At 34.5% G+C, this 238417-nt stretch overlaps 15 protein-coding genes, 4 long non-coding RNA genes and 3 pseudogenes across 28 annotated transcripts; 13 read left to right on the top strand and 9 right to left on the bottom strand.

Annotated features, from left to right (window-relative positions):
* Window positions 1-6398: 6398 nt before the first annotated feature.
* Window positions 6399-10199, bottom strand: LOC107615147 (protein FAR1-RELATED SEQUENCE 5-like; annotated as a pseudogene).
* Window positions 10200-10501: 302 nt separating this feature from the next.
* On the top strand, window positions 10502-13049 carry LOC107619368 (cytochrome P450 CYP82J17). The gene is made up of 3 exons (XM_016321639.3): window positions 10502-11282; window positions 11530-11881; window positions 12353-13049. Exons 1-3 carry the CDS (start codon window positions 10678-10680, stop codon window positions 12953-12955), a joined length of 1560 nt encoding a protein of 519 aa, XP_016177125.1. The 5' UTR covers window positions 10502-10677; the 3' UTR covers window positions 12956-13049.
* A 27219-nt stretch (window positions 13050-40268) lies between these two features.
* LOC107615146 (ER lumen protein-retaining receptor-like) lies at window positions 40269-44786 on the top strand. The gene is made up of 6 exons (XM_088500208.1): window positions 40269-40665; window positions 41364-41575; window positions 42857-42997; window positions 43086-43166; window positions 44055-44182; window positions 44641-44786. The coding sequence occupies exons 1-6, from the start codon at window positions 40440-40442 to the stop codon at window positions 44678-44680; spliced, it is 828 nt and encodes a 275-aa protein (XP_088356334.1). The 5' UTR covers window positions 40269-40439; the 3' UTR covers window positions 44681-44786.
* Window positions 44787-47196: 2410 nt separating this feature from the next.
* LOC107621514 (galacturonosyltransferase 8) lies at window positions 47197-51024 on the bottom strand. Of its 3 annotated transcripts, none has more exons than XR_015899056.1 (4): window positions 50678-51024; window positions 49639-49879; window positions 47894-49137; window positions 47197-47650 (listed from the first exon to the last, which is right to left on the bottom strand). XR_015899056.1 is itself a non-coding variant. In XM_088497797.1 (4 exons), the coding sequence occupies exons 3-4, from the start codon at window positions 48437-48439 to the stop codon at window positions 47375-47377; spliced, it is 822 nt and encodes a 273-aa protein (XP_088353923.1). In that variant the 5' UTR covers window positions 48440-49137; window positions 49639-49879; window positions 50678-50982; the 3' UTR covers window positions 47197-47374. The 3 variants fall into 3 exon arrangements, 2 of the variants coding, with proteins under 2 accessions (XP_088353923.1, XP_088353924.1); XM_088497797.1 differs by having other exon boundaries at window positions 50678-50982; XM_088497798.1 differs by lacking the exon at window positions 49639-49879 and having other exon boundaries at window positions 50678-51006.
* Window positions 51025-51974: 950 nt separating this feature from the next.
* LOC107618962 (putative pentatricopeptide repeat-containing protein At1g53330) lies at window positions 51975-59701 on the top strand. 5 transcript variants are annotated; one of them, XM_088500044.1, is made up of 8 exons: window positions 51975-52257; window positions 52459-52563; window positions 53672-53746; window positions 53844-54138; window positions 55274-56998; window positions 57925-58009; window positions 58135-58471; window positions 59417-59701. In XM_088500044.1, the coding sequence occupies exon 5, from the start codon at window positions 55443-55445 to the stop codon at window positions 56835-56837; it is 1395 nt and encodes a 464-aa protein (XP_088356170.1). In that variant the 5' UTR covers window positions 51975-52257; window positions 52459-52563; window positions 53672-53746; window positions 53844-54138; window positions 55274-55442; the 3' UTR covers window positions 56838-56998; window positions 57925-58009; window positions 58135-58471; window positions 59417-59701. The 5 variants fall into 5 exon arrangements, with proteins under 5 accessions (XP_088356170.1, XP_016176644.2, XP_088356169.1 ...); XM_016321158.3 differs by lacking the exon at window positions 59417-59701 and having other exon boundaries at window positions 55274-56839; window positions 56929-56998; window positions 58135-58742; XM_088500043.1 differs by lacking the exons at window positions 53672-53746; window positions 59417-59701 and having other exon boundaries at window positions 58135-58742.
* On the top strand, window positions 57608-61325 carry LOC107615145 (pentatricopeptide repeat-containing protein At2g37320-like; annotated as a pseudogene).
* Window positions 61326-62810: 1485 nt separating this feature from the next.
* Window positions 62811-65721, bottom strand: NHO1 (Actin-like ATPase superfamily protein). Its single transcript, XM_016321001.3, has 4 exons — window positions 65300-65721; window positions 64844-65065; window positions 63463-64411; window positions 62811-63173 (listed from the first exon to the last, which is right to left on the bottom strand). Exons 1-4 carry the CDS (start codon window positions 65431-65433, stop codon window positions 62922-62924), a joined length of 1557 nt encoding a protein of 518 aa, XP_016176487.1. The 5' UTR covers window positions 65434-65721; the 3' UTR covers window positions 62811-62921.
* An 8895-nt stretch (window positions 65722-74616) lies between these two features.
* Window positions 74617-74988, bottom strand: LOC107615144 (uncharacterized). Its single transcript, XM_016317252.1, has one exon. The coding sequence runs from the start codon at window positions 74986-74988 to the stop codon at window positions 74617-74619; it is 372 nt and encodes a 123-aa protein (XP_016172738.1).
* Window positions 74989-76476: 1488 nt separating this feature from the next.
* Window positions 76477-81224, top strand: LOC107618445 (nuclear transport factor 2). 3 transcript variants are annotated; one of them, XM_016320513.3, is made up of 10 exons: window positions 76477-76811; window positions 76966-77048; window positions 77142-77279; window positions 77913-78189; window positions 78269-78495; window positions 78684-78855; window positions 78973-79094; window positions 79176-79235; window positions 80196-80259; window positions 80488-81224. In XM_016320513.3, the coding sequence occupies exons 2-10, from the start codon at window positions 76995-76997 to the stop codon at window positions 80781-80783; spliced, it is 1410 nt and encodes a 469-aa protein (XP_016175999.1). In that variant the 5' UTR covers window positions 76477-76811; window positions 76966-76994; the 3' UTR covers window positions 80784-81224. The 3 variants fall into 3 exon arrangements, with proteins under 3 accessions (XP_016175999.1, XP_088354611.1, XP_016176000.1); XM_088498485.1 differs by having other exon boundaries at window positions 76536-76811; window positions 80196-80342; window positions 80412-81224; XM_016320514.2 differs by having other exon boundaries at window positions 76536-76811; window positions 78690-78855.
* Window positions 81225-83195: 1971 nt separating this feature from the next.
* LOC107618391 (galacturonosyltransferase 8) lies at window positions 83196-86176 on the bottom strand. Its single transcript, XM_016320444.3, has 3 exons — window positions 85910-86176; window positions 84123-85367; window positions 83196-83871 (listed from the first exon to the last, which is right to left on the bottom strand). The coding sequence occupies exons 1-3, from the start codon at window positions 86033-86035 to the stop codon at window positions 83596-83598; spliced, it is 1647 nt and encodes a 548-aa protein (XP_016175930.1). The 5' UTR covers window positions 86036-86176; the 3' UTR covers window positions 83196-83595.
* Window positions 86177-86744: 568 nt separating this feature from the next.
* LOC107618627 (prefoldin subunit 6) lies at window positions 86745-90708 on the top strand. Its single transcript, XM_016320737.3, has 7 exons — window positions 86745-87252; window positions 88248-88373; window positions 88491-88579; window positions 88651-88721; window positions 88821-88945; window positions 89689-89749; window positions 90498-90708. The coding sequence occupies exons 3-7, from the start codon at window positions 88498-88500 to the stop codon at window positions 90552-90554; spliced, it is 396 nt and encodes a 131-aa protein (XP_016176223.1). The 5' UTR covers window positions 86745-87252; window positions 88248-88373; window positions 88491-88497; the 3' UTR covers window positions 90555-90708.
* Window positions 90709-92033: 1325 nt separating this feature from the next.
* On the top strand, window positions 92034-95382 carry LOC107619503 (Mitochondrial import inner membrane translocase subunit Tim17/Tim22/Tim23 family protein). The gene is made up of 4 exons (XM_016321798.3): window positions 92034-92272; window positions 92685-92798; window positions 93357-93461; window positions 94694-95382. The coding sequence occupies exons 1-4, from the start codon at window positions 92062-92064 to the stop codon at window positions 94972-94974; spliced, it is 711 nt and encodes a 236-aa protein (XP_016177284.1). The 5' UTR covers window positions 92034-92061; the 3' UTR covers window positions 94975-95382.
* A 157-nt stretch (window positions 95383-95539) lies between these two features.
* On the bottom strand, window positions 95540-101078 carry LOC107619319 (uncharacterized). Its single transcript, XM_016321573.3, has 2 exons — window positions 100524-101078; window positions 95540-97164 (listed from the first exon to the last, which is right to left on the bottom strand). Exons 1-2 carry the CDS (start codon window positions 100781-100783, stop codon window positions 95784-95786), a joined length of 1641 nt encoding a protein of 546 aa, XP_016177059.1. The 5' UTR covers window positions 100784-101078; the 3' UTR covers window positions 95540-95783.
* Window positions 101079-119688: 18610 nt separating this feature from the next.
* LOC107619581 (membrane protein of ER body 2) lies at window positions 119689-125989 on the bottom strand. Its single transcript, XM_016321872.3, has 6 exons — window positions 125757-125989; window positions 124315-124704; window positions 122602-122649; window positions 121523-121738; window positions 120832-120893; window positions 119689-120450 (listed from the first exon to the last, which is right to left on the bottom strand). Exons 1-6 carry the CDS (start codon window positions 125902-125904, stop codon window positions 119956-119958), a joined length of 1359 nt encoding a protein of 452 aa, XP_016177358.1. The 5' UTR covers window positions 125905-125989; the 3' UTR covers window positions 119689-119955.
* Window positions 125990-144234: 18245 nt separating this feature from the next.
* Window positions 144235-147987, bottom strand: LOC107619265 (NADH dehydrogenase [ubiquinone] 1 alpha subcomplex subunit 2). The gene is made up of 4 exons (XM_016321521.3): window positions 147833-147987; window positions 146698-146790; window positions 146459-146565; window positions 144235-144707 (listed from the first exon to the last, which is right to left on the bottom strand). Exons 2-4 carry the CDS (start codon window positions 146781-146783, stop codon window positions 144604-144606), a joined length of 297 nt encoding a protein of 98 aa, XP_016177007.1. The 5' UTR covers window positions 146784-146790; window positions 147833-147987; the 3' UTR covers window positions 144235-144603.
* Window positions 147988-148715: 728 nt separating this feature from the next.
* LOC107619473 (zinc finger CCCH domain-containing protein 62) lies at window positions 148716-152567 on the bottom strand. Its single transcript, XM_016321771.3, has 9 exons — window positions 152247-152567; window positions 152055-152146; window positions 151239-151353; window positions 151088-151149; window positions 150584-150635; window positions 150208-150319; window positions 149781-149879; window positions 149548-149675; window positions 148716-149451 (listed from the first exon to the last, which is right to left on the bottom strand). The coding sequence occupies exons 1-9, from the start codon at window positions 152399-152401 to the stop codon at window positions 148950-148952; spliced, it is 1317 nt and encodes a 438-aa protein (XP_016177257.2). The 5' UTR covers window positions 152402-152567; the 3' UTR covers window positions 148716-148949.
* A 22765-nt stretch (window positions 152568-175332) lies between these two features.
* Window positions 175333-178387, top strand: LOC107618609 (uncharacterized). 2 transcript variants are annotated; one of them, XR_015900007.1, is made up of 4 exons: window positions 175333-175585; window positions 175678-175731; window positions 175809-175965; window positions 178108-178387. It is a non-coding gene; the product is annotated as an uncharacterized LOC107618609 (long non-coding RNA). The 2 variants fall into 2 exon arrangements; XR_015900006.1 differs by lacking the exon at window positions 178108-178387 and having other exon boundaries at window positions 175809-176360.
* A 375-nt stretch (window positions 178388-178762) lies between these two features.
* On the top strand, window positions 178763-180095 carry LOC148543842 (uncharacterized; annotated as a pseudogene).
* On the top strand, window positions 179622-181526 carry LOC148543843 (uncharacterized). The gene is made up of 2 exons (XM_088498733.1): window positions 179622-180627; window positions 180745-181526. Exons 1-2 carry the CDS (start codon window positions 179622-179624, stop codon window positions 181524-181526), a joined length of 1788 nt encoding a protein of 595 aa, XP_088354859.1.
* A 1997-nt stretch (window positions 181527-183523) lies between these two features.
* On the top strand, window positions 183524-186733 carry LOC148543844 (uncharacterized). Its single transcript, XR_015899268.1, has 4 exons — window positions 183524-183804; window positions 183897-183950; window positions 184028-184184; window positions 186326-186733. It is a non-coding gene; the product is annotated as an uncharacterized LOC148543844 (long non-coding RNA).
* Window positions 186734-192115: 5382 nt separating this feature from the next.
* On the top strand, window positions 192116-192595 carry LOC148543845 (uncharacterized). Its single transcript, XR_015900138.1, has 3 exons — window positions 192116-192188; window positions 192277-192352; window positions 192440-192595. It is a non-coding gene; the product is annotated as an uncharacterized LOC148543845 (long non-coding RNA).
* A 439-nt stretch (window positions 192596-193034) lies between these two features.
* Window positions 193035-194543, top strand: LOC148543846 (uncharacterized). The gene is made up of 3 exons (XR_015900139.1): window positions 193035-193298; window positions 193398-193459; window positions 193682-194543. It is a non-coding gene; the product is annotated as an uncharacterized LOC148543846 (long non-coding RNA).
* The last annotated feature ends 43874 nt before the right edge of the window (window positions 194544-238417 follow it).

Consider the following 238417-nt stretch of genomic DNA (forward strand, 5'->3'; position numbering starts at 1 on the left):
GGAGTTCGATCAGTTCCGAGACTGACAGTTCCTCGAGCCCCCTGCTACGGACGGGAATCGGTTGGTTGATTGAATCCTGCGACATTGTCGGGTTGGTGTGCAGGGAACGGGTCCGGCTGGGGAGTTGGTTGTCACATAAGTGTTGTTTGGTGTTCAGCGAAGCCAAGCTTGCTGTAAACGGTTGTGGATACTATCCGGTACTTTATTCTATATAAGTGTTCAAAAAATGGAGAGGAACCACTCCCTGCTGTAAACTGATGGGTACCGGTAACTGGCGAGACCAAGGGCACATGTTACGGACATCTGCCCTTTAAGATACAACGGCTGTTTGACACATGGTTACTCACGGTAATTTAATTGTGAATTATCTGTTTGGTTACGTTGATTAGCCATTGGCTTTTATTAAGGGTTAAGTTCAGTTAAGTGTTAAACTCCCGAGTTAGTCTATGTTTGGATCAGCATATGAATGGATGACAGGAGAAATAATGGCGGGGGGCCCACATTCCAGTTTGAATTCCAAACGTATAGGGAGAAGACTGCTAAACGTTCTGAGTCATACGTGAAATTAACGATGTGTCCATTGTTAACATTAAACAATATTTATAGTACTTAACAGAAATAGATATTATTTTTAATATGGAAAGAAAATAGTATTTTTGTTGAACATTCACATTTGAATTGTATTATAGTATTATGGAAATTATTCAACACGCCCTCACGTGTTATAGCAAGGCCCCCACGTGTTGGTCAGAATGTCGCCACGTGTCCAACACGGCCCCGGATAGTACATTCAAATTCCAGGACACAATCTAAAACACGCTTTTTATCAGGAAATTTTATAAGCGCAACATTATATTATTATTTATACATATTTAAATATATTAATATAGTCGTACTTATTTATACAATCTAAAATACGTTTTTTATCAGGGAATTTTATAAACGCAACATTATATTGTTATTTATACATAGATAAATATATTATTATAGTCTTACTTTGCCATAATTTTCGCTTCTGTCTCACTCTCTTTGCCTCTCATTCCCTGTCCTCCTATTTTCTCTCCTCACACTTTTCATATCTTGAATTTGATCTTAAATTCACCATGGAAGACAACATGGTTGCGAGTGTCGAGACCAGAAGAGGGGGGTTGTGATAATCGCGCCGATGCCCGTTAGCGTTATGTACTTGTGTTGGGTCTTTTTTTCTGATCAAAATTGCCAGTTGAGTTGTTTTTTTTTTTGGTGAAACATGACAAATTATTATTTAAAAAAAAATGAATATGACATATATATTATTTAATAATTATATAAGGAAATTATATATTTATTCAATTAATAATCTATATTAATTATTTAAATCATGAATAACCGAAAATGTTTCATCAAAGCATTTTTTAATATTATGTATATTGTTTACATTAAATTATAACTGACTCACAGTTGTTTGGCTAATTTTTTGGATATTACAATCGAAAGAGTGTAATACATTGATATTACACTAATTTAGTGTTATACACCGATATGGGTGTTTTCAATGTTATAAGAAATCGTGACTTACGATTTTAGAAAAAGACAAAAAAATTGTGAAAATGAGATTAACGATTTCAAGTAAGACAAATTTTTTTTCAGAATTTTTACAACCATGAAATCGTTACTCTCATTCTCTAAGTTGATTCTAACCATTGATTGTTGATCCAAAGCTTTCTAATTATTCTTCCTCTTCACACAAATCGTTGGTAACGATTTTAAACAAATCGGCACTAACAATTTCTTTAAAACCAATTATGAGTCCCATAGTTAAGCATTACACAACCAAAACTTCATTTATATGTATTACACAATTGTAGTTAGCACATAAAAAATAATTAGCGCAGTTGTTTATGTAAAAATTAATAACTTTATTTTTTAAACATTACGAATTTATTCGTTGCCATGTTATTTTTTTTATAAATAATAGATGAAATCGTCATTACATTACTGTACAGCCCTCCCCCCCTTTTTTATTTTTTTTCATATAAAATAATTTTACAGTTTCGTTTAACAGACCTTTGTGATCTCCAGCTCCTTTATATTATCTGACCCAACATACTGCAATTTTCCGTCCACAGTTTTGTCCAGAATCGCCGAACCCCTCCAAGATGTGCCCTCCCACCAACACAAACTCTGCACGAGTTCTCAATCATGGGGGTCCAACATCGTGGCAACGCCGATGTGGAACATTGTGGTTCTCGCCGTCGGGTAGCCGCATTCGGACATGTGCATCGACTGGCTTAGAAGCGAGGTGCCGACGAAGGGTATTAAGGTATCTGCGAGGAATCTGTGGTTGGCATCTGTGGAAGGATCTTTTTCTCGTAGGGATTGGAGTAACCCTATCCTTCATCATCTCACCTAATGCTGTCAGAGGTCTAGCCCACTCAACGGACGCAAGGCAATTTTCCCGAGAAAGATCCCTCGTGATATCTTCGAATGGTCACATCACCTTGTCACATTAGAGACCCAGTTCGATCGCCCGGAAAGCAAACGTTTACAACTATTCGTGCACATTTTAAGTATATATGCGGAATAAAACATGACCCATCAGCGTGCCTTCTAAGGTAAGCATCACTCCACCAACACACTTCCTACGAGGTAGTCAACCGAACGACGCGCTCAATGAAAGAGGATGCAGAGAAGATACCAGCTTCGGAGGTAAGCGGATTTGATGCACCCGTGTAAGGTAAACATTTATGTCTCCTCCTTGGCCTCTGTTGACTAGGGTCATTGTTGTTTGTAGGAGGGATTGGTGGCGGCGACTCTCTTGAAGGTGAACGCCACCATGGACGCGTTGAATAGGAACATTGTGAGACTGCTTGAGGTATGTATGATATTCTTGTATCTGCATGCATACTCCATTTGCCCTTAGATTGGCCCTGTTCCCACTTCACTTCGGTCTGAGCCAGATATGTCTTTGCTTTCCCAGTTTCTCCAGAAAGAGCACTCCCAGCTGGACGTATTCACCGATGACCTTAGGAAAGCACTCGGCCAGGTTGACGAATGCCTGAACAAGTACGTCAGGATGGGAGGGGAGCATAGGATAAGGACCGTCGGTGCCGGGTCCCAGGTCACCGCAGCCATGCCGGAAAGCAGCGCTCAAAGGAGGGGAGAACGGAGCACGGCGGAGGACGTCGACATCGTCGACCTGACAGCGGGACCCCACGAGGGACGCACGGCAACACTCGGAACCTTGGGTGGGGCGAACATCAGCTCTAGCATGACGGGACACTGGGCGGAGAGCACCATCATGTTTGAGTCGATGCTCCATGATGATCATTGGATGGCGCTAGGGGTGTCGCACCAGACAAACCTCGCATGGAGCGCACATGCCCCGCAGTATAACACGCCCCATTCCACACCCAACGCGTTGGGCCACGCAGCGCCTGTAAGTGAAACTGCACAGCCCTGTAGGTGGCTTGCCGTGTTATCTGAACAACCACTTGTGCATTCGCGTGATTTATTTATTTCACCCATATTCTTTGTGCCCCGATATCACAGGACACGATGGGCTCGAATGTCCGAAGCGGTGCAAACATCATAGGGAGCGGCTCGGGATTGCAGGCAAAGTTCTTCAAAAGAGGAGAACTCCTAGACGATATGAGAACACCTCGGAAAATGCCGAAAAACCCAAGACAGCAGAACAGCCAACACATTCCATCTTCTGGGGCAGTGATCTTTCCGCCGGTAAGGCCTATATCATCCGGATTAATGTATCACTTAGGTCGTACTCGAAGTAAAACGGTGTTCCGAACACGGCTTAACTTTATTTTTTGTTCTTCCGCAGTTCATACATGCCGGCTTCAAGATAACCCGGCAGATGGGTTTTCCCTTGGAGGCGGCCCAGATGATGGCCTACATATTCGGCGAATGCTTGAACCTTGACGAGAAACTGTTTTGCCGTGATGATCGCCAACTGGACCGAGAGGCGTTTTCCTCGCTCCTGCCTGGGAATGAATCGTCAGCCTACATCCTGGAGCTGCTTGCGCTCAGGACCTCATGGACACAGTCGCAGCTGCAATGGTGTTCGGTCTGGTCCCTTCCGCTGATTTTTTTGGTAACGTTTTCATACAACTTGCTTCCCGATGCCGATTCATTTTTTGCGATACAATTACGACCGCTATATGACCAGACCATGTCACACGTGACAGGAATTTGCTCTGACCAAGGACATCGACAATGATCAGTTGATGGACTACTTTCGTGGGACATGGCTACCACGACCCAACGCCTTGAGATATGTAAGCATTGTCGCGGCGCAAACCGCACGGAAAACCAAAAAATACAAAGAAAGATGACATAAAATTGAGGAAAACCCAAAAAATAGTATGGTCTTTATTATTCCTATTGCCGCTCATAACTGACCAGAAACGCTAACGCATAACTCCATGACAGATCTACGTCCAGATGAAAGACGTCCTCGAGGGCATGAAGGAGTGTCACTACTACCTGATGGTCGTGGATGTCTCTGGTCGCCGGATGTGGATATTCGACAGATTTTCAACACAGGAGACTGTCATGGGAAGAAGTAAAGCGGTTAAGTCAGTGGTACGTAATATCTACTTTTCCTTTCCAACGATGCACGACATTTCACTGTGTTTCCATCTCAATTTGGAAGTTGCCTTTTTTTTGTTTCTTTCTTTAATCCGGTTTGTTATGAACTAATGGGCCTGTTTCTTTTCTTTTCTATTGTCTCATCCTTTATGGGACATGCAGGGTAAACCCAGACATTCATTTTTTTTGGGAAGTAAAACTCTTCTCCTGTCTCATCTGCTGCCGTTTTGCAGGCCAGTGTTCTGGACAAGATCTTGAAAACCATGTTCCCAGATATCGACGTATTAGGAAGGAACCCGCCGCTGTCTGAGTGGAATGCAGACTTCGTACTGGGGATCACCAACGAGTACAACTGGTACGCATTATATTAATTGCTCAACCATGCATATTTGTTCTCCGGTTTTGACATGTATTCACCAATTTATGTTTCCGGCGGCGACCGCGGAAAAAAAAGTAACAGAGACAAGCTATGGATGATGTTGTGGCTTCAGATGGAGCATATGTTCACAACCAGCCCTGTCCCGTAGAAGAAGGTATTCAACACAACCTTTCTCACGATGTATGCATTTAAAAAGTTTCCCATTGTGTAAAGATCTCTTAATCGACACATCCATGTATGCCTTTTACTTTGTCATGCTGCAGAGCATCGATCAACTGTTCGACAGGATACGGATTGACACTGCGTTGGCTATTGTAAACGAGCACTTCAATGAGTTCCATGATGAGGTAAGGCAGCGGACAGAGGTGGACTGGAATAGCCGGAGGGCAATAGCAGCCGTGCTGCCATGACCCTGTTCATAACGGGAGCTTCGTTTTGGCCATGCTGGGCTTTTCCATTCCCCCTTTTGTTGGTGACCAGGGTGGGCCGTCACTTTGAAGTGGTACCAACAAATCATTGTACACGACTCCACTTCGAGGTGATAGCTATTTGACCCGTCATATTGAATGTATTTTGTTGCATGCGTATCAACCGTTGCATGCCAGGAACCACCGCTTTTTTGGTAAAATAGTTTGTTTCCGTGGGCTGGATGTTAAAATAGTGCGAATTAAATTTTATCTTCTGTTCCGTATTTGTTCCAATGGAGTCTGGTATATAATTCCATAAACAAAGCGTTTATTATCATTCCATAAAAAAGCCTGTTGTTATTATATGTTTTTTTTGTCCGCTTCGTGATGGATAGTGCCATATTCTTAGTACTAGGAAAATATAAACACTCGATGTAGTTTATAGAAAATTTCGTCCCGAGACCCAGACATCCGAAATCCCTACGCAATGACCACTTTAAGTTGGCAACAATGTCTCGTTACATTACTTGGTTTACACTAACTAGCCCTTTCTAATTTAATTAATCAAACACAAACGCAACTATTGTCACACTACAGACCAACACATTAAGACAGACCAACACATTGAGGAGGCACGTCCCCACAGGCTCCACTATATATTACATCCGTCCATGAATGCAACCAATATAACGAAAAGTAGAAAAATTTTTTCGGCAACAATATCTCGTTACATGACTCGATTTACACTAACTAGCCCTTTCTAATTTAATTAATCAAACACACAAACGCAACTATTGTCACAACACAAACAACACGTTGAATTTGGCACGTCCTCACAAGCTGCACTGCATACTACATTCGTCCCTGAACGCAAGCAATATCACCAGAAGTATAAAATTCTTAACTCACATTGCGCTATGCATACGCCCTTCCGGATGTCACGCCAGCAAGTACGGCTCTTAGCAGCCACCCAAACTTAATCCAGCTCGACTCGATGCGTAACCGCCAACAAGAATAGTACAGCCCGCTCACTCAAATTTGTAGTACTCGTCACCCCCCTCTCCTGCCTCCATGCTTTCGTAAGCCGCGCCAGCCTCGAAACTGTCGATGTTCTTCCACATACTCGATTGTTGACACTTGCGAGAATTGTGTCTACCCTTTCCACACAATCGACACCTGTGAACACGGCGAAACTTTCCTCAAGAGGTAACAACTCTTCGACCGCATCCTTTGTACCTTGCCCGCATCGGATCCCGAACAGACACCCTGCTGGCCTCCTCAGGAACACCCAACCTTTGGCGATGTTTGTCCCGCAGGGATTGACGCTCCTTTGCCAACCTTGTTTTCACATCCACGTAGTCCTCAAAAAACCAGCAAGACAGGCTCACCAGCTCCCTGCAATCATCCAGCATCGCCGCGTGCATGCTCATGTATGCCGCGTCTGGGATCTCCCCAACACGAGTTTTGTCGCAGGGTGCACGTGGCTGCTTTGTCCTCTTTGCCCACCGGTCAAGTATTAGGCCTTTGGGGATAGTTGTCATGTTCAGATAAACCAGAACCCCAACCATGTGGACACAAGGAAGCCCAAAGGACTCCATCCACTGACAAGAACAGCTGAATTCATCATCTTCCTCAGCCCAGGACACGGCCCATGATCTCTGCTTGCAGTACATTGCAACCTCGAACAAAACACAAGCGCTCGTCCTCTTCGTGGACACAACTCTAACGTTGCTGGCTAGCATCAGCACCTCCCGAAACAGTTTGAAAACCTCTCTTGTATAAACCGTTGCAGCGAACTGCTCAATGGCCTCGAGTTTCGTCTTCACAACAGGCTCGCCATACGCAAACTTGTAGTCTGCCACTAGTTCTCTCCTCCTCATGAACTCCAAATAGTGTTGGAAGTGCTCCACAAACTCCCTTAGATTGTACCCGTTGTGTATAAATTTTTCAAGCTGCATATTCAAAGCCTCGCACCTGGATGTCATCTTCAGACCTGCGAAGAATTTTCCCCGGATATGGGCATTGGACCAGGAATGCTTCTTGGCATACATCTCCACTATCCACAAATGATCCTCCAACTCGTGGTCCGCCACGTTATCCGTCCATATTGTCTCAAATTCGTCAACCTCTAGATCTCCCATGAGGCATAAATGGAATTTCCTGAGAAAACCCGGTCGTCCAACTCTAACAGTGGCGTTCCTTAACAAATGCCAGCTACACAACCTGTGATGTGCATCGGGAAAAACTATGCTAACCGCACTCTTCATGGCGAGGTCACCGTCCGTGGTGACAGACTTCGGCTGTTTTCCCTTCATTGCCTCAAGGAATGACCGCAGCAACCACACATAGCTTGCTTTGCTCTCGTTGCTCAATATGGCACAGCCGAACACCACCGTCCTCATATGATGTTCCACCCCTGAGAATATTACCAAAGGGCACTTGTATTTGTTACGACCGTAAGTTGCATCAAAACCCAGGACATCCCCGAACACGCTGTAGTCATAACGACTTGTACGATCGTACCAGAAGAGATTTTCCAGCCTCTTGTCAACATCCAGCGAGTACCTCCAGAATATCCCGGAATCAGTCGTCCTTAAAGTTCCCAAGAACTTCAACGCGGACTCCGCATCTGTCGCGCCTGCCCGCCTTTGCTTCTCTATCGCATTATATATGTCCTTTATCTCGAACCCGACAGTCTCGAATCCTCCTGACTAATTGGCAAACGCGCGGAAAATCGTAGGCACCCGCAACCCAGATTTTCTCATGGAATTGATTTGGTGCAAATCCCCTTCCTTGACTGCTCTGTGTGACCGCGACAGACCCCTAAACCTCGCATCCAGCATGGGATGATTGTGGTTGTCACAGAATTGTTCAACAAACCATCGCCCGCTGGCATCATCAGCGTGGACCTTAATCCGGGCTTCACACCCGCACCGCGTGATCGGTCGAGGATCCTTCTTCCTGTCTTTCCGCTGCATGTGTTTCCCGTCTCGCTCCCCTTCCCTCGAGCACATGAATATCTGCCAAATTATTTCGCTCTCCGCCCCCTGCTTTGTTCTGCGACCCACCTTAGACCTCCTGACCGAGAATCCCTTGATGCGACCGAATTCGTTGTAGTAGTCATAAGCTGCCTGTAGGCTTGTGAACTCCGTTGTAAGGACGTCCTTGGCTGTGAGGGAAGAAAATTCAATCGCGCCAAAGGATCCTATCCCTTCAACAATCCTCACTCCTGCTTCTGCATCTATGTCTGCATCTGCGGCGGACGAGTCCATCGCTTCTGCGTCCTCTACCGGCACAGTTTCGCCGCTCATTCCATCGTCACCATCCTGCAACGAACAACATACGACATGTGTTACAACAGGCGGTGGGCCACATCAACATAAACCGGTCAACAAAAACTCATAACAGGAGCAACAAACACACCTGCGACGCATGGACTCGGTCAAAATTAGATGAAAACTCGTAGCTAGGCTCCACAAAACCATTCGGCTGTCACAGTTCAAACAAACGCAGTGAGCGAGCGGAACATCGGCGTTATCAATCGTAACTACGAACACGCAGCTATAATCCCAGGCATCCTAAAATAACCCAACTAAAACTCATTCAACCGTAAGGACCAACCCTGATTTTCGGTACACATTAAAAACTAACAAATCAAATTCGGCTATGTGCCATAATAAACGGCAACCTCCAACAATCAAACGGTTAAAACTGTTGGGAAAATCGGTGACTCACGGGCCCCACAATTGAAATCAATTTCGGTGCAACCCCCCCCCCCCCCCCGGCATTATCGGACGGTAAAGACCTCATTGACACCGACAAAGCGTACCTGTGAATCTCGTTGCCCTGTGTGGTCCATTTCCTTCCCTTATTGTGAATCTCGAGACAACCAGATCTCGATCTGTGCTTCCACGCCGTTCAATACCGCGTTCTCCTCCGTCGTGCACTGCCGTCTCCGTGCAGGTCGACCAAACGAACTTTCACACTGATCCCAACACAGCTTTCACCTACCTATTAATGGAGTTTGGGGCTTTAGGTTAATAACGGATTCTCGTCTTCTCCCCCTCCTTTTGGTTGTTTCTTAATTTTATCCCCAACCACTACTTTTGATTATTTGTGAACCGGCCCAATCTTTTCCAAAAATTGAATTCATTACCTGGTCCACCAAAATCTTGAATATACTTTCCCCACCGTAGAAACCTCCTAAAAAGATATAAAAAGACGATATTTTGATGCATGATTTAAGGATCCATGGGTTAGTATACTGTATAAGTATTGTTTTGAGGTATTTTGTGTTGTTTGTTTTTGTGTTTTATTATTTCTTTTTGTTCTCTTTTTATAGTTAGGGGTGGCAACGGGGCGGGTAGGGGTGGATTTTTGCTCTACCCGACCCCGCCCCGCCGTACAATAACTCGCATAGAACCCGCCCCGCTTTTACCCGCGGGTAGTAAAACATTGAACCCTAATCCGCCCCTGCGGGTACCCTAGCCTCCCCGCCCCTACCCACCCCTATAATTATTAAAATCCAATAAATTAAATTAAATTTCATAATTTATATAACTATCATCACATACATAACATAAATTAAAGTAAAAATTTAAATATGATATATTATTAATCATTTACTAATTATTTTACATATATTATACATATTATATATTAAAATCATATATATTATATATATAGCGGGGCGAGTAGGAACGGGTATTACCTAAATCCGATCCCGCCCTGCCCCTCTCAAGAACCTGCCCCGATGCGGGGCGGGTAATTACCTGCCCCAAGCGGGTAGGGGCGGAGTGGATACCCGCGAGTTCGAATGGCATTGCCATCCCTATTTATAGTGGATTGTATATTTTGAGTTCTCGTGTCGAGTACGCTTGAATTATCAAACAAAAAAAAACAAATGAATTATGAATCAATTAAATAATTCAAAAGATCCATTGATTTTTCACTTTAAAAAAAGTATTTTTTATATACAAATATATTATTTTATTATAAAAAATAATAAAATTGTTGGCACAATGAAGTCAAAATTTCAGTAAGATACTTCCAAAAGTTCCAACCATTTTTTTTCCATGTATTATTTTTATTAGCAAGAATAGTCAAAAGCAATCACTCCCATTGGGTTCACGTCATTTGTGTGACAAAAATGTCTTCGGCCAAATTTGAAGTGATATATTTGTTTTCTCTCTTCAATGACTTTTCATTAACACTATTTATCTTTGGGAATTGGTTGTACTTAATAAATGCCTTTTCACTCTTCACTCTTCACTTATTAAACTCTAATAATAATTGTGACCAGACACCATGGATTTCCTTTCACTTCCTACAATAACAATTTTGGTAGCTTTAGCTCTATTTCTTATCTACAACATATGGAAGATCAACAAAAGTGGTGATGATGAAACCAAGAAGCTTCAAGCACCAGAACTACCAGGTGCTTTACCTTTGATTGGTCACCTCCATTTACTAGGAGCCAAAACACCACTTGCAAGAATCTTTGCTTCTTTAGCGGATAAGCATGGCCCCATATTCCAAATCCATTTAGGAGCATACCCTGCCCTTGTAATTTGCAACAAGGATGCAATCAAAGAGTGTTTCACTACAAACGACGTCGTTTTAGCTTCGCGCCCAAAGTCAAGCCATGGAATTCACCTTGGTTACAACTTTGCAGGGTTTGGATTTGCTCCTTATGGCCCCTATTGGACCAAGCTGAGGAAGCTAGCCATGCTTGAACTTCTATCGCCGCGCCGCATCGAATCTTTGAGGCATGTTTATGAATCCGAGGTTGATACTTTGATCAATGATTTGTTGTCTTATCTTGGTGCGGATTCAGGGGTTAAGGTTGTCATAAGTGAGTGGTTGGAACGCCTCACATTCAATATAATCATAAAGATGATTGCCGGAAAGAGGTATTAATTAAAGATATTATTGTAAGTATGAGTTAATTGGTTAGTAGAATTTAATTTTGGTACAATAATATATTCTTATAATTCATTTATAAATCAATTATACTTAAATTCTCATCTAAAGATATGAACTTAACTGGATGACTATATAATTTTTTTTTTAGATTGTCAGTATATCAAAATTAAATTTTTATTATTATATTCGTAATTACCTAATTTTTCTTGATGTGATGAATTTCAACATGGGTAGGTATTTTAGCTACTTGAAAGATGCGGACGATGAAGAATCACATAGAATTGTGAAGCTTGTAAAAGAGTTCATGCACATTTCTGGTGAGCTTGTTCCTTCAGATTTGATTCCAATTATTGGATGGTTACCAGTACAAGGGCAAGTGCTTAAGAACATGAAACGAATTGCAAAGGATTTGGATACAATTGTGGGAAATTGGGTTGAAGAGCATGATGTGAAGAATGATGATCAAAAGAAAAAGAACTACTCATCAAGTGAGAAACAATATTTCATTGACTTTATGCTTTCCGTTATTGAAGATGATCCTGCCTCTGGCCATACCCGGGACAATATCATCAAGGCAAATATTATGGTAAGCATCTGTTTCTTTTTATCTGAATTCAAATTAATAATGTTAGGTACACAAGTAAAAATTTGGCTAAATCATCATAATCAAGTGATTTCAAAAACACATGTCGATTTTTTTTTCGGATAAATTATATTTTTTGTCTCTATATTTGTAAATTTTTTTAAAATATCTCTACTGTTTAATTTTATTTAATTTTATTTTTAATATTTTTTATTTTTGATAAAATTATTCTAAATGTTAACTCCATTTAAAATGTTAGGGATAAAATAAAATATGTTCAGAAATAATTTTGACATAAATAAAAAATATTAAAAATAAAATTAAATAAATTAAAAATATTAGAAATAAAATTAAATAAAATTAAATATTAAAAATATTTTTTTTTTTTTAAAAATCACAAATTGAAACGGAACATATTTTACCCTTCTTTCTCCTTTGTTCTTTTCTTCTAACAATATGCAACAAAAACTTTAGAATATAATGTTGGCGGGGTCAGACACAACGTCCAGCACAATGACATGGATCCTATCCCTTTTATTGAACAACAAACATGCTTTGAAGCGTGCAAAGGACGAAATTGACCTTCATGTGGGTAAGGACAAAATAGTAAAAGCATCCGACATAAAAAACCTAGTGTATTTACAAGCAATTTTGAAAGAAAGTCTAAGATTATATCCAGCAGGGCCTCTATTAGTACCTCATGAGGCAAGAGAAGATTGTTACATTCATGGCTATTACGTACCAAAAGGAACACGTGTCTTTGCCAATGTATGGAAGCTACATAGAGATCCAAGCATTTGGGCAGAACCTGAGAAATTTTCACCAGAAAGATTTATTAATGGCAATGGAGAACTTAATGAAGATCAGAATTTCGAATACCTTCCATTTGGTTCAGGAAGAAGAGCTTGTCCTGGATCAACATTCGCCATTCAAGTGATTCTCACAACACTTGCTCGCATGCTTCAAAAGTTTGATTTGGAAGTTCCAATAAAGGGTGAGGCTATTGATATGAGAGAAGGGTTGGGCATAACCTTGCCCAAGTTAACTCCCTTACAAATCATTTTGACCCCACGCTAATAATGCCATGTATATGACTTGCCTTGCTTCTATCACTTGAATTTTCCTTTGCTATATATATATAGGTGTTGACGTGTTGTCTTTGGTGGCTCCATTAATTTGGTGACTATGGTGGTTAAGGTCCAGCAACCAATCTAAACTTGACATGTGTAATATTTGAGATTATGAGAAAAAGAATTTGACTAGATATAATGACCGTAAATGCACTAATGAAGCAAGGTAAAAATTTTGAATCAATAAACAACTACTAATTAAAGGAGCTTAGTAATTTATTATGAAATTCTAAAAATAAAAAATATAAAAATTGGATAAATTCAAAAAATTGAGAAATCCTCGATCCCAACAATAGAGAGTGTAACAATAGAGAGTGTGGTTCCAGGAAGCCTGAAAAAATTAGGACTCCATCTGTAATTAGTGGGTAAAAATTGGAAGGCACTCGTCGCTAGTATGTAGTTCACAGGAGTAGTAGGGGAGGTCCTCGTCGGCGTTGAAGGTGAGAGGAAGAGCTGATTTCTCCATGGCCATTAAAAGTGAGAGGGACAGGTGGAGTCTCCGTTGGCGTTGAAGGTGAGAGGTGCAGCCGAGGTTCTCGTCGGTTGACGCTGTGAAAGGGTGTGATCCTGAGAGGGACTTCGGAGATCTTCTCAACTTTGAAGGTGTGCAAAGTCAATAACAACCCATCCATCGTTATTAACTGTCTTCAACCACACACAAAGCTACTTTCTTTCTTTTCGTCAGAAATTATCAACTCATTATTCACCCCATCAACTTCCAGACGAGGTCATACCTATTATTACTAAGCATACATCAATCCACACATAAATAATCGACTATTGCATTTTTTTTAACATTAAAAGATCACTCTATTTACAATGTTATCTGCGTAGTAACAAAGAAAAATATTACCGTCCTTAGTATCTAAATCATAAGTTAACGAGGACAAGATAGAGCACACTTGTCATCTTTTTATTGGAAGTGCATTTTATAGCCACCACTAAGGTAGCGTTTGTTTTGGGGGCAGGACACGGAGACATGGACAACACTTATTTAAAAAGTGTTTGGAAGTAGTAACATGGACAGTGGACGTATTGTCTTTTTATACTTTTGTGTCTACTCTTTCACAAAGGACAATGATGGACACGAGATTTGAAAGAGTGGACACAATTTTATAAATTTTGTTTTCCTTTTTTTCCACTGTTACCCCTTCTTATTTTTCCTATTGCGTTGTTGAGAGATACTTTTTTCTTCCTGTTCTTCATCTATCTCTTTCTTTTTCATGTACTCTCTCCTTTCTGTAGAATTTTTTATTGGGGATAGATAATTCTTTTTTTTTATCGTTTTATTTCAATACCATTTTAACCTTATATTATATTATTTGATTTGTAATAAAAATAATAACAAAAATAATTAATCTTGAAACTTTTGAAAGATAAATATTAGCAAAAGTAAAATTGATCTTTTAAAATGCTAAAAAATAATTTATAAATTGTAATTGATTTTATATAATTTAAAGAAAAATCAGTTTTTTATAAAGAAAAATTAGTTTTTAGATAAAAAAATTAGTTTTTTTTAAATAAAAATAGATTTTTATATGCAAAAACTAATTATTTTTTCATGTAAAAATGGATTTTTTTTAAATTAATTTTTTATTTAAAATTAATTTGGCTTATTAACTTAAACAAAATTTTTTATTAATCAAACTCAAATTTATTTTTTTTGTTAATCTTAACCATATGTATTCCTACATATTAATAATAAATTTTAAAATAAAATAATTATATTTATAAATTTTATTTAATATAAATACTAATATATTTTTTTATTAAAATTTTTTGCCTTTTCAAATATTTTTTTCAAGTTCCGTCTGTACTCCTACGTACTCTCATTTTTTATTAAATTAATTTGTATTGATGTAGAAAATTTGGAATCACAAGGCTATTTTAGTCATTTTATATAATATTTTAGTCTTGTCCATGTGTATCCAAACATAATATTAGTGTCTTGTCCATCGTGTCCAAACACAATACACAAAAGATAATTTTTAGTGTCTCCGTCTTATTGTCTCCGTTTCAGTGTCATGTTTTGTCCTGTCTCTAAAAAGAAACGCAGCCTAATCACCATAGGCGTGACCACCAGAGACTTGGCCATATATATATATATTGGTTTTTATGGTATCTCTTAGATCGGTAGCCAAAAAATAATTTTTCGTAGATTTAAGTTTTATTTATGGGTCTAATGAATTGTTGTCCATATAAAATAGAATTTAAAATTGCAATACTTACTTAAACAAACGAGTGAATTGAGTCAATTGACGACTCTAGTAACCCAAGTTAATTTTTTCTTTGGTATATATGAATGCATTTATTTTTTTTTCTTTTGGACAGAGATCCGGGCCAAACAACAATCTCATCCCAACCCAGTCCTCTTCCTTTTGTTTCCTCAATACCTTCACCTATCACATTTGATTTCTCTACCCCCAACAAAAGGGATCATTACATAATACCAAAATGTAAAAGTATATCAACAAAATCTAGACCTGAGACGTCTTTTCATCTTTATACATGTGCAAAAGAGAATTATATTCATCACGCGGCTCTTGTAAAAGAACCGAGGTAGGAAATTGTTGTGCTGAAGTACTAGAAGAACAAGAGGAAAATGTGAGGCCGACCTGTTCGCAGAGCGACAGAACTGGAAGAGAAGAAGGAGGTGAATTGTCAAGACCTAAAACACAGCAGACTCCCCAACCCCTTTACACAATAGGGAAATGATGGTCGTTGCTGCAGCAAGGTGCAATGAGCAAAACTTGAAGCACACCATTAAAGGCCAGTCAACTCTGGTCCAGCCCCACGAGCCAGAGCGCGCTGCCGACATCCCCCCACCTTCCAGCAACGATAATCCTCAACCAATTGACTGAGCATCTCTATAATTGCATTGGCACTTTGTCTACATCGCCTCATCACATCCTTCCAGTGGCGCTCATTCCAATCAGTGTAGCTAACCGCACATGCAACAGAGACAACCTCCCCAATCTATCAATATCATAGTCTAAAAACCCTAGATCAAGGTCAATGGGCCACCTATGCAGACTCCTCCATCAATACAACAACCCACCTGACCCTGTCTGCCCCATTTCGAAGCTCTGCTTCTGGTATCCGCACAATATAGTGGAACGTCGAGTTGTCCTCTACAGCAAATCTAATTAGTACTCCTCACCTCCCAAATAGCTCCTGACAGCAGTCAAGAACTATTTAGCAATCTGGAGACGGCAAGCTGATCCCCTCGGAGAATGTTCCTGATGGACAGTGGCCTATACTGATCCAATTCTGACGGAGAGTACCGTGACCTGTGAGCTTCACCACTTCATGCGCTAATGAGTTTGCTTCTCTAGGCACCCAGGTAAAGCCATAGCTTGGAATGCCTCTTACTAAATGTAATATGTCCTGTAGAATAACTTGAATTTCTGCAATTGATGCATGTGATTTTAATGCCTGAATAAGTATTTGATTGTCTAATTCTATGATAACTTTCTGCATTTGAAAATTTCGCGACATAATTAAGGCTGCCCTAACCGCTAATGCCTCCGCAGCTAATGGCGAAGTGGCAACTATCGTGGAGTTAATTCCTGAGAGAAGGGTCCCGTTATGGTCTTTGAATACCGCTGCAGTTGCTCCCGCAGAATGTGCTTTATCGAATGCTGCATCCACATTGCATTTGATCCATCCCACCAGAGGCGGTCTCCAGGTAACTCTGCTGCCTATTCTTGTAGCATTAGTTGACTCTTTACTGGTTCTCCTGCCATTTCTACAAATTCTAGTTCTATTAATTTAGCTTTACGAATCACCATGATAGGATTAGGAGTAGACTTCTGATATATCGCTTGGTTTCTCGTTTTTCACACTTCCCAAACTAGAAAACCAACCTTACTGCTGCAATGATCGTAATCATTCCCTGTGTTCAGTTTCATTTTTTCTAGAATATCCATCATCTACTTCCCAAAAGAAGAAACTGTTAGGGCCGCAGCATTGAATTTAGGCTCCAAACCAAGCTGCCCTTATCCAAGGGCATAGCAGCAGAGCATGCTCAGTGGTCTCCGATTCCTGCAAACAAATAGGACATATAGGAGTGTTAGTTATTCTTGTATTAAAAAGATTTCCAAAAACAGATAAAATGTTATGCGAAACTCGCCATAAAAAGATTCTGATTTTCTGAGGAACTCTTAATATCCAAATCTGTTGCCACACTCTTAATATCCAACTCTTAAAATGTTATATATGTTTTGTTTTTTATAATATATCTTACATAGACCGAAAAATAATTTATCACAGATTTTAATTTTATTTAAGAATCTTTCATTAGTTAATGAATTGTTGTATATATAAAATAAAATTTAAATCTTAATATTTATTTTAACAAATAAATAAGCTGATGACTCTATCAACTTAAATTAATTTTTTCTTTAGTACATATGAATGCATTTATTTGTGTAAGCATAAATTTTAGTTTGGGACTTCAAAACAACTAGATTTAGACCTGCAAACTCGCACAATAATGTGCGAAAAATTTTATAATTAGTTATAAAACAATCTATTTAGCTTTTTAAACAAATATAATAAAGTTTAGGATAAAATGCATATTTAAATCAAAATAAAATCAAAATTACACAATTCACCCAAAATGAAAAATGTTACATGAATTTTTTAAGTAGATATTTTTATGTAAATCGAATGAGACCCATTCGAATTATACAATTCAACACTAATTCGAATTAGGGCAACTCGAATTACTAGAGAAAATGCAAATCGAATCTGACCAATTCGATTTATGCATGGACGAAATCTTGTATTAAATCAAATAACATTTATTCGAATTACGCATGCACGTGAATACCCCACTAATTCAAATCACACCAATTCGAATTACACCTCGTAATTTCCTTATATAATTCGAACTTGACTGATTTAAATTACCATTCGATTTACTGTGATGATAACGTATATAAATATGATGTGAACGTGAATTTCTTCCATGAAAGTGAAAGACAATGGCTAGTGAGGATAATTTTCTAGTGTTGGTGCATTATAGAGGGTCGATTAAGAAAAAAACACGCTCTAGAATTAAGTTTACTCATAAGGATCCCCTCAGTGTTTTTCTGAAACCTACAACAAGCTTTGTTGAGTTCCTGAATTTTATAATCCAAAAATTGGGGTTGCAAGGGGTGAAACGGGTTGAGAAGCTATTCTATCGAATTCTGATTTTAATTTTGCGAGATGATATAAAATACGATTCGTTTGTCATAGGCAATGATGAAGATTTGGAGGTTCTGTTCCATTTTCGTCGATAATTTTTCGAGGTCAGGACCCCTGAGTTGTTGGCCAAGTTTGTTGATGTGGTCTCCAACTCAGGAGGTTCGAACCGGATTTCCCCAGCTCCAACAATGGCAGCCTGTTCTAGTTCAAGACCTGTTGGTGCCTCGTCATCCATGACTGTGATTGCACCTGAGGCAATGGTGGTTGCCTCCCCATCCTTCGCAGCTGATCTAAACCACAGTGGCGACAGAGGAGTTGGTATTACTGATGCGGCGTCGGTTTCATTACACGGTGGCACACCAGATGGTATAGACGATTTACTGCGGGATGATGATGACGATGACGATGTGGAGCCAGACATTATTGCCGATGATAGCGGTGATGACATAGTAGCGAGTGATTTAGCTGGGGCTGGCAAAGCGTCTAGCTCATGGACCCAGCAGTACCCCCGCACTTTTCAACTTTGGACTTGGATGCCATGAGACAGCAGGGAATTCCTGGCAAATCTGTTGGATTTGGTGCCCGAGATACACAGGGTACCGGAGGTTTGACAGAGTTTTAGGTTGGTCAGCAGTTTCAGGATAAAAAGGAGGTTGTGTTAAGCGTGAAGATCTATAGCATCCGACGCGGGGTTCAGTACAAAGTGGTGGAGTCCGATCATCGCAAGTATTTTAGGAAGTGTAAAGAATTTGGCAACGGGTGCACATGGTTGATTCGGATCAGTCTCCACCAGCGTAGAGGTATTTAGGAGGTAAAACGGTATAATGGACCTTATACTTGTCTTGCCATGTCGATATCGAGTGATCACTGTAAGTCCCAGGATTTTTGAAAATTATATTATAAATTAATTTTAAAGTTTAATTATTTATTTATAGGTTTAATTTTAGAAATTTCTTTATTAAAGATAATTAAAGTAAATTTTGATTAATTGAGTTTGAAATGAATTAAGATTCTTATTCAATTTTATAATTATTGAATTATTTTCTATATTTAAATTATAAAGTTTAGTAATTGTAAAATAATAATAATTTTATATGATTTGGTTTAAATAATTGAGATTTCGAAATTTAATACTTTTAATTTTTATAGATAAAGAAAATAATAAAATAAAATAATTTTAAAGGATTAAACTAGATTTTCAATTAATACTCTATACCCCTAAGTTTACCAAAATTACCTAAACTACCCTAGTCCTAACCCTCTACCCCACCGCCTTCCCTTCCCCAAGCCTAGACCTAAGTGTTTCAGGAAACAAAGAAAGAAAACGTTGAGGGAGAAAGAGATAAACAGAGACAGAAAAGAAAGATTAGGGTGAAAGGGAAGAGAGAAGAGGGAGATCCGAGAGAGGGGAGTGCCGGTGGAGGCGGTCGCGCCATCCTCGCTGCCGCCGCCGGAGTGTGCATTACCGGTAAGGGATTTAAGCTTGGCTTCTATTATTTTGGATTCCGGGAACCTTTATCGTCACTGCATGTCTATTTCAGCTCTCCGCCGCCGCTGCTTGTTGTTCTGAACTGCTGCACCGTCGTTGCCGCCGTTCGGGTCACTGGGAACATGGCAGTGATCACCGGAACCACCATCGGAGTTACCGTTATTTCAATTCAGCCGTTCGTCCTTGTTTGGGTAAACAATGCATTCCGAAACCTATGAATTAGTATTTCTGTTCTAAGTTATTTAAGGATCTAAGGTTTTGGTGTCATAGGATCGAGGGGTCTTGATTGCTGAGTTCTATGGCTGTAGCATACAACATCAAGGTGCTGTGTCGTCACCGGAGCTGCTGTTGCTCCATTTTCTCAATTATTTGTAAGCCCAGTAAGTCGTTCCTTGTTCCAAACTCTTTTAGTTGCTATTCTGTTATAGACTATTGAGTTTACGCGACATTAATATTTTAGGATTGAGCTAAGGCTATGTTTAGAGGTTGTGGCTGCTGCGGGGACGGTCGGTATTGATGTTGCTGCTGTGGAATAAGAATAAAAATGTAGTTTGTCGCGTAGTTGGATCGCGAATGAGGTAGGGGCGTCTTTCTCAAACTTGTTTTTCTTTCCAGAGTTGTTGTAAATCGATATTAATGCGTAAAATACATCTTTGGTGATTGCCTGAGTCTTATGAATTGAATTGAGTTGTTTTGGATGAATAAGATTATTAGTTTGATTGATAGATGGATCGATTGAGAAAGCTGAATATTCTGATTAGTTGACTGATGTTGTTAAAGTGGTTTTCCTTGAATTAATGGGAGAGATTTAATAATGGCATTTAGTTTAATTTTGGAAACAATTCGATTTTAGGAAAGGTTTAGTATTGAAATTTGATGTGATATTGAACCCGATTTGATATTGGAATTTGATTTTAAAACCAATTTGGAAAGGACTTGATATTTGGAAACGGTTTGTTTATTGAGAATAATTTACTATTTTGGTAATGGTTCGAACATGGTTTGAGGAACGGTTTGGTTTGAAACTGTTTGAGAAAACTGAAAGTTCTTAATTATTGATTAATGCTGTTGAATGAGGTTGATTTAAACTGCGATTTATAGGATTGGTTGATTGGATTCTGGATTTTGCAATTTCCCTGTGTTGAGTGTGGTTGTTGTGAAAATTATTATTGGAAGTGATTTGAATGATTAACAGGTGTTTGGTTTGGTTTGGTTGGGACCCGAAAAGGGTGGCAAAGTCCAAGTTTTAGAGGAGATGCTGCCGAAATTTTATAAAATTGGAAGTTTTGTTTGAAGCAATTGCTTAAAAAGATTTAGTTCTTAAACGTTATGTTTCAGATTGATTTATTTAGAAAAGAAAGAATTATGTTTTGAATTCAGATTGTTGATTAACGGAAAGAAGGATGATGAGGATTAATTTGAAATATGATTTTTGAATGAATTTGAAAATGGGATATGGATTGAGGAATGATGATGATATTGAGAATGGCTTAGATATTGATGAATGATGAATGAATTATTTATATGGCTTATGAATTTGAAATATCTGAGATACGAGGTTCCCTGGATTAAGTGCCGTGGCTTGCCACCACGTGTACCAGGTTGAAAACTCGATACTCTGTTGACCCTACGACGTAAGTGTGACCGGGCACTATATAAATTCCCGGGAATGATACCCCCATTGAGCAATATTGATTATTTGACAAAAAAAAAACTATGCATAGACTCTTGGGGATGCACGCTCGCCGTCGCCGTTGAGATCGCGAAGAGAGATGGCTCACAAGTGAAGGGAGGCCGCGGGCTTGGAACCGCCGCGCCTTCGTCGCCGCTGTTCGCCTTTCCTGTCGCCGTCGTCCAACGCGAAGCCAGCCGCGGTCGCTGCACCTCCCAGCCATGTCTGCCGCCGCCGTGTCGTCGAGGGGGAAGCTGTCGAGTCACAGGCTCCTATTTTAATATTTAGTATGTAAAGTAGTCGTAATACTTCTTGCTATCAGAGTAGCGCAGCCGGAAGTGTGACTTCTGATAGTGAGGGTGTTACATTATGGTATCAGAGCGGTCTTTCCTGTAGAGCCTGAGGAATTGCCGATTATGCTTCAATTGCATACTCTGAGAGTCAGTCATGTAGTAGGTCTTGTTTGGATAACGAGAATAGAGCTTTAAGTACATGACGGTCTATTGATAAATACCATTAATCTTGCATTGCATAATTCCTGGTATTAAGTTTGGCCAGCTTAACCCTAGTGAATTATGTATATGTAAGCACTAATGGGTTATCATAGACAATATGCGAGTTATAGGTAATGCGAATCGCGGATTTTGGGAACGTTAGGAGTTAATTCTTGAGGTTACTCGGTTAGGTGTCTTGAACTCTGCGAATATCACGTATCTTATTCCTGCTTGGTATGCTCTAAGGTTCTTGTCTGCGATACTTTTCTTGGAAAGTGAACAGATTATCTTTCAATCCTACTCTCTTGTTCACGTACGCTTTTGTTTGATCCTAACTGCATATGCCTGTTTAAAACTCTTGGTGTATTTACCTTCTTTATTTAGGCACTTCTTTTTGAATCATGTATTTTTTTTTTTTATATACATTTGAATCTGTTTTGATGCAGGACACCTTTTTAAGTTCATATTTCAAGTCCTTTGTAAATAAATTGTAATTTAGTTTTCCTCTTATTTGATAATAATTACAGTCATTCTTTAAATCTTAACAAAACCGTTTTTGAATTGAAATATACAACTGCTTTTAATTTGATATGTACTTCTTTATATAAACGTTGAAAGTTTCTTATACAGTTTAAAACTAGTTGTTTTCAATACCTCGCCTATTTCTTCATTGATTTATGGAAATGTATATATACTTTAAATACAATTTGATTTTCTAACAATTTTATTACAGTTTTTACGAATATCCTGATTTGACTATATATTTAGATATTTTTCAAAGAAAGGTTTTTGTCTCTTTCCAGTTGGTCTTGTTTGGTAAGCTTCACCTAATTTATTTTTTTATTATTCGAATTTGGTTTAGCATACTATATTATTTATGCAGTTGTTGTTCTTACAAAAAAAAAATGTTGGACTCATGTCTTTATTCTCATGAATGGATCAATTTCTTTCTTAAACTTTTTATTTCTGTGGATGTCATATTTAGTTATGTTTTTAACTGCTCTTTTATTTTATTTTATTTTTTAACGTCACCATTAGTCTTAGTTTTCCATTTCTTGTGAATCTCATTCTCATCCGAGTCAACTTTAATTCGTTTCCATCTAATGCGCCATTTGTCCTTTTATTTGTCTTTCTTTAGTCAAAGACTCTTTCTTGAGAATTTTCTATTGATTAAGTTGTTTTTCCTGACGCGTTTTGTATTCCTTTGGACCAATTGAAAACTCGTTTGATAATCCATGCCTAGTGAGTTCTTGCTCGAATTCCCTTGATTTAAAGATTCTTTCTTCCATGAGCTGATTTCCTTTTAAGCGCATTGTAATTTTTTTAAATGATTTTTGCGAGGTGGTTATTCCAAATATACTCTCAAAATTGTTTTGGACCATTTTGACGAAGCTTTGAATTCTTTTGAAGAAATTTAAGTTTTGGATCAACTTTTTAAGTTGCTGAGTTCCTTTTTAAGCTTTTTGTTTCTATGAGTGACATGCTATATAAATCCTAATCGAAATCCTTTGATTTAAGTTCCTTTCCTAAAATGAATTAGTTTCCTTTTTAGCGCATCTTAATATTATTAAACACCCTTATAAAGTTGTGACTTCAAGTATATTATTGGAGTTTTGTTTTAAACCTTTTTAAACGAGTTTTGATTTATTCTTATGCAGAGTTGTCTTTGACTCTGAATTGCCTTACTTGAGTAGTGCCTCTCTTTAATGTGATTTGAACTTGATTCGGGGCGATATAACCGTCTATTAAAGTTTTAATAAAATCACTTTCAATTCAGCCTACACTCCTTTACCATATACTCTAAAAATTTCTGTATGTGATTTAAATATGTTCAACTGTAATGCATCATCTTTTCTTTTATGAGTAAAACTTTATGTTAAGTTTTCTTCCAATAAGATTGTGGTTTTCATACATGCTTGAAAAAGAAGAGAAAATACAATTTAGCTCTTAGCCAAATTAATCTTTCCATTTACAAAGTTTGTGTAATCTATTTCCACTTGAATTTATATTGAAATAACGTCACATTTACGCTTTTATTAATCTTTTGAAACATGTTTGTTATCCATTTTCTCTTTCAGAACATGAAATAATTTCCCCTTAAGTTTTCTATTCTTTACGAACAATGCATTCGAAAATATTTTTAAACCATACTCGAGTTCTATAAACTGTCTTTGGTTTGAATATTCTTCTTCCATAAACCTCATATTTCTTGATTCAGCTTGAATTCATTTCAAAATACTGTGTTGTTTTTCATCTTATTGGTCCTATCGAATCCCTTCAACTCAAGAGTTACCCTTAAAGTTATCAGTTGATCCTCTTTCCAACATTCTTCATTACTTGTTTATCCTTGTCTACTTGTGATTTCAACAATTCTTTCAAATTCTCACGAATACGATCCTTGCCGCTTTTCTTTATTTTCTAAGGTTTGTTATCCTTCTGAGTATACTCGAGATTAGTTTTGGTATTTTGTGTGACTATTGGACTTAATAAACAACACATTAAATCTTTAGGGTACGTTTGGTGGAAGCAAAAGGTGAAACTTCTAAAAGTACGACATCACATGGAATTGTGGAACTTTGTTTTACGTGACAGTTCTGTTGATGTGGAACTTATAATCAGTAATAAGGTTTGCAAAGTGTTTAACGAAATTAAGAACCATCAGATGAGTTGCCCAATGAGATACGGTTAAAAATGGTGGAGATAACTTATGTTAAAATTTGAATAGTTGAGTCTCTGGAGTTGGTATGAGATCAATATGTGGACGTTAAGTATATCGTTTTAGCCCCGACAGGTTTCATAACCTTTTGACGCCTTGCCTTACCATCACATGTTTGAAAACATTTCGTCTTGTACATCAAGCGTATCTTGTAACTTCTGTTTGCATCATAGTTATACCCTTTAATACCTTTATGCCGTATGAAAATCCTGGTATTTGAGGCTATATGTATTTATATATACTGAGAACTTTTTGCCATTTCTCTAAATGCATTCAAGAGCGAAGTGATATGAAATCTTTTTTATTTTGTACCAATTTTCGAGGACGAAAATTTTTATAAGGTGGGTGGAATGTAAGTCCCAGGATTTTTGAAAATTATATTATAAATTAATTTTAAAGTTTAATTATTTATTTATAGGTTTAATTTTAGAAATTTCTTTATTAAAGATAATTAAAGTAAATTTTGATTAATTGAGTTTGAAATGAATTAAGATTCTTATTCAATTTTATAATTATTGAATTATTTTCTATATTTAAATTATAAAGTTTAGTAATTGTAAAATAATAATAATTTTATATGATTTGGTTTAAATAATTGAGATTTCGAAATTTAATACTTTTAATTTTTATAGATAAAGAAAATAATAAAATAAAATAATTTTAAAGGATTAAACTAGATTTTCAATTAATACTCTATACCCCTAAGTTTACCAAAATTACCTAAACTACCCTAGTCCTAACCCTCTACCCCACCGCCTTCCCTTCCCCAAGCCTAGACCTAAGTGTTTCAGGAAACAAAGAAAGAAAACGTTGAGGGAGAAAGAGATAAACAGAGACAGAAAAGAAAGATTAGGGTGAAAGGGAAGAGAGAAGAGGGAGATCCGAGAGAGGGGAGTGCCGGTGGAGGCGGTCGCGCCATCCTCGCTGCCGCTGCGTCCAGCTGCTTGCGCCGCCGCCGCCGTCCAGGAAGCTGCGGTTTCTGCTCGCCGTCGCCGTTGAGATCGCGAAGAGAGATGGCTCACAAGTGAAGGGAGGCCGCGGGCTTGGAACCGCCGCGCCTTCGTCGCCGCTGTTCGCCTTTCCTGTCGCCGTCGTCCAACGCGAAGCCAGCCGCGGTCGCTGCACCTCCCAGCCATGTCTGCCGCCGCCGTGTCGTCGAGGGGGAAGCTGTCGAGTCACAGGCTCCTATTTTAATATTTAGTATGTAAAGTAGTCGTAATACTTCTTGCTATCAGAGTAGCGCAGCCGGAAGTGTGACTTCTGATAGTGAGGGTGTTACAATCACAGGCAGGGGCGGAGCTAGATGAAACATTAGAGGGGGGCCAAAAATATTTACACAATAAAATAAGATTAAAATAAAATTTTAAGGGGCTAAACTGAAATTTACATATAATTTACATGTAAAAAATTAAAATTAGGGGGGCGATTGCCCCTTTCTTTATAGGTAGCTCCGCCCCTGATCACAGGAGTCTTGATTATCATGTGATCTCGGCATTCATACTACCAATGGTTAGAGCTGATGTAACCATGTGTATCAAGGTACTGCTGAATGCGACAAAGGCACATTTCAGTTTTAGACCGACTTACAGGAGGGTTTGGTTGGCTAAGTAGAAGGTCATGGAACAGATTTACGGTGATTAGGATGAGTCATACAATGAGTTACCGTGATGGGTCCTAGGTGTACAAATGACGATGCCTGATAGTATTACAGTATTGAGGACGAGTTTTGTGCGAGTGGGTGGGCAAGTGGACCAGCAGCAGGCCTATTTTCACTGGCTTTTTTGGACATTCCCACCGTGTATTGAGGCCTTCCGACATTGCAAGCCGTTGAACAGTATTGATAGGACCCACCTGTACGGTAAATATGGTGGTACATTGCTCGTTGTGATTTCCCAGGACGAAAACTCCAATATTCTGCCGGTTGCATTCGCACTTGTAGAGGTTGAGAATGCTGAGTCATGGTCGTTTTTTCTATCCCACCTCCGCCAGCAAGTGACTTCACAACCGGGTATTCTAGTGATATCAGATCGGCACAACGGTATTAAGACGGCACTTGAGGCTCCCGACGGAGGTTGGCTACCACTTGTTGCATACCATGCATTCTGTATTCGACATGTGGCCACAAATTTTGTCCTAATTTTTAAGGACAATGATGCACACAGGCTTCTGGTGAATGCGGCATATGCCAAGATTGAGGTTGAATTTGATTACTGATTTGATATTTTACGAACTGAAGACCCTGCCATATATGACTGGACTCAGCATCGGAATGAGAGTAGGAGATTCGGACATATGACGATGAATATCTCTAAACGTGAATTCAATCCTGAAAAGAGTGAGAAACCTTCTAGTTTATTATTATGGGCAAATCAAAACAGCTTGTAATACATATATTTTGTGAATTTAAGTGCATGCATAATTTAATAAATAGAATTATGACAAATAAATAATATGATAGTTTTTTATTGAAAAATAACCTACTAATGATATTAAATTCATTATTAATTAAGAAATAATGCTAATAAACGCTATTAGATGAGGATACTTAATAAAAAATAAATTTAAAATTCTATAGAGACTACAACTTGGCAAAAGAGTTAATGTGGCAATAGAATAAGATAGAAGAGATGTCACTCTCTAGTTATAAGAAAATATGAGTATCAATTTTTATATAAATAAATTAGACTAAGACTTTGCCCAATGTACGGAGAGTTAAATTAATTATATTATATAATATAAATTTAAAATACTATATATATTGTTTAGAGATATATTAGATTATATGTAAATTAATATTAAATTTAAAAATTAATTTGTCAAAAATATTATATAATATATTTATTTAATTTGACAATTTATATATGATTTAATAATATTATTATTTAATAAAAAAGGAATACAAAAAAATATACCATTTTGTAATATAAATAATAATTGTGCTTAATCTTAATTTTGTAATTCAATTGAATAATAATATAAATTAAATTTAATGATTAAGAAGTTTAAAATTTTGTTTAGTAGCAGATTAAAATTAATTTAAATCTTATAACAGTTGATGATAAATGATAATTTAAAATTTAAAAATTAATTTAAAATTTAATAGTTATAAAAAATAAAATTATATATAAATTAGACTATAAGTAATAAAAATATTCAATTGAAGTTTATTCACCTAATTTTATATAATTATTTTTTATTTTTATTTTTTAAATAGTTACTTTTTTTTAGGTTATATTTAAATACTATAATACAATGATAAAAATTATTAGATAAAGTATAAGTATGAATATTGTTAATGTTTTGATAATTAAAAAAAAAACATTCAATTTTCTAATCTTAATTTTTTATGAATCATGACAACATGTATTTTTAACAATATTATTATAATTAAATAATATTAAAAAATATAAATTGTTAAAAAAAAGGAGTACTATATAGGCGATAAAGACACTATATAACTTATGAATATAGTTACAAAAAGAAATAGAAAACTTAATTAATACAATCACACAATCATCTAATACATATATTTAGCAAATTAAAAAAAAAATATGGTCATCAACCAAATTCTAATTTTGTAAAAAATTAGCAAGAATGAAAAAGAATAAATTAAAGAGAAAGAGACGTGAAATTATGTTAGAGAAGATAAAAAATATGTAAAGTGAATATTAATTTATATAGTAAATGTTAGGAACAAGAGACTAAGATAATGATCTGAATAGTGTATTATTCAATATGTAGAAAGGTATAATATACAAGAGGTATTTATAGGTGCTAAATGAATCAGAGTAATAAAGGCATAGAATCCTATAATTAATATACAGATATACTATATAAATATAGACGATACTAATTGATCCTAATTGATGCTAATGATTCTCTAACATCCCCCTTCAAACTCAAGTAGGAGCTAAGGATACCAACTTGAGTTTGGATAACAAAGTCCGGAAACGAGTCGGGTGATGAGCTTTCGTGAAGATATCAGCAGTCTGATCTAGTGTTCCAACAGCAATGAGACGAATAGCATCAATAAGGATACGTTGCCGAACAAAGTGACAATCAAGCTCAATGTGTTTGGTGCGTTCATGAAAGACATCATTATGGGCGATCTGAATAGCACTGCGGTTATCACAAAAAACATCAGTAGGGAACGACTGAGGAGCACCCAAATCTTCGAGAAGCCAACGAACCGAGACAACTTCAGCAGTGGTGTCAGCGAGGACACGGTACTCAGCTTCTGTGCTTGAGCGAGCAGTGAACGTTTGCTTCTTAGCACGCCAAGAAATGAGAGCGTCGCCAAGAAACAAACAGTAACCAGTAGTAGAACGACGATCAGTGGGATCACCAGCCCAATCAGCATCGGAGTAAGCCTGAAGAGACAAAGAGGAATGGGCAGAAAAATAAAGACCATGAAAGAGAGTGCCTTTGATGTAGCGAAGAATGCGTAAAACTGCTGCATAGTGAGTAGTACGAGGAGCTGACAAGAACTGGCTAAGTACATGAACCGGATAGGCGATGTCTGGTCGGGTGACAGTCAACTAGACGAGACCGCCAACTAACTGTCGATAGAGAGTCGGATTATCAAAAACAGTGCCATCCATAGGGGTAAATCGAACATTAGGCTCAAGAGGAGTAGACTCAGTGCGACTATCTGTAATCCCAGCACGAGCAAGAAGATCTGAAGCATACTTAGCCTGAGAGAGATAGATGCCATCATCGGTGGAGATGACCTCGAGACCAAGAAAATAGCTGAGAGAACCAAGATCTTTCATCTCAAAGGTACGGTGAAGTGAGGCCTTGAGATCAGAGATACCATCAACATCATCCCCAGTAATTATCATGTCATCAACATATAAAAGTAGAAGAACAACTCCACGTTCGCTTTTACGAATGAAGAGCGCATTCTCATGAGGGCTAGAAGTAAAACCAAGACTGCATATGGTAGTGCTGAACTTGTCAAACCATTCACGAGGAGCTTGCTTAAGTTCATAAAGTGCCTTGCGAAGGAGACAAACCTTATTAGAAGGACAAGGATATCCCGGAGGTGGTTTCAGATAGACTGTCTTTTTCAAATCCCCATTAAGAAAGGCATTCTTCACATCCATCTGACTGAGAGACCATTTTTTAACCGCGGCAATGGCAAGAAGAGCTCTAACAGACGTAAGACGAGCGACAGGGGCAAAAGTCTCTTCATAATCAATACCATACTCTTGCGTACAACCTTGAGCAACCAAGCAGGCCTTATAACGGTCAATAGAGCCATCAGAGCGAGTCTTGATCTTGTATACCCATCTACTGCCCACAACTTCCTGATCAGAAAAAGGATCAACCAGATCCCAAGTGCGTGCTTTTTCAAGTGCCTGTAATTCTTCTTGCATTGCTTGTTGCCAATTTGGGTTTGAGGAGGCTTCTCTGAATGTCTTAGGTTCATGTTGATGAAGAATAGTAGAAAAGCAATGGTAATCAAGAAGATGAGGAGGTGGATTCCTTACCCTAGAAGAACGAGCGGGAGGAGGAAGCATGACGGTAGGAGCAGGATCATCGTCCGGTCTGGAATCACGAAATAAAGAGAAAAAAACTGCATAAACTGATAAAACGGGTGCAGACGGAACTGCCGGAAAGAAGCGCAGATGGAACTGCCGCTTGTCTGAAGGAAGCGCAGGTGGAACTGCCGCTAGTCTGAAGGAAGCGCAGATGGAACTGCCGCTAGTCTGAAGGAAGCGCAGACGGAACTGCTGCTAGTATAAAGGAAGCACACACGGAACTGTCGCTTGTCTGAAGGAAGCGCAAACGGAACTGCCGCTTGTCTGAAGGAAGTGCAGACGGAACTGCCGCTTGTCTAAAGGAACTGCAGACGAAACTACCAGAAAAAACGCAGACGGAACTACCACAAGAAAACACAGTCGAAACACAGACGGAACTGCCACGAGAGAACACAAACAGAACTGCCACAAGAGAACGCATACGGAACTGCCACGAGAGAACACAGACGGAACTGCCGAAAGAGAGCGAAAACTATATGATTTCCTCATGAGAATAGGTAAGTAGCGGATGACAATGGCGTTTGATCATTCGACTCGAAAAAACACAAGACAGAGAAAATAGGCTAGTTGGTGAGGTGAAAAAGCATCAAAGGAGTGACAAAAGAGAAAGAAGAATGGCATAGAAAAAAATGCAAAAACTACGGTGATTTCACTGCAAGAAAAATAACCTATCATCTTCAAGGAGGATACCATGGCTCTGATACCATGTTAGGAACAAGAGACTAAGATAATGATCTGAATAGTGTATTATTCAATATGTAGAAAGGTATAATATACAAGAGGTATTTATAGGTGCTAAATGAATCAGAGTAATAAAGGCATAGAATCCTATAATTAATATACAGATATACTATATAAATATAGACGATACTAATTGATCCTAATTGATGCTAATGATTCTCTAACAGTAAATATTATTAATGTTTTGATAATTAAAAATAATATTTAATTTTTTAATTTTATTTTTCATAAATCATGACAACACGTATTTTCAACAATATTATTACAACTAAATGATATTAAAAAAGCGTAAATTGTTGAACGAAAAAGAAGTGATATATAAGCAACAAAGATTTAATATAACTCATGAATATAATTATACAAAGAAATAAAAAATTTAATGAATACAATCATACAATCACTTAATGCATACGTTTAGCAAAATAAAAATAAAAATAAAAATTATAGCTATCAACCAAATTTCAGTTGTGCAAAAAATTAGTAAGAATTGAGAGAGATAAAAAAAAAGAGAAAGAGGTATGAGATTATGTAAGATGAGATAAAAAAAAAATATAAAGTGAATATTGATTTATATAGTAAATATAAGAATAGGTAATGAGTATAAAAGAAAAAGAGAAAGAATTAGATTTTAATTAAATTTATACATATTAAAAAGAATTAACATTAACATTGAAAACAATAATGTAACTTATATAAAAATAAAAAATAAGAAAATATGAAAAGTTAAAGTAAAAAAAATCGTATAACATTATATAAGATAGGTTCTTATAAAGAGAAAAAAATACAACGAAAATTCTATAATATAAATATAAAGATAGAAAATTGTGCTCAAATCGTGTGAATTAGCTATTTAAGTTGATGTGGTATAATAGTAAAAATAAAAAAAATTAACAATACATTTATAGATTATCTTAAACTTTATTTTAATATATTACTAATAGATAAATAAAATAGATAAATAGATAGAAATAAAGTGGTCCTTTTGGTCATAATTATGACGAAAGAAGAGTAAAATCACATGAATTATTCTCCACATACAAGCGTTTTTCTCATACAAGTCTTTACAAGTTATTTATATTCACGCGCTTCGTGCCGCGTTATTTTTCTTTTTTGTTATCGTCGTCACCAACACCACCTCTTCCTCCTCCTCCTCTTCCTCCTACCTTTTTCATTGGAATTTCTTTTCATCCTTTTATTGTTTTGAATCCAATCAAATGGCTGAGGTGTGGTTCAATTCAGAAGAAAAAAATGTAACATTAGAGGAAACATTTTTCTATATTTGCAGTAAATTTGAGTGTAACACGAAGATATTTGAGTGTATTTTAAAGAATTTTTGGTGTATTTTTATTCTAATAAGTTCTGCATAATTCAAAACTTTCTCTTCCTCTTCCTCATCTTCTACTGCTTCTTTTTTTTTTTATCATCATCACCGTCTTCTTCTTCTTCTTTTCTTATTAATCTTTTCCTTTTTGTTTTACCTTCTCAAGTTTCTTCTTATTTTATTCTCTTAACAAGAATAAAAACAATAAAATCAAACAAAGAAGAAAAAGAAACACATAATGCTGCAAAATTACTTGGAAGAGGATGAACTTACATTCATTTAACTAAAAGAAAGAACGAAATAAGAAAAAATGCAGTATTAGAGAAAATATTTTTTTGTATTTGCAACAAATTTTGGTGTAATACGAAGATATTTGGGTGTAACACAAAGATATTTGGGTATATTTTTATTCTAATAAGTACTGCATAATTCAAAACTCTTCTCCTTCCTCCTCTCTTCATCTTCTACTGCTTTTTTTTTAATTATCATCACCATCTTCTTTTTCTTTTTTTCTTATTCATCTTTTTCTTTTTGTTTTACCTTCTCAAGTTTCTTCTTATTTTACTCTCTTAACAAGAATAAAAACAAAAAAATCAAACAAAGAATAAGAAGAAATACATAATGCTACAAAATTACTTGAAAGAGGATAAACTTACATTCATTTAACTAAAAGAAAGAAAGAAATAAGGAAAAGAAGAAGAAGAAGAAAAAATACAGCATTAGAGAAAATATTTTTCTGTATTTACAGCAAATTTGAGTGTAACACAAAGATATTTGGGTGTAACACAAAGATATTTGGGTGTAACACAAAGATATTTGGGTGCATTTTTATTCTGATAAGTTCTAAATAATTCAAAACTCTTCCTCTTCTTCCTTCTCATCTTCTACTGCTTCTTCTTCCTCATCTTCTTATTTCGTTTTCTTATAATTCTTCTTGGAAGAAAAAATCAAACAATGAAGAAAAAATATATAATGTTGCAAAATCAATAGAAAGAGGACGAGGAAAAAAATTCAGCAACAATAGCAACAATAAAAAGAACCACGATGAGGATGAAAACGCGAAGAAAAATGAGGAGGAATGCAAAGAAGAAGGAGAAGAAGAAGAAGGAGAAGAGCAGGAGGAAGAACGTGAAATATAAATGTTGAAGAAGAACCGTTTCTAATTTCGCGCTATTCAAAGTTGAAAAAACGCGTGTTTACACGCTCTTTAAATTAAGAGTTATTTTTGTTGAGTTTGGACTGACTTGTATAGACTTATATTGTAGCAAGTCTCAAATCACATAAAGTATTTTACTTTCTAAAAATAGTTTATATATTAAAATAAGTTTTGGAAAATAGTTTTCTAAAGTTATAACAGTCATATTTGATAAATCAAAATAAAATAATTTTTTAATAAATACAAGTTATAATAATTATATTTAATAAAATAAAACAATTTTAATAGATATAAACATAATAAAAAATAAGAATAAATATGAATATATATATATATATGAGATTATATATTAGATATTTTTAATTCTAATAAATATAAAATAACTTTAAAGTATTTTTTTTATGTGTTTCAAAAATACTATTAATTAGGCTTAATTTGGTAATATAGTGTTAGAATCTTTCATATTATCAATAAATTTGTGCAACAGATATTTATAGATTAATGACGAATGTAGATGTTACCGACAAAATTAGTGACTAATAAAATTCAACAAAATACGCAGGAGTACGTACTCCTCATCTAGCGCCCCATGAGTTTGTTCATGCTTTGCTAGGGTTTTATTGCGCCGTCTTCATGGTTACACCTTTCTTTGTCTTTTCTTCGTCAAAATCTTTTTCATTTTCTTCTACTTTCTTCTCTTAATTTCTTTTTCATTTAGTTCCCTAATTTCCATTTTCTCTCCCAATTCATTCCTCTTTTAACTCATTCCATTTTCTAATTCACTCATTCCATATATCTTATTTCTCTCTGAAATCATTAAATACCAATTCTGTTTTTCTCTACACCATAAGTAACAAATTAGAGAATCAGAACCCTCATATAATTGATAGTGATCAGGAGGATGACTTGATCGTTTTAGCTTATAAAGATGTTTCTGAAGGAATTCAAGCATGTACACGGAGTCTGTCCGGAAGAATTTTCTCAGATCGGATCTTTTCCGTAGGTACCATGGAAGGAGCTCTCTATGCAATATGGAATAAACCAGAAGGATTAGAGTAGTCGAAAAATCCAGGAACCAGTTTCAATTTTTCTTTGAGAATGACTCTAATGTGACTCGAATTAAGAGGGGTTCACCTTGGTTATTTAAGAGTTTTGTTATTCATGTTCGCAGATGGAAGCAGTCAATAAACATGGAGGATAATCACATCTCTTCTTTTTCTGTATGGACACAATTTTGGAGATTGCCTGAACAATACAAAACACTTGAGGTTGGCCAAAAATTGGGTGGGAGACTTGGTCAAATTGAAGATGTTGCTCTATTTGAAATTAGAGGCAAAGATACACGCATAGTGAAGGCTAAAGTGGAACTGAACGGTGATAAAAGAGTGAGGGATATACTGAAATTGCTTGATCCTAATAAAAAAATGCTGGAAATTGGAGTACGCTATGAACGTATAGGTGTGTTATGTACTTATTGTATAAAATTGGGGCATGAATCTAAGAATTGCCAATGTTTTATTGATGATTCTGCCCAAAACAATATCAAGGAAGATAGAGTTGGTGAATGGCTTAAGGCAGATCAAGTCGGTAGGCGTTTAACTGAAAATAGAGCTTCCTTCAATCCTAATCAACCTCGGGATGGTTCTATTCCAGCTCAACCGAAGAAAAAATCTCCACCTGCTTGGCTTTTTGATAGTTTCTCAAATATGAGTGTGCAAGATGATCAGAAAAAAGAGAATAATGAAAAAATTACTGCCAATTCGGGTTCTAGAGCAGAAAATGAGGGTGAATCAGAAAACACAGGTAGGGCTACTGATACTAATTATTCTTCTAATGCTTTATTGGAGATATCCTATCCCATGAATAATGTCCAACATAATAACAACGTCATATCAAAGCTTAAAAAGGAGAACAAAAAGCCAAACCTGAAACAACTTGCCAGAAAGTCTGTGATAGGTTTCAAACGGAGGAGTGGAGGTAATGGTACTGAAGATATTTCAAAGAAAATTTGTCTCAATGATATTGTCTCTGATGCTATGACAGTGGAGGGTACCAGCCTTCAAGTGGCACTCAAAGAAATATGAAACTGCTCTCGTGAAATTGTCGGGATTTGGGGAGGCCCCTGACAATCCACAAAAAATCAATCTCGACAAATTGAAGAAAAACTAAGATCTTGTGGTTTCAAGGAATGGTTTATTGTGGATCCGGATGGATTATCAGGGGGTTTGGCAATGGCATGGAGGGATGGTTGCACTGTTCAGATTTTACAGCATGGTAGATTCTTCATTACGGCATCAATTCTGACAGTTGGTTCTAATGATCCCTATGGTGTTCTAGGTGTTTATCTCAGTTCAAATGATCAACATAGAATGGCTCAGTTTGCTGAATTAACTTTAGTCACCCAACAGTTCGATGGTAAGGTTGTGTTAATAGGTGATTTTAATGCCATTTCTAATCAATTGGAGAAAGCAGGTGGGGGTGCTAAATCTCCTTCTTCTATTGAAACCTTTAACAGTTTTATTGATGATAATTCTCTGATTGATATTGGTATGGTCGGAAGACCATTCACTTGGTCGAATAGACAGAGGGGTGATGAGTTGATACAGGAAAGACTGGACCGATTCCTGGTAGGAGTTGATTGGCAGCAACTCTATCCCAATGCAACGGTTCTTAGACTGTCAGAATCAGGCTCGGATCACTCCCCTCTTCTCTTAGACTCTAATCCGAGAACTGAGAGTTCTAAATGCCGATTCAAATTCCAAGAAAGATGGTGTTCCAATGATGAAATAAGGCAGATTGTTAGAGAGGTTTGGCATGAACAGATTGATGGTTCAGCCATGTATATCCTAGCTCAAAAAATAAAGCGTTGTCGGCATAAGATTGTCAGATGGCAGCAAGAACACAGATCTAATTCGAAGGTGGAGATTGATTTACTACAGTCTGAATTAGAGGAACTTCGTTTAGCAGGAATTCATGGAGGTGATATCATTTCAGAAATAGAGGACAAACTTGAAAAAGCATTGCAAAATGAGGAATCTTATTGGAAAGATAAGTCTAGAGTCAAATGGCTCAAATCCGGTGATCAGAATACAGCTTTCTTCCATCAGAAATTTAGAAATCGAACCCGAAGGAATAGAATTTGGCAACTAACTAGCAGTGATGGTAAAGTGGCTACTTCAAATACTGGTATTGCTTCTGTGGCTGAATCTTATTTCATGGATATCTTTTCCTCCACTTGTCATGAGAACCCTGAACCTCTGTTTACTGATTTTGAACCTAAGGTTACAGCTCACATGAACCGTAGGCTTCAAAAACCAGTGATTATGGAGGAAGTGAAACATGCAACATTTAGCATTCATCCTCAAAGTGCTCCAGGAGACGATGGTATGACAGCAAAATTTTTTTAAAGCTTCTGGAATATACTTAGTGGTGATATGTTTCGAGCAGTTAAGAGCTTCTTTTCAGGGTGGCAGAATTTTGAAGGGTTTTAACCACACTCAGATCTGTCTTATTCCCAAGATTTCTGATGCTAAAGATATGACTCAGGTAAGACCAATAAGCCTATCTTCAGTCTTTTACAAGATTATCTCCAAAGTATTTGAACATAGACTTCAGAATATGATGAATAGACTAATTAGCCCTACGCATAGTACTTTTATTAAAGGCAGATTAATCTCTGATAATATCCTAATTGCTCACGAGTGTATGCATTACTTGGAGAACTAAAAAAGGGGACTCGAAAATAAAATGGCGCTAAAATTAGATATGAGTAAGGCATATGATAGGGTGGAATGGCACTTTCTTTGGTTTATATTGGAGAAGTTTGGTTTTGACTCGCGGTGGATCATGTGGATTCGAGAATTAGTGACAACTGTTTCTTATTCTATTATTGTGGAAGGACAACCTTATGGTTTCTTCAAACCAAATAGAGGTATTCAACAAGGAGATCCTCTATCTCCCTATTTTTTTCTTTTCTGTGCAGAAGGTCTCTCCATCTTGCTACACAAGGTAGAACAAAACAAACTAATTCAGGGTCTTCAGATACATAGGCGATGTCCCAAGGTCAACCGCCTCCTCTTTGCTGATGATTCCATCTTATTCTGTAAGGCTAATCCTGAAGCATGTTCAAATATCCTGCATTTATTGAATTCTTATGAAAGCATCAGTGGCCAGAGGGTAAATCTTAATAAATCTGCTGTATTCTTTAGCCACAACACTCCCTCCACTACTCGTACACTACTGGCTAACTCTATGAATATTAATCATATTGGGGCTCAAGATAAATACCTTGGTTTGTCTTCTACAGTCTCTAAATCGAAAAATGCTTCTTTTAGTATGATCAAAGAAAAGGTTCGGAAAAGAATCCAAGGTGGAAGCGCAATCCTCTATCCTCAGGTGGTAGACACGTATTGCTTAAAGCAGTGGGAGAAGCTATTCCTATTTATACATTGTCTTGCTTCAAGTTGCCTGATGGTTTAATTTTGGAAATTCACTCTCTACTTTCTTAGTTCTAGTGGGGACAAAAAGGTTCTGAAAGGCGGATGGCTTGGATTAGCTGGGACACTATGACTCGCCCACGAAAAGAAGGAGGCATTGGATTTAAAGATCTCAGAATCCAAAATCTGGCGCTTTTAGGCAAACAGTTTTGGCGACTCGTAACATAGCCTACTTCCTTATTATCCAAAATCCTAAGAGGTAAATACTTTAGCAATGGTAATTCTATAATGGCAGAAATTGGAGTCTTACCTTCTTGGGGATGGAGGAGCATACTGGAAGGCCGAAAGATTGTTGAAAAAGGTCTTAATTGGGCTGTGGGTACTGGAGAGAATATCCGAACCTTTGAAGATCCTTGGCTACCTCATCCGTATCCTTTAATGATTTCTGACATGCCAAATAGTCAGGCTATTTCTGAGTTGGTTCCAAAAGTTAAAGATCTAATTACTGAAGATAGGAATTGGAATCAGAATCTCATTCAAGAATTATTTTTCAAAGACGTTGCAAACAGGATTTTGTCAGTTAAAATTCAACAGATTAGGGACAAATTGCAATGGGATTTGAACAAATCCAAGCAATATGATACAGCTTCAGGTTACAGAATTGACTATTTATTTTACCATCCGTCTCTGGAGCTATGCCCTAATTATATGCAGCAGAAAAAGCCGTGGATTGATCTATGGAAGTTGAACTTGCCTCACAAAATTAAGCTATTTATCTGGAAAGCTCTCCATGGCCGGCTTCCGGTGCTTGCTCAGATTTATCACCGCATCCCATCTATATCACCAATATGCCCCTGCTGTCATGAAGCAACCGAAACAGTCACTCATTGTTTGATCGATTGCTCTAGAATTAAAGATGTATGGTCTCAGAGTTATCTTCGTGACTGTCTTCCCCCTCAGAGTCCTAACGACTTTTGGACATGGTGGACTGCATCAATAGAGATGCTTAACCCTTTGAAGAATGCTGACCGTAATCCTCAATTGCTTGCCATCATTTGCTGGATTTGCTGGAAAGCTCGCAACCAGTTGATTTTTGAAGGTTCTACTTCAATGTCGTCTGCCATTCTAACAAGTTCTGTCAAGTTGCTCCGTGAAATCTAAAGAACTCCCAGTTTAGGTCGTCATCTCCATGAGGCAAGCTCTTAGTTGCATTCAATTTGATTTATTATTCTTTCTTCTTTAAGATTTTTCTTCGTTTTTCGACCACGCACCGTTGGATGAATACATTCAGTGTAGTGTTTTTGAAAAATTCTCACCTTTTATTATGCTGTCCTGCTTTTGGACATCTTTGTATTTCATTTTTCAATAATTAATGAAATATAACCTACTATCTTTAAAAAAAAAATCGACAAAATACAAAATATATAAATATATAATAGTTAATTTGTTTACGTATTTTATCATATATTCTTGTTAATTATAATTAAATTCAGTCAAATCTTTCAACTCCAAATACAAAATAAATTCTAAAACAAGCATTTAGTAAGGCATTCTATAATATTTTTTTTAATAAGCGTTGGTTTGACTATTAAAATTAAAAAATATGTAGTAATAAATATAATAAATAAAATAACACAATTTAAGTATTTTGGGTTTATTATTTAAGCAAAAGGAAATAGAGGATAATATAAATATAGAATTTAAATAAAGTGATTAAAAATTTAAAATGGTAGTGTTTCAATTTTTATAAGTGACATTTAATTTAATTTAATATTATTATATTTTCAAATGTTTTTTATGTATTGAATGGCAATGCAATGCATTGATAATATAAATTGAAAAGTACAAAGTTTTAATACTTACTTACCAAACTTATTTTGAAGTTGACTATTCTCAATTCTCATTGACTAAACACTTTTCAGCATTATTTTTTAATTTAATTTTTGTTCATTGTTTATTTATGATGAGCGAGCGTTTAAGATGAACTATGATAACCATTCTCATACAGTACATATGCATATGCATAGAGTCATAGACAATTTTCCGTATGAGAAAAAAAGTTCCCTGACGATATCTAATTACATTTAATTATTTTAACAATAACAAAATTTTATCTCATTAGATAAAATTGGATACATAAATTAAACGATATTATTAAATTCTATCACGTATCATATTTATAGTAAAATTATTTATGCATAAAATTACATTTAACTATTATTTATGAAAAATATTTTTTTTCTTTTAAATAATTATATTATTATTTGATATCTTCAATATCCTTAATTTCATTATAAAATTTAAATATCTATTAAATAAAATAATAGTTAATTTATACTTAGCAAAATTAACCAATTAGTCAAATTCGTTTAAAGAGAATCAATTAATTTGTTTGCATTTATTGAAGGAAGATATTTTCCTTTATATTCAAAAGAAAATATTATATTTTCCTTGCAAAAAGGCACCAATTACATTTGACAGTCTCTTTAATATATGCTCTATTTGGTAATTTGGGTATCTCCTAAAAAGCTCTTTCTCTTCATCATTTATCATTCTTATTTGTATCACTCCCTAAAACTAAACCATTCTTACACAAATTGTTATGTTTATGTGTGAAAAGAGAATTGAAGAATACACAAATAAATAGAGCGTAGGCAAGTTTTGATTAGAATGGGGAAAAAGAGGGGATCCGAAATGAACATTTTATTTGGATGGTTGATGAAGTTATCTATCAAAGTTAAAATCTTTTTGGGAACATTGGTTGTGCTTTGTGCTTTGGTGGCTCTAGGTTTTACCATCAAAGATCATGAATATTTCTTCATAGTCGCTGAAGCTGTTCATCTTGCTGGGACTATTGTCCTCTTATACAAGCTCTTCACCAAGAAAACTTGCTCTGGTATGATACATTTTATATTTCATATTCCTCAATTATGGGTTTTCATATTTTAACTTTTCATGTTTTTTGGTGTAATATTCTAAATGCTAATTATAAATAATATCAAAATAAGAATTAAGTTAATTTAATCTCCAATCTTCCAATTTTTTTTATAAGATTTCATAGAACTTAAACCCAGATCGTTTCGATAGTAGTAGAGGATGAAAAAATATTCACTTTAGTTATTGAAGTTACATTCGAACCTCAATTTAGATCTTGAAATTTTAATTGTCTCAATTTAATGTCTAAATTTTTTAAATTTTAATCACATTAGTCTTGCGTGGTCTCCGTCAGAGAGTTAACTGAAAAGATTAGGAACTAAATTGAGACAATTGAAACTTCAAAAACTAAATTAAGACTCGAATGTAATTTCAGGATAACCAAATTGAATATTTTCTCAGTAGAGGATTGTAATTAATATAATTGAAAAATAGATGAAGATATAAAATTCTGGGCTCAACTCAATCAATTCTTATTAATATACAAATCAAATAAAAAAATAATTTTCAAATTATCAATTCAATTCTCATGTTATGTCATTTATTCCAAACACATTGTTTGATTTACAATTCAATTGTAAAATTTTTTGGTTCCAAATACACCCTAAGGAATTAAAAGGGGAAAAATTAAAAAAAAAAAGTTTGATTTGGCATTTTCAGGTTTATCACTTAAAACCCAAGAGATCACAGCTTTGTACCTATCAGGAAGATTAATTTGTGGCATGTTGTTGAGAAATGTTGTTGGCATCTACATGTACATTATGCTAGACTTGGTATTTCTCTTGTCAACATTACTCACAATATGGAAGATAAGGTTCAAATTGAAGTCCTCCTATATTAAAGAGCTTGACACTGTACGAGTGCCTTTTATGGTAATACCTTTAATTTTCTTTTGTTAATGTGAATATATTATGTGATTTACATAGAACACTCATAGTTTAATTTATGAATACTATAAGATTTATGTTATCATCAAATTCTCTAGACAAGCAATATTATGAGAGTAATTTCTGGAACTAAGTTGAGTTGATTTAGTAGTATGTTTAAATAAGTGTTACAGGTTCGAATTTCGCCAAGCTGTGGGATACTATGAAAAACTAAAATGAGGGAGTTAATAGTCAAATTAGTTTCTGAAAGATAAGACATTCAAATTTTTTCAATTAAATTGATCATTCAAAGATTGCAAATTAATCATATTTGTTCTCCAGTCACTCCATTAATAATTTTTTTTCAAAAATTGATGTTATAAAACGTTAATTGATAACATATATAATATCTGATAGGTCTAATTGGATATTGACCAAATATATTTATGAAAATTTATTAATTTATATTAGTCATTTTTCTCAATTACAAAAATTTTATTCCTAATATGACTTAGTGACTAAATTGATAGGTGTAAACGACATATTTAGTCAACATCTAATTGAGCATGTTATGTGTCATATATGTTATTAGTTAACATTTCACTCATTATTGGTTGACAAAAATTGTGAGTGGAGTAATTGAAAGACACATGATTAATTCATAATCTTTGAAGGACCAATTTAATTAAAAAAATCTTTTAAAAACAAATTTAAAAAATATCTTATTTTTTAGAAATTAATTTGACTATTAATCCTTCGAACGAGAGTAATTTCTTTTCCCCTGGTTTTATGTTTAAAAGTGTTGCACAGTTGTCCTAGACAAGCAATATTCTTTTGGCATTGTTTACAATGCCGATGAAATTTACCGAAATTGTCCATAAATTAATGGATTTTACATTATCAGCTTTCTCTCCAAAATCATATAATAGGTAAATTTTGACAAATTCGACATAAAAGAACAAAGCATCATTAGAATTGGCATATTATTTTATTTAAACACGGAAAAAAGTTATGGAAATATATACATGATTTATACATAAGTCAAAACAAGAATTGGCCTATTCGTTTGTTCCTTGTGTTTGTTGTTTACCATAGTTCCTTTGAACATTAGAATAGTTGTCTCTAGTATATTTTTAATTAAAAAAAAAAGGCGTACCCATAATTCTGGTATTAGTTTTTATTATATACAACTCATTGTGATTTAAGATTTTCATTTTGTTTGGGGTGAACACGTACTAGAGCTATTGAATAATTAATAACATATACTATATATTGATAATATACTAGGTGGTGAGTTGTGCAATCCTTGCTATAATAATCCACCCGCGTTCAAGTGATTTTTCTTTCACCAACACCCTTTGGGCATTCTGTGTGTACTTGGAAGCCATTTCAGTTTTTCCTCAACTTCGTTTCATGCAAAATGCAAAGGTTAGTCCTCACATATTACACTACAACAAATTGAATAAATTTTAGTTTAACCATTTTTGAGACTATGGTAATCCTTGTTTGCTTCTAGATGGTAGAAACATTTACAGGATATTATGTGTTTTCGCTTGGTATTTCAAGATTCTTGGCATTGGCTCAATGGATAATTCAGGTGAGATAAAATTGTGAATTGAGTTGATTAGTACGTAACGTGAATGATTATATATGTAACATATTTTTTTAGGTAAAATTTTTATACAGTTCTTTTATATATATATATATATATATATATTTTAAATAACAAGAATCAAATTTTAGATTTTTCTGTGTATAAATTCTGATATCATGTTATAAAATTAATTTTTTTTAAATTAAATTAATAAAATATGACATATATACGACTAAAAAAATTATAGGAGCCTAAATCAACAAAGGAGAAGAAATATAAATATGTTAAACAAATAAAACTATATATGTAGCGTCTATATATTGATTTAATTATAATGTATATGTTTATATATATACCACATGAAGGGATTTGTCCACATTAAGTATAAATTTTGCTAATTTACACATCGAATAATTTCTTATGCATAATAAACTTTATCATTCCAACCGTAGAATCAAGTCATATTATCTTGATAATAAAGCTTATCAAAATTAGAAAAAAAAAAAAAAACATACATCAAGAGATATATAATTCATTAGTCATATTCACTTGCATTTTTTAAGACCGTCTATAATTTACGCAAAAATAAAGTATTGTGATGATATATCAAATTAATTTCAAATTTTATAAAATTTTATTAGATTATTCTACATAATGAGATATTAGAATTCAACTATTCAATTAATAAAATTCATCATATATTAAAGATTATTGAATAGTGTAAATCAGTAAATCAATTTTTTTAATTACAGGTTCAACCACAGGTTATTATTATTATTATTATTATTATTATTATTATTATTATTATTATTATTATTATTATTATTATTATTATTATTATTATTATTATTATTATTTAGAAGATTCCGGTGTTTTCATGTTCTTTTGCAGATCTATAAGACTCGAGGATCATATCTATTTTTGCTAGGTAGTGGCAATATTTGGTTCTTGACAGCCTTTCTAGCAGAAATGGTACAATCGTTTATCTTGGCTGATTTTTGTTACTATTACATAAAAAGGTATATATTAATTTTTTGTTTAATTATTCTATTAGTCTCTATAGTTTTACTGAATTTTCAATTAGGTCTCTATACCTTTTTTTTTCGATTGAGTCCTTATACCATATCATATTTTGTATATAACTAAGTTCCTACCGTGATAAAAACACTGGAATTAACTGAATATTCCGTTAAATAAAACGAATATGTCTAATACTTGACTGAATATTTTGTATAGTTTAACAGAATATTCAGTTAATTTCAACGTTTTTGTCATGGTAGTAGCTTAGTTACAAAAACTGATATAGTATAGGGACCTAATTGAAAAGAAAAAGAATAAAGCACTAATTGAAAATTCGATGAAACTATAAAAACCGACAGAATAATTAAACCTTAATTTTTTTTCCCCATTTATTACTGTTTCTAATTAGATTCTATATGAGTTACAATATTTGTTCAATTTTTGCTCCCTTTTCCAGCTTCAAACAAGGCCAACTTTTGAGGAAAATGCCAATTTAAGGCCTGAGTTACAGATTTATAGTGTGTTTAGATTTAAGAACACACCAAACTTAAGATCAGTTGTTGATACATATGCTTTTCCTATTTTTATGTTACAATATATGTTCTGAGGGATATATAAAATGATTTTACACATTTTATGTAAAATGCATACAAATATTTTGAGTGTTATAAGTTATTAATATTTTATTCTTTTAAGAACCAAGTAAGTAGTTTTTCCTAAAGGTAATTAGTAAATATCCCTCTAAAATATTGGCCTTGAGGATTTGAACCCAGTCTTTCAAATCACTGACTTTCTAACTTTGAGTCTTTGATGGCACCAAGCCACCAATCACCATTAATCACAATCGGTGATAAAATCCTTGAACTAAATATCTTATTCTTTATATATCTGTACTTTCATCCAATAGTAATTAAACTTAGGATGAGATAACTTGACATAAGAATATCTAAAATTTTTAGATTTTTTAAATACATTGTTTAGTCTAAGAATACTTATAGAACCAATATATAAATGATTTAGATTTAATGGAATATAAAACGAAGTAAAGTTAGGTGTCTAACCGTTTTTTAAACTAAATTTTCAATTAAGTTATTGCACGCTTTTTTTTTCTTTTGTACATCGGGAGCTATTTTTTATGCACTTTTTTTTCAATGTTATTATTATTGTCGCTGTCCTTGCTACGGTCACTACTATTGTCGCTGTTGTCACTACTGTTTTATTGTCGTTATTGTTTAACTTTTTTTTTTTCTACTCATCCTTTTTTATTTTTATCGTCATCATCTTTGTTGTTTTTATCTTTTTTTTTTTATATATATGTTCAAAAAATTAGAACACACAAATTTTGATGTACAACACATAAATTTTAGTATACAATACAAATTTTTAAAGAATCACATGCCATTGACACCCAACTAATAAAATATCGCTCAGTACATAAATTTTTGAAAGACTATATATCTAAAATATTGACACTCAATTAACAAAATACACACAACACATAAATTTTGGTGTACATCATAAAAATCTTGGTGCAAACACAAACTTTAGTGTGTAGCATAAAAATTTTTAAAAGACAACTTACTTAAAACACTAACTCACTCAACTAATAAAATATATTCGTAGCAAAAATTTATGTGCTATATATAAAAAATTTTATACTATATTAATAAGTTTGTGTTCTGTACAAATTTTTGTATATCAATATATTTGTGTTTTCCAACTAAAATTTTTGTACTACAAAAACACAAAAAAAAGTAATGAAGAGAAAGTCTAGGGACCAACATCTTTATTAAAATTTGATTAGCATTTAACCATAAAAAAAAATGAACAATCCCATACTATTGAATATAATTTCACACTATTAAAAATACTAATAATAACTAATTGATAACTACAAAACACAACTTGCAAACCCCTAGCACTCTTCTTATCATAATCCAGGAGGAATTATTATTATAATATAACGAACAGATCGATACAATAGATATCTTTAATAACAGATAACATCGGATGTAACTTTTAGGGGTGAGCACGGGTAGCGGGTACCTGATTACCCACCCGAACCCGAACCAAACCAATCAAATTGGTTCTGGAACCGACGGGTAATCGGGTCCAACCCGAACCAAACCAATGACATTTGCTGATGATTGGTTCGGGTATCGGTTTTGGGGGCGCAGAACCCGAACCAACCCGTATACCCGATCATAATTAATTAAATAATATATATATATATATATGACTTTTTATGTGTTTTCTAACTCATAACCCTAATCCTATCTCACTAATGTTTAGATTTTAATGTGTTTTAGTTTTAGCTTCTTTCAAAGATTATTCACTAGACTTTTGTATTTAACTTCTAATATTTTTATTGCACTTTTATATTTTCATTAGACAAGATTATTTACTATTAATATGTTTGGATTTTGATGAGTTTAATTTTTAATGTATTTGGTATTTAATATGTTTGCATTATTTCTGTTGATGTTACATGTTTATTGTATTTCTTGAATTTTTAAGATAAAAATTTGCCAATTTGATTTTTTTTTTTTTATGAATTTCAAAGTCATCGGATACCCGCTACCCGAACCGAACCAATCCGCTCTTAATCGGTTTGGTTTGGTTCGGGTACAAGAACAAAAAAATGCAAATCCGAACCAAACCAAACCAATTACTTTTTTATCGATTCGGTTCTAATTTTATCTTGAACCCGAACCAAACCGACCCGTGCTCACCCCTAGTAACTTTGCTTAGCCATTTAATCGTAACTCCATATTTATCTTATTATACTATTATATTTTACTATAAAAATATAAAATATCTGTAGCTTAACACTAATAAATAAATCAACTCGAACGCTTTTCACAAGAGATCTCAAGATCATGGCTTTTAATGCCCCAAGAGCAAAAATTGGTTTACCAATTTATATATTTTTAGGGGGGAAAACTTTTACAAAGAAAAATCCCAAAGCCATCCTTAGAGGATTGAAGATGATTTACTCAACTCCACTAATACATGGATATAACATTTTTCACATTATACCAAAGATTGATGACTACAAGGAGACCAGTGTCATGTTTCCCACTTAAAGAAAACCATTTCATGGCCAACTGCAAGATACAATAATCATTTATAATTCATAATAAATAATTAGCAGATTAAGAATTTTGTGGAAGGAGCCATCATAACAAATTTTAGAGACCAAAATTGCAGGATTGAACAAACTCTAACTCATAGTCAACAAACTTTGTCCAAAGTGGCTTAAACTGATTCATAGCAATGCCAAGCCATGGTTTCATGTTAGCATTGAAGTGGACCACTGCCGCATTGTTGATCTCTTCCATGCTGATGCTTGGGTTATAACCAAGCCCAAGAACATGCCATGATTTCTCTAGTGGCTTTGTGGTTGAGTAGAATGTGATAAGACCTGGAGGTAATGTCCCTAGTTTCCATAATGTCCTGTTCTCATTCTGCAACAGCATCAGCATAAACCAACTTAAATATGGTAAACAATAGTTGTGAGGCATGATTCTAATGCAGAAAGATTGCAAACAAAATATTAATATATCCTAGCTTCTGAAGATGCAGCCTCTGGCACATTAAATAGCAATCTACACATGGGATCATATAGTGAGTTACATTTGAGATTTAAGAATGCAATTTATTAACACCGTTATGGCATAATCAAATTAATAAATCTCTCATAGTCTTACCAGATTCTGCCAATAATGGTACTCTTCCGTGCACTTTTCCCTTCTCCAAGCATCCAAATCAAAGAAATTCATTCCATACGCCCATGCGCAAGCCTTAGGGTTTAATTTTGCTTTAATCAAGGGGTGTGAGAAATTCATGTACTGTGCATATCTATGGAATGATCCGAAACATGTTTCTACAGCTCCATTCACCTTGCCATCCATATCAATCTTCCATAACCCAGTAAGGTCCTTCTGAACCACTATGTCATCATCCAAAAACAGAATCCTGTGGAGCTTTGGATACATCTCAGGCAAGTAAAATCTCAGGTGGTTTAGTATCGACAAATACTTTGGATTCCTGAACTTCATATTTGTAGTGTCCTTTGTGGCGTTCTCAAGCTTGTTTTCAAAGTAAAATTTCTGCAGGTTAGCAGATTCCAGCTGTCGAAGCACTGGCAAGTACGATGAATTCAGGAACGTGTAGTCTTCAACTGCCTTAACCTCAATATGTGCCCCATTATAATCCTTCAACTTAAACATCACTTGCATCGCTCCAAGATTCATCTTATCAGTCACAACATGAAACACATGTTTCCACGGTTCCTTTGCATTCTTTGTGGCTGAATTGACCACAACAGATGCTGCAACGACGTTGTCCGAGAATATGGCATAGTGATAAAGTTTAGGATCTTCGAGTTCTGGAGCAGTAGGCTTCCCCTCATCCAAATACTTCCTGGATGTGCAATCCTCTCCTCCATCAACCTCATTGAGATACAGTGCAAGCTCTTCGGGATTGACTTAGCTGCAATCAAGCTGGAGAAAGCTCCTTGCTTCTTTGCCTTGGTCAACTGCTCATTTACAGCGAAAATTGTGTCCTTCAACTTCTGAATCTTTAGCTGATTATCAAATGATTCTTTGGCTTCACCAATTACTTGGCGAGCTGTCTTAATCCGCTCCTTTACTTCCTTTTCCAATTGGCGAAGCACTGCTTCATCGATTACCCCATCAGAGCCGAAGAGGGCAGTGTACTGAGGTTTGTTCATTAGATACAAGAAGTCCCTTGAGAGTTCGGCAAAAACTCTAACAACCTTGGAGCTCTCAAGCTTGAATTTCTTTGCATAGGATGCATACATCAATGCAAGTATGCGGTGATCCTCGGCTTGCTTCTTGATGTGGTCCAACCGAGGCTTCAATGGATCTGTTTTCAAGGCCAGAATGGATCTCGATACAGATCCAAATCCACGTGCAACACCATCAGAACCCTAGTTCAGAATCCAAACACTAGATTAATCAAAAGATCTCTTTTCATTAATAGACAACTTAGAAACCAAAAGATTTTGAAAAAAAAAAAAACTTTCTAGTGGCATTCGATCTGTTTCATGGAAAATATCCAAACAACAAATGAATCTGGTTCTATACTTCTCAAGTCACTTTCACCTCCCAAAAGTTAAAAGAAAGATGAAAATAAAATAAAAAAAACACCCCCTTTTAGTAACATCTTCACTCAAAGTTTCTTTTTGTTTCTACAGAAATTAGCAAACCAATTGATACGGAGTACAAATAGAAACAAATTGTTCCTCCCACTTGAACTCTGATAAACTTTCGGTTGAATTACGTGAACCAAAAGAAACATAATCACACTAAAGAAGTACCCTGGTCACTTGGGGGGAAAAATCCATTTGTTTCTCGGGAAAATTACCAGGAAAATAAAGACTAAAAAGGAGAGAAAGTAAAGTTTGGGTGTTAAAATAAATGAAGCTCACGATGTTGTTGTTGTGGCGTTGGTGGTAGTGGTGAGTGGTGAAGAGAAATGAGAAAGTGAAAAAAATGCAGAGAGCAATGGAAATAGCAGAGGCTAAGACTCTAAAAGAGAAACTGAAGCTCCGGTTCCCTTTGGTTTGTGAGTTTGCCATTGTTTGGAATCAGCATCAACGCTTGCAAGGGAAATAGCAGAGGCTAAGACTCTAAGGATGCTCCCTGCTGCAGTTAAGAATGGACCGGCTTCTGCAAAGAAAAATGCAATCTTTGATTTTGATAGCTCTGAAGCCCGAGAATAGCAGCTTTGATTAGGAAAATATAAATTTTTCATTAACATATATGTTTAAATTACTTTCACACAAGTATTTCTACGAAAAGATCGAATGCAATGTTAAATTGGACAAAAATATGCAACATAATCAAAGATTTTCTGTATTTAGTATAAGTTATAGTACGCAGAGTAATTAATTAACAAAAATGTATAGCTCTTGAAGCCCCAAAAACGGACAAGAACATCATCTTAATATAATCATCATGCATAAAAAATATCTCAAATTACAAAGGCATCAAGGAAAATAATTACTACATACCTCAGCCACTGGCAAATTCATACAAAACAACATAAAGGATTGTCTAATTTATGTGAAAGCAACAAAAAATTAAGGCCTTCTGCCTTCCGTTTGTCTTTAACTATACTCAAATGACAGGCAAACAGAAGCAGATTAAGGCTCCAGAATATTAATTACTTCATTCTTTCATAAAGTAATAAGGTTTAACACACAAGCAAATTAATGCTCCATTTGAGCATAACAGAGCCCAGAGATTAAAGAGCCCCTACTGAATTTAATCACACATTGAATTTACATCTCATAAAGAGGCAATATCAAAGCTAATCTAATAAAATAGATCGATGAACAAAGAAATTTAAAAAATTGAATTCATATATTTTAACACATCAAGTCATCAATAATCAATTAATTAGAAAACAAGATCTTGAGAGAGGCACAGAAACTAGACGAGAGCAGATCAGTGGAGAGAACTGACCGAAGGCGGGAGAGTTCAGAGGCAGCAACGGGACTGGGGGAGCAGAGAGCAGAGAGCAGAGAGCAGAGCAGCGGCGGCGAGAGCAGATTTGAAGCAAAAACGGAGCAATGGCGGAGAGAGGCACAGAAGAGCAGAAGAGAGCAGATCGGCGACGAGTTCAGAGGTGGCAGCGACGGTGAGAGAGAACAAATAACAGCAGCAAAGAGAGGGGACTGACGCCGGAGATAGAAGTGACCGCCGTTGGGGTGTTTGAGAGATAGAGGCCGGAAGCCCGGAAACGTGTGTGCGAGTGGGAGAAGAGCAGTAGAGATTTGGGGCAGTGAGACTGTGGGAGTAAACTACGCTCTGGTCCAAAAAAATATAATTGTTGGGCTTTTTTAATTTTTAACCAAAAATTACCTATTGTGTGGATTTTTTTTTAAATAACAACTGTCATTTTTTTTTTTTTTATGAATTAACGGGTCTCAGCACAAAAGAAAAAATTACACAGCTTGAATCCTGGCGTTTTCTAACCTAATCTAACATTGGATTATTGATTCAATACCTAATCTAACATTGGATTATTGATTCAATTAGTAGATTACTGGTTGAACCGATTAATTTAATCTTATATAAATAAAAAATAAAAAAATAAAAATTTAAATTTAAAATTATTTTTACTGATATTTTAAAATATTTAATTATTCTAAAATAATATGAAACATGAACAATAAGTATTTTATTAATTTTATTCTATCGTAAATATTTTTATTTTATTTTTATATTAAAATAACTATTATTTTTAAATTTAATAATTTATTAATTAGTTTATATCTATTATACTATTATATACTACAAATATTTGTTAAAAAATAATATTAATAGATATTATATAATTATGAAAAAAAATAAGTGAGTTTATAATTATTATTAAATAAAAATATAATTAATTTAAGAATGAATGTGTTTATAACTAAAATTAAAATCTATTAAATAGAAGTAAACTATTTGATGAAACATATTTATATGTATTATAATTTGCATGTATATTAACATAAAATTAATGTTCTGAAAATCGGACTGGATCGGTCGGTCAAACGGGTTCAATCGAGAACCGGCGTAGAAAACGGTTTAGTCCTCCTGCTAAAACCGCTAATGACAAAATCGCTAGAAAATTGTTGAACCGGCCGGTTGGATTGAATCAGGAACCGACCGGTTCATATGAAATGCTGTCGTTTTGACTTGTTAAGGAAACAAAAAAAAAACCACCCACCCCACGCGAGTTACCCCCTCAGTCCCTCACCTTACTAAACCCGGCTCATTCCAGCTTCCTGGACAAAACACACAGCAAAGCAAGCCCTAGCTCATTCCCAACCCAAAAATCCAGCTTCCTGGATGGAACCGCCGCCGCCATTTGTCTGTGTCAGCGTCTCCGCGGCCTCTTCCTTCTCCTTCTCCTTCTCCGCGGCGTCTCCCCTTTCTAGCTCGGCACGTCTTCCATTCCCAGGTGAAATCGGTGCTCGAGGCCTCCAGCTGGTGCGTCGTGGTGTCGCCGTCGTGTCTTCGTCATCCCGCTATCGTCTTCCTACTGCCAGTGGAAGGTTAGTGAAACTGTGATTTACTGATTTGAGGTTAGTGAAAAGTTGAGTCTATTACTCTGTTTCAGGGATTTGAGCTTGAATTTGTGATTTGTGATTTTTTGGGTCTTTTTATAATGCTGCTGATTTGAGTTTGGAATTTGTGATTACTAATTTATTGATTTGAGGTTAGTGGAAAGTTGAGTCTGTGTTACTCTGTTTCAGGTTTCAGGGAGTTGAGGTTGAATTTGTGATTTGTGATTTCTGGAGTCTTTTGTAATGCTGCTGATTTGAGTTTGGAATTTGTGATTACTGATTTACTGATTTGAGGTTAGTAGAAAGTGAGTTTGTGTTACTCTGTTTCAGGGACTTGAGGTTGAATTTGTGATTTGTGATTTCTTGGTTCTTTTGTAATGCTGCAGATTTGAGTTTGGAATTTGTGATTACTGATTAGTGACTTGTTAAGCTGCTGTTGTTAACTTGTTATGTACTTGTGCTGTTGTTTTGTTTTGGACTTATGGCACTAAGTGTTTTGAATTTTGAATTTGTGATAAGTGATTTGTGATTTGTGATTTTGTTATGCTGCTGTTTTGAATTAATTTAGGGGTGATTATTTGTTATGCTACTGTTTTGAATTAATTTAAAAGTGATTAATGATTATTTCTAGTTATACTTTGCACCATTGCTCTTTTCACTATTTAATGTTTGAGACTGTATTTTGATAAAATCATATGGATTTGGTTGACATTTTATGTAATGTTTTAAATTTGAAAGATATTTAAGCTTTATATTAGACTATAATTATATTTTATGATGTTTATTTATAATTTATTTATTATTTTATTAAACGATTTTTTCAATTGAATGACCGGTTAAAATTGATTGGATCAATAAATCAATGAACCAGTAACTAGAGCGGTTTAATGATCGATCTAGTTTTCCGAACCTTGCATAAAACATGACATCTTGGTGATTGTGAAGGACATTTCTCTTATTGAGAACAGGGATTCAAACCTTATCACGCCACACCCGAGTTCTAAAATAATCATATAATAGAGCACAAATCCCGCCATCTATCTATAACGGATCAACTTCCAAACACTATCATTGAACTATACACTCCTCTGTAAACATACACGATCATTATCTCGGACATCAATGACGAAATAATTCAACTCACATTTTAAAGAAAAATTAAAAAGTTGAGAAAATACCACATCAGCAATCAACTCACAAGAACAATTTCATGCAAATTGGAATTTATTATTTTTTGTCATTATTTTTAGCTATTAATTCCATTCTTTTATTTTAGTAATCTAACAAAATATTTTAGCCCACATTTTTAAATATTAATGAATAATGATTAATTGATGACAAAAGTTCAATGTTTTAAAAATCGGCTCAAACCAATAACTTTAGCGGCTTGGTTTATATGCAGAACCGTCTCCTTTAAAAACTGTTGCGAATCGTTAAACCGGCCAAAAACCGATGAAACCAAACCGGGATCCGTCAGGTTTTTGACAAATTGCCCAATACCATGTCGTTTTGCCCCAAAACCCCTAAATTTTGCCTCAGCTCACACTACTCTCGTATTCGATATTCAAACGCAGAAAAGAGGCAGCCCTAAGCCTCCTTCTCCCTTGCTCTTCTTCAAGCTGTCCAGCCACCGGCGCTGTCGCGTCTTCTCCGCCGCCCTCCGCACTGCTCCAGCGTCGCATCAACGCGTCTGTTCCGCCTCTTCTCGCTGCGCTTGCGCACTTCAGCCTCTGTTCCATCGCGCTTCCATCAATGTTCATCCTCTGTTCCGCCGCGCTCCAGCCCTCGTCTTCCACTTCGAGTTCCTCATCTGTGCTCCCTCTCCGTCATCTGTTCGAGTTTGTGCACCATCTCCCTCAGCTGTGAAAGGTGATTTCTATTCATTGTTCTTGCTGGTACTGGTTTCATCCTTATTACGTTGTTTCTCTTGCTGCTATTTAAAGTTTAATTTAACATCTGTTGTTTTTGTTGTGTGTCTTACATTTTAAACCGTTTATTACGTTGTTGTTTTTCTTCTGTTTCTTACCTAGTACTGCTAGTTTTTCTGCTGCTGTTTTTGAAACTGCCATTGTTGTTACTGATGCTGTGGAAACTCTTATTGCTGATGCTGTCTTATCAATTTTTTTTACCCGCAAAATTTGAATGTATGCTCTTTATTTCAACACTGAAAATGATGAAAGTTCAACTGAAATTTTCCGAAAAGTTAATTCGTTATTTTCTACTTTCCCGTTTATATAACTAAAAGTCTAAGACTGGTAACTTGGTGAGTTTCGATTTTCTCGTCAAATTTTGATTATTTAACTTCGAGCCTTTCCACCTCTGAAATTGTTTCTATCTAAAGGTTAGCATGGGAGTAGTTAGGGTTTTGTAGCTCATTTATAAGATATTGTTTGTAGTAGTTAAAGTTCTGTCTAGCTTAAAACAAGATTCTGCCATTGTAGCACTCATGCACATTGTGTTTGATCAAATGCCTAAAAGAAATTAGAAAAACCTCTCATTGAATGCAATGAATTATTTGACTTTAGTATTTCTATTTTCTTTTTTAATTTCTAGGTCCTGATGGATAAATGGGTATCATAAGTATGTAAAAGAAAATAGTAGTACTGGAAAAAATTGATTATTAGGGATGAATGTTTATCAATTGATTTGTATTTTTGTTAGTTGTGACAGTGTTATGATTCTGGTAAATGCATGAATTAAGTTAAATACTTGCATAGTTTGAATGACATTTTAAAGTTTATATTAGACTATAGTTATGTTTTAGTGTGTTTATTTATGTTTTAATTATTATTTTATAATAAAACGGTTATTCCGGTTGAACCACGGTTAAATCGGTTAAACTAATGAATTAGTAAATCAGTAGCTGGAGCAGTTCAATGGTAGGTTCGGTTTTCAGAATCTTACAAAAAAATAATAAATTTTGATAGTTTCCTAACATTCCTCTTTAAATATTTAAAAATTTATACTGTATTTTAATAAATTTACTTTATATTTAATTAAACAGGTTCGACTACGGTCAGACCATTGAGCCAGTTAGATGACTGGTTCATTGAGCGGTTCTGTTCTCACAACCTTGGGATAAACACTCGACTCGACACTCCTCATTTGCTCCTTCACCGGTGAGTGACCAGAGATGAATAATAAGTTGTAGCAAGTAAAGCACAAAAAAGCAAATGGCCACACCGAAGCCCATATCACCCTTCAGACTCTCTTCACTCCTCCGTTCTGAAAAAGACCCCTCCAAAGCCCTCAAACTCTTCCTCCACCCAAACCCAACCCAACACAAACCCTTCCGCCACTCTCTCCTCGCCTACGACCTCCTCATCACCAAGCTAGGCCGTGCCAAGATGTTCCTGGAGATGGAACAAATCCTCCACCGCCTCTGCCACCACACCACCTTCTGCGTCCCTGAACCCCTCCTCTGCCAAGTCATCACCCTCTATGGCCGCAACCGCCTCCCCTCCTCCGCCATCCGCACCTTCCTCTCCCTCGGTTCCTTCCGCTGCACGCCAACTGTCAAGTCCTTCAACTCCCTCCTCAACGCCCTCCTCGCCTCCCGCGATTTCCAGAATTTCTCAGAATTCGCGTCACGAGTAATGGAATTCACGCAGCCAGATACTTGCACGTTCAACATTCTGATCAATGCATGGTGCTTGAGAGGCAACATTGATTGTGCATGGAAGGTGTTTGATGAAATGCGTGGCCGTGGTGTTCCGCCCAGCGAGGTTACTTTCGGGACTTTGATTAATGGTCTTTGCAAAAGCATGCGGCTGCAAGAGGCGCTGAAGTTGAAGGAGATTATGATAAAGGATCATAAGTTGAAGCCTAATGTTAATTTGTACACCACGCTGATCAAAGGTGGTTGTGTGGTTGGGGAGATGGATAGAGCCTTTAGGATCAAGGATGAGATGGTGAGAAACAATGTGAAGTTGGATGCTGCTGTTTATAACACTCTGATGGACGCGCTTTTCAAGGCTGGGAGGAAGGATGAGGGGTGGCAGATTTTGGATGAGATGAACAAGAATGGCTGCAAACCTGACTTGGTGACTTACAATGTGATGATTGCAGAGTTTTGTAGGGAGAAGAATTTTGAAGAAGTGTTTAGGATTTTGGATGGGATGGAAGGTGGTGGTGTGAAGCCTGATGTTTTGATCTACAATGTGATTATTGGTTGGCTGTGTAAGACAGGGAAATGTAATGACGCAAATGATTTGTTTCAAGATATGCCAAGGCAAGGATGCACTCCGGATGTTGTGACGTATCGCACCCTTTTTGATGGTCTATGTGGATGGATGCATTTGAGTGAAGCTGCATTGATTTTGGACGAGATGTTGTTCAAAGGCTATGCTCCTCTTTCTAGGAGTTTGAACAGATTTATAGATGGGATGTGCAGCGAAGGGAATTTTGAGTTGCTGTTGACAGTTTTGAGTAGTCTGAGTAGAAAGGAAGATATTTTGAATGAGGACATATGGAAAATTGTGGTTTCCATGGTTTTCAAACCAAAGGAGCTGCAAGAAAACTTTGACTTTGAGCTTTTGGATACATTGATCGTGCAATATCAAACATGAATGTAAATAAATTGCTAACTGAAGATCATTCATATCTATGCTGTGGAACTATATTCAGGAGCAAATAATTGTCGTTTACCCCACTGTGCAGTTATTTTACAATTTGCACCAAGTTATCAGAACCTGGGAAACAATAATGCCTTTGGTTGATTTGCCACTGGGTATGTTCATCCTATAAAAGATAATATAATTAATGTACATAGCTAGCCAACATGAAATGTTAGATTGTTATAATATATAAATTAGTTATTTATAGCAGTTCCAGCAGGTCATGCTGCATTTAGCCAAGTGTACTACTGTACTATCTTTTTCCCTTATTGAGGCTTCAGTTTACAAGTGTTGCATACAGATTCTGTGTTTCTGTTATTATGTATATCATTCGCATAACCTTCTCTCATCAGTCATATCCAACATTGCATCCTTGCCTCTTTTTTCTTAAAAATTAAATGTTGATTATTCTCATATTCAATCTTGTTTGACCTTTTTCATTGTTATGCCTTGAGTCTTAATTGGCTTTGGAGTCTAAGTTTTAACTCTTTGGGGTCTATTTACGATGGTGCACAAACTTTGACTAGCAGCTCTGAATTATGGTTGCGGTTAAAGGTGTTTCTTTATATGTTGCTACAAGAATTAGACTTGAATAGTTTAATTCACTATTCTGGTTTTCGGAGTCAATTTTATTGTTAAATGGGCCTAGTATCACTTCGGGCAGGAAGGTTACTTGATTGTGTGTTTAAAGTTGTGAGCATAGCAGCAGAGGCCCAGCACAGATGGCATTCCTATCTGCCTCATACAGTGCTGCATCCGGGTTCTAATCCCAGCTGAGGCTGGTTGTTGGTTTAAGAACCCATGATACCCATGGTAGTGTGTATGAGTGTGTTGTGTGTGTGTGTGAAACATGGGTGTAATGCCTAGGATTGGGGGCTGCCCAATTCACTTGACCAACAAAAAAAAAAAAAGTTGTGAGCATGATGTTTTTCATTTTGGGTTCACTTTTTTTTAGTATAAGTTGAATAAATTTTTGTTGGTATCATTTGATGTAATTGAGAGTGACTAATTATATATTCCTGCCCTTCTTTGTGCTCAGTATTGCTAGGAAAGCAAATTTGGAGAAGTCAGACTTGGAACCAGCTTTGAAAGCTCTGAAGGATAGGCTGATGACCCTGAATATGGTATGTATCTATGGACCTTGTTTTTGTTTCCTCTTGCATATCTAATAAGTGGTTTATATTAAGCTACTTAGCTACATTTTTCTCTATGAAACTAGCTAATTTTTTTCACACTTCCATCAATTTAGGCTGAGGAAATAGCTGAGAAACTATGTGAATCAGTAGCAGCAAGTCTTGAAGGCAAGAAGCTAGCTTCATTAACAAGGATATCTTCAACAGTGCTTATACGATCCAATGGCTCCCTTAATTCTGGCTCTTCCTTTAAATTATTATAAGGCATGTGCTGATGCTGTGGTTCAAAAATCAATACAGGCAACAATGGAAGAAGCCCTTGTGCGTATTTTAACCCTTAGGTGCTCTATTGACATATTGAGGGATGTGCATGCTGCCAAGGAGCAAAGGAAACTATATGTTGCTGAATTTTTTGGAATTAATGGTGTTGGAGAATCTACTAATCTTGATAAGGTGAAGGAGAATAATCTTTTTCCTTCAATTTATTTAAGATTCTATATGTTGGGCTTGCATTTAACCTGATGAAGAGTATATTTGTGCCACCATGTATGTTGCATACTGGCTTCTGCAATACAACATGTTAATTCTTTTTGTTCAAATTGATCGACAAGACGTCAATTTGTGCTGCTTTAATGTTCATTGAGTTTGCGCTAATTTATGCTACTTTAATGTTAATTCTTTTTGTTCAAATTAATGGGCAAGAAGTCAATTTCTGGTGTGTGTATGTGTGTGTGATCTCGAGAATATGCAGGTCAAAATCTTCTATGGTCAATGAATCATTCTCCACTGCCTTTTAGTGTCTCTTATGGAGTAGAATATAGTAATGCATTGTTAAGATTCTGATGATAGTTGTAAGTATTGAAGATATTATTGTAATTAGGAGTTAAAACTTTGTTAGAGAACTTTTGATTAAGATTTAGTTAGAGCATGTTTAGTTTACATCCAAAATTTATTTTTGATGCCAAAGATCAGTTACTTTTCCACCCTCCTTTATTTATTATTTTTAGTTTTGGTTCACTTGAAACTTTTTGTCTTATATTTGGAATATGGTGGTTCCTAACAAGTAGTTTTCCTGTACTTCAATGGGTAGGAGGTTGCTGTTTTGGCATTGCAAACACGATTTTGATTAGTTTCTCTATCCTGTGTAAATAAATAAGACTCGCGTTTTGAAACTTCAATGTTTCATATTAAAAATGCAAATAGGCTAGATCAAAATGAAATAAATAGTTATCAAATTAAGAGTTAAGACTATTGTACTTGAGCAGCGATCATTAAGCAATTTGATAAGCCTTTACTTTTAGATCTGTTCTGTTCTGCATATGTTATATGAATGGTGATTTGGGTGTGTGTGTGTGCACGTATGTTGAAACAATGATTTGTGTTTACAAATATTTGCAGGTTAAGAGAATGAAAGAAACGTTATACTATTCCCTTGTTCTGCAGTATTTAATAACACCAAGTTTGTTGCCCTCATTTATTTATGTTTTCTCTTGGTGTATGGATTAACTCATTCTACAATGCCCTTATTCTAGGATATATCATTTTTTTACTTTGAAACAGTTGGTGATCTGACAAGTAGACTTGGGGTAGATTGTAAACAAATGTGAGTTGGTGGAAATTATCTTAACTTCATATTGTGCAATTCGTTCAGGCCGAATTAGTTGTGGAAGATGAAATACCATATAAGTCATCCCACATGTTAAAAGGCTTAAATTAGTTTTCTCATTTTGTTACGGGACAGATTCATTAATCTACTTGGTGATTTTTTCTTGGCCACTTGGTTTATGTACATTGATGATATGCATCATGTTAGGAGCATATATACAATACTTTAAATGACAAATATAATATTTTATGTTTAAATAATAAATATAAAATATATAAATATAAGAAATATAAATCTTTTTTATTTATAAGATCAATTATCATGTAATAAAATTTTTATAATATTAAAAAATATAAAAATAATATTTTAAATTGCAACACAAATATAAAATAATTAAATTTTGTTTTATATTACCAGAAAAATAATTAGATTGTTATATTAAAATTTTATTAACTAATTACTTTGTTAAAATGTTATTATATAATATAAATTTTATTAAAATATTTATAAAAAAATATAATTCATTTAAAATATTATATATATATAATACATAGAAATGTTGACCTTTTCATTTTTCTATTTTTTTTTTTAAATTATTTTGAACAAAAAAGGGAATATGCACATATGGTCAACACAGTTTCTCAATAGAAAGATTTATACTGGATATGTTGGCCGATAATATTAATATATGGTGGTTCAATTTCATCATCTTTTTTTTTAGAGGTTATCTTCTGATAAATACCCTCATCCTTAAAATTACATAGTCCTAAAATCTAAAAAAAGCAAAATATAAGAAGACTACATTTAAAATCAAATTACATCCAAATGAACTAATGGTACACCTTATTTCAAACAGAACTACACTGAATAAGGAAAGGGTGCTCATTGTCAAATAATTCACATGGGTTTTCATTATTACTGCCACATTGAAAATGCTCTCATTGCCATGTATTCCAAGTGTGGGGCACTTGACGATGCCTTGTTCATATTTGAAAGTATTTAGCAAAGGGATTTTGTCACTTGGAACTCTTTGATCGCAGCGTATGCACAGCATGGGCTTGCACAAGAGGCAATTTCTCTTTAAGAGATGATGAATCAAGGGGTTAATCCGGATGAAGTTACTTACCTTGGCATATTGTCCTCGTGTTGGCATGCTGGCCTTGTTAAGGAGGGTCAAGATTACTTAAATTCCATGATTGAGCATGGCATGGAGCCAGAAATGGATCACTACTCTTGCATTGTGGATCTTCTTGGTCAGGCTGGCTTGCTGCTGGAGGCTTGTGATTTCATCCGAAACATGCCTATTTGTCCCAATGCTGTGATATGGGGTTCACTGCTTTCATCATCTATGCTTCATGGAGATGTTTGGATTGGCATCGAAGCGGCTAAGAGTAGGTTATTACTTGAACCAAGGTGCCCTGCAACACTTCAACAGCTGGCCAATCTATATGCTAGTGTAGGTTGGCGGAATCAGGTAGCACAAGTGTGAAAGTCACTGAAAGACAAAGGTCTGAAATCGAATCCTGGTTGTAGTTGGATTGAAATCAAAAGCAGAGTTCATAGATTTGAAGCACAAGATAAGTCAAACAACAAAATGACTGACATTCTTTTGATCATGGGTAATTTGAATGAGCATATGAGTAGTTTAGGTCTTTAGTCTCAGATCAGATCTCTGGTGAGGAAAATGTTTGGTCTTCATAATGCTAAATGAGGATCTCCATTATAGGGCTGTTCGCATTTCTGGCATTGACTTGCAGTCTAGATTCCATGCATTTTTTGTCAGTAAAACATACATTGATGACAAGACATTCTAGATGAAGTACAAGCAAAATGGACGGTGAAAATCTTCCTTTCATGCAAAGATGTTTTATAAGACTTTTCCTTCATTCAAAGGAGATTATGTATGCAAAACCAGTAACTTTTCTAAATTCTAAAGAATTGAGGATGAATGTGGCTAAAACCAATAATTTGAACCAAGTTTTTCATTCTAACCACCTGCTGCTCTTGGATAATTTGGGCAGCTGCAGGTTTGGTAAAGTCTGGTTCAGTTCCTTGAGAGTTTAAACAGCGCTTTGAAGCTAAAAGACCGCCGCTATCTGTTGGATTTGGTGCAGTGGATGAAGAAGATTTATGCCTATAAGCATCCTCAAATGCTTTGAAGTTTAAACAACTTTTTTGTGGCAGGTTTATTGAATGCTGCAGGATCAACCATGAACATAAGATGATACTGGTGTTCTAGATATAGCAAATAGAGAAAGGTTATACAGATCAATTTGACAATAAAGAAGAAAAGAAAGGTTATTTGAAAGAGCAATACTCAAAATATGTACTAGTTTACTGGATTTTTTTTTTCTTAAATAAGGAAGCCAATAATCTGAGATTAAATTATGTATTTACAATAAGAATAATGCTACACATCTAAGTCTTTTTGTTAACCAAGTCCAATCAAGTTGGTTTAGCATAACAAAAATTAATTATCGCTAACACTATTCTAAGGCTTGTTTAACTTGGTTAGACTCGGTTCATAAAATGCTTGAATGTGTAGGATTACTCGAAATCCATCAAACAAGTTTTTTATTGGAAAACTATAGGGTACCAACATATTATCTGCCAACTTATTGCCAACAATAATTAATTATTATATTTTAAATACATATATAAAGAGACACGTCCCGAAAATAAATCTATAAAGACACTTCTATTAAATACAATTATAAATAAGTGTAATTTTTTTTTGGTAACGTAGCGGGATTGTTTTTTATTTTATTCTACATAGTATCAGTAGTTGGCAGATTTAATTGTAGTAAGACTATTGGTGATTGCATCAGCTTCTGTCCACTTGATAAATGAAAAAGAAAAATGTCTTAGCCATCTTAAATTCTTAATCCTTACTTGTTACTATATGGCCAAGTTTACTTAAAGGCCTTGCTAAAATAAAATAATAGAATTTACTGAAATAGTTACTTTTAACCACTTCTATTAATACTAAGTTACTAACAAAAATGATCGCGATTCATCTTTAGAATATTATTATTGCATACCGGTGACGTTCAATCAAAGTCATGCTTTTCCTTGGATACTAACTTTTCATATTCTAAACTGCATTATGCAGAAAAGTTTACAGCAAGTATTCCTAAGGTAATTGCTAGTGAAATAAATTCATTATTAATAAATATATATAAATTAGTAATAACTAATTTAGCAGGTGATTTCTATTATTTATAAAAGAAAGGGTAAAGAAAAACAGGACAACTTTGTTCAACTGAAATTGAAAGAAGACTTTCTTTCCAATGTAGATCATAATTCAAATGAAAGATCAGCCAAGTCAAAACTTCTATTAACAGCTTTGTTCCAGCACTCCACCTTCTTCTTCCTCACTTCCTCGGTCATTATCGGACGGAAGGTAGTAGCTTTCTTCATCTGTTCCGCCGTATCGAAGATAAAATCCTCTTTCCAAATACCAGCTGCTAACCCAGCAGCAAAGGCTGCTCCACGCGCGGTCGTCTCTATGTCAGATGGCCTAATCACCGGCATTGCAGACAAATCTGCCTGGTGAACAACATTGTCAACAAAAATTTTTCAGTTATGTGAAAAAGTAACAAAACTTCACAAGAAATTTGTAACAAGTGTGGACCTAAAAAGCCTAAAATAGCCAATTAGTAGTATTTAGTTATAGTAGGAATTAGCATAAAAGAAATGATATAAATGAAATAGTATTATGGGATTATTATGTGAAATGTGATTGAACTACTTTCCCACTGAATTTGCAACATCTTCCCATAGAGCATTACTAAGAAGCTTCTTTTTAAAAGTAGAAGAAAGTGCAATTAGTCCATACCTGAGTCTGCATCAGCAAGTTGTTAATAGTTGCACCACCATCCACTCTGAGCACGCCATCTTTTTTATCGTTTCCATAATCTTTTTGCATCGAGTCCACCACATCTTTCACCTGAAAACACATGCTCTCAAGTACAGCACGAGCTATGTGAGCCTTGGTTGTGTACCTTGTTATTCCAATGACAATCCCCCGAGCATCATCACGCCACCACGGAGCAAACAATCCATTGAAAGCAGGAACAAAGTAAACGCCACCCGTGTTTTCAACCTGTGATGCCATAGCCTCTATATCCGAAGCACTAGAAATAATCCCAAGATTGTCCCTAAGCCACTGCACTGCAGCTCCAGCAATAGCAACCGATCCTTCCAGTGCATAATTGGTTTGAGCCTTGGAGCCAAGCTTGTAAGCAATGGTGCTTAGAAGACCATGATTTGACTTAATTACTTTGTCACCGGTATTTAGAAGTATGAAAGCACCTGTGCCATAAGTGCTTTTAGCTTCTCCTTTACGGCACACTTGTCCTAGCATTGCTGCGTGCTGATCCCCTAAACATCCTGAAATTTGTACCCCTTTGATCGGCCACCCGGTAGCAACATTTCCTATGACCTCGGCATTACTAACAATTTTAGGCAAAATTTCACCAGGGATTCCAAGGGTTTTTAAGGTAGCAGGATCCCAATCAAGGGTCTTCAGGTTCATCAGCATCGTCCGAGATGCATTTGATACATCAGTTACATGAAATCCTCCGTCCTTCCCTCCAGTTAAATTCCATATTAACCAAGTGTCTACAGTTCCAAACAGGGCATCTTTTTTCTTTATACCCTCCTTGACGGCGTCTACATTTTCCATCAACCACAGCAGCTTCGTGGCGCTGAAATATGTGCTTATCGGCAAACCACAGCTGTCCACAAAATGACCTTTCCCACCAGATAACTCCTTTTCTAATCTCCTGTTCTCAAATGATCCAATGAAATCTATAAAAATCTTGAAAATGATAATTAACAAAAACATAATGCCTCACATACCAAAAGGAATCAAAGAGTGAGCAACTTCAAACATAAAACATAAACAAAAATATCCAACACATCAATCTAATTTGTTTTCAAGAATATTATGATTGATTACATCTTACAAGTCATGACTTTCACCCCCTGAAAAAAAAAATTTGGAAGTGAATTGAATTCATAAACTAACATCATCTCATTAAAGTGATTATATCTTCCTTTCTGATCTATGTAGCTGACCTCACTTATAACTCCATGTGTCAATCACCATTACAAGGTTCATAATCGTCCAAAACCAACAAATTGAATTGGATTATGTAATTCACTAATTTAAACCAAATTTAAGAATTCCAACAAATGATGAGACAGTAATAGACCTGCAAATCGAAGTGGTACGAACATCCATCCAAACAATAGCATTGTGAAGAGGGGCACCAGTGGATTTGCTCCAAACAAGGGTAGTCTCCCTCTGATTGGTGATGCCAATAGCCTTCAAACCCTTATCCACATTGAATCCATCAGCTGTAGCCTTGTCCACAGCCTTAGCAACACAAACCTTCACACTCTCCAAGATCTCCATTGGATCATGCTCCACCCAACTACCCAAAACCAAACCACCACATATCAACACCAAATCAATAAAGACTCATTCAAATTTCGCAAAAAAGAGATAAACTTTGAATAAAAACAAAGTCGGGTGGTGGTATCAGCACGCAATAGCATAATCCCAGACCAAAAAATTCTTTTTTTGTTTAAAAATACTAAAATTGTTAAATTTTCATGAGAAAATAGAATCTAAATGTTTAAAACTATAAATCGTGAATCAAACTTACCCAGCCTGTGGATAGAATTGAGTGAATTCAACTTGGTGAGATGTAATTGGGCGAGCTGATTTGTCATAGATTATGAACCTGCTGCTACTGGTTCCTTGGTCAATGGCGCCAACAAAAACATCCTCCTTTGACATGTTTCCTTTCTCCTTTGATTGAACGAAGAAAATAATCGATGTTATTCGTCAGAAAGAGGAAAAAGAAAGAGCGCTTTATGGATGCGGGAATGATGGATTATATATAAATAAGAAAATATGATCATAGTTTGACTAAATATCAAATGGGATTTCCTCGGGGATGACGATGATGTTCCTTATTTTCAACAAAATTGATTAGGTTGTTACACTTAACTAAAGTCAAAACAAATAAAAGCTATTCCATTCCCATCGTATTATACTATATTATTATTATCCATATCTTATGACAAAAATGTATTATATTATTTCATTATTATTGGATTAGTGGATTAATAAGATATTTAGGGATGGTAACGGGCCATTAAATTAAAAATAATAATAATAATTCAATTCTATATAAATAGGGTTTGTCGATGATGACAGAAAGAATTGAGTGGTTAAGACTTAAGAGAGCTAAAATCAAGGAACAAATCAGAAGTTGATGTGTGATAGAGTTGGAGTTAAATGAATCATGATTTGACTCTAATAAATACGGTTGCTAAACATGAGATGAAGAATAGCTATTTTTTTTAAAATATGTTAGTAACACTTAAATTTAAAATTAATAGATAAACATAAACATGCGGTTAAATAAATTAAAAAGTGTAATTAATTATTATTTCATTATCCCAATTAAATTTTTAATGTATAATTATATTTATATATTTTTTTATAAATTTAATTTTGATACATTATTAGTGTAAAATAATTTACACAAACATCTAATTATGTATTTTTTTATTAACCGTATAAATAATTGTCTAAAAAAATATAATTAAAAAATTATATAAAATATTCTATATTATCAATATAACGAAATTAAATTTGATTTTTATTAATAAATCTTTCTTGTAATATATATTTCACAAGTGTGATCTATTTAAAAAAAGATATTTTATTATTATGTCTTTCTTTTATTTTTATATTAATTATTAACTAATGATTATTCAATTTTTTTATAATATTCGTAACATTCTTTTTTTATTTTTATTCAATTTCTTAAGTCACATTATCATCAGTTTAAATATATTTGTTATTTTCGTAAAAATTTAAATTCAACGTGTTAGAAATTTTCTCGTGATTTCTAAATCAAAATTTTAATTCAATTTGTTAAGTTAAATCTTTATCTTTATCTTTATTTTTATAGTAATACAAATACAAATACAAATATACAAATGGGAAGTTAAAAATTTTTAGAATTTTATTTATAAATTATAAATTATTATTTGCTTAGGTTGTTACTTTTTAATTTTAAATTAGGTTGTTACTTTTTAATTTTAAATTAGGTTGTTATTTTTTAAATTTTAGGTTATTTTGCTTGGGTAGTTATTTTTTAAATTTTAAGTTATTTATTTAGGTTGTTATTTTTTAAATTTTAAGTTATTTGCTTAGGTTGTTGTTTTTATTTATAAATTATAAATTATTATTTTCTTAAGTTATTATTTTTTAAAATTTAAGTTGTTTTACTTATATGGTTATTTTTTAAAATTTTTTAAAATTTAAATTGTTTTGCTTAGATAGTTACTTTTTAAATTTTAAGTTATTTACAGATTACTTTTTTTAAATTATAAATTATTATTATTTACTTAAGTTGTATTTTTTAATTTTAAATTATTTGTTCATAAATTAAAATTAAAAAAAAAACTAATTTAAATTTATTGTAATTTAATTTTATTACTCAGCTAATAAGTTCACGTAATTATTGTCAACTCAAATTAATTCAAATTTATTTTTAAGCTAATAACGATAATAATTAATAATTACTCAATTAGTTTTCATGTAAAAATAATAATTTTGTTTACATTATATCATCTTTTAGTTAGTTGTTAGGATTTTTATTTCAAATTCAAATCAAAGTCAATTAGGTTTCAAAAAATCTTAACTATGAGTCAATTATAAAAGTACAAATTAGAAATGCATAGCACTACACCTCTCTTACTTAGTACAAATAATTACTCCTTTTAAAATTTTGTGTATACGTATACGAGTGATAAGGTTATAGATCCTACTGAGTTTTGAAAATTCTTTATTATCATACTCAATTGAGATGGTTTGGCTCGATAAAGACGTGAGCTTTCTACCATTTTTTAAAATAATATTATTTTTATATTATTGATATTTTAAAGGGTAAAAAACCTAAATAAGCCAAGGGAGCTGAGAAATTAAGCAAATCCGCCAAATTGAAAATTGCTTCACGAATGAGCCAAAGCACATTACTATATAATTCGAACCAGGTTAATAAATTTATTTAATAAATATATTTGAATTATACCACAAAAAAATATTTTATTCTATGCAAAATAATTTAAAAAATGGCTTAAAAAATGTTAGAAGTATTATAAAATTTGTAATGTCCTAATGACTTAGGACATTAAAGAAATACTCCACATAGTCACTAATAATTTAGAAATTAAAGAAAAAATATTTTTATCATGTATTTACCTAAATCAATAGAATATTACAAACTTTTATAGTACTCCTAACATCTTTTAAGCTATTTTTAAAAATTATTTTGTATTGAATAAAATATATTTTTTAATTATTTTGTATGGAATAAAATATATATTTTTTAATTTTTAAATTATTAATTTTTAATAAATTTTTTTAATAAATTATTAATTTTTTAACAGCATAGTTCGAATTACTATTCGAGGCAAACTTTGACTAATTCGAACCAAATTTTTTGTAATAAATTATTAATTTTTTAACCATAGCATAAATCTAATCCATACAATTATTTTAATATACCAACCATTATATCTATACGGAGCCAATGCTAAATCGAATTCAATTAGTTCGATAATATGAGTTTATGAAAAAAATTGTATTTTATAAAGTTTAAAAATTTTTATTATGTGATAGGTTAGTAACGAGTACATTACAATTTTTTATAGTACTCATCGTAACAATATTTAATTTAATAATTGTTATTAAAATTTTAGTCGTACTCGTTACAAAATAAATAATTAGAATATATAAATATAAAATGAATTGACCGATTTAAAAATAGGACAATCTAATAATGTTAAAAGCCATTTAATTTAAAAACGTAATTTAAAAAATAAATCCTTCACATACTTACATACTTCTAAACACCGAATTATTTATTTAAATAGTTTAATTTTTAGCTAACCTAATATAATAAAGTATGTTTAAATCTTATTATTATTATTATTATTATTATTATTATTATTATTATTATTATTATTATTAGCTTAATTTAAATTACATACACATAATTCGAATCAGATAAATTCGAATTTCATCTTGCATAGTTCGAATCAGTGTGATTCGAACTATTCACACTGCAAATTCCCTCACTAATTCGAATAGGGTTGATTCGAACTATTCATAATGCAAACTCTCTCACTAATTCGAACAAAGTTGATTCGAATAAATAAGTTTTATAGTTCGAATAGATTTAATTCGAATTATATAAAAAAATGATTTTGATTGATCCATGTCTTATTTTTCCATTTAACTTAATCACGTAAATTCTAATGCAAATTAGTTTAATACTGTCATTTACCCTAACTATTAACTAATAATATCTAATGTTAAAAAAGTGAAAATCGAAAAAGAGAAATAATCAGGTTTGCGGCATTACCTCAATATTCAATTATTCATCAAGTATCTATTTCTTGAGATCTCTCTTCTGATTCAAAATCGTGGTGTAACGTGTATCCCCCCTGTTCCGTTCATGGAATAGATGAAATAAACCAAAAAATGGATTTTTGTTCAAGAATGAAATCTTATTGGAACTGTTCAGTTCATCCTTCGGAACCATATCCCATCCCGGATCTGATGAAATAGGATGAATTGAGACAGTATTTTGTAAATACATAATTATCTTGAATATATTAACCATTTCTTTACTTTCCGATCGCCCGGAAAGAACAAAAGAAACATCTTGTTCTTTCTTCAGCAATTTCTGATCTCTAGTAGACCTCTCAGTAGGATTCGAACCCAGATGCAGTTCTGACCATCTGTCAGAGAAAAAAGAACGATTGGCTCTTGTAGGATTCCCAAGAAATTCTTCGATTTCTTCCGGAAGCAGATGATTATTCATCTGCTTCTCACGTTCCATGAATAGTCGGCACATTGAAGAATATCCATTTAATTTAAATCACCCCAAACAAAAGTATAGTAAAAAAGAAATAACAAAAAAAATAACGTTCTATCCGAATCAGACTATTTGCCTTCTTGTAGTCGGATCGCCCAGTTTTTGGAATGCTCCAAATTCTACTTGAGCATCCAAATCGGGGTCGATGCCAGCAAAAACATCTCGGAACAAAGTTCTAGCACCATGCCAAATGTGCCCGAAAAAGAAGAGAAGAGCAAACGAAGCATGTCCAAAAGTAAACCAACCCCTTGGACTGCTACGAAAAACACCATCTGATTTCAAAGTGGCACGATCTAATTCAAAAATTTCACCCAATTGAGCACGTCTAGCATATTTTTTCACAGTAGCGGGATCACTATAACTGACTCCGTTGAGTTCGCCACCATAGAACTCAACAGTTACACCTACTTGTTCAACACTATACTTCGATTCTGCTCTTCGAAAAGGAACATCGGCTCTAACAATTCCGTCTCCGTCTATCAAAACAACTGGAAATGTCTCAACAAAAGTAGGCATACGCCTTACAAAAAGTTCACGCCCCTCTTTATCTCTAAAGATAGGATGTCCTAACCAACCGACGGCTATTCCATCTCCATTATCCATTGAGCCCGCTCTGACCAATTGAACTACAATCCCAGGAAAGGGGCGTACAGCATAGAAATTCTTATGCTTTCATTCAAACCTTTTGTTTTTATTATTTTAGATTATAGAATCGTTTGCTTTAATTAACTGACAGAGACGTATCATATATCCATTATTTTTATTATTCAATTATATAAATAGATATATTTATTGAATTGATATATCAATACGCACTTTAGAGATCGACATGGATTACTTGTAATCCCTTCATTCATTATTGCCAAATCAATTGAAAAATGAATCCATCAATACAAAAGAAATTAAATAAAGAAAGAGTCTTTTTTTTATCTTTTTTTTATTTAATCGTTTTTTATATTATACTTAGAGATCCTAATAAGGATCTAGATCATTAACAAGATTTGAATTTTATATGTATATATGGTCCGTAAAAAAAGATCCCTAAAGTTCATTATGAACCGTTGGGTATCTATCATGAGATTTATGGTCATTATATAGTAGTAAGAAGTATAAAAAAACAAATTCGTTGTATATACATTCGAACTACTGTTGGTCATATTTCTTTTTATCGAGAAATCGAAGAAGCTATACAAGGTTTTTGTCGAGCCCATTTATATAGTATCTAGTTAAGTCAATTTCTGATGCGGATTTGAATTCAAGGATCAATTAGGATCGGGTAGCATCTTAGTTTTTTAAATAAACTTCTACACGAATCAACATAAGCAAAGAAGGGAAGTTTTCAAACCATTGACTAAAACCCATTGTTGAACTTAATCCCACTGAGCAGAATATGGAGGTACTCGAACACTTAAGAAATCTGTAGGACAGGCGGATTCACACCTCTTACAACCGACACAGTCCTCCGTTCTTGGGGCAGAAGCTATTTGCTTAGCTTTACACCCGTCCCAAGGTATCATTTCTAATACATCGGTGGGGCAGGCTCGGACACATTGAGTACATCCTATACATGTATCATAAATCTTTACTGAATGTGACATTGGATTTGGATCTATAATTTTTTTTTAACACCAAAAATGGCAAATTTTCGATCTAGTAAACTCGTAAATAAATCATATATTTAGACACTAGATGAATCAACGATTTACCAGAATTTTGATACTCAAAACCGACTTCTGGATCAATTCATAAGAGGAGAGGGGACCAAGATACTTTGATTTCTTACGTTTTTGCAAACGTGCGAGTTTGTTGAATTACACTATTCAAAATTAATATTTCAAATTTTTGAAGTGCTAATTAGATTTGCACGTATATATAGAATATACTCATAAGGATCACTATTTTTAAATTTAATTCATTATAATCTCTCTTGATAATCTGAATCATATTAAAAAATAAATCATTTATATTAAATAGACATCTATTTTATACTTATCACAATATTTTCCTTTAAATGATTATTTAAAATTATATCTCATTAAGATTTTACTTAAAAAATTTAATAAAAAAAATTAATAAACAAAAAAAAGTACAATATCTTTTATAATGGAATCTGTCTCATTAAAAATATTGTCAAGAAAAATCCAATAAAAAAATCTAACAAAAAAAAGAGTACAGTCTCCCCATCTTATCACCATTATTTAATATATCGAAATCGACGCATTCCAATCTGATGTACCAATCTTTTAAGGAAGTCACTCAGATAAAGATGACTAAAACATCTTTTTTTCTAAATATGTTTTCTATTAATTAAAATTTAATATATAAATAATCGATTAAACGGTGTTATTTTTGTTAAAATTAGGCCCGCCAAATCAATTTTACCAAAAAAATAGTGATTCAAATTTTAAACTGATCTAAATTAATATTCTTTTTTTTATAAAAAATGACTTAAATATTCTTATTATAGAAAATGAATAAAATACTCCAATTATATATATATATATATATATATATATATATATATATATATATATGAACCAAGTCCAAATCTTTTTATGAACCAAGTCCAACCAAACTAAACAATAAAATTTAGAATAATGTTAGCCATAACTGATTTTTGTTATGTTAAACCAACTTAGTTGGACTTGGTTAATAGAAAAAACTTTGATGTGTAGTATTATTCTATATATATAAAATAAGAGTATTTTAGTCATTTTCTATAATAAGGGTATTATAGTCATTTTTTTATAAAAAATAATATTAATTTAGACCGGTTTAAGATTTGATTCACCATTTTTCGGTCAAATTAATTTTTCTGGCATAATTTTAACAAAAATAACACAATTTAATCAATTATATGTGTTAAATTTTAATTATTAAAAAATATCTTTAAAAAAAGACGTTTTAGACGTCTTTATCTGAGTGGCTCCCATCTTTTAAAGGAGTATTTTGGAAGTGACTTTCTACATAAATCTGTCATATTATCGTTTAAGCAGATATGTTGGACATCAATCGTTCCTTGATTTTGAAAATCATGAATAAAAAAGAATTTGGGAGAAATATATTTTGTTCTATCACTTTTGATGTATCTACCTTTAACTTGCACAATGCACGCTGTACTGTCTTATAATCAATTAGTCTACATGATGACAGAATATATTGAATCAAACTCTTGAGTCAAAAACACTCGTGACTTGCTTCATGTATTGCCAGTATTTCAGCATGATTAGAGAATGTTGCTGCTATCATCTGTTTCGTGGACCTTTATGATATAGCTGATCACCATATGTGAATAGGTATCCTGTTAGAGAGACTCAAACCTGCGACTTCTTAGATGAGTATGGAGAGACTGTGTCATTTGAGTTATAATTTATTGGCGAAGAGAAACATTAGCGTTCTAGTAGCACTAAGATATGGTACTTTATGACTAATGATATCTTCATTTTCTTCTTTAGAACGGAATTGATAATTTTTCACATCCAAAGACCTTAATTACGATTATTGGGGTACATAATGAATGTGATTTATCCATGTAAAATCTCTTTAAAATCTTTTTTGTGTATGTTGTTTAATGAATAACGATCCCATTTTTTATATGTTCGATCTATAGGTCGAGACAAAGTTTAGTCTTTTCAAGACCTTTCATTTTAATGAATGTATTTATAATATTATTTATTATGTATGTTTAATTTTAACTATTAAAACCAATTTAATAATACATAAATAAAAACATCACTGATAATCCTTAATAACTTCATTAAAAGCGGTTGAATATTCTACTTCATCATTCTTTGAAAAACACTCTTTTTATTCCAATTGCATGCCACCGTAAGGGTGTATACGGATCGGATCGGACATAGCAAAAAATTCGATCCGATCCGCACAATTTTCATCGGATCGGATCGAATATGATATCCGCGTTTTTTAGTGTCGAATCCGATCCGATTCGCAAATGTACGGATCGAATTAGATTGGATATCGGATATATCTGCATAATTGAACCTTCTCTTTTTAATCATACTAGTATTAAACCCGTGCAATGCACGGACTTATATTTAAATTTGATATGTTAAATTAAAAATAATATTTTATAATTATAAATTTTTTGAGTTTAATATAACACGATCATCGTCATTATATAATAAACGTACTGAATATGCTGTTTAATCTTTATTCAAAGTAAAAAGCAAATAGAAGAGTTTAAAGTCTATAATATTCTTGAACCATAAGGAGGAAGACATGAAAAAAATAAGAACATATATAACTATAATAATAGCATGTCAATTTTACACTAAATTTTATATCAAATGGCTAATAAAAATTTATCGACAACCTAGTATCTTACTAACTTCATTAGAAAAGCAATTGGCATATGATGTGTACTCCTTGTTACACATTTCATCTCAAATCTGAAAACAGAGTAATAGATAAATTTGTTATATCTATAGTAAATTTTTATATAAAAGTGTAAATCATAACATGCTATTAAAATGAAAATAATATTATTCTTACCTAAATATTATTAAAACCTTCTTTAAACACGACATTTGTTGTTGATGACTTTAGATTGCTGTCTTTGTCTAGAATTAAAACCTAAGGCCACTGCGACTCTTAACTCTTGACAAAGCAACATAAAGTTGTTCATAGGTGAACACTAATTTTGACAAGTAAAGTCCTGCATGTGATAATGATTGACCCTGACTCTTGTTAATGGTCATTGCAAAGCATACTGTTAATGGAAATTGTCTCCGTTGAAACTTAAATGGTAACCATGAATTTGAAGGGATCAAGTTCATTCTTGGAATGTACACTTTATCTCCAATATTTTTACTGATCACTACCGTCACTCCAATTACGTTACTACCAAGTTCGTTAACTATTAATCTTGTCCCGTTGCATAAACCTGAAGTCTAGTCTATATTTCGCAGTAGTATTACAGCGACTCCTGGCTTCAAAGTCAACTTGTGTTTCGGTAGTCCCGAACATTTGAGGTCATTTAGGAACTCTGGTGTGAACTACTCTTATTGTACATCTTCATTCTCATCAGCTTGACATGTTGTGTCAGAACTCAAATACTCATTTTCCATCCCTGGAAAGATTGTCAAGACAAAATCGTTTACCTTCTTGACACTCTCAAGCGTGGGTGCAGGAATTGCCCTACTCTGAAAATACTTGTAATCTGACATGTTTTGCAACAAATTTGGATATACAAAGTCTACCAAATGAAAGAGAAGGTCATCAGTAGTTGTAATCAATAGATCATCTATAATTTCAATTTCTGATTCATCACCAACAACAAAACTAATATTTTCATTTCCAACATCAAGTATCCAATTAGTAAATTTCTTCATTTCACCTTCATCTTGATCTGAAGAAGACATTAGAAGCCTCATGTTCGTATGCAGTTTCAGAATCTTACAAAACAACCACAGATGGGATGAGTTAATAGCTGATGTCAATATATCGTGTCTACTCCCTTTCGGAATCATTGGAAGTATCTGTCTTAAATCACCTCCTAGAACTACAACCTTACCCCCAATCTGAAAGCGGTTGAATATTCTACTTCATCATTCTTTGAAAAACACTCTTTTTATTCCAATTGCATGCCACCGTAAAGGGTGTATACAGATCGGATCAGACATAACTAAAAATTCGATTCGATCCGCACAATTTCCATGATATCCACGTTTTTTAGTGTCGAATCCGATCCAATTCGCAAATGTACGGATCGGATCGGATTGGATATCAGATATATCTACATAATTGAACCTTCTCTTTTTAATCATATTTCTATGTAAAAAATTCAATAAAAATATTTTTTCACATTTTTAACTTATTTATTCCTAAAATATTTTTAATCAAATTTTTTTTAAATAAAAAAATAAAATAATACAATATATGAATAATAATTACTAACTAAAACATAAAAACAAGTAAATATAATACTAAACATATATATATTTATTTATTTTTAATTATTATTGTGAGGATCTGTCAGATTGAATATGCAGATGTAGAGCAAATATTCGCGATCCGATCCGTAAAGGGTGTGATCAAATCCTATCCGATATGATCAGTGTGTGAATTGAATTGTATCCGCAATTTTTAAATCGGATGTGAATATTTATCGCAAATCAGTAGATATGATCCGATCCATGAACACCCCTATGCCAGAGTGCATTGCATGCCTTTGCAACCAACTAATCTTCTGCAACGTCACCAACCAACTGTTCCTTGACGGCCTTCTTCCAATGGTGACTTTTAACCTTTTTCATTTCTCCGATCTTGACTCTGTCTTCTGTGTCTTTGGATCCAGAATGATATTCCCTACGGCCCTGCTGTTCAATAAGAACATCTTTTCATGTTTTGATTTTATGATTTTAAATTTCAGTGATTTTATTTTGAATTTTAATTTCTTAAATTGACTATTTTTTTATTTATAAATGGACTATTTAATTTTTTTTGTATTTACAATGAATTACATAAAAATATAAAACCTTATTTACTTGATAATTTTTTTTTTTACTAAAGATATGAGATTCGAACTCGCAACCTCTTAATTGAGTATAGAGAGACTATGTCATTTGAGCTATTACTCATTGGCATTTACTTGATAATCTTTGATAACAGATTAATTTTTAACACGTATTGTACTTTTTATTTTAACTTATAAATAGTTATAAAAATGAATATTTAGTGTAATTTTTAAAATAAAATTATGTTTTTTTAAATTATTTTAATATTTATAAAAAAAATTATAATAATTTTTTTATTTTTTTAAATAAATTTTTTTAGAATTAAAAAATTAAATTAAATTGTTTATTTAAAGTTTAAACTGAACTTAGAGCGCATTAGCTTTCGCTCCGTGCAAATCAAATGCTAGTAAACATCGGCCTTTCGTTAAATAAACCACACGTATATTTTATTATTTTAGAGTTCTAATGTTCTATGTGACCTTGCGGGCTTAAATGTGTCGGGCCGGTCCGGCCCGTTTCACCGCCTAATTTTAATTAGGGCCAGGTGCCTCTTCATTGATCACTCTCATAGCCCGAGTGACTCAACTCTCACAACCACTCTTCACACTCTTTTCCCACTCAAAACCCTCCACCTCCAGAGGCCAGGCTCTCCACACGGCCAGATCCCACTGCCGCTGCTTAGGAGACCGCGACTCGAATCGCCGCCACAGATCCTCGCGTCTCCGTCCAGATCCGTCCAGGTAACCGACTTTCCTTTTCTGCAGTTCTTCTCATGATATTGGTCTGTTCTTTTCCTTCTTTTTTTGAGCCTTTGTTTTTTTATTTTATTTCTTGAATTGTGCTTATTTCTAGTTTTGTATTTTGTAACTCAAAATCTATAATTTCGTTCTGCAGTTCAATCAGCATTTTGGAAAGATATCCGAATGGCCGCATCGGAGCAGCAAGTTCCATCTAGAACTTCTCCACCAGCTCATATTGTATGTAATGTATATTTGGATTCAATGTGTCGAATCTTTCGGCTTTTCGTCGTAGTATGAATGATTGGGTTTTGTAATGATTGTGTAATATAGGTTGGAAGTGCCTTTGTTGATCAGTATTACCATATGCTGCACGAGAGCCCTGAGCTCGTGCATCGCTTTTACCAGGATGTCAGCAAGTTTGGCCGCCCTGAGGAAAATGGCATAATGGGAATTACAACAACAATGGAGGTGAGTTCTCTCTTTTGAATGAACCCTAGCCTACCCGTGTTATGTGCTTGTTTTTGTATGTACATTTGCATTTACATTTGTATGTTTATTGATGTGAGATTATCTTTGAGGCGTAAATGATGGAACACTCAGTCTTAAATTGATACTTATTCTCTGCTTGGGTTTTTGTGACTGAAACATAGGTTATGTTCATGAGTTTGGTTTGGGCAGGGAAGGGAAGGGAAGGAAAGGAATTGAAATATTTGTATCGTTGTATTGTTTGGAGCGATTTTTTTTTTGGGGGGTTGGTTTGGGGCAACTATGTGGGTTTGGTATAGATGGAAAAGTAGAGGTGAAACGTTAGAAGTTAGCTTTTCCTATAATTTTTTACACATTTAATATTTTAAAATTTTTAAAATTAATACTATTAGGAAACCTATTGTGTCTAATTATTTGAGTAAAGATTAACATTGTAAAAATATATTATATTCTCTTGATCTTCTTTTCTACCTTATCTGTTTTAAACTGTTGAGTAAGGTAAGGGTAAGACAAAACTCTTTGGGTTAAATGTTCTTTAGCTTTAACCCCTTAACTTGTTGGCCTCTCCATTTCTTTTTAAACATCCTAATGTACATTTAATTTCTCATCAAGCAGGATATTAATAAGAAGATATTATCTTTGGGTTATGGTGAACTCAGTGTGGAAATTATGTCTGTTGATGCCCAAGAATCTTATGGTGGGGGTGTCCTTGTCCTGGTCACTGGGTTTATAAAAGGAGAGGACAAGATTAAGAAGAAATTTACTCAATGTTTCTTCCTTGCACCTCAAGAGAAAGGTTACTTTGTTTTGAATGATATTTTGCGATATGTTAATGACAATGAATCCCAAGGGTGTGCTCATGATTCCAAATCTCCAGTGACTTCTGACCATGGTAATGTGTGCATACTTTGCAATTTAAATTAAAGCATTTCAATTTATCTCAAGATTTTTCTTCTTTTTCTTCCTTTTAGTGGAAGATCCTTCTGTACGGGTGATGCATGCTTCAGAGCAAATGTCCAAGATAGCTGTGGTTGGTGATAGGGAGGAAGCATTCAATATGGAAAGTGGGGAAGGTTCAGCTGAAGAAGCGGAAGCTCTGATACCTGAAGTTTTTGATGAAAACCCTGATGATTCAAAGCCCATAGCTGGATCAGCATCTTCCAACGAGAGAGTTCCAAAGAAGTCATATGCCTCCATTGTTAGTATCCTGTTACAATACACCCTCTTGTTGCTACCAGATTGCTGAATCATATTTGGAATTCTATTTTTCTTAAATAATGGCAGTTTTATAGAGAATGTGATGTCAAATTTTGCTTGCTCTCTTCCCTAGATGAGTAATAATTTCTCGTTAATTACTATGTCTATCTAACTAGTACATCTTTCAAGGTTAAGGTGATGAGGAAGAGTGAAAAACCATCTTCTACAGCAGCAACCTCTGTGACTACATTCACCAAGAGCCAAGAGCAACAAGGTACTCTATCTCCGCCACCCAGTCGTTCAGAAGCAAATGGTTCCGAGACAAATACTAAAGAAATTGCAAACATTCAAGAAGCTGAAGGTCGAGTGCCCATCTAACTCTACTCTTTGGTTCATATTTTTCTGTCTCGTGTCTTTGTTTATTCCCACTATGTTTATCGCACTGATATTGCTAACATGACTCCTTCCTTTATGACAGCTGAGGGTTATTCTATTCATGTGAAAGGGCTCTCACCCAACACTACACCTTCCCTCCTGGAGAGTGTGTTCAAGAAGTTTGGACCTATTAAGAATGGTGGTATCCAAGTTAGATCACAAAAGGTATAATGCATATTCATTCAAAGATTTCCGAGTTCTTATTATCAGCTTCTAGCTAACATCTATATGCATATGGATGAACAGGGTTTTTGCTTTGGCTTTGTGGAGTTTGAAGTAGCAAGTGCTGCCCAAAGTGCACTTGAGGTAAAAAAAAAAAGATATAAAAAAAATGAGATATACTCCTTGGATTTAAGAATTCCATATACAATTTCAATTTGCATAGCTCATCATCATCTTCTAATACGTTGCGATATTCTTTTAAAATCATGGTTTAAAAGAATGTTCAATCAGGTTATCTTCTAATAATTTTTTTAAAAAATAATATTAAAAGAAAGAAATGTTCAACCAATGAAACTTGTTTGTTTCCTTTTGGGAAAACTTGTTGCATTATGAATTTATAACTTTATGTCTTTAAATGATTAACAAGAGATGCTTATAGTTTTGTCTTTTTAAGGTATTATTATATCCTTAAATGAGCTACTAGTGATGGTTACTTTTGTACAAAAGAAGAAAAAAAGTGGGCCACCAAAGTGATGAATTCTATTTCTACACAATCATATTAAAGGCTCTGTGTTTGGGTATTATATTTACTTGGATCTCTTGTGTAAAAATTATTCTCTTTGTCCTCAAGAAAGATCATATGCATAGTGTCATGTCACTTTTGCAACTTCTTATGCAGTTGCTTTGACATATTTTATTTTTGATATATCTCCTAATGAGCTTGGCTGGTATTCATTTTCCTAAGCTTGTTATTGTCTATGTTGAGTATGTCTTGTTAATATTGAAGCTCTGGCTTATTTGGTACTTCAGTCAGTGAATTGACTCTGATTCAAAAGTTTGCCGTGGCTGATGCTGTCGTTCATGATTTATCTTGGGAGTAGATGGTTTTTGTTGTGGTTCTTAAATAGAAGATGCGTTAGAAGTTTGTCCATTTGTCTTGTTTAAGATGTATTGTGTATAAACTGTTTCCAAGCTGAGTTATTTATGTAGAGTTGTTTGTATTTATTAAGTCAAACTCTTCTATACGGCGTCACATATCCTTGGACAATATAATTGTTTTTGAATGTGGATTTGTGAGTTAACACTTTTCATTGGCAATGTCAGGCATCACCTATTCTGATTGAAGGGCACCAAGTTTTGGTTGAGGAAAAGAGATCAACAACTCGAGGTAAGCGTCCTGCATTCATAACATTTTTTTGCCTTTAGTCTACCTTTCCTTTCCTTGCCATATTTTATTTATCATTTAGCCAAGTGTGAGAAAAGACCCGAGTTATGTTGTCTATTTATTTTCAATTTGTTCTCACTGGCCTAGTCAAGTAGACATCATTGGTGGTCATCCATTTTGAAATTTAAAATATGTTGCATGCAAAGTGAAACTGTTTCTATTTGTTTCCAGTGAATAGCAGGGGGCGATTCCCATCTGGAAGGAGGCCAGGATACAGGAATGAAGGAGCAAGAGAACGGGGAACCTATGGAAATGGGAGAAGCTATGGCCGAGGCGACCCTAACACAAAGGGTGAATTTGGTGGGTATAGGAATGTTAATCAGGGTGGGTTTCTAAATCATGGAGGTGACAGGTACCATCGAAATAATCATCCTGGAGCAAATGGTGGACGGAGGAATCGAAGTGGTGGGTTTTCTGGTACTGCGGCAGTCAAAACTACGGACGCTCGTGTTGCTGCTTCTGCTTGAGCAACCTATTAACCCTTGTGGCCTTTTTGGTGCGATGAACTCATTGAAAGATATTTTCAATTTCAGTCACTTAGTTAAAGGTAAAGCGGCAATGAAGGAACTTCTAAATTTTAATTTGGGGTGGACTAAGATTTTCTTAGGGGTCATTTCTCTTACTATTTTTTGCCATATTAGTGACTTAGGTAAAGGTAGTGCCCTAAATATTTGGTTAGTGGTAGTAGCAGTGTCAATATAGCAGAGGTTAGCTTTTGACCTTTTGTTGCTTCCAGAGTTCTTTAAATATTTTTGGAAGCATGATTGCAATTTTGTGAGAAAAAATCGTCTATTTATCATTTCTGACAGGACAGGCTGATAGTGGCATTATACGCAAAATTCCTTTGTGTAAAACTATAAGACTTAAATTTGAATATGATATTAGAACAAATATTATTGAGTACTCCATTCGTTTGGCATGTTATTTAGTAATGGTTCCTCCATTTGTTTAGGCGTTAAATGTTTAGCATTATGATCAATGTTTTAAGTTCTATATGCTGCATTTGATGAAATACAAAACATCATTCATGAACTTCTTGTTAGATGAATACCAACCATAGCATTTCCTAGTAGAAATGGATGTAAATCTCATTCATGTAGGGGTGAAAAATAGGTGGCAACGTGGATGGGCAAGTTAATTTTGGATTGGTGAAAGATTGATAAAAAAATAAACTAATTTGTTATTTCATAAGATTTATTGAGATAATTGTTTGGGCTTAGATATTTGTCAGCAGAACCTTTTAATTTATTCATTAGTCATTCAGTGTATACTCAATGCACGCATTGAATTGAGTTTATTCGACGCGAATTGGAAAACAAATGGGTACATCAGAGTGGGTTTATATCTGATCGATTGGATTTGATGAATGATTGAACCATGTTATAAACATCAGAGTGGGTTTATATCTGATCGATTGGATTTGATGAATGATTGAACCATGTTATAAACTTATGGTTTATGAGCTTTGTATATAATTAAAAATTAACACTAGATTTATTTAAAATATACATAGACAATAGAGTTGTTTAATATATATTTATTGATGTATAAATTTTGTGAAATTTGACATAGATGAATTTTATTATAGGTTAGAAAATGATATTCGCACACTAAAGAGGTAGTTTCTCATCATTATACTCTTTCCATCACCATGAAATTAATTATAGACTCCATTCAAATTTCACCCATCAGATATTTCTAAAAGTGTTTAAAATAAAAGTTTAATTTTGATGCATTCTTGTCTCAATGTAAAGTAGTTATTTTGATTGATGTAACATTACATAATTGGATACACGTGTAAAATTATTATTATTATTATTTTTTTTTTTTGCAGAATTAACGTATCTGATAGGTTATAATTTAAAGATGATTTACAAAATACACACACATATATATAGTGTAACTTTGTTTAAACTTAAATCAACAAATGCCGTTTAATCTTAAATCTACATGTGCGTTTGAACTCGTGTGCATGTGTATATGTCCGTATCTAATGAGATTGCATATAGAATTCACCATTTATTATACTATTACTAGTGGTAGTGGTACTGCGTAGCTGTCTCACCGTTATTCTATTTTTTTTGTTGTAGGGAGTAGAGACAAAAGTTTACATATTTTTTAATAATTTCTAAAATCGAGAACAGAAAAATGTCTTCTATTTTTTCTTTGGATTAGATTCTCCATTAGTAATTTTACTCTGATTTTTTTTACGGGAAAAAAATAAAATTTTAAACAATAAAATTAGGATAAGAAAAGAGAAAAAAGAAGGGACGAAGAAGATTATGGGTGTGAAACGGGTAAGAGAAAAGAAAAAAGAAGAAATGGTGGAACAATTTCTTTTAGTAGAGAAGTTATTTCCTTACTTTTAGGGATGAAATAATGTGATGAGTTAATAAAAAATTAAGATCAGGAGTATATAAAAAATGATATTCTCATTATTATTGGCACAGATGACAGATCATACTTGTTACAAAATATCTATTACTTAACACTAACCCTTGAGACCAAAACATAAGGGGCATATATGTTAGTAAAAAAATATCATGAATACACGAAAAGTTAATTATCAAATCAACTACCATATGTCTTGTGTTGAATTGGTGATTTGTAGTATATGGCTGACCGCCACAATTTTGCCTAGAAAGTTTTTCGGTTGGGGCAGTGGCACTTTCACTAATTTTGGTTTGGTTGAACTGTAACAAATATTTGGTTGAATTTGAACCAAATATTTTATGAAAAGAAAACACGAGATATAGTGTGCTTTGAACTCCAGCAAAAAAAAGTTCCTTTATTAAAAAATTATATTAATCTTCTAAGTTTTAGAGAGCATAAATCAACTCTAAAAAGCTTTCCACAAGAGCTCTCAAGATCACCATGTCTTTTAATGCCGAAGAAAGGAAGTATGTTTACCAAATAGAAAGTATCAACTTATACATTTACAAATGATTGACGAATGATTACTCAACTAAACACGTTAATATAACATTTTCACATTATTCTAGAAATTAATGAATACAAAGCCTATAAGGTGACAAATGTGATATTTCTCCCTTTGAGGAAAAACATTTCAAGGCCAATTGTAAGCTACAACATTCATTTACTTCAGAATCAACATCCTTTAAGTAACAGTATTTCTTCTTGGAAAGGGGCAAGGATTTTCCAGCCCCACCAAGGAATTCCTTTAACTAACTGTATAATATAAGCATTAGGGCATCATAATTCATAAAAACTAATAAGCAGATTAAGAGCTCTTTGTCGAAGAAGCCATCATAACCAAATTTAGAGACCAAAATTGCAGGCTTGAACAAACTCTAACTCATAATCAACAAACTTTGACCAAAGTGGCTTAAACTGATTCATAGCAATGTCAAGCCACGGTTTCATGTTACCATTGAAGTGCACCACTGCTGCATTCTTGATCTCTTCCATGCTGATGCTTGGGTTATAACCAAGCCCAAGAACATGCCATGATTTCTCTAGTGGCTTTGTGGTTGAGTAGAATGTGATAAGACCCGGAGGTAATGTCCCTAGTTTCCATAATGTCCGGTTCTCATTCTGCAGCAACATCAGCATAGACCAACTTAAATATGGTAAAGAATCTTGTGAGGCATGATTCTAATGCAGAAAGATTAAAAACAAAATATTAACGTATCCTAGCTTCTGAAGATGCAACCTCTGGCACATTAAATAACATTCCAAGACATGGGATCACATTAGTAGTACTTCATTAGATTTGAGATTTAAGAATGCAATTGTTTTAAACAGTTATGGCATAGTCAAAGTAACAAATAATCTCATAGTCTTACCAGATTCTGCCAATAATGGTACTCTTCCGTGCACTTTTCCCTTCTCCAAGCATCCAAATCAAAGAAATTCATTCCATATGCCCATGCACAAGCCTTCGGATTGAATTTCGCTTTAATCAATGGGTGTGAGAAATTCATGTACTGTGCATATCTATGGAATGACCCGAAACATGTTTCTACAGCTCCATTCACCTTGCCATCCATATCAATCTTCCATAACCCGGTAAGGTCCTTCTGAACCACTATGTCATCATCCAAAAACAGAATCCTATGGAGCTTTGGATACATCTCTGGCAAGTAGAATCTCAAGTGGTTTAGTATAGACAAATACTTCGGATTCCTGAACTTCATATTTGTTGTGTCCTTTGTGGCATTCTCAAGCTTGTTTTCAAAGTAAAATTTCTGCAGGTTAGCAGACTCCAGCTGTCGAAGCACCGGCACATATGATGAATTCAGGAACTTGTAGTCTTCAACTGCCTTAACCTCGATATGCGCCCCATTGTAATTCTTCAACTTAAACATCACTTGCATCGCTCCAAGATTCATCTTATCGGTCACAACATGAAATACATGCTTCCACGGTTCCTTTGCATTCTTAGTGGCTGAATTGACCACCACAGATGCTGCAACGACGTTGTCCGAGAATATGGCATAGTGATAAAGTTTAGGATCTTCGAGTTCTGGAGCAGTAGGCTTCCCCTCATCAGAATACTTCTCTGGATGTGCAATCCTCTCCTCCATCAACCTCATTGAGATACAGTGCAAGCTCTTCGGGATTGACTTAGCTGCAATCAAGCTGGAGAAGGCTCCTTGCTTCTTTGCCTTGGTCAACTGCTCATTCACGGAGAAAATTGTGTCCTTCAACTTCTGAATCTTGAGCTGATTATCAAATGACTCTTTGGCTTCGCCAATTACTTGGCGAGCAGTCTTAATCCGCTCCTTCACTTCCTTTTCCAATTGGCGAAGCACTGATTCATCGATTGCGCCATCAGAGCTGAAGAGGGCAGTGTATTGCGGTTTGTTCATTAGATCCGAGAAGTCCCTTGAGAGTTCGGCGAAAACTCTAACAACCTTGGAGCTCTCAAGCTTGAGCTTCCTTGCATAGGATGCATACATCAATGCAAGCATGCGGTGATCCTCGGCTTGCTTCTTGATGTGGTCCAACCGAGGCTTCAGTGGATCTGTTTTCAGAGCCAGAATGGATCTCCGTACGGATTCAAATCCATGTGAAACTCCATCAGAACCCTAGTTCATAATCAAGTCATCAGATTAGTCAAAGATATCTTTTCATTTACCAGACAAATTGGAAACCAAAGGATTTATTTCTAAAAAATTTCCCCTATTCAGTGGCATTTTCTTTTCACTTGGATTTTCCATCTGTTTCTCGAGAAATATCCAACCAACAAAGGAATCTGGTTCTGCCTTAGCTGCCTTACACATCTCAAGTCAATTTCACCTCCCAAAAGTTAAAAGAAAGATTGCAAAAGAAGAAGAAGAAGAAAAAATCTCCCCTTTTAGTAACATCTCCAGTCAATTTCTGTTAGTTTCCCGAGAAAATAGCACACCAACTAAGAACTAATACAGAATACAGCTAGAGTCAAATCGTTGCTTCCACTTGGACTCATGTAACAAGATCCAACTTTCGGTTGAATGTCGCGAAGGAGGAGCATAAAAACAGTAACATAATCACAAAAAAGAACTAGAACAAATCCGTTGGTTTAAAATTACAAGGAAAATAGAGAAAAAGAAAAAATAAAAGAGAGAGTGTTAAAATAAATGAAGCTTACGATTGTGTTGTGGTGGTGGTGGTGGTGAGTGGTGAAGAAAATGCAGAGAGCAAGGGAAATAGCAGAGGCTAAGACTCTGAAAGAGAAAACGAAACTTGTGTTTCGTTTGGTTGGAGAGTTCGCCATCAGCGCTTGCGAATTCAGAAGAATCGAGGCTTGAGTCTGAGTGTGTTAATTAATGTGTTTGTTTGGCAGGCATTCGGGAGTTAATAGCCAACTAGCGATGACGGTAACGCGGGATTAGTGGGAGTCAGACTCGGTGTCGGCGCATTACTTCAACCATTTTTTATTTTTTTTATCAGGCATTTTTGCTAGCAGAAGTGAAAATGGTTGAGAATAAATTGTGTCAATTTTCGCAATTAAATTAAAACTGATTCTCATGAGGATTGTTTAGCGAATTTATTTAAACCAAAACATTTGTTACAGTTTAATTGCAAATTTTGTTTTCTATGGATTTTGTTACGAATGTGATCTTGGTTGTCAATTTATTTTCATATTTATGTATTTTTTTTTTGTTATTCTAGTATTTTGTTACATGCACAAGATAGAATGTAAATACTTAACCAATCCAAATTGATAAATTGATTATTTTTATGAATGTAATGACTTATGACTCAGTTGATCCAGTCCGGTTGAGAGAGGAAACGAAGGTTAGCCGAATTACTTTACCAAACCGGTCACTTAACCAAACCGAGTTACTCGTTAAATCGGCTGTATATTATAGACCCACTGAAATTCGGTTCGACCTGACAGATTTTTATTAAACCCGGTAATCCGGCCGGTTAATTTAACCCGGTCCGGGTCATATTTATTTATTTATTTATTTTTCAATACTGAAACGGGGTCGTTTCAGCCTTTCAGGTGCCTACCTTTTCCCCCTTTCCCTCTCTGAAGCCCTAATTGCTGAAGATCACCCCCAGCCCCCAACGCTATCTCCTCTCTCGACTCCCTTTATCAGTTTCTCGTCACTCTCTCCCACGAGCTCAAGCTCTCGTCAGCTCGTCTCATCTCCGGTCTCTCACCTCTCGTCTCCGGTCTGTCAAGCTCTCGTCAGCTCAAGCCCTCCCTTCCCTGCGCTCGCTTCGCCGGCGGCAGAAGCAGACGGAACTGTATCTGGTCCCTCGGGTGGTGGTGGTGGTCGTCTTCTTGCTTCTTACGGGCTCTGTCTCGCACCTGGTCTCGATCTCTCCCTTCCCTGTGCTCTTCGTCGCCGGTAGCAGAGGCAACAGATCCCGGTGGGCTGGTCTTCATTGTGGGTCTTCTTGCTTCGAGCGTTGCCGTCAGCTTCTCCCTCGCCATCAGGTTCTCCTTCGCCGTCAGCTTCCTTCACCCAACCGGATTTGGTGAGTTCCCCCTGTTCTTTCTGTTTCAATTTTTGCCGCATCACGGCACTTTGATTTTGTTGCTGAAAGTAACTTGTTGCTGAAAGTTGAATGTGTTGCTGAAATTTTTTGCTGATTATCATGAACCTTGAATTTGTTGTTGAAATAATCACTTAGCCTAACTTAGCTTAAGTTTGTTCGTTGCTGAAAATCATTACTGAGTTTATTGAACCTTGAATTCGGTGCTGTTTTGCTGAATAATGACTTCGTTAAATTTTTTTGTTGTTGTAAATCTGTAAATCATGTTGAATTTGTTACTTATTATCATCACTGAAGATTGAATCTATTGTTGTCTTGCTGAAATAATCACTTATCTAAATTTTTTGTTGTAAATCTGTAAATCATCTCTTGGTATGAATATTTTGTTGTTAAATTATTATAGTTGAATTTATTGTTGAAATGATGTTTATGCTCTCTGCAATTGTTTAGTTAAATGTCTTCCCACACTTTCTATTTGTATTATTATGAATTATTTTTGGTATTGATTTGTGAAATATACACAAATGTAGATATAGATGCAAATCAAAATGAAGGAAATGTTGGTCAAGCTTCAAACTTGTTTTATGAAGATATAGATGCCGACTTTCAGATCACCTCTTGAATTTGATTTACTGATTGTTATCTTTTGTTTTTTCTTGTTCTTTAAATTGAGAAAGTATTTTGTACTATTGACTAGTTTATTTTATTTTTTTTGCATTATTTGTTACGTCTAAGAATTGATATTTGATTGTTATTAATATATTTACGAAGACATACATTTTAAGTTTTAACTTTGATTTTAATTTTATTTTTATAATTTTATATTTTATTTAATTATGACCGGGTCAACCGGGTGAATTAGTGACCCACCGGTTGAACCTGTGACCTGGGGACCCAATCATATGACCGGGTCAATTACCGGTTTGGTTCTGATAACTATGTTTTCTTGTACTTCTTCATACTGCACCTGCCTGAAGCCTGAAGGCATACCTGAATCTCTCTGACCTTCTTGTCGCCGTCAAGATCTCACGCCATCTCGCTGAGCTCTGTTGATATCTCTATTACAGCGTTGCTTGCCGTCATCTGCCACTTCCTCCATCCAGGTCAGAAAACCCTTGATAGTAATAAAAAAACAATGCACTAGTCTCTGCCTCCATGAGAAATGTAATTGTTTGTTATGTTGGTCCTTATGACCAAATATTTTAATTTTGAAATACTAGATTGAGAATGAGTTCGTTGAGCAGTGCGGTGCGAGATCTTCAACGCGAATTAGAGAACAAAACCAATGATCTCTCCAAGCTTCAAAAGGGTATTCATTCGTTATTCCTTTGAATCCCCGTCTCTTTGGTTTTTGATATATTAATATTCTTCCAATTTCAGATATTGCAAAGAATCACCAAGTTAGAAAGAAGTACACTGTCCAACTTGGAGAGAACGAATTGGTCCTAAAGGTATAACCTATCCCTAATCCATTCCTATTCCCAATTTCCTCAGATACTATATTTTTCATTTCTTTTCTAACTTTATGTTTGTTTGTTTTGTTAATTAAGGAATTGGATTTATTGAACGAAGATGCAAATGTTTACAAGCTGATTGGTCCAGTGCTGGTTAAGCAAGATTTGGCTGAGGCCAACTCTAATGTCCGCAAGAGAATCGAATACATCACTGCTGAATTGTAAGATTCTTCTCTCTTTAATTTTTTCTCATGCCTATTCCTATTGTTTGCGTTGTAACAAAAAGATTGGATTGGACTGTGTTTTTATAGCCTTTGTTAATTGTATTTGGAGATACAAGTTAGCTATCCATCAAGTTTATTATTTAAGGAACTCACTAGCTAGTTACATAATCAACTTAGTTGTATAACTAACTCGTATCAACAATACATTGCAGTTATTGGTTGATATCTGCCAATAGCATTTGATTGTGAAAACTGGAAAGTGGAAACCAAAATGTTGGGCAACTAAATACCAATGTCCAACAACTACCATACCAGATATGTGTCTGTGCAAAATCACTCATCGATCAAAGATATCCAAAATATGGTGTCCAACCGATGTATAATTCTATTGCTAAACTGAAAATTTTCCATGTAAACACCATTTATCACTTTTAGCAAGTTTGGAAGTGAAACAAGAATTCTTTGAAATGCTGTTCAATTTATTATTTTATTTAGCTGAGCGAGAGTAAGCGGTGAAATTTTGTTGTAAAAGTTTATTGATACCAAAGCCTGCCATATCTGATATCTGCCAATATCTCCTCCATCAACTTCATTTGTGATGCTGCTTTATTGTTTATGGCTTGCCGCTTGTTTTCTTCATCATTTTCACTTTGTAAATATTTCGATTGCTTTATCTAAGTTAGGCATTTTATAACATTATTTTTGTGAAATATAAGTGTTAAATGGTCTCTGCCTGACAGGAAGCGTCTTGATGCAACTGTTCAAGATTTGGAAGAGAAGCAGAATAGCAAGAAAGATGCGGTTTGTACTAGCTCTTCCATGCTTATTTGTGTAGTTCTAGCTTCATCTTCCTTATGGTTTCTTTTATCGCACTTGGATTGTGATACTTAACTCGGATAAGTTGCGTAGCCTCTCCATCTCAAGATCATAAAGTTACATTTATTTAAACCCCCTAAAATTGCCCATGATTAATACAGCAACAACTACATTAGTTGTTGAGAAATTAGAAACTCTGAAATAGTATTTCAAAATAACAATGTTTTGTCTCAAGGACTTGGGTAACCAACACTTTTAAACACTGTATTGGTAGTTTAAATTTCTCAATCCTCAGAGTTCGGAGACTAGTGTGTCTGATATTGTTTTATTATTCAGGGATTACTCTCTTACATGACTATTCCCGTTCTTTTATAAGGAATGATAAAAATTTTAATTATTTATTATATATGTAAAATGATCTTTTGCGAAAAGAATAAGAGATTCTAGTAGTTAACAAAATAATATTTGGTGATTCATCCACCTTATCCAGTGGGAGTTCCAACCCTGTTACATTGAATTGGGAGGCTTAGTGAGAAATAAACTAAAATAAATTATGCTTGAGGATTATTTTCTGGATGTGATCATTCATTGCTACTTAAGAGGACGGACAATAAATTGTGTTTTATTTGTGTGTGAACATGCTTGGATTGATTTGCTATTGCTCACTTGATGTTATATGGATTCTAAATAATGATTGGTTGCATATTTTTCTTCATTTGTCATCTTGTTGTAGATACTAAAATTGCAACAGAGAATTCAGTCCCTTCAGACTTCGAAAGCCAAGGCATAATCCTCGCCGACAGATTGTTTTAGCGTTGTAATAATTTTACTCTGCTAGGGTTGTATGTGCTCTTGTGACTCTTGTTTTGGACTGAAGTTGCATTTTAGGGGTGTTTTATAAATCCTTTTGAAGTGCTATTGTTAATACGATATTCATATCTTTGTTACTACGAGAAAAAAGTTCCAACCAATCTATACAATCGTGATCATCACAATAGAAGAAACATCAATGCTAACTTAGTAAGGTTGATAGTCGATTGGCTTGAACCGGCCGGTTTGACAAAAAATCGACAGTCTGTTCTGCTAGATTTGCTGTCAGGACCAGACCTAGATATGATAAAGTTACTACGAAATATTTATTCATGGGTGGGGCAAGTTCTTCTATTATGGTTCATAGTTTCTCTTGGCTCTATGGTTCTTTTGGGGGAGAGATCGAGCTTCAAGAAATAGTGAATGATCTTATCAATACATAAATATATAACTCTTCAGAAATCTCAATTGTGCTTATATCTATCACTGTAGGAATCGGGTGAAAATCGGTCATTGAGGGTCAAACCTAGTAAAAATCGATCAGTTCAAAGTGAATTGCTTGCGGACTCGTGCAGGTCCATGGGTGCACCTCTGCAAGTTCACTGATGGAACTGAGATGTTTACGCTATTGTTGCTGTGCAGTTTTAGAATTGGATTTTTTAAATTTTGAATTTTACTTTAAAGAGTAAAATAAAGTGTGATCTCTTATTATTTATTTTATAGGTGAGACTAAGCAAAATTATGAGAGAAAAAATATAAAGGTGAGAAGTCTGAATCTATCATTCCAAAATGTATTCCACAAAATTCAAAGTTGCAACTTGAAGCTAACAAGCTTATTATAGCCTTGCTTCCACCTTCCAGACCAAGTTTACATTTATTATGATGTGCACTTATATATATATATATATTTTTAAAATCTTCAATCAAATGTTATTTTTTATTTTTTATTTTATATTCATTTTTTTTAAATTAATAATATTTTTTAATTGTATACAATTATTCTATTTTTATAATTATATGATATTCCTTAATATTTATTTTAATAAATACTTGAAAAATATAATAAATATAAATTAATTATTTATATAATTATTTAATTATAATTCAGTTAATTAGTTTAATCAGTAACCTATTAAAGTATTCTAACTAAATTAATTACCAATTCAATTTTAATAACTATATATAAAATTTTAAACTTGTTATTTATTTATAAGAATGTGAATGAATAAGGTAAATAGAATTTAAACTCTACTCCAATCTTATTTGCATCTTAATTTTTTCAACCTGATCATATTCGATCCAATCGCTAAAAAATAAATTAATTTTCATTCAAATATAATTTTTAGTTTTTCAATATTTCATAGTATCAAATAATATTTATATATTATTATTAAATTAAATTATTAATTCAGTCAGACTATGTTGTACAAAAGAAAAAAAAATTATAGTTTAAATTTTCACTTATTCATTATATGGGGAGATGAGTGATGCTCCACTCTGTTCTAGTTCCATTTCTTGTTCACAAAACCTGTGTCACTGCATTTGGCACTGTAACGCAAAACCCGTGGAATCAACAACAATTGAAGGGTATATTCGAAATGGGCGCTGAAAATGAAGAAGCCCCTGAGAGAGAGCTCAACACTTTGCCTCCTTCTAATGGATGGAAAAACCGCATCTTAATCCCAACCCTTCTTGCAGGTATCACTCTATTCTTATCTTCCTTCTATCATGTTCTCTATTATGAATATTTTCTTACTTCTGTTTTAATTTTATATTTATTTTTGATATTTGGAGTTTTACGTGTTGTGAGAGAGAGAGAGAGAGAGAGAGAGAGAGCTCCTATTTCTTTCTGTCAATCCAAGTGCAACCTATGTGTTTGATTGTGAACTTTTATCATTCCTTTTGGGTGTCTATCATGCCTAATTAATTAATTAATTAATTAATCTAAACATGCTTAAATTGGAGGATCATGCCTAATAGTCTATGATGAATCTTTACCCATTTCTATTTTATGTTTAGTTTTAATGGGAATAGATAGAATGCTACAGAGTGTTGATACTGGTCTCTATTTGTTTTTATTTGTTACCTTATTGATTGTTTTTGGGATTAGGGGTTGCTGGTGCTGGAACTGGGTTAATCTCGAAGCATCAGAAGAGTCTTGGTCTTGCAAATATTACTGCCAGCTACGCTGCTAATTTTGCCATCGTCACTGGTTGCTATTGCGGTAATTGTTTGATTTTCTTATGATCAGATCCTCATCAGTTAAGAGTTTTGTAAATATGTTTTCATGTATTGTGTTTGATTATGTTGTTGTTATAGATTATAACAGTTTGTTGCGTTATACTATTGTATGGACTTCGATCCTTCTTAATTTTCACATAACAGTATCATGTGACCAGAGAAAAAGATAAAATTTTCAAGTTTCATTGCTAGCAATACCATTACCTGTGCAAGAAAACTTATTTGTGTATTTGTCACTTTATTATATCTTCTTTCTATTATCAATGTCATTCTAAATGATGGTGCTGCCCTCCTCTGCTTTTGTCAAATTAAGTTTGACTTCAACTATCAATTTCAAGGGCTCAAATTTGATACATTTTTGTAAAATATCAGCATGTTTGTTTTCAGTAAGAATAAATATCGTAAATCTTCAATTATCTGTGTTAGAACTACATCTTTTAGTCAAATATCAACATTAGAAGTGTGGATGGAGCATGAACATTTGATAATTCAGGTCATTATTTTGGATTAAATTGCAACTATGGTTTGTCGAAATTGTCAGGGGTACGAGAATTTGTGACAGAAACTAGAAAAACAGGACCTGATGATTTATGGAACTCTGTAGTTGCTGGATTTGGAACAGGTGCTCTTCTAGGGCGTCTGCAAGGTCTGGTTCTGCTTTTTGCACTCTCCCTCTTGTTACATGGTGTTTTTTTGTTATTGTAACAATGATATAAATTTTCATGTTTGCTTGACAGGATCAAATATTTTATAGAGAAAAAGATTTACTTTCAACTTTTCCACCCTATCCCCTCAACTCTTTTTTAACGATTCCAACATATTTATATAGTTTGGCATTAATAACTGGTTTCAAAGATGATTAATCATGTTGCTCATGAAAATAGATTCACGAGTATCACTCTATTCGTGCTTAGGGTAATATGTTTAGAATTTAGATTACATTCAAACTTCCTTTCACAGGGTTCATCTAATGTAGAAAAAAGTGTATATTAAAGCAGATATGTTTAAGTTTAGATGTTGAAAATGAAAATAAGGATGAACCAGTTAGACTGAAAGAGAGGAAATTAAAAAATAATGACACAATTCGATGTTGGAGAGTAGAACAAGAATCAGAGAAACACTCAAGCAAAAGAACTCAAATTCAATAGATAGGAGCTGGGATAGCAGTTGACGTTGGTAGAAGTCCCCGCCACCTCATTTGTTAATCCTTAATCTCCATTTCAGGATGTCTCTGAACTAGAAAAATAATGTTACTAAAATTTTAAAAAGTTAAACAAAGAAAGTAAAACTAATATATTTCTATAGTATGAAAATGATATAAAAATAATATTTACTATATATAAAGGGGATTGAGAGTGATTTGATGCACAAATTTTCTTTTCTAAAATAGCCTTCTCATATATTTATAGAAAACCAAAGCTTTTTGTTATTCCTAAGACTCATTTGAACCCAAAACCTCTTATTAGAACAGTAAACCATTTACCATCTTGACTATCTCACACTTATTGCTATTATACACTTTAAATTTTAGAAAAAGGTGGATAGTGTCTAATTGCCTATTAATCTACTAATCATATATAGTTGACTAAAATGATTATGCTATATATGTACCTATATAATGGTAAATAATTTCTCATATATGGGGACCAAGGCGTGGTCATTGTCATGCCTGTCCTCGAAGGTTGCCGAGAAAACTTTTGCCTCCATACTGCCCCCACGAGTAGGGAAAATTTGACCAACTTGGGGTCCCAAATAGAGATCAGTTCCGATCTGGTTCTGCAAAGATACTATTCGTTTTAAGTAGATTGCATTGCTTGGCTGTGAAAATGTATGGATAAATTTGTCACTTAAAATTGCTTTCTTATTCTGGAATTTCAGGCGGTCAACTTGGGGCGGTTCGATACTCTGTCATCTTCGCTGTTGTAGGGACAACAATAGATTATGCTACTCTCAAAGCGAAAGACTTTTTGAGAGATCAAACTAAAATAATACATCAGGATCATGAGAATTCACAGAAAAATGGAAAATGGTTTAGATTGCCAGAATGGTCCCCGATACGGATACTTGATGAGGAAGCACTTGCTAAAAAACGAGCTCAGGAAGAGGAGTTTCTTGCACAGAGGGCAAGGATTCGTAGTCTAAGGGAAGAAGAATCTTGAAAAACTGTACACTATTTTTTGGATGTGATGATTATGCATGTCTTTATCAGAGGTTCGGAACTGTTGAGAATTAAGTTCTAGTCACCTTTTGGATTGTGTGAAGATTTTTCCTCTTCCCTTTCTCGATATTACACATGGGAAATCCATAACTTAGTTGAGTGTTTGTATCTTATTGCATTTTTGAGAGGACTTAATTCATACAGAACTTTCTCATTCTCTCAAGTCTCAATGAATTGGTCAATTCATTTTGTTTTGCTTTTGATGTTCTGTGATGCAGCCAAGACCAAATGGATTGTCTCAATTAGAAAGCGAGGCAATAAGTAGGTAGAACTAGATGACTATTTAAACTGTTTTGTACTATCAATCAATGTATCCAAGCTTATATTAAGAAATATCTACCAATAATTACTTTTTACCATTCTTATAATATCATTATTGTTCATATGATAAAATAAGATTTTATTTATAATTTTATGTATTGGTTTTTTTAATAAAAAGAGTTCAACATATCTTAAGACAAGAAAATATTCTCTAATATAAATCACCTTAGCTCTAACTCAAGAAATTTGGCAGAAAATTCTTATAAACCATGCTCGTCTTTTCACATGTTTCACCAAACAACGAAAAAGGTTAGCAAGTAGATACCGAACATCAGTTAAGCCTTATCCCCCTGTATAGGATTGGTTACATGGATCCAACGACGCAGGGTACTCTATTCTAAAAGAATCAATGTTATATAATAGAGAAAGAAAATGTAAGGATGACTATACTATTCTGATTTTGTTTCCTTTATTAATATGAAGTTTCAATCAGAACATCCATCTCGGCGAAGAAGAATGCACAGGAGTTTGCCGGGGTCTAATAATATGGTCAGGGTTGCGCTTCATGATCGACGAGACAGTGGGGCTGAAAAAGTCATTACTCCTCTGAGAGGTAGCTCCTTGTGAATACATCTTCTTCCCATGACCAAAGCTCCTCTGGTTTTCGGGTGTCGTCCGGCGAGAAGCTTGGTTCCTTTGAGAAGCACCCCATCTATTGTAATTAACACAACTTTGGCTCCTCCCTACTTGTTGAAACTTCCCCTCCCGTGGAGATGTATAATTGCGACTCTCCGCCGTTTCGGCTGAATACATAGTAGTCTCTCCTTCGCTGCTATATCCATTGTGCATTTCTGATACTTCTATGGGAGATGAACTAGACTGAACCTGACTTTGAGCAACATTAACAGAACCTGTTGAGGCAACTTCTTCACTAGGGGTCGCTGGTCTTCGGTCTTGGTTCTGTTTGTCTAACCGGTTTTCTGGTAAAGGACCCTTCAAAAAGTTTTCAGCAGACTTTGGAAGAGGTAACCTTGATGATTTCGGCAAAACTGTAGGTTGAGAGTTTCTTGGAGGAAAATTAATGTCCAAAAGCTGCTTTTGTGGAGTTTCTTTCTTTCCGAGTGGCGCAGCATTTACTCTTGGAGATTCATATATTTCTGGAGTGGGAATTCCCTGTACATGTTCAGCATTCAGGTTTGTGATTAAGCTTTCTTCTTCAATGGTATTAGCAGCAGCATTAGAACTCTGTCCCTGATCCCTTGTCTTCGAGATAGTGTTCGATGAAGATGGAGTGGTGCCATCATTATCAGCAGTTGACTTGAAAACTTGCCTCATTGAGAATGAAGCACACGAATGCTCACTCTTTGGACCAGCAGACATCAACCGAATAAGAGGTAATTTTGGTTTGTTAAGGTCATCAAGGCTACCTTCCCAATGCTGGTTTAACCAATCAAGGATAACAAGAATAGGTATACCAAATTGCATGGGGAGATCCTTCTTCAAAGATGATGAGGATGACGAAGAAGTCGAAGAGGACTTGGTATTTGGCGACGTGGCTAGTTTCATAGGATCACAAACCATAAATGCTAGATTGCCGTGTACATCGAAACCAGCAGAACCTTGGTTCCATGGAATCCCATCAGTTGACAGTTTTATGAGATTATCAGTGGCTATGACCACTTTCCCTTCTCCAACAGTGAGCTCCTGTTTCTCAGTGAAGCCTAAAAGGTAAACTACACTTCCAAGATCCAGGGTGGTTTTACAAGAGGTCTTCAAGTAGTGAGGACACTGACCCTGGGCAATCAATTCTCCATCGGCATCGTCCAAACCCACAATTGTAAGATCTAATACTGAACTCGTAATGAAAAACCTGCAACGATGTCAAAAGAATAAGATCACTGTCACAATAATAAACACTTAATTTTTTCAGATTGGCAAAGGCCGTTGCTCTCAATACAGATCATTCTTTGCTTTTTATTACAAAGAACTTATAAAGGAAAACAAACTATGTACGCCCTTAATGTAAAATTTGGTATTATGGTAAACCCTCTAAAACTAGGGCTGAAAACATCATAGATGAAATCTATAAATAAAATTATTCTTTTAAAAAAATATAACTTATTTGTCTTAGGTGGTTAAGACATGAGAGAAGAAAATGGTAGAGGAAGACCTAAAAAACCATACATGAGGTGGTCAAAAGGAATCTATGCGTCAACAGTCTCATTGTAGACATGATACATAATAGGATGCAATGGCATCATTTGATCCATGTAGCCGACTCCACCTAGTGGGATAAGGCTTCGTTATTGTTGTTGTATTTGTTACCACTATTTTTGAGGGAACACCAAAGAGACCTTAAAGTTATGGATTTGATTTTCCTCTGTAGAAAAAAGAAAAAAGAAAAAGAAAAAAAAACGAGAAAGAAAATATTTCATGAAAGAATGGCTGTGAATCTCTGCGCGTATCTGCCAAAGACATTCCTCTGAAGCAGTGTCCACTCATGGGGGAATAAGAAGGTTGAGGCAACATGACCCAATACCAGCATAGGGAAGCCAGTTTTCTATCTATGGAAATTCCTATATATAACCGAAAAAATCTTCATGGAAACTAAATCAAGAGAGTACCAAACCAATAGCTTAATGCAGTAAAAAAAAGAGGCATACTTCAAACATGAAGAAAGCCTTGGATGATCAATATTCTAGAGAATTGAATCCGAGGAAAACGATCAAATAATGAAATAAAGATTAATTATGAGAGAAAAATGGTGATAGTCCAAAATGAAAATGTCTATAAATTAATGTACGAACAAAAACAAAGTAGGAAGTTAGCAGTAATTTCAGCTCAACAAGCAAGAAAACATACAATATAACGTGGATAGAGGACAAAATCTCATTATTTTTTGGCCTCATGCCAACAACATAGCATAAACTAAATAACTAATTTTATATTTTTCCCCCAAAAAGCTAGCTTAAGGGGAAAGGAGTGTCTGAATATTTATAAAGGCTACTTGGGTAATAAACAAGTTAATGATGGATGTGACCATTAATGAACTGGAAAAAAAAAAGTAAGCTTAAGCAGTTCATAATTGTCATAGAGTAAGTGTTAGCCTTCATTAAGTGGAGAGAAAAAGGAAGGTAAAACCTATGGATTTACTTTTGCAAATACCATTCGAAATCATCTGCAATAACTAATAACTAGGTTTTGCACATCAACACATTTGTCCTATGTATTAGATCATTACTTCATTAGCGAAGAATAATAATAGAGTTTCCGATACATTCAAGGAATATTTTAAGATCACATGAGTGTCTGAGTATTAAATTAATACTCTCCTCCATTCACTACTGGTAAGTTGTTTAAAATTTTCTAACACATTCATAAATTGATGCAATTTGTATGTAGATACATTAATCCATGAATGTATCATAAAAGTCAAAACGACTCATTAAAATGGAATAGAAGGAGTAAGTTACTGATGAGTAATGCTGAGTTTATGGAACATGAGAAACATCATATAAAGAACAAGCAAGGAAAGAATGGTATCTCAACAAAGAGTGGTGAAAGGAATAAATGAACAGGAAAGGCTCAATCAGTGCATTGAACCCTATTAAAACTAAATTTTCTATAATTCTATTCAGGGTGTCATTTCTCCTAAAGCTTTGTAAGGGAGAAAAAAGACTATACCAACAAACTTTTTATCATTATAATTTATTATAAACCAATTAAAGCACAAGAGAGTCTTTTGGTCTGTAACATTTAGAGCTTCTTTTGCTTAAAGAAAATTGCAATGGTATATAGGAAATGAAAAGAAATGGTAGGTGTTAACATTAGATATAGACAACACTAAATTATTTATATATTTAGTTTTGATTTTCCAATAACTTCTGAAGCACAATATTCTAAACAAAATTATTTATAAGCATTATTCACCCTGCTTCTAAGATTCCCAGGTCTAGTATAATATTTACCATTTTAACATTCTGACTTGTTTTCTTGTTATGAACTCTATAATGCACTAAAAGACACGTCTTGCTTGATCTCTTGAACATGAAAGCACCAAGATGCTGAGTATTTATTGGTCAAAGGAACATTTAGCTGAAGATGGCAAGAAGGGCAAACTAACTATAGGTATAACTGTCTTCAGACTTGGCAAACTCATAGATAAAAGCCTAGGCATGGTTCATAACAATCATGAAATATTCAATTAGAGTAAAATTACTATTATTGTAGTTCAACAAGTGAACAAAACCAGTTTAATAATTATGTTTTACTTTTGTAAATAAAAGTCAATCAAATGATAAGCTCCACCTACAACTTATGCTAATTGAAACCAATAATAAAGCTAACAAGAAAACAATGTCACCTTCTAGCTTTGGAATCATTACAAATCATTTGGAATGTAAATATCTAATCAATCCATCTGCTTACGGAAAAGATTTCTAAAAGCAATCTCACTTCAAATAAAATAAATTACAATTCATTAACCAAAAATGAATAAATAAATTACAATTCAAAAAGCTACATCAAACACATAATGCCATTATGACCACTGGCTTAAAGTAACAAACAGTCATAGAAACACATATGAAAAGGGGGGAACCGCCATTTGAACTGTAAAAAATCATTTTGTTGAAAGAATAGTTCTTGAAAGGTGGTTTATTAGTTTCCAGTGCTACAATGATTAATTTAATTATCACCATAGAGTTCTCTTAGTGTTAACAAAAGCTATTTTAGAGACTCATTTGTCAACACATTGATGATTGATTTTCTAAATAGTCACCAGCCATCTCCATTTTCTCTATCCTAGAACCGAAACCAAATTATTTTAACCGACTGATTTCTCTAACAATTCAGAAACCTAATCTGCAAGAAATAGACAGAGTTTAATTTGCAAAACACACCAACAATTCTCAATGTAGTTTCTACTATCACTATCAGCAAATAAGCTCCTGATATTTTATTCCCTAACAAAACTATTTCCTGATATTCTTTTTTTTTTGTTGGAAACATATATCTTCCTATCAAAAGCAATCCTATTCAACCACTCAAAGGAAAAGGAGTTTATCTATTACTACATTTTATAATGACTAATTTTACTATGATATATATATATATATAAACAAAATAAGAGTTAATTTCTATTATAGCAAGTGCTCATAATTTCAGCATTAAAATGAGCTCATAAGATAAGATAAACAAAATCAGAGTTCTGATTCAGGTTGGGAGTACCTTTGAGGAACAAGAGTGGCAGCGACGCCGTTATGCAGCCGGATCTCAGAGGTCTCGGCGGCGACAGCGGACGGAATGTTGGCGTGCGTCGTCAGAAGTAGGTTCCGGTGGATCAAGAATCCGGTGCCGGAGGAGGCAGCAGAGGCGGAGGGGGAGATGGTGGCCATGGCGTGGGCCTTACCGGAGAAAATGGCGGCCTTCATCCGCTCGGACTTGCTGAGGCCTTTGCAGAAGCACCAGGATTCTGTGAGACCAACCATTGCGGTTGGGGAGAGAGAGAGAGAGTGGTGTGGGGAGTGAGTAGTTGGATCTGGGAAATGTGGTGGTGGCGGTGGTGGTGATAGGGAGCATGTGCGTGATGTGATGGGAAGGGTTGTCTTTCTAAAAAGACAAGACAGGGTGTAAGAGTGAGACCCAGAGAAGACAAACGCCGTGGTCGTGAAACCAGTTAAGACTAACAAAGGAAAGGAGCGCAGCCGGAAATCAACAATCAATCATCAATCTACATTCAACACTATAATGTGTTTTTCCACTATTTCTCCGTTAACAAAACTCATCTTTTTAAATAATCAAAACTTTAAGTACGATTTTAGACGTTGAGGTTGAAATTTTTTTTTAATTTTTTTTTATAAAAAATTATTTTTTAAAGATTAACTTGGTTTTTTTTTTTTTTGTGAATGAAAAATGAGCTCAACACATTCGGTGGAGCATACAAGAAAGCATTAAATAAAATTTTGCAACTTCTATATTATTTTCGGCATAGCCATCAATAACATGTGTTACCTCTTGCACCACTCTCTAAAGCGACAAAACGTCTTAGCAACACAATCTTCCACTTCCGCTGTCTTGTTCTGAAAAATGACATCATTTATACACAGCCAGCTGGTCCATATAACTGAGAAGAATCTCACTAACCATGTTTTTCGCACATCTTTTCTCAAATTCATCATCCTCCAGCTCTCAAAATGTTCTTTTATGGAGCCTGGGACGCTCCACACAAGACCCACGTGACTTATCCATGCGCACCACACCTGTCAAGCAAACTCACACGTAACAAACAGATGTTGTACAGTTTCAATTTCTTTACTACACATAACACAGATGTTATCACTTTGTTCAATGATGCCTAATCTGCTCAAGCGATCCTTTGTATTGACTCTGCCTACAAGCACAAACCAAGTAAACAACTCTATCCGCGGTGGAACAATTTCTTTCTAGATTTTCTTTGTGAACTTATAGCTGAGGATATCATCCGTTAACGTCTATACCTGCAAAACCTGCACAAATGAGTTAGTAGTATAGATACCTTCTTTATCAAATGTCCACACCACTCTATCTTGTGTGTATGCTATCAGTCTCACAACTTGCAAGATCTCAAGCATTTGGTTCAAACGGTCGGTCTCCCATTGTCGGAGTTCCCTCCTCCAATGGAAGTTCCACACCCACTCTATCCCATCCCAAAATACACACTCCCCAATCACGGATCCCTTATTATCTGAAATTAAGTAGAGCCTTGGAAATGAGTCTTTCAGCTTCCCCGACTGTAGCCATGTATCTTCTCAAAATCTGGTTAGTCTACCATTGCCTACTTCCATAGCCAACCCGTCAATCATCTTCTGTCTGACTTGTTGCTCCTTGATTTGCAAGTGACAAATATCTCTCCATGGACCCCCTTTTGCTGGTATAGCTTGAGTAGACAATAACTGGCCGGGGTTCAGATTATTGCAAGAGCACACTACCTTCTTCCATAGAGGACACTCTTCCTTAGAGAATCTCCACCACCATTTAAATAACAATGTGGTATTGCGAATCATCGCATCTCCCACACCTAGTCCCCCTAGTTTCTTTGGTGCCTGTATCATCTCCCATTTTACAAGGGCAAGTCCAGGTCGTCCGTCGTCCTTCCCCCAAAAGAATCTTCTTTGCAACAAGATTAATTTTTTGGCCACCGTAACCGGCATTTTGTACAAGTTCAAGTAGTACGTAGGTAGACTATTTATCACAGATTTGATTAGAACCAACTTCTCCACTTTACTGAGTACCTTTGCTTTCCACAAACTCAGTTTCTCTTCCACCTTATCTATTACTGGCTTCCACGTTTTTACTAGCCTCGGGTTTGCACCTAGATTAATGCCTAGATACTTCACTGGTAGATTCGTCGCCTGACATCCTAATAATCTGCACATTTGACCCACCCACACCTGACTGCAATTTACCGGTATCAAACTGGACTTGTCAAAATTAATGCTCAATCCCGACATGATCTCAAAACACCTCAGGAGCCTCTTGTAGTTTCTCACTGTTTCCTCCTCTGGCGGGCAGAACAACATCGTGTCATCAGCAAACTGGAGATGAGATAGCTCTACATTGTCCCTACCAACTAGAAGAGGAGATATTCTCCTATTTTTTACTGCCTCTTCGATCATCCTGTTCAGCACATCTACTACTAAAACGAATAGAAAAAGGTGATAACGGGTCACCTTGTCGAAGCCCTCTTTCCATCTTGAATGGTTTGGATGGAGCCCCATTAACCATTATAGATATAGAAGCTGATCTAATGCACTTTGTAATCCATGCCCTCCATCTTCTACCGAACCCCATCTTTTTCAACACAATATCAACAAAATTCCATTTGACTCTATCATAGACTTTCTGGAAGTCCAATTTGATGATAGCTGCTGCCTTCTTCTTCAGTTTTAGTCACTGTACAGTTTCATAGGCAATTAACGCTCCATCATGTATTCGCCTGCCCTTTACAAATGCACTCTGTGATTCTTTAACTAATCCTGGTATTACACTCCTCATTCTTCTTGTCAACACTTTTGATATGACCTTGTAAATGCAACCAACCATACTGATTGGTCTAAGGTCCTTTATCTCCTCCGCGCCCACAAACTTCGGTGCCAACGCTACCCAAGTAATATTGGAGTCTGCTGGTAGTCTCTCTGTCTCAAAGAAACTTATCACAGCTTTAGTGAATTCCACTCCAATCTTCTCCCAACATCTTTTTATAAAATTCATGTTATATCCATCGCTCCCCAGAGCCTTAGATGATTCACAGTCCCATACTGCTTCCGTTAAAATCATTTTTATTTTAGAGATCAAAATTTTATAAAGGTGACAGCAAAAATAGAGGTAGAGGTAGATCGTGAATAATTTTTTTTTCTTCTTTTGTTTTTTCTTTTCTTCTCTTTTGTCGGAGGAAAAATACTCTCTTTTTCTTATTTTTTATTTTCTAATTTTTTTGTTATAGATAATTTAGTCCAAAATTTTATTATTTAAATAATTAAAAAAGACGATTTTAAAATTTGGTTTTAAATTGTAGGGATGATTTTGTATACCAAATGAATTAGAGATAAAAAAAATTTTCAGCCTATATCTTAAGAACCAAAATCATACTTAATCCTTTCTTGAATAATTTAAGTATTAATTCAATAATATTTTAGAATAATATTTTAAGAATTTTATTTTGATGCACGATCAATTTTATACATATATTTAATCACATAATACTATTATACTTGATGATGACAAACATGTTGAAGTTGAGTTAATAATCCAATTGGATTTGATGTGTTAATTAGTGATGCAAGCCTAAGAAAAAAGAAAATCGGCCCAAAGATTAAGCAAACAAAGGAAATAATGGTTTAAATCCAGAAGCTCCAAGAAAATGTGTGACTGAACTTATATCATTACGAGTAATTCAAAAAAAGAGTGGCTAATCAACAAGGAAGAAAGAAATAAAGAAATCTAGTTCAAAAAGTAAGAAAATAGGCCCAACAAACTAACGAAGTCCAAAGAAAAAAGAAATCTAAAATATTAGTGTGAAGAAAGGAAATTGGACCAAACATAAGCATAAGGTCCAACTAGGTGATCCATGTCCAATTTCACTTACTCACCTAGATGCCAACTACAGAATTTTAAATTCCAATTGCTTCAGAACTTTTTCACTACACCGAACCAAAATTTTATCTTTTTTCTCTTCCATTTTCCTTTACGTCACATCACTCTGAAACAAAGAAAGAAGAAGAAATCAGAAGCTAGGACACAAAAGCACAAATTAAATCTTAGACAAAATCAAAAAAATCTTTTCACTTGTGATACCCAAAATAACTTGTTGAAACTTCCTTCTCCCTCGTACCCATTTTTAAAAAATAAAGAAAAATGGAGGCTATGAAGTTCTATTGTGGATCAATGGTCAAGAAAGGAACTTGGAGCCAAAGCAAGAATAAATGGTTTAGATCCTTAAAGATATTAAAAAAAGGATAAAAGAGAAGATGAAATATATGAATGCATGAAATCTGAAATCTCAACTACAGTCCCATCTCTAAGTCAACTGTGTAAAACAAGGTTTAGGTATGGTAATTGAAATCATACAAAAAAAAAGAACTTTTTAGAATTTGAGTTTCCCTATGAGAGTTCAACGTTTTGGACAATGTTTTTAGATTAAAGAAATATTCCATCAAGATGAAGAGCTTCATAAGAGAATGCTAAATTCGGTTCAATTTATAGCTTTAAAATTGTGAATCATCATCTCCTTCATAATTTATTATTTTATTATTCTATTTTAATGTTTATCTTTGAGTGAAAAAAGGCATAAATATGAGATATTTGAAAAAGTCAAATAGAGAAAAAATGCAAAGAGAAAAATTTGGAGAGAAAAGGCAAAGTTGATTTTAGATTTCTATTTGTTTATATTTTTATTTTGTATCTTGTATCTGATGTACCCCTTGTTAAGTTGGGTAAGCACTTAGTGTATTGAGAGTCTAGGATGTTGCCTAGCCAAATCAATCTTATGTTGAAGTTTGGTTTGTCCCAGATAGGATTATGTTGAGTCCTAGGAAATTAGTGTCTGTAACACTTGAAAGTATAGTGAAAATTCCACCAATATTGTGGTGGAAATTAAATATAGGTTGCATTGCACAAAGCAACTGAATCAGGATATATGCTGGTGCCATCTTCTTTTTCTCTGCACTATTTTGTCTATTTGCGATTTATGAGACAAAACTAAATTGTCTTCTGCATAATCCATCACGCAGACAAATAGAAGCAAATTTTCATTTCCTGATTTTAAGGGTTAATCAATCAACTTAAAAAAATGCCATAGATTCAACCCCTTTTTTTTAGGCTATTAAGAACTTTCAAAAAATAATTATTATTTTCATTGGTCGCGTTAATAGCCATTCAAAAAAATAGAAGTAATTACACGATTGTATAAAATATTCTAAAATGAAATGCATATTTTAAATCAGTGGCATAATTTTTTGTGCTAATACTTTGATTCCTAACTTTTTTTTTATAAAAATATTATTTGTATACTAAAATCAGCTACTAATATATTTATGTATACATATGTATATGGTTTAATTTATTTTCAATGTGTATTATATTCTAATATATATTTTGAATTTGATTCTTTTAAATTTTAGATTTTACTTAAAAATATAAGGTGTGATTTTTTACTGTTTATTTTATAGATAGAAATAAAAAAATATATACAAAAAAAAATTCAAAAATAAAAAATTATATTTTTCTCTTTTAAATAAAAATTTAAAATATAGAGGATGTAAATTTCTCCGTTTAACTCCATTAGTCACAACAGTCCATATTTATATGTCTCTTAATAAGTAATAACTAACCTCTATCATTGAGGTGGAGCGTCAAGTTTCACATATAGTCTTGCAATGTTTCAATCCCTTCCAATATTAGGGATGGCAATAGGGTTCTCTAGGAGTGGATATCCCTCACCTTGCCTTCATCATTTTTAAGAAAATAACTCTTGTACCCTCTCTAATCTTGTCGCATGTCCCCATATTTGTTCATGCAAAAAGACAAATATCCGCGATAATTTAGGATATTACTTTTATTACTTTTATTTTTAAAAAAGAATAAAATAAAAAACATAATTTAATAATATCAAATAAATCAATTTAATTTATATATTAAAAATTTATAATATATTTATTATAAAAAATAATATAAATTGAAGTGAAAATTGAGAATGTGAAATTTTTTTTAATATTAAATTATTAAGGATAATTTTTTTAAAAATAACACAAATTATGTGCTATATACTGTTGTGGGTTTTTACAAAATATCAACGACATTTTATTCTTTTATAACTTAAAAAATTGAGCATTGAGGTAAATATCAAATTAGTATCTGAAAGATTTTGACACTGACAAAATAGTATCGGATTTTTGTTACTGATAATATAGTCCATGAAAGAACTTAAAATTTAACAAGCGGTCCCCTGAACTCACCAGAGCACATTTCCAACGAAAATTGTTGAACATTGTTAATGTATATATCTAGTTGAAATTTTTAATTAAACAATCCAATACATCTTAAAAAATCAAAACACTAAAATCCCCTTTCAAGAACTCCCCCTTTTTCTAACGCACTATCTCGACCATGAATTGCCCCAAACCTAGGGGAAAAAATCTTTGAACTCTAATCCAGTGAAAGATCCCCCAACGCACTCTCTTGCGATTTCGACCATGAATTGTCCTAAATTTACAGATTAATTTACAATTCAAGAAGATTAATAATAATAAAACTCAAGAGAAAGCAAACAAATTTATATACAAAAGAAAAACAAAGCTCAACACAGACACTATAGAAACAAGATGCGAAATCAAACAAAGTCAGAAGAAGAACACCACAGATAGAAGAGGCATGGCACCCAGAAGCAGAAGTGGAGGCAGGGAGGAAAAACGAGGCACAACTGTTGGCTACAAGGGGTTTTGGTGTTTTAATTTTTTAATGTTGTCTTTTCTAGCTACTTCGATTCCAGTAGAGGCTTCTATAAAGGGTATTCAGAAGTGGGCGAAGATGGATGAAGGCGAGGACAGGGAGAATGATTTGTGGTTTTAGGGGGGAGGGGGGGAAGAAGTGTGGTTTTAGGGGGGAAGGGAGAAGAAGGGTGGTGAGAAGGAGTTATTATGTGTTATGTGGAAAGAAGTTCAACAGTGAGAAGCAGTGAAAAAACCATGAACAGTCTAAGAAGCATAAGGGGGGAAGAAGGGTGGTGAGAAGGAGTTATTGTGTGTTATGTGGAAAGAAGTTCAACAGTGAGAAGCAGTGAAAAACCCATGAACAGTCTAAGAAGTATAAGGAGAAGGTTGCTAAGTTTAGGGATTCGATTGAGGATGAATTTTAGTCTATCAATGATCATTATCAAAAAACATGCTGAATGAAGTTTTGGGGAGGGGGAGATTAGAGTTCTAGAAAGGAGGTGTTTGGTGTTTTGATTTTTCAGGTTGGATTAGGTTGTTTAATTAAAATTTTCAACTAGGTCTAAGTTGTAATTTTAGCAAAATATGGTAACTAATTCAGCAGTATTTTGTTGGAGATGTGCTCTGGCGAGTTCAAAGGACACGTTTGTCAAATTTTAAGTCTTTTAAAGATTATTTTGTTAATAATAAAAGTCAGGTACCATTTTGTCAACACTAGAATCTTTTAAGTATCGATGTAGTATTTATCTCAAAAAGTTAACGTCGATGATATTTTGTTTTTTTTTATAATTAAAAATATTATTTTTATAAAATGTCAATGGTATCATAATAATATAAAATATTAAAATAATAAAATATTTTCGTATTTCATATTAAAATTACCTATATATAAAAAATTTTAGCTGAGAATGTGATATTTACAATAAAAATAGAGGTTGAAAATGAGATTTGTGTTGTTAAAAGTGAGAGTTGTGTTATTGTATGAAAGTCTAAAAGAAAAATTGGAAACAACGAAATAAGATTTTAAAATTCTAAAAAGCAAATTCATAAAATATATAAATGAAGGGTATTTGATAATTTTACATTTTGTAAATATTTTACAGATATTCTTCCTCGTTCTTATTTATTCGCAAGAATGGGATATTCATTTTCATGAGGGTTTGCAAAGTAGTCTTTGATTTAAAATAGCAGCTTACTTGACGAGCAACAACTACTTTTCTCTTTACTCTCGTTCTTGTAGGAGGATAATATAGTGCAAGAGGACTTGGGAATGAGGAGGCATTTCAAATTTTTATTATACTTGTGTATTTATTCTTCAACGAACTTTTTTTTCTGCTTATTTTTTATTTTATTCCAATATTCTTTTGAATTGAAGTTCTAGATCTCCTGCGGGGGCGGAGCTACATGAAGAGAAAGAGGGGCAACGGACTCTCTAATTTTAATTTTTTACATATAAATTATATGTAAATTTCATTTTAGTCTCTCTTAAAATTTTATTTTAGTCTTATTTTATTGTGTAAATATTTTTGGTCCCTTCTAATATTTCATCTAATTCCGCCCCTGATATTCTGTTACTTTGCAATTTTGCATCTTGGCCTGTAACTAGTAGTAGTTGGCCTCCAAATTAACATTCAAGAAATAGTCATCAAGAATAATAAGTGATTTACAAGTTACAACTATATTTAACCCTTTTTTACTTTTCTCTAAACAAATGTACATCTTTTATATTCTATCTTAGTGAATGCAACTCTTTTTTGTGCTATATCCCTTTGTATGATAACTTTAAAGAATTCATACTTCTTTTGCAGTTTTTGCATTTGTGTTTTTAGCAAACACCTTATAATTTATACATGGATGGATTTTAGATAATACTAATTAATCTCTTATATTAAGAGTTATATTGACATTTTTTTGACAATTTAGTTCAATGAAACTCCAATTATTTTGAACTTATAAATGAATAAATATAAAAAACTTTTAATAACTATAATCAATTTTTTATCTAATTCAAAAGCATGTTACACAATATTAAAAGTATTTGTTTAACAAATTTTATAAACAAACAGTTATGTAAAATTCTCTCACAACTCACAACAAATACCAAATCTTGAGTTAAAATCCATAATTTCTTAGCTCAAAGATCCCTTATTCACATAAATCACTTACATAACATAATATAATTTTCTTTCATATTTCACAAACACTCACAAAGAACTGTCAAGAGTTATAATGTAGAGGTACCAGCTAATATATTATGGTGGACGGGCCTAACAGAATCTGATATGGCAAGCAACTAACACTAACTAACCATCCTATAGCTTCTCTCAGCAGGAGAGCGAGTTCTCTCATGAGGAGAGCTTTTTAGAACGTAAGGTTCTAGTCGAACCCATACTTGAATATCATCCCTTCCAGCAAAACCAACCTACAACAAGAAAACCTGTTAGATTAGCTATAGTTTTATCCACATATAACACTGAATCAGCAAGTATTACATATCAACATTCACACAACCAACTTATTTACACACCACACATAAAATACACAGCACAAAAGTATGACAACCTTTGGTTTGGAACCAATAGAAGGAAAAGTGATTGCAATCAACCAGAGAATAGAAGAGGATCACAAATCTAACTGCATCAACTTGGCGGGCAAGATAATATCGGAGAAAGAACTAAGTTTCAAGGTAATAAGGAATGCTATTATGGGGATATGGGAAAATTCACAAGGTGTTTCTATTTCGGAGGTAGGAAGGAACAAGGTCCTTATCAGCTTCAAAGATCAGAGAAAAGGGCTTCAAATATTGAAGGAAAGACCATGGAGCATAAGAGGGCAGCTAGTTAACTTGCAGATGTGGAACCAGAGGGAGTCCATACATGAGGTAAACCATGATAAAATGGAGTTATAGGTGCAGATGCATGGGTTCCCACAGGCATATCTCAACAATAACACTGCAAGAATCATTGGAGACAAGATAGGAATAACAATGAAAACAAAGGATCCAAGAAGCAGCAATATGTTGGAGAGATCATTTCTCAGGGTGAAAGTAGCTTTGGATATAACAAGGCCACTACCAACTAGGTTCTGGCTGGCCAGAGAGGACTTGCCAAATACCTGGATTGAATTTAAGTATGAAAGAATTCAGGATAGCTACTGTTTGAAGTGTGGATTATTGGGACATGGGAGGAAGGACTGCCAGAGGCTTCAAGCTATGGCAAGCTAGGATCCAAGTAAACCCAGATATTCATCTGGCCTTGGAGTTAACAAGGCAAAACCGCTCATGTACAAGGAGGCATGGAGAATTGGGGAAGAAACTCCAGACAACAAAGAGGGAGAAGAAGAGGCATGTGCAATCAACCAGGTTGAAAAGGAAGGTGAGGATCTACAGTTCTCAGCTAAGAGTGTCACTGGTGGAATGGGAAGCATTGGGAAACAAAGAGGGAAGGAGGTTGCAAGCGGAAATCAAGGAGATGGAGTAGCACATAGTCATAGTGCAGAGGAGCAGGTAGGAGAAGGTCCGGAAAATCAGCAACTGGAAGAATTTGTGTCAGAGAATAAAGATTTGGAGCAGTTAGGAGAATTGGAAAGATATTTTCTGAAGTTAGGTAAGTTAAAAAAAATTTCAAGAGACTAAGAAAAAAAAGTTAAATAGAGAGGTTGGGAATAATTGGGCCAACAGGCCCATTAAATCAAAAAATACAATCTGCATGGAAGTTGATCAAAGCCCACCAAAAGGTAACAATGATGGACTGCACATGGTGAAGGACAATCTAAGAAAAGGAAAAGCCTAGAATATACAGAGACAACAGAAATAGAATGCAAATACAGGCCCTATTTTATAATGCAGATGTTGAAGGAGAAATGAGGAAAAGGGGCTACAATTAAGGATAAGGAGTTAGTAGAAAACACGGGAGAAACAATAAACAATAGGAAGACCGAAAAGGTAGGGAAAGGAAAGCAAATCTGGGAATTCAGAAATAAGAGGGATGCAGAATGGAAGGACAGGAAACTGATGTCAAAAATAATGCAATGCAGTGGCAACGGAAATTTTTATTATGTTGAATTGCCAAGTGAAGATGAAGGGAAAGGAATTAAGCTTGATGGTGGAACTGATTTAATGGATACAGAGGAGAATTGGGAGGTAGAATTAGCACAGAGTATGGGAATGCAACTGAGTTTGAAGAGGAAGAGGGAGATCACGAAGCCAAAGGCAACAACAAAGAGCATGCAAGATGAACAAAAAGAGTCAGAAGAAGCTACAAGGAAGAAAAGGTACCTGAACATACAAAACATGGCTGAGGAGGCGGCCTTAGCATGCCCCACCTGTAATCATGAGTTGCATAAGTTGGAACTGTCACGGGTTAGCGGCGCCTGCGACAGTGGCGGAGGTGCAGAACCTCTGCAAGCAGTTTAAGCCGAGTATTATCTTTTTGATGGAGACTAAAGCCAGTGAAAAAACTGTTGATAGAATTAGGAGAAAAATCCATTAAGATAAAGTTTTTTGTGTAGAATCCAGGAGTTTGTCCGGTGGATTATGTTTATTTTGGAATGATAATATCAGTATTAATGTTTATGCATGGTGTCTTAATTATATTAAAGCTACTATTAAATATAAGAATGGAGATGAATGGGAATGTAATTTTGTTTATGGTCATCCGAATCCACAGAGAAGGAAAGAATTATGGAAAGAATTATCCATAGAGAATGTAAATCTAAATAAACCGAGAATGTTAATAGGGGATTTCAATGAAATTTTAAATCAAGAAGAGAAAAGAGGCATGGACCCCAAACCAAGAAATCAGATTTTGGTGTTTAGAAAGTTTGTGGATACTAATGCGCTTATGGATTTTGACTTGAAGGGTATGAAATTTACATGGTTTAGTAATCCTAGGAATGGGTTTATTACTAGGGAAAGGATTGATAGGGCCCTATCCACGTGGGAATGGAGGAGAATGTATCCAAATGCTATGTTAACAGCTATACTATACCTTCTATTAGCTCGGATCATACTCCTCTAATTTTGAGGTTTGAACCAAAGGTCAAGATTAGAAAGGAATTTAAATATGAGGCATATTAGGAGGATCATTGGTGCACGAAATTGTGATGTCCAGGCTCGAACAATCCCTGGTAATGGCTCCAAAGCTTGGTGCTTTGATCTCAATACATAATTGTCACAACTTCGATACAACTAACCAGCAAGTGCACTGGGTCGTCCAAGTAATACCTTACGTGAGTAAGGGTCGAATCCCACGGAGATTGTTGGTATGGAGCAAGCTATGGTCACCTTGCAAATCTCAGTCAGGCGGATTTAAACATGATACTTTATTAGATTAAAATAAACAACAAAAGGGATAGAGATACTTATGTAGATTCATTGGCAGGAATTTCAGATAAGCGAATGGAGATGCTTTTCGTTCCTCTGAACCTCTGCTTTCCTGCTATCTTCATCCAATCAGTCTCATTCCTTTCCATGGCTGGCTTTATGTGATACATCACCACTGTCAATGGCTACTTTCGGTCATCTCACGGGAAAATGATCCAATGCCCTGTCACGGCACGGCTAATCGTCTGGAGGCATCACCCTTGTCAATGGCTTCATCTTATCCTCTCAGTGAATAATATGCTCACGCACCCTGTCACGGCACGGCTATTCATCTGTCGGTTCTCGATCATGCCGGAATAGGATTTACTATCCTTTTGCGTCTGTCACTAACGCCCTGCAATCGCGAGTTAGGAGCTCGTCACAGTCATTCAATCATTGAATCCTACTCGGAATACCACAGACAAGGTTTAGACCTTCCGGATTCTCTTGAATGCCGCCATCATTCTAGCTTACGCCACGAAGATTCTGGTTAGGAGATCTAAGAGATATTCATTCTAGCTTAATTCATGTAGAACAGAAGTGTTTGTCAGGCACGCGTTCATAAGGGAGAAGGATGATGAGCGTCACACACAATCATCAACTTCATCACGTTCTTGGGTGCGAATGGATATCTTAGAAGAGAAATAAGATGAATTGAATAGAAAACAGTAGTACTTTCATTAATCTTTGAGGAACAGCAGAGCTCCACACCTTAATCTATGGAGTGTAGAAACTCTACCGTTGAAAATACATAAGTGAAAGGTCCAGGCATGGCCGAGATGGCCAGCCCCCTTGATCTAAGAACAATGCGTTCAAAGATGATCCTAAGATCCTAAGATGATCAAAAGATTAAAAGCTGATCAAAAGATGGTCTAAAAGACTAGTAAAAGATCCTATTTATAATAAACTAGTCACTAGGGTTTACATGAGTAAGTAATTGATGCATAAATCCACTTCCGGGGCCCACTTGGTGTGTGTTTGGGCTGAGCTTAAGTGTAGCACGTGCAGAGGCCATTTGTGGAGTTGAACGCCAGTTTCTGTGCCAGTTTGGGCGTTCAACTCTGGTTTTGGATCCTTTTCTGGCGCTGGACGCCAGATTTGGGCAGAAGGCTGGCGTTGAACGCCAGTTTACATCGTCTATTCTTGGCCAAAGTATGGATTATTATATATTTCTGGAAAGCCCTGGATGTCTACTTTCCAACGCAATTGGAAGCGCGCCATTTCGAGTTCTGTAGCTCCAGAAAATCCACTTTGAGTGCAGGGAGGTCAGAATCCAACAGCATCAGCAGTCCTTCTTCAACCTCTGAATCAGATTTTTGCTCAAGTCCCTCAATTTCAGCCAGAAAATACCTGAAATCACAGAAAAACACACAAACTCATAGTAAAGTCCAGAAATGTGAATTTAACATAAAAACTAATGAAAACATCCCTAAAAGTAACTAGATCCTACTAAAAACATACTAAAAACAATGCCAAAAAGCGTATAAATTATCCGCTCATCAATCATGATGAGTGTGAAAATGTTATTAGAAAGGGATGGGCAGAGAAGGCAGACCAGAAAATGAGAACTGGAACAAATTAATTAAGAGAATGGAAGGAAGCAAGAGGGAATTAAGAAAGTGGAGTAAAGTGACATTCAAGAGAGCAGACCATGAGATCGAGAGGATGAAAGCAAGACTACAAGAGATTATGAGTTTAGATTTGGCAGAGGATAAACAAGAAGAAATTAAGGAGTTAAAGAGAAGAACCACCTTTCTTTAGAAGCAGGAAGAAAAATTCTGGGGACCTGGATCAAGTGGTTGAGGATGGGAGACAAAAATACAGTATTTTTTCATGCGTCTACAATTCAAAGGAGGGACAAAAATAGGATTGAAAGATTGAAAAATGCAAATGGGGAATGGATAAGTGAAGAAGATGAGGTTAGGAAGATGGCTGAAGAGTATTTTAAAAGTTTGTTCAAAACCACTGAAGATCTCAGAATGGCGGATTGCATTGGTAAAATTTCAAAACAAGTAACACAAGAGATAAATAATAGTCTCATTGAAGATATTTCTGATAAGGAGATTAAAGATGCAGCTTTTAGCTTAGGCAGGCTTAAGGCTCTAGGTCCTGATGGACTTAATGGCCTGTTTTTTCAAAAACACTGGGAGATTATAGGAAAAGAAGTAACCACAATAGTCAAGAACTTTTTTAAGGAAGGATCACTAAATGAACAAATTTGTGAAACCACTATTGTCCTGGTCCCGAAGGTAAAGTAGCCAGAAACTCTTAATCAGTTGAGACCGATTAGCTGCTGTAATTTCGTGTACAAAATTATTTCAAAAGTCATGGTGATGAGGCTGAGAAAAATTTTGGACAAGATTGTATCCCCAACTCAAAGTGCCTTTGTGGGTGGGAGATTGATACAGAATAATATTGTCATAGTGCAAGAGGTTTTCCATAGTTTGAGTAGAAAAGGGAATGGGGGATCAAAGAATTTGGCCATTAAAGTGGATATGAATAAAGCGTATGATAGGTTGGAGTGGGATTTTATTGAAGCCACCCTGAAGGCGTTTGATTTTGAGGTTATGTGGGTAAAGTGGGCTATGAAATATGTGAGACGAGTTATATACAGAATTAAAATCAATGAAAAGTTATCAAGAAAGATTAGACCTCAGAGGAGTCTAAGACAAGGGGATCTCCTTTCCCCATATTTGTATATCATTGCAACCGAGGTTTTCACAATACTTAGGGAGGAGGTTCTGAAAGATAAAAGAATATCAGGCATTAAAGTAGCTCGCTCAGCACCTACACTAACCCATCTCCTTTTTGTGGATGACTGTATCATTTTCTCAGAAGCAAATGAGGATGAAATATACCAACTGGTTTCAATCCTTAACTCCTTTACGGAGGCTTTGAGACAAAGGATAAATTTAAAAAAAGCTGGCATAATCTTTGGGAGCCAAATATCTATTCAAAAAAGAGTGAATATAGAGGAGATTCTGAATATGGCCTCTTAGAAAAATTCTGGAAAGTACTTGGGGCTTCCAGCACAATGGGAAAGGTCCAAGAACAGAGCCTTAGCATAGATAGAAGACAGGGTCATGGAGAAATTGAGAGGATGAAAAGAAAAGCTTTTAAATCAAGCGGGCAAAAAAGTATTAATCAAAGCAGTGATGCGAGCAATCCTATCATATGCATGAGTATTGTTAGGTTTCCAAAAGGCTTTTGTCAAAAATTGAGTAATAGAGTAGCTAGATTTTTGGTGGGTTTCAAACAAAAAGGATAGGGAAATTCATTGGAAGAGCTGGAATAAGATTAGCTTAAGCAAAAAAGAGGGAGGCTTGGGTTTCAAGGACCTTTACATTCAAAATTTGGCTTTCCTAGCTAAACAAGCATGGAGGATAGTAGAGAGTCCAAACTCCATCTGGGTGAAAGTGATTAAAGCAGTGTACTACCCAAATGATAATTTTTGGGATACAAAGAATACAAGTAACTCCTCTTGGGCATGAAAAAACTTGATTCAAGGAAAGAATTTTTTGAAAAGGAATGGAAGATGGATAGTAGGAGACGGGACTAAAGTGAGAATTTGGGAGGACAATTGAATTTTGGAAACAAATAAAATACAGGAATGTAGAAGGCCTAAAGTTAAATATGTAAAAGATTTGTTAAAGGAGGGGGAAGGGTGGGATTTAAGTAAGCTCACTACCTGGTTCAGGCAAGAAGATATAGAAAAAATTATGAGAACCCCAGTAAATATTATTGATAGAGAAGATAGGTTTATCTGGCCTCATACATTTGATGGCAGGTATTCTACTAGGTCAGGGTACAAGGTGGCGAGAAAAGGGATTTCAAAAGCTGGTGTAGGGAGCCCTTCGACAAGTGAGGATATGGAATAACTTATGGAAGAAATATGGGGATGTCAGGTCCCACAAAAAATTAAGATGTTCTTATGGAAAGCTGCCCACAACATAGTGCCAATGTATGCTAATTTGTATAAAAAAAAAATTACTAACAGTCCTATGTATTCTATTTGTTTGCAGGAACCAGAGACAACAGAGCATGCCATGCTATTATGTCCATGGACTAGGGCAGCATGGTTTGGATCCTAAGTTCAATGTAGCCCAACACCACAAACAGTTACAAGTTTCGATGCATGGATGCTTAAACAGATAGGAAGAATTAAGAAAGATGGGAGAGAAAGTCAAGATAGGCTCATTAGCAAACTAGCTTTCCTAATATGGGAAATATGAAAATCAAGGAATCAGGCACTTCACTAACATGTCAGCATCAATCCAAAGACAACTATAATGAGAGCTAGACTAAATGAACAAGACTTCATAGATAAGGAAGAACGACAACGAGTAGAATCACAGACAACTAAAAGGGACAGAGCTAGGAGGATTACCTGAAAACCACCACCATTGAATTGGGTCAAAATTAATGTTGATGCAGCATATAACAAGAGTTCTGAAAGTGGAGCAATATCAGCAGCAGTTAGAGATCACAGGAAAAAAATGATTACAGGTTCTGTAATAAGGATCAAGGCTAGTTCAGCACTGGCAGCAGAGGCAATGGCAGTTAGGAATGCTCTGATAATATCAAAAAACATGCAAATGGAAAAAGTAATCATTGAGACTGATTCACTTACCTTAACACAAGCCGTCAAGTCCAAAGGTAATATAGGTGAAATACAACCTATACTTCAAGACATAAATTTGCTGATGGAGAATTTCGACAAATGTGGTATGACGTGGGTACCCAGAGAAGGTAATGCTTTAGCCCACTCCATAAATAAATTGGCTGCAATGAATAATCTAGGATCTTGATGGTGCTTGGAACCGCCAGAGACAGTCAGGATGATTATGAACAGAGAGGCAATAAGAGCAAGTCCAATGCTTAAAGAGCAGATCACACGCGTATATGCAAGCAATTTGGAAAATGAAGTTGACAGAAGAGGTGATAGCGAAGGTGGAAGCCAAGGCCCAGTTGGGAGAGGAAGAAACAACAACCAAAATTTACAGCGGTGCCAAGTCAGAGCTGATGATGAATCTCAAAATAGCAAGCAGCAATATCAACCTTAAGAACCGTCAATAGTGGGCAAGCTTAACGAAAATGGAAGAGAGAGGAGTTTGCAAGGTGGAATAATTTTGAAGGCCATGAGAAGCGGCGACGAGGGAAGGCGATTGGGGTTGAGGAACTATGGCACGGTCAACGGGAGTACCCATCGGCAGCATCAGGTAGACGGCGATCAAGAGTGCTTTCCAAGAAGTGAAGCAGAGAGTGAAGTCATCCCAGCAGACCTGATTAGAGAGAAGTTACGAATTTCAAGCCATGGCCAAGATGGAGGTGTTGCTAGAGGGGATGAAGGAAACACGGTGAGGAATCCCAACGACGACGGCGGATAGCCATGCGGCAACACAGAGAGCAAATCAACACGGTAACGATGAGGTGTGGGAGCAGCATCTTCTTTGCATGGGGAGGCAACATTGTAGTGTCGATCTTTGGGTGTTTTAGCCATGAAAATAGAACGCAGTTGCAGTATGCAATTTTGGGTAGAAGGATCTCCAATTCCGGGTCGGGTTGGGTTATGGAGGTGTTTGGTCTGGACCTTTTTGGGCACCAGACAATGACCAAAAAAAAAAAACTAACCATCCTATAACATAACTAACATAACCAATTTAAACTCCTTTTGTTACATTAGTGTTACTACTTTTACCAAAAATTGAACAGGAGCAAAACTACATTGTAAAAAAGGAAAGCAATGACTCCCCTAATTTTGATTTTTTACATGTAATTTATATATAAATTTTAATATAATATTATTTTATTGTATAAATATTTTTTACCCTTTTTAATATTTTATCTAACTCTGTCTCGAAACTGAGAAAAAGAAATTATCAACTCACTCCATTTCTATTTCTAGTACTGAAGGCAAATTTTATTCACGCCACACACACAAACAAACATACATAGCTTGCCTGTTATATATAGCAAATTCATGAACCTTCGGGCATTTGTGGATTTCATCATAAACTTTTTTCTTCCCTTCTAAACGATGGAAAAACAAAACGTGTTTTCTTTTATTTAATTATTTTATTAGTCTCTATAATTTTAACAAATTTATAATTAAGTTTTTATATTTTTTTTAATTAGATTTCTACACTACTTTTAATTTTGTAATCAAGTACTTTTTGAGTTAATAACGTTAAAACTAATAGAATATTCTTCTCAAAAAATGTGTGATAAAAAATTTAATTAAATTTTTAATTATAGATATTTTTAATTTACAAAAAATTATTCTATTAATTTTAATATTTTTTATACTGACAAGGACTTAATTACAAAATTAAAATAAAAATTTAATTAAAAAAATAAAATATAAAGATCTAATTATAAATTTAACGAAGGTATAGGACCAACCGTTTAACTAAATTTTTTTTTCTTTCATGAGTGAGATGTTTTATATTTAAATAAAAAGAGTGCATGCATTCAAATAACATTATTGTTGATAACTCAAGTTTCAAATCATGTACTAAGGTAGAAAACCACCATTATTATATGCCAACAGATACAATACTCAACAACATTATTACATTAGACATACACCATACTTCAAAAACTTTTAGGAGGGGAGGAAAATTCAAAATTAACCATGAATGCTCCAATTCAACAAATGAAGCAAGCTAGGACAAGAGAACAAATTGTCCAATAAAAACAACTCCTAAGCTATGTTTGGATTCTTTTCCTAATACAAAGACAAAAAAGATAAATATAATTTTTTTCCCCACTTTTTAGCAAGTATAGAAGAAAAATTTTTTATATATCCCATCATAGAGTTATGTTCCAAAATAATTTTTGAGATTAATCACATATATTAAAATATTTTTTAAGATTCTAATTATATCAATTATTTTTTTGATATTGAAAAAAATATACCACAGTAATTTTTAAATGGCGTAATGAATCACTTGATAAAAAAGAATTAAGAGACTAACATAGTACATTTTATCAATCTCTAAAACTTAATTAATATAATTAAAATTTCAAAAACTATTTTACTACATACGATCAATATAAAAGACCATTTTAAAACAGAAATTTCCATCTTATAACCAAACAATCTTTTATCATTATTTCTATCTCAAAGATAAATTTAGATACTCTAAAGCGACAAAATTGGTAAAATAGTAAAATAAAAAGTTAATCACTATTAATTTTGTAACTTTTATGAAATATATATTCCATTATCTTAATTTAAGAGTGATTAACTCCTCATTTTACTACTTTACCAACCTCTGATCTTCATCCCTCAAAGATATAATCCAAACACATCCAACAAAAGAAAAACAAACTAGTAGTAACTCATTCCTTGATTCTTGCCTATAGGAAAGGACATGGCATTGGCAAATCCATCATTTAGAGTAGGGTGAGTGTCAAACCAGCCAAGTTGTTCCACAAGCCTCTTGACAAGTGCACCAGCAACATAAGTAAGCAAAGATGCCAACACTCCAGAGGTAACATAATACAACACTGTGGTGAAGTATATAACATAGCTGTTACTATTTGGTCTCCTCTGAGTATGTGCTTTGCCCAATGCAAGCAATGTCAGGCCAATTAAAGAAGCCACCGCAACCGCCGCCAGCTTCAGCTCCTTGTCGTCGCTCTCCCGGAACGAAAATCCGTACACAACCGGCGGCAATAGTCCGAATATTAGGAATGATAGAACAGCAACAAATGTGTGAAGATAGAAATTATCTCTTCTTCCAAGTAACTCGTAGTATTTATCAACCCCTGCTTCATTTTCTGTTTCCTCTTCTCTTGCTTTTGTGTTTTTTAGGTCTCTAAGCTGTGAATGCATGCATACATATTAGATTAGCATATATATCCAAATTCACTTAAATTACACCACAATTAAAGGGTGTTCTAATAATAATGAATATAAAATGCATTTTATGTGATGATAATAGTAATAAGAGAAAATGATAAATAAATCTTGAGCTATCTAATTAAAAATACAAAAATGTCTCCCATTTTTTAAAACGTAAGATATCTAAATTTTTTGGGATAATTTATTTATTTTTATATATTTTAAATAAAGGAATTTAAATGTTTTGCATTTTGAAAAGTAAGAAATATATTTATATTTTTAATTAGTTAATCAATAACGATCTATTTATCTTTTTTATTAGTAATAAATAAAAAGAACAATGTTTTAAACAGAACTCACATTATGGATGAGGAGAACGAGGCCACCAATGAGGTTTGCAATAGCCAGAGCAACAATGTTCACTGCAAACAAAAATGGATGAATAGGTACAATTAAGATCAATGACTAACGAATAAACAATTCAATTTCCAACATACATATATTGTATGTTTTAATTAGTGCAATTAATGAAAAGTTACATTATTAGTAATTAATTAATTAATAAAAATATTATTTGTACACAATAATAAGTCAACAAAATTAGTCATTATATATTTAATATTTTTATACAAATATATATAATTTAATTTAATTTAATTTTAATATGTATTTTATATTTTAATATATATTCTATACTATACTAATGACTGATTTTGATGATTAATTTTAGTTTATATCTAATATGATTGATTAATTAATTTGTTAATTTTTGTAATTTTATCTAATTTTTAATTATGTTTTAATAGTATATAAGTCTGTAACTGAATTATTCTATACTAAATATTTTTTTTTATAATATACAAGTCTATAATAGAATTATATTCATTTAAAAAAAATAAAAGTATATAAGAGGTTATTCTTCAATAAATAGTTAAATATGAGATGATTATTTGAAAGCAATAATATATAATTATTACCAACAAGAAACTAAAATTAAAGCAAGATATTAAATTAGAGAGAAAAAAAATTGATGAAGATGATGAGTACATACATGTGTTAGCATCAGCACTGGCTGAAGAAGTGACAAGACTAAGACTTGCTAATAATTCAGCCAAACCACCATATACAAAGCTCTTAAGAACTTCCCACCCTTTATTGCTGCTTTTAGTTGCTATAATCTCACCCTCCTCTGTTTCTCTTGGTACATTTGGAACAATAGTTATAACTTCTTCTGGGTTTGGCTTTGGAGTTGGAGTTGGAGTTGGCCCTGATCAATCAAAACATAATTCCTCATTCATAATTTCAATATAAACTTATTAGTGTTCAAAAGGATATTTTTGTCATTTTTAATATTTTTATCATTTTTAATATAAACTGCTCCTTAACTATAAAATGACAAAAATATTCTTTAGAAGACGTTTCATAAACATTTTTAGAGAGAATATTATATGCAAGCTAATTAAATATAAAGTGAAAATTCGAATGTAGTTATTTTAGTATATAAAATTAATATTTAAAAATTATTAAATAATAATTTAATTAAATATATTAAATTATTTAATAATTTTAAGCTTTTAACTATCAATTTTATATGAAGAATATAGTTAATAATTATAAGATACAAGGGTATATATATATATTAAATAAAGAAATAATACGATCTTATCATTTTGTATTTATTTTGTTTTAAATTATCTCTGATGCAGAATTTATTATTAAGTAGTCAATTATACCCTTAAATTAATTATCATGTTAATGAAATTAAATAGGTTTTTGTTTATCATATATAAGACGCCATTGTCAAATAATATAAGAGTAGCTTTGTAAAATGGACAATAATAATTTGGACGAAAAATAATAAAATTATCAGACCTATTCACTATTCTTGCAGTCTTATTAGCTAGGGGAAGAAATTTTCAAAGTTGTTATTATCCCTTAAATTAATAAGTATGCTTCTTAATATTCAAACTTATTATGTCTTTATTATAACCAAAAGTCCAGCTGTTTACCACTTGCTACTACTCCACAAACAACTAATATTCTAACAATGATAATGATTTTATTTACGTCGTTTATTTAATTGATCAATTAAATAATAATTAAACTGGTTGGATGAAAGAAATAAGTTACCTGGGGCTGGAGCACTAATTGGTAGGAACCCAGAAAACCACTCTCTACCTGTTCAAAATTAAAGAAATTAAGAACTTAATTAAAGTCTGGATCTAAAATGCATGCTAGCTCATAAATTGAAAAATATCTCACACATACATAAATATATAACAAACTAACAAGAGTGCAAGTTAATAGGATTGAGCCATTAATAAAGGCTATTGATGACGATGAAAGAAATATAAAAAATTAAATATTATGTATATGTTATTTTTATATAATTTTAATATATATTTTAAATTTTTAAATTTGTAAGTTGAATTCAACATACTTTCGAATACAAATAAGATAGTCAAAAGATAAGAAGAAGAAAATAACACACTAAGCGACAAATTAACAATCATAAGCGCCCACATAAAATATAAAATGAAAAGAAATTAATGCCACCATCACGAAGATATTATGTATGTGAATATGACTTTTTAGGTTAATTGACCATGCATATAGAAATAAATTAAGTCAAAGGGTAAAATTATATAATTTTTTTCTAAGATTACGATACTTATTAGTTATTAGTTTATTTATTATGTCCAAGTCTGATGCCTACCTTCCTTGTGTGATATGTTATTTCATATTAATATAATGATTTAGGTGATATGTATTTTTAAAATACATATTAAAATTATTATTAGCAAAAAGTTTTTAATTTTTTATTTAATAAATTTAAATTTTATATTTTCATTAAAAATTGAATTAATAATTTTATTATATATTCTTAAATCACATATTAATTAAATTATTAATATAAAAATATTATCATATTTTATCATTTTTTATTAACTTATCCATAAATTAGGAATCGGAAAAACAGTTTCTCAAAATTCATTAGTAAGGGACATATTAATCCTCTCACGTACAAAAGAAAACTATTTTTTAAATTAGCTAATTTTTAAAAATTTAAAAATAAATGTCATATTCAAATATTGAGAAATTATTTTATAGTAATTTACATGGTTACTACTCCGTAAATAACAAAGAATTTGTTTGACACAAAAATCACTAAAATCTAATTTACGAGTTCATTCTATTTTTCTCAAATAAAAGGTGTTATATAATTTATACACTTAATATGATTAATATTATATATTTCACTAAAAATTAATTACTAAATTATTATTTACATAAAATACATATTAAAAATGTGTAATGTAACACATGACTAATTTGATAAATATATATAAACATAAACATTTATTTGCACATCTGAGTGATGTGAGTGCTTGAGAGTGCAATAATATGTATTATGTTTAGAGTGTAATTTAAATATATTGATGAGTCGTATAATTATATATATCTATCGTTTAATTTTGGATGATTATATACGCAGTCAATATAAAATGTAATTATTTTTTTTTTTTTTTTGAGATGACATTATCTAATTAGATAATATAAAATGTAATTATTTTTTTTTGAGATGGTATTATCTAATTAGATGCACGTATCCAAATTTTTATATTAACAATATATTAAAATTAAATTATTATACGGTAGAAATTTAGGTGCAGTCGATTTCACGTGAAGTTGATACCTGAGAGCCGTTAGATAATTTGACTGATTTGACTAAATTTTCATTTAACAGCTCTCAAATATCAAATTCACATGAAATCAACTTCACCTAAATTTTCATCTTATTATATTTATATGCGAAAATTAGAAGTAAAAATAATTAAGTACCCTTTTGAATGAGGAAACCGAAGCATGCAGAGCATATGACTGGAGGTTCTTGTTGTTGAGTAAATTGTGGAGAATCGGTTTCTTTTCCAGTTTTGCATAAAACCACTTTTTCTATGCAAACGTTACATTTAGGGCAATAGAATTCATGGTTTGGTGGCATAATATATATCTTCTTCAGATATATTTCTCTTATTTTCTCCGTCGTTGAAACTACTACCCCTATTGGTTCTTCTTCTTCCAATACTTTCTGGGGATTCACTTCATGAGAAGAAGAAGAAGAATCAGAAATGGGTAACCAATTTTTTTCCTCATGTTGCTGATGGTGGTATGTTCCTTTCTGATGTATTAATATTGGACCAAACTCGTTTGTGTTGTAATTAGTCGCAGAAGCTGTTCATTAATTACATGAACAAGTTAAATTAGTAAAAAATTCATCAACTCAGGAACAATAAAATATATATAATATATATGTTTGTGTATATAAATAATTGCCAACAATAAAAATCCTTCATGTATATGTTCTTTTTCATTTTTTATATATTATATATGCAGGTGACATTATTGTGAAAAAAGAAAATATATAGCTTTGATTTAGTTAATTCTCAAATTTTTGAATTACTATTTATTATTTGCATATATTTAAATACAAAAATAAGAATTACGAGTAGTTTTTGAAAAAATAAAAAATATAATTAAAAAAAATGATATTATCAATCTAAAATTATTATTATTATTATTATTATTATTATTATTATTATTATTATTATTATTATTATTATTATTATTATGCTGTAACATATATTATACATAAGCATGCAAACTATATATATTGTACATAATTTGCTGTAACATATATTATACATATCCATAATTTTTTAGTTTTTTATTTAATTTTAAATTTTTACTGTTTATTTTTTTTAATTTATATTTTTATTTTTTTTTAAATATTTATTACATATAATTTGAAATTTTTATATACATAGAAATAAAAAAATAATATTTTTAAATAGTAAATATAAAAATTAATTATTTTTATTTATGCAACAGACTTAACAGTTAATATCTAATTAAATATAAAAGTATACACGTTAAATTGTTTTAAATTTTAGATAACGAATGTTAAAATTAATTATTAATAAAAATTAGACTTTTTCGTATAAAAATAATAACTAAAAATCTTATTATTTGATTTTTTATCTACAAATACCTTGATCTTTTTAGTCAAAAACTTTTATCGACTTACAAAAAAAAATAATTTAATTTTATAAATCTTTTATACTATATATAAGTGAACCATACTTTTAAAAAATTTATATTATATTACGGATAAAAATACTAGTTCTTAACTAATAATTTCATATAAAAATAATTATACTTAACTTTTTAGCCTCTGCATACATAATATAATAAGAAGCAGATGAAGATAGAAGAAGCTTTATTACCGGCATCAACTTCATCAACAGCAGTAGTAATAAGATTAGTGTTAATAGTAAACTGAGATATAGCCTTCGCATCTCCAAACACCACTTCCTTTCGATGATAATCATTCACCATTAAAGGCTGCTCCAGTTTCTGTGCCACAGCTTCCATTCTTATTACTTGGATAAAAAAAAAAAACACACTAATTTTCTTTTTCTTTTGGACTCAAGTGTGTGTGTCTCCAAACACAGCCTAATGCCAATTTATATATATTGGCACATATTGTGTGTGTGAAGAGACTTGGTGTTTTCTGTGCATTTAATTTTCTAGGTGTATGTGGATGCAACTTAGTTAAAATTAAATAATATATCTTAAATATATATATTGTGAAAGGTTGACGTTAAGATAAAAGAAATAAATATGCCACATGTTTTGTTTACGTCTGCAAGGTTGAAGGCTACTAAATTAATAATAATTACAGCTAGCTAACGTTTACATTATCTTAATTTTATTACTTTCGAATATTGCATGATCTTCGATTACATATATTTTAGCTTATTACACTTTATTATTAATTACTTAGAAAATTTTTATAGGTAGTTATACCTTACCTTGTTCGATCAATTATTAACAAAATCAACAAAATCAAATTGTTTATTAGATTTTCATTCAATTATTGTATGCACCGTGGATTGCACGTTGATCGTTAATATTCATCAGTATCTTATTGAGAATTAGACAATAATATGCTAATTTTTTTAATCCTTGTTTAATTATTGTAAAATAAAAGAAATAATATATAAAAATGAAAATCTGCATTTTGATAACTCAAATTAGCTAATGAGTTATAATTCAAATGACATAGTCTTCCCATATTTATCTAAGAAGTCACGAGTTTGAGTCTTCCTATCTTTGGTAAAAATAAATATAAAATAAAAAATTAATTTTTAGTTAGTTAATATTAATTAAATTTTTTATTGTAAAATTATTTTTTTTTTAATCTTTATCTTTTTGAGACTTTAGAATTTAAGATTAAAATTTAGAGTTTAAAATTTATAATTTATAATTTAAAGTTTAAATTTTAGAATTTAAAATTTAAAATAAAAAATAATTTTAAAAAAATTAGTGACTAAAATTGGTTCCGGTTGAAATTTTTAATAATCTAAACAAAAATTGCAGTTATTAAGCGCTAGTAAAAATAATTCAATATTATGTCTATATTAATCAACTAATTATTGTAAATCACTATTGGTCCTTTAAATTATAAAAATTTAATTTATCTTTCAAACCATCGTCTGAGTTTGTAAAAAAAATATAAATGTTTTGTGCAAACATAATCCTAAACCCTAAATCGTTTGTACATGCATAGACATAACCAAATACAAACTTACAAAATAAAATAAAATCTGTAGCATAAGAATTACATGATATATTTTTTAAATAAGAAGTTAAAAGATAAATATTAATATGCAGATAAGATAATCTGATCTATAGATCACGTATTGTCTTATACATTCATATTTTTATTTTTTACTTGAGAAATATTAGGTAAATAAATTATTTTTTAAACTAAATTTATCTTAGTTTTGTTTGTTCAACTAAAAATTTTAGTTATTAATCTCTAAATTATTATACTAACTTGAATAAACTTAATTATTAAAATGACTTGATCATATGACATTATTTTTATTTTACTCATGTGTATATATATATATATAGTCATTTTAATATCACTATATTATGATAGTTACGGTAATTATATAATATTTTAAAAAATATTACTAAAATATAAAAAATATAATTTTAATTTTAATAACACTTTATAACTACCATAGCAATTAGCATAAACATAATAAAATCAGAATTATATATATATTAATTTGTCACTATATAAACAATCATATGTGAATGTAAAATCCGTGACCCATTATTAATTAGAAAAATATTATTTGTACACTAAAATCAGCCACTAATATATTTATGTATAAATATATGTGTAGTTTTATTTATTTTTAATGTGTATTTATACTCTAGTATATATTTTATACTAATAGCTAACTTTGGTAGCTGATTTTAGTATACACGTAACATAACCCTATTAATTATAGTAATGTTTTTCCTATTCTTCTTTTACGCGTATTCATCTGGTTCCTGACTTAGATCCTTCTTCTAACAACCATGACCATTTCTTGTTTAACTATTTTTCTTTTGTCCTCATATGGAAGAGAACTAGAGAAGCATCATTCTATTACTTCCTACCAATCTTTTGGATTTTTTTTTTTTTTTTGCTTTTTGAATGAAATATCTCAGTTTTTCATACTTAAATAATTTTTTTGTTCTTATAAAATATTTGGTTTCATTCCTTATAAATATTTTTCTTTTAGTTTAATTCCAATAAATATTTAAGTTTTAGTCCCACTGTTAAATTTCGTTTATATAAATAGATATATACATGCAGTGTAATATTACAATAATGACAATTCGTATGTATGATTTTGCTAGAGAGCTAACTTTTTTTAAACTAATAATTAGCCAAAAAAATAGTTAATAAAACAAATATTAAGGGATAGAGAAAGACAAAATTTAAAAGAAACGTTTCTTGAAAAACTTAATTCTCAATATTTTTCCTTATACCTAATAATATCCTATTACCTATAGCGATTTAAATATTTAATACTAAAAAAAAACTACTAAAATTGAAGCGAGTATTAATGGATCTTAATAAAATTTAACTTCTAATCCTACTTAATACGATTTATATCATAGAAAATCCTAATTTGCATTTTTCAGAAAACCCCACACATTTATAGTAATTTATGAGCAAATTTTCAGCCCAAATATTGTGATAACCTCATTGACAAGTAAATTGTTAAAAGACTAAACATTTTATACATTTTCGTATATATGCGGCATAAATCTAACTCTCAATAATAAGTTAGTAACAATTTATGTGTGCAAAAAGTGACATAATTCTGGTGACATCATTGTAGTGACATCACTGAGTGTGGAGGATAAATTACATATATTGAGAATGGAAAACTTTCACATTCCAATTTTCAAATACATTGTAAAATTAATAACTAAAAAATAAAAATATTTCTTGTACATGTAATAACCTTTCATTAAGATTATACATATGTGAGAAAAAGGTACGCATACATTATTTTCATAGAAGACATAATAATAATAATAATTGTTAGAGATATAATTATTTATATTGTCTCTTTTCATCGACTTAAGTTTTTGAAATGAGTGATTTCATAATATAATAGCAGAATTTTATGTCCAAAATATTTAGAATTTGATCCTTAATGAATCTAAAAAAAAAAAATATAAGACAAATTAAATAAAAAAAGACTTATTTAAAAATCAAGCAAACTCAATAAAAAATTTTGTTCAAAAGAGAGTCTTAGAAATATAACTATTTATGTTATATTTTTCTTTAATTTAAGATTTTAAATTTTTTGGATGAATGGTTTGATGACTTTTCTTAATAATAATAACAAAGTTTAATTATTCTGTTAGTTTCTATAATTTTATCAAATTTTCAATTAGATCTTTATATTTTTTTTTCTTTTCAATTAGGTCCCTAAACTATATCAGATTTTGTAAGTAAGTTCTCACAGTGACAAAAACGTTAAAATTAACGGAATATTCTGTTAAACTATATAGAATATTCAGTAAAATATTAGGCATATTTAGTTTGTTTAACGGAATATTCTATTAATTTTATCGTTTTTGTCACGATAAAGACTTAATTACAAAATCTGATATGGTATAGGAACTCAATTAAAAAGAAAAAAAAGTATAAAAACCTAATTAAAATTTAATGACTATAGAAATCAACTGAATAATTAAACCTAATAACAACAATTTTTTGGCTACCATATGATGTAAAGAAGGCGTTGCAACTTGCAAAAGGCATGACAGTGTATGTACTTTAATTTCTTGATGGCTTCATTACTATTTCCATTCAACTACCTTCACAGTAATAATTTGTTGAGAAATTTATCATGAAGCCAGTTAAGTTGGTAAAAATATTGGTTCAAAGTTGTCTCCTAGCTTAGATGAAATTTATTGCTTCATTTATTGGCTTGAATTGAATTCACAGTAGCAGTAGGGGCTGTTTTGAAATTAAAAGCACTGATGCTATAATAACTCAAAAAAATTAAATATACATAACTTTCTCTTCTTCTCACAAGCAACGCGTTTTTTCTTCTTCCTTCTTTTAATAATGGTTTAATTTTGGGTTATATAATAAGGCTCAAAACTCAGAACGTTATCCACACGCCAAACACGTACTAATAAAACAAAAGATATCAAAGCTTCATAAAACCATAATAAATATAAGGTTTAATTATTCTGTTGGTCTTTATAATTTTGTGAAATTTTTATTTAGATTTTTATTTTTTTTTCTTTTAGTTGAATTCTTGTACTAATTTTTTTTTAATTAAGTTTTTATACTTTTTTTTATTTTTATTTGAATTTCTGCACTAATTTTTTTTTAATTGGGTCTCTATATAATTAAGCCAATTATTACCAAGAGGGACCTAATTGAAAAAAAAATTTAGTGAAAAGACCAATTAAAAAAAAAAGTATAAAAACCTAATTAAAAATTTCACAAAACTATAGAGACCAACAGAATAATTAAATCTAAATATAAAGTACTAGTTTTTATTATAAGCAGTAATAGGAGGATAATAAACTTTTGATAAAAAAAAACAAATTAAAATAATTATTGATGGTATAGTTTACCAATTTTGTATCCGAGTTAAGAGTCACACATCTTCTTCGCCCATGCATCATTACAATTAATTGGTGAATAAAAATAGAGTTATCATAATTAATTATTAGACCTGATATTACCTAAAAGCAATCAAGCAAGTTCTTATAATTCTTTACTATATCTTCATCCTCCTGTAGACAGACTTAGGTTTAATTTAGTTAAACTTTTATTTTTAAGAGTAATTTATAAAAACTAATTTTAAAAATTAATTTTTTAAGAATGGTAACATCTGTATTTAATAAATTAAATTAAAAATACCTTTTAATAAATACAAGTAATTATAAATATATTTGGTAAAATATTTTTTATAATAAAAAATATTATATACTTGTTTAGATGCTATTAAGTTGATAAAAAATTTTTAATGAAAAAAGATTTTTTTTTTAGCATATTTGGTAAATTTTTAGTAGTAAAAATAAAAGTATTAGAAAAAAAAAACATCTTTTTGAGAAGCTATAATTTACATCTTTTTTTAAAAGATCTTTCTTCTTAAAAAAAAGATATTTTTTACGTAATAAATAAAAAAATATTTTTACTTTTATATGGTTATACCCAAACATAATTGATATATAAAAAGATCTTTTTGCATGAGATATCTAAATATAAAATTATTTTTATTTTTCTATAAGATCGTTTAAAAAAAGATAACTTGAAAAAAGATATTTTCTTAAAAGTTTACCCAAATAAATCCTATAATAGACATTAATTTAAGAATTAAATTTAAATATTAATTAAGATATAAAATTATATTAGACTTTTTAATTTGGATAAATACAAACTAATTTTAAAAGCTGTCTCTTAAGTACTTTTAAAAACACTCATAAATTTTAAAAATTGTAAGCATAATGTTACGGTAAATTTTAGAAGGATAAATTTAACAGTATTTATATAGTTTTCTGGAGTGTTTGAGAATGCTCTAGATGGTTCCGAAACGTTCTAGAATATTTCCTAGAAGGTCCCGGAATACCCTAAAAGGTTCTAGAAGACTCTGGAAGGTCATAGAGTATTCTAGAAGAGTGTAGATGTATATAGAAGTATAAAGAGTGGTATGGAATAATCTAGAAATATTTAGAAAGTTGTGATAGGATAGATATTTGTAAAGAAGGTTCTGGATGATTAATCTGGACCGTTGATTATATTTAATCCTAACCATCCATTGAGGAGGTGGATGGCTATAAATAGGGGTGAGAGTTAGAGTTTGTGTATGTGTGAATCATTTGTAAGAAACACTTGAGCAATAAAGTGTTCTTCCACCAAAGCTTCATTTCTCTTGTGTTCTCTTGTATTCTTAGCTTTCTTGCTAAGTATTGAGGGTTAGGCTGACTTGATCTTAGCTCAAGAGGTTGAGTAAGTTCGAGTGCCGGTACAGTAGCGTTGGAGTGTGTCCAAGGCCGTACGTGACAATTTGGTATCAGAGCCTGGTTCGAGAGGGAGCACAAGTCGCTTGTGGGTATGGCTTCTAGTATCACCATGGAGCATGTTGAATCTCAAAGGGGAAGGAATGCTATTCCTTCTCAATAGGGAGGCAAGAAGGTCCGTTCTTCAAGTGAGTCTAGAGGTAAGGACTCTAACTTCTTAGAAGAGAGAGTTTCTATGTTGGAGAATGTTCTATCCTCTGTGGATGAGCGTTTCCAAAGGATAGAACATGATAAGGAGACCCTCGAGGCTCACGTGTTAGGAAAACTAGATGCTTTCAAAGAAAGCATGCTCCAAATTGAAGAGAAATTTGAGAATTCCTTAAAGCTATTTGAGGAAGTTCGAGTTTGGTTTGAGGAGGCAAAATCTCGACCAACCATTATGAGGGAGACGACAAAGATTGATCTCCCCAAGCCAAAGGAGTTCAAGGGCGTAAGGGACGCTCACAAGGTGGAGAACTTCCCATGGCAAATGGAGATGTACTTCGAAGGCCAAGGGGTGGTCGAAGAAGCAATAAAGGTACGCACTGCAGCTCTCTACCTTTCTGATAATGCTACTTTGTGGTGGAGGAGAAAGTGCGTAGATATGAAAAAGGGTACTTGCAACATAGACACATGGAAAGATTTCAAAAGGGAGTTGAAAAGATAATTCTTCCCTGAGAATGTGGTTTATGAAGCAAGGAAGAAGTTGAGGGAGTTGAAGCACAAGAGTATGATTAGCGACTACGTAAAGGAGTTCACTACTCTCACGCTTCAAATCCCCAACTTAGCATCAGAGGATGCATTTCTTCTTAATTGATGGACTCCAATCTTGGGCAAAGCAAGAACTACAAAGAAGGAATGTTAAGGATGTCGATGAGGCCATCGTGGTGGCCGAATCACTCATTGAGTATCATAGGGGAGACTTTAAACCCAAGTCTTCCTCCAAGCCTAGTTCTGCTAAAGGTAGGGGAGACAAGGGGAAGAGTTTCTCAACCAAGAAGAAAGGAAAATACTCTTCAAAGAAAGAGTACGAAGAAAAGAAGAAGGCTTTCGTGCCCAAAGGAGGATGTTTCGTGTGTAAGGGACCACACCAAATGAAGGATTGTCCCAAGCTAGGGACTTTGGCATCTATCGCCGAGGAACGAGAAGCTCAAACTCAAGTAACTGAGTGTGTTGGATCTATCCAACACATAAATGCTGTGAAGGGCAAAGAGGCAAGCACTGCAGAAAAGAAAGGCTTGATGTATGTCAAAGCCTTTATCAATGAAAAACCTGTCATGGCTATGATCGACACTGGTGCTACACACAACTTCATCACGCCTGATGAAGCAAAGAGGCTTGGGTTGAATATCACCGAAAAGAATGGCTAGTTCAAACCCGTGAATACCAAGGGTGAACCCCTTAAGGGAGTAGCAAAAGGGGTTGAGACGACTCTTAGTTCTTGGAAGGGCCTTGTGAATTTCTCAGTAGCACCCATGGACGATTTTAAAATAGTCATCGGGCTCGATTTGCAAAGGAAGGCAAATATAATACCTATGCCATACTACGACGTAGTATGCGTCATGGAGAAAGGGTCTCCATGCATGGTCCCTACAGTCTCTAAAGTTGGCGGACCATCGATACTTTCTGCTATGCAACTCAAGAAAGGGTTCAAGAAGGGAGAGATTACATATTTAGCTCTATTACAAGAGGAGTCAACATCCGAAAGAGAAGATGTCCCTCCCAAAATCAAGGAAGTCTTTGAAGAAAATAAGGATATAATGCCTCCCGAATTGCCAAAACAACTACCACCTAGGAGGAAGGTGGACCACAAGATTGAATCGGAGTCAGGAGCAAAGCCGCCCGCCTCAACATCGTATAGGATGGCACTGCCAGAACTCGAGGAGTTGAAGAAGTAACTCAAGGATTTGTTAGATGCTGGGTTCATCCGTCCATCGAAGGCATCTTATGGCGCACCAGTCTTGTTCCAAAAGAAGGATGATGGTTCATTGAGACTATGCATCGACTATCGAGCACTTAACAAGGTAACCATCAAGAACGAATATTCCATTCCTTTGATAGCCGATTTGTTTGATCAACTTGGTAGAGCCAAGTGGTTCTCAAAGCTAGATTTGAGGTCAAGATATCACTAAGTAAGAATTGCCGATGGTGATGAGCCTAAGACCACGTGTGTCACGAGGTATGGATCGTATGAGTGGTTGGTGATGCCTTTTGGCTTGACCAATGCTCCTGCGACCTTCTGTACCTTGATGAACGAGATCTTTCGACCTTACCTTGATCAGTTTGTAGTGGTCTACTTGGATGATATTGTTGTCTATAGTAATACCTTGGAGGAACATGTAGAACACTTACGAACCGTGTTCAAGATCTTGCGAGAGAATAACCTATATGTGAACAAGGAAAAGTGTTCCTTTGCAAGGGATGAAGTCCACTTCTTGGGACCCATCATTAAAGATGGAACTCTCTGTATGGATCAAGGAAAGGTGAAGGCTATCAAAGAGTGGGAGTCGCCAAATAAGGTATCTGAATTGCGGTCATTCATTGGGTTGGCTAATTACTATCGGAGGTTTATCAAGGGATACTCCGCCAAGGCTGCACCATTAACTGATATTCTCAAGAAGAGTCACTCTTGGAAATGGTCAAAGGAGTGTCAAAAGGCTTTTGATGAGTTGAAAGCTGCTATTACAGAAGGACCAGTACTAGCACTACCCGACTACTCAAAGGTATTTGAAGTCCACACTGATACTTCTAACTATGCTATTGGAGGGGTTCTGATGCAAAAAGGACATCCGATTGTCTTTGAGAGTCGCAAGTTGAATGATACAGAGAGGCGATACACTGTCCAAGAGAAGGAGATGAACGCGGTAGTGCATTGTCTGAGAACTTGGCGTCACTACTTGCTTGGTTCACACTTCATCGTCAAGACAGACAATATAACTATAAGCTACTTCCAAACTCAGAAGAAGTTAAGCCCTAAACAAGCTAGGTGGCAAGATTTCTTGGCTGAGTTTGATTTCGAATTTGAATACAAGTCAGGCAAGACTAATGTCGTAGCAGATGTGCTGAGTCGCAAGGCTGAGTTAGTGGTCATTTCTATGGTTGAAGGAGATATTATGCATACCATCAAGGAAAGGTTGCATCACGATCCATTAGCCAAGAAGTTGGTTGAGTTGGCTAGAGAAGGTAAGACCAAAAGATTTTGGTTAGAAAACGACCTTCTCTACACTAAAGGGAGAAGACTATACGTCCGTAAATGGAAAAATCTAAGAAAATTAGTGAGGGAATGCCACGACACCAAGTGGGCTGGTTACCAAAGTTAGCGAAGGACCTTGGTACTCATTGAATCTTCTTATTATTGGCCTCAAATGAGAGATAAAGTGGAGAGCTATGTGAAGACTTGTCTTGTGTGCTAACAAGATAAGATTGAAAACAAGACACCAAGCGGGTTGTTAGAACCTCTGCCTCCATCAGAGCAACCGTGGGAAAGTATCTCTCTAGATTTCATCTCTGCCTTACCGAAATCCGAGGGGTTTGGATCTATTCTCGTGGTAGTGATCGATTTTCGAAGTGCTACCTTTATACCTGCCCCTACTGACTGCACTGCAGAGGAAGCAGCACGACTATTCTTCAAGAATGTGGTGAAGTACTGTGGATTGCCTAAGAGCATCATTAGTGATCGAGATCCACACTTCATAGGACAACTATGGACAGAGCTGTTCAAACTCCTTGGGTCGGAGCTTCATTTCTCAACAAGCTTCCATCCTCAAACCGATGGGTAGATTGAGAGAGTGAACGCTTTACTTGAGTGTTACTTGAGCCATTTTGTAAGCGCTAATCAGAAGAATTGGACAAAATTTCTAGACATTGCTCAGTTCTCATACAATCTGCAAATGAGTGAGTCTACAGGGAAGAGCCCATTCGAGATTGTGACTGGACAACAGCCACTTACACCTCACTCTCTTTCTTCCTCTTACCCAGGGAAGAGCCCTGGAACTTATCATATGATTAAGTCATGGGAAGAACAAGCAGATGTCACTCGTTCTTACCTCGACAAAACTACCAAGAGAATGAAGAAATGAGCAAATAAGAAGAGGAGGCTTGCAAGCTATCAAGTGGGAGACAAGGTAATGATCAAACTTCTTCCACAACAATTCAAAGCCTTTTGCAAAGTTCATAAGGGTTTAATCCGCAAATACGAAAGACCATTTGAGATCATTGGACGTGTTGGGGAGGTTGCTTACAAAGTACAACTCCCTCCCTCTATGAAGATCCACCCGATCTTCCATGTGAGTATGCTTAAACCATATCATGGAGACGAAGACGAACCGAGTAGAGGTGACTCGAGTCGTGCTCCGCCTGTGGTGATTAGATCCTTTGATAAAGAAATCGAAGAGATCTTAGCTAATCGCATCGTGCGACGAAGAGGGGTACCACCAAGTATCCAATACTTGATCAAGTGGAAAGGGCTCCGATAACCGAAACTAGTTGGGAAACTCGTGAAGATCTGTGGCAATTCCAAGAACACCTAGGGCGCTATCATGAACAGAATGCGACGAGGATGTCTGCGCATTAGGTGGGGGAGAATGTCACGGTAATTTTTAGAAGGTTAAATTTAACGGTGTTTGTATAGTTTTCTGGAGTGTTTGAGAACGCTTTAGATGGTTCCGGAATGTTCTAGAATGTCCTAGAAGGTCCCGAAATACCCTAGATGGTTCTAGAAGACTCTGGAAGGTCATAGAGTATTCTAGAAGAGTGTAGATGTATATAGAAGTATAAAGAGTAGTATGAAATAATCTAGAAACATTTAGAAAGTTGTGGTAGGATAGATATTTGTAAAGAAGGTTCTGGATGATTAATTTGGACCGTTGATTAGATTTAATCCTAACCATCCATTGAGGAGGTGAATGGCTATAAATAGGAGTGAGAGTTAGAATTTGTGTATGTGTGAATCATTTGTAACAAACATTTGAGCAATAAAGTGTTCTTCCACCAAAGTTTCCTTTCTCTTGTGTTCTCTTATATTCTTAGCTTTCTTACTAAGTATTGAGGGTTAGGCTGACTTGGTCTTAATTAAAGAGGTTGAGTAAATCCGAGTGCCAATACGGTAGCATTTGAGTGTGTCCAAAACCATGACAACAAGCACATAAACTTTTTGATTTACCAAACCTAAAATGAAATACTTGTGCACAATTTTATCTTCGAAAAGTTTTAGTGAACCAAACCTGTGTTTGATTTATTATTTGCATCATTTAAATAAACGTTTATTGGCTTAGAATGATGCGTCTTTGTGTTTGAACATTTTTTATCAACATCGATCAATGTGAATTTGGGTTTTAAACAATCGTTTTCTCAATGTAAAGCTTTAAAAAACTTGTTTTGACACAGATTTTTTTCGTTGCTTACTATAAAGTAAGAATTAGTGTCTTTTTTGGTAAGTGTAAGAATTAGTGTCTTAACTTTCCAAATTTGACCTTCATCTATCGCAACTTACTCAACTTGTAACAGGTAGAAATCAGGAAGAACTTCTTTTAGTTTTCAATATATACACGCAAAGTGAAGATTTTTTTTTTATTTGGATCTTCTAAAATTTGAATTTCACTTTAAAGAGTAAAGTGTGATCTCTAATAATTTTTTTTTATATTTATTCTTGGTCCCATCTATAAAATTAATGGTAAAAGATCACACTTTACTCTCTAAAGTGAATTTCAAACGTTAGAGGAGCCAAATCCATTTTTTTTTTTTAAAGAAAAGCAAAGGTAAGAAAATACATCGAAGTTTTGTTCTAGTATTTAAAATTTAATAGTGAAAATAAAAATTATACAAGTATTATAAAAGTTAAATTTATATAATTTTGTGAAATACTAATATTCATATAATTATTTACATGCCTTGAAATATTAGATTTAAATTAAAATACATAAATTAATCCCGTTAGATGTATATTTTTTATAGTAAGTACCATTTTGACAATAATATTTTTTTAACAACGATTAAATACTGACTTTTTATTTTGTTAATTAAAAAATTATTTAATACACAATTAATTAATAATAATCGTATTTTTATAGAATATTTAAAATGTTTGATATATGAATAATATTTTTCTATATAAATCAAATAAAAAATATATAAAATTATGTCCTTTATATAGTAATTTTATGCTAAGAGTAATTTTAAAATTCTCATCCAAACAACATTCATTTTTCAATAAATCACATTCGTAATTGGTTAATTATATTTTCTCATTTCTAACAGGAAACATTGTTTTTTGACTTTTTTCCCCCCGACAAATTCTAATGCCCTCTCCAAAATAAATAAATAAATAAATAAATAAATAAAGAGTGTAATGCTCTTAAAAGTTAACTTATTATTATAAAAAAAATTAAAATATCTTTGTTGAATTTAAAAAATAATAACTTTATTTTTTACAATAATAAATATATATTTAATTGAATTTAAAAGCTCAAATACTATTTAATAAGTATTTTATTTGTGCTGCCAATGAATAATAGCTCAAATGACATAATCTCCTCATACTCAATTAAGAGGTTACAGGTTCGAGTCTCATATCTTTGGTTAAAAAAAAAAAGGTATTTTATTTGTGCTGACCATATAAAATTTTTGATATAGAAAAGACCTAGCCTTTCATCAACTCATATTGGGCAAACAATGAAGTAAGGTACTCCAAGTACATGAACCAAAATTAACCTACAATGTGGACCATAGATGCTAAAATCTACATATGCACTTAATTCGGATGTAGCACAAAAGTAAGAAGGAAAAGTGATTTTTTTTTTTATCTTTGGCACTAAAATTTTTTCATTAAATTGTGATGGTGAGAAAAGATCAACACTTTGGAGTAAAAAAAAAAAAAAATCAATAATCAATAGTACTGATGTGGTTGTTACAAATAAGGATAAAGTGCTACCAAAAAAAAAAAAAAGCAAACAACAAGGAGAGTAAGGACAACACACACTTTATTTATAGGTATTCAATCCGATTCAATTTGGTAAGACAAAATTGTCAATCTAGATCTATAAAGAGTAAAATAGGGTGCAGATCGGGTAAAGTGCGGGTTGAACCTTAATTCTATCCAACCAACTTGAACCATGTATATGTATATATTATATATTTATATAAAAATATATTTTAAGTGGATGTTGAACCAAAAACTTCTCACTAAATGCAAAAGATACTTAGTCATTAAGAGAAGATCAATAATTAATAATTTAATATGTTTTTTTTTTTACATAAAAGTCAGTTCTATTTTAAATTATCATCAAATTATATAATAATATTGCACCTTTTTAGTAACTTGCGCCTTGCGGGTAAAGTCGGGTACTCACGGATTAAGAATGGATAGGTTAGGGTCAGAATATTCTCAGCTCGCAGATAAATAGGGTTAGGGCTTGATCCAAATGCTACCATATCATACTCATTACCACTCCTAACACTCATATTCCTTTGCTACTGCAACTTTATTCCTTTGCGTTTTTGCACTTCTGCTATCCCTAACACTCTACTTTTAGGAGAAGAATACAACTACGTTCCTGTATTTTGTGCTCAGATTTTATTTGCAAGAAAAGCATTAATTTTTGGAAACAATATACCTATACAAAAAGAGTATAGGAAACATTTCAAGTGCATCGAGGAGTATCGGTGCACCAATTATTTTAACCGTTGATTTCAATTAATATATATTATATATATTTTTTATAATTCAGATCAACGGTTAAAATAACTGGTACACCGATACTCCCGGTGCACATGAAATATTTCCAAGAGTATATATTATGCCAAACTTTGAGGTTAAGAAAAGAGCACAAATTTAGTTCTTTTTAGAGCATTCTTGCTTTAGATCTTCTTCTTCATTATTTACTTGAATGTTATACTTTGCTAGTTTATTTTTCTTTGTTTCAAGAAAAAGGCTAATATGTGAATGATGAGTTTAGAAAATTTGAAATTATTGTGATGATCAAACATTGTTAAAAATATTAATTAGAAAAATTGTTTATTTGATTTTTGCTTCCAATTATTTGTTTAATGATTTTGTTTAGTGTACAGATTTTGATTATTGGGCTAAAAGTAACATAAGCCCAATATGTTGAGGAAATATTCAGCCTTTGTACAAAAAGAATTTTAAGCATTGTGGCTGAATTATTTTGCAAATATTATTTGGACCAAATATCATGTGAATAGTCTAAATTAATTTTTGTTGTGAGACTAACAAGCCTTGTTCCGAAATTGAAAGAAGAAAGAAAGTAGTGAAACATGCTTTCCACGGTTACCTTTTTCCATGGGTTATGGAATTCAAAGTTTAATTAAATTAAATGCATGCATTGGTAACAAGAAAGAGAAAATTCAAATTGATTTAATTGCATTAAATGTTCCACACGTTATTATACATAGGGGAATGGAAGTGGGATTTAATTTAGTTTAATTTCATTCATTGCTTCCAAAGTTTCTTCTTTCTTCTCTCTCCTCTCTCTCTTCTTCGGTCATGTCAACAGGAAGGAAGAAAGAAGAAGTTATCAGAAAAGCAGTGAAGCTATGAAGAAAGAAAAAAGGCTAGGGTAATGGCTTTAGCGAAAAGAAGATCTAAAGCATGGCGTGGCTGAGATTTTTGCCACAAAAGGCAAGATGTGAAGAAGAAGCCTCAAGATCTCCACGCCAAAAATAGAAGCAATCGGCCTTGGTCAGAGAAGAATATCTCTGTGGTGAAGTTCGTTTCCACTTTTGTTCATCCAAGACAGAAGGTAGCTACTGTAATTACATGGAGGAAGAAGCAAAAATAGAACAGATGGAGCTGTCAAGGATCAAGAGTTCATTAAGGGTCAGAATTCTTTCTTGGGGACAAAGTCAAGATGGAAGGCTCAGATTGATGAAGTTTGATGAGAAGGGATGAGAGAGAGGTACATGCATGTTGATTTGCTTGCGGTTTCCCTCTCTCTTCTCTCTGTCCAAACCGGTTGTATGTGATGGAGAAGATATTGGTAGCTTGGTTGAACTGGTTTCAACCTTGGAAGCTTCCCCTTCTATAATAAGGGTGAACGACCAAGGGTTGAAGTAAGGAGAGAAAGCACAAAGTTTTTGTTTTCTTTTCTTTAGTTTTGTCTGTTTGAGTCTCATGTTGAAAAAGGCAAACAGAGTGAGGTTTGTAAGAAAAAGTCAGTGAGAGAAAAAAGGCTGAAAGTGCAAAATTAAAGAAAAAACCATAGATGTCTAAGAGTTCCTTTGTACATCTGTGTTGTGTTTCATGATCCTGTGGGAATTCCCTTACAAGTTGGGTTAGCACTTTGCGGTTGAAAGCTTGGGAGTTGTCCAAGTCAAGTTTAGTTTTGGAGATAGATTCTAAACTTGTCCTGGATAGGAATGGGTAGTTCCTAGAGAAGAATTGGTGTATGTAATCAGTTGATTATAGTGAAATTTCGTCACTGTTGTGATGGAGACTAGATATAGGCGGTATTGCACTTAGCAGTTGAACCATGATACTTCTGGGTGTGATTCTCTCTTTCTCTTCTACTCCATTTCTGATTCTGTTGCGTAGGAGACAAAATTGAAAAATATCTCCTAATCGGTTACGAGACAAAAAGAAAAAGTCTCTTGACTTGTTATGAAACAAAAAGTAAAAATATCTTCTGAAACTATCTTAAAAGGCAGAAAGTTATACACAGCAAAAAGGGGCTAAAATTCAATCCCCTTCTCTTAGCCACCGATTACCATAAGTGAGAAATTTATAAAAGTCAATGAGAGAATAGGCAAAAAAGATATACTTGGAGAAGAAGTCATTGATTATGTCAAATCCTTTTAATATAATTTCTATTTTGTGTCATGAGTTTGACAGGTTCTCCTTGATAAGTTGAGAGAGTACTTAATAGAGAAATTTAAGTTAGGCTAACTTAGTAGTGACAAGCTTGGTTAAAAGCTTGTGTCTTTCATTAGTAGGATTACAAGAATCTTAGGGAGTTGGTAATTATAATTTTTCTGAAATTATAATGAAAATTCTATCATTATTATGGTGGAGAATGGATATAGATCACATTACTAAGTGGTTGAACTAGGATATACAGTGATGCAAGCTCTTCTTCTCTGCTCTATCTTTTATATTGTCATTATGAGACAAAAATAATTGTCTTATGCTAAATCATTTTAATAGACACTACAGTAACAAATTTTCAAATGTGTTTTGGTATTCCTTTTAAAAGAGGTCCTAAATTCAACCCCTTCTATAAATCATTAAAAATCTTCAATTAGTATCAAGAGACAAGGTCTCAAACATCGAGTCTAACAACTTGGATAAAAGATTCAAATGACCAATGTGAAATCAAATATGGTGACTTACACACTCATCGAAGGGTAATCCAAGAAAAGACCTCCATTCTTTAATAATAAAAGCTACACCTATTGAAAGAAAAGAATAAAAATATTTGTGTAATTCATGAATTACAACATTTAAAAGATAATCATGAATGTTCCTAGGGGTGTCCATGGATCGGATCGTATCCGCAGATCCGCGGTAAATATCCACATCCGATCCGAAAATTGCGGATACGATCCGATCCGCAAATTGATCGGATCGGATCGGATCTGATCCGCACCCTTTGCGGATCGGATCGCGGATATCTGCTCTACATCCGCGTATTCGATCCGCGGATCCGCACTATAATAATTAATAAATAAATAAATATATATATATTTGGTATTATATTTACTTGTTGTATGTTTTAATTTGTAATTATTATTTATATATTGTATTATTTTATTTTTGTTATTTAGAGAGAGTTTGATTAAAAATATTTTAGGAATAAATAAGTTTAAAAGTATGAAAGAAATATTTTTATCGAATTTTTTACATAGAAATATGATTAAAAAGAGAAGGTTTAATTATGCGGATATATCCGATATCCGATCCGATCCGATCCGCAAATGTGCGGATCGGATCGGATCGGCTCCGGCACTAAAAAGTGCGGATATCATATCAGATCCGATCCGATGAAAATTGTGCGGATCGGATCGAATTTTCGGCCATATCCGATCCGATCCGATCCGCGGACACCCCTAAATGTTCCAGACATTCCAAAGAAGACAAACAATGAAGGAGATGTGGTTCCAAAAGAAGAGAATAAGTGGGCTAATGAAAACAAGAAGAAAGTGGAGCTCAATGCAAAAACAATCAACATGATGCACTGTGCTATTAGTTTTGAAAATTTTCAAAAGATCTCAAAATGTAAAACAATAAAAGAGATTTGGGATAAATTCTAAATCACATATAAGGCACAAAACAAGTGAAAAAAACAAGGATTAATATGCTAAGAAAAGAGTATAAAATGTTATCTATGAAGGAAGCATTAATGAAATGTTTGAGAGATTTTTAATCATCTTCAACAACTTAGATGCTATGAAAATGACACATTTTAAACTAGTGTTAGAAAAAAAAAATTCTTAAAAACCTTACAAAAGAGTGGAAAACGAAAAGTACTGTCATAACCGAGAGTAACAACCTTGACAAAATAACCTATGATAAGTTGAGAAAAAAAATTTTAGCTTATGAAATCACACACTTTATCCAAGACACAAAAAAAGAGTGACTATAAAATTCAAAATAGAATCATTAGAAGATGATTTCATTTATCTAAAGACGAAATTGTGTTTTTCTTTTTTCATTGTTTGTCCAATGAGTCCAAGAAAGATAAGTCTTTTTAATATTAAAAAATTTTAATATATGGCTGTACAAATAAAACACTTATCAAATAATATTTAGATTTTTAAATTTAACTAAATATATGTTTGTAATCACAAAAAATATAGATGTTTTTTAAACTCAACAATTAGTAAAATTCTAAATTATAAAGTTCGAATTTTAAATTCTAAACCATTTATATAAAAAATATAATAAAAAATATTTAAGAATAATTTTTTTCTCTTATTTTAAAAAAAAGAGTGCTAGAAAGCCAACAAGTTTTGTGATTTGTAACCATCAATTAGCCATCATTAGTATTTTTAATGGTATGAAATTTCATCAAATAGTATGAAATTACTCACTTTTTTTTTTGCTGGTTAAATACTAAGCAGATTTTCATAAAAGTGCTGACCCCTAGACTTTTTCTTTTACATTAGTTGATTAATTTTTTTCTCCTTTATCCCCCCTTCCCACCTTTTTACCTTTTTGGAAGGAGTTTAGGGGAATTAGTTAATAAAAATAAGCAAGCCAAAAAGTCACAAAGAAAAATGAAAAATCCAAGAAAACAAAATATAAAGCAGTTTACACGAACCATTAAGAAAATGACTTAAATAAAGACTAAAATTTTGCACAAAAAGTTGCGAATATTTAGAATATTTTTCCCAAAAATATAAATTGGTCCATGCTTTGTTACACCAGATTATGAATACATGAAAATTTAAATATGAGTTCTTAATAAATCTCTCATCACAGGTGTGCTCAACATGCAGAACCCAGGACTATCAACCTAACAGGATGATACCTTCTTTTTCTTTTTCTTTTTTTCCCTGACAAGAACAGGATCATACTTGAAATGACTATAAGATACAGAGAGACAGACTGAGTCAGATAACATTACACTTTTAAAGGGGGAATACATCTAGCTTATTAAAAAACAAATGCAATCTTCAATTAGAAGTGCAGCATGAGAGCATTATTCAATTTCAGATGGCTGAGAAGGTGCAATATCAGGCTTTCAAGGACTCTCCGGCTTTCACTAAATCTTCAAGTGCCTTGGAGATCTGTGCCTCCGACAAGCCTTCCAGTTTGATTCCTTTCTCAACACCAAAATCTAACATAAAGCAACAAATTACAAAAAAAGGAGGGCTCAACTACGCAGATAATCATTTCAAAATATAAATAAAATAAAAAAATCATATTAGAAGAAAGTATCAAAGGCTCACTAATGATCGATATCATGACAGTAAATATGCAGTGTAATTAACCTGAAATGTGTGGATTTATTTCTTATACACATTTTATGTCAATGGAATCCTTAAGCACTCTTCAAGGTCCTCCAAAATCTGTAAATAATGGTAGGAATTTGTTATCTTTATCCCGTTTCTGAGTTATTATTATTATTATTATTATTATTATTCACACAAGGTATCAAGATGTCTTTGTATTGAATTGTCAGACTCTTCATTAGTTCTTATCTGTGGTGCACAATTTGGTGGAATGTGAGAAGACAATATATCAACTAGGATGTTATTGTCAAGATCCCCTTTAGTACAACAACAACAACGACAACGAAGTCTTATCCACTAGGTAGGATCAATTAGATGGATCAAATGACGTCATTGTGTCTTATTATATATCATGTTTATAGTAAGACCTTTTACACATCAATCTCCTTTAACCACCTCGTGTATGGTCTTCTTTTGGTACGATTAAACATTTTCAAAAATTTAGTATGCAATAGCAAGAAATAAGAAGAAATAATGAGATGTGAGAATAAAAGGTAGTAAGCAATGTGTTCCAACATAACAGAGCGCTAGTGGTTGAAGATCAAGGCAAATACTAAAGCAAGAGAAAAGAAATCATAACCTACATAAGATTCTTGACTCCTACCAAATATAGCTACCTTGTTCACTTAAGGCTTTTCCAAGTGTATAAATATAAAGACTAGAAGAGCATCTGATCAAAAGGGTAGACAAGATGAGAGATAGCTCCCTTAGTTAGGGACAGAAAAAGACCTAAAGAGACCATGAATAAGGTGATCGGAAGAAATCTGAGCTAAATAAGCTAATTCTGTATATGATTCATGACAGGCTGTAACTGCACCGTCTGATCCATGCAGTTGACACCCATATAGTGGATAAGGATTTATAGTTGTTGATCAATATTTAAGAAAAGAAAACAATATTTTATTTTCTTTCAGCAATTGTTCATATGGTATTTTTTTTTGAGCAACAATGTATAATTTCAGAACGGGGATAGATTTTGCAACTAGGAAGATGCAAATTTATTTTGTTTTATATCCAGTTTGCTGAAAATTGGAGCATCTCAGTTTTCAAAAGATGTAAAAACTCATCCCCATAAAATTATTCTCTCTCAAATGTGGTTATACATTATGTCAAAATGATAGGAAGGAGGGCGATTTGCAAATTGGGAACCAGTTCGCAGGAATGAGCTTACTCAGCCAGAGTGCTGAGTAAACCAACAGCTAGTTAATCAAGTAGGCCACGCATCACAAGATACGTAAATTGGAACGCAAGGAGAAATGACCACGAGTCCCAACTAAATGGAGGCAGTTCATTCACAGGAATGTTCTGCTGCTATCCAATCTGATCTATCAAATTCTTAAAAATTATGTCTCACATGATATGGAAGGAAGAAATCAGCAGCAATGAAGATCATTGCTAATTGTGATTGTAATTGGCTGTTCAGTGTGGATTCTACTGTTTCATTTGTTTTCATTCATTTCATCCTAGATATGCTTGTTCTGTTACATATTATTCTAAAAGTCAAAATTATTTTTTATTAATAATATGGTGACGAATTCAGATTAAACAGATAAGAACAGGACATAGATGGTGATACCATATCTTGCCCATAGTTGGGGTTCCGCTCCACTGCATTCACGGATCAGTATTGGCAATTTCGGGTTCAAAGTCTTAAGTTCCTTATAGTTCTTTTCCACAAATGTCCTAAGATAATGAAAAAAAGAACATTAATTGATACTCACCTATCTATAAGATGTAAGTAATCAAATCACACTAAGATATGTAAATAATAAAGTGGTGATATTTCCCCCCAAAAAAAGTGAATATAAATATAACCTTGCAGGTGAGCTTGCAGGTGACGACTGGCACATCAAAAACCTAAGCTCCCTTATGTTCTTTGAAAGATGTCCTCTCCATGCCATGGATTCCCTAGCTCAATTTAATAATTTATTTCAGATTTTTCCTCATCACGAGGCAATAAAGAAGGGAGGTAAAACTAAAACCCACAAACACAATGTAAGATAAACTAATACAGGTAGAACTGCCCAAAGTTGCAATGCTAAGCTACAAAGAATTGACAATCAATTAAAAGGCCCCAAAAGTATACACAAAATTCTACTACTTGGAAGTTGGAAACATACTTGCAGTGTTCTTTCATTGCACATAGATGTAAAAGTCTACATGCCAATATTATGAAGACTGATCTCAAAAACAAAAGTTCCAAAAGCAAGAGAATTTTAAAGTGTCTGAACCCCCAAGCATTCACCCAGACAACAACTAACTAAACTCGGGTTAAGATTTCATGATTATTATCATTTTCAGCCCAACCATTATTGAGTTTTCTCCCAATAAGCAAGCAATACTGAGCAATATGATCTAGCAGAAGTTCTACTGCCCAAATTTGGCCACTTATTTACTAGAATTTAAAAAACTTGAAAGAAGAAAGTAGAAACTGCATATTCAAATCATATTACAAAAGTACAACCCTATACCTAGACCCTGATTGCAGAATATCCTTGAAATTCAATAAAATCATAAACAAGAACCATGATAAAAATTTCATAAAAAAATACATAAATACTTGGGAAGACTTACAACAACAGATCCAAGGTAAAATTGGATACTTCTACACAATACTAATTTCTGGAGAACAATTACAGCGAAAAATTGGAATGTACTGATCCAGGGAAGAAAAAATAAAATGAAGCAGCATCTCCACAAACTATAATGAGAAAAAATTATAGACAAAAAAATTACAGATAAAGAAATTAATCAAATTATAGCTAACAAATCTTTGAAAATCAGTATGAAAATGACATTTATTCTTATCATATTCCAAAACCCCGTATCGAATCCTCTAGGTTTTGAACTTGATATCAGTATCAAGAAGCAGGGTTTTAGATTAGACATGTATGTATACAATAAGAAAATCAAACCAAAATTTTGAACAGTTAATGTGTAGTTAGTTTACCTGAATGTAATGACAAAGTTTGAATGGCGTTGTTGCGTAAGAAGCCACGAAGTGATGGATACTGTGATTGTGGTAACTAACTGGTTTCGCTTCACTTTTGGATGAAGAACCAAAGCTAACAGGAGGGTAGGCTTGTCATTTCCTTGACATTTATATTTGTTTTTCACTTTTTCTTAACGTATCTACTGGTTCGGACTTCTGAAACGTGTGGGTTTGGACTTTGGTGTATAATGTTTTTTCAAAACAATATTCTACTATATATTTCCATGACATTTATATTTGGTATTATTACTATTATAACTTTGCAAATTTAATAAATAAAAACATAGAATAAAATATTAGTATAAAATAAAATAAACAGCATTTTTATGTGAATTTTCTAAAACGAAATTGATTATATTTGTATTTTTATTGAGTATTTTGACTTTTCTACAAACAAATATTGTCCCGATTTAAATAGTGTAATATGTTATTTATTGAAATATGATAGTCGGAATTTGTTATTGACTACGTATTGTATTTTTTAAAATTAAAAATAGTAAAACAGATATTCACTTTTGACAAATTGTATTTTTAAAATATTAAAAAATAAAAAAACATTTTGCCATCGACGAATTCACTTTTCAAAAACTAAAAAAGATAATTCGTCATGGACAAATTGCCAATGCGCTGCCAAATTCACCTTTTAAAATTTACAATTCGCCAACAATGAATTCTATTTATTCTCATATTTTTAAAATCACCAACAATCTCCACTTTTCGATATTTTACCTCCCAATAATCATATGAATTTTTTTTTACTTAGAAGAATATCATCTTTCCAAGTATTATGATTTCGCCAACAAGAAAGAGTGACATTTTGATTAACATATGAATTAACTAATTTAAAAACAACACTCTATATACCACTTTTCATTGATTTAAACAATATTATTTGATAGTATCAAACACCTAACTCCACCTATGTTGCATAATCAATCTCAAGTCCGGATAAAACAGAAGGGTTACGTTAGGCTCTCGACAGGCAGCATAAAAGCTTAGTCGAATCTTCATGACATATATCAAAGATACATGATAGGACGCAAAAACATAGTTTGATCCATGTAGCTGACTTTATCTAGTGGATAAGACTTTGTTCTTGATTTGATAGTATCAAATCATGTACAAATTTGCAATTGTCCCCAAAATAGCACCGCCCACGAGCATAATATCTACATAGCTGCTTTTGCTTGTGGATTTCTCTGTTGTTCAGCAACGGAAGAAGGTGATTAGCACTAGTCAAAGGATTTCTTTGTGCAAACCTGTTTCTCTCACTAGGATGGTATTGGTATTGGTATTGCTCTTTTTGTTTGGAGTGGAGGTCACCAAGTTGAGCTTTAATGATTGGGTCAGATGAGTGCTTCCAATCTTGCTGGTTATTTACATGGTTAACACCAAAAGATGTCGATTCATTCGATCGTCTAGAACTAACGGACTTACCCCCCTGTTCAGTCACTACTGATGGGAATGGTGGTTTTTCTTGATTAATGGCAGATACAGCTGAACTCTTAGATGGGAATGCTGGTTTTTCTTGATTAATGGCATGAGGATGATGTATTACTGAATGCTTTCTGGAGACCCTGAATATTTGTAGAATGTAGAATGTAGAAAGGACATCACATAATTTTACAAACATAAACAAGAAGGCTTGAAAAGTCCAGAATTATTTAAGGTACCTGTTTTCCACAATTGCTTTTCTGTTCACTTTTTCTTGTACCCTTGCTTCTCTATCTTCCCGAGCAATAGATCCCCTCGAGTGTTTCTCCGTCAATATTTTCTGCCTTTCCCCTTCATCCTCCCATTTCTGAAGTGGAGAATAGAGACACATATGGTAATAAAGATTAAATGATGAGAGGAAGAAGGTTAAAAAAGAATGATGGGGGAAGAAGGTCTGTCAAACAATGAGAACCTGTCTCAAAGTCTTCAACCTATAAAGGTTTCGACCCTTAATCAATAGGGGATGAAGTGGAGGAAAAGGCTTTTCTCCTTTGCTCCATAGTACTTCAATCTACATCAGAAAGAAAAAAAGATGCACACATTGTTACTGGAAGGAAAAGGAAGAATGAATGGTTCAAAATGTTGAAAAAAAAAATAGTAGCTTAATTCATGAACTACGGGTTTAACAACTATGATAATAGCATTCTTCTACTTGGAAAATAACCTCGGCTTAAATCATTGATGACCAATGCCACCATAAAGTCAGCATCATGTAAGAACATTTTTCTTAGGGAATTTCTTAGGTGAAGAGTAGAATTGGGTGAACTAGGAAAAATTCTCACTAAAGAACAATCCTTTTCTTCATTGGACGGTACAATACACATTTCTCTTTTTCTTACTGTAAAAGTATGCTGCTGTTTGGCAGTGCCATAGCTTTCTTTCACTATGCGGCCTGCAACAGTCCTTTTACCACATGATGGACCGCTGGCACTTCTAGATGCTATGTTGAACCTGAGAAAACCAATTCTGATAAGGAAACAGGAAAAAGATGGCAGTAATTGTAACATCAACAAAACCAATAAGGCAACTATATGTACTTATGTGTCAAATTTAAAATAAATGAATAAATAAATGCTGTCTATTAGACGTATTGTATGCTTTCTTGTGTTGTAAGCAAGGTAGATCTTTATTATCAATCACACACTGAAAGTTATTTGAAAAAGGACAAAAGAAGTAAATAAAGAAACAGAAACAGAAACAGAACAGCTTACATACATTTCATAAACATTCTGCTCAAACAAAACAACATCCCCAGTGCATGCATCACCTGCATTACACTTTTCATTAGATTCTGAAGACCGTGATATTTAATTATTCAAGAACTATAAGAATATGAGTGGCATAACCACCATAGTTACAACTTTCCAGTCTATAGTGAATTATAGAAATTGTCTTTACATCCTCATTGACACTAGAATTGTAAAGTGTAAATTTCACCAACTGGTGAAAGGGAAAATATTGGAGTTGATGATGAGTAAAAAACATATACTTTTTAAAACAAAGTACTTAAGGGGCAAAAATGGAGGGGAAAACAAACATCTACAATGTTTCTTTTAATTTTTAAACATATTAGTGAGTATTATCATATTGTTACTTGTAAACATCCCTGACAAAAACGAATTCTACAAAGAGGTTTAAAATTTAAATCAACATATCTCACCAAAGAAAAAAAGTTCAACACAAATTTTTTTATTTTGAAAATTATTAGTATTCACTCACCTTTACAGTCCAATACAAAGCTAGAGGGTGGGTACTTTCTTTCCCCTCCACCATTTATGATCCTGGAAATATAGCAGAATCAGAAATGCCATGTGGTTTACCAAAGTAAGCAATTGTTTTATTTTAAATAATAATAATTATAATAACTTACTGCAGATGCTCCTTAATACGCTGGACAAGTACATCCTTATTTCCAGATAGCCTCAGACAATTCTTTCGCAAATACAATTTGCATTCGTCAACTTTCAATCTCTCTAGCATTCCCCCTGTCAGCCAACACAACAACAGAACATCAAGGAAATCTTTCAAAACTAATAACAACCCACCTCAGTGGCTAACAATTTAGCATTTCAACATCTCTTTGGCAGCTATTGGTTATTGTCCCGAGACAAAAGAGACAAGGGCATTGAGGACAAAGATATGTTTGGAGAAGGGAAACAAATCAACCAAATAATTCCGAAAAACCAATGAAAAACCTGAAACATGAATCCAATTAATTTAAAAACCAGTACAGAAAAAACCACAGCCCTTTCATTTAAATTCTGAATATGCCTCTCCCAAACTAAGTGCCATTAGAATTCTTTCCAGTTCCATATCTGACATCATAATCTCCAGAGCAGTCCCCTACTACCCTGTCCTTTCTTCGCTTGATCCACTCCCAGAATTTTCAAAATAATTTCTGCTCTTCCTAATAGAGGAACACAATAAACATATTCCAGGACTAATTTTAAGCTAATTTCATTATATCCAAGAGGAATGGAGACAGGAGGCATATCTCTACTATCTTTGCACAAGGGAGACTTGTTTTCACTACATGAGTAACTAATAATAGCTTAGGGTTTCATTGTCTGCCTACATTTCCTCTATTTTAATTTCGCTCATTTGATCATAAACATGAAGAAATCAAGAAACAAATCTCAAAATTATATATATGTATGACGGAAGAAATACTGAAATAGACACCAACCTTTGATTAACCTTTCAACCCTCTCAAAATTCGCTTCGTTAAAAGCAGGTGTTGTTATCTCTATCTCTTGTGGATTTGTACCATCAACAACTCTGAAAGCAAACACCAGATTAAGAGAAGCTTACCATCAACTTGCATATAGATTCTGAATCATGATTAGTTCAAACGGGAGAAGATCAGATAAATAAATACCTTGCTTTTGCCTTGTTCGTGGAAGGTGAGAGTGAGAGGTACGAGAACTTGTTCTCCGTTTCTTCATAACAAGGATCTCCTTCGAAATCGTCACAGTAGGAACCCTGGTCGCTGCTGAGTTCGTGTGGCTCCAAAGGTGAATGTTCGTTCGTCATTGATTCTGTTTCCTGCTTGAGGCTATTCGGTTCAGACTTCAGAGTTCAGAGTTCAGAGGGTTAATAACAATATATATGAATATGATTTCATGACCGTTGCCAGAAAGACTTCACAATTCTAGGAAGGAAAAATTCTAGGGGCATCAATTTTATCAAATTCTGGCATGTAACCATCAAAATCAAAGAAGAGTGAGTTATTGGATAAAATCTCACATTAATTTTACACCATTAAAAACTTCATTGATGGCTATTTGATGACTATAAATCCTAAAAGTTGCTGGCCCCGTAGCATTCCTCTTCTAGGAATAATAAATAGGACAACAATTTAATAGAATTAGGCGTAGAATGCGCTTGAAATTACAATTTTGTCTCCAATAAATATCGCCCGTCTCACCGAGGTTATTCGTAGATTGGAAGAAGTTAGTGTCTGTTTGGATTACAGGTTGTAGATTGTACAGAAGTTTATATAAAATTAATTTTGTAAATTTAATTTTGATAAAATTTAAATTTGTGTTAATGTGATTTATGTTTGACAATTTTTATATTAAAATAGATTATAGTAAAATAAATGTTATTTGAATTATACTATTTAAAATTATTTTTAAATAAAAAATTATTAAAAAAAATATCAATTTAAATAATTTTTATATTATCCTATCATTTTACTTTAGATATTTGAATAAATCTTATTAATTTATTTTATAATAAAATTAATATTTATTTACTGAATTAAAATAACATATAAAATTTGACAAAATATATTTTAACACATAAAAACACTAAAGAGAGTACTATATATTTTATAGGTTTAATTACTCTATTGATCTCTATAGTTTTGCGAAATTTTCAATTAGGTTTCTATATTTTTTTTTTCATTTTAATTGGGTCCATGCACCAATTTTTTTTTCAATTAGGTTCTTCTTGGTAGTAATTAGCTTAATTGTATAGGGACCCAACTAAAAAAAATTAGTGTAAGAACTCAAATAAAAAAAAGTATAAGGACTCAATTGAAAAAAAATTTGGTGCAGGGACCCAATTAAAAGGAAAAAAAGTATAGGAATCTAATTGAAAATTTTACAGAACTATAGGAACCAATAGAGTAATTAAACCTATTTTATAATGTCAAACAAAAAGAAAATGTTCTATAATCTTTTTAGTACCGTTAGTATTCTTTAATTTAGTATCATTTTGGACTATAAATTTTTATTATTCATGACTTTTTTGTTACTTATAATTAGTATATAATAAAACAAAAATAAAATACAATAAGAAGTACAATAAAAAAAATTTTATACAAACGTAGTATATAATAATTACAACCAACATATATCATATGAACAAAAAAATTACCATAAAAAATAAATAAAATTCATATGAGTAAAACCAAATAAAAAAATAAAAAATTTTATACACAATATAAATATAGTACAATAAAGATAGAAAAAATTTATATAAACAAAAAATAATAAAAATAAGAATTTATATTAACAATAAATAAAAAAATACAATAAAAAATAACATCAGAACACTAAAAAAATAACATCAGAACAAAAAAATTTAATATAACAAATATTTATCATATAAATAAAAAATATAATAAAAAACATAAAAATCAAAATATGAAAGAGAATACTAAAAGTAATAAAAAAAATTAAAATATTTACCTTGACAATGATTGAAACAAATCTTAAAGATTTTGATGAAAAAAAGTTTGAAACGAAGAACATACACAAAGAACTACTGTAAAAGTTATATAGTTATTTGCTTCTTTTTTATAGAAGAAAATGAAGGGGATGATTGGTAGAAAATGAATAAATTTCTCATCTAATTTCTCAACGGTGATCAGTCTTCTCCAACGTGAACGCAGAAGTTAGAATTTTTAGCTTCACGTGAACGTGAAAGCACTTTTGGGTTGAAAGTTCTAAAAAGCTGCTAAACATACAAATGGGACATTCAAGACACTCAAACGGGCTTCTCTCTTTTCCAAAATGAACCCTAAATACACCCTTAAAAGTTGAAAAGTTCACTCGAGTTTTTTTCCCCCAAAAATTAGGAGTGAGATTCGAACTTGAGATCTTAAGTAAGGATGAGGAGACTATATGTTATTTGAACTATAACTCGTTGTCAAAGACTCAAAGTTCACTCGAATTTTTAACTGACATTGAACTCAATCACTCATTATAATAAAATAATAGAATTAGCTAACGTGTCTAAAGTTAAACTCAATATAATAAAATAATGGAATTGAATAAACTATTATTTATATTCATAAATTTTGTACATGTTGATAAAAGTACCAATTAAACAAAGAAATTAACGTTGTATTTATAAAAGATGGATTCCATATGACAACAATTTTAGTTTTTTGTTGACTTTTTAATAAAGTTTTCAAATTATGCCCTTTACTTTCTTCTCAAAATTTCAAATTTTCACAATTTTTTCCACCACTAAATCTTCTCTGATTACCATTGTCTTTTCTCCCTTTCTCCACTGCCACTACTCACCGTCACCACTATTGCTGCCATCATCCTTACTCTCTGTCAATTGGTAGTATGCAACACTCAAAAACTCTCTTTTTTACCACCACCTCCCCTGATTTTAGAGTATTTGAGGACAAAATAATTACACAGGGGCTCGTAGAGATCCAAAAGCTCACTCTTCTTTGCCACGTCCATGTTGACCTTGAAGATGTTCGGGTTAGGTGCTGACCAGATGGCTGTGGTGCGAGATGGAGGCAGAGATTGACTCACCAGAGGAAGGCGCGATCTTGACATCGCCTACTCCATGGCCAACTACGTAAGGCAAGTTTGCTTCGTCGAAGAAAAGTCGGTTCCGCGCCAACCAAATGGCACGGAGATACTCTAACAGTAGCTCCTGTCCCAACTGATCGACGACGCTGTGGAATCTGTTGGAGTCATCGTTGGAGAGAGTCCATGGCATTGAGCTCTGGTTCCTCCTCTAGTTCATAATGTTGTGCTACTCCTTCTTTGAAGTTTCCATTGAAGACTTCCTTGCACACACACAAACGTGCAAAACGAGTGAAAAACATGCACACGTGCGAAACTTGTGAAAAATAAAAAAACTAAAATAAAAAAATCACAAAAAACACACACATGTGCGAAATGACCGAAAAACATGCATACGTGCTTAAAGAGCAAAAAACACAAAAAAACACACACACGCGTGCGAAACGAACGAAAAAACACACACAAAAAAATAATAATTAAAAAACACAAACGAGGGAAAAACACACACACGTGTGAAACGTGTGAAAAACAAAAAAAACACACACCAACACATGTACACACATGCGAAACGAGCGAAAAACACACAAAAAAATAAAAAACCACACACACGTGCGGAACGAGCGAAAAACACGTGCGAAAACGAGCGAAAAACACACACGTGCAAAAAGAGCGAAACACACACTTACACATGTGAAACGTGCGAAAAACATACACACATGCGAAATGACCGAAAAACACGCACACGTGCGAAAAACAAAAAAAAATATACACGTGCGAAACGAGCGAAAAACACACACGTGCGAGAGAGCAAAAAACACAAAAAATATACAGACACAGACACACACATGCGAAGCGAGCGAATAACACGCACACGTGCGAAACGAGCGAAAAAAAAAAACACACGCGGAAAACGAGCGAAAACACACACGTGCAAAATGAGCAAAAAACACAAAAAAACAAACAAACGTGCGAAACACGCACACGTGCGAAAGAAGCGACAAACACAAAAAAAATTAAAAATAAAACAAAATAAAAAAAAATCACAAAAAATACACACACGTGCGAAACGAGCGAAAAACACGCACACATGTGAAACAAGCGAAAAACAAAAAAACACACACATACACGCGCGCGTACGAAACGAGCGAAAAATACGTACAGGTGCGAAACGAGCAAAAAATACAAAAAACACACACGTGTAAAACGAGCGAAAAACACACACGTGCGAAACGAGCGAAAAATACGCACACATGCGAAACAAGAGAAACACACAGAAAACACACACAGACGTGCAAAACGAGAGAAAAACACACGCACGTGCGAAACGAGCAAAAAACATGCGCACGTGCGAAACAAGAGAGGAAAAAACACACGCACACACGTGTGAAACGAGCGAAAAATACACACACATTTTTTTATTTATTGCTCATTTTATTTTTTTGTGTTTTTCGCTCGTTTCGCGCTAATGCGTGTATTTCGCTCATTTCGCACGTGTGTGTTTTTTTCTCCTTTCACACGTGTGTCTATGTGTTTTTTTGTGTTTTTCGCTCTTTTTGCACGCGTATGTAATTTTACTTGTTTCAAACGTGTGTGGGTGTGTGTTATATCATCTCGAATTTTTGAAAATTGAATAATAAATTAATTATAATTTATTATTTTCTTAAAAAAAATATTTTTCTAAAAATAATTAAATTAAATTTATGATACTTTTAGTTTAAAATTTATTAAAATTTTTAAATAATTTTTATTATAATACAATATTTTTTAAAAAATATAAAAATTATTATTATTATTATCTTTATATTTATTATATGATCATTATTAAATTAATATTTATTTTTCTTTCCTTTTGGCCGAAACCATTACGGAAGCATAAACAGAGGAAAGGAAATGGGAACTCGGTGTATATATATATGAAAAAGTCTCAGTAGATTTTGTGGGTTTTAGCTATTAATTAGTCATTAATAATTTTTTAATAGTGTAAAATTATATTTAAGAATATAGAATCATTTAATTTTTTTTATGGTTAAGTATTGGCCAAAATTTAATAAAAATATTGACCCCTAACTTACTGTGGATCACATTTTTATTGCATTAATCATAATCATTCAAATATATGAATAACCATATGTGTATATATATGAAAAACCAAGACACCTAATCCTAACGTGGCGTGAAAGTAATATATATATATATATATATGAAAAATCAAGACACCTAATCCTTTTTATCACATTTAATCATCATCACCCAGCTTTCTTTGGTTCCATTTCTCTTCGTTCACTAACGGTAAAAGTGAGAGACCGAAGCTGCATGGAGAAAACCGTAACCCCACTAAAATTTTCGACTTCGATTTTTTTGCAATCCGTAACTTCAATAAAAAATCTAATCCGGTAAAAGTGTTCGTATTTTCTCTTCTATACATTCAAGGACGGACCTACATTAATGGAAGAGGGGGCATTTGCCCCACAAGGTTTAAAAAAAACACTAATACTTATATATATATATATATATATATCATTATATTATATTTATTTTAAAATAAAATATAAATATTTTTTATGTTTTATGTTAAAAAAAATATTTTATTAAACTTAACATTTAATAATAATTATATTGTTAAATTTGATTTAGCATAAAATAAAAAATTAAATAAATAAATAAACTCAAAAATAGTGATAATTAATTTTATTATATTAGTTAATTAGCTGATAATTAAATTAAGTTATATTAGCTTAGTTGTCCACTTAAGTAAGTATTGTGAGTTCGAATTTCGTCTCGTATATATAGTAACTCATTAGCCCTTTTAAATGAAATTCAAATTTTTTATAATTAATCCTTAATTTGTTGGGTATCGTAGGAACAAAAAAAAAATATCTATACCTAAATTTTATTATATTTTTGTCTCCACAACTAAATTTTTCAGGGTCCGTCACTGTATACATTGGTGTTATTTTTGTCTGGTAGAAGCTCACGGTGACATAGCTCATCTTCCCATTGAGTTCGGCCATTTGAGTTCTAGGAGGCACAGACGATTTCTGACGCTTTCCTCTTCAACAACTCAGTCAAAAAGCTTCTCCGGAGTTTTCGTTAATTTTGATTTTATACGGAGATAAGGGTTTTACTTTAAAATTAACAGTTTTTAATTTAAGAATGCCCAAAAGTATAGTAAATAATTGCAAATATGTTAATAATTATAATATTATTGAGATTAGATTTCTTTGCTGTGAATGATTGACTGTGATTTTGATTGATTTTGGTAATTAATTTGATTGATTCTGAATTGAGTACTAATTTGGATTGAGATAAGTTAAGGAATGATGGAAGTGAGGGAGTCGTGAGGGTGGTGAAGTCTATTTTTAAAAGGAGGTTCTGTCCGAATTCTTGTAAAAAAATATATACGAAAAAGTGATTTTATTTTGAAAACCTTACAAGCTTATTTTGAGAAATAACTCTATATTAGAAAAAGATTTGGTTTACATATTTACTCATATTGAGAAAAGGATTTTGTATTCAAAGTTTGAGTTATAAATTTATACTAAGGAGTGACTTGGGTTTGATTAAATAGCAAAAGAACTGAAAGGGAGCTGAATTTTATTAAAATGGAAAGTGGCTTAGCTTCAAAGAAAATGTTTTAATTACTAAAAAATTATTTGACATTTGAAAAGGTTGAGAAATGGTTTTGTTGGAACCTTGAAGGGTGGAAAAGTCCGAATTTTAGAGGAAATGCTGCAGAAATTTTTATAAAACTCCGAAACTTTGTTTAACTCATTATTCAAAAGAAAAATTGATTTAAGACTCATACTACTTGGTTTTCAATTTATCAAGAAAAGTACCATGTCTTAAGTTTAACCTATTAAGAAAAGATTCTTATTTTAAGTTATAATTTGAGTTTGGTTTATTAAGAAAAAGAGTTTTTATTAAACGTTAAGAAGTTTGACTACCTAGAAACTAATCGATTTAAGGTTATAATAGACGAATGAATATGTGGTGATGCGGAGGTGTGATTGATTATTTGGTGATGCGGAGGTAGGGTTAACTACTAAAAACGTCTCCGAATTATTGAAACGCTAACAAAAATACACCCGAATTTTATTATTGACAAAAATGCCTTTAAATAATTTAAAAATACAACAAAAATACCCAACAGTAAATAGTTATTTTTAAAAAACACCTTAGAGATTGAATTTTGATGCAATTTTTTGCAAGCATGATTAGAAAAATAAGATATTATTATTCTTAAAATTTGGTAATTTTTTTCTGAATATATTTTTTTTGTAAATTTTTAAAAGTATTATTGGTTGTTAACAAAAAAATTATATACTTAACAAAAAATTACAAAATTTTAAAGATAATAATATCTCATTTTTCTAATCATGCTTGTAAAAAATAGCATCAAAATTCAATCTCTAATGTTTTTTTTGAGAAAATACATATTTAATGTTAGATAATCTTGCAAAAAAACTAACATTAAATATGTATTTCTCAAAAAATACATTAGAAATTGAATTTTGATGCTATTTTTTGTAAACATGATTAAAAAAATGAGATATTATTATTTTTAAAATTTGGTAATTTTTTGTTAAGTATATATTTTTTTTGTGATTTTTTAAAAGTATTATTGGTTGTTAACAAAAAAATTATTAAAAATAATATACTTAACGAAAAATCACCAAATTTTAAGAATAATAATATCTCAATTTTATAATTATTCTTGCAAAAAATTGCATCAAAATTTAATCTCTAAGGCATTTTTTAAAAATATATATTTACTGTTGGGTATTTTTGTTGTGTTTTTAAATTATTTAAAGGTATTTTTGTCGATAATAAAATTCGAGTGTATTTTTGTCAGCGTTTAAATAATTCGAGGTCGTTTTTGGTGGTTAACCCATGTGTAATTAAGCGGTGATATGGAGGTACGTTTAATAATATACGTGATGCATAGGTGTGCGTACGTAATTGGTGATGTGGAGGCATAATAAAGAGAAAGAAAATGAGAAGCTATGTATGAAAGAGATAACTGGAATGGAAAGTGAATCATGAAAAGTGTATGATTGAATGAGCCTTGTACCAAAGTGCTAATGCGGAAGTGCCCGCTTGACTGATAGCCTGAGGTTGCTAATGCAGGAATGTCCGCATAACTGATAGCATATTGCTTGATTGAACAGGCCTTTGTGCCAAATTGCTAATGCAAAAGTGCCCGCCTAACTGATAGCCTAAGATTGCTAATGCGGGAATGTTCGCCTAACTGATAGCCTGTTTCTACCGTGATGCCAAGATATCCTAACTGACATACCCATGATGGTAATTGTGCCTGACTGACACGGTAAAGAGACCATATTCGGGGTTCGCCCCGAGTAACGTCGGGTTGCGGGTAGACAACTGATGTATGAGCTCATGGCCTGCATAGGAAAGACATTCATCATATGCATTTATATGAATTGCTTGAGTGTTCTGTGTGCTGTGCTATATTGTTTGTGAATTCCTTGTACTTAGTTTATGTGTGAACTGTTTATGTGCTTGTATTGCGTGTCTATTTGTGCTTGTTGGTTCCTGTATATGTCAAGGATTAAGATAGCCGAGAACTGATTACTGTAACTCGAAAACTGAGTGACGTAACTGGGATTTGTTTAAAGTAAGTTTTGACGAATTCTAATGGTAATTAATTTAAAATTATAAAGCAATTATTTGAAACTTATTTCCTTACTCTCATGGCATTCACTGTCCCTACTGAGAACATGCGAGGACGACGTTCTCACCCTCCTACAGATTTTTCTTTCAACAACAGGTTCAGAAATCCTTGGCATGGAGCCGCGACTGAACATCGGAGCTATATGTAAATATGTATCTGTATTTTCTGTAGTTGATTTAGCCTTAGACTTTTCCCTCACCATTTATTGTCTTTGATTTTTTTTGGAGGGGTAGGATTTGTATTTGAGAATCTTGGAATAAGTCTATGTATATATTGCTATGTGAGTATATATATTTTTGTGATTAAGAGTTTTAAAGTAAAGACCTTTCGATTTCTTGACTAAAATTGCGGTTCGTGTTCGTGAAGGCTCAATATTAAATAAAGATAGTATAAAATAAAAAGGTTTAGAGGTAAGTAACGCCTAAGCTTTTAGTACGATCATGAGGTGCTAAACGTTAGAGTGTTACATGTGTATTTTTCGCTCGTTTCGCACATGTGCGTATTTTTTGCTCATTTTGCATGTGTGTGTGTTTTTTGCTCATTTCGCACGTGTATATTTTTCGCTCGTTTTGCCCGTGTGTGTGTGTGTCTTTTTGTGATTATTTTATTTTTAATTTTTTTGTGTTTGTCGATCGTTTCACACACGTGCGCATGTTTCGCACATGTCTGTGTGTTTTCTTTGTGTTTTTTGATCGTTTTGCACGTATGTGTATTTTTCGCTCGTTTCCCACGCGTGTGGGTGTGTGTGTGAATGTTTTTTTTTGTGTTTTTATTTCGTTTTGCACGTGTGCATATTTTTCACTCATTTCGCACGTGTGCGTGTTTTTCGCTCATTTCACACGTGTGTGTATTTTTCGGTCGTTTCGTACGTGTGCGTGTTTTCACTCCTTTTGCACGTGTGTGTGTTTTTCGCTCGTTTCGCACGTGTGTGTGATTTTTTTCTGTTTTTCGCTCGTTTCGCACGTGAGCGTATTTTTCGCTCATTTCGCACATATGCGTATGTGTGCTTTTTTTGCTCATTTGTACGTGTGCGTGTTTTTCATTCATCTCACATGTTTGTGTGTTTTTAGCTCATCTCGTACGTGTGTGTGTGTGTTTTTCTTGTATTTTTCACTTGTTTCGCACGTGTGTGTGTTTTCGCTTGTTTCGTACGTGTGTGTTTTTTTGTGATTATTTTATTATATTTTTAATTTTTTTTGTTTTTTCCCGTTTTGCACGTGTGCGTGTTTTTTGCTTGCTTCGCACGTGTGTACATTTTTTTTGCAATTTTTTAAAATTTTTACTTTATTTTTTGTGTATTTTTCGCACGTTAGCGTGTTTGTCGCTCGTTTCGCACGTCTGCGTGTTTTTCGCTTGTTTCGCACGTGTGCGTGTTTTTCACTCGATTTGCACGTGTGTGTGTGTGTTGTGGGTGTGTTAACTTTTTCGTTCATTTTGCGCTTTTGTGTGCGTGTTTTTTCGCTCATTTCGCACGTGTGTGTGTTTTTTGCTCATTTCGCACGTGTGTGTTTTTCGCTCATTTCGTATGTGTGTGCGTGTTTTTTTGCTCGTTTTCACATGTGCGTATTTTTCGCTCCTTTCGCACGTGTGTGGTTTTTGTTCGTTTCGTATGTGTGTGTGTTTTTTTATGTTTTTCGTTCGTTTCGCACGTGTGTGTTTTTCGCTCGTTTCGCACGTGTGTCTAAGTGTTTTTGCTGTGTTTTTTGCTCATTTTGCAAGTGTTTTTTTTGTATTTTTCGCTCATTTCGCACGTGTGTGTGTTTTTCGCTCTTTTCCCACCTGTGTGTGGGGGTGTGTGTGTATATTTGTGTTTTCACTCATTTCGCACGTGTGCGAGTTTTTCACTCGTTTCACACGTGTGCATGTTTTTCGCTCGTTGTGCACGTGTGTGTGTTTTTCGTTCGTTTTGCACGTGTGTGTGTTTTCTTTTTCGTTCATTTCGCACCTCTGTGTGTGTGTTCTTTTTCACCCGTTTTGCACGTGTGCGTGTTTTTCTTTCCTAACGCACGTGTGTGTGTTTTTTCTCGTTCGCAGGTGTGCGTGTTTTTCACTCCTTTCGCATGTGTGTGTGTTTTTCACTCATTTCGTACGTATGTGTTTTTTGCTCGTTTCGCACATTTGTGTGTTTTTTTGTGTTTTTCGCTCATTTCGCACGTGTTTGTGGTTTTTGCTCGTTTCACACGTGTGTGGGTGTGTATTTTTTGTGTTTTTTGCTCATTTCGCACGTGTGCAAGTTTTTCACTCGTTTCACACGTGTGTATATTTTTCGCTCGTTTTTGCACGTGTGTGTTTTTCGTTCGTTTCGCACGTGTGGGTGTCGGTGTGTGCGTTTTCTTTTTCATTAATTTCACACCCCTGTGTGTGTGTTTTTTTGCCCGTTTTGCACGTGTGCGTATTTTTTTCTCTTTTCGCACATGTGCATGTTTTTCGCTCGTTTTGCACGTGTGTATTTTTCGCTCGTTTCGCACGTGTGTGTATTTTTTGCTCGTTTTGCACGTGTGCATCTTTTTTGCTTGTTCTGCACGTGTGGGTGTTTTTCGCTCGTTCTGCACGTGTGCGTGTGTTTTTGTGATTTTTTAATTTTTTTAATTTATTTTTTTATTTTTCTGTCTTTTTCGCTCGTTGGCGCACGAGTGCGTGTTTTTTGCTCATTTCGCACGTGTGTGTCTATGTGTTTTTCTCTCGTTTCGCACGTGTATGTGATTTTCGCTCGTTTCACACGTGTGTGGGTGTGTGTGTGTGTTTTTTTTTGTGTTTTTCGCTCGTTTCGCAGTATGCGTGTTTTTCGCTCGTTTTGCACGTGTGTGTTTTTTTGTGCTTTTCGCTCGTTTTGTACGTGTGCAAATTTTTCGCTCGTTTTGTACGTGTGTCTGTGTGTGCTTTTTGTGATTGTTTTATTTTATTTTATTTTTTATTTTTTTTCTGTTTTTTGCTCGTTTTGCACGTGTGTGTTTTTCGCTCTTTTTCACGTGTGTGTTTTTCGCTCTTTTCGTATGTGAGTGTATTTTTTGCTCGTTTCGCATGTATGCGTGTTTTTCGCTCGTTTCGCACGCGTGTATGTTTTTCACTCGTTTCACACGTGTGTGGGTGTGTGTGCGCGCGCTTTTTTTTTGTTTTTCGCTCGTTTCGCATGTGTGTGTGTTTTTCACTCATTTCACACGTGTGCGTGCTTTTTGCTCGTTTTGCACGTGTGTGTTTTCTTTTTCGCTCGTTTCGCACCTGTGTGTGTTTTTTTCGCTCGTTTCGCAGGTGTGCGTATTTTTCGCTCGTTTCGGACGTGTGCGTGTTTCTTCGCTCGTTTTGCAGGTGTGTGTGTTTTTCGCTCATTTTGTACATGTGTGTATGTGGGTGTGTGTGTTTCTTTTTCGCTCGTTTCGCACCTATGTGTATATGTGTTTTTTTGCTCGTTTCGGACGTGTGCGTGTTGTTCACTCATTTCGCACGTGTGTGTGTTTTTTGCTCATTTCGCACGTGTGTGCATTTTTTTCGCTCGTTTCGCACTTTCTCGTTTGCACATGTGTGTGTTTTTTACTCCTTTCGCACGTGTGTGTCTTTTTTGCTCGTTTAGCACATGTGTGTGTTTTTCTGTGTTTTTCGTTCGCGACACGTGTGTGTGTTTTTCGCTCGTTTTGCACATGTGTTTATTCTTTTTTTTGTCTTTTTCGCTCGTTTCGCACGTGTGCGTGTTTGTCGCTCGTTTCACACGTGCGGGTTTTTTCGCTCGTTTCGCTCGTGTCTGCGTGTTTTTTTCTTTGTTTTTGCTCGTTTCGCACATGTGTGTTTTTTGCTCGTTTAACACACGTGTGTCTATGTTTTATTTTTGTGTTTTTTGCTTGTTTTACACGTGTGTGATTTTCGCTTATATGTTGGTGTGTGTTTTTGCTCGTTTCGCATGTGTATGTATTTTTTGCTCGTTTCTCGTTTGTGTGTTTTTTTATTATTTATTTTTTTTGTGTTTTTCGCGCCCATATGTGTGTTTTTCGCTCGTTTCGTACGTGTGTGTTTTTGTATTTATTTTTTTATGTTTTTCGCTCATTTCGCACGTGTGTGTCTTTTTTTTTATTTTTTGCTCGTTTGCACGTGTGTGTGTGTGTGTGTGTGTGTTTTTCGTTTGTTTCGAACCTGTGAGTGTTTTTCTTTATTTAATTATTTTTTTGTATTTTTTGCTTGTTTCGCACATATGCGTTTTTTCACTCATATCACACGTTTGTGTGTTTTTCGCTCGTTTCGCACATGTGGGTGTTTTTATCGTTTCGCATGTGTGTTTTTTTTTATTTTTTTGTATTTTTCGCTCGTTTCGCAAGTGTGTGTGTTTTTCTTTGTGTTTTTTCCTCTTTTTGCACGTGTTCGTGTTTTTCTCTCGTTTCGTATGTATTACACGTGTGTGTGTTTCTTTTGTTTTTTCGCTCGTTTTGCATGTGTCAGTGTTTTCGCTCGTTTCGCACGTGTGTGTTTTTTATTTATTTTCTATATGTTTTTCGCTCATTTTGCAAGTGTGTGTGATTTTTTCTATTTTTTGCTCGTTTAGCACGTGTGTGTATTTTTTGCTCATTTCTCGTGTGTGTTTTTTTATTTTTTATTTCTTTGTGTTTTTCTCTCGTTTCGCACATATGTGTGTTTTTCGCACGTGTGTTTTTCGCTCGTTTCGCACGTGTGTTTTTTTCTATTTTTGGCCTGTTTTCGCACAAGTGTGTATTTTTCGCTATTTCTCTCATGTGCATGTTTTTTTTTATATTTTATATTTTTGTGTTTTCCGCTCATTTCGCACGTATGCGTGTTTTTCACTCATTTCGCACGTGTTTGTGTTTTTCGCTCGTTTTCGCATCTGTGCGTGTTTTCTGCTCATTTTCGCACGTGCGTGTTTTCGGCTCATTTTCGCATGTGTGCGTGTTTTTCACTCGTTTCGCACGTGTGCGTGTTTTTCGCTCGTTTCGCACATGTGTATTTTTTATCGTTTCGCACGTGTGTGCTTTTTTTATTTATTTTTTATCGCTGGTTTCGCACATATGCGTGTTTTTCGCTCGTTTCGCACACGTGTGGGTGTCTTTTTTCATTTTTGTGTTTTTCGCTTGTTTCGCACGGGGGTGTGTGGTTTTTTTTGTGTTTTTCGCCGTTTTGCGTGTGTGAGTATTTTTCGCTCGTTTCTCACGTGTGTGTTTTTGGCTCGTTTTGCACGTGTGTGCGTTTTTTTTTTCACTCATTTCACCCGTGCGCATTTTTCGCTCGTTTCGCACGTATGCGTGTTTTTCGCTCATTTAGAACGTGTGTATCTTTCGCTCGTTTCGCATGTGTGTGTTTTTCGCCCATTTCGCACTTGTGCGTATTTTTCGCTCGTTTCGCATGAATGTATCTTTTTCGCTCGTTTCGCACGTGTGTGTGGTTTTTTTTGCGTTTTTCGCTCGTTTCCCACATGTATATGTGTGTGTTTTTTTTGTTTTTTGCTAGTTTCACACGTGTGTGTTATTCGCATGTGTGTATTTTTCGCCCGTTTCGCGTGTGTGTGTGTTTTAATTTTTTTGTTTTTTCACACGTTTTGCACGTATGCGTGTTTTTCGCTCATTTAGCTCGTGTGTGTGTTTTTCGATCGTTTTGCACGTGTGTGTTTTTCGATCGTTTCATATGTGTGTGTTTTTCGCTCATTTTCCACGCGCGTGTGTGTTTATCAAGGTTCAAAAAACCGGACCGGTCATCAAACCGCTCTAGTCACTAGTTCACTGGTTTACTACTCTAACCGGTTCAACCGGTGGTTCAACCAGAAAAACTGTTTTAGAATAGAATAATAAATAAATTATAAATACACATCCTAAAATATAATTATAGTCTGATATAAATCTTAAAATTCTTCAAAATTTAAAACACTACATAAAATATCATCAACCAAATACATATGATCTTATCAAAATCCAAACTCAAAAGTTAAAAAGTAATAAAGGCATATCTAAATATTAAATCCCAACATCATGGTTTATCAATCATCAAAATCCGCAAGAACTTGTTGCAAATCTGCTTCGGTGGGATGATCTTCACCTTCATTCCCACCTTGATCAGCAGAAGAATCAAGAGATGCAGCATAAAGACCACTACTACCACTGCCACTTTGATATAAATCAGCATCAATTTCACCTAATAAAATAGACATGTTATCATTATATTATAAACTAACATTCTAATAAATCATTAGAAACTAAATATACTATACTCACGCAATAAGTCATCCACATTACTAGGAAGATCAGGCTCTTTCTCTACAACCTCTTCAGTCACCCAAAAGTCAACTTGACTGATACTTTCATAATCAATTGGATCATATTGTGTCTTTTGCTTTCTTTTTTCTTTTTCCTTCCTAAAAAGTTAAATACAATATATGAAGATTTAATAATTTACAAATTTGTTATGATAAAGATTACAAATGAAACAATATAGTATTTCATGAAACATATATTGCCTCATCAATTGCATCCTCTACCTCATCACCACCCTCTTCACTAAAACTTACTTTTCTTTTCTTTTTGCTGGTCTGAATATCTTTCAACAAACTTTCTATCTATTTTTCCACATCATATGGAACTTTAGGACATTTTTTCACGTCTCCAGTAATCTTTGCTAGATGTTTCTTCATCCTGTGAATTCCACCTCCATTGAAAACTTGTAGACAAAATAAACATTGATATTGTGGTTTTCCATTCACCATTTGTAGAGCAACATATTTCCAAGCTAAATCTATTTTTCCCCTAAGGTTAGAAGAACCTTGTGACTGACTATCGTTAGCACTACGGGAATTAGGATTAGCAGCATCATTCGGAATAGGAGTATCGACAGGCATGTTATTATTCACAGAAGCATTGTTATCAGCTATTGCTTCTTGATTAATACTATCTTCCATAACTGAAATTAATAAAATATATATGAAATTAAAAAGTAAAAACAGCCACAAGCCCACAACACAACACAACACAATGAACATACACAGAAATTGAACAGTTCACAGATGAAGTTCCAGAAATTGAACAGTTCACAGATGAAGTTCCAGAAAATTAAACAAAAATCTAAGTTCAGTTCACAGAGGAAGTTGAGCTGCAAAATAGAAGACCAGCCAACTTAATTTTCAGATTTTTTATTTCTTATGCTGAGCAGCAAACAAAAATTGAGCCGAGGACCAAACACAAATTGACCAACAAATAGAAATTGTGCAACAAACAGGAATTGAGCTGCAAAATGGAAGACCAGCCAGTTAATTTTTGGATTATTAATTTTTTATGCTAACCAACAAACAGAAATTGAGCAGAGGAACGAAGAAGGAAGAAGATGAGCACTGAGCAGAGGAAGTTCACAGAGCAAGTTCACAGAAATTGAACAGTTCACATATGAAGTTCACAGAAAATTAAACAGAAATCTAAGTTCAGTTCACAGAGTATCAATTTCATGCATGTTTCTTATACTAAAGAAGATGAGCAGAGGCGAAGAACAAAGAAGATGAGCAGAGGACGAGTCACTCACCTGGGGTCGATGGAGGGCTACCGGTGTTGACTGTTGAGGACCGCGCGATGAGAGGGCTACTGCTTGCTGGTGTTGAGAAGATGAAGACGATGGAGATGGAGGGCTACTGGGTAGGAACCAGGCGACGGTGGAGATTGGAGGGTTACTGGGGCTGAGGATGGCGACACCAGGGGACGAAGGATGGCGACAGGGGGCTATGGTTCAGGGCGGCTAGGGTTCTCCATTGGAGATGATTCAGATGAATCATGAATGAATGGGGTCGGGGGAAGAAAGGGGGTGGGGTGCTCCACGAGCGGGTCGGGTCAGGTTCTTTTTTTATTTTTTTTAAAATCATAAAACAGCGTCGTTTAGCGTAACCGGCCGGTCACTGGTTTGGTCCAACCGGCCGGTTTTTGGCTGGTTCACTGGTTCTTGAGCGATTCTTCTTTGCACGGTTTTCAGACGAGGACCGGACCGTTTGTAGCGCCGGTTCACGGTTAAACCGGTCGAACCAGTTGGTCCGGTCCGGTTTTCAGAACCTTGGTGTTTATCATTTTTGTGTTTTTCGTTTGTTTCGCACGTGTGTGTGTTTTTCGCTCGTTTTGCATGTGTGTGAGCGTTTTTTTTGTGGTTTTCGCTCATTTCGTCGTGTTCGTATTTTTCGCTCATTTGACACTTGTGTGTTTGTTTTTTATTTATTTTTTTGTATTTTTCGCTCGTTTCACACGTGTGTGTGTGTGTTTTTTTTTTAGTTTTTCGCTCGTGTATGTGTTTTTTGCTTGTTTCGCAAGTGTGTGTATGTGTGTGTTTTTTATTCTTTTTTGTGTTTTTCACTTGTTTCGCACATGTGTGTGTTTTTTATCGTTTCGCACGTGTATGCTTTTTTTTTTGTTTATCGTTAGTTTCACACATGTGCGTGTTTTTTGCTCGTTTCGCACGTGTGTATATTTTTCGCTCGTTTCGCACGTATGTGAGTTTTTCGCTCGTTTTGCACGTGTGTGTGGTTTTTTTGTGTTTTTTGCTCGTTTCGCACGAGTGTGTGTGTTTATTTTAATTTCCTTGTATTTCACTCGTTTTGCACGTATGCGTGTTTTTCGCTCATTTAGCACGTGTGTGTGTGTTTTTCGCTCGTTTTGCATGTATGTGAGTTTTTCGCTCGTTTTGCACGTGTGTGTGGTTTTTTTTTGTGTTTTTTGCTTGTTTCTCACGTGTATGTGTGTGTGTGTGTTTTTTTTTTGTGTTTTTCGCTCCTTTCGCACATGTGCGTGTTTTTCGCTCGTTTCGCTCGTGTGTGTTTGTCTCTCGTTTCGCACGTGTGTATGTAATTTTTTTTGTTTTTCGCTCGTTTTGTACGTGTGTTTTTCACTCGTTTCGCAGCTGTGTCTCTGTGTGTTATTCTTTGTGTTTTTCGCTCTTTTCGCGCGTGTGCGTGTTTTTCGCTCGTTATGCACGTATGTGTGTTTTTTGGCTCATTTCGCACGTATGTGTGTGTGTGTGTTTTTTTTGAATTTTTTTTGTGTTTTCGCTCGTTCTGCACGTATGCATGTTTGTCGCTCATTTCGCACGTGTGTGTGTGTGTTTTTCGCTCGTTTCGCTCATGTGTGTTTTTTATCGTTTCGCACGTGTGTGTTTTTTGTGTTTTTCGCTGGTTTCGCACATGTGCTTGTTTTTCGTTCGTTTCGCACATGTGTGTTTTTCGTTCGTTTCGCACATGTGTGTTTTGGGTGTGTTTTTTTCATTTTTATGTTTTTCGCTAGTTTTGCAGGTGTGCGTGTTTTTCGCTCGTTTCTCACGGGGTGTGTGGTTTTTTTTATTTTTTGCTTGTTTTTCCCTTGTGTGTGTTGTTCGCTCGTTCCGCACGTGTGGGTATTTTTTTTGTGATTTTTGCTCTTTTTGCAAATGTGCGAGTTTTTCGTTCGATTTGCATTGGTGTGTTTTTCGCTCTTTTCGCACGCGTGTGTGTGCTTTTTTTGTGTTTTTCACTCATTTCGCCCGTGCGCATTTTTCGTTCGTTTCACACTTGTGTGTTTGTTTATTTATTTATTTATTTGTGTTTTTCACTTGTTTCGCATGTGAGAGTTTTTTAATTTTTTTTTTATTTTTCGCTCGTTTCGCACGTGCGTATTTTTCGCTCATTTCGCACGTGTGCGTGTTTTTCGCTCGTTTCGCATGAATGTATGTGTTTCGCTCGTTTCGCACGTGTGTGTGGTTTTTTTTGTGTTTTTCACTCGTTTCTCACGTGTATGTGTGTGTGTGTGTGTATTTTTTTGTATTTTTCGCTAGTTTCACACATGTGTGTTTTTCACTCGTTTCGCACGTGTGTGTATTTTATGCGTTTTTCGCTCGTTTCGCACGTGTATGTTTCTCGCTCATTTCGCACGTGTGTGTATGTGTGTGTTTTTTATTCTTTTTTGTGTTTTTTGCTTGTTTCGCACATGTGTGTGTTTTTTATCGTTTCCCACGTGTATGCTTTTTTTTGTTTTTTAGTTTATCGCTGGTTTCGCACGTGTGCGGGTTTTTCGCTCGTTTCGCACGCGTGTGGGTGTGTTTTTACATTTTTGTGTTTTTCGCTCGTTTCGCACGGGGTGTGTTATTTTTTCTGTTTCTTGCTCGTTTCGCGCGTGTGTGTGTTTTTTTCGCTCGTTTCTCACGTGTGTTTTTTTATTTAGTTTTGTTATTTTTTTCGCTTGTTTTGCACGTGTGTATGTGTTTTTTTGTATTTTTCGCTCGTTTCGCACGTGTGTGTTTTTTGCTTGTTTCGCATGTGTGTTGGTGTGTCTGTTTTTTATTATTTTTGTGTTTTTTGCTCGTTTCGTACGTATGCGTGTTTTCGCTCGTTTCGCACATGTGTGTGTTTTTTATCGTTTCGCACGTGTGTGCTCTTTTTTCTTTTTTTTCTTTTTGCGGGTTTCGCACATGTGCGTGTTTTTCGCTTGTTTGGCACGTGTGGGTGTGTTTTTTCATTTTTATGTTTTTCGCTCGTTTTGCACATGTGCGTGTTTTTCGCTCGTTTGTCACGGGGTGGGTGGTTTTTTTTATTTTTCGCTTGTTTTGCACTTGTGTGTGTTTTTCGCTCGTTCCGCACGTGTGGGTGTTTTTTTGTGATTTTTGCTCTTTTTGCACGTGTGCGAGTTTTTCGTTCGTTTCGCACGTGTGTGCGTGTTTTTTTTATGTGTTTTTCACTCATTTCGCCCGTGCAAATTTTTTGCTCGTTTCACACTTGTGTGTTTGTTTATTTATTTATTTGTATTTTTCGCTCGTTTCACACGTGTTTTTCGCCCGTTTCGCATGTGTGTGTTTTTTAATTTTTAATTTTTAATTTTTTATTTTTCACTCGTTTCGCACGTATGCGTGTTTTTCACTCATTTAGCACGTGTGTGTGCCTTTTGCTTGTTTCGCATGTGCGTGTTTTTTGCTCATTTCGCAAGTGTGCGTATTTTTCGCTCGTTTCGCACGTGTGTGGTTTTTTTTTGTGTTTTTCGCTCGTTTCTCACGTGCATGTGTGTGTTGTTTTTTTTTGTGTTTTTCACTAGTTTCACACGTGTGTATTTTTCGCTCGTTTCGCACGTGTGTGTATTTTTTGCTCTTTTCGCAAGTGTGTGTATGTGTGAGTTTTTATTTTTTTTTTGTCTTTTTCGCTCGTTTCGTATATGTGTGTGTTTTTTATCGTTTCGCACGTGTGCTTTTCTTTATTTTCTTTGTTTATTGCTGGTTTCATACATGTGCGTGTTTTTTGCTCATTTTGCACGCGTGAGGGTGTGTTTTTCATTTTTGTGTTTTTCGCTCGTTTAGCACGGGGTGTGTGGTTTTTGTTGTGTTTTTTGCTCGTTTTGCACGTGTGTGTCTTTTTCGCTCATTTCTCACGTGTGTGTTTTTTAATTTATTTTTGTTATCTTTTTCGCTCGTTTCGCACGCATGTGGGTGTATTTTTTTCATTTTTGTGTTTTTCGCTCGTTTCGCATGGGGGTGTGGTTTTTTTTATTTTTCGCTCGTTTTGTACTTGTGCATGTTTTTCGCTAGTTCTGCACGTGTGAGTGTTTTTTTGTGATTTTTGCTCTTTTTGCACGTGTGCATGTTTTTCGTTCGTTTCGCACGTGTGTGTTTTTCGCTCGTTTCGCACGTGTGTGTGCGTTTTTTTGTGTATTTTTCACTCATTTCGCCCGTGCAAATATTTTTTTCATTTCACACTTGTGTGTTTGTATATTTATTTTTTTTGTATTTTTCGCTCGTTTCACACGTGTGTGTTTTTTATTCGTTTCGCATGTGTGTGTTTTTTAATTTTTAATTTTTTTATTTTTCGCTCGTTTCGCACGTATGCGTGTTTTTCGCTCATTTAGCACGTGTGTGTGTCTTTTGCTCGTTTCGCACGTGTGTGTTTTTCGCTCGTTTCGCACGTGTATGTGTGTGTGTTTTTTTGTGTTTTTTGCTAGTTTCACACGTGTGTGTTTCTCGCTCGTTTCGAATGTATGTGTATTTTTTGCTCGTTTCGCACGTGTGTGTGTTTTTTTAATTTTTTTATTTTTGCTCGTTTTACACGTATGCGTGTTTTTCACTCTTTTAGCACGTGTGTGTTTTTTGCTCGTTTCGCACGTGTGTGTTTTTTGTGTGTTTTTCGCACATTTTGCACGTGTGCGTATTTTTCGCTCGTTTCGCATGTATGTGAGTTTTTCACTCGTTTTGCACGTGTGTGTGGTTTTTTTTTGTTTTTCGCTTGTTTCACACGTGTATGTGTGTGTATTTTTTTGCGTGTATTTCGCTCGTTTCACACGTGTGCGTGTTTTTCGCTCGTTTTACACTTCTTTGTGTTTGTCGCTCGTTTTGCACGTGTGTGTAATTTTTTTTGTTTTTTGCTCGTTTTGCACGTGTGTGTTTTTCGCTCGTTTTGCACCCGTGTTTGTGTGTTATTCTTTGTATTTTTCACTCTTTTCTCACGTGTGCGTGTTTTTCGCTTGTTTCGCATGTGTGTGTTTTTTGCTCATTTCGCACGTATGTGTGTGTGTGTTTTTTTATTTTTAATCTTTTTTGTGTTTTCGCTCGTTCTGCACGTATGCATGTTTTTCGCTCATTTTGCACGTGTGTGTGTTTTTCGCTCGTTTCGCTCATGTGTGTTTTTCATCGTTTCGCACGTGTGTTTTTTTGTATTTTTCGCTGGTTTCGCACATGTGCTTGTTTTTCGTTCGTTTCGCACATGTGTGTTTTTCGCTCGTTTCGCACGTATGCTTGTTTTTCACTCGTTTCTCACGGGATGGGCGTTTTTTTCTCGCTCGTTTTGCACTTGTGTGTTTTTCGCTTGTTCCGCACGTGTGGGTGTTTTTTTGAGATATTTGCTCTTTTGCGAGTTTTTCGTTCGTTTCGTACGTGTGTGTTTTTCGCTTGTTTCGCACGTATGTGTGCGTTTTTTTGTGTTTTTCACTCATTTCGCCCGTGCGCATTTGTCGCTCGTTTCACACTTGTGTGTTTGTTTATTTATTTATTTGTGTTTTTCGCTCGTTTCACACGTGTGTTTTCACTCGTTTCGCATGTTTGTGTTTTTTAATTTTTAATTTTTTTCGCTCGTTTCGCACGTATGCTGTTTTTCACTCATTTAGCACGTGTGTGTCTTTCGCTTGTTTCGCATGTGCGTGTTTTTCGCTCATTTCGCACGTGTGCGTTGTTTTTTTGTGTTTTTCGCTCGTTTCTCACGTGTATGTCTGTGTGTTTTTTGCTAGTTTCACACGTGTGTATTTTTCGCTCGTTTTGCACGTGTGTGTCTATTTTTTGCGTTTTTCGCTCGTTTCGCACGTGTGTGTTTTTCGCTCGTTTCGCAAGTGTGTGTATGGGTGTGTTTTTATATTCCTTTTTGTCTTTTTCGCTCATTTCGCACATGTGTGTGTTTTTTATCGTTTCGCACATGTGCTTTTTTTTTATTTTCTTTGTTTATCGTTGATTTTGCACATATGCGTGTTTTTCGCTCGTTTCGCACGCGCGTGGGTGTGCTTTTTATTTTTGTGTTTTTCACTCGTTTCGCACGGGGTGTGTGGTTTATTTTGTGTTTTTTGCTCGTTTCGCACGTGTGTGTTTTTCGCTCGTTTCGCACGTGTGTGTGTTTTTCGCTCGTTTCTCACGCGTGTGTTGTTTTATTTATTTTTGTTATCTTTTTCGCTCTTTTCGCACGCGTGTGGGTGTGTTTTTTCATTATGTTACACAGTTTTGCTCTAAAATATTATATTATGTTATTATGTTAGAAAATATTTTTATTTTTTTAAATGTTATTTTTTATAATGAATATATTATGAGTTATGTTGAATTATATTAAATTGATTATTTTATGATTATTATATTATAGTTTTTTTTTGTTAATTTATTCAAAAATTTTCAAAGAATATCCATAAATAATCGTGGGTATCTGCATTCACTAAGGGGATAATTAAATAGGGGGATTTGCAACGAAGATGGAGAGCGGACGGGGAATTTTTTTTTTAAACGGGAGCGAAGAACGGAAAAAGGGGTCCGCCGTACCCACACAAGTATCTATTACTATATCTAACTAACAACGAAAATTCAATTTGAGCCAATTTGAGATAGGACACATGAACTTTATCTGCATTGGGTTTTAAGACAATGAACTTAATTCGGATTTAGGATCCTAACAATAGACCTAGGTTGATCTTACTCACGTGAGTTAATATTTTGAGTCATTACTGTAATAAATACTATACTATTAAATATGATTATATATAGTATATATAAAAGTTAGGTATACTTCCAATAGATTTTATAATCAAACTAAAAAAAATCTAATTATTTTTTTTAATTTTAAATATTATTTACTATCTTAATGAAATTGTGAATAATATAATCACTCATATAATTAATGTAAACCCCGCTAAAATCAGTAAATTATTAGTTAGTAAATTGAATTTTAATTAGGAAAGTTAAAAATACAAAACTAATATCAAAATAGGATAGAGCTCATCGAAACGAGAATTTTGATACCAATTTCGATAATTTGGCCCAAAATCGGATCGGAAGGGCCGAACCGGTTGAACCGGGGCCCAAACCGGACCCATGGGTTCAACCGGGCCCCTAACATAAATGAAGCAGCAGCTTCATCTTCTCCATTTCACCACAGCAACGAAAAACACAGCAAGGGGGAGAAGAGAAGAAACCTAACCCTCACCATTCCTTCCAACTACCATAACTTCCTCATCCGGGCTCCGATTGCCGCACTGTTCGCGGCCACGCGCTCAGCGCGTCGAGCTCTACCTTTCTATCCAAACAATTTCTCTGGTAAGCCTTCTATTGAGTTCAGAATCTCTATCCCTCTTTCTTTGGTAAACTTGAAAACATATAGTGAATCTTGTCCAATTTTTGTGTTCCAGGTTCAAGTTAGCTTCCGGAACTTGTGGGCTCAAGCTATTGAGCATATGGGTATGGTAAGAACACCTTAACCCTAGCCCAATCTTGTTTTTGGTAATAGAAAACTGAATTGGAACATATATATGTGTATTAGGTGTAGTTTAAGAGGGTGTTTATGCATTGAACTTGAATTTGGATTACTTGGAGCTTTGTTGGTGACAAGGCTTGCTTTGGGGCTGTTTGATTGAGCTTGGAGGGGCTGTGATTTTATGTTGAGAAGCTGCCTTGGGTGAATTAAGTGATCGGCCAAGGTATGGTTTAAGTTTCGCACGTTTAATATTTACGGTGTTGTGAAAACTTAGGTTAGAGGAACCATAGAATAAGTTAGATTGTTTGTTGTATTTAATGATTAGCCTTGTAATGTTGTTAGAATATATTTGTTAGTGAATTTATATATTAGAATTATGAGGTGTGAAAGCTATTAATGGTGTGCTCTTATATTTATTTATGATGGATTAGAATTGGTGTTTGTTAATAAGGATGTAGAGTTGTGTTGTGGTGGTATTGTATATGCTGTAACTAATTATGTAATGATCGGAATTGCATGAGACCAAGTTTGGGATAAACTTGGGAATATAAGGAACTAAACTGAAAAATTTGGGACCTTTTTGTTAAATATACAATTTATGGCAAATTTTTAAAGTTAGGTTGTTAAATCTGTCCAGCAGCAGAAAAGATCAAACAGAGTAGCAACTTGTTTGTCTTGCTGCGACTTTTACGAGTTGAGTTTTGGAGCGAAACCAATTTTGTTATAAAATTTGACTAACTTTCTTTATTTCTATAAAATTTCAGAATTTTAAGAGTTGAGGATTGGGAGCTGTGAATTTTTGAATATTGGTGGTCAAAACTGAAAAGAAACAGATTTCAGCAAGCTATGCATCAACTTCCAATGCTTGTAACTCTTAGAATTAAATATAAATTGGGTTGCATTTAAGACACACTTGTTTCTGGATGAGCTAGGGGTTCTCAAATCAAAATTTAGCTTAATTGGAGTTTTGTAATAAAAGTTATTCCAATTGAAAGGTACTAAGCTTGTTGGTTTTTAAAACAGATTTTGTCTCATTTTTACTTAACTTCCAGGTAATGTAACTTTTTCATTAAAAATGGTATTGACTCAGAACCAATTGAGAAAGAAACCTGGATGAGTAAAGTTTAACTACATTAATTTTCAAAGTCATTGGATTTAACTTGGATTTTTTATTGAATTTTGAATATCACATGCTGCTGCTGTTTTTCTGGTTTTATGCACTGCAGAGCAGTCACGGTTTTTCCTTTATTCCTGAGGCTAGAAAAATCAGAAAATTATGATATTTAGTTTGTTAGAAAGCTTATTTCAATATGAACGCCTGGACATAAAGTTTGTGCAATTCCGAGTTCATTTGCTATATTAGAAACAGAAAAGAAAATAGAGTGTCGAGGATGTCTTAGTGATAGTCATGAGTTCGAGAAGTTAAAGTTCAATCCTCATGTGATGTGATTGATTTAATGTTAGAGTTGGGTTGATTTTAATATTATTCAATATTAAGAAGGATGAGAAGAGTTTGATAAAAAGTTTGGTCAGGACCCGGAAAGGGTAATCAAGATGAATTATAAGGGAATGACGATGAAGAAATGTGAAAGGGAGGTTGTTAATAAAAGGAGTTAATATGCCATGGCTTGATGAATGATTAAATAATGATTATGACTATGAAATGGCTTATGAATAATGCTATCTGAGATACGAGTTCCCTGGGTAAGAGCCGTGGATCGCCATCACGTGTTCCAGGTTGAATCTCGATACTCTGTTGACCCTACGTCGTAAGGGTGACCGGGCACGTATAAATTCCCGGGTATGGATAGCCCCCATTGAGTGATTTTATGAAATATGAATGTGAACTCTATGCATAGACTCTTGGGGATGCGCGACGGGGGACAGTCTAAGGTTTTCGGACTTGTCAGGTTGGCTGGATAACCGACAGATGGGCCCCATCAGCCAAAGGACAGGCATGCATCATATGCATTTGTTTGTATTGATTGCTATGCATTTTTTTGGGTATGCCTAATTGATATATATTACCTGCTATTTGTTATACTTGCTATTTGTACTATTTGATCATTACTTGTGCGTGAACTTGTTTGGTTGCTTGTTTCTGTTACGTTCTGAATGATGAAAGGATGGAGGAAACGGAGGAAATGGTTTGGTGTTAGGTTAAGCTTGAACTTGAGTAAGTTAGGCAGATTTAGAATACCTACCCCTGTTTATGGCTTCTGTTTAGTACTTAAGTTGGATAATTGAATAACGGAGTTCTAGGATTACCTATGGCATTCTCAGGACCGTATTTCTTATGCGCGTGGCACTTTTACCATGCTGAGAACCTCCAGTTCTCATTCCATATTGTATTGTTGTTTTTCAGATGCAGGTCGAGAGGCTCCTCGCTAGACGTCTGGATCTTGGGAAGCGAAGTAGTCTTTGGGTGTATTTTGGTTTTTGGTTGTATATATGTATATATTTGTTTAGCTTACTCTCCAAGTAACTTGTGTATGCTGCTCCTCTTAGAGGATTAGGGAGAGATAGGAGTTTACTTTGATGTTTTGGTGTATTTTGGGGATACTTAAGTATGTTTATATGTATATATATATCCTCCGGCCAGCCTTAGCTTCGCAGGCTGAGTCAGGGGCTAGTTATGCTGTTACCTTGGCTTTCCTTTATCCTTCCGCTTATCTTTATCATGTTCCTATTAGGTCTCTTAGCATGCAAGTAATCCTATTCCTTGAGCGTTGCGCTTTTTATTTTGCGATTTTGTTTACCCGTTTTGTTTCAAGGCTCCTAGTATATTATTTCTTTCAGTATTATATGTATATCTTTACTGTTTAGAGGTCTGTTATACCACACTACCTCTGTTCTACGACTTAAGCGTAAAACACTGTGTAGTAGGGTGTTACATTATGGTATCAGAGCAGTTCGTTCCTATAGAGCCTGAGGACGGACTGATTATGCTTTTGTGCATTCTCTGTGTATGTGTTTATGTGATATTAGGATATCTAACTGATATATGTGGCATAAACGTTCCTGAGCATGCATTTGGGACTTAAAGCACTGAACTTGTGATATTGAGACTGATCAACTTGATATCACCTGTTTGGTGTGTATAGGGACCAGATGTCTACTCGCGGACGCGGACGTGGACGCGGGCGTGGTAGAGGCCGAATAGGCAATGCCATGCCTGAGGCATCAGGAAACACTCCTAATCCCATAGACTTCATGGCTGCATTAGGCAATATGGCAGCAGCAATGCAAGCGACAGCTGAAGCCCTGGGAAACCAAATTAATAATGGAAACAATGGTAACAATGACGAGAATGGTCCAATGTCACTGCATTCCTTCCTGAAGGTTCACCCTCCAACTTTCAGAGGGACCTCGAATCCTACCGATGCCGATAACTGGATACAGGCCATTGAGCGGGCGTTACAGGCTCAGCAGGTTCCTGATGAACAGTGGGTTGAGTTTGGGACCTACCAGTTGCATGGTGAAGCTCAGCACTGGTGGCAGGGCATGAGGCGCATTCTGCAGCCTGATGGGATTGTGATATCTTGAGAGTTGTTCCGAGATGAATTCTATAAAAAATATTTCCCCACTTCAGTTAGAAATGCCAGAGAACTTGAACTGCTTCAGCTTAAACAGGGACAGATGACTATCACTGAGTACACTAGTAAATTTGAGGAATTGTGCCGCTTCTCACGCATCTGTCAGGGAGCTCCTGAGGACTTTGCTGAGTGGAAATGCATAAAGTATGAAGGAGGCCTTAGGAGTGACATTCAGAGCTTTGTGGCGCCTATGCAGATTCGGGTGTTTTCTGAGTTGGTAAATAGGAGCAGGGTGGTAGAGGATTGTGTTAGAAGGGCTGCAGCAGAAAAAGGGGGTCTGAGGATGCCATTCCAGAGGACCACAAGGAGAAATTTTGCACCCAGAGGCAGACAGTTCAAGCGTGGTAGCTTTGTTCCTCAGAATAATCAGGGGCAAGGCAACTCCAGGAGGCCGAATACCAATGCTAATCAGGGAAGGAGACAGGGTAAGCAGCCACAGCAGGATATGAGTTGCCACAGATGTGGAAAGTATCATTCAGGACAATGTAGGTTTGGGACTGGAGTCTGTTACTCCTGTGGGCAGCCGGGACACTTGGCTAGTAGTTGCCCAGAAAAGAAGAGATATGAGACAGGCAGGGTGCAGCAACCAGGAAGGGTATACACTACTTCCTCTATAGGCGCTGAGGGGTCAGAGGCATTGATCCGAGGTAAATGTGAGATGGCGGGTAAAACTTTGAATGCTTTGTTTGATTCTGGAGCTTCACATACTTTTATTGCATTTGAGAAGGCTGATGAGCTAGGATTGAAAATAGTAGTACTGGGGTATGATTTAAAGGTATATAATGCTACCCACGAGGCTATGGTGACTAGATTAGGGTGCCCCCAAGTTCCTTTTCGAGTACAAGGGCGTGATTTCGTGCATAACTTAATTTGTTTGATGATGACTGGTCTTGATCTCATTCTGGGATTGGACTGGTTATCCAAGAACCGCGTTCTATTAGATTGCTCGGCGAAAATAGTGTATTTCATGCCTGAAGACACTGAAGGGCCGGTTGGAGTGAATAACTACTACTTGAATTCCATGATGGTGAACTATTCTGGGGCTGAATGTCAGGGGATATTGTTGCTAGCTGCGGGTGTTTCGGGTGATGATCAAGATTTGGAACAAATCCCAGTTGTGTGTGAGTTTTCGGAGGTGTTCCCTGATGATATTGATGAATTTCCACCGAAACGGGAAGTTGAGTTTGCTATTGATTTAGTACCTGGGGCTGGACCAATCTCGAGTGCTCCTTACAGGATGTCGCCTATGGAAATGGCCGAATTGAAGTCTCAACTGGAGGATCTGTTGGGTAAGAATTTTATCCGACCAAGTGTATCTCCGTGGGGTGCGCCAGTATTATTGGTGAAGAAGAAAGATGGAACCATGCGCTTATGTGTTGACTATAGGTAGCTGAATAAGGTTACAGTGAAGAATAAATATCCGCTGCCAAGGATTGATGACCTGATGGACCAATTACAGGGAGCTGGCGTGTTCTCCAAGATTGATCTACGATCCGGATACCACCAGATAAGGGTTAGAGATGAGGATATCCCAAAGACTGCCTTCAGAACGCGCTATGGCCACTATGAATATACCGTGATGTCCTTCGGACTAACTAACGCTCCGGCGATATTCATGGATTACATGAACAGAATCTTCCATCCATATCTGGATAAGTTTGTTGTTGTGTTTATTGATGACATTCTTATCTATTCTAAGACCGAGGATGAGCATGCAGAACACTTGCGAACAGTGCTACAAATTTTGAAGGATAGGAAGTTGTATGCCAAGCTATCCAAGTGTGAGTTCTGGAAGTCTGAGGTGAAATTTCTTGGTCATGTGGTGAGTAAGCAAGGAATAGCAGTGGATCCTGCTAAGGTTGAGGCGGTGATGAATTGGGAGCGGCCAACTTTAGTGACGGAAATCAGGAGTTTCTTAGGCTTGGCGGGTTATTATCGAAGGTTCATTAAAGGGTTTTCACAACTCGCTTTACCCTTAACGAAGCTGACCAGGAAGGATGTTCCTTTTGTGTGGACTCTCGAGTGTGAGGAGAGTTTCCTTGCCTTAAAGCAGATATTGACTACCGCCCCTGTATTAGTGTTGCCTGAGCCGAGAGAACCATTTGAGGTGTACTGTGATGCGTCCTTGAAAGGTTTAGGATGCGTGTTGATGCAGCATCATAAGGTTGTAGCTTATGCCTCACGTTAGTTAAGACCTCATGAAAGAAACTATCCGACTCATGATTTGGAACTTGCAGCCGTTGTCTTTGCCTTGAAGATTTGGAGGCATTATCTCTATGGAGTAAAATTTCAAGTCTTCTCGGACCATAAGAGTCTGAAGTACCTGTTTGAACAAAAAGAATTGAATATGCGTCAGAGGAGGTGGATGGAACTTCTGAAGGATTATGACTTCGAGCTAAACTATCATTCGGAAAAGGCGAATGTAGTGGCGGATGCTTTGAGTAGAAAATCCCTATGTGCTGCTTGGATGATGCTGAGAGAGGAAGAGTTGTTGAGAGCCTTCGAAGGATTGAAATTGGGAATCAGAGAAGAGTTTGGGACTTTATGCTTAAGCCAATTACAGATCTCAAGCGACTTCAAGGCTGAACTGATAAAGGCTCATCAGAACGACCAAGAATTGTATAAGATTTTGCCGGCGATTGAGAAAGGCAAGCAATGGAGAGTGTTAGAAGATAGAGATGGATTGTGGAGGTTCAAGGGCCGGATAATTGTGCCAGATGTTGGGGATTTGCGACATAACATATTGGAGGAAGCTCATAAGAGCGGGTTCTCCATTCATCCTGGAAGCACTAAGATGTACCAAGACTTAAAGATGATGTTCTGGTGGCCAGGAATGAAAATTGATGTGGCGTTACATGTTTCTAAATGCCTAACTTGTCAGAAAGTTAAGATCGAACACCAAAAGCCAGCAGGAACCCTTCAACCTTTGGAGATTCCACAGTGGAAATGGGAGAGCATTGCTATGGATTTTGTTTTGGGCTTACCAAGGACTCGGACCGGTTGTGATGCTATTTGGGTGGTTATAGACCGGTTGACCAAATCAGCTCATTTTCTGCCTATTCGGATAAGTTGTTCTATGGAGGAGTTGGCGCGCTTATATATAAAGGAGATTGTGAGGTTACATGGCGTACCTTCCACCATTGTATCGGATAGAGATCCTCGCTTTACATCACGGTTCTGGGGTGCATTTCAGCGAGCTTTTGGCACTCAATTGAGCTTAAGCACTGCCTATCATCCTCAGACGGATGGCCAATCAGAAAGAACAATCCAAACCTTGGAAGACATGTTAAGAGCTTGTGTTTTGGATCAACCGGCGAACTGGGATCGATATATGCCTCTGGTAGAATTTGCTTATAACAATAGCTATCATGCAAGTATTGGAATGGCTCCATATGAGGCTTTGTATGGAAGAAAATGCCAGTCTCCATTATGTTGGTACGAAGCAGGAGAAAAGAGCTTGATAGGACCAGAAATGGTAAGTGAAACCACTGAGCAAATAAAGAGAATTCGGAGTCGAATGCTTGAAGCTCAAAGCCGTCAGAAGAGCTATGCTGACCGAAGACGGAAGCCCTTAGAATTCGAGGAAGGAGAACACGTCTTCTTGAAGGTTACTCCGACCACTGGAATAGGGAGGTCCATCAAAACCAAGAAGTTAAATCCCCGTTACATTGGGCCATTCGAAATCCTGAACAGAATTGGACCAGTGGCATATAGGATCGCATTACCACCACATCTTTCAAACCTGCATGATGTGTTCCACGTATCGCAACTTCGTAAATATACTTTTGATCCTAGTCATGTCCTAGAGCCGGAATCAGTCCAAGTGAGAGAAGACCTGACGCTTCCAGTAACTCCGGTTAGGATTGATGATACCAGCACCAAACGTCTCCGCGGAAAGGAAGTTTCTTTGGTGAAAGTAGCTTGGAGTCGGGCAGGTATTGAAGAACATACCTGGGAGCTTGAATTAGAGATGCGAAAGGACTACCCACACCTCTTTTTAGGTAACTCCCTCTGAATTTTGAGCACAAAATTCCTAGTTAGGTGGGTAGGATGTAAACCCCGCTAAAATCAGTAAATTATTAGTTAGTAAATTGAATTTTAATTAGGAAAGTTAAAAATACAAAAATAATATCAAAATAGGATAGAGCTCATCGAAACGAGAATTTTGATACCAATTTCAATAATTTGGCCCAAAATCGGACCGGAAGGGCCGAACCGGTTGAACCGGGGCCCAAACCGGACCCATGGGTTCAACCGGGCCCCTAACATAAATGAAGCAGCAGCTTCATCTTCTCCATTTCACCACAGCAACGAAAAACACAGCAAGGGGGAGAAGAGAAGAAACCTAACCCTCACCATTCCTTCCAACTACCATAACTTCCTCATCCGGGCTCCGATTGCCGCACCGTTCGCGGCCACGCGCTCAACGCGTCGAGCTCTACCTTTCTATCCAAACAATTTCTCTGGTAAGCCTTCTATTGAGTTCAGAATCTCTATCCCTCTTTCTTTGGTAAACTTGAAAACATATAGTGAATCTTGTCCAATTTTTGTGGTCTAGGTTCAAGTTAGCTTCCGGAACTTGTGGGCTCAAGCTATTGAGCATATGGGTATGGTAAGAACACCCTAACCCTAGCCCAATCTTGTTTTTGGTAATAGAAAACTGAATTGGAACATATATGTGTGTATTAGGTGTAGTTTAAGAGGGTGTTTATGCATTGAACTTGAATTTGGATTACTTGGAGCTTTGTTGGTGACAAGGCTTGCTTTGGGGCTGTTTGATTGAGCTTGGAGGGGCTGTGATTTTATGTTGAGAAGCTTCCTTGGGTGAATTAAGTGATCGGCCAAGGTATGGTTTAAGTTTCGCACGTTTAATATTTACGGTGTTGTGAAAACTTAGGTTAGAGGAACCATAGAATAAGTTGGATTGTTTGTTGTATTTAATGATTAGCCTTGTAATGTTGTTAGAATATATTTGTTAGTGAATTTATATATTAGAATTATGAGGTGTGAAAGCTATTAATGGTGTGCTCTTATATTTATTTATGATGGATTAGAATTGGTGTTTGTTAATAAGGATGTAGAGTTGTGTTGTGGTGGTATTGTATATGCTGTAACTAATTATGTAATGATCGGAATTGCATGAGACCAAGTTTGGGATAAACTTGGGAATATAAGGAACTAAACTGAAAAATTTGGGACCTTTTTGTTAAATATACAATTTATGGAAAATTTTTAAAGTTAGGTTGTTAAATCTGTCCAGCAGCAGAAAAGATCAAACAGAGTAGCAACTTGTTTGTCTTGCTGCGACTTTTACGAGTTGAGTTTTGGAGCGAAACCAATTTTGTTATAAAATTTGATTAACTTTCTTTATTTCTATAAAATTTCAGAATTTTAAGAGTTGAGGATTGGGAGCTGTGAATTTTTGAATATTGGTGGTCAAAACTGAAAAGAAACAGATTTCAGCAAGCTATGCATCAACTTCCAATGCTTGTAACTCTTAGAATTAAATATAAATTGGGTTGCAACCAAGACACACTTGTTTTTGGATGAGCTAGAGGTTCTCAAATCAAAATTTAGCTTAATTGGAGTTTTGTAATAAAAGTTATTCCAATTGAAAGGTACTAAGCTTGTTGGTTTTTAAAACAGATTTTGTCTCATTTTTACTTAACTTCCAGGTAATGTAACTTTTTCATTAAAAATGGTATTGACTCAGAACCAATTGAGAAAGAAACCTGGATGAGTAAAGTTTAACTACATTAATTTTCAAAGTCATTGGATTTAACTTGGATTTTTTATTGAATTTTGAATATCACATACTGCTGCTGTTTTTTTGGTTTTATGCACTGCAGAGCAGTCACGGTTTTTCCTTTATTCCTGAGGCTAGAAAAATCAGAAAATTATGATATTTAGTTTGTTAGAAATCTTATTTCAATATGAACGCCTGGACATAAAGTTTGTGCAATTCCGAGTTCATTTGCTATATTAGAAACAGAAAAGAAAATAGAGTGTCGAGGATGTCTTAGTGATAGTCATGAGTTCGAGAAGTTAAAGTTCAATCCTCGTGTGATGTGATTGATTTAATGTTAGAGTTGGGTTGATTTTAATATTATTCAATATTAAGAAGGATGAGAAGAGTTTGATAAAAAGTTTGGTCAGGACCCGGAAAGGGTAATCAAGATGAATTATAAGGGAATGACGATGAAGAATGTGAAAGTGAGGTTGTTAATAAAAGGAGTTAATATGCCATGGCTTGATGAATGATTAAATAATGATTATGACTATGAAATGGCTTATGAATAATGCTATCTGAGATACGAGTTCCCTGGGTAAGAGCCGTGGCTCGCCATCACGTGTTCCAGGTTGAATCTCGATACTCTGTTGACCCTACGTCGTAAGGGTGACCGGGCACGTATAAATTTCCGGGTATGGATAGCCCCCATTGAGTGATTTTATGAAATATGAATGTGAACTCTATGCATAGACTCTTGGGGATGCGCGACGGGGGACAGTCTAAGGTTTTCGGACTTGTCGGGTTGGCTGGATAATCGACAGATGGGCTCCATCAGCCATAGGACAGGCATGCATCATATGCATTTGTTTGTATTGATTGCTATGCATTTTTTTGGGTATGCCTAATTGATATATATTACCTGCTATTTGTTATATTTGCTATTTGTACTATTTGATCATTACTTGTGCGTGAACTTGTTTGGTTGCTTGTTTCTGTTACATTCTGAATGATGAAAGGATGGAGGAAACGGAGGAAATGGTTTGGTGTTAGGTTAAGATTGAACTTGAGTAAGTTAGGCAGATTTAGAATACCTACCCCTGTTTATGGCTTCTGTTTAGTACTTAAGTTGGATAATTGAATAACGGAGTTCTAGGATTACCTATGGCATTCTCAGGACCGTATTTCTTATGCGCGTGGCACTTTTACCATGCTGAGAACCTCCGGTTCTCATTCCATATTGTATTGTTGTTTTTCAGATGCAGGTCGAGAGGCTCCTCGCTAGACGTCTGGATCTTGGGAAGCGAAGTAGTCCTTGGGTGTATTTTGGTTTTTGGTTGTATATATGTATATATTTGTTTAGCTTACTCTCCAAGTAACTTGTGTATGCTGCTCCTCTTAGAGGATTAGGGAGAGATAGGAGTTTACTTTGATGTTTTGGTGTATTTTGGGGATACTTAAGTATGTTTATATGTATATATATATCCTCCGGCCAGCCTTAGCTTCGCAGGCTGAGTCAGGGGCTAGTTATGCTGTTACCTTGGCTTTCCTTTATCCTTCTGCTTATCTTTATCATGTTCCTATTAGGTCTCTTAGCATGCAAGTAATCCTATTCCTTGAGCGTTGCGCTTTTTATTTTGCGATTTTGTTTACCCGTTTTGTTTCAAGGCTCCTAGTATATTATTTCTTTCAGTATTATATGTATATCTTTACTGTTTAGAGGTCTGTTATACCACACTACCTCTGTTCTACGACTTAAGCGTAAAACACTGTGTAGTAGGGTGTTACAATTAAAATAGTTCATCCTAATATATACATGACACTACATCTATCAAAGATTATTATATGTGATAAATTATTTCTTGATTTTTCTAAAGATAATTTATATGTAAATTAACTAATCTTTATAATATACAATCTATTGCATAATTTTTCTCCTCTTAATATGGATAAATTGATGAATTTAATATATAAAATATAATTTATATTATTTAACATAGGAAATAAATAACTTAAACCATTATCTAAAACAATAAATATAATAGTACAAATACCTATATATTTATTAGTATTAAAAAATATACAAATAATACAAAGATGATTTTTTTGGTAGAAAAACAATAATAAAGGTTATTAATTAAGTTAATTACATAATTAAAAAATTATGAATACTTTTTTAAATAATAATAAAAAATAATATCACTATTTTTACATACTACAAATTATATATTAGCTTTGTTAAAAAAATTAAATTATATATTAGATATTATTATTTGTGTACTAATATATATATAAAATCGATTATTAAGTTATAATTAATTTCTAACTTAATTTTTGGCAATTAAAATTTAAATGATTGAAATTATTAAATGCTGAATATTTTGCAACTAACTAATTTTGTTTTTGTTATTAAAATTTTAAAAAGAGTGAGTTGTTAATCAATTCTGAATTTAAATTTAAATTTAAATTTAAATTTGTGTAAGAAAATATTTTGAATTATTTTTACTAATCAGAATTAATTTTAAAATAAAAAATTATTTTATACATCATATTATAAGATAGTGTAGTCATTCATTTTTTTAATGACAATTATTGTCAAATAAAATGATATAAAAATAGAAAAAATATATTTACCAATCTAGGAATAATAATTTATTTTTTAATAGAATAAATTATATATTGAATAACAAAAGTTATTATAGTTTCTTTTTACACAAACTAATATACTCAACGACGGTGTTTTGGTAATATTACCAAGAAATATTAATCAATCTAATAGTTTTTGTAATGACATAAGTTTATAAGTTTAGAAACTTGAAAATTATGTCATAAAATATAAAATTTTAACCAGTAACAATGTTGATCATATTGTTTGACTTCCTAAATGAATATGATACCAATAAATAAAACTGTCACAATTAAATTTTAACAAAGACAAATCTTCATAAGTATTGCTGTCATCAATGAGAATTGTTCTACTCTCAAGACAAATACTATTTTCTTTCACTGTATTTTCCAATTCGGCAAGTTGAGAACTAATCGTCTACGGATTGAACCTCCATTTATTAAGGGTCTGCCACTAGCCAATGAGTTGTTACATACACAAGGCGGGATTCGAAACTCTAATACTTACTTAGGTAGACGAGTGAGATGACCACTCAACCAATCCAAATCAATTAAGATAAATATTAATTATTTTTAATAATTTTTACATTAAAAATAATTAAACTTTGATTTTAATTATAATTTTATAAAATATTTATAGTAATAATTATTATATATATTTTTTGTTTAATCTTTTTTAATGTAAAAATTTATATATTTTTACATATACTAGTTATACATAAAGAAAAAAAAGAAGAGTTAAAATAACAAGCTAAGAGCAATAAAAATGATGATTCTTATAATTTTGTGTGGTCATCTATATATAGTAGACCAGAAGACTATGATTATCTAACAAAATTAATTTGTATTTATTGCATTCAATTTGAATAAGTAAGAAATCATCTTATTTTAGTTTAGTCTTTAATTCAGATGATTTGAATTTGACTCAATACCAAGATTCAATTTTGCCGATTTTTTTTAAGTGACGATTTTTGCTATTACTTGAATCGGTACAATCAAAGGTTCCTGGTTCGACTGGTCCGATCAGTTTTTCGAATCTTGGTATTGAGCCAAATTTAAATTAATTGAATTAAGAACTAAATTTAAATAAGATAATTTTTTACTTATTCAAATTGAATGTAATAAATACAAATTAATTTTGTTAGATAATAATGGTCTTCTGGTCTTTTATATATATGGCCAAACAAAATTATAAGAAGTATCATGTTTATTGTTCTTGTTATTTCTACTCTTTTTTTTGTTTTTTTTTTCCTTTTGTTGAATTTTTTTTATGTATAAATATACTCAAAATGAGAAGGCATGTATGAGTATTTCATTGATTTTTTGTTTGACGAACTGTAGTTCGAAAATGTTCCAATTTAGACATTCTACTACTGCTGATGAAAGTTGGATTTGTAGTAATTTAGTGTGGACAGTGTACTTTTTATATTATTGGATAGAAGAATATTTGTTAAAATGAATATACTCATTGTAATGAATTTTCTTTGTTAATATTTTATTTTTTACCTAACAAACATCCATATTGAATATATTATTTTCATCAGAAGGCCTACATGATTGATTAATAATTCTGTGTAAAAATACTCTTGTGGTGACTAAGCACTATATCGTTAACTCGCTAACACTACTAAAAAACTAGTTATTACAGACAAATATTTCCAACAGATTTTATCTCACGGAAATACAGACAGAATTTGTGAGAAATTTTTTGTCGAAAAAAAAATTAGCATAAATTACAGACAAAAAAAGTGAATTCGCCGATCATTCTATCAAAAAAATTAATTTTTTTTCGTGAAAAATGATTACTAACAAAAAATTCGTCTGTAATTAAATGGACAAAAATACTTCATCATTTTATTAAATTATTACATATAAAAAATCTGTCAATAATTTAAAATATTCCATCAAAAATGTTGAATTAAACCTAACCTACTCCCTCTCTCTCTCCGTGGCAGCCCCCATTCAAACTGTTTCGAGCTCCATTTACAAATGAAACACGTTGAATCTGTTCTGTTCTGCTCTGTTCAAGTAATTTGTAATTCAATTAAATATTGTTTTGTTAGGCACTAAAAACCAGCAACTATGGTTCTGAACCTATGCTTCAAAATTGTGGAATTTCTATAAGCACTGGCTTTACTCAAGTGGATGGTCGTGTTCTGCCTTCGCCAAGGGTATTTAATATTTATTTTTGTCATTGTGCTCTTGAAACTTGTTTATTGTGTGTTGCCTTGTTGTTCTATTTGAACTTGTGACCTGAGGTTTTTTTATTTATGACTTGGAAGGTCACTTGTTCGAGAAATGATTTTTCTCATTTAGCAAATGCTCTAGTAACTTGTTTTTTTCTTGACTCCCACATGAAACTAAATGAAAGTCCTTTTTAAAAATCCTTTGTTTGGAATATGGATTTACATGGAAAAATTATCTTTTTGCTACTGTCATATCTAAATGCTAGGCTGCCTTTGATGAATTATAAATTATTTTAAAGTTCCCTTTGCTGTTTGTGGCGTGTTGGTATTATTTTTTGTTTCTTTTTTTTTTTACCTACCTAAGCAAATGATGTTAAGTTCTTGCTAGTAGTTATTCTTGTTTGAGGTTACTTGCTTGTTAGATTTACAGAGACAAATTCTCACAGACAACTATCTATGTAAACTTCATGTACGTTTGTGTTTGATTTTTATGTTACAGAAGAGGCAATTCGAAGATCTACTGCACAAGAGCAGGATGATATTCAAGCTTTGATGTTTGTTACCTTATTTATATATATAAAGGATTCTGTTATACTTGCTGTATTTGTTACCTTATTTCTGGTTTTGGAACCTTTTAAGTTATAACTCCATATTTATGATTTTGTCCTGTGAAATGTTAGCTCGTAGAGAAGTAGTAATTAGCGTATGTATCACATTCACAACTGTGGCGCTAACATTGCACTCTATCTGTTTGTATAAATGTCTCACCCAATAACTGAAAATTTTTTGCAGCAAAACCGTGTTATTTTTATTCTTGTAACAATTACAGCTTTTGATAAATGGAAACCAAGTCATTTGAGGAACCTTATTCCACCGACGATGAGGTCTACTTGCAAAATGCAAGTGATGAAGATGATAATGACAGTACCTTTTCTTCCAGTTCCACCACCAAGTTACAGTTCAGGTCTTTTCTTCCTTGATATGTAGTATATACTTGTGAGAGTACTCAAGTGAATTCTTTGAGTGAAAAAAGCATTTGATCTTAATGGTAAAAAGTTGAGTCCTCATAGAATTACCGGAAGCTAGATGCAGATAATTAATACCAGAAAGGAAAAAATTGATATTATCAATGAGGGCAAGAAGTATGGAACCTGCAATAGGAACAGAAACAATGTGAAAAAAGAAGTTAAAAGAAAATGGATTTCTAAATCAAATTATATAAAAGTAATTAAAGAGCAGTGAGGAAAAATTCACTTACTTATCCCAAATTGAGTTTTTTGGAAATACATTGGGGTATTTTACTACTGGCTGCAATACAAATAATTGTTTAGATATATATACATAACATATAGAATAAGTAAAAAAAATTTAGACGTACAAAATATGACATTTATTCTCTCTCTCCACATTTACTCACACATATATAATACCTAAAAATATGATAATAATACCAATATTTCAGGAGAAAAAAAAAATAAAAAACCTTAAACAAGCTCTACCCCATTAATATGTGAAGAAAAGAGAATAACATTTACCTTCAAATTTAGTGGAATTTTATTCTTTGAAAACTTTTTGTTTCTTTAATTTGAAATTAAATGTGGTTAATTAATTTTTAAGATTAAAATAAATTTCCCTTTACTTACATTTGGTCATTTAGATCAAATGTTAATAACTTATGTCCGTAAAAAACAAGTTATGGTCATGTGAAAATTAAAGAAATATAAGGCAACAACAAATGTCACAAGTAATTCTTTTATTCTTATTTAGGAAAATTATTTATTTATTTATTTATTTCTTATTTTCTCTTCCAGATGCAAAAAAGAAATATATGAACTTGTAAAGAAGCGGTGAGAGGAGGCTGACAATGTCAATGAGGTAATCAATAACTTTTCCATGTGTGTCATCTCCAGGTCTATTTATTCATTCACTGTTGATTATTGTTTTATTGTTCATTGCCGATGGTCTTGCTGTTGCTGGGCAAGTTGATACCTCTCTGTTTACATAATGCACTATTTTTTACTTCATCCTACTTTCAATCATTTTTGTTCATACCTCTCTGTTTACATAATGCCAAATCTATGTTTGCTGGGCAGCTCGAGTATTACAGGTTCTTTACATTGCTATTTTAAAAAAAAAAGATCTTAATCTTTGCTCAATTAAATTAGCTGTAAGACTAACAAACAATTATATTGCAGATGGTTTGGTTCTAGGATTGGCTCTTGCATTCATTCTTGGTGCAGGACTTCCTTTTGGAGCTAAACTATTTACAAGAGATGTTGATGTCCTCCACCTCATAAAAATTGGAATACTTGTAAGTCTATTTCGTGTACATTGGTATCTAATCTTTTCAGCACCCTAAATTTGTGGGACTTATATTTATGTTTGATTGTTTCTATCAGTTTGTTGCAGCCACCCAACCCATCAATGCTTTGGCATTTGTATTTTTGCAGACTATAATCTATCTCCTTACGTGAGGTATTTCGTTATGCCCTCTTTGTGTTTGATTAAAATACAACATTCTTTTTCCATTTTATTCTTACATTCATCTGCTTCATTTTGCAGATGGTTATTACAACCCTGGGTGATCTGCATGGGCTCTATCCGGGGATCATATTGCAAAATAAGGTTTTGAGGATTAAGGATAAGTCTACTGATCAGGTTCAAACATCCCTTTGAGAAAATTTTGTACAAGTTGTATGTATTGCTAAATAATAAGTAGTGCCAACCCCACTTTGTCGGGAAGAAATTGAAGAGATAGATAAATGGCTAACTCATACCTTAATCACGTTGGTGTTTGTTAATTAGTTAATTATTAGACATATATGGAAAATTCTAAGTAAAAAGACCTCAGCAAGAAAAACCATTTTGAAACATCGTCTGAATATAAAGAAGAAAAAAACTACTCCTCCTTCCATGTATCATAATGTTAGACAAGAGGACTGCTCTAACTTACATTGATTCTAAAAACGAAAATGGTTGTTCATAATATTTAACTTTGAGATGTTTCCACTAGCATACACGGGAACAAGTAGAAAGTTCTGAGGTGTTTAGAATATTTTATTCCATTTCAAAATTATATTCCTTGATATGGTTAATGGTTATGGTTATGTATCTTATGTAGTATTGATTTGACTAATTATTTTCCTAAGTATATCTATATGGAGGATTTTAGGTATATAACACTTGGATGGGTTTACCTGGTCACTGTTGGGCATCATAATTGTCCTGTTTTTGTGCTGAATTATTTGGTCAGAGTGTCATTGCTAATTGGCTGAGATGTCATGGTGTCTCTTTCTGATTGTGCGGTTTGGATGAGATGGCGTCTTCACAAAATGTCGAGTTGGAGGCAGCCAACTTTCTGCATAAACTTATTCAGGATTCTAAAGATGAGCCAGCTAAGCTGGCTACTAAACTCCATGTTGTATGTCTATTTCTATTCCTTGAATGAAATTTATGTTTGTTCTTTACTCTATTTGTATAAGACTCGGCATTCTTGCAATTAATTTGATGAGTGTTTCAGATATTACAACATATGAAATCCAGCGGGAAGGAACATTCAATGCCATATCAAGTGATATCAAGGTAAAATACCTGCCACTCAAACGTAGCACTCAAAACATGTGCAAATACAGATTTTTTTTTCTTTAGCTTTGTTTTTCAAAACTAGGTCATGGTACCCCTTTACCGTTGCTGTAGTTAGATAGGAATCATGGGATAATAAAACTTAAAAAATCTAAGTTCATTTACCACTTTGATTTGTATATTAATTAGTAAAACTGTTATATTATTATATTTTTTGCCCAGGGCTAAATTTATATCTGCAGAAGAAAGAATTGGTGTCACTTTTGATGATTTTCCTGGCCAGGATTATATAAAGAGGGAATTGTGAGAGAATGTACAAATTTTAAAGAATGATGAGGAGTTTCAAGACTAAGAAATTTATTGTCCAAAAGGTGTGCTTCTCGATGGACCTCCAGGAACTAGTAAAACTCTACTAGCTAAAGCCATTGCTGGGGAAGCAGGGTTGCCTTTTTTGCGGCAAATGGCATAGATTTTGTAGAGGTGATGCCTGTTCTCCAAAGATATTTACCCGCATTGAATAGAAAGTAGCAAGTAGAACTTTGGAATATAATTTCTATTCAACTTTCAAATTTAAAAATAATTTAATTCTTTAGGAGAATGAGGATGTAGATAAAATTTAAATTAAGCACTCATTTGGTTTTCCTAAGATACATGCATATCAGTTTTGATCTAAATGTGCGTGCAGGTCTGACATTGATCAGAGTGTGCTGGTTGTGATCATACCTAGATCATATGCTCTACTCTATAAATGAATGAAACTTATACCCATGAAGTGTGGAATATTGAATGCATAAAAATTGTCTTCATCTTTAAAGTTAAAAATATTTAATTTGTTCTTCTCCCAGATGTTTGTAGGGGGTTGCAGCATCACGTGTTAAGGATCTTTTTCTTCTGCCTTCGTCTGTATTTATTTATAAGAGGTGGATTTCCATCCCCTTAGGAGCTTGATAGATCTTCATTTTTATTCCCATGACTGATAATCTCTAAAAATATCCATTTTAATAGGGGTATGCTTTTAATTGGCTTCCAGGTTACAATGATGTTATTTGATATTCTAAACTTAAATTTCAGGTGCTTGTGATAGGTGCTACAAATAGATTAGACATTCCTGCTTTATTGAGGAAGGGTCGTTTTGACAAGATCATTCGAGTTGGTTTGCCATCAAAGGATGGAAGATTTGCCATTTTGAAGGTGATTTCCTCCTCCGACAATTTATGCATAATGAACCTTGCTTCGAGAAGTATTTCATTGTCTGTATCCATCTTTTTTCGTGTGTAAACTAGGTGCATGCTAGGAATAAATTCTTTAATTACCGACAAAAAATCCGTCGAAAAATTTGTCTCTAATTACCGACGGAAAATCCGTCGGAAAATCTGTCTCTAATTACCGACGAAAAATTCGTCGAAAAATCTGTCTCTAATTACCGACGAAAAATCCGTCGGAAAATCTGTCTCAAGGGGAAATGGAGGGAAAAATTTACAGAGGGAAAATCTGTCGGTAATTGGTAAAAATCTGTCAGTAATTTACCGACGAAAAAAATCCGTCGATAAATAATTTTTGACGAGGCTTTTACATAGGGACAAAATCTGTCGGTAATTAAAAATCCGTCTGTAATATAGACCAAATCTGTCTGTATTATACAATTTTCTAGTTGTGTAAAGTTAATTCTTTTATGATTATGCCAATGTATAACACTATATAAAAAAAGGTTAAGTATGATTTTGGTCCTTAAGATAGGGGGTGAAAATTTTTTTCGTCCCTAACCTTTTTTTACTTACAAAATTGTCCCTAAGGTTTAACTTAGTTTTAAAATCATCATTCGGACCAAAATACCCTTCTCTTTCTTCCCCAAAATCAACCAGAAGCAGAAGCAGAAATAGAAACAGAAATAGAAGCAACAACAATAAAACAATGTAATAAACATTAAAAAAATGGATAATAGATCAACAAATCTATATAATGAAACAATGTAATTAACCAGAAGTAGAAGCAGAAGAACAGCAACAACAATGAAACAATGTAATCAACCAGAAGAAGAAGTAGAAGCAACCAGAAGTAACAATATAAAAGAATCATAATAAAAAATCAACAACATAATAAAAGTAGAAGCAGAAGCAGAATGGAATTAGAATCAACAACATAATAGAAACAGAAACAGAAGAATAATAACAGCGACGAGTGACCGGCGAGGAGGACGAGGAGCAGCGGCGACCGGCGAGGAGCAGCAATGACCGACAACCGAGCGAGGAGGAGAAGCAGAAATGGCGAGTGGCGTGCGACGTCCACCTTCGCAAATCTGCTGGCATCGACGACGAGGAGTAGCGGCGAGGACCGAACGATGAGGAGCAGCGGCGAGGAGCCAACAACGAGGAGCAGCGGCAGCAGATTCCCTTCCCCTCCCATTCCCCACCTTCCCTTCCCATTCTTCTTCCCTGAAACCCCCCCGCGTGATTCCCTTCCCCAGCACTTTAACTCGTTCTCTTTTTTTTTATATATTTTTTTAATTAGTGGTACTTTGGTAATAAAAATTAAAATTTTAGTAAAAAGGACGATTTTATAACTAAGTTAAACCTTAGAGACGATTTTGTAAGTAAAAAAAGGTTGGGGACGATTTTGTAAGTAAAAAAATGTTGGGGACGGAAAAAATTTTCAGTCCTTATTTTAGGGACAAAAATCATACTTAACCCTAAAAGAAACTAATTAGATTTCATTTGTTTTCAATGAGGTGAACGAGTTTTTAGGCCTAATCGTAGTTAGAGTTGAGGAAAGTAAAAAAATACTAATAATATAAATACTGCTTATTTTTAATACTCAATAATAAAAAATATAAAAATTAAAACTAATATTATTCTATACAAAATAATAAAACATATATTATACTCAAAATATATTCAATCAGTATTTGTTATCATAATTTATCGATTACGTTATGACAAATATGGTTATTAAAAAAATTAAAATTAACTTACACACTATTATAATATGTCTTTTTTTAAAAAAAAAAAAGTCCAAAAAATATCTGTAGATACTCGAAAAAATTTGCGTTTTTTGAAGAGAAAATAAAACAGAGACTTGCAAAGATGGGAAAGGAGCTCGCCATGCTCTTTCTGAGTATCCATTACCATACCTAATTAGCAACAGAGATCTAATCTAAGCCGATTTGAAAGGGGATACGTGAACTTTATCTACATTAGGATTTAAGGTAATGAACTTAAGTCAAATTTGGGACCCTAACAACGTGCTTAGATTGATCTTGCTTTCTTTTGAGTCAATGTTATAACAAATATTATATTATATATACAAAAGTTTGATATATTTACAAGATAATTTTTTATTGAAATTAAGAAAATTTTTTAAGTATTTTTTTCTTTTAGTTTTTAAATATTATTTACTAATATAACAAAAAAGTAAAAATAACCATAATTACTCACATAATTAAAATAGATAATTCTAAATATACATGACACTATATGTATAAAAAATTATTATATATGATAAATATTTTTTTTTTGTACTGACTATTTATATGATTTATTGCATAATTTTTTTCTTAATATTTAATAAATTTATGATACAAGATATTATTTATTTTATTTAATATACAAAATAAGTAATTTAAGTCATCATCTAGGATAATAAGTATAATAGTACAAATATTTACTTACTTATTAGTATTGAAAAAATATATAAATAGTATAAATTAATATTTTTTTAGTAGAAAAATAGTAATAAGTTAATTATATAATTTTAAAAAATTGTAAATAATTTTTTAAATAATAATAAAAAATAAGATTACTATTTTCACATATTACAAAGTTTATAAAAATTTTTTAACAATAAATCAACCCTCAATAAATTATACATTAGCCCTATCAAAAAAATAAATAATTAATACATTAGATATTTTTATTTACATACTAATATATATTATTGATTATTAAGTTATAATTAATTTCTAACCTAATTTTTGGTAATTAAAATTTAAATAATCGAAATCATTAAATTCTATATATTTTGCACCTAATTTATTTTATTTTGTTATTGAAATTAAAAACATGATCAGTTGTTAATTAATTCTAAATTCAAATTTGGGTAAGAAAAAAAATGATTTTAAATTTTATCTCACTAATCATAATTAATTTTAAGATAAGAAATTACTTTATACATCATATTGTAGGATAGTGTGGTCATTTGTTATTCTTTAATGGCAAATATTATCAAATAAAATGTTGTAAGAATTAAAAGAAAATGTATTTACATATTTAGAAAATACTAATTTATTTTTCAATCAAATGAATTATTTTATTGAATAACAAAAATTGTTATTGATTTTTCTTCACATTAACTAATACTCAACGGTGATGTTCTGGTAATATTACAAAAAAAATTTAATCAATATAATAGCTTTTATAACGATACAAGTCCATAAGTTTGAAAACTTAAAAATCATGTTATAAAATATGATTGTTTTGACTTCAAAAATGAATACGATACCAATAAATAAAATTGTCCCAAGTAAATTTTAACAAAGGTAAATCTTCATAAGTATTGCTAGCAATGAGAAATTGTTTTGCTTAAAGACAAATGCTGTTTTTTTTAATGGATTTTCTAATTCCGCAGGTCGATGACTAATCCACCGTGTATTGATGTTTTATTCATTAAGGATCTATCACTGGCAAATGAATTGCGATACACAAGATGGAATTCGAACCACAAATACTTACTTAAGTAGACAAATGAGATGACGGCTCGACTAACTCAAATTAATTAAAAATACTAATTATTTTTAATATTTTAAATTATAAAATATTTATAGTAATAATTACTATATATTTTTTGTTTAAATTTTTAACAAAATTTTTTTATATAATTTTATATATTATCCTGTGCTTTACACGAAAATATACACCATTTAATTAATTAATTGTGATAATAAATAAGTTCAAAAGAAATGAAAAAAAAAAAGAAGAAAAAGACCTTCTAGGAATTAAATAAATGCATAAGTTAATTAGTCATTGACCTACAAAAGAAAAAAAACAAAAAAAGAAAGATTAGAAAGGATTAAAAAATTATAAATGTAATTATTAAATTTCTAAACACAGTGCACTAAGCCCCACCGCCACTGACAACCTATATAAGAATGCGAAACTCTTCTCAAGTTCACTCCTCAATTGCACTTCCTACGTTGGTTGTGATTTCTCAATAAGCGGTTCTTGTTCCTCTTAAATTTGGTTTTCTGTGATACCATTGTTCTTTATTTTCTCTTCTTCTTTCCCAATTGCTAGGTTCTTTCTTTCTCTGCTATAACATTGAATAATGGGCACGGAGTAATGTGATAAGGCTTTACTGTGGGTGAATTTTGGAGACTCGGTTCAACAAAATTTCTACCGTAAATGCGAGGAGAATTGTTGGTGCTTTTGCAAAATCTGATTGATTAGGGTTTTAAAGAATGTATGAATCAACAATGGTGAGTGAAGAAACTTTATTATCTGCACGTTTCGGTAATGGGGATGATTCCCCCCTTTTTGTTGTTGGTTCTCTTTATAAAGATCCCGCCCCCTTTTCTCTTTCCCATCTCCCGAAAATCTTTTGCATTTTGGTGCTTAACTTCGGAATCCATTGTAAAGATGGCTTTTTTTGTGCAAGAAAAGAAAAAGGGTTTGCTTTTTTATTATGTTGTTAGTTCTTGGTTATCGTGGGAATGAATTGGTTTTGGACAAGTTAGTTTTTCTGTGATTGGAATTACAGACAATTGAGTTTTGCCATTTGATAGTTCTGGGATGCACTATTTTCTCTCTTCTGGACTTTGAATTTATTTCAATTCTACCTTGCATAATGTATGTTTGAGCCTTTTGGAAAAAGAATTTGTCGCAGAATGATATATAATTGATATTTACAGCATGACAAACTTAGTTACAGAATTTTTTTCAATTCTTTTGCGATGATTTTTTTTACTATGTGGATCATATAACATGTTGTCCCTTGAAAAGTTGTGTAATGATTTGTTGATGATAAAATTGTGTGATAATGTCCATGATGCTTATGATCCTAGAAAACTAAAATGTGTGGAAGGGTAATATAGTTGGCTTTTTCTGTCCAATTATATTGATACGTAATCATATATGTGGCTCTATGAATTGTGATGAAGGATTTTAGTCCTTATGACCCGATAAAATCATTTTGATGAAGGATTTTATTCCTTATGACGTGATAGAATTGGATAAGATGATATGCGTGGCCCTACGAAATTGAATTGTGGCAAAGTATCTTAGTCCCTATGATTCAAGAAAATCGGATACAATAATTTGTGGTCCTATGAAATTGAATTGTGATGAAGGATCATAGTCCCTATGACCCAAAAAACTCAGATATAATGATGCATGGCCCTATGAAATTGAATTGTGGCAAAGGATCTTAGTCGCTATGACCCGACCCGAAAATATCGGATACAATGATGTGTGGCCCTATGAAATTGAATTGTGGTGAAGGATCTTAGTCCCTATGACCTGAGTTTATTGGATATGATGATATGATTGACCCTTATGTTGCAAAATGATGTTATTTGGCTTTTTTTGACCCATGAATATTGAAGTTTGATAGTAAACCCTATGACCTTAAAATTTGGCGAAGGGTTTCTGGCTCCAAATGTGGTGAAGGATCTCTTGTGTCCAAAATACTGTTTTTTTTCTCTCTAATGTTTCTTGTTCATGCTTTGAAATTTATCAGAAAGAGTGAACAGTAAAATCTGATTTTTCTTACTGCAAGTAGCTTTGCACAAGCTGCTCAAGCGTTGAAAGATGAGATAATTATTTTGTTGAAAATGTCAGACAAACAGAAAATAATTGAGTGACTGAATTCATTATCAATTTGTGCTTTACAAAATTGTGTGCAAATCGTTGCTCTTATGGAATATATTCATGTCCAAAAAAGAAAAAGGTTTGCTTTCGATTATTGGTGTTATTTTTTTATTATCTTGGGGATGAGTTAGTTTTGGAAAGGTTGGTTTTTCTTCATTCCCCCAACTATTTTTCTGTTATTAAGGACAGTTGAGTTTTGCCATTTGATAGTTCTAGGGATGGACTGTTTTCTTTGTTATTTTTATCATTTGGATGCAACTCTGGACTTTGAATTTATTTTAATTCTACCTTGCACAATGTATGTTTGAGTGTTTGAGAAATGCATTTGTTGCAGAATGATATAGGACTGACTTTTACATCATGACAAACTTAGTTGCAGAGTTGTTTCAATTCTTTTGCGACGATTTTTATTACTATATGGATCAAATAAGATGTCCCTTGAAAAAATTGCGTAATGATTTGTTGATGGTAAAATTGTGTGATAATGTTGATGATGCTTATGATCCTAGAAAAATGAAATGTGTGGAAGGGTAATTTAGTTGGCTTTTTCTGTCCAATCACATTGAAAAGTAATGACATATGTGACCCTATGATGAAGGATCTTAGTCCTTATGACCCGATAAAATTGTAATGATGATATATGTGGCCCTGCGAGATTGGATTGTGACGAAGGATCTTAGTTCATACATGATTATATATGTGGCCTTATGAAGTTGAATTGTGATGAAGGATCTTAATCCCTATGACCCGATAAAATCCGATACAATGATGTGTGGTCATACGAAATGAAATTGTGATGAAGGTCCCTATGACCCAAAAAAATTGGATATGATGAAGTTTGATGGTATATGTTATTTGGCTTGTTTGACCCATGAACATTGAAGTTTGATGGTTTAATTGACCTTATGACGTTGAAATATGGTGAAGGATCGTTTGGCTCCAATGTGGTTGAAATGCGGTGAGAGATCTCTTGGCTCCAAAATAGAGTTTTCTTTCTCTGATGTGTTCTTGTTTATGTTTTGAAATTTATTAGAATATTGAACCGTGAAATCTGGCTTTTCTCACTACAAGTAACTTTGCATATATAAGCTGCTCAAGAATTGAAAGATGTTATATATAAACAGAAAATAATTGAGTGATTGAATTCATTATCAATTTGTGATGGACTTTACAGCATGGCAACTTAGTTGCAGAGTCATTTCAATTCTTTTGTGATGTTTTTTTTGTTCACTTACTAGTACATCAAATTAAAATTTTGTCCGTTGAAAATAATTGTGCAATGATTTGTTTTGATGGTAAAATTGTGGGATCATGTTCATTATTCTTGTGAGCCTAGAAAAATGAAATGTGTGGAAGAGTAATATGTTTGTTCTATATGACTGCAAAATCAAATTGTGGCGATGTATGATATATCTGGCTTTTTCTATCCAACAATATTGAGATGTAATAATATATGTGGCCTTGTGAAATCGAATTGTGATGAAGGATATTAGTCCCTATGAGTCTATAAAATTGGATATGATGGTATGCTTGACACTTACTTTGTGAAATGATGTCATCTGTTATTTTTTACTCTAGAATATTGAAGTTTGATGGTATAGTTGATGATATGAAGTTGAAATGGTGAAGGATCTCCTAGTTCCACAATAGAGTTTTCTTTCTCTATTAGCACAATATGAAATTTATCAAATCTAGTTTTTCTCATGCTTGAAATTTATTCGTACTGGAATCTGGTTTTTCTCAGGCAACATACATAGGCTTGCTTCGAGAATTGAAAGATGTCATAGATATGAGTGATTGAATTCATTGTTAATTTGTGTTGCACAAAAAAAGTATAGAACACATACTCTTTGAATTTGTCATTCTAATTCTCTATACTAATCTATTATAACATGTATGCTAATCTATGTTAATCAGTCTCATTTTGAGATTCTTCATCAATCTCAACTCAAGGGAGATGCGAGTTGGTGGAATACATGTTCACTGCAAGGAATTGTGAGACTTCCCATGGGATGATCATATCCACTTCCCATGAGATGATCATATCCAAACTCTTCCTCAATTTCACTCAACTCTTAGAATGAAGCTTGGTTCAAATATGAAATGGGAATCACATAACGCTTTTGATTATCTCCGACATACACTGCAAGATAACCCTTTGGGACTTGTACGAATTTTGAAACAAATTTTGAAATTGCTTGCTTAGCTGAGAATGATGCCTTTCCCCATTTTTCTTGTGTATGTAGGGAATGGAAAGAGCAAGGGAAAGCTCTAGTGCTTAAGAAGAAGGTGTTCAAGTATTGATCTTCAGATTGCCAGGGAGTTGTGTTGTGTTGTTTCTGAAGGCAAGAGAAATGATTGTTGAAGGGGGATAAAAGATGGGGTCATGCATATGAAATCACGTGATGCTGTTTTAGAGTCTCAAACAATGGCCAATAATAGATCATAGCCTCCTACATGTTAAGGTGTAACAGCCAACTAGTATATATCTCTGAGATGAATTATTATGAAGTTGAAAGCTATAGATAAATGGACTTAAGAGGCATCTATGCAAACTAAGTCTAATGTTGCATCATGTTTCCCATAGTTTGAGAAGTTCCACATTATGTTGCCCTTGAAAGGTGAAGTTTATATAAATACTTTGTTTAACAAACCCATAGATAAGGTCCTGAATCTTGATCATCATTTATTGATTTCATTATCAGCACCTAAGACACGTGAGATGTTACCAACTAATGGAAGAGATATACAGTACATTGCAAGAGCAAGAACTAGGTTTTACTTGTGCATTAATAAAGATTTCTATCAATACCATGTGATTTCTTGTGATCCCTTGTACATATTACGGTAGACCCATCTTATCAAATATTATTTCTCAAGGAAGTCCTTAGTAACTATATGCAGTGTATGTACTCAAACAAAAAGGAAGAATTCAGTTATGATAATCCAAATGGAGGTCTCACAATTTCATGCAGTGAGGATGCATTTCTAAACTTCAGTTCTCAATTTTCCCTTGGAGCTCAATTTTTGTAAGAGCCATTCAGTCATTCACTTGCTTATAATTTTGTCAGATTGATGATCTATATTTACTTGTTCAGTATATCATTTGAACAAGTTAAATTCATTAGAGAATTGAATATAACAATAGCAACAAGTGTTTTAAGTTGCAACAGTATCATGCCACAAGTTCATAACTACTTTCTCGTTCAGAAAAAAACCTCTACAATTCCATTGGATTGAAAGCATGATGGAAAGTCTCCACAAGACAGAGAATGAAGTGCCATCTGTATAAATATCTCTCAACTACTTAACTAATTTATCTACATACTAATAGCATGATCTACATCTCATTCAAGCAAGAATCGATGTTTAAAAACTCATCCTCACTGCACGGAATTGTGAGACCACCCATTGGATGATCGTATCCATATTCTTCAACTTGACTCAACAATTCTTGAAATAAAGGTTGGTTTAAGTATGATATCAGAATACAAATCGCCTCATGTTGTCTCCAACATAGACTGCAAGGTAACCTTTTGGTACTTCAAGCCCCTTGGAAATTGTTTTTGCTGCCCTTTTAATACTTGGAATGCGCAAACCCATATTGTGTATTGATTTTTCAAAGAACTTGTATGATAAATATTTCAGTTAGGATACTTGAGGATGCAAATGACTTGTGTTGCTTTAGACCTCAAGAAATTTGGTATATATGGATGCTAAGGAAAGTAGGGAACCTTTAAATCAATTTCCAACTGAAATTATTTTTGAGGAGTGATAAGGGATCACATGGCATTGTCTTGGAGGTGTTTCTATGGATTGCTAAGTTGAAAAGGATTGCGTACCCTACTCCGATATAGTGGCTAACAAATTAACCTCTTGAAAGAAAAGATATATACACAGCATAGGTGACACCAAAAATATGTCCATGCATTAAAACATACTTAATCTATTAGTAGATATGCTTTAGACATCACACGTTCTCTTTTTATTCTCTTTTTATTTTTCTCTCCCTTAGGTGAGTGTTTTTCGCTCGTTTCACGCGTGTATTTTTTTAATTTTTTTGTGTTCTTTGCTCGTTTTGCACGTGTGTGTTTTTCGCTCGTTTCACATGTGTGTGTGTGATTTTTGTGTTTTTCGTTAGTTTCACACGTGTGTTCTTCGCTTGTTTCGCACTGCGCGTTTTTCGCTCGTTTCGCACGTGTGTGTATTTTTTGTGCTTTTCGCTCGTTTCGCACGTGTGTGTATTTTTTGTGTTTTTCGCTAGTTTTGCACGTGTATGTTTTAGGCTCGTTTAGCACGTGTGTTTTTTATTAATTTTTTTATAATTTTCGTTCATTTCGCACGTGTATGTGTTTTTCTTCTTTATTTTTTTCTGTGTTTTTTCCTCGTTTCGCACATATGGGTGTTTTTCGCTCATTTCGCACATGTGGGTGTTTTTTATCGTTTCGCACGTTTTTTTTATTTTTTATTTTTTTTGTGTTTTTCGCTCGTTTTGCACGTGTGCGTGTTTTTTGCTCGTTTCGCACGCGTGTGTGGGAGTTTTCATTTTTGTCTATTTCGCTCGTTTCACATGTGCGTCTTTTTCGTTCGTTTCACACGTGTACGTGTTTTCCCTCGTTTCGCACATGGGTGTGGTTTTTCTCTGTTTTTCACGTGTGGGTGTTTTTCGCTCGTTTCGCACGTGCGCGTATTTTTCGCTCGTTTTTCACGTGTGTGTTTTTTGCTCTTTTCGCACGTGTGCGCTTTTTTTGGGGTTCTCGCTCATTTTCCATGTGTGCGTGTTTTTCGCTCGTTTTTCACGTGTGTATGTGTTTTTTTGTGGTTTTCACTCATTTCGCACGTTTGTGTATTTTTTTGTTTTTCGCACGTACGTGTTTTTTGCGCGTGCATGTTTTTTTGTATTTTTCGCTTGTTCCGCATGTGTGAATGTTTTTCACGTGTGCGTTTTTTTATTTATTTTTTATTTTTTTGCTTGTTTCGCACGTGTTTTTTTTGTATTTTTCGCTCGTTTCACTCGTGTGATGTTTTTTGCTCGTTTCGCGTGTGTATTTTTTTTATTTTTTTGTTTTTTTGCTCGTTTCGCACGTATGCGTATTTTTCACTCATTTCGCACGTGTGTGTTATTCGTTCGTTTCGCACATGTGTGTATTTTCTTATCGTTTCGCAGTTATGTGTGTGTTTTTTTATTATTTTTTGGTGTTTTTCGCTGGTTTCGCACGTACGCGTGTTTTTCGCTCGCTTCGAACGTGTGTATTTTTCGCTGGTTTCTCACGTGTTTTTTTTTTGTGTTTTTCACTTGTTTTGCATGTGTGGGTGTTTTTAGCTCGTTTCGCATGTGTGTCAGGGTTTTTATTTTTGTTTTTCGCTCGTTTCGCACGTATGTGTGTTTATCTCTCGTTTCGCATGTGTGTGGTTTTTTTTTGTGTTTTCCGCTCGTTTCGCACGTGTGTGTTTGTGTTGTGTTGTGTTTTTTGCTAATTTACCACGTGTGTGTTTTTCGCTCTTTCGCACGTGTGTATGTGTGTTTTTTTTGTGTTTTTCGCTCGTTTTGCATGTGTGCGTGTTTTTCGCTCGTTTCGCACGTGTGCATGTTTTTTTGTGTTTTTTACTCGATTCGCATGTGTGTGCTTATTTATTTATTTTTTATGTTTTCACTCGATTCGCACGTGTCTGTGTTTTTTTTTGTATTTTTGGTTCGTTTTGCACGTGTGTGTGTTTTTCGCTCGTTTCGCACGTGTGTTTTTTATTTATTTTTTGTTTTTCCTCGATTCGCACGTGTCTGTGTTTTTTTTTGTATTTTTGGCTCGTTTTGCACGTGTGTTTTTCGTTTGTTTCGCACGTGTGTTTTTTTATTTTATTATTTTTTATATATTTCGCTCGTTTCGCACATATGCGTGTTTTTCACTCATTTGGCACGTGTGTGTGTTTTTCGCTCGTTTCGCATATGGGGTTTTTTTATCGTTTCGCACGTGTTTTTTATATTTTTTATTTTTTGTGCTTTTCGCTTGTTTCGCACGTGTGCGTGTCTTTCAATTGTTTCACATGCGCGTGTGTGGTTTTTTTTGTGTTTTTCACTCGTTTTGCACGTGTTTTCTTTTATTCTTTTATTGTATTTTTTTCGCTCGTTTCGCACACGCCCATATTTTTTGCTTGTTTTGCACGTGTGTGTGTTTTTATGTGTTTTTCACTCTTTTCGCACGTGTGCGTGTTTTTCGCTCGTTTCACACGTGTGTGCGTGTGTTTTATATTCTTTTATTCTATTTTTTCGCTCGTTTTGCACATTCCCGTATTTTTCGCTCATTTTGCACATGTTTTTTTTTCTTGTTTGGCACGTGTGTGTTTTTATTTGTGTTTTTTGCTCTTTACGCACGTGCGCGTGTTTTTCGCTCGTTTCGCACGTGTGCATGTATATTTTTTGTGTTTTGCTTGTTTCAGACGTGTGTTTTTCACTCGTTTCGCATGTGTGTGTGTTTTTCTTTGTGCTTTTTCGCTCTTTTCACACGTGTTCGTGTTTTTCGCTCGTTCTGCACGTGTGCGTGTTTTTTGCTCGTTTCTCACGTGCGTGTTTGGTTTATTTATTTATTTTTTTGTTTTTCCCTCGTTTCGCACGTGTGTGTCTTTTTTGTGTTTTTCGCTCGTTTCGCACGTGTGCGTATTTTTGCTCGTTTCGCACATTGTGTCTTTGTCACTCGTTTCGCACGTGTGTTTTATTTTATTTTTTATTTTTTATGTCTTTTTCACTCGTTTCGCACGTGTGCGAGTTTTTCGCTCGTTTCGCGCGTGTGTGTGTTTTTCTTTGTGTTTTTCGCACGTGTGCGTATTTTTCGCTCGTTTCGCACGTGTGAGTGTATTTTTTTGTTTTCTACTCGTTTTGCATGTGTGTTTTTTATTTTTTTTTATTTTTTTGCTCGTTTTGCACGTGTGTTTTTTTGTATTTTTCGCTCGTTTTGCACGTATGTGTTTTTCGCTTGTTTCGTACGTGTTTGTTTTTTGCATTTATTATTATTTTTTTTATTTTTCGCTCGTTTCACACATATGTAGATTTTTCGCTCCTTTTGCACATGTATGTTTTTCGCTCGTTTCGCACATGTGGGTATTTTTTTATCATTTTGCACGTGTGTTTTTTTATTTTTTTGTGTTTTTCGCTGGTTTTGCACGTGTGCGTGTGTGTTTTTCACTTGTTTCGTACGTGTACGTGTTTTTCGCTCGTTTCGCACGTGTGTTTTTTTGTATTTTTCGTTCGTTTCGCACGTGTGTGTTTTTCGCTTGTTTCTATGTGTATTTTTTTGCTTTTGTTATTTTTTGTGTTTTTCGCTCGTTTCGCACATATGTAGGTTTTTCGCTCATTTTGCACGTGTGTGTTTTTCGCTAGTTTCGCACATGTGAGTATTTTTTTTATCATTTTGCACGTGTATTTTTTTATTTTTTTGTTTTTTTCGCTGCTTCCGTACGTGTGCATTTGTGTTTTTCACTCATTTCGTACGTGTGCATATTTTTCATGCGTGTGTGGTTTTTTTTGTTTTTCACTCGTTTCGCACGTGTGTGTTTTTTTATTCTTTTACTATGTTTTTCACTCGTTTCGCACGTGTGCTTTTTTTGCTCGTTTCGCACGTGTGTGTTTTTCGCTCTTTTCGCACGTGTGCGTGTATTTCGTTCGTTTCACGCGTGTGTGTTTTTTGCTCGTTTCGTACATGTGCGGCTTTTTCGCCAGTTTCTCACGTGCGTGTTTTTTTATTTGTTTTTGTGTTTTTTGCTCGATTCGCATGTCTGTGTGTGTTTTTGTGTTTTTCGCTTATTTCGCACGTGTGTTTGTTTTTTTATTTTTTTTATTTTTCTTGTGTTTTTCGCTCGTTTCGCACGTGTGTGTATTTTTTTGGTGTTTTTCGCTTGTTTCGCACGTGGTCGTGTTTTTCGCTGATTTCGCACGTGGTCGTGTTTTTTGCTCGTTTCACACATGTGTATATTTGCTTTTGTGTTTTTCGCTCGTTTCACACGTGTGTTTTTCGCTCATTTCGCACGTGTGTGTTTTTCTCTGTGCTTTTTCGCTTTTTTCGCATGTGTTCGTGTTTTTGCTCGTTTCGCACGTGTGTTTTTCTTGTGTTTTTCTTGCTCGTTTTGCATGTATCAGTGTCTTTCGCTAGTTTCGCACGTGTGTTTTTTTTATGTTTTTCGCTCGTTTCGCATGTGTATTTTTTTTGGTTTTTCGCTCCTTTTGCACATGTGTGTGTTTTTTGCTCGTTTCGCACATGTGGGTGTTTTTTATCGTTTCACATGTGTGTTTTCGCTCGTTTCGCATGTGTGCTTTTTTATGTTTTTCGCTTATTTTGCACATGTATGTATTTTTCGCTTGTTTCGCTCCTTTTCCACATGTGTGTTTTTGCTTATTTTGCACATGTGTGTATTTTTTGCTTGTTTCGCTCGTTTTGCACGTGTGTGTATTTTTTGCTCGTTTCGTACATGTGGGTGTTTTTTATCGTTTCGCATGTGTATTTTTTTATTTTTTTGTATTTTTCGCTGGTTTCGCACGTATGCGAAAAAATAAAAAATAAAAAATGCACACGTGCGAACAAGCGAAAAACACAAAAAATAAATTAAAAAACACGTGAGAAACGAGCGAAAAATACAAAAAAAGTACACACGTGCAAAACGAGCGAAAAAACACAATAAAAGAATAAAAACATACACGCGTGCGAAACGAGCGAAAAAACCTAAACGTGCAAAAAGAGCGAAAAACAAAAAAAAAACCGCACACAAAAATGAGCGAAAAACAGAAAAAGATAAAACACACACACGTGTGCGAAACGAGTAAAAAACATACGCGTGCAAAACGAGAGAAAAACTTGCACACGTACAAAACCAGTGAAACACACAAAAAAATACACGTGCAAAATGATACAAAATACACACATCTGCAAAACGAGCGAAAAACACGCACATGTGCGAAATGAGCGAAAAACACGCATACGTGCGAAATGAGTGAAAAACAAAAAAAATTAAAAAACACACATGTGCAAAATGTGCGAAAAACACACACATGTGTGAAACGAGCGAAAAATACAAAAAAAATGGACACGTGCGAAACAATAAAAAAACACACACGCGCAAAACTAGTTAAAAACACGCACAGGTGCGATAGGAGCGAAAAATATGAAAAAAAACACACACGTGCGAAACGTGTGAAAAACGCAAAAAAAAACACACGTACGAAACGAGCGAAAAACACACAAAAAATAAATAAAAAAAACACACTTGCCAAATGAGCGAAAAACCCGCACACGAGCGAAAGGAAGAAAAAACACGCACACATGCGAAAAGAGCGAAAAACACAAATAAAAAGACACACGTGCGAAACCAACAAAAAACACATGTGCAAACATGCAAAAAATACGCGCATGTGCGAAACGAGTGAAAAAACACCATAAAAGAATAAAAAAAATACACACACGTGCGAAACCAGCGAAAAATCCACACGTGCAAAACGAGGGAAAAAGACAACAAAAAACCACATACACGCGTGCGAAATGAGTGTAAATACGCACGCATGCGAAACGAGCGAAAAACACGCAGACGTGTGAAACCAGCGTAAACAAAAAATAAAATAAATAAAAAAACACACGTGCGAAACTCACATGTGTGAAACGAGCGAAAAACACACGTGCGAGATGAGCGAAAAACACACATACGTGCGAAACAAGCGAAGAATACAAAAAATAATAATAAAATAAAAAATACACACGTACGAAAAAGCGAAAAATACAAAAAAACCACACATATGTGAGGAACGAGCAAAAAACATAAAAAAATAAATAAAAAAACATACAGTGCGAAACGAGCGACAAACACTCACACGTGCGAAACGAGCAAAAAACACACACGTGCGAAACAAGCAAAAAACACACACGCATGAAAATAGCGAAAAACACAGAAAAAGACACACACACATATACACATGCGAAACGAGTGAAAAACACAAAAAAACCACACACACGTGCAAAACGAGTGAAAAACAAATACGTGCGAAACGAGCATAAAACACAAAAAAACACACACGTGCGAAACGAGCGAAAAAACACACACGTGCGAAATAAGCAAAAAACACGCACACATGCGAAATGAGCGAAAAATACACACACGTGCGACACGAGCAAAAAACACAAAAAAAACACACACGTGCGAAACCAGCGAAAAACACACGTGCGAAACGAGAGAAAAACACAAAAAAATAAAAAAACAAAAACACACGTGAGAGACGAGCAAAAAACACAAAAAAAAAGCACACATACGTGCAAATGAGCGAAAAATACACACGTGCAAAACGAGCGAAAAAACACAATAAAAGAATAAAAAAACACACACGTGCGAAATAAGCAAAAAAATCCACACGTGCGAAAAGAGCGAAACACACAAAAAAACCACACACCGCGTGCAAAACGAGCAAAAACACGGACACGTGCGAAACGAGCGAAAAACACAAAAATGATAAAACACACCCACGCGTGCGAAACGAGCGAAAAATACACACGTGCGAAACGAGAGAAAAAACACAATAAAAGAATAAAAAACGCACACATACGTGCGAAACGAGAAAAAAACCCACAGTGCAAAAAGAGAAAAACACAAAAAAACTACGCACCCATGCAAAACGAGCAAAAACATGCACACGTGTGAAACGAGCGAAAAACACAAAAATGATAAAATACACCCACGCTACGAAAAGAGCGAAAAACACAGACGTACAAAACGAGAGAAAAATACGCACTCATGCAAAACCAGTGAAAAACACAAGAAACAAAACACGTGCGAAACGATAAAAAACACACACATGTGCGAAACGAGTGAAAAACACACAAGAGCGAAAAACACGCATACGTGCAAAACGAGCATAAAACACAAAAAATTAAAAAACACACGTGCAAATTGAGCGAAAAACACACACATGTGTGAATCGAGTGAAAAATACAAAAAAAACACACACACACAGGTGCGAAATACTAAAAAAACAGACGCGTGCAAAACTAGTGAAAAACACATACAAGTGCGAAACGAGCGAAAAATACATAAAAAAACACACGTGCGAAATGAGCAAAAAATACGCACACGTACGAAATGAAGGAAATACACAAAAAAACACACACACACGTGCGAAACGAGCGAAAAACACAAAAATAAAAAAAAATCAAACTCACACGTGAGAAACGAGCGAAAAACACGAACACGTGTAAAAAGAGCGAAAAAGCACAAAGAAAAACACACATACACATGTGCGAAACGAACGAAAAACAGCCATGTCCGAAATGTGCGAAAAACACAAATACACAAAAACACGCGTGTGAAACGAGCGAAGAACGTGCATACGTGCGAAACCAGCGAAAAACAAGAAATAAATGAATGAACACATGCGAAACGATAAAAAACACCCAGATGTGCGAAACAGGCGAAAAACACACACACGTGCGAAACAAGCGAAAAACACACACGTGCAAAACGAGCAAAAAAATGAAAAAAAAGCACACACACAAGCAAAACGAGCGAAAAACACACGTGCGAAACAAGAGAAAAAGATGCACACGTGCAAAACCAGCAAAAAACACAAGGAAAAAAAATACACGTGGGAAACGATAAAAAACATACACATGTGCCGAACGAGCGAAAAACACACACACGTGCGAAATGAGCGAAAAACACGCATACGTGCGAAACGAGCGAAAAACACAAAAAAACTCACACGTGCAAAATGAGCGAAAAATACACACATGTGTGAATCGAGTGAAAAAATACAAAAATAAAAACACACACATGCGAAACACTAAAAAAACACACACGTGCAAAACTAGCAAAAATACAAAAAAAACACACACACCCAAAACGAGCGAAAAATATGCACACGTACGAAACGAACAAAAAACATAAAAAAACACACACACACACACGTGCGAAACGAGCGAAAAACACGCACACGTGCAAAACAAGTGAAAAACACAAAAATAAATAAAAAAATCAAACACATACGTGAGAAACGAGCGAAAAACACGCACACGGGCAAAACGAACGAAAAACACGAACACGTGTGAAAAGAGCGAAAAAGCACAAAGAAAAACACACATACATATGTGCAAAACGAGCGAAAAATAGCCATGTCCGAAATGAGCGAAAAACACAAAAACAAACACACGCGCGTTAGAAACGAACGAAAAATGCGCATACGTGCGAAACCAGCGAAAAACACCAAAAAAATAAAAAAAAATAAAAAAACACACATGCGATACGATAAAAAAACACCCACATGTGCGAAACGAACGAAAAACACACACGTGCGAAACGAGCGAAACAAGCAAAAAATACACACACGTGCGAAAGAAGCGAAAAACACACGCGTGCAAAACAAGCGAAAAATACAAAAAACACACACACATGCGAAACGAGCAAAAAAATAAAAAACACACACGTGCGAAACGAGCAAAAAACACTCATACATGCAAAACGAGCAAGAAAACACAAGAAAAATACACACACATACGTGTGAAAAGAGCTAAAAACACACACACGCACACGTGTAGAACGAGCGAAAAACACAAACACAGGTGAAAAGAGCGAAAAGGCACAAAGAAAAACACACACGTGCGAAACGAGTGAAAAATACACATGTCCGAAACGAGCGAAACATACAAAAAAATACACACGCACACGTATGAAATGAGCGAAAAACACAAGAAAACACACACGTGCGAAATGAGCGAAAGACACACATGCGAAACGAGAAAAAAATACACACGTGCAAAAAGAGCGAAAAATACGGAGATGTGCAAAACGAGCGAAAAAATACAATAAAAGAGTAAAAAACATACGCACACACGTGCAAAACGAGCGAAAAACATGCACACGTGCGAAAAGAGCGAAAAACAAAAATAAAAACACACACGTGCAAAACAAGCAAAAAATACAGGCATGTGCGAAACGAGCAAAAAAATACAATAAAAGAAAATACACACGTGTGAAACGAGTGAAAAACGCAAAAAAAAACACACACGCGCGTGTGAAATGGTTGAAAAACACGCACACGTGCGAAACCAGCGAAAAACATAAAAATATAAAAAATAAAAAAACACATGTCCGAACCGATAAAAAACACCCGCATATGCGAAACGAGCGAAAAACACACACACGTGGCAAATGAGTGAAAAACATGCATATGTGCGAAATGAGCAAAAAATATAAAAAAATAATAAAATAAAAAAACACGTGTGTGTTTCTTGCTCGTTTCGAACGTATGTGTGTTTTTCGCTCGTTTCGCACGTGTGTTTTTCACTTGTTTCACACGTGTGTGTTTTTCGCTCATTTCGCATGTGTGTCTGATTTTTTTTGTGTTTTCCGCTCGTTTCGCATGTGCGCTTGTATTTCGTCCGTTTCACACTTATGTGTATTTTTCGCCCGTTTCGCACGTGTGTGGTTTGTTTTTGTGATTTTGACTTGTCTTGCACGTGTATATAGGTGGGTGGGTGTGTGTGTGTGTGTGTTTTTCGCTATTTTCATGGGTGTGTGTTATTTGCTCGTTTCGCACGTGTGTGTGTGTGTGTTTTTTTGCGTTTTTTACTCGTTTTGCACGTGTCAGTGTTTGTCGCTCGTTTCGCACGTGTGTGTTTTTTATTTTTTTAATATTTTTTGCTCGTTCCGCACGTGTGTCTTTTTCGCTTGGTTCGTATGTGTGTTTTTTTATTTTATTATTATTTTTTGTATTTTTCGCTCATTTCGCACGTGCGTGTTTTTCGCTCGTATCGCACATGTGGTGGTTTTTTTGTGTTTTTTGTTGGATTCGCACGTGTGCGTGTTTTTTGCTCGTTTCGCACGTGTGTGTGTTTTTCGCTCGTTTCGCACGTGTACGTGTTTTTCGCTCGTTTCGCACGTGTACGTGTTTTTCGCTCGTTTCGCACACCTGTGTGTGGTTTTTTTCTGTTTTTTGCTCGTTTCGCACATGCGCGTATTTTTTGCTCGTTTTGCTCGCGCATATTTTTTGCTGGTTTTGCACGTGTGTGTGTGTTTATTTGTCTTTTTCGCTCTTTTCGCGCGTGTGCATGTTTTTCGCTCGTTTCGCACGTGCTTGTGTGTTTTTCTTTGTGTTTTCGCTCTTTTCGCATGTGTGCATATTTTTCGCTCTTTTCGCACGTGTGTGTTATTTGTGTTTTTTACTCGTTTTGTACGTGTTAGTGTTTTTCGCTCGTTTTGTACGTGTGTGTTTTTTTATTTATTTTTTTTGGTTTTCACTTGTTTCGCATGTGTGTTTTTTCTGTAGTTTTTGCTCGTTTTGCACGTGTGTGTTTTTCGCTTGTTTCGCACCTATGAGTGTTTTTCTTTATTTAATTATTTTTTGTATGTTTTGCTTGTTTCGCACGTATGCGTGTTTTTCGCTCATATGGCAAGTTTGTCTGTTTTTCGCTCGTTTCGCACAATTGGGTGTCTTTATCGTTTCGAACGTGTTATTTTTTTTTTTTGTGTTTTTCGCTAGTTTTGCATGTGTGTGTTTTTCTTTGTGCTTTTTCGCTCGTTTCTCACATGTGGGTGTGTTTTTCTTTCTGTTTTTTCCTCTTTTTGCACATCTTCATGTTTTTCACTCGTTTTGCAGGTGTGTGTTTTTCGCTCGTTCCGCAAGTGTTGTGTTTCTTTTGTTTTTTTGCTCAGTACGCATGTGTCGGTGTTTTTCACACGTGTGTGTTTTTTTATTTATTTTTTTTATGTTTTTCGCTCGTTTCGCACGCGTGTATTTTTTTATTTCCTTTTTTTGTGTTTTTCGCTCGTTTCGCAAATATGCTTATTTTTTTTCTTATTTTGCACGTGTGTTTTTCGCTCGTTTCGTACGTGTGTTTTTTTATTTTTTATGTTTTTTGCTCATTTCGCACGTGCGTGTCTTTTTTTGTATTTTTTGTTCGTTTCGCACGTGTGCATGTGTTTTGCTCATATCGCACGTTTGTGTGTTTTTTGCTCGTTTCGCACGTGTCGGTGTTTTTTTAATTTTCTTTTGTGTTTTTCGCTGGATTCGCACGTGTGTGTGATTTTCTTTGGGCTTTTTCGTTTGTTTTGCACGTGTTCGTGTTTTTTGCTCGTTTTGCACGTGTATTTTTCGCTTGTTCTGCACGTGTGTGTGTTTGTTTTGTATTTTCCCTCGTTTCACATGTGTCAGTGTTTTTCGCTCGTTTCGCACGTGTGCATTTTTTATTTATTTTTTATGTTTTTCGCTCGTTTCGCAAGTGTGATTTTTTGTCTATTTTTCGCTCGTTTTTCACACGTGTGTGTATTTTTTTCTCGTTTCTCATGTTTGTGTTTTTTATTTTTTATTTTTTGTGTTTTTCTCTCATTTTGCACGTATGCGTGTTTTTCGCACACTTCGCACGTGTGTGTCTTTCGCTCATTTCACACGTGTGATTTTTTTATTTTTTATATGTCTTTCGCTCGTTTCGCGCATGTGTGTTTTTTTATATTTTTGGCTCGTTTTCGCACCAAGTGTGTATTTTTCGCTCGTTTCTCGTGTGTGTTTTTTTATTTTTTTATTTTTTTTGTGTTTTTCACTCGTTTCGCACTTGTGCGTGTTTTTCGCTCATTTCGCACGTGTTCGTGTTTTTCTCTCGTTTTTGCACGTGTGCGTGTTTTCTATTCGTTTTTGCATGTGTGCGTGTTTTCCGCTCGTTTTTGCGTGTGTTCTTGTTTTTTGCTCGTTTCGCACGTGTGGGTGTTTTTCGCTCGTTTCGCACATGTGTGTTTTTTATCGTTTTGCACGTGTGTGCTTTTTTATTTTTTTTTATCGATGGTTTCGCACATGTGCGTGTTTTTCGCTCGTTTCGCACGTGTGTGTATTTTTCGCTCGTTTCGCACGCGTGTGGGTGTCTTTTTTCATTTGTGTTTTTCGCTCGTTTCGCACGGGGTGTGTGGGTTTTTTTTTGTGTTTTTCGCCGTTTTGCGTTTTTTTGCGTTTTTTGCTCGTTTCTCACGTGTGTTTTTTTATTTATTTTTATCTTTTTCGCTCGTTTCGCACATGTGTGTGTGTTTTTCGCTCGTTTCGCACGTGTATGTATGTGTTTGTTTTTTATTTTTTGTGTTTTTCGCTCGTTTCGCACATGTGTGTTTTTATCGTTTCGCATGTATGTGCTTTTTTTTTTGTTTTTTGCTCGTTTCGCACGTATGTGTGTTTTTCGCTCGTTTAGCACGTGTGTCTTTCGCTCGTTTCGCACGTGTGTGTTTTTCGTTTTTTTCGCACGTGTGTGTGTTTATCGCCCATTTCGCATGAATGTATGTTTTTCTCTCATTTCGCACGTGTGTGGGGATTTTTTTTTGTGTTTTAAGATTGTTTCTCACGCGTATGTGTGTGTGTTTTGTGTGTTTTTCGCTCGTTTCACATGTGTGTGTGTTTTTTGCTCGTTTCTCACGTGTGTGTATGTGTGTGTTTTTTTTATTTTTTGTTTTTTGCTCGTTCTGCACGTATGTGTGTTTTTCGATCATTTAGTACGTGTGTGTTTTTCGCTCGTTTCGCACGTGTGTGTTTTTTTGCACAATTTGTATGTGTACATTTTTCGCTAGTTTCGCATGTATGTGAGTTTTTCGCTCGTTTTCCCCGTGTGTGTGGTTTTTTCGTATTTTTCGCTTGTTTCTCACGTGTATGTGTGTGTGTTTGTGTTTTTTTGCTGGTTTCTTACGTGTGTTTTTTCCGGCCGTTTTGCATGTGTATGTGTGTCTGTGCGTTTTTTTGTGTTTATCGCTCATTTTGTATGTGTGCGTATTTTTCGCTCGTTTTGCACTTATGTGTGTTTGTCGCTCATTTCGCACGTGTGTGTGTAATTTTTTTGTTTTTCGCTCGTTTCGCACGTGTGTTTTTTGGTGTTTTTGGTTGGTTTCGCACGTACGCGTGTTTTTCGCTCGTTTCGTACGTGTGTGTATTTTTCGCTGGTTTCTCATGTGTGTTTTTTATTTTTGTGTTTTTCGCTCGATTTGCGTGTGTGTGTTTTTTGCTCGTTTCGCATGTGTGTGAGTGTTTTTATTTGTGTTTTTCGCTCATTTCGTACGTGTGTGTTTTTTGCGTGTTTTTCACTCGTTTCGCACGTGTGTGTTTCTGTTGTGTTGTGTTTTTTGCTAGTTTACCACGTGTGTGTTTTTCGCTCATTTCACACGTGTGTATGTGTGTGTTTTTCGCTCGTTTCATACGTGTGTGTGTTTTTTGTGTTTTTTAGTCGTTTTGCACGTGTGTGTGTATTTTTTTGTGTTTTTTACTCGTTTTGCAAGTGTGAGTGTTTTTCGCTCGTTTCGCACATGTGTGTTTTTTTATTTATTTTTTTAATGTTTTTCACTCGATTCGCATGTGTCTATGTTTTTTTTTGTATTTTGGGCTCGTTTTGCGCGTATGTGATATTGCTTGTTTCGCACGTGTGTGTTTTTTTTATTTTTTTATGTTTTTCACTCGATTCGCACGTGTCTGTGTTTTCTTTTGTATTTTTGGCTCATTTTGCACGTGTGTGTGTTTTTCACTTGTTTCGCACGTGTGTGTTTTTTTTATTTTATTATTTTTTTTATATTTTTCGCTAGTTTCGCACATATGCGTGTTTTTCACTCATTTGGCACGTGTGTGTGTGTTTTTCACTCGTTCCGCATATGCGGGTGTTTTTTATCGTTTCGCACATGTGTTTTATATTTTTTTTGTGTTTTTCGCTTGTTTCGCACGTGTGCGTGTTTTTTAATCGTTTCACACGGGCATGTGTTTTTTTTTGTATTTTTCACTCGTTTTACACGTGTGTGTTTTCTTTTATTCTTTTATTGTATTTTTTCGCTCGTTTCGCACATGTCCGTATTTTTCGCTTGTTTTGCACGTGTGTGTTTTTATTTGTGTTTTTCACTCGTTTCGCACGTGTGCGTATTTTTCGCTCGTTTCGCACGTGTGTGCATGTGTTTTTTTATTCTTTCATTTTTTGTTTTTTGCTCGTTTGGCACATTTCCGTATTTTTCGCTCATTTCGCACATGTGTGTTTTTTTCCTCGTTTTGCATGTATGTGTTTTTATTTGTGTTTTTCCTTCTTTTCGCACGTGTGTGTTTTTCGCTCGTTTCACATGTGTGTGTATGTTTTTTTGTGTTTTTCGCTCGTTTTGCACATGCATGCATATTTTTTTTGTGTATTTCGCTCGTTTCAGACTTGTTTGTTTTTCACTCATTTCACACGTGTGTGTTTTTCTTTGTGCTTTTTCGCTCTTTTCAAACGTGTTCGTGTTTTTCGCTCGTTTCTCACGTGTGTGTTTGGTTTTTTATTTATTTTTTGTGTTTTTCACTCGTTTTGCACGTGTCAGTGTTTGTCGCTCGTTTCGCACGTGTGTGTTTTTTATTTTTTATTATATTTTTTGCTCGTTCCGCACGTGTGTGTTTTTCGCTCGTATCGCACATGTGGTGGTTTTTTTGTGCTTTTTGTTGGATTCGCACGTGTGCGTGTTTTTTTCTCGTTTCGCACGTGTGTGTTTTTCACTCGTTTCGCACGTGTACGTGTTTTTCGCTCGTTTCGCACGTGTACGTGTTTTTCGCTCGTTTCGCATGTGTGCGTATTTTCGCTCGTTTCGCACGCCTGTGTGTGGTTTTTTCTTTTTTTGCTCGTTTCGCACGTGCGCGTATTTTTTGCTCGTTTTGTTCGCGCGTATTTTTGCTGGTTTTGCACGCGTGTGTGTGTTTATTTGTCTTTTTCGCTCTTTTCGCACGTGTGCATGTTTTTCGCTCGTTTCGCACGTGCGTGTGTGTGTTTTTCTTTGTGTTTTCGCTCTTTTCGCATGTGTGCATATTTTTCGCTCTTTTCGCACGTGTGTGTTTATTTGTGTTTTTTACTCGTTTTATACGTGTTAGTGTTTTTCGCTCATTTCGTACGTGTGTATTTTTTATTTATTTTTTTTGGTTTTCACTTGTTTCGCACGTGTGTGTTTTTTCTGTAGTTTTCGCTCGTTTTGCATGTGTGTGTTTTTCGCTTGTGTCGCACCTATGAGTGTTTTTCTTTATTTAATTATTTTTTGTATGTTTTGCTTGTTTCGCACGTATGCGTGTTTTTCGCTCATATGGCACGTTTGCCTGTTTTTCGCTCGTTTCGCACAATTGGGTGTTTTTATCGTTTTGAACGTGTTTTTTTTGTTTTTCTTTGTGCTTTTTCGCTTGTTTCTCACGTGTGGGTGTGTTTTTCTTTCTGTTTTTTCCTCTTTTTGCACATCTTCGTGTTTTCACTCGTTTTGCACGTGTATTTTTTGCTCGTTCCGCAAGTGTTGTGTTTCTTTTGTTTTTTCGCTCAGTACGCATGTGTCGGTGTTTTTCACACGTGTGTGTTTTTTTATTTATTTTTTTATGTTTTTCGCTCGTTTCGCACGTGTGTGTTTTTTTCTAGTTTTCGCTCGTTTCTCGTGCGTGTGTTTTTTTATTTCCTTTTTTTGTGTTTTTCGCTCGTTTCGCACATATACTTATTTCGCACGTGTGTTTTTCGCTCGTTACCTCGTTTCGCACGTACGTGTTTTTTTCGCTCGTTTCGCACGTGTGTTTTTTGCTCGTTCGTACGTGTGTGTGTTTTTTTATTTTTTTATGTTTTTCGCTCATTTCGCACGTGCGTGTCTCTTTTTGTATTTTTTGCTCGTTTCGCACGTGTGCATGTTTTTTGCTCATATCGCACGTTTGTGTGTTTTTTGCTCGTTTCTCACATGTCGGTGTTTTTTTATTTTCTTTTGTATTTTTCGCTGGATTCGCACGTGTGTGTGATGTTCTTTGGGCTTTTTCGTTTGTTTCGCACGTGTTCGTGTTTTTTGCTCATTTCACACGTGTGTTTTTCGCCGTTTCGCGTTTTGTTGCATTTTTTGCTCGTTTCTCACGTGTGTTTTTTATTTATTTTTGTTATCTTTTTCGCTCGTTTCGCACATGTGTGTGTGTTTTTCGCTCGTTTCGCACGTGTGTATGTGTCTGTATTTTATTTTTTGTGTTTTTCGCTCGTTTCGCACATTTGTGTTTTTTATCGTTTCGCATGTATGTGCTTTTTTTTTTCTTTTCGCTGGTTTAGCATACGTGTGGGTGTTTTTTAATTTTTTTTGTTTTTTGCTCGTTTCGCACGTATGTGTGTTTTTCGCTCGTTTCGCACGTATGTGTGATTTTTGTTCATTTAGCACGTGTGTCTTTCGCTCGTTTCGCATGTGTGTGTTTTTCGCTCATTTCGCACATGTGCGTGTTAATCGCTCGTTTCACATGAATGTATGTTTTTCTCTCGTTTCGCACATGTGTGTGGATTTTTTTTGTGTTTTAAGATCGTTTCTCACGCGTATGTGTGTGTGTTTTGTGTGTTTTTCGCTCGTTTCACATGTGTGTGTGTTTTTCGCTCGTTTCTCACGTGTGTGTGTTTTTTTTTGTTTTTTGCTCGTTCTGCACGTATGCGTGTTTTTCGCTCATTTAGTACATGTGTGTTTTTCGCTCGTTTCGCACGTGTGTTTTTTTGTGTGTTTTTTGCACAATTTGTATGTGTACGTTTTTTCGCTCATTTCGCATGTATGTGAGTTTTTCGCTCGTTTTCCACGTGTGTGTGGTTTTTTGTATTTTTCGCTTGTTTCTCACGTGTATGTGTGTGTTTGTGTTTTTTTTTTGTGTTTTTTCGCTGGTTTCTCTCGTGTGTTTTTTTTCGGTCATTTTGCACGTGTATGTGTGTGTGTGTGTTTTTTTGTGTTTATCGCTCGTTTCGCACGTGTGTATATTTTTCTCTCATTTTGCACTTATGTGTGTTTGTCGCTTATTTCGCACGTGTGTGTGTGTGTAATTTTTTTGTTTTTCGCTCGTTTCGCACGTGTGTTTTTTGGTGTTTTTGGCTGGTTTTGCACGTACGCGTGTTTTTCGCTCGTTTCGTACGTGTGTGTTTTTTTTGCTGGTTTCTCATGTGTATTTTTTATTTTTTGTGTTTTTTGCTCGTTTTGCATGTGTGTGTTTTTTGCTCGTTTCGCATGTGTGTGAGTGTTTTTATTTGTGTTTTTCGCTCATTTCGCATGTGTGTTTTTTTGCGTGTTTTTCACTCGTTTCACACATGTGTGTTTCTGTTGTGTTGTGTTTTTCGCTAGTTTACCATGTGTGTGTTTTTCGCTCATTTCGCACGTGTGTATGTGTGTGTTTTTTTTTTTGTGTTTTTCGCTCATTTCGCACGTGTGTGTGGTTTTTGTGTTTTTTAGTCATTTTGCACGTGTGTGTGTGTGTGTATTTTTTGTGTTTTTTACTCGTTTTGCAAGTATGAGTGTTTTTCGCTCGCTTCGCACGTGTGTGTTTTTTTATTTATTTTTTTATGTTTTTCACTTGATTCGCACGTGTCTGTGTTTTTTTGTATTTTTGGCTCGTTTTGCACGTGTGGGTGTTTTCACTTGTTTCGCACGTGTGTGTTTTTTTAATTTTATTATTTTTTTATATTTTTCGCTAGTTTCGCACATATGCGTGTTTTTCACTCATTTGGCACGTGTGTGTGTTTTTCGCTCGTTTCGCATATGCGGGTGTTTTTTATCGTTTCGCACATGTGTTTTTTATTTTTTTTTTTGTTTTTCACTTGTTTCGCACGTGTGCGTGTTTTTCAATCGTTTCACACGGGTGTGTGTTTTTTTTGTGTTTTTCACTCGTTTTGCACGTGTGTGTTCTGTTTTATTCTTTTATTGTATTTTTTTCGCTCCTTTTGCACATGCCCGTATCTTTCGCTTGTTTTGCACGTGTGTATTTTTATTTGTCTTTTTCACTCGTTTCGCACGTGTGCGTATTTTTTGCTCGTTTCGCACGTGTGTGTGTGTTTTTTTATTCTTTCATTCTTTGTTTTTTGCTCGTTTGGCACATTCCCGTATTTTTTGCTCATTTTGCACATGTGTGTTTTTTTCCTCGTTTCGCATTTATGTGTTTTTATTTCTGTTTTTCCTTCTTTTCGCATGTGTGTGTGTTTTTCGTTCGTTTCGCACGTGTGTGTATGTTTTTTTGTGTTTTTCGATCATTTCGCACATGCCTGCATATTTTTTTTGTGTGTTTCGCTCGTTTCAAACATGTTTGTTTTTCACTCGTTTCGCACGTGTGTGTGTTTTTCTTTGTGCTTTTTTGCTCTTTTCAAATGTGTTCGTGTTTTTCGCTCGTTTCTCACGTGTGTGTTTGGTTTTTTATTTATTTTTTGTGTTTTTCGCACGTGTATGTTTTTTTTTATTTTTCGCTCATTTCGCACGTGTGTGTGATTTTTTATATTTTATTTTTTGTGTTTTTCGCTTGTTTCGCACGTGTGGATTTGTGTGTGTGTATTTTTTTGTGCTTTTTGCTCGTTTCGCACGTGTGCGTGTTTTTCGCTCGTTTCGCACGTTTGTGTGTTTGTCGCTCGTTTCGCACGTATGTGTTCTTTTATTTTTTATTTTTTTATTTTTTTGTCTTTTTCACTCGTTTCGCACGTGTGCGAGTTTTTCGCTCGTTTCGCACGTGTCTGTGTTTTTTGCTCTTTTCGCACGTGTGTGTATTTTTCGCTCATTTTTTATGCGTGTGTATTTTTCGCTCATTTCGCATGTGTGTATTTTTTTTGTGTTTTCTACTCGTTTTGCACGTGTGTTTTTTATTTTTTTTTATGTTTTTTGTTCCTTTTGCACGTGTGTATTTTTTTGTATTTTTCGCTCGTTTTGCACGTGTGTGTTTTTCGCTTGTTTTGTATGTGTGTTTTTTTTGCTTTTATTATTATTTTTTGTGTTTTTCGCTTGTTTCGCACATATGTAGGTTTTTCGCTCATTTTGCACACGCGAGAAAAGATCGAAAAACACAAAGAATAACACACAGGGACATGGGTGCGAAACGAGCGAAAAACAAAAAAATTACACACACAAGTGCGAAACAAGCAACAAACACACATAAGTGCAAAACGAGCGAAAAATACGCACATGTGCGAAAGGAGCGAAAAACACAAAAAAACACACACATACACGTGCAAAACGAGCGAAGAAATACATGTGTGAAACTAGCGAAAAAACACAAAAAACACAAACACACACATACACGTGAGAAACAAGCGAAAAACACAAAAAAACCACACACACGTACAAAACGAGCGAAAAACTCGCATACATGTGAAACGATCAAAAACACGCACACGTGCAAAATGTGCGAAAAACACACAAAAAACACACACGTGCAAAATGAGCGAAAAACACACACATGTGCTAAATGAGCGAAAAACACGCATACGTGCAAAACGAGAGAAATACAAAAAAATTAAAATAAACACACACACTCTTGCGAAACGAGCAAAAAACACAAAAAACCACACACACGTGCAAAACGAGCAAAAAACTCACATACGTGCGAAACGAGCGAAAAATACACACACGTGCGAAAAACACGCGCATGTGTGAAACCAGCGATAAACAAAAAAATAAAAAAAACACACGTGCGAAACGATAAAAAACACACACATGTGTGAAACAAGCGAAAAACACAAAAAAGAATAAAAAACACACACATACACACACTTGCGAAACAAGCGAAAAACACATACACGAGCGAAACGAGTGAAAAACTAAAAAAAAACACACACGTGTGAAACGAGAAAAAAATACAAAAAAATAAATAAAAAAACAAACACACAAGCGTGAAACAAGCGAAAAACATGCACACGGCGAAATGAGCGAAGAACACAAAAAAATGCTCACACACGTGCGAAACAAGCGAAAAACACAAACGTGCGAAACAAACGAAAAACACAAAAATGATAAACACACACATAAGCGTGGAAAATGAGCGAAAAACACACACGTGTAAAACGATCGAAAAACACACACGTGCGAAACGATCAAAAAACACACACACGAGCTAAATGAGCGAAAAACACGCATACGTGCAAAACGTGTGAAAAACAAAAAAATTAAAACACACACACACGTGCGAAACGGGTGAAAAATACCCACATGCAAAACGAGCGAATAACACACACGTGTGAAACTAGCGAAAAAGAAAAAAACACACACACACATATACACGTGGGAAACGAGCGAGAAACGCAAAAAAAACCACACACACGTGCGAAACGAGCGAAAAACAAACATTCATGCGAAACGAGCGAAAAATACGCACACGTGTGAAATGGGCGAAGCACACACGCGTGCAAAACGAGCGAAAGATACACACGTGCTAAATGAGCGAAAAACACGCATACGTGCGAAATGAGCGAAAAATGCGAACGGGCGAAATGAGTGAAAAACAAAAAAATGCACACGTGCGAAACAAGCGAAAAACACACACGTGAGAAATGAGCGAAAAACAACAAAAAAACCACACACCCCCGTGTGAAACGAGCGAAAAACACAAAATGAAAAAAGACACCCACACGTTTGCGAAACGAGCGAAAAACACGCACACGTGCGAAATGAGCGAAAAACACGCATACGTGCAAAACGTGTGAAAAACAAAAAAATTAAAACACACACACAGACACGTGCGAAACGGGTGAAAAATACCCACATGCGAAACGAGCGAATAGCACACACGTGTCAAACTAGCGAAAAAGAAAAAAAAACACACATACACGTGGGAAACAAGCGAAAAACGAAAAAAAACCACACACACGTGCGAAACGAGCGAAAAATAAACATTCATGCAAAACGAGCGAAAAACACGCACATGTGTGAAATGGGCGAAACACACACACGTGCGAAACGAGCGAAAGATAGACACGTGCTAAATGAGAAAAAACACGCATACGTGCGAAACGAGTGAAAAATGCGAACGGGCGAAATGAGTGAAAAACAAAAAAACGCACACGTGCGAAACGTGCGAAAAACACACACGTGAGAAATGAGCGAAAAACAACAAAAAAACCACACACCCCCGTGTGAAACGAGCGAAAAACACAAAATGAAAAAAGACACCCACACGTGTGCGAAACGAGCGAAAAACACGCACACGTGCGAAATGAGCGAAAAACACGCATACGTGCAAAACGTGTGAAAAACAAAAAAAAATTAAAACACACACACAGACACGTGCAAAACGGGTGAAAAATACCCACATGCGAAACGAGCGAATAGCACACACGTGTCAAACTAGCGAAAAAGAAAAAAAACACACACATACACGTGGGAAATGAGCGAAAAACGAAAAAAAACCACACACACGTGCGAAACGAGCGAAAAATAAACATTCATGCAAAACGAGCGAAAAACACGCACATGTGTGAAATAGGCGAAACACACACACGTGCGAAACGAGCGAAAGATAGACACGTGCTAAATGAGCAAAAAACACGCATACGTGCGAAACGAGCGAAAAATGCGAACGGGCGAAATGAGTGAAAAACAAAAAAACGCACATGTGTGAAACGAGCGAAAAATACACACGTGAGAAACGAGCGAAAAACACAAAAAAAACCACATACCCCGTGTGAAACGAGCGAAAAACACTAAAATGAAAAAAGACACCCACACATGTGCGAAACGAGCGAAAAACATGCACACGTGCGAAATGAGCGAAAAACACGAACATGAACGAAACCAGCGATAAACAAAAAAATAAAAAAAGCACACACGTGCGAAACGATAAAAAACACACATGTGCGAAAAGAGCGAAAAACATGCACACGTGCGAAACGAGCGAAAAACACCCACACATGCGAAAACAAGTTGAAAACACGCACACGTGCGAAAACGAGCAGAAAACACGCACACGTGCGAAAACGAGCGAAAAACATGAACACGTGCGAAATGAGTGAAAAACACGCATACGTGCGAAATGAGCGGAAAACACAAAATATATAAAAAAAACACACACGAGAGAACGAGCGAAAAATACACACTTGTGCGAAAACGGGCCAAAAATAGAAAAAACACATGTGCAAAACGTGTGAAATATGCGAAAACACGCATACGTGCGAAACGAGGGAAAAATACAAAAAAATAAAAAATAAAAAAACACACACGAGAAACAAGCGAAAAATACACACACGTGCGAAACGAGCAAAAAATAGAAAAAAAATCACACACTTGCGAAACGAGCGAAAAACATATAGAAAATAAATAAAAAACGCACACGTGCGAAACGAGCGAAAAACACTAAACATGCGAAACGAGTGAAAAAAACAAAGGAAACACACACGTGCAGAATGAGCGGAAAAAACACACGTGCAAAAAGAGAAAAAAAATACAAAGAAAAACACACACCCACACGTGCGAAATGAGCGAAAAACACACACACTTACGAAACGAGCGAAAAACACAAAAAAAATAAAAAAACACACGTGCGAAACGATAAAAACACCCACATGTGCGAAACAAGCGAAAAACATACAAACGTGTGATATGAGCGAAAAAACGCATACGTGCGAAACAAGCGAAAAACATACAAACGTGTGATATGAGCGAAAAAACGCATACACACAGGTGCGAAACAAGCGAAAAACACACACACATGCAAACGAGCAAAAAATACAAAAAAAAAAGACACACACGTGCGAAATGAGCGAAAAACATAAAAATATAAATATAAAAACACATACGTACGAAAAGAGCGAAAAACACACATATGGGCGAAACGAGCAAAAAACCCAAAAAAAATAAAACATAAAAAAACACAAACAAGAAACGAGCGAAAAATACACACACGTGCGAAACGAGCAAAAACACATATGTGGGTGTGTGTTTTTTTATTTGTGATTATTTTATTTTATTTTTTATTTTTTTGTGTTTGTCGCTCGTTTCGCACGTGTGTGTTTTTCGCTCGTTTCGCACGTGTACCTGTTTTTTGCTCGCTTCTCACGTGTGTATTTTTCGCTCGTTTCGCACGTGTGTGTTTTTCGCACGTGTGTGTGGGTGTGTTTATTTTTTTTTTTGTTCATTTCGCACCTGTGTGTGTGTGTGTGTGTTTTTTTCCCTCATTTCACGCATGTGCATGTTTTTCACTCATTTCACACGTGTGTGTTTGTTTTTCGCTCATTTCGCACATGCGTGTGCTTTTTGCTCGTTTCGCACGTGTGTGTGTTTTTCGCTCATTTCACACGTGTATGGGTTTTTTTTTGCTTCTTCGCACATGTGCGTGTTTTTCGCTCGGTTAGCACGTCTGCATGTTTTTCGCTCATTTCGCACGTGTGTTTTTTGCTCGTTTCGCACGTGTGCGTGTTTTTTTTCTCGTTTCGCTCGTTTGTGTGTGTATTTTTTTGTTTTTTGCTCGTTTTGCACATATGTGTGTTTTTTGCAAGGTTTTGAAAACCGGACCGGTCATCAAACCGTTCTAGTTACTGGTTCATTGGTTCACTAGTCTAACCGGTCTAACCAGTGGTTCAACCGGAAAAACCATTTTAGAATAAAATAATAAATAAATTATAAATAAACACCCTAAAATATCTTCCAAATTTAAAACACTACACAAAAAATTATCAACCAAATTCATATGATCTTATCAAAATACAAACTCAAAAATTAAATAGTAAAAAAAATATCTAAATATTAAATTTTGACTTTGAGGGTTAACAGGATCACTTAACACCTCAGAGAATAAGCAAGCATAACATATCACCAACTACCTATACACTTTGACTCTCCTTCCACTACCATCATCATCATTTATCAATTTATTTATATATGGCATTGGCAAGTAGCTATCCTACTCATTCAACAACAACCAGCATTTGATTTGATTTCCATTTTTAGCATTCAGCAACAACCATTACAAAACAGCAGCATAACAACAACAGTGCCATAACAAAACAGCAGCATAACAACAATAGCAGCTTAACAAGTCATTAATCACAAATTCCAAATTCAAAACTAGAATCCAACATCACATTGCTTGGTTTGATATCTCTGTGAACAACACATTGTTCCCATTCTGTGAACAACACATTGTTCCCATTCTGTGAACAACACTTGATATCTTCTTAACAGCAACAACCAAATCTAGATCAGCAAAGTAGCCTCTATACACTGCTCCAAATCCACCTTGGCCTAACTTCCTGTTTGGGGAAAAATCATTGATAGCAAAGACAATCTCTTCATAAGAGAATCTTCTTAGTCCTGCTCCTCTTTCAAAATCATCAATAATAGAGCTCACCCTCTCTATTTGGGCATCCTTTTTCTTGCTCTTCCATCTTCTAAATATCACACAATCACAGTGCCATAACAAAACAGCAGCATAATAACAACAACAACTTAACAAGCCACTAATCACAATGAAAAATAAAAAAAATCCTCAACAAGACCATATCTAAATTCTGCCTACAGCATTCAACAATATTGCAACAAACAAATTAGGAGCCATCAGAACTAGTAAAACACTATCAGCAACTGCCATCAGAACCATACATACAGAACCATACAATCAGAACCATACATAAAAATTTACAAATTTGTAAAATTTCACCATTAGCAACCAGCAAATACAAGACAGAACCAAAAGAAGAATTGAAGAACCAACCTTCAGAACCAAACTTGAAACAGTTGAAACCAAGACCGAAGCAGACTAGGGTTCAGTGAAGAAGAAGAAGAACCAAAAAATTGAAGAAGAAGACCAAAATTCAGTGAAGATGAAGACGAGAAGCCACTAACCTGAGTCCGTGCCGAGAAGCCAGCGAAGATGAAGAGCCGAAGAGGACCTGCCGAGTTACTGGGTTCCGGACACGAGGAAGAGGAAGAAGCGGCGGTGCTGGGGACCTGGGACGGCGGCGGCGCTGAGGACCTGGGTTAGCCGGCGACGATGGAGGGCTAGGCGACTAGGGTTTCTTCGATCAGAGTTCTCTGTTCTCCAGTACATGAATGAATGAATGAATGAATGATTGGGGGAAGAGGGGAGGGGGGTTTGGGTCATGCGTGGATGATCCGTTTCTTTTTTTTTTAACAATTTTAAAACGGCGTCGTTTACTCTGAACCTGCCGGTTACCGGTCCGGCCCAACCGACCGGTTCTTGGCCAGTTTGACGGTTTTTCAGTGGTTTTCCTACCAACGGTTATAGGGAGAGGACTGGACCGCTTGCATTGCCGGTTCCCAGTGGAACCGGTTCGACCGGCCGGTCCGGTCCAGTTTTTAGAACCTTGGTTTTTTGCTAGTTTCGCATATGTGTTTTTTGTGATTTTTTAATTTTTTTAACTTTGTTTTTGCTTTTATTTTTTTTTATCGTTTCACACGTGTGTGTGATTTTCACTCATTTCACACGTGTGTGGGTGTGTGTTTTTTTGTATTTTTTGCTCGTTTCATACATGTGTGTGTTTTTCGCTCGTTTCGCACGTTTGCGGGTTTTTCGCTTGTTTCGCACGTCTGTGTGTTTTTCACTCGTTTCGTACGCGCGCGTGTGAGTTTTTTGTGTTTTTTGCTCGTTTCGCACGTGTGCGTGTTTTTCTCTCATTTCGCACGTGTGTGTTTTTCGCTCATTTCGCACATGCGTGTGCTTTTTGCTCGTTTCGCACGTGTGTGTGTGTTTTCGCTCATTTCCCACATGCGTGTGTTTTTCGCTCGTTTCGCACGTGTGTGTGGTTTTTTTTGCTTCTTCGCACGTGTGCGTGTTTTTCTTTCGGTTAGTACGTCCGCATGTTTTTTGTTCGTTTCGCACGTGTGTGTATTTTGCTTGTTTTGCACGTGTGCGTGTTTTTTGCTCGTTTCGCTCGTTTGCGTGTGTATTTTTTTTATGTTTTTTGCTCGTTTTGCACATATGCGTGTTTTTCGCTAGGTTCGCACATGTGTGTATTTTTTTGAGATTTTTAATTTCTTTTAACTTTGTTTTTTCTTTTTTGTGTTTTTCGATCGTTTCGCATGTGTGTGTGGTTTTTGCTCGTTTCACACGTGTGTGGGTGTGTGTGTGTGTGTGTTTTGTGTTTTTTGCTCGTTTCACACATGTGTGTGTTTTTCGCTCGTTTGCGTATTTTTTGCTCGTTTCGCACGTCTGTATGTTTTTCACTCGATTCGTACGTGCGCGTGTGTGTTTTTTTTGTGTTTTTCTCTCGATTCGCATGTCTATGTGTGCGTGTGTTTTTTGTCTTTCGCTCGTTTCGCACGTCTGCATGTTTTTCGCTCATTTTTCACGTGTGTATATTTTTCGCTCGTTTCGCACGTGTGTGTCTATGTGTTTTTTTGTGTTTTATGCTCGTTTTGCACGAGTGTGTTTTTCTCTTGTTTCGCACGAGTGTGTTTATATGTGTTTGTGTGTGTTTTTTTTTCTTTTGCTCGTTCCGCACGTGTGTGTCTGTCTTTTTTGTGTTTTTTTGCTCGTTTTGCACGTGTTTGTGTGATTTTCGCTCGTTTCACACGTGTATGGGGTGTGTGTTTTTGTGTTTTTTGCTCGTTTCGCACTTGTGCGTGTTTTTCACTTGTTTTGCACATGTGCGTATTTTTCTCTCGTTTTGCACTTGTGTGTGTTTTTTCTGTGATTATTTTAGTTTATTTTTTTTATTTTTGGTGTTTGTCACTCATTTTGCACGTGTATTTTTTTCTCATTTTGCACGTGTGAGTCTGTGTTTTTTTTCTTTTTTTCTACTCGTTTGCACGTTTGCATGTTTTTCATCCGTTTCGCACGTGTGCGTGTTTTTTGCTCACGTGTATGTGTGTGTGTGTTTATTTTTGTTTTTCACTCGTTACGCACGTGTGTGTGTTTTTTCCTCGTCTGCATGTTTTTCGCTCGTTTCGCACGTCTGTATGTTTTTCACTCGTTTAGTACGCGCGCGTGTTTTTTCGTGTTTTTCGCTCGATTCGAATGTCTGTGTGTGCGTGTGTTTTTTGTCTTTCGCTCGTTTCGCACATCTACATGTTTTTCGCTCATTTTTCACACGTGTGTATTTTTCGCTCGTTTCGCACGTGTGTGTCTATGTGTTTTTTTTTTGTGTTTTATGCTCGTTTTGCACGTGTATTTTTCTCTTATTTTGCACGAGTGTGTGTGTATGTGTTTGTGTGTTTTTTTTGTCTTTCGCTCATTTTGCACGTGTGCGTATTTTTCGCTCGTTTCGCACGTGTGTGTATTTTTCACTCGTTTCGCACGTGTGTGTCTCTGTGTTTTTTTTGTGTTTTATGCTTGTTTAGCACGAGTGTGTTTGTATGTGTTTGTGTGTGTTTTTTTGTCTTTTGCTCGTTTCGCACGTCTGCGTGATTTTCGCTCGTTTCGCACGTGTATGGGGGGTGTGTTTTTGTGTTTTTTGCTCGTTTCGCACTTGTGTGTGTTTTTCACTCGTTTTGCACGTGCGTATTTTTCGCTCGTTTCGCACTTATGTGTGTTTTTTCTGTGATTATTTTATTTTACTTTTTTAATTTTTTGTGTTTGTCACTCGTTTTGCACGTGTATGTTTTGCTCATTTCGCACGTCTGAGTCTGTGTTTGTTTTTCTGTTTTTTACTCGTTTGCACATTTGCGTGTTTTTCACCCGTTTCGCACGTGTGCGTGTTTTTGCTCACGTGTGTGTGTGTGTGTGTGTTTATTTTTGTTTTTCACTCGTTACGCACGTGTGTGTGTTTTTTTTTTGTTTTTCGCTCGTTTTGCACCTGTGCATGTTTTTCGCTCATTTCGCACGTGCGTTTTATTTTGTGATTTTTTTATTTTTTAACTTTGTTTTTTTCTTTTTGTTGGTATTTTTTGCTCGTTTTGTACGTGTATGTGTTTTATTGGGTTTTTCTCTCCTTTCACACATGTGCGTGTTTTTCGCTCGTTTCACACTCGTTTCCCACGTGCGTGTGTTTTTCGCTCGTTTCACACTCGTTTTCCATGTGCTTGTGTTTTTCGCTCGTTTCACACTCGTTTCCCACGTGCGTGAGTCTTTCGCTCGTTTCGCACGTGCGTATGTCTTTCGCTCATTTTGCACGTGCGTTTGTCTTTCGCTCGTTTCGCACGTGCGTGTGTTTTTTCGCCCGTTCGCACGTGTGTGTGTGTTTTTTGCTCGTTCGCACATGTGCGTGTTTTTCGCTCGTTTCGCACCTGTGTATGTTTTTGTGTGTGTTTTTCGCTCGTTTCGCATGCGTTTCTTTTTTTTGTGTTTTTCACTCGTTTTGCACGTGTGCGTGTATTTCACTCGTTTTCGCACATGTGTGTGCTTTTTGTGATTTTTTAATCTTTTTAACTTTGTTTTTTTTTTTGTGTTTTTTGCTCGTTTCGCACGTAATGGGTGATTTTCGCTCGTTTCACACTTCTGTGGGGGGGTGTTTTGCTCATTTCACACATGTATGTGTTTTTCGTTCGTTTCGCACGTATGCGTGCTTTTGGTTCGTTTCGCACGTGAGCGTGTTTTTTGCTCGTTTCGTACGTGTGCGTGTGTGTGTTTAGTTTTGTTTTTCGCTCATTTCGCACATGTGTGTTTTTTGCTCGTTTCGTACGTGTGTGTTTTTTTGTCTTTCACTCGTTTCGCACGGGTGCGTGTGTTTTGCTCATTTCGCATGTGTGTGTGTGTGTTTTTCGCTCGTTTTGTACGTATACGTCTATGTGTTTTTTCTTTTTTTTGCTCGTTTTGCACGTGTGTGTGATTTTCGCTCGTGTCACATGTGTGTGTGCGTTTTTGTGATTTTTGCTCGTTTCGCATGTGTCCGTGTTTTTTGCTCGTTTTGTACTTGTGTGTGTTTTTTCGCTCGTTTCGCACGTGTGTGTGTGTGTGTGTGTGTGTGTGTGTGTTTTTTTGTCTTTCGCTCGTTTCGCACGTGTGCGTGTTTTTTGCTCGTTTCACACAAGTGTGTCTATGTGTTTTTTTTTTGTGTTTTTTCTCGTTTTGAACGTGTGAGTTTTTCGCTCGTTTCACAAGTGTGTGTGTGTGTGTGTATGTGTGTTTTTTTTTTTGTGTTTTTCGCTCGTTTGCACGTTTGCGTGTTTTTAGCTCGTTTCCCACATATGTGTTTTTCGCTCGTTTTGCACGTGTGCTTGTTTGTTGCTTGTTTCTCACGTGTGTGTGTGTGTGTGTGTGTGTGTGTGTGTGTGTGTGTGTGTGTGTGTGTGTGTGTGTTTTTGTGTTTATTTTTGTTTTTCACTCGTTTCGCACGTGTGTGTATTTTTCGCTCGTGTGTGTTTTTTTATGATTTTCGCTCGTTTTGTACGTGTGTGTTTTTCGCTCGTTTCACACATGTGTGTGTTTTTTTGGTGATCTTATAATTTTTTAACTTTTTTTTTTCTTTTATGTGTTTTTCGCTCGTTTCGCACGTGTGTGTGATTTTTGCTTGTTTCACACATGTGGGGGTGTGTGTGGGCTTTTTTTTTTTGCTCGTTTCACATATGTGCGTGTTTTTCGCTCGTTTTGCACGTGTATGTATTTTTCGCTCGTTTCGCTGGTGTGTGCATTTTTCACTCGTTTCGTACGCGCGCGTGTGTTTTTTTGCTCGATTCGCACATGTGGTTCTTTTTTTTGTGTATTTCACTCGTTTTCGCACATGTGTGTGTTTTTTTGTGATTTTTAATTGTTTTAACTTTGTTTTTTTCTTTTTTGTGTTTTTCGCTCGTTACGCACATATGGGTGATTTTCGCTCGTTTCACATGCCTGTGGGTGCGTGTGTGTTTTTTTTGCTCGTTTCACACATGTATGTGTTTTTCGCTCGTTTCGCACATATGTGTGTTTTTCGTTCGTTTCGCACGTGAGCGTGTTTTTTGCTCATTTCGCATGTGTGCGTGTGTATGTTTATTTTGTTTTTCGCTCATTTCGCACGTGTGTATTTTTCGCTCGTTTCGCACGTGTGCGTGTGTTTCGCTCATTTCGCATGTGTCTGTGTGTGTGTTTTTCGCTCGTTTCGCACGTGTACGTCTATGTGTTTTTTTCTGTTTTTTGCTCCTTTTACACGTGTGTGTGATTTTCGCTTGTGTCACACGTGTGTGTGTATGTGTGTTTTTGTGATTTTTGCTCGTTTCGCACGTGCCCGTGTTTTTTGCTTATTTCGTACTTGTGTGTGTTTTTTCTGTGATTCTTTTATTTATTTTGTTTTATTGTGTTTGTCGGTCGTGTCGCACGTGTGTCTATTTTTCGCTCGTTTCGCACGTGTATGTTTTGTGCTGGTTTGCATGTTTGCGTGTTTTTCGCTCATTTCGCACTTGTGTGTGTTTTTCGCACGTGTGTGTGGGTGTGTTTGTTTTCTTTTTCGTTCATTTCGCGCCTGTGTGTGTGTTTTTTTCCGCTCATTTCACACGTGTGTTTGTTTTTCACTCATTTCGCACGTGTGTGCTTTGCGCTCTTTTCGCACGCGTGTGTTTTTCGCTCGTTTCGCACGTGCGTGTGTTTTTCACTCGTTTGCACCTATGCGTGTTTTTCGCTTATTTCGCACGTGTGTACGTTTTTCGTTCGTTTCGCACGTGTGTATTTTTCGCTCATTTCACACGTGTGTTTGTGTTTTTTGCTCGTTTCACACGCGCGTGTGTGTTTATTTTGTTTTTCACTCGTTTCGCACGTGTGTGTGTTTTTCGCTCGTTTTGCACATGTGTATGTGTGGTTTTTTTATGTTTTTCGCTCGTTTTGCACGTATGCGTGTATTTTCGCTCGTTTCACAGTTGTGTATGATTTTCACTCATTTCACACGTCTGTGGGTCTGTGTGCGTGTTTTATTTGGTTTTTTTCTCGTTTCACACATGTACATGTTTTTCGCTCGTTTCGTACGTATGCGTGTTTTTCGCTCGTTTCGCACGTTTGTGTGTTTTTCACTCGTCTTGTACGCGCGCGGGTGTATGTGTGTTTTTTTTGTATTTTTCGCTCGTCTCGCACGTGTCCGTATTTTTTGCTCGTTTTGCACGTGTGTGTGTGTGTGTGTGTGTTTTTCGCTCATTTCGCACGTGTGTGTCTATATGTTTTTTTGTGTGTTTTTTGCTCGTTTTGCACGTGTGTATGATTTTCGCTCCTTTCACACTGTGAGGGGGTGTGTGTGTGTGTTTTTTGTGTTTTTCGCTCATTTCGCACATGTGCGTATTTTTGCTCACTTTGCACGTGTGTGTGTTCTTTAGTGGTTTTTTTAATTTGTTCACTTCATATTTTTTTTGTGTGTTTTTCGCTCGTTTCGCATGTGTACGTGTTTTTTTGTCGTTTCCCACGTGTGTGTTTTTCGCTCGTTTCGCACGTGTCTGTGTGTTTTTCCTGTGTTTTTCACTCGTTTCGCCCGTGTGTGTATTTTTCGCTCGTTTCCCACGTGTGTGGGTGTGTGTGGGTGTGTTTTTTTTTGTGTTTTTCACTCGTTTCTCACGTGTGCGTGTTTTTCTCATGTTTCACACGCGTGTGAATTTTTCGCTCATTTCGCACGTGTGTGTGTTTTCTTTTTCACTTGTTTCCCACCTGTGTGTGTTTTTTTGCTCGTTTCGCACGTGTGCGTGTTTTTCGCTCATTTTGCATGTGTGTTTGTTTTTCGCTCGTTTCGCACGTGTGTATTTTTTTTCCTCGTTCGCACAGGTGTGTGTTTTTTGCTCCTTTCGCATGTGTGTTTTTTTGCTCGTTTCACACGTGTGTGTGTGTGTGTGTGTGTGTGTTTTTTTCTATTTTTCGCTCGTTTCGCACGTGTGCCTTTTTCGCTCATTTCGCAGGTGCGTGTGTTTTTCGCTCGTTTCACACATGTGTGTTTTTTTTCTGGTTCGCATGTGTGTGTATGTTTTTCGCTCGTTTCGCATGTGTGCGCCTTTTTTGCTCGTTTCGCACATGTGTGTGTGTGTTTATTTTTGTTTTTCACTCGTTTCGCACGGGTGTATTTTTCGCTCGTTTCGAACGAGTGCATTTTTTGGTGTGTTTTTCGCTCGTTTTGCACGTGTGAGTGTTTTCTGGTTGTTTCTCACGTGTGTTTTTTTGTGATATTTTTTTTTATTTTTTTTTATTTTTTTGTGTTTTTCGCTCGTTTCACACGTGTTTTTTTTGCTCGTTTCGCACGTGTGTCTATGTGTTTTTTTTTGTGTTTTTCGCTCGTTTCACACATGTGTATGATTTTCGCTCGTTTCACACATGTGTGGGTGTGTGTGTGTGTGTGTGTGTTGTTTTTTTTGTGTTTTTCGCACGTGTGCGTGTTTTTTGCTCGTTTCGCACGTGTGTGCATTTTTCGCTCGTTTTGCAAGTGTGTGTGTGTTTTTTTTGTGTTTTTCGATCGTTTCGCACGTGTGCGTGTTTTTCTCTCGTTTCGCACGTGTGTGTGTTTTTCACTCGTTTCGCACTTGTGAGCGTCATTCAATGCTGCTAGTCACTTCCTCAGTTGACTCTAAAGCAAAATCAAAGGTATTTATTTGACTTTTAAATTGTTCAATTTGATGCATGATTTATGATCTTTGAATATTCTTCAGTTGGTATTGAATTTGATTGTAGTTCAAAATTTGGCTTCATTTTAATTTTTGCAAATTGCTGAGGTGTGGGAGCATTGCTCGTTGGAGAAAGACATCAGGTGTCAGATTAGGGTTTCGAATAGGGATGGTAGCTGGCAGCGGCGGTGAAGGAAGAAGAAGAGTGAGAGTTGTGAATGTTTAGAATTTGGAAAAGAAGGTAAAGAATGAGGATAATTTAGAAATTTTATTAAAAAGTCAACATAAAATTAGAGTTTGGGTACTATTGTCACACCGAACCAATTTATCATGGGTACAACATTAATTTCTTTATTTGATGGTACTTTTGTCAGCGTTCACAAAATTTATGAAAATGGTAATTTATTCAATGGAATTAGTTAATGTGTCTTACGAATACATGTATGGCATATGATAAAATTATTAATAGTATAAAACTTTAATTTTTTAATAAATAAAAAATAAATGTACTGAAAACCTAAATTTTTTGTATTGCCAATAAATTTTTTCAATTTGTAATCTTAAAATGTGTTTTTATTTTTTAGAGCACAAGTTAGGCAGTCAAACGATTTCTAAACCAAGTCCCAATCTAGTGTGCTTGTTATACGCACTTTTTCAAAGTCATCACCGTCATCATTTGCTTCTTTTTCATTGCATTTCTTCAGAGCTCATTTTCTTCTTTTTCATTGCATTTCTTCTGCGCGTTTCTTTTACAACAACGTTGTCATCATCATTGTCGTCGTCGTCTTCTTTTTCTCTTATTCTTTTTCAATGTTATCCTTTTTTCCTTCTTATTCTTCTTTTTCTTCTTCAACGTCTTCTTCTTCTCTTATTTGATTTCTTCTCTTCCTTTTTTTTCCTCTTCATCCTTTTTCATTAACATCATTGGTATTGTCTTTTTCTTCTTCTTCTCTTATATATGTTTAAAAAATTAGAGTACAAAAATTTTGACTCACATCACATAAATTTTGATGCACTAGCAAAATATGCACAATATGAAACTTTTAATATACAATACAAAAATTTTGATGCACAATACAAAAATTTGGTATACAATACATAAATTATAAATTTTTGAAATACCACATATCCAAAACATTGACACCCAACCAACAAAATGTATACATTACATAAATTTTTGTGCACAATGCAAAAAATTTTGAAGGATCACATGTCAGAACATTGACTCAACCAACTAACAAAATACATTCGCAACAAAAATTTATGTACTATGTACAAAAAATTTTGTTATATTAATAAATTTGTACTATGCACAAAAATTTTAGTGCTATATCAATAAGTTTTTGTGCTGAAAAAATACGAAAAATAAAAAGCGATGACACTTGTACGCTTTTTTCATTAGGTTTGTGCTAACTTGGTTAAAATTAGTTACAAAATCATTTGTACATATAGTATCACTGATCTATAAAAATATATCTTTTATAAATATTTTTTGTATTATTAGTTTTGATCAATTAATCGCTACAAAATTGAATTGGTTCAAGCAATTTATGGGTTAAACGATTCTCGTATTTTTTATTACTTTTGAAATTTTCAAAAATTAATTCTATCATACAATTTGAGAATATGCTCTGTTCCTAGTCGATAAATTCAAAAGAAGTTTAATTATGCACAAACATTATAAATTATAGTTATTTAATTATATTTTTTTAGATAATTATTTATATGATTAATATAAAAAAATTATCATTTTTGCTGATGTATTCATATGTAATTTAATATATATATATATATATATATATATATATATATATATATATATATATATATATATATTTTATACTGACAATACATTAAAATTAAATTCTTGTACATTAAAATTAAATTCCTTTAAAAGATTTAAATTGCTAATTTAAAATTTCCAAGTATAATGTCTAAAGTATACAAAAAAAGAGTTTAA

This window comes from Arachis ipaensis, chromosome B9, assembly GCF_059453495.1.
Source record: "Arachis ipaensis isolate K30076 ecotype BB chromosome B9, ASM5945349v1, whole genome shotgun sequence".
NCBI classification, from domain to species: domain Eukaryota; kingdom Viridiplantae; phylum Streptophyta; class Magnoliopsida; order Fabales; family Fabaceae; genus Arachis; species Arachis ipaensis.

Bases quoted from the DNA above. Each gene is read 5' to 3' on its own strand.
- LOC107619368 (XM_016321639.3), top strand. From the start codon at position 10,678: ATGGATTTCCTTTCACTTCCTACAATAACAATTTTGGTAGCTTTAGCT. The intron at 11,283-11,529 runs GTATTAATTAAA...CAACATGGGTAG, and splicing joins AAGATGATTGCCGGAAAGAG to GTATTTTAGCTACTTGAAAG. The intron at 11,882-12,352 runs GTAAGCATCTGT...CAAAAACTTTAG, and splicing joins TCATCAAGGCAAATATTATG to AATATAATGTTGGCGGGGTC.
- LOC107615146 (XM_088500208.1), top strand. From the start codon at position 40,440: ATGGGGAAAAAGAGGGGATCCGAAATGAACATTTTATTTGGATGGTTG. The intron at 41,576-42,856 runs GTAATACCTTTA...ATAATATACTAG, and splicing joins CTGTACGAGTGCCTTTTATG to GTGGTGAGTTGTGCAATCCT. The intron at 42,998-43,085 runs GTTAGTCCTCAC...GTTTGCTTCTAG, and splicing joins GTTTCATGCAAAATGCAAAG to ATGGTAGAAACATTTACAGG.
- LOC107621514 (XM_088497798.1), bottom strand. From the start codon at position 48,439: ATGAATCTTGGAGCGATGCAAGTGATGTTTAAGTTGAAGGATTATAAT. The intron at 47,651-47,893 runs GTAAGACTATGA...ATGCTGTTGCAG, and splicing joins ACCATTATTGGCAGAATCTG to AATGAGAACAGGACATTATG.
- LOC107618962 (XM_088500044.1), top strand. From the start codon at position 55,443: ATGGCCACACCGAAGCCCATATCACCCTTCAGACTCTCTTCACTCCTC.
- NHO1 (XM_016321001.3), bottom strand. From the start codon at position 65,433: ATGTCAAAGGAGGATGTTTTTGTTGGCGCCATTGACCAAGGAACCAGT. The intron at 65,066-65,299 runs GTAAGTTTGATT...GGTTTTGGGTAG, and splicing joins CAATTCTATCCACAGGCTGG to TTGGGTGGAGCATGATCCAA. The intron at 63,174-63,462 runs GTATGGACTAAT...GTTGTTCACCAG, and splicing joins ACTTGCTGATGCAGACTCAG to GCAGATTTGTCTGCAATGCC.
- LOC107615144 (XM_016317252.1), bottom strand. From the start codon at position 74,988: ATGAGGCTTCTAATGTCTTCTTCAGATCAAGATGAAGGTGAAATGAAG.
- LOC107618445 (XM_016320513.3), top strand. From the start codon at position 76,995: ATGGCCGCATCGGAGCAGCAAGTTCCATCTAGAACTTCTCCACCAGCT. The intron at 77,049-77,141 runs GTATGTAATGTA...TGTGTAATATAG, and splicing joins CTTCTCCACCAGCTCATATT to GTTGGAAGTGCCTTTGTTGA. The intron at 78,190-78,268 runs GTAATGTGTGCA...TCTTCCTTTTAG, and splicing joins TCCAGTGACTTCTGACCATG to TGGAAGATCCTTCTGTACGG.
- LOC107618391 (XM_016320444.3), bottom strand. From the start codon at position 86,035: ATGGCGAACTCTCCAACCAAACGAAACACAAGTTTCGTTTTCTCTTTC. The intron at 85,368-85,909 runs GTAAGCTTCATT...ATTATGAACTAG, and splicing joins ACCACCACCACAACACAATC to GGTTCTGATGGAGTTTCACA. The intron at 83,872-84,122 runs GTAAGACTATGA...ATGTTGCTGCAG, and splicing joins ACCATTATTGGCAGAATCTG to AATGAGAACCGGACATTATG.
- LOC107618627 (XM_016320737.3), top strand. From the start codon at position 88,498: ATGAGTTCGTTGAGCAGTGCGGTGCGAGATCTTCAACGCGAATTAGAG. The intron at 88,946-89,688 runs GTAAGATTCTTC...TCTGCCTGACAG, and splicing joins GAATACATCACTGCTGAATT to GAAGCGTCTTGATGCAACTG. The intron at 89,750-90,497 runs GTTTGTACTAGC...ATCTTGTTGTAG, and splicing joins AGAATAGCAAGAAAGATGCG to ATACTAAAATTGCAACAGAG.
- LOC107619503 (XM_016321798.3), top strand. From the start codon at position 92,062: ATGCTCCACTCTGTTCTAGTTCCATTTCTTGTTCACAAAACCTGTGTC. The intron at 92,799-93,356 runs GTAATTGTTTGA...CGAAATTGTCAG, and splicing joins CGTCACTGGTTGCTATTGCG to GGGTACGAGAATTTGTGACA. The intron at 93,462-94,693 runs GTCTGGTTCTGC...CTGGAATTTCAG, and splicing joins TCTTCTAGGGCGTCTGCAAG to GCGGTCAACTTGGGGCGGTT.
- LOC107619319 (XM_016321573.3), bottom strand. From the start codon at position 100,783: ATGGTTGGTCTCACAGAATCCTGGTGCTTCTGCAAAGGCCTCAGCAAG. The intron at 97,165-100,523 runs GTACTCCCAACC...ACATCGTTGCAG, and splicing joins GCCACTCTTGTTCCTCAAAG to GTTTTTCATTACGAGTTCAG.
- LOC107619581 (XM_016321872.3), bottom strand. From the start codon at position 125,904: ATGGAAGCTGTGGCACAGAAACTGGAGCAGCCTTTAATGGTGAATGAT. The intron at 122,650-124,314 runs GTACTTAATTAT...AATTTTGAACAG, and splicing joins CGGTTTCCTCATTCAAAAGG to GTAGAGAGTGGTTTTCTGGG. The intron at 120,894-121,522 runs GTATGTACTCAT...TTTTGTTTGCAG, and splicing joins CAGTGCTGATGCTAACACAT to TGAACATTGTTGCTCTGGCT.
- LOC107619265 (XM_016321521.3), bottom strand. From the start codon at position 146,783: ATGGCATGGAGAGGACATCTTTCAAAGAACATAAGGGAGCTTAGGTTT. The intron at 146,566-146,697 runs GTTATATTTATA...TCATTATCTTAG, and splicing joins CCTGCAAGCTCACCTGCAAG to GACATTTGTGGAAAAGAACT. The intron at 144,708-146,458 runs GTATCACCATCT...GCTTTATGTTAG, and splicing joins CCAACTATGGGCAAGATATG to ATTTTGGTGTTGAGAAAGGA.
- LOC107619473 (XM_016321771.3), bottom strand. From the start codon at position 152,401: ATGACGAACGAACATTCACCTTTGGAGCCACACGAACTCAGCAGCGAC. The intron at 152,147-152,246 runs GTATTTATTTAT...GTTTGCTTTCAG, and splicing joins ACGAACAAGGCAAAAGCAAG to AGTTGTTGATGGTACAAATC. The intron at 151,150-151,238 runs GTAAGTTATTAT...CTATATTTCCAG, and splicing joins CGTATTAAGGAGCATCTGCA to GATCATAAATGGTGGAGGGG.
- LOC148543843 (XM_088498733.1), top strand. From the start codon at position 179,622: ATGCCATTCCAGAGGACCACAAGGAGAAATTTTGCACCCAGAGGCAGA. The intron at 180,628-180,744 runs GTAAGAATTTTA...ATAAGGTTACAG, and splicing joins TCAACTGGAGGATCTGTTGG to TGAAGAATAAATATCCGCTG.